Source organism: Camponotus floridanus, unplaced genomic scaffold (assembly GCF_003227725.1).
Source record: "Camponotus floridanus strain SB8 unplaced genomic scaffold, Cflo_v7.5 scaffold40, whole genome shotgun sequence".
NCBI lineage: Eukaryota > Metazoa > Arthropoda > Insecta > Hymenoptera > Formicidae > Camponotus > Camponotus floridanus.
Genome location: NW_020229548.1, coordinates 1,251,530 through 1,502,937, shown reverse-complemented (window position 1 = coordinate 1,502,937; position 251,408 = coordinate 1,251,530). Strand labels below are relative to the sequence as shown.

At 35.1% G+C, this 251,408-nt stretch overlaps 12 protein-coding genes and 1 pseudogene across 21 annotated transcripts; 6 read left to right on the top strand and 7 right to left on the bottom strand.

Annotated features, from left to right (window-relative positions):
* The first annotated feature begins 8,309 nt into the window (after positions 1-8,309).
* Positions 8,310-11,409, top strand: LOC105253285 (kanadaptin). The gene is made up of 6 exons (XM_011261225.3): positions 8,310-9,356; positions 9,464-9,753; positions 9,896-10,038; positions 10,126-10,286; positions 10,430-10,795; positions 10,896-11,409. Exons 1-6 carry the CDS (start codon positions 8,523-8,525, stop codon positions 11,307-11,309), a joined length of 2,208 nt encoding a protein of 735 aa, XP_011259527.1. The 5' UTR covers positions 8,310-8,522; the 3' UTR covers positions 11,310-11,409.
* Positions 11,410-12,015: 606 nt separating this feature from the next.
* Positions 12,016-13,366, top strand: LOC105253286 (selenoprotein S). Of its 3 annotated transcripts, none has more exons than XM_011261227.3 (5): positions 12,016-12,157; positions 12,307-12,441; positions 12,553-12,659; positions 12,755-12,878; positions 13,136-13,366. In XM_011261227.3, exons 1-5 carry the CDS (start codon positions 12,076-12,078, stop codon positions 13,216-13,218), a joined length of 531 nt encoding a protein of 176 aa, XP_011259529.1. In that variant the 5' UTR covers positions 12,016-12,075; the 3' UTR covers positions 13,219-13,366. The 3 variants fall into 3 exon arrangements, with proteins under 3 accessions (XP_011259529.1, XP_011259528.1, XP_011259530.1); XM_011261226.3 differs by having other exon boundaries at positions 12,307-12,447; positions 13,136-13,365; XM_011261228.3 differs by having other exon boundaries at positions 12,016-12,229; positions 12,307-12,447; positions 13,136-13,365.
* A 609-nt stretch (positions 13,367-13,975) lies between these two features.
* On the bottom strand, positions 13,976-144,184 carry LOC105253287 (roundabout homolog 2). The gene is made up of 11 exons (XM_025411602.1): positions 143,244-144,184; positions 112,511-112,819; positions 37,460-37,613; positions 31,678-31,808; positions 29,173-29,439; positions 27,273-27,553; positions 24,190-24,702; positions 23,313-23,543; positions 22,486-22,824; positions 20,580-22,401; positions 13,976-20,478 (listed from the first exon to the last, which is right to left on the bottom strand). The coding sequence occupies exons 1-11, from the start codon at positions 143,308-143,310 to the stop codon at positions 20,300-20,302; spliced, it is 4,293 nt and encodes a 1,430-aa protein (XP_025267387.1). The 5' UTR covers positions 143,311-144,184; the 3' UTR covers positions 13,976-20,299.
* An 11,225-nt stretch (positions 144,185-155,409) lies between these two features.
* LOC112638939 lies at positions 155,410-156,113 on the bottom strand. The gene is made up of 2 exons (XM_025411581.1): positions 155,914-156,113; positions 155,410-155,659 (listed from the first exon to the last, which is right to left on the bottom strand). Exons 1-2 carry the CDS (start codon positions 156,111-156,113, stop codon positions 155,410-155,412), a joined length of 450 nt encoding a protein of 149 aa, XP_025267366.1.
* Positions 156,114-159,268: 3,155 nt separating this feature from the next.
* LOC112638935 lies at positions 159,269-160,929 on the bottom strand. Its single transcript, XM_025411574.1, has one exon. It carries the CDS (start codon positions 160,837-160,839, stop codon positions 159,388-159,390), a length of 1,452 nt encoding a protein of 483 aa, XP_025267359.1. The 5' UTR covers positions 160,840-160,929; the 3' UTR covers positions 159,269-159,387.
* Positions 160,930-163,148: 2,219 nt separating this feature from the next.
* Positions 163,149-166,052, bottom strand: LOC105253469. Of its 2 annotated transcripts, none has more exons than XM_011261531.2 (3): positions 165,810-166,052; positions 164,756-164,934; positions 163,149-163,486 (listed from the first exon to the last, which is right to left on the bottom strand). In XM_011261531.2, exons 1-3 carry the CDS (start codon positions 165,868-165,870, stop codon positions 163,217-163,219), a joined length of 510 nt encoding a protein of 169 aa, XP_011259833.1. In that variant the 5' UTR covers positions 165,871-166,052; the 3' UTR covers positions 163,149-163,216. The 2 variants fall into 2 exon arrangements, with proteins under 2 accessions (XP_011259833.1, XP_011259834.1); XM_011261532.2 differs by having other exon boundaries at positions 164,756-164,931.
* Positions 166,053-172,258: 6,206 nt separating this feature from the next.
* Positions 172,259-191,196, top strand: LOC105253468. 2 transcript variants are annotated; one of them, XM_011261529.3, is made up of 6 exons: positions 172,259-172,326; positions 172,409-172,725; positions 185,708-185,961; positions 187,244-187,570; positions 188,176-188,847; positions 189,842-191,196. In XM_011261529.3, the coding sequence occupies exons 3-6, from the start codon at positions 185,719-185,721 to the stop codon at positions 190,052-190,054; spliced, it is 1,455 nt and encodes a 484-aa protein (XP_011259831.1). In that variant the 5' UTR covers positions 172,259-172,326; positions 172,409-172,725; positions 185,708-185,718; the 3' UTR covers positions 190,055-191,196. The 2 variants fall into 2 exon arrangements, with proteins under 2 accessions (XP_011259831.1, XP_025267349.1); XM_025411564.1 differs by lacking the exon at positions 172,259-172,326 and having other exon boundaries at positions 172,359-172,725.
* LOC105253467 (defensin-2) lies at positions 181,950-184,224 on the bottom strand. Its single transcript, XM_011261528.3, has 2 exons — positions 184,058-184,224; positions 181,950-183,014 (listed from the first exon to the last, which is right to left on the bottom strand). Exons 1-2 carry the CDS (start codon positions 184,152-184,154, stop codon positions 182,818-182,820), a joined length of 294 nt encoding a protein of 97 aa, XP_011259830.1. The 5' UTR covers positions 184,155-184,224; the 3' UTR covers positions 181,950-182,817.
* A 2,229-nt stretch (positions 191,197-193,425) lies between the features above and the next one.
* LOC105253466 (peptidyl-prolyl cis-trans isomerase) lies at positions 193,426-196,425 on the bottom strand. Its single transcript, XM_011261527.2, has 3 exons — positions 196,064-196,425; positions 194,471-194,824; positions 193,426-194,336 (listed from the first exon to the last, which is right to left on the bottom strand). Exons 1-3 carry the CDS (start codon positions 196,265-196,267, stop codon positions 194,265-194,267), a joined length of 630 nt encoding a protein of 209 aa, XP_011259829.1. The 5' UTR covers positions 196,268-196,425; the 3' UTR covers positions 193,426-194,264.
* Positions 196,426-201,190: 4,765 nt separating this feature from the next.
* On the top strand, positions 201,191-237,205 carry LOC105258637 (transducin beta-like protein 2). Of its 3 annotated transcripts, XM_025411567.1 has the most exons (7): positions 201,202-202,133; positions 208,303-208,548; positions 235,609-235,832; positions 236,029-236,215; positions 236,312-236,497; positions 236,574-236,756; positions 236,832-237,205. In XM_025411567.1, exons 1-7 carry the CDS (start codon positions 201,977-201,979, stop codon positions 237,056-237,058), a joined length of 1,410 nt encoding a protein of 469 aa, XP_025267352.1. In that variant the 5' UTR covers positions 201,202-201,976; the 3' UTR covers positions 237,059-237,205. The 3 variants fall into 3 exon arrangements, with proteins under 3 accessions (XP_011259827.1, XP_025267352.1, XP_011259828.1); XM_011261525.3 differs by lacking the exons at positions 235,609-235,832; positions 236,029-236,215; positions 236,312-236,497; positions 236,574-236,756; positions 236,832-237,205 and adding an exon at positions 212,957-214,378 and having other exon boundaries at positions 201,191-202,133; XM_011261526.3 differs by lacking the exons at positions 201,202-202,133; positions 208,303-208,548; positions 235,609-235,832; ... (2 more) ...; positions 236,574-236,756; positions 236,832-237,205 and adding exons at positions 211,170-211,574; positions 212,957-214,378.
* LOC112638928 lies at positions 228,596-229,934 on the top strand (annotated as a pseudogene).
* LOC105258636 (mRNA-capping enzyme) lies at positions 232,474-234,931 on the top strand. 3 transcript variants are annotated; one of them, XM_025411565.1, is made up of 4 exons: positions 232,474-232,692; positions 232,782-233,736; positions 233,817-233,952; positions 234,063-234,931. In XM_025411565.1, exons 2-4 carry the CDS (start codon positions 232,826-232,828, stop codon positions 234,789-234,791), a joined length of 1,776 nt encoding a protein of 591 aa, XP_025267350.1. In that variant the 5' UTR covers positions 232,474-232,692; positions 232,782-232,825; the 3' UTR covers positions 234,792-234,931. The 3 variants fall into 3 exon arrangements, with proteins under 3 accessions (XP_025267350.1, XP_011268302.2, XP_019885366.2); XM_011270000.3 differs by having other exon boundaries at positions 232,774-233,736; XM_020029807.2 differs by having other exon boundaries at positions 232,474-233,736.
* Positions 237,206-239,237: 2,032 nt separating the features above from the next.
* Positions 239,238-246,790, bottom strand: LOC105258635 (cell division cycle and apoptosis regulator protein 1). Of its 2 annotated transcripts, none has more exons than XM_011269998.3 (15): positions 246,604-246,661; positions 245,945-246,072; positions 245,576-245,847; positions 245,232-245,483; positions 244,634-244,900; positions 244,330-244,555; positions 243,891-244,168; positions 242,869-243,124; positions 241,793-241,858; positions 241,512-241,712; positions 241,204-241,383; positions 240,771-241,118; positions 240,316-240,685; positions 239,884-240,227; positions 239,238-239,805 (listed from the first exon to the last, which is right to left on the bottom strand). In XM_011269998.3, the coding sequence occupies exons 1-15, from the start codon at positions 246,659-246,661 to the stop codon at positions 239,518-239,520; spliced, it is 3,534 nt and encodes a 1,177-aa protein (XP_011268300.2). In that variant the 3' UTR covers positions 239,238-239,517. The 2 variants fall into 2 exon arrangements, with proteins under 2 accessions (XP_011268300.2, XP_011268301.2); XM_011269999.3 differs by having other exon boundaries at positions 239,518-239,805; positions 244,634-244,897; positions 246,604-246,790.
* Between the last annotated feature and the right edge of the window lie 4,618 nt (positions 246,791-251,408).

Here is a 251,408-nt window from a genome sequence, read left to right as displayed (position 1 = left end):
CTGGTGAACTTTATTTTCCTCTATTCCTCAATCGTTTCGTCTTCTTTCCGGTTCGGGCCTAATCTTTGCTCGTTGTATCGTTGCACTCCCGACCTGTTGGCTCAAAGTTAAGTCTCGTAAATGAAATGAGATTTTCGCTCGTACCGGGAGTGTCGTTGAAAGTATATATATATTAAATATATACATCGCGCGACCAAATTTTTAATCCGAATACCAATGTAGTGCGGGAGTGCCGTTTAGTATCGCGCGTAAAATAACGAAAATAGCGATATAAAAATATCGCTCGTGAGTGCGGGAGTGCCGTTTAGTATCGCGCGTAAAATAACGAAAATAGCGATATAAAAATATCGCTCGTGAGTGCGGGAGTGCCGTTGAAAGTATCGCTCGTCAACAACATGAGAGGAGGAGGAGGCCTGGGAGAGGCATCTTGCATCGGCGGAGCAACCTGATGGTGAATATTTATTATTTGTATATCAATTGTTATAAATTGTACGCATAATAATTCGATCTTATTATTTAAATGAATTAAAGAGAAAATTAGAGAGAAAGATTTTTATAAAAGTTATATAAGAATTTTTAAAAAACTTTCTTAAAAACAGTTTTAAAAATTTATAAAATTTTTCCATACATGTTTATCTGCTTATTATTTTACACATCGGAAATATTCCGTACGATAAAAATTGTTTTAAATATTAATTGCATTTTGTGAGCATTATCATAAATAAATTTTATACTTGTATGTTACAGACAACTAGCTTCGATAACAACAACTCCGCTGTTGCGCATCAGTGCCGGTGAGTGAAAAAAATTTTTATTTAACTTTAAGGTAACGGATTCGTACACAGAGAAAAATGTATACTGTATTCAAGTAAAATATTTATTTATTTTAAGTATATCACAAGTTTGTATATTCGCAAATATATCATAAGTTTACCACAAGCATTAAATTTAATTGAATATATTCTAAATTTTAGTAAGTGCAATATTTTAGTAAGAATATTAAATTAAAACGAAAATTTGGTTTGTTTATTAGAGTTGACATAAAATAAATTTGATTTTTCTTTGATATAACTTTACAATATTCTTGAAGAGAAAATAAATTCTTCCTTTGAGTACATGATAATGTGATTTTCTAATACTTGTGATAAGTATATTTTAAGACTATTATCAAGAATTATTATATCAAGAAGATATTCTTTGTTGAAGAAAACTATTACTTAAAAAAAGAAAAATAAATTGAGTAATCGCTTTTCTTGGCAGTAGAATGATATTTTTCTCTGTGTAGAGATTGCAGATGTAGATGTAGATGTAGATTGTAGATTATAGATTGTAGATAAATCCGTTGCCTTAAAATGGATGAGTTAGGATGGATTAAATAAAATAAATTAAATTAAATTAATTAGATATTATTAAATTAAATTAATAGATGCTTATTTTATTAAATTAAATTAATGCTTATATTATTAAATTAAATTAATAGATGCTTTGAATCTATTGCCAAAATATATTGAAATATTAATTAAAAAAAGAAGAGATCAAGAAAAGAAATTTTTGTTAAGATTTTTTGTCTAATTTATTAAAGAACATGCATTAACAATTATCAATTTTATCAATTTTTGATGCTAATTTATTCTTATAATACGCACTTATCTTCTAATTGCTCATAACTCATCCATCGTAGAATTTGTTTGTAGATATTGTTTTTAAACTTTACTTTAACTTAATATAAAGCCAAATGATTAATTAGCTAAATAATTTGTAATATGATAAATATACACACATTATTTATATACTTTATTATAAGATATAATTTATAGAAATTTGTAGTAATTTGGCTTTATTTCAGTTAAAATAAAGTTATATTCAGTATTTAACGAGCGATCGTGAAATCGAACGATCGTTACTAAATGAGCGTAAATATTTCACGCTCTTTTGCCGGAAATTATCCGGCAAAAGAAGGAGTAATTATCTCCTTCTTCGATCTCTGATTAGAGATCGAGAAAAAAAGTAGCCAGGATCAACGAAAGGTAGGTTCAACTGGTCTGAAGAGTACGGTTAGAGTATGCGATTAGGGCACGCGGTTAGGGGACGCGGTTAGGGCACGCGTTTAGGGCACGCGGTTAGGGCACGCGGTTAGGGCACGCGGTTAGGACACATGACTAAAATATATATACATGATTAGGTGAAGTGATGATTAGAGATAGGTTCTTAAAATCTCGAATAATTTTAGTTAATCTGGAAGTAGGGTTGATAGGGATCTAAGATCATTAGAATTCTTTAATAGTAGGATTGTTAGAGTTATTAAAATTATCCTAAAAGAATCCTTTAATAGTAGGATTGTTAGGGCTGTTAAATAAGATTCATTCTTATTTTTAATATTCCAATAATTCTAATTAAAATTATTTTAATTAAGTTGAATTTATTTTTAAAAACGTTGTAAAAATAAATATAACATGTTTTAAAAATAAAAATGTTTTAAAAGTGAAATTTAAATTATCAACATTATCTTCAAAAATATTAAAGAAATTGTATAATTATTAACATTTAAGAAATAACATAACATGTTATATTTTATTTTAAAAGTTAAAAATATATATGTATTAAATCAAATATAATATTAAATCTAAATGTTAATGTTATCAATATCAAATTATTATATCGATGTTATTAAATATTTGAATAAATGGAATATTATTATTTGATATTGATAGTGTCATAAATTTGTAAATTATAAATTTGTAAATTGTAAATTATAAATAGTTATAATTGTATTTTAATTATAATTTAACATTGATATTTTAATTGTAAAATACAATACAATTATAACTATGATTATATTATGTGAAATTGTATTTACGATTATAAATTCTTATGTAAATTATACGAAAAATTATCGAAAGTATACGTATAATGATTATATAATAGTAATTAACATAATATCAATTCATTAAATTAAAGTATTTGTTTCTGAAGTATATATTTTTGAAATATTCATAAAAGAGTAACTGTTTGTATTTTCATATCAAAGAGTCATTAATAAATTCGGAAAATTTTTATATAAAATATGTAAATTCGATGCTAAATTAATGATTAAATATAAGCATTATAAAATTTAACCGACGCCTTCGTTACAGAATCGCGAGTCAATTATTATAAATTTAATGATATGTTTTACGTTAGCTTTTTTTTATGAATTCCATATCGCGCGGAACTAAATATTCTTGAAATAAATTATTAAATTATGATTGCAAAAATACCGTGTTCTTTCCGCGTTTTCTTCGCGTACTTATATAAAATTATCATTTTAACAGAAGAATTTTATCGTTGTCCCTCTCGTCAGATAATTCCTAAATATTGCTAATTAAATATAAAGAAATGTCGAAAAAGAGAGTGAAGATTCGATGTGATAAGTCAACGATTAAATATTAGCTTCACAAAATTTAACGATCACCTTTGATATTATAGGATCGCGAATTAATTATTATGAATTAAATAATTTATTTTTTCAGTATCGGAAAATATTCATAAATAAATTAATAAATTATCGTTGCGAAAACACCGTGTTTTTCTCACGTTCTATTTCGCGTTCTTAGACAAAAGAGTTATCATTGTTCCTTCCGTTAAATAAATGAAAGTTGCGTGGCTCGTATCACCGAGGAGTCGAAACGATTTTCATCATGGAGAATTATTTTTCACGGGTTCTAATGAGATTCATTCGCGAAGTCTAGTTCTAGTTTGGTGTCCTATTGAAAATTGGGAATTTTTATTGTAAGATTGAAGGAACTAATTCCAGATTTTCTTAGCAATTTCCGAAAGCAACGATTTTGATAATAATTCAACGACGAACGCCATACGCTTCTTTAAAATCGAATTAATTTAAATAATATATATTTATATATATATATATTTATATATTTATATATATTTAAATGAGAGAAATGTATCTTTTCTTTTCTTCGTTAAGAATGTTCTATCATTATTAGAATTGGTATTATTATTATCTAATACCAGAAAGATTTAATAGTAGATTAAATATGGATATGGCGTTGTGTATAAATTTTTATTTTTCAAATAATTTCATTGTGATTAATAATTTCATTGTGATTAATTTTTATTAATTTTTTAATAAAAATGATTACGAACGAATATATTTTTAATTAATATAATTTGTCTCTCTTTTGAAAAATTATTTCTAGGTACTGGGGATATTAACATTAATTTTTAGTTTCTTTTAAGAAACTATTTGCAGGTATTGGACATCCATCGCCATTTTGAAATATTAGTTTTTAGATATATACCATTTTATACATATGTATAATAAAATACATGCACAAATTCACGTATCCAAAATATTTTAATAATTTTTATTAATGTTATATATTATACATACGCGAAATTATACATGAATGTTACATAAAATGTGCGAATACTTGAAAATTTCGAGACAAATCGAATGGGTACCTTTATATCAATAAGATATTGATTAAAAGAAAAAAAATTATGAGTTTAAACGTTATAAGAATAAGACTCTAGAGAATTAATCTGGAATTAATTATTTAAAATTATTTAATTTATTTTATTTTGCATACTATTCGGATTGAAATTTCTTAAATCTTGCTGATATCGGATTCGATTTATCTTGCGCGCGCGAACGGTACTCCAAATTATTGTGTTCGCACTTTTAACACAAACTCCAGTGATGCATGTATTTTATTATTTATAAATATAATCGTTCGTAATCACATTTTTATAAAAAAATCATTATATCCATTTAATTTTTAATAAGGAAATATATTTCTTAATAATGAAAGAACATGTTTTCTGACGTGCATATCAATTTCATGAATTGAAGATAATGACGAGGGATAATTGTTTTGTCGTTGATATATTACTGAAATCATTGCTATCGGGAATAGTCCGAAAGATCCAGGATTCGTTTCCTCCTACAATGAAGTTCCCGAAGTTCAATAGATCACTTAACTTTTCTTCATAGATTGATCTTGCAAAACTTGATGTAGAAACAAGATGTTAATCGTTCTCCATTTTTAAAATCGCTCTTTTTTTTATCGGATATTTTTATCAGTATGTCATTCGCGTATCTGGTGACTTTGATTATTATATTTTAAAAATTATGTGCAATCGAATATTTTGAATATTATCGATTTATTTATTCGTCGCATATCTTATAACGTTTTATCGCGAATTTTAGATCGCGATTTATCTAATTTAATATTATCTTATAATTTAATCGTTAACTTATACATCGAAGCTTTGTCTATCTTTCCATGTCTTTGAATATTGTCTTTAATAATTCGCGTAAAATGCACTAATGATATAAATATATTTTTCTATAATTAAAAAACGGTTGATAACTTTATTAATGACTGTTTTAATCGCGATTGTTTATATCAGATAAATCTTATTAAATTCTATTGTTACATCGATTATTATTATAAGAGGGACCTTGATAAAATCATTCAATTCTCTATTGAACGTGGCGATAACGCGATTTTTTAATTTTATTTTAAAGCTTATAAAGCTCATTTTATTTAGCTAATCATGCGCGAGATAGAATATGTATTTTAATCTCAATCGCGAAATTTGTATAAAATCGCGTATTAATCACAAATAAATTGGACAATGAATTTTTTGTTCATAAACAATACGGACCACAAATGTTTATCAAAATATCTTCATGTATCGTCATTTATATGATAATAATTATGTCGCGCGCGTATCTATTAATGGTTTTGATTATCATATCATAAAAATTATACGTATATTTCTCGTAATCGAATATTCTGATTATTATCGATTTATTTATTCGCGTTTTCTCGCGAATTTTAAATCGCGATTTAGTTAATTGTTGATTTACATCGAAGCTTATTTTATTTTTTCGTATTTTGAATATTTCCTTTGATAATCTACACAAAATGCGCCAGTAATGCAAATACTTTATTCTGCAATCGAAAAAATGATCAATAATTTTATTAATGACTCTTCTAATCACGATTAAATATACTATATTTACATAAAACTTATTAAATTTTATCATTGCATATCGATTATTAATGATAAATGTTGCGTAATTAATCATCGCTAATCAGTTACGTTTAGACTGTAAAAATTTTTAATAAATTTTATATTATACGTATATTTTGAATATTTTCGTGTAATAAATTATTTCATGTAATAAATTATTTTGTATTAAATTTCAAATTATATTTTATATTAACTTTCGTAACTACCAAACCCTGTATTGAAAGAAAATAAAAATAAAATAAAAACAAATTTTTCCTCCTCGATGTATCTCTACCTTAACGAAGGCATTTGCCGGGTGAGGAGGTTTGAGTACTCTAATGAACCTAAGAGCTATGCCGACGGTAACATACGCCGATATTCATATAGACTATTCTTATATTTGTGATAATCTTAAGTATGATCTTAGATTGTTTCTTAAGATTCCGTTTAGTTAGTAAAACAAGTTATATAATAAATAACAATAAAACAAGTTATATAATAAATAGTTATATAAATAGTTATATAACATTTTCCAACTACTTAAGATGATCTTAAATATAAAAGTGAATTATGAATACCGGCCGTAGTTACCGGTAGGGTCAGCCATGCCGGACAGGTCGAAGGGGAAGAGTCAGACTAAGAGAGATACCAAAGTTATTATATTATTTATTCATATTAATTGTTTATTATATTAATATATTAATTAATGCATATTAATTATTATATAATAATATTTATTATATTATTATATCAATATTGTTGAATAAAATGAATTATTAATATTTTTGAGTAAAATAAAGCAAAAGAAACAATAATCGAAATAATAAAAAAAAAGAATTCAGCAATTTGAATATTTGTTAAAAATGCCTGAAGACAAATGGCCACAGAAGATATAATGGACATCACAAGAAGCATTTCTACAGTTTTAGAACGAGGCAATACGATAACAATCCAAAGACTCCAAGAAATTGGACAGAGACGCATAATAATTACACATATAAGAAGACAACTTGTAAAGAGAATTATAAAATTTACTAATAATAATAATAATGTATTTTGTAATTATGTTATACTTTATTATTTAGTACACTGTATTATATAATATAGAGCATTAAACATAAAAAATATTGCAGCAATGAAGACTATAATAAAATACTATGTGAATTATAATATTATATATATATATATATATATATATATATATATATATGTATATATAATTTTATATTATATTAATCGCGCTGAGGAAGGCTCAAAGACGATTCGAAACGTTCGTTTTGTAGTTTTTTAATTTGATATAAACAACAATTAATAAGTTGTTTCTTCGCTCCAACTACCGCGCTTTGGCTTTTATGTGCCAATTTTGATTTAATTGATATGAAATCAATTTTTACGAGCAGAAATTATTTTTTATTGATGTTTATGTAGAGTTTAATATAATTTGTTTTTGACGTTTCATCTATTTTTCAATCATTTAAGTATAATTCAGATTAAAAACGCGCACTTTAAAATATCGAACGGTAGAATTGTCTAAATAATTAACATACAACGAAAAGTTCCATAAAGGATACATTAATCTTTTAATAAATAATTGTTATTAATTTATATAATCTATAATATTTCTATAGTTTAATATTCCGCGCATATATTTGTTGAAGTACGTAAAATATTTCGATGACGCGAACAGACAATAACATTTTGGCGACGTAAACAATAGGGCGCTAATGTTTACGTGCCATGACTTTGGTATTATTCGCACAGTGACACTTGAACAAAGATAGTGATACGAAATATTTTGTATACTATCGAATTAATAATTAAACGATTGTTACAATTCACGACTTCAATTATATTAATTTTTCGATCTTATAATTCGTGTTAATATAAATGAATATAGCATTTAATGAGCATTTTAATTAGTATTGAATTTGACTCAATATAATAAACTATATTGCAACGATAAATCTTTATCGAATCGCAATCATTTATTACTGCGAATAAAAATTAAAATAGGGAATCTCCGTTAACCGTATGATAACAATACGTTAACAATACGATAACGATACGATAACGATATGATACGATATGATACGATAACGATACAATAACTATATGATAACGATACGATATGATAAAGATACGATAACGATATGATAACGATATTACCCTCTGAGAACATTCATGGCATTGGCTTCGTAGTTCAAGTTCACGTTTTTAATGTCTAGAGGGAGTATCGGTTTCAGGGATCACCTAAAAGCAGGCCATGACATTTCTCAGTCTTCTCTTTGCTCATAGGTAGAATTTCCGAACGCACTCCTAGCAGGTTAAAGCGACATGGCTGCTCCAAGTTTCTTTCTTGCAATACTTAACATGACTACAACCAAAACATAAACGCTAAATGCGTTTTTTTAAAGAATAATACAAAGTGTGATTGACAGTGATTATTATAATAAGAATTTGATATTTGATTGTTTTCCAGCATAAAGTTTGACAAGATTACCATGCAAGCAAATGAACAGGAAAGTGATTCTATAATTTCTCTTCCAAAGGATGATTCTATGATTAGTGACAGTGACATAAAGAATAGTGAAACAATGTCCGAGTCATCAGCATGTAATGAGCAAAGCACTGAAAAATTACGAACAGAAAACATGTCTGAATCCTCCCCAAATGAAACGGATGATATTTGCAAAGAATCAGGATTTAAGAAGCCGCTTTTACTGATTGAACCAAAGCGGAGTAAGATTGAAAAGTCTCATATAGTGAATGATAATGTAATTCTTTCATCTTCTGAATTCTTATCTATGAATAATGGAGTGATCAAAGCTCTCGATTTACAAAAAGGTGATAATAAAGATAAGGGCGACAAGTCAATCTTGGAGAATTCTGTAGAAACGAATGTTTTATCTGATGCAAAAAATATTCCTGTATATTTGGAACCGAATTGGGGTGGGAAACCAACAGAGGAGTATAAGTTAGAAGTTCTCAAATCTGGTGTAATTCTAGAGAAGATTGATCTAACCAAAAGAAGTTTTTATTTGTTAGGCAGATTACCTTCTTGTAATCTGTCTCTTGCTCATCCGACTATCTCAAGATATCATGCAATTATTCAATACAGAATGGTGGAAGATGAGAAGAACTCTAAAGGTTTTTATTTGTATGACTTGGAAAGCACTCATGGTACATTTTGGAATGGACATCGTATAAAACCGAGAACCTATGTCAGATTACATGATGGGCATATAATTAAATTAGGCGGTAGTCAGAGAAAATATATACTACAAGCACCAAATGATCAAGAAGAGGAATCTGAACTATCAGTTACACAACTGAAGGTTTGTAACTTTTATTTATATGTAATCAATTGTCATAATAAATAATTTGCTACTAATTATTATATTCTTGGTGGAAAGACAAGATTTTTAAGCATATCTGTTCACAGGAAAAACGATTGGAAGAGTTGCGAGAACGAAAGATTAGACAAGAAGAAGAAGAAGAGGCTGAAGAGAGAGCAAAACAGGCAGCAGAAAATGAGGGTATTGATTGGGGAATGGGAGAAGATGCTGATGAGGAAACGGACCTCACAGAAAATCCTTATGCTTCTATGGTAGATGAAGAACTATATTTAGATGATCCTAAAAAAACACTGAGAGGATGGTTTGAAAGAGAGGGATATGATTTGCAATATCAAGTAGAAGAAAAAGGGATAGGACAATTTTTATGTTGGATAAAGTAAGTTAGTTATATAAGCTAAGTTACGTTAATAATATAATTTTATTATCCTACTTTTTCAACAGAGTTGCTTTAAAATTATGTTTAAGTTAATTTTGATACTTTCTTTTGTATATTATATAAAAATTTTTAAAAATTTTAGTTTGCCTAAAGAATGTTTTGGCAGTCGTTCCATAAAAGCGGAAGCTCTTGTTAAAGGGAAGAAGAAGGAATCCGTCATTCAATGTGCTTTGGAAGCCTGCAGAATCTTAGATAGGCATGGATTATTAAGACAAGCTAATCACGGTAATATTATAAATATTACTTTTGATATATGCAAGTTTACTTAACGCTTTATATTTGTTAGTTATTAATATTGACATTATTCATTAGAGAGTCGAAGAAAGAAAGCAAAAAATTGGGAAGAGGAAGATTATTATGATTCAGATGAAGATAACTTTTTGGATCGAACCGGAATAGTAGAAAAGAAACGTGAGCAGAGAATGAAACTAGCTGGAAAATTTGAAGAAAAAATTGAAACTTATAATTCATTGGTAATGTAATTTTATTTCTTCTTGTTTATTTATCTAAAATACTATACATACATATATATATATATATATGTATGTATATATATATATATATATATATATATATATATATATATTTCCAATTAAACATATTGTTTATATTTCAGACTGAAAAACATAACAATATGATGAATAAAATTTCGCATCTGACTAATCGTTTAAAAGAGGCACAAGAAAGTAATACTAAAGCGGCAGAATCTAACCAGGATTCTTTGGATGCTTTTATGTCTAATCTAAATACATCTTCTTTAAGTAAAAGCGATATAATAAAAACAAAGATGGAATTGCAAAACCTTCATAAAGAAGAAATAAAATTAGTTAAATTAATAAATCTTACAAAGCCGGCCAATTTACCGCCTCTTATTAGCCAAGTCCAGGCAGAAGATAAAAAGGACGATTTGCAGCAAAAATCAAAAGCTTCCGTGAAGAAAATTTCTCAACTTGAAAAAAGAAAAAAACTTTTTGAAGCAAAGGTAAGTTATCTATTTTATTATTTTGTTCCTTTTAATCTAAAGTACTTCTTTATTATTATTTATAATTTTTTAAAAATGTATAAAATATATAATTTTTCAGAATAAAGACGATTTTGCAAGAGCACAATTGTCAACTTTAGATAGTAATAATGCTATAGATAATGTCGAAGAAGAGGAAAATGAAGAAGAAAGCGAAGATAATACGAAAGAACAAGTCGAACTTGATACGACCAAAAAATCTATGCTATTCATGGAAGAAATAAAATCGCAGAATTGCATTAAAACCAAGGACGAACTGTGTACTTTAAAAAACATCGATACAGAACCAGATAAACGAAACGCAAAGATTGTAGATGATAAAAAACGAAGAAAAGATAAAAAAATGGAGAAATCGAAAATTATGAAAAAGCAATACGATCAAGATGTCCACTCGGAAGATTATTCTACATGGACACCACCACAAAATCAATCTGGAGATGGCAGAACAAGTCTTAATGATAAATATGGATATTAAGTTAAGGTTAATGCTATATATAAGATAAATAATGTAAATATTTCCAATCAAACTTTGATAGTATCTCACACACTCACACACACACACACACACACACACACACACATATAAATATATATAATATATTGAATAATATAATCGTAAGCTTTTTCTAATCTAAAAATTATTCTCTTTTAATTTTTAATTATTCATATTTTTTTACAAATTAATAAATAATATAAGGTATAGTGGTAATGAAGAAAGCAATATTATACGTAGACATTCTATATATAATATATATGTCGTATATATAAATATACATAATGTAATTATATATATATTTATGTATATATGATTATACATGGATAATTTTTTGGGAGATAGCCAATTTTCTTCTTTTTAAAAAAAAATTGTTTTTGCTTTGCATTTATGAGCTAACCATCATTTTTAGATTGAAATAAATCTTTGGCAACATTTACTTTGCACTAAGTTTATTTAAATTATTTCATGTCGCTAATTATCGGCATAAGAATTTCGCGCGGCGAAGTTAGATTCTCAAAAAACTGTATTAAATTTAAATGCGTCCAGAAACCCTACCTGTAAGGTAAATTAGCGTTTAATTCGCCAATCAGGAAAAAAAGAGCAAAGTTTCTTGATCCTGATTGGTCAATTAAAATGCTATTCTATCCCACGAGTAGGATTTCTGAACACACTTCTGATTGCCAGAATGGCAGAGTGAAGAGAAAGGGAGGCTATTATTGCGTAGCGGATCGTGACATGTTAGTTAATGTCAGTTAATGTTTTCAAAAATTTTATCTTGAACAAGGATATGGAGTACGTCGACAATCGTCCGAGCTATTTCCAAACGAGTATGTATCGTAATGATACGCGAAAATTTCGACTAACACGGTTAATAACCTCGTACTCTTGTTGACATTTCTGTAATTATTTTCATTTCCTATTCCCTGTATATACATTTCGTGTCACGAAGTAATCAAAACATTTTTCATGTCATCAGTTTGGACCCCGATAGCTTCCATGGGTTGGTATATCGTAGGACTCGTGATTGTATTATATTATACATTTCCACTTATTCAAAAGAAGTATAAAAACTGGAAACTTGCGAGAAATCAGCAGGATGATGCTGCAATTGGTAAAAGTGAGGCAATAATTTATTTAAAAAAATAGAAATTTCTGAATGCCGGTCAATATATAATTTATTTGTAATATAAATTTATGTGACACATTTGTTATATTTGTCTAGAGACTGATGAATTACCACAACTATCGGCTAATGTAGAGCTAGCGCGACAGAAAATGCAAGAAGCATACAATAAGAGTTGTATTTTGGCACAAGTTAAAGAGGAAGAGGTATCTCATTGTCTTATTATATGCTACTTGATACATTAGGCATACTTTATTGCACTAATTTTGTTAAATTTTTAAACAATCTATTTTTTGTTTAGGAGAAGGAGAAGAAGAGACAAAAGATTTTAAAATTATTGGAAAATAAAAATGTAGGTACCAAGCTAGGTAATGCAATGGATAATGAAAAACCTAGTACAAGTACAAAATCAAAGTTTAAATCAGGTAAAATTTTATTAAGTTATATATTTGAGATAAATATTGGATAGCAAACGTACTGCGCAACAATGATCCTATCCTATGCGGGGCAAGGGGAGCATAGAACTGGCCATAGAATCAGCCTCTGCTTTACTGCCAGTTGATTGGCCAGTTCTATGCTCCCCTTGCCCTGTTTAGGACAGGATCATTGTCATGCAGTGTACAAGGAATGAAATATATATATATATATATATATATATATAAAATCCACTACTTATTTGCAGAATATAATCCCTTAATGGGTGACAATGCTCGTGGATATCGGCCTCCGAAACGTACTTGTTGTAAAAAGGGAGGATGTGGTTAATTATAGTTTTATATAAATTCTCAAAATTCTCAAATTTACTTTTCTGAAACAAATTTAATTAAGTAGAAATAAATAAGGAAGTGATAATTAGTGCGGATTAAAATCGATATATTTAAAATGTGCAATATTCTATGTTTACAAATAACAATTTTAATAATTATTAAAATATGCAATTCTTGTACAAGCATTTATTTATAATTGTATAATTTTCGTGCACTAATAAAAATTAGAGATAAGATTTTGACTTTATCCATCAAATTTAATGTAGGATTTATATACTTATACAAGGTGTCCCGAAACTATCGCTTCATATTTTAAAGGCAGATTCTCTGGCCAATTTAAAAACGATTTTTCCTCAGCGAAAATGTCGAGGCACTAATAGTTTTCGAAATAAATGATTGAAAATAAAGGGGTTTTCGCAAACTAAGCCTTATAGGAATAAAATATTAATAAAGTCACATTCTTTAGTTAATTTTAGGTAGAGTTTACTTTAATAAAATTTTAATTTAAGGCTTAGTTAAAAAGATACATCATGACAAAAATTGGGAATATGCAAAAAAATAATGATGTCCTTCGACATTTTCGCTGAGGAAAAAAATGTTTTTAAATTGACCAGAGAATCTACCTTTAAAATATGAAGCGATAGTTTCGGGACATCCTGTATATTATTTGCATAGATTATTTTAAGGAGTTACGAGAGTTCTTTGCAATTTTACAAAGAGGGAAGGAAGGGAAAATAATATAGCATAGGTGGTGCTTCAATTTTCAACATTACCTTTTATTAATCGTTATCAGTATAATACGCAATGATATATATCAGCATATGTTGCTTTATACGTGTATGTGATACTTGACAATAGCAACTGTTACAAATTATCTACAATCGTGCGCGTGTATGTCTCTATGTGTATGTATACGTGTGTGTAACGAGTGTCTCTGTGGCATGTATACATCCCTATCTTATTCTTAAATTTCATCGATTTCATTTATGCGATGATAATCGATGAAAAGAGACCTTCTCCCCGTGTGTCTCTTTCATTCGCGTATAGTAAATAAATTATAAAATTAACTATAAAAATGTTCACCACTTTTATTTTTATATATCCGCTGTATTTACAAAATATAAAAAGGAAAGATTGAGCTAAATACGCGTTTTCACGGACTCCTCTCCACATGTGTCGGGTATGTATGTAGGATGTATCGTAATCACATGTGTGCAGTCCGTAAAACGCAATCCGGAAAGAGAAAGAGAAAGAGAGAGAGAAATAGCTTGTTCCTTTTTTCTTTTTCTCTCTCTCTTTCTCTCTCTCTTTCTTTCTCTTCCAGTGCCTTCAATACAAAAAATCGCTATTTCGTGTTCTTAGTGATATGGATTACTTTTACGTAGTTCTAGCTCTCTAACAATCTAATTAATCCTCCAGTGCCACATACCATTTATCGATGAAATGTCATTAGCCCGATAGTCGTCAGCGAGTCTGAGACACAATCTAAGTGTTAAATCTTTTTACAATCTGGTATTTTGCATTCTGCAGATAGGTTCTCTGCATTTCGAATGAACAATGGAAAATATAGATCCGCGCGATTTAGAACTGATTGGATGCGAAAATGTCAAATGAGAGAGGGACAGTGTTTTAATTCATTTAATTTTCTTATTCAATTTTTTTAGACTTATTTCAAGAATGTGCTCTTTGAGAATATGGAACGACTTTCCTAGAAATAAAATGTCAAGCGAGATCTTCGCCTTTAATACTTCAAATTTTGTTATAAAAAGACTCGGGTTTTATTTCTGAATTAAGATTCTCGAAATTAGAATCAAGATCCAAATCCAAATTCGAATTATTTTCCTCATAAATCTCGACTATTTGGTATTTTTGGCTGGAAAGAATTTAGATGCATTCCTAATTTTTAATATTCGGCAATCTTGATCATTTTTTACATTCGAAATCCAGAGAACGATTCTCTCGCAGAAGTTCGATACCGCTAAAGATGCGAATTATCGCAGTTTCGCTCTAACACAATGCATACTTCTATCGCGTTGCATGATGACAATTCTACTGACAAATAAGAATCCGTTTGACGAACTTGTATCATGTCGCTATGAACGTGTGTGTTTAATCCTGTGAGTGTTTGAAATGCCGCTGTACGCGAGTCGTGTGCGCAACTTTTCATTTCCGAATTACAATCTACCGTATTTTATACAAGTCCCCTTCTCAACCATCGTAACAATAATACAAAGATGACAAATTATATAAAAATAATACGTTATCTTTTTTTTTTCGTTCCTTCGCGCATTGATACGATGGTTTGGCAGTATGTCCGTTGGCTCGAATCACGATCATTTAGGAATGGAGAGAATACGGCGCTTTTCCAAAACGGTCACGATTCCATCAGCCATCGAAGAGATATATGTGCATGTAATAATCCTTCCTCGATAGTACGCAATTGCATCGCGCGATATGTCGATCCGAGTTCGCGCGAGCTTCCGGAAGTTACGGGTCCACCGCTCGCTTGCAGCAGCGACTTGCGGCTGTAAACCCAAGTATAGCTCTTCTCAGATGTGTAAAGTGTCATCGGACTCGGATACGAGTTGCTTACGTAAAACTGTCGCGAGTGGACTCGCATCTTAACGGACGCGGTTATCTCTCGAGGAAGATCTCTTCTCGCGAGGGCGAGAAGAAAAAAGACGGAGCACTGAACGCCTTAAAAGTGCCGACTACCTAAACTCGGCACTCTCCCTTCTCTCGCGATTTAACGCGGCTCTCGCTGATGATCGCGCGAACTCGTCCTGACGGATACTTAAAATACACACCCTACCTAATTACGTTTACTGAGATGCTTGCTTCTACCTAGAATAGTCTCGACTTGCTTTTTCCTTCCTCCTTTCTTCATTAGTCTAAAATTGTATCGAGATGATATCTTCAACCTATTCGTTACTTATTTCCTCGTCTGCGCTTTTTGGATGGACTTTTTTTTATTGAATATGAATCTACTCCCGCGCATCAATGTGCGCGTGAGTACATTTATACACACCGGGACTTACATCGCTATACATATAATATATCACTAGATAGACCTTAAATTCAACACTCTCTGAATTTATAAATTTAAAGTTCAATATCTTTTTCTTTCTCTGTTTAGAGCTTTTAATTACTTTTCTTTTTCTGACTTTTCTCCGTGCCTCGATTATCTTCGAGATCGCAATTCCTGTGTGTGATTTTTTTTTTTTTTGCTGTTTTCTACGGAATTTACATTTTACATGGCAGTGGTTTATCGGGTATCCAAGTGAGTAGTAATATCTGTCGCGCGGGATGATTTTTCTATTCAGGCAGCATGTTCGGTTCACGAAACCGAATGAAACTAATTATATTGCGTATATATATATATATAATAAATTTGAGCGATTTGCCACGCGTCACTGAACGAGTTACATGCAAGCTTCTTATTCGATAACGCTACTTATTACCTAATCGAAAGTCGTAATTAATAAGTTGCATACATTCGCATACAAGGCTATATCCTCGTTTGCTCGCGACGTCGTTACGTGGACGAAAAACATTGATAAAATCGCAGAATCTCATTTCCGCGTAACGCGCTGCCGCAAAATTAAAAAGAATCCAAATCGATGCTTTTTCTTAAAAAATGCGTATAAAATATCTCGACTAAGTATATACATGATAAAAAAGCGCGGATTACGGATTAAACGGATGTCCCGAAACAGCGTTTCTTCTAAATTAACCGTCGATATTGTGAAAATAGTTCAACATAGACGGATTTAGTTTTATCTAAAATTTACATTTTTTTTATCTCCCTCCTTGAATAATTATATTCGCATAAAAGAATTATTAGTAACATTTAGGAAGTGCTATGTCGTTAGTAAATGCTAAATGTGGAGTACTTAACATGCATGCATTCTCAGTCGTATTCTTGATAAATATTTGCATATATGCAAATTCGTTCGTTAAAAATAAATTTCTTGCGACAATTTTCTTGTAGTAAATGTTTTATTCACTGCATGATGTTTATTCTAAAATTTATGTAGCTTCTCTCTAGATCAAGTTTATCGAGATATAATGCGCGAAACGCTGTTTCGAATCATCCGTAAATTCTGCGAATAAAAGCAACATTCTCTCTCTCTCTTTCTCTCTCTCTTTCTTTCTTTCTTATTAAAAATGTGCGTTTCAAAGGAGAGAAAGACGAGGGCACATATATTAATATAATTTCATGATTTTAATAGTGTACAATATTTTTAAATCCCCATGCAAACGTGCTTTCTACGAATGCAAATGTATTTCGTTGCGTTTTCGATCTAAAATCTCACAGATTGCAAAAAAAATTTTTTAAATAAATAAAAAAAAAGAAATAACAAAGACCTAAGGAACATCATTTCTCAAAATATGAGTTCAAAAATTATTTGTGAATCGTACATCATATTGCTTTCATCATTTCACAATTCCAACTTTTTATATTTTTATTTTTATAATTCTCTATCTCTGATAATAATGATAATAATAATAATGATAATAATGACCTTATGGATGTATTGTATTTAAATTTATAATTCGTATTTGTAATTATTTATTCCATGAGAAAAATTAGACCATGGCGACGGAAATATCCGATAAAATCGGAATCAGGTACGCATTCGAGAATAATGCACCTTGCATTGGCGGTACAGCTTCGAAACGCACATTTCTAGAGAGTTTTCAATTTTACGTATCAGATCGTGTTACGTACGTGTGTAATAAACAGAGTACACGAAACATTTTACATCTCTCTCTCTCTCTCGCTTATGTAATACAGTTTTAATTGTGTATGATAGGGCGTATAAATTAATAATTAATGACTAATCTCGTTAGAATAACTTTATACAATTTATACAGAGACCGTTTGCATGTGTCTGATATGATAATATATATATATATATTACGAGTTTATTGTTACTTCGTTTCTTTAAAAACGTTACTACGTGCATTCATTTTGGAAGAATTACATACGTCCGCCCTTCTTCGTGGAAATTAGCCCTCCAGGGTTGCCTCTCTTAGGATTTAGGAACGTTATATCCAAAATAATATGCTTCATTTGTCGCGCGTAGCCAGAATCATCAGTACAGGCCGTCGAAAATAAATGCCACGCTTTGTAAGGTCAATATGCGAGCGAGACATGTTAATCCTTTCGCTACGACGATTATGCTTGCCTATCCATTAAGATTTCACCCGTGTTTCGCTAAGACTGTAATCATACCTGCCTCTAATTGTTCGAATTAACAAGGACAATAGAATCATCTTTGCCATCTTCACATTCCGCATTTAATCATGTTAAATGCAACTGTTATCACTCAGAATCGAAGGAACTAGTTTATAAATTAGATATCATTTAAATGCGGAACATGGATATAAGTGATCACTATATAATACGGAATCGCGATGTAATACACTTGATAATCACGCGATAAAAAACAATTGCTTCGTTTGCAAAAATGAAAATAAATTCGACGAGAAATCGTAACGAAAGGATTATTCCACGCAAAGAACAAGCAAATACAGTTGATCGATTTAATATAATGGACGATTGTTCGCTCGATTGCTTTCGAGACAACGATTTCCGAGTGAAGTCATTTTGATACTCAAAGAGGACCACGAGATCACATTGTTCCAAGAATCCATACCAAGAATCTTGATATTTCGTTTTCGTAAATATTCATCTCCACACAATTATGTATACGTATACACTTATTATTGCTATGATGGTATGACGGTGAAGATTTGTCTCTTTTTTAAGAAATAGTCTCGAAGCATTTCCCTGCGATAGTTTCAACAACTTACTTTGATCAATTCTTTAGTCGTAAAATCGCATATTATTTTTTATAAGAATGTATTTTACATTGCTTTTACAAGAAACTTGACTTTGTTTGATTGGTTTATAAAATTAAATTATTGCAACCAATCACATCTTGCGAATAAATTTCGATAATTAGTCAAAGGAGATAAATTGTGTTTGCTTGATTCATATGCGTTTTATGCGATCCGTATGATACTTATATTCTTGAACATTAATTTCAGTCGCGCGACACCCTTTGTAGCTCGTTGGCATTCGCGAGTTAACATACGATTTATATAAAGTCATTATTTAAGAAATTATTTAATTAAACTAGCAGAATATCTTAACATCGTGTGCGAAAAATCGCCAATGGGAATGGCAGTATATATGGCAGTCGAGAGTATAATAAAGTTTAAAAAGTGCCAACTGGAATATTAGACCGGCGTGACCGCTTGGGGATTAAATCTTCGCTCAAGAAACAGAGACGCGACAGCAAACATATAACTTCTTCTTTCTTTTTTCTTCCCTTAACGTCGTTCGAAGTTCACAATCGCTTTTGGTTCACATATAAAATGAGACGCAAAACAAATAAAGTCTAATGAAACGTTTTCATCAATCCATTTGGCAAAGAGTCTATTTGAAAAAGCAAAGTATTACACGTCACTAGTCCTTTTTTCTGAAAGCCCTTATCTGAATAGTGAGTACAAAAGGATTGAATGCGTCATGTATATATAACGGGTTGTACCAGCGTTAAAGCGTTAATAAAAAGCGTTGCGAGTGTCAATCACGGGATTTATTCTGCAATCTCCAAGTGTCAAGATTGCGTTTCTTCCGCGATAGAAGACCATTATTGCCCTTCGTACGAACATAGAGATATTTGATGAGCTTAAGCTATCGCCGCACATAATCGGTTAAACGTAAGCGTTCTCAGTCATGGAATACTTACTAATTACTTCGCGAAATCTATCAAACCTTCTTAATATTACGTAACACGGTAGTACGCGGAAAAGTGCGAGATTCATCCCGCAACTTTACTACCGAACTCACTTTCTTAATGAGCCTGATAACCAACAAATTAAATCAGAGTACATCAGCTTGCAGGCCGTCAATTATGTATATAAAGGCGCGCTTACAGTACTTGACGAGCGTCCGCGACAGTTTGCTGATTGCGTAACAGCCTCCCGTAATGCAGACTGCGATCGTTCGTTGTGATCGAAGGCCGTTCATTCAGGCACGTCCTATACTTGCTACGTTCAGGCAGAATTTAGCTCTCACGGTGATCACCCAGTCGACTAGAGTCCGATGGAGCGATCGGGTTATTGCCGCTTACAAAGATACTATTTAGCTTATTGTATCGCTGACTGCTCGTACTACTCATCGTATTCGAGGCCGAAGAATTGTGCTGGCTGTAACCACCCGTTCTCGAAAAGCCAGGCAATTTGTCTGAAAGGAATTGAAAAAAAAAAAAAAAAAAAAACAAAAGTTAGGACAAATTCAGGGATAAAATTTTAATTAAAGTCGACAAGTTTTCATCTTTTCGTTACCTTTACTACGATGCCTCAGCCTTTCCTGCGAATTCGTGCTTCCGCATTGTCTCGGAGGGATGCAAGAATAATTGCTGTCGCTGCTGTAGGTGGGCGAAGACGTTCGATTTCTTCTTCGCGGACTCCTGTTACTCCTGCTTCGGGAACCCGTTGTTCTACCGCTACTGTGGCCGCACGCAGTACTGTAATGTTGTGCGTTGTACTGTACGGTGTCAGTGTAGAGGCAACTCGATTCCGAGCATGAGCAACACGCGTCCGAATGCGTATTGGAGTCACACGACTTCCTGTCCCACTCGTCGTTTTCAGGTTGATAGAGATTATCGTTGTGAAACATGTCATCCCTGTGCCGATAGAGCTCCTCGTTCACGGACGATGGCGTAAGATGCGATTGTTGTTGATTACAGGAACGCGCAAACGCGGATTCACGGACACCATAGTCGTCCGATAGACCGTTCTGATGATGGCCGTAAATAACAGAGCCACTTTCGTACTCGTTCTCCTGATTCTTATAATCGTAATGATTAAAAGTTTGCGGGAACGAGGGTAACGGCGGCGGATTAGTTTGCGGGGGTAGCGTCGTGTATCTGCCCTGCGACACTTGTAGATTACTGGACACCGGGAGAACGCCGGGTTCTGAATGCTGCTGATTCTGCCCACCGCCGTTCCATGGTGTCGGCGACGGGCTGAAACTGTTAGTCACTCTGATGGGAGGAGTGGGCGGACTCTGTAGATTGCCCGAGCCGGCGCCAGAGCCGCTGCAATGATCCAAATCGTTTTGAACGTTTCTCTTGCCGAGATGCGGACTGAACGGCACTTGCTGCTGTTGCTGTTGGTGCGAATGTTGCAACTGATGCGGCTGCTGTTGTATCCGGCCGGCGGCCAGCGATGCGCCGAGCGGGGGCGGATGCTCGGGCGGCGGCGGTAACATGTCGCACCAGTTGGGCATCGGCATACCGGTTTGGGACGCGTCGCCGCTCGTCGGCCCTGCTATTCTGTACTGTCTTCTCTGTATATCCAAGTTCTCGTCCGCGTAGGTAGCGTCGCCGCCGCTCATGTTATCACTGCTCGGCGACACCGTGGATTTATTGGGCTCTTGATTCGAGTCCAGACTCGAATAATCGGGTTTCAGGCACGAGTCGCTAGAGTTCGACTTCTGACAACTGGTTTCGATCGAATCCGAATTACGACTGCCCACGCACAAAGTTGTGGTGGCATACGGCTCCGGTGGCGGTGCCTGCATTTGCTTGCGCGTGTTATAAAACGTTGTTAGATTCACTTCAGCGTACTCGGAGCCGGTCATGCCCATTATACCGGCTGCCAGCATATGTTGATTGTTGAGCAACTTGGTTTCGCAATCCTTGTCATTGGCGGCTTGGAGAGTATTGGTAGGCCGCCAGCCGCGTTCCAACCAGAGCGTATCCTTGTTTAATTGACAGATATCGTTTGCGGTGCCTACGGGTACATTTAAGTGACCCAGTTGCTTGCTCATCGCTTGCCTGCGTCTCACGTAGAGCGCGGCTAATAACACGACGATAACGATAAATATCATCATTATCATGAGGACGAGAAACCACGTTTCTCTGATGACAGATGCACCCCCGTGACTGGGATCGGTTCGCGGCGGCAACTGCGTTATTTGTCCCGGATCCATGTTCAGTAGTGTCGGACTAGAAAAGGGACCGAGCCCGATGCGAGTTTGTCCAGCGACGCGTGCCGTATATAGACCGCCAGCAGTCAGGCTGTTGATGATGACTGACGTGGTTGACGCATTCAGGGACATTTGACCAAGGATTTTATTGCTGCTGTTGCTCTTGATCTGAATCTATCAGGCGAATATGAATCGACAGTTAAATTAGATAAAGAAATTAACTCTTTTCCTCGCGATTTACGAGAAAGAAGTCCTTACCTTGTAACCGATCAATTGACCGTTTTGAGTGTTCTTCGGCGGCGGCGACCACCGAACGAATGCCGAGGTCATATTTATCATCCCTACGTGAACGTTCTCGGGAGCGCCCGAGGGCACGTCTTCTAGAGTAGTGACCAGCTTCACGTTGCTCGGTCGGCCTTCGATTATCTTGTAGAAGGGAACCAGGAAGAACTCGTATCGCGTGTACTTTTTTAAATTGGTGAGCACATAACTGGTGGCGCCGGCGTTGAGTACCGTGACCATCTGATACTCCGGTTTCTCGGAAACCTCGCGATACCGTATATAAAGACCCTCCACTAAATCCGCTGCGCCGAGAATCTAAAATTTAGATTCTAGTATGTTATTCTAATTCTTGCTGTTGTTATTGGAACGTTTTCCAATTCCAATTGTCGCGTCAGGATACATATCTCAAATATATTTTCTCTCGGGAAAAATTTTTTAATACATTTTACACAAACGATATTTTCCACAAACAAAAACAGAATTGCACAAGAGTCTAAAAAATATAATTTATTAATATATTTTCAATTGTTTTTATGAGAAAATATGAGAGAGATATATTATATTATATTATAAATTTATATATTATATTATAAATACACATGCTAAATTAAGTCTCTGTTAAAATAAAACATATACATTGAAAAAATAAATTTATATTTTTTTAACAAATGTGGTAACGCTTTTATACAGGCAAAAATTTATTTTTCAAAATTTTCGAGCTAGCGCAGTTTTCCCGATACTCCCACATATCGTTGTATTAAATCGATACAGACGGAACACAGGGAGTTTCAAACGACACTTACGTCCCACATAATCTTGACGCTAGTACTGGTCAACGGTTGCACCTCTTTGAGATGTAAAATCTCGCTGTTTAACCGATCTCTAGCGCGAGTCAGTTCCACTTGTGGTACCGTATGCTGATTTACGTTAGTAGTTTGCACCACGTCCGACAATGGTCCGGGCAGCGAGAGCCCGTGGTTATTTTCTGCTCGTACTAGGAAAACGTAATTGGTCTCTGGCCTTAAATCTGTCACCTGTTGATGAATAAAGCAGAGAACCCGACTCGTTAGCTCGATAAAAAAATGCAAAATAAATTTAAACAACGAATGCCATCAAATAATATAAAAAATAAAATAAATAATATCAATGTTATGCACAAATACATGTACGTTTGAGTATCGTTTACATCGTTTATTCGCTACCAAATATTTATTTCTTTATGTCGCGATACTTATCTTTAAAGGGACTAATTTATTCTCTTTCCAGGTTGCCCCAAAGTACTATATTATCCGGCAACAAAGTTCAATATACATGAGATGTCCGCTTGATAAAGAATATTAAAGTATCTCTAGACGCAGATGACCGCCTCTTTGTAGGATTAGGCGCCTCTCCGGTCCTCTTATTAAATCGTAGCTCCAGCATACGTGGAACTTCGATATTAAATTTTTAAACGCGTCACAACGTGAACACAATTTAGCTTTATAGATCCGTTTTTCAACACCGCACATGGTGTCGCAAACTGCTTTCGTCAGCAGTTCCACGCTCTAAACACACTTTCGAAACGATACACGCGAAGCGAGGAGGGAAACTGAAAATATCTACTTGAAAAGATCATTGAAACTCTCAAGTATAAGCACTATGAGGAAAGGAGGTCAAGCCGATCCTCGATATAATACTCACGGTATAGATATCGTCGAGGACACCCGTGGCTGCCACCACCCAGCCGGTGTTCAGGTTGCTGCTGTAATACTCGATATTGTAGCCGATGATCTTGCTCTGGCCCTCGTGGCCCGGGCTCCACGTCAGGGTGACCGAGTTACTGGTGGCGTTCACTATTCGCGGCTTGCTCGGGTTCTGCGGCAGCGCTGACACGTCGGGCGTACGGTGAAAGCTGGCGCCGGAACTCACTGTCAGGTAGGCCGACCACGAGGTGTTGCCGGACTCGGACGAGGCGATGCAGGTGTAGAGGCCGGAATCGTTGGCGTGCAGATCGTCGATGAACAGCGTGCCGTTGATGGCCATCGTGATACGGCCGCCCGGACGTACGAGCACGCCCTCCTTATGCCAGTGAACCCGCGGCGTGGGTGTACCGACCGCTCGGCACGGCAACGAGGCGACGCTCTTCAACGGCAGAGTTTGATTCGCAGGGCCAAGCTCGATTATGGGCGGCGGGGTCTCCTCGACGGACGTCACCTTTATTACGGCAGACGGAAACTGTATTTGATGGTCTACTTCGCGGAGAAAGAACGCCGCGGGCGACCTCGCCTCCTTTCGACTCTACGTTCCGGTGCAGGACGGAGACGAGAATTCTAGCGAGGCTCGCTTTAAAGTTATCGCGGAAAATTTTATTTTCCCGATGAATCTTTTTCGAAAAAGATCCACGTATACTGGGTGTATCTGAAATGATGCACTAAACTTTAGGAGCGTATTCTAGAGGTCAAAATAAGACTTTTTTTTTCTGTGAAGATGGGTCCGCAAATGAATCCCCCTCCGAGCTACAGGCCCCTAAAGTTTGGGGAAAAAATTAGAAATTGACTGTATTTCAGAAAAAAAAGAAAAGGTTTTTACACTGAGAAAAATCGTTTGATTGTACCAACAAGATGTATATGATTCAAGGCATTTTAAATCAAACAAGAATTTCTAGAATTTCTAGTTATCATGATAAGACTGGATTTTTTATAACTAGAACGTTTATTTACTTTCCTATTTTAAGGAAATTTGAGGATGTAAGGATCCTTCAATTGTATGTGTGGCTTTGTTTGACAAAAATTTTAATATAAATTTAATATAAATTGCAATATATTTTAATAGAATTTATCAATATATTTTAATATAATAATATATTGCAATTGTACACTGAGAAAAATCGTTTGATTGTATCAATAAGACATATATGACTGAAGGCATTTGGTTAAATCAAACAAGAATTTCTTTTAGTTATCATGATAAGACCCGATTTTTTATAACTAGAATGTTTAATAAATTTTACTATAAGGATTTGGTTAGTATTTTCTGGTTGGATCTATAAAATTTCTTGTTGCATTAATTTCTTTGCTTGCTTCTTAACTTAACTCGTATTCAATATTTGTCACGAAATATATATAAAGAACTAGTATTAACATTAAATCCAAAGTATATTTTTTTTCTCTTACGAGCAGTAGTGCGAGAAAGAGGACGCTAACTCTCTGATTGTGCGTGTTTGAGCTGCATCCTCTTCTTGCATCACTGTTTATCAGTTTAATTTCTAACAAATTGAATTTAAAATAATTATTCAATAATCTGGATTGAATTTATCCAATAATCTTGTTGGAATTCAGAATGTTAAACAGACTTTTGAGATTAGATGGAAAAAATTTTAGACTTGGTGCTGGTGAGTTTAGTATTATTAACCAGAAAATTTGGTAAATTTAACAGGAAGAAATTAATCAGATTCATCTGGTAATTCCTACAAGAATTCTGATTCGTCCATTTTCCAACAAACATATTGGTTGAATCTATCAGAATTCTAATTAATGCAACCAGATTTTTTTCTCAGTGTGTATTTCAGGAAAAAAAAGAAAGGGTTTTTCATTACCCATCACCCTCTTGAGAGATAAACAAATTTGTGTTGCGAGTATTTGGTCAATTTCACACATTTTCGAATTTTAACTCAGAGAGGGGTTCATTTGCGGACCCATGTTCACAGAAAAAAGTCTTATTTTGACCTCTAGAATACGCTTCTAAAGTTTAGTGCATCATTTCAGATACACCCTGTATATGGAGAGATATAGAGAAGTTACAAGTGTCACGGATGCTTAAAATTCACGCGATTAAATTTAGAATTTTCCGATATTTGAATAAATCAGAATTAAATCGGTTAACGTCATACCTTCCTCGTTTTTGCCTGGTATATAGAAGATTATGAACTAGCTACCGGCGCTTACTTATAGCCGTTGAATTAACCGAATATTACATCCACCAAGTTCGGTCGAATAGCTCTAACGTTGGAGTGAAAATATGTAATTCAAAAGTTTCTTTTCTATATTACACCCTACAACTTTAGCCGCTCCGAGTAGGGAGTTACCGAGTTTCCATTCGCCAAAGTTGATTCGCTGTAATACTCCCTATATGTAGATAAGAATTTTATTCAGAATGTGGGGCAGCTTCCCTCGGGCTAGGATCGCGGTGTGCAGCACCGGCCGGAATGGTAATTCTGCACTCATCCGGAAGAGAACGGAGCCGGGAGAGGGGATGATATAAATATGTATCGAGAAAATGAACCACTTAATGTGCACGCTCGCCTCTCTCACACGGACGAGATTTATCTTAGCTATATATTTTAAACTGTTGCGCGTCCATTTAGCGCACAAGCTCGTTGCTCTTACAACTCTATATACGTATATCATAAATTATTGCTAATTTATGATATTAATCTTGCGTAGGACGTGAAAATTTCATGTTCAAAATTAAAAATAGAAATAATATATATACATATATTAATATATATATATATATATTAAATATATATATTAATATATGTATATATATTATTTCTGTTTTTAATTTTGAACATGGAATTTTCACGTCCTACGCAAGATTAATATCATATAATATATATATTAAAAAATATAAAAGCTGTTAAAAATATATTAAAAATGTATTTTCTAATAATCCGTTTATTAAAAATAGACATGTATGTGCGAGAAAATTTTCGGAAAATATAAGCTGTTGGAGCGCGGTTGAATTATTGCGTGAGATGTACATTTTATAAGGTTCACGCATACCTGGAGAAATACGGTCGCGGTGCTGGCGCCGGCCTGACTAATGGCGCTGCACACGTAGTGGCCCTCGTCCTTCCTGACGGCGCCCTTGATAGTCAGACTTCCGTTTTCCGTGACGGTGTAGTGGTTCTGATACGTGTGGCCGGGGAACATTAGCTCCTGGGAGCCCTCCCGGGTCCAAAATATCGACGGCTTTGGCGCGCCGCGCGCCGCGCACGAGAAGGTAACGTCGCTGTTGGAGCTTACCGTCTCGTCCTTGGGGAAGTTGCTGAATACCGGTCTCGCTGTGACAAACGGTCCGTATTCGACACACGTATCCTCACCGTATATTTAGCGATAAAGACGCTCCTTCAACCCTTAACCCGTATAAGCCAATTTTCAAATAGATGAGTGAATCTGCTAGATTCTGTGTACACGGGACATCTCGTTGTATGTCATTATTACGAATTTGGGTGAGAATTATTTTAGAGTAGGTAGAAAAAAAATCGAGCATATTCAGTTTCACGATAAAAATACACAGAAAAAAAGAACGTTCTTATTTTGAAAATATATTTTAACATGGAAATCTCGAAATGAGATTATATCGCGTTATTTAAAAAAATATATAATTGCTTGAACAATTGCTTGAGTGAAGCCATTTTATATAATTCAATCGAGAAAAATATATTTTCATAATTTAAGATTTAATTTTCTTGAAAAAGAAATAATGTTGGATAGAAAATAACATTTTTAAATCAATGGTTATAATTTTATTAAAGTGAAATTAAATAATTATATATTCTTGAGGTAACAATATTAAAATAAGACGATAATATTGTTGAAATTTAAAATTATTAAATTCTTTTAAGAAGATTATAAATGTGGTGTATATTAAAAAGCTGCCACTAAGTAAACCACTAGCGTTATTCCTGATTAAAAATCGAGTCGAAAAGTCCGGAACCATTTTTTTTTCAAGATTCATTAAATAATTAATCAGATTTAAGTATTAAAAAGATTTCTGAAAAGATGAATTGTTTAAAAATCAACACAAAACAGTTTATTTTTTGGCTTATCCAAATCTTCATATGTTGATAACGAGGAAGTTTGTCTTTTTATTGGCGCGACTTTACTCATTAATTACTGCTTTATTAAGCATTATGGAAAAAAATGGTTCAGGACTTTTCGACTCGGTTTTTAATCAGAAATAACGCTATTTGCTTAATGGGAGCTTTTTAAAATACACCCTGTATATGCGAAACAATGAATGCGTTAGTTTAAGTATATAAGTTTTGATTTGACACTTATTTTTTTCTATGTATTAAATATCATTCTCTCGTTTTAATTATTTAGTTATTTAATTAGCCTTTGCGTATCAATTGTGGAATTTTATTTTTTTCAATACTTAAATCCCTCGGCATTGATAAATCGCGTTTCTCACGGAAATAAGAATACGAGTAGACGCGGGATTACAGTTTAAATTGCTCGTTCAACTATAGAGAATAAATCTGGAAAAAACGCGGATACGATAATGTTAGCGATGTACGCATAGCCGTTGAAAATTTAGGCCATTTATCTAAGCGTGAAGTTTGATCTATCGTGTCCGCGCCCCTATCTCGCTTGCTTGGAGCGGGTCGACAATACGTTCGTATTTTCCAAGCCACGGGATCCGATTTGCGTCCAAGCGAGGCGCAAAAGTCGACAGGATGCATATTCCGGGGCTTAATATGCGGCGATAATGCGCGACGTTGCGTCTGTCCTCCGTGCGGCAACAACCCCTTCGCTCGTCACCGACGCGATAATCGTACACCGGGCGCGTAATTAATTTCACGGCAGAGCGACTCCTTACACAGAGAGAGAGAGAGAGAGAGAGAGAGAGAGAAAGAGAGAGGGGAGGGAGAGGAGGGAAGAAGATTACAGTACTCACAGTGCACGGTAAGAGTGGCGCTCGCTGATATCGTGCCGACGCCGTTCTCCGCCTCGCAGATGTACGTCCCCTGATCTTGGGGATTCACCCGCTCGATGTGTAAACTTTTGTCCTCCAGGATATGCGCCCGACCTATCGGCATCTTGCCGTCGCCCCGCCGCCACAGAATCTCTGGTGACGGGTCGCCGCCCACCCTGCAGACGAACTCCGCCGTTTGATCCGCGAGGATCGTCTGGTTCGACGGCGTGGCCACGAAGTACGGCTTCACTGCGAAGACAGAACGAGGATTCGATTGGAAAACCCGAATATAGCCCCCGGCTGTATCCCGAATTACGGCCCGCGGCTTTTCATAGGATTTCGAGCGACTCCGCAATCGCAAAGTACACTAGTACTAGCGAGATTATTATTTATTTAAGAAGATTTAATTAGTGGAGCGTATAATTTAGAGTGTCTATCTAATCGACTAGATAGTTTAAATAAATAACTATATATATAAAATGTTAATTAAAATACTGCAAATAAATGTCGTTCGCGTAAAGATATCGAAATACTACACCGAGAAAAATCGTTTGATTGTACCAACAAAACGTATATGATTGAAGGCATTTCGATTAAATCAAACAAGAATTTCTAGTTATCACGATAAGACTCGATTTTTTATAACTAGAACGTTTCATAGATTTTATTATAAGGATTTGATTAGTATTTTCTGATTGAATCTATCAAATTTCTTGTTACATAAATTTCTTTGCTTGCTTCCTAACTTAACTCGTATTCAATATTTGCCATGAAATGTATATAAACAACTAGTATTAACATTAAATCCAAAGTATTTTTTTTCTCTAACGAGCAGTAGTGAACCAGAAAGAGAACGCTAGCTCTCTGATTGTGTGTTTGAGTTGCATCTTCTTCTTGCATCACTGTTTAATTTCTAACAAACTGAACTTAAAATAATTTATTTAATAATCTGGATTGAATTTATGCAATAATCGTGTCGGAATTCAGAATATTAAACAGACTTTTGAGATTAGATGAAAAAAATTTTAGACGACTTAGTGCTGGTGAGTTTAGTATTATTAATCACAAAATTTGGTAAATTTAACAGGAAGAAATTAATCAGATTCATGGTTGAGACACTGGTTGAATCTACCAGGTCAATTCTAATTAATGCAACTAGATTTTTTTCTCAGTGTACATTTTTCATTAATTATTTTTAGGAGAGAAGAAAACAAATTGATTCTATTGAAAAGAAAAAAAATGATTTTTACCGAAATAAACGGTCGTAAATAAAATTACATAGATATAACAGAGAAAATAATAATGATACTTTATCATTTTATCTTTTTCATCAAACAGATACACTGAGAAAAAATCTGGTTGCATTAATTGAAATTCTGGTAGATTCAACCAGTAAGTCTGTTGGAAAATGGATGAACCAGAATTCTTGTAGGAATCACCAGACGAATCTGATTAATTTCTTCCTGTTAAATTTATCAAATTTTCTGATTAATAATACTAATACTCGCCAGCACCAAGTCGTCTAAAATTTTTTCCATCTAAAAAGTCTGTTTAATATTCTTAATTCCAACACGATTATTGCATAAATTCAATCAAGATTATTGAAAAATTATTTTAAATTCAGTTTGTTAGAAACTGATAAACAGTGATGCAAGAAGAAGATGCAGCTTAAACACACACAATCAGAGAGCTAGCGTCTTCTTTCTGGCACTACTGCTCGTAAGAGAAAAAAAATATATTCTCCAAAATGAGAATTTATATATATTGGTAAATGCACCAAGTAAAATATATGCATATGCCTTGTTCTCGTTTAAATTTTTGCGTACAATTAAAGAATTTTTAGGCATTACCATCCGCTGTAGCTCAAAGACGCTAGTTTCCTTGTCTTGTTGTTTAATACATAACGAGCCTAATTCCTTCCGATTTAGTTTAAAAAAAATATACTTTGGATTTAATATTAATACTAGTTCTTTATACGTATACATTTCATGGTAAATACTGAATACGAATTAAGTTAAGAAACAAGCAAAGAAATTAATAACAAGAAATTTTATAGATCCAACCAGAAAATACCAAACCTTACAGTAAAATCTATTAAACGTTTTAGATATAAAAAATCGAGTCTTATCATGATAAATTATCAGAAATTCTTGTTTGATTTAACCAAAATGCCTTCAATATACGTCTTGTTGGTACAATCAAACGATTTTTCTCGGTATATGATTATAAATATTTATATAACAAATAATTAAAAATAAAAACATATACTGCGGACGAAATAAGAGATGCTTTAAATACTAACTTTAATATTTTATCCAAATTTTGACTCAACGCGAAACGGAACAAAACTTATCGGTCAATCAGAATTATCGCTAAATGTTATGAGAGGCTTGGCCGTGTCTATATCTATGAACCTACACCTATGTCTACTTCTCGTGATTGTACGTGCACTTGTATGTGGGAAATGAGTTCGTGTTACACGCTTACCATGAACCGTGAGAGTAGCTATCGCAGATCCCTTGATGCCGACCATGTTTTCGGCGATGCACTGGTACTTGCCCTGATCAGCCGGTCTCACGTCGGATATCATTAGATTACCTCCGTCCACGAGAGTTATCCTGAAATGCCCGATAAACGATTAATCAAGACGCGGAGACGTTTCTCTCCGTTCGATAAGAGCAACGACGAAAATTACGACGATTAATTTCCGCCCGAGAAGATCAACGGCATCTTCAAGACTCTAAATATCGATGGGGAAGAGATGTAATAATAGTCCAGGGCATCCTCCTATTTGTGTATTATCATAAATTACATAATATTATTATCTATAATTTTGCAACTAACGCGAAGAAATGAACGCACACGTGAAAGATTGACCTCGCGCGAGTCTCGAGATAATTTCGAGCATCTCGGACAGCTCATACGTTAGTCGCTCATTCCAAGTCTCGTTGCTCCACAAGACGAGAGGAACTTTCGGAGATGATGCGCGTCTCCTTTTCGCCAAACCTATATTATTTATGCGAGAGAATAAGGAGCAAAGACGCGTATTCAAGAGACTGCGTACTTGGCATTCCTGGACACCCTCGCCGATCCTCTCCTTCGAGGGCTCGTTCTTCTTCCGCGTCGGAGGTCCCAAGATTAAACGGCCTCGTTTGAGGGGTGCACATGCACAATATCGCGCATATGGAGAGTGCTGTTATTCGGCGACGACGCGATCGATCGATAGTTCGCTCTCTCTCCCTCTCCTCTCTCTCGATTGCGCGCTCTCTAATTTATAGTGTCAATTAATTTTCGCGTCGGTGGTGCTCGATTACCTCCTCCGTTCCCTCTGCTTTGATCCGCGCTCTCTCTCTCTCTCTTTCCTCCTCCCTTCGCGCGACCATTCTTCCATCGCTCTCCATGTCCCGTTTTACCACACGTTCCGCGAGCTGCGACGAGAGAAGGGAGAAGGGAGAGGAGAGAGGAGAGAAACGCGGTCTCGGCGTTCCGATACGGCCGGATTTAATTCCTATCGGTTGTCCTAATTTATCGCGGCTTCGGGCTTCCATCGGTAAATCCGACGCGAGGATGGTGGCGGTGGAGGAGCAGGAGGAAGAGGGGGAGGAAATTTCCGCGAGCCGTCGCGACGGAGGAGAGTATCCTATTGATCGAGACGAAGGAGAGGAAAATAGCCGTCGAAACGAACGAACGAGCGAACGAGCGAACGAACGAGTGCCCGAGAGTTTCGTTTCGTTTTCGAGGGGGATCTCGCCAGAAAAAAATGTCTCCATTCTCGCTTTTCGCGTCGGGCTCTCCCCTGCTCCGAAAAGGAGAAAGAAAAAAAGAAAATAAAATCGTTTGTCACGTGCTCTTATGTGCCCGTGTCCCCTCAGACAGCGTTAAGCCAGCGCGTACAATACGGTGTAAGCGACGGTGTAAATGGAAGTAATTACATAAAACGACGCGATGAACCGTATAAAGATAAATTCTGCGCGCGAAGAAATAACGGAAATAGAATTGGCGCGCGAAAATATAATAGAGGGAATTAATAAATTGCGTATAAATAAATCATTTATTAAATTAATAAATTTATCTCGATACTCGATACTCCTGTTTCCGCAACATTGCGGACGATAAATTTCTCTCTTTAGTTCATCGCCATTTTTTATCGCGCGTTTGAAAGAACACTTTGATAATAAGAATCTCCCTTTTAACTCTGATGGAGTTTCGCCGATCGGAGAGAGATCGCGAGGGTTTTACTCTTGAAGAAAAAAAAGAGAGAGGGATGGAGAAGAGCCGGGATAGGTAGCGCGAGAAAAACTAAGAGGCATTCAGCGCCCCATGAAAGTTTGATCGAGTCGATCCATGGGGATTCGGGGGAGAAAAAATCGCCCGTTTCGAGATACGAATGGCAGACGGAGGAGCGCGAAAGTATGCCGGGTCGTTACAACGAGGTGGCTCGCGCAAGCGTACGTTTAAATGCTCCTGATCCTGGAGGAAGCAGCAGAGGGAGGGACGCCAAGGGGGCCAGGAGGTAAAATTCGTCTGAATTTATGCGTCGATTCCTGCGCCGCCGAGTTGCGAGTCTCCCGAGTCCTCTCTTTCGTTCGGTTACACGCTCCGGATATCGCGATGGGCCTCTAGATATCGTAGATATCGATACATAAATGCTAGACGCGGCTATCGATTATGCGCTTTATTACACGACGAATATTACCGTATGATTTATTATTAAAATTGTAAGCCGCAGAGCGGGAAATTTTATTGACACATCGCGTTACGGATTTGTCGATTGATGAAAATTTCAGTGAAATTTTAGTTAAAATAGAGGGATATTATAAAGCGCGATTGAATTTCGTGAATGAAGATAGATGACATTTAATCCGAGCTTATAAATCGATAATATTATTTCTATCGTCTCTTGTTCTGATTAATAATTTTCTTCTCTCTTGGCGAGAAATAGCAAACTATAATGGAAGAGCTATAACAGATTTAAGGGTGTTTTGTAGCTATTTTCAAAATATTGAAAATTTAATGAAAAGTGTACAGAATGTCCTTACATATGTTTAGAATCTTCAGCAATCTTCATCTTCTACAATTTTAAATTACAATTTTAAATTCATTCACTAAAACGTTCAATTTATAAAGATTTTAATTTGCACCGAATTTACATGTGTTCTTATGAGAAATGTATAACCATGTCGATTGAAATGACAAAAACACGTGGAAATAATATTCAGAATTTGTTTAAAATTTGCAAAAGTTTAAATACAGAGGAAATATTTGATCAAATAATATTATACAAGTACTAATTGGTTAAAAAGATATTAAATATAATTAAATGAAATTAGCCATGTATCTGACACAAGGCGAAATTCTCTGCCAAAAGTTAATCATTTCGATTAAGGATGTTTTGTAGCTATTTTCAAAATACTTAGAACTTAATGAAAATTGTACAGAATGTCCTTACATATGTTTAGAATCTTCAATACAATTTTTAATCGATTCACTAGAGCGTTCACAAGTTATAAGGATTTTAATTTGCACCGAATTAACATGTGTTTTTATGGGAAATGTATAACTATGTCGATTCAAATGACAAAAACACATGGAAATAATATTCTGAATTTGTTTAAAATTTGCAAAAGTGTAGTTTAGATGCAGAGGAAATATTTGATCAAATAATATTATACAAGTACTAATTGGTTAAAAAGATATTAAATATAATTAAATGAAATTAGCCATGTATCTGACACAAGGCGAAATTCTTTGCCAAAAGTTAATCATTTCGATTAAGGATGTTTTGTAGCTATTTTCAAAATACTTAGAACTTAATGAAAATTGTACAGAATGTCCATATGTTTAGAATCTTCAATAAAATTTTTAATCGATTCACTAGAGCGTTCACAAGTTATAAGGATTTTAATTTGTGTTCTTATGGGAAACGTATAACCACGTCGATTCAAATGACAAAAACACGTGGAAATAATATTCAGAATTTGTTTAAAATTTACAAAAGTTTAAATACAGAGGAAATATTTGATCAAATAATATTATACAAGTACTAATTGGTTAAAAAGATATTAAATATAATTAAATGAAATTAGCCATGTATCGGACACAAGGCGAAATTCTCTACCAAAAGTTAATCATTTCGATTAAGGATGTTTTGTAGCTATTTTCAAAATACTTAGAACTTAATGAAAATTGTACAGAATGTCCTTACATATGTATAGACTCTTCAGTACAATTTTAAATCGATTCACTAAAGCGTTCACAATTGATAAAGATTTTAATTTGCACCGAATTAACATGTGTTTTTATGGGAAATGTATAACTATGTCGATTCAAATGACAAAAACACATGGAAATAATATTCTGAATTTGTTTAAAATTTGCAAAAGTGTAGTTTAGATGCAGAGGAAATATTTGATCAAATAATATTATACAAGTACTAATTGGTTAAAAAGATATTAAATATAATTAAATGAAATTAGCCATGTATCTGACACAAGGCGAAATTCTCTGCTAAAAGTTAATCATTTCGATCAAGGATGTTTTGTAGCTATTTTCAAAATACTTAGAACTTAATGAAAATTGTACAGAATGTCTTTACATATGTTTAGAATCTTCAATACAATTTTTAATCGATTCACTAGAGCGTTCACAAGTTATAAGGATTTTAATTTGTGTTCTTATGGAAAACGTATAACCACGTCGATTCAAATGACAAAAACACGTGGAAATAATATTCAGAATTTGTTTAAAATTTGCAAAAGTTTAGATACAGAGGAAATATTTGGTCAAATAATATTATACAAGTATTAACTTGGTTAAAAAGATATTAAATATTCAATGAAGTTAGCCATGCATCTGTCACAAGGCGAAATTCTCTGCCAAAAGTTAATCATTTCGATTAACAAAATTCGGAATATTTCAGTAAAAACGCAAAAATATTAAAAAATATTAAAAAATATTTAAAAAAAAATATTTAAAAATACATCTCTGCACTGTAGCTAAGATAAATTGTAATATTCCACGCAATTTCTCATACTCAAAATACACCAAAAGTGGGTATTCGTCAATATTGATTTTCAGCTACTTTTTGCTGGGATTGTACATACAAAGCATCCTTAACATATAAGCAGATTGATATTTCAACATGCAAGTATTTAATAAACAAATGTCATCTAAAATAAACTTAACTGTGCAACTAATTTAAGAACTGAAATAAAATCCCCATTCGCGCAAAGACATCTTACGCTTGAATCAAGATAAATCGGATACATAAAAGAAAATAAAGAGAAATGCCAGATAACCGACCGTATTCACGTTAGCAGTGGCGTTTGATACGATTTTTTTGTCCCGCCGACGTCCCTTTTACCCTCGGCGTCGTTGTTAGAATTAAGTTAATCTAGAGTTCCCGTCCTCTCCTTCCCTCGTCGTGTCTATAAAAGTAGATTCTCCCAACCGTAATCCCGCGAACGTAAAACTTGCTCTTACTGCCGCGACATTATTACATGAAGACACAGACAGCGCGAAATTCTTGTAGAGTTGCTAGTCGCGGCAGTAAATGCGCGCGTGTATGTATGCATATAATGTGTGTGTGTGTGTATATATGTATATACGTACGCATGTGCGTGTGCAATGCTCGCGCGCATGCAATTTAATCGGATACGCGCGGCGAATATGTTGCACGCGTGCTTTTAAAGGGCCCGCAAATTGCAAACGGAGTATATTTATTATTGTTTCGCCTTCACTCGCGGCCCAAGTGACAAGATCGAATTAATCACCACGGGGCCGAGTAACGAAGTGCGCGTCAAAACAAGTTATCGCGCTTATACTTTTTTCGAGATGGAACAAATTTATTTATATTTGTTTATGCTACAGTTAACGCAATTACATTACGTTTTATATCAAACTTGTTTATTAAACGACCCTCGTGCGTAGACACGCTACGTTTGCCCCGTCCGTTCGGCGAGAACGCCATCATCGCGGACAAAGGCTTTCCGCCTTTTTCTTCAAAAAAAGATAAAGGGAAAGGTCGCGATCCCAAAGTCATTTTCACGCGGCAGCTGGGGCCTCGTCGAGTCTTTCACGAAAAGAACGGGCCCCGATGGGCCCGATGGAACCGAAATAGTCGAGATCCCGGCGTGTTTAATCATTTACGCCTTTTCGCCCGTGCAATCTCTTCTTCTCGTTGCGCGTTTTCGGTCGTCGCGTTCGGTATAGGTCGAACGAATTCAAAGGGAGCGCGACCTACGCGCGGCCTCGCACAAAGAAAACTCACCGTTTCGTCGCTTCCAGGTCTATTATGTGACCGTTCCTTTTCCAATAGAGGGTCGGCTCCGGATGGCCGCGGGGAGGTCCACACTCTAGCAAAGCCGTCTCCCCGGCGGCGACCCTCGTGTTTTGCGGTTCCGCGCGAAACTCCTCCCGCAGCACTGCAACAGACAAAACCATGTCTATGATACACCGTTGCATTACGAAATATTGCGTTGCTTGTCTAAGGAGGGGAAGAGGACGACAATATTTTTTCGCGCGCGACTAATGCCCTGAGAAAAAATCTGGTTGCATTAATTAGAATTCTGGTAGATTCAACGAAACAGTATGTCTGTTGGAAAATGGAAATATCTAATTTAGATTAAAACATTAATTAGGAAATTTATATACATGAAAACAAAATTTAATTAATTCGTATTATACATAAAATCATAAACTTGTTTGTAGTATTTTATTTTTTCAAATAGTTTACCTTTCTCAAATATTATAATAATTTGGAGACATATAAAGATGTATTATATGAGAAAACTATATCCAATTAAAAATTATAAATATCTTAATGTCGCTAGTCAAATAATCAAAGGATCATTGAAAAAAGTGTAGTTAACCAAACTAGCCAGAAAATTTGTTTATTAATACTCAAACTACTGTATTAATAAACAAATTTTCTGGCTAGTTTGGTCGACTACACTTTTTTCAATGATCCTTATATCCAATTAAAGTTATATATTTGTCTTAATTATTTTAACTCTTATTCTTTTAATAGAGCGAGATATCTTGTAACTTCAATCAATCTTCGGATTTTGGTATAATATTTGAACAACGTTTTTTAACTTGTAAAAAATTAATTTTGGGGAGGCAGAAAATAAATTCATACACTGAGAAAAAATCTCGTTGCATTAATTAGAATTCTGGTAGATTCAACCAGTATATCTGTTGGAAAATGGACGAATCAGAATTCTTGTAGGAATTACCAGACGAATCTGATTAATTTCTTGCTGTTAAACTTACCAAATTTTCTCGTTAATAATACTAAACTCACCAGCATCAAGTCGTCTAAAATTTTTTCCATCTCTAATCTCAAAAGTTTGTTTAATATTCTAAATTCCAACACGATTATTGGATAAATTCAATCCAGATTATTATATAAATTATTTTAAATTCAGTTAGTTAGAAATTAAACTGATAAATAGTGATGCAAGAAGAGGATGCAGCTCAAACATACACAATCAGAGAGCTAGCGTCCTCTTTCTGGCACTACTGCTCGTAAGAAACAAAAATATACTGTGGATTTAATGTTAATACTAATTCTTTATATACATTTCGTGGCAAATATTAAATACGAGTTAAGTTAAGAAGCAAGCAAAGAAATTAATGTAATAAAAAATTTGATAGATCCAACCAGAAAATATTAAAAATCCTTATAGTAAAATCTATGAAACGTTCTAGTTATAAAAAATCGAGTCTTATCATAACTAGAAATTCTTGTTTGATTAAACCAAAATCCCTTCAATCATACACGTCTTGTTGATACAATCAAATGATTTCAATGAAATCAATCGAGTTTTCTTAGTGTGGAAAGAGACTGAGACATTTGGACGGTTTAAAAAGATCTTTTTAAAGAGACTACGAAAAGAAGAGCATTTATTTCTATCTTTTTATTTATTTTTATCTCTCATTATCGGAATTATTTTATCGAATCGCTGCGATATCGAATTTTGATATCGGTTGAGCGCATCGTGGATTTAGAGCTCTCTCTTCAAAGTTTTAATAAGCTTTCATAAAAGTCGTCCGATTTTTCGTTCGTGTATTGCAAGTACGAAACTAGGACAAACTAAAATGAATTTCAAACATCCGTGATGGTTTGAGAATTAAAAAAAAAAAAAAAACAACTCGTTGAAACCAGCATATCCGGTCACTGTGGCTGGATTTTACATGTGAATGATTCTCTTCCAAACTCGCATAATATATCGACTTTATATATTCGATAATTACTTACATCACGGAAACTACGTTTCACGAAATACAAGGGTCCTTTAGAATCGCGGACAATATTCAGATAAAGCGAACCAGACAGTTTCCGCTATTTCGAATGGAAAATATTTCCAGAATGCCCGTGCTGCTTTAGAAATTTGTGTATGAAAAGAAGTAGATCTTCTATTCAGTCTTTTGTAAGAATGCAGAGGACATTGAATAAGCAATATATATATATATATATATCAATATGAAAATATTTAGAAGTCAGTATTATTCATCTGTTAACAGAGTAGAATTTTCAATCTTTGATCGTTTCTTATAAGATTAAAACTTTTACGTTTGAATTGTAAACGAAATATCACGAGACTCTTTTCCTCTCTCGCGCGAGACGAAACAGAGATGCATACCAAAATATTGGGATACATTATCGGATTTCGGAGTTGAAACGACTGAGGAAAAGTAGCGAAGAACACGTGAAGCCGTAGCACCGCCGTGCCGAGAGGCTACGAATTGAAATTTGAGACAAACGGGGAGAGTCGTGCCAGCGAGGAGAGAGGAAGGGGACACTTTCGTAGGACGGCAAGGGCGGTTTGAAAAACATGGGTCGCTATCTCGGGTCTCGAACGCCCTAACGATTCCGACGGTGAATCAAATGTAACGCAATTTCTCAGAAAACGAGGGGACGAGGGATAAAGAGGTTGGCACCGCCAACCCCCGTCCGCATCGTCGGTCTCGAGTCCAGCTTTCAACCCCTTTCTCGCCGTGTCGCACTGGCACTCTGTAAACTTTCCTCGGGGTTGAAGCGGGAGGTCGGGGACCTCCTCTTTTCGTTCTCTCGGTCTCCTCCGTTATGTACTCTCTATACGGTTCCGTATATATACCGAATTTACGTGAATCCCATAGGCTACGTGGCGCGCACGCGACAACGTGAAAAATGAGAATTGCGCCCCCGTGGGCCAGGTATACGTCACGTAAATAGGTACACGGTGCATACGGAATCGGAATCAGGATCAGAATCGGGATCAGGCGCGCTCTTTATAGCCCGCGGTTCTTGGATTATTCGAGAGGGTTCCTACTGTCTCAATCTAAATGGATATAATAACATACCAAAAATGAACGTATATGTGTGAAATAGAAAAATATATGATTTTTAGATGGAGTTTTTTTTTTAATCAATTATCAGTGATCGCGATATTATATTCTACTGTTTTACACTTCTACTATAATTTTGGATGTGATAAGCATTAATTTTTGATAACTGTTATTTTTATTAAATGAAAAATGTAAATCTAGTCTAGCATCCCCGATATGGTATTCTAACAAGTAGATTGAAATTTTGTCGGGATTGTTCTAAGTAAATCCAATTTCTGCTTTTTTTAGCGACAGAAATAATACGTATGATCAAAGATATGTACATATGTGAAATATAAAAATATGCGATTTTTAGATTCTTTTAAAGTCGATTATAGTTACGATACTGAATTTTTTCTACTCTTGCTACAATTTTAAATATGATAATCATTGTTTTTCATAATTTTAGAATTGTTATTTCCATCAAACGAAAAATTATCGCAGCGATATTAATCGCATTTTACACCTGTATATCATTTTACCGTCATTTTTTCTGACTCTCCGAAATGGATAAATTAAACGAGAAAGGATAATGGCCGTAATACGTCCCCGATATGGTATTCTAACGAGAAGACTGGAATCTTACCGGAACTGTTCTAAATAAATCCAATTTCTGCTTTTTTTTGGCGACAGGAATAATACGTATGATCAAAGATATGTACATATGTGAAATATAAAAATATGCGATTTTTAGATGATTTCTTTTAAAGTCGATTATAGTTACGATACTAAATTTTTTCTACTCTTGCTACAATTTTAAATATGATAATCATTGTTTTTCATAATTTTAGAATTGTTATTTCCATCAAACGAAAAATTATCGCAGCGATATTAATCGCATTTTACACCTGTATATCATTTTACCGTCATTTTTTCTGACTCTCCGAAATGGATAAATTAAACGAGAAAGGATAATGGCCGTAATACGTCCCCGATATGGTATTCTAACGAGAAGACTGGAATCTTACCGGAACTGTTCTAAATAAATCCAATTTCTGCTTTTTTTTGGCGACAGGAATAATACGTATGATCAAAGATATGTACATATGTGAAATATAAAAATATGCGATTTTTAGATGATTTCTTTTAAAGTCGATTATAGTTACGATACTAAATTTTTTCTACTCTTGCTACAATTTTAAATATGATAATCATTGTTTTTCATAATTTTAGAATTGTTATTTCCATCAAACGAAAAATTATCGCAGCGATATTAATCGCATTTTACACCTGTATATCATTTTACCGTCATTTTTTCTGACTCTCCGAAATGGATAAATTAAACGAGAAAGGATAATGGCCGTAATACGTCCCCGATATGGTATTCTAACGAGAAGACTGGAATCTTACCGGAACTGTTCTAAATAAATCCAATTTCTGCTTTTTTTTGGCGACAGGAATAATACGTATGATCAAAGATATGTACATATGTGAAATATAAAAATATGCGATTTTTAGATGATTTCTTTTAAAGTCGATTATAGTTACGATACTGAATTTTTTCTACTCTTGCTACAATTTTAAATATGATAATCATTGTTTTTCATAATTTTAGAATTGTTATTTCCATCAAACAAAAAATTATCGCAGCGATATTAATCGCATTTTATACCTGTATATCATTTTACCGTCATTTTTTCTGACTCTCTGAAATTAAACGAGGAAGGATAATGGCCGTAATACGTCTAGCATCCCCGATATGGTATTCTAACGAGTAGATTGGAATCTTGCCGGGACTGTTCTAATTAAATCCGATTTCTGCTTTTTTTTTATCGGCGACAGCGCATTTATCGTCGGTCGGGCGGCGCGCGCTCGTGGAGAATGAAAATCTCAATCCCGTGTCGCGGATCTCGTTTACATTTACACGGGAGCACGAGACTCGAATCGATAATGTGACACGAGTCCTTCGAGCGGGAGTCCGCGGCCGCGGTCGCGACATAACACGTCGGCCGTATCGGCGAGATCCGCGCGCTAAAATTAGATAGCCGCGCAGAAATTATCCGGTCGTAGGTAGCTACGTGCTAGGCAGTATCCGCGTATAGGCCACGCATTTACATAGGAATGGCGCGGCGTTAAGGAGCACCTTATTTATGCCGCGGGCGCGCGCTCTCCGTCACGCGATCCTATTTCGAGGCGCGTTTCTCGAGAGCCCCGAGACAACACACCCGTCTTTGCGTGGCTCCTCTTCGGTCCCGAACATTGTCGAGCATTGTCGCGGATCGACCGGCGATTTCTCTCCCTCGTCGCTGCCAGCGAGAGATCGATCGATACCTCATCGCGCCACTCCCGGGAGAGCGTCCCGCCGAATCCCGCCGAGTGTGTTTTCTGCCAACGACCGCGCATAATCGATACTTCGCCAGTTCGCGAGCCGAAAAAAGAAGAAAGAAAAAAAAAGAGAGAGAGAGAGAGATCGGGGGATGGGAAAAAGAGAGAAATCATTTTATCGCTCGGCGTCGCGGAAGCGCCGTTCCTACAATCGGCATGGACACCCACGACCATACATCCCGGCGTCGCGGATCGTTAGTCGTCGTAAACCACACGTACGATGTGTGACGTTGTGTTACTCGTTATACGCACGTGCACGCCCGGTGGTGGACGGATACACACGCGCGAGTTGACGCGCATCGCCACTTCCCATTCGAATGTAATGCTGTTAATTTGGTATTGTAGGCGATCGCGGCTAATGGTTTCCAGCCGGGGACCGAGTATCGACTAAATTTCGATGACGTCGTATTATCATCGCGCTGAATGCGCGTTAATGAAGCGTGCGTCCAATTGTGACGAATGTCTAACGACCCGGGCCCAATTACCGCGATAAGAAAGCCCGGCGTCGACGCGAGCAAAATGGCCAGATGCATCACTTTCGCCGGTAAGTTTGGACGAGGCGAAACTTTGAGAGAGGGTCATTGGTCAGGAAGAAAACGCGTCGCAAAACAAGGGCGCGTCTACGACGGGCAAACTTTGGCGCTATTAATGTCGCCGAGACGTATATCTACTACGGAATGTGTTCCTAAACGTACACGGGCTCTCTCTTTCCGGAAGATCAACGATCCTTTTCCGGGTTAGGTATGTACCTTGTTTAAACTTTCACGAATTACAGAGTTGGGCTTTTATCTCGATACACAAATGTCAGGATATTAATTCCAACATTTATTTTTATTCAAAATTTTACAATGAAAATATATTAAAAGTAAACATTGAAAAAATCCATTTCCGACATTTCAAAAAATTTAAGTTTAGTTTGGAAAAATAAATGTGGGAAATTCTATAGAATTCGATTTCTAATGTATTGTATGTAATGTACTTTTTTGAAATTCTCCAATTTCTTTACATTTTAAAAATTTAAGGATGTTTTGTAGCTATTTTCAAAATATTGAGAATTTAATGAAAATTTGTTCAGAATGTCTTTACATATGTTTAGAATCTTCGGTACAATTTTTAAATCGATTCACAAGTTATAAGGATTTTAATTTGCACCGAATTCACATGTATTCTTATGGGAAACGTATAACCACGTCGATTAAAATGAAAAAAACACGTGGAAATAATATTCAGAATTTGTTTAAAATTTAGATACAGAGGAAATATTTGGTCAAATAATATTGTACAAGTACTAACTGGTTAAAAAGATATTAAATATAATTCAATGAAATTAGCCATGTATCTATCACAAGGCGAAATTCTCTGCCAAAAGTCGATCATTTCGATTAACAAAATTCGGAATATTTCTATAAAAACGCAATAAATATTAAAAAACACATCTCTGCATTGTAGCTAAGATAAATTATAATATTTCACACAATTACTTACTCAAAATACACCAAAAGTGGATACATTCGTCAATATTGATTTTCAGCTACTTTTTGCTGGGATTGTACATACAAAACATCCTTAAAGTATACTTTAACAACTACCTCTAATGATAAATTTCGAAGCGGCTCGTCTCTCTTACGCGACTGGCGGCACAATTGACGCGAGATATGCGTCACTGTTGGCGATATCGGCGATTGCACTAATCAACGTCCGTCACGTCGCTTTCGGTCCCACGTTCGCAGGATAATTCCAGCCGGGCAATTACTTAGTTGGCCATCGGTCGACGTGAGTGAGCGAGCGCCCGAACGGACGTCGTCGCTCGATTTATTCTCTCTCATCTTCCCGCTTTCTCTCCGTCCCTCTCCTATAATCGGGCCCGAATAGCCGGCCCGAGATATCGCGCCGGCTAATAGCACCTAAAGCTCCCCGCTTTTCGTTCAAGTCTTCGGAGCACGATGATTTCCGCCCGTCGCTGGTGAGAGGCGGTTGCGTTTCCGCGTGCTTTCTCCGCCGCGAGCGAGGGCGGAAGTTAAAGACGCTAGTTGCCGGCAGTTGGCGGCGAGTGAGTTGCTCTGGCGAAATCTAATCCAAGTTTACGTGCTTCCAGTCCAATTAGGTACAAGTAGGTACCGTAGGAGCTGGCGCGTCGTCGTCTTGGGACGCGATGCACGTTTCCGTAATAACGACGTTTACGCGACTGGGGAAAACTGCGCGCGAGCGTGCGAGCTTAGCTAGTATAAGCGCGATAGCTTATCCCCGGGGACGAGGATTCGGTGCTTTAAAGCTCGTAAAGCTCGATAGTAATCGGCCTCTCTTATTTCGTTGAACTTGAGAGTCCCGTCTGCTCGCGCTCGCGTCAGACTTTCCCGACTCCCCTCTCCCCTCGCACCCTTTTAATTTTCGAGCGCGCGAGACGCTGTTACGCTCGTTGTACAGGGTGATTCATTTTAATCTTAACAGGCAAATATTTGGAAAAATATGCGAGATACGAAAAAATGTTTCAGACAAAAGTTGTATGGTTTCAAGGGGGATATAAGATAGTGTCGTTAGTTTGAGCTTAAATAGTTACCTGAAGATCACGTAAAGGTCACCCTCAATTTTTTAAACGGAACTGCCTACTTTTTATAACATATTCTTGCAGCTTATCTCGAGAGCTTTCCAAAACACTATAATTAAGTTAGTTTTCATTTAATACTTTTCGAGTTATGGAGGCTTGAAATCGTTTCTTAATTTTACATAAACCGTAAAATATTCATTTCTCGATTACCTCATCTTAATACTTTTATGTACAAAATAATGAGAGGAATTAATTGGTGTACAGAAAACACGTAGTTAATTGTTAATTGCAAATTACATTTTTTTTTCGAAACAACTGTGTGTTTTCATTATACCAATTAATTCCTCTCATTATTTTGTACATAAAAGTATTAAGGTAGGATAATTGAAAAATGAATATTTTACAAGATATTTTACGGTTTATGTAAAATTAAGAAACGATTTCAAGCCTCATAATTCGGAAAGTACTTAATGAAAACTAACTTAATTATAGTGTTTTGCAAAGCTCTCGAGATAAGCTACCAGAATATCCAATGAAAAATAGGCGGTTCCATTTAAAAATTGAAGGTGACCTTCGCGTGATCTTCAAGTAACTATTTAAGATCAAATTAATGACACCATCTTATGTCTCCTTTAAAACCATATAACTTTTGTCTGAAACATTTTTTCGTATCTCGCATATTTTTCCAAATATTTGCCTGTTAACATTAAAATGAACCCTGTATAGTGCGTCGCATCAGCTGGGAGTAACGAGGCTCATCGTTTCTCGGTGAAAAGTTATCAACGGCTCTAATGACGAATCCGCTGGAACCTTCGACGCCGGGTCCTTCTCGAAGAACGCTGCAAAATACGGATACTCGAATCGTTTCCCTGGCGAATTTTTTTACAACGGAAGATTATGTCTCAAAGTACTTTCCGCCAACTTTCGTTAGATTAAAATCTGTTTAAAGTTGGAGGCATCTCTCCCTCTCGTCTTTTTAAATATTTTACGTAGAAAACGTTAAATATAATAGTCATTTTATACTTTATTCGCAATTTCGCCAAATATGTGTAATGACAAAATACTTTTACCGAGCTTGCTGAAAACGTTGATAAATGAGTCTGTAAAAAAGCTCTTTATGATACATTCCTCCAAAGTTGCCTTCTCGAAAAAACGATACGCTAGAAAAAACGAGTCGTCGCCGTTACTCTTCGCCACTTCAACTTGTCGTTTTATTACTCTCTCTTTCTCCCTTCCCTCCCACACCACCCGCTGTCCCGTCGTTTCTTAACTACTCGTCCAAAGGGATAAGCGGTCGAGCTTTATCCTCCGCGGTAATGAGACAGCGGGCGGTACTTGGGCGCTCTCGCAACGAAAGGGAGAGAGACGGGAAAGAGGGGAGGGGGGGGGAGAGGAGAGGAAGCGGTAGTGCGTAGGCAAACGACCTCCAATTAACAGATGTTGGATTTAGAGCGAAAGAATTGAAGGGTCCTTCCTTCCCTTCTATGCCCCCGTTGTTCTACGTGTACTATGGACCAACTAATGAGAGTGCGCCGTGCACTTTTTTCCCTTCTTTTTGCGAGCAAACACGTGCGCACGCGCTCACGGCATACGGGGTGCGAGCGAAATTCAGCGGCGTGAAGAATGGAGAAAGTTTTCGCGAGATTGCGAGCGGGGGGGGGGGGGGTGATTATCTCTCGCAACGTCAACGGAATAATCGGCGAGCGCGCGAACATCTCGCAAAGTGATTCCCTGTCGGAGAGTATATCCGCGATGCAAATTTTATGCAAAAGTTTATATTATATAACGCACGACGGAAACATGTGTACAATGATCGTGGTCATTTATATTAACGAATAATCATATAACAATTATATAATAAATATAATAAATATATAATAAATATAATAAATCATATAACAATTATATAAGTTAAAGAATGTTACGTTACATGCACTGAGAAAAATCGTTTGACTGTACCAACAAGACGTATATGATTGAAGGCATTTTGGTTAAATCAAACAAAAATTTCTAGTTATCGTAATAAGACTCGATTTTTTATAACTTTTTTATAAATTTAATATAAATTGCAATATATTTTAATATAATTTATCTATTATTTAAATTATATTTTAATTATATTTTAATATAATTTAGCAATATATTTTAATATAATTTATCAATATTTATTTTCAACATAATTTATCAATATATTTTGATATAAGAATATATTGCAATTGTACACTGAGAAAAATCGTTTGATTATATGAAGACATATATGACTGAAGGCATTTTGGTTAAATCAAACAAGAGTTTTTAGTTATCATGATAAGACGGGATTTTTTATAACTAGAACGTTTATTTACTTTGCTATTTTAAGGAAATTTGAGGATGTAAGGATCCTTCAATTGTATGTGTGGCTTTGTTTGACAAAAATTTTAATATAAATTTAATATAAATTGCAATATATTTTAATAGAATTTATCAATATTTATTTTCAACATAATTTATCAATATATTTTAATATAATAATATATTGCAATTGTACACTGAGAAAAATCGTTTGATTGTATCAACAAGACGTATATGACTGAAGGCATTTGGTTAAATCAAACAAGAATTTCTAGTTATCATGATAAGAATCGATTTTGTATAACTAGAATGTTTAATAGATTTTACTATAAGAATTTGATTAATATTTTCTGGTTGGATCTATCAAATTTCTTGTTACATTAATTTCTTTGCTTGCTTATTAACTTAACTCGTATTCAATATTTGCCACGAAATGTATATAAAGAACTGGTATTAACATTAAATCCAAAGTATATTTTTTTTCTCTTACGAGCAGTAGTGCCAGAAAGAGGACGCTAGCTCTCTGATTGTGTGTGTTTGAGCTGCATCCTCTTCTTGCATCACTATTTATCAGTTTAATTTCTAACTAATTTGAATTTAAAATAATTTATATAATAATCTGGATTGAATTTATCCAATAATCTTGTTGGAATTCAGAATATTAAACATACTTTTGAGATTAGATGGAACACATTTTAGACGACTTGGTGCTGGCGAGTTTAGTATTAACCAGAAAATTTGGTAAATTTAACAGGAAGAAATTAATCAGATTCATCTGATAATTCCTATAAGAATTTTGGTTCGTCCATTTTCCAACAGACATACTGATTGAATCTACCAGAATTCTAATTAATGCAACCAGATTTTTTTCTCAGTGTGTGTCAATTATCAATATCTATCATTTTCGAAAAAAATTTGTCCACGTAATAAATCTCGATGTTGAAAGATTTGAGAGGAAATATTTGCAAAGTCATGTTTATGGAAATTTCTCTCTCTTTTTTTCTTGTTTCCCGCGCTGCGAGTTTCTCGCAAAGTTTCGTCGCGACACGTTTTCGACACCCTATACATAACGACGACAAGGAGGAGACACGAGCGAGTAGCTAGACGTCCAGGCATGTACGAGCGTAACCATCTGCGCGCGACAAGGGGTCGGGGAAGACACGGAGGAGCGCAACCCTCGTCGATGCGGACCGAGAACCATCTAGGAACGCTTGTACTCCCTTGCTTGCTAGAATGCACGGCACTTGACCAGTTTGGAGGATCGAAAGGGAGAATCGCGGAGAAGGATGGAGAGAGAGAAAGAGAGAGACAGAGAAACGGAGAGAGGTCGAATATCGCTCAGTCGCGTAGCAAATGACGAGAATGTACCTACGAGAGAGTAAATCGGGATTCAATAGAGGATTCCCGTTACTGGTCGATCAATTTTTTCCCTTCATCGATAGACAAAGAACGAGTAACTAAAAAGATCGCTCTAGTGCGCGTGTCTATTTACCTTTCTCGACATTTTCTTATACTTAATTATTTTTCCTTCATGCACTTTTTTAATCTTCTCGTGTTATTCGACTCAACTTTCTTAAATAGGTCTTTTTATGGTAATACAGGCCAGATAAGAAAGTAAAATGTAGCGCTGGAGACATTTTAAATAAAGCTTTCCGCGCAGCACACACACACACACACACACACCCTCACAATGGCCTTGTTGTTATAAAAAGATGGCGAATGTAAATCCTGTTTAAGTTCTCGATTAACGTAAAATTACGCACAACTTTTAATTCCGACCGATCGTGCGCGCACGCCCCTCGCGAATCAACGTCAACGCGTCGCACACGCCCACCGCGATGAAAGGGTTAATCGCTCACAAGTCGTAACATTTTGGCCCGCTTAGAGATGTATGTTTAGGGCCGGTGGCGTGCCGTTGATACAACAACCGGTGGCTTATTCTATATCGATCACGGTATCGTGTTCCTTCATTTCTCAACCGCGATAAAGAATCGCGGCTGCATTTTCACGCAAGCGCCCCGAGTAAAATGATATGCATGCGGCTATCGCGTTATCCAGCCGAGCAGAAACGAAACTCTCCGGGTCCGATTCTTAACCCTTTCCGGGTCGGCGGTTTCAATTTACGTCACCTACATTGTATCTTCCACCGGAATCGAACGTTTAACTGCGGAGCTCGGAGGAGGAGAAATCTGCGAATAACGATCTCCCTTTCTTTCTCGTGCACACACGCACACACACACACACACACACGGACGCACGCACACGTGGGTGCTCGGCCGCGTTTTCGCTGGAATCAAACGGAGAAAAAAATATTTCGGTACACTTTGCACGATCGATTCAATCGGAGATGAAATCCGCCAATTAGCGGAGAAATGGCGCTCGCTTGCCGTCAGAGATTTGCGCAACGTTTGTTTAAAATCATTAGCGGTCCTCCTGCCGGGAGAATGGTCCAGACTCGTATAAAACCCATCGTTAATGGTTAGAGAAGGATCTGCGACTAACACGGATCGCACCGACTATGCCATTCGGGTCCAATCCCCGGTCTTTATTTAACCGAAGTATTCGCTCGGGGATTTGGTTCTCGACGAATGGGGTTAATTGAAAAATCCACCCGCGCGTGCTCTCTCTCTCTCTCTCTCTCCCTTCTTCTTCTTCAAGTGTTATATAAGTGTGAGATTTTTACGTTTCTTTTTCCGAGAAAAGCTTCTTCTCGAGTATATCTCCTCGTGATTCTCTTTCGTATATATCATTCAAGTTTCGAGAGAGCGTCTTTGAATAAAGCCCGCGGCCGAAATATTAAGCCGGCAAAATGCTGTAAATTCCTCGCGACTGCAAAAGCATCGCGGGGATTTAAAAATTTAAGTCGCGCATTAAAAAATTGTAGAGCAACGACAGAGTAAAAAGTAAGCTTTATTTAATAACTCGAGAGAGCAAGAGCGTGCTTCGGTAGAAATTACGTTAAAGCGCATTTCTCAGTCTTTCGCACAGCGGCCGTCATTACGACGGAGCGTAGTTATTGTAAACGAAGTTACTCTGTAGGGAAGCTGGGCGAGATGAAAAATTTCCCGGGATGACCGACACACTCTTGCGAGAGATGAGAGAGCGGAGCGAGCAACGTCGTCTATTTCTTACGCGAATCATCGTCGTTACTTACGCGTCGCGGAAAAAGCTTTTTCGGCTACATATGTAACGCATGCGTGCACATGATGCGCACGTATATGCACATGTGTAAGAGCGCATACCGCGGCCTCGTCTCGTAAATTTCTCTCTACGCGACCGCCGCTACCGCGCCCGAAGAATAGCTCGCTTTGAATGCTTCGCGTAAACGATATTTATCGTTGGACGATGTTGGCCGCAACAATCGAGCGAGCGGCCTCTCATATTTGTTTATACGCATTCGAGAGAGAACCGACAAGATATACTCGGCCTCGTGTTTTATCCATTAGGCGCTGCGGTAGCGGCGTCTGGCAGTCGTGAAAATAATCCAGATGCGGAATAAAATGACTCTGTTGGGGCTGCGGGAAAAAGATATGGACCTCGCTAAACCGCGATTGAGAAAGGAAAATGTTTTTTTTAGTCCCGTTTATCTGTATTTATACGTCCTCCTGTTGGAAGATACCGGGTCCGGGTGATTCGCGTTATTCGCTTGTTCCTCGATAAATCCGCACTGAGAAAAATCGTTTGATTGTACCAACAAGATGTTATAATTGAAGATATTTTGATTAAATCAAACAAGAATTTCTAGTTATCATGATAAGATTCGATTTTTTATAACTAGAACGTTTAAAAATGTTTTGTAGCTATTTTCAAAATATTGAGAATTTAATGAAAATTGTACAGAATGTTCTTACATATGTTTAGAATCTTCAGTACAATTTTTAAATCGATTCATTAAAGCGTTCACAAGTTGTAAGGATTTTAATTTGCACCGAATTAACATGTGTTCTTATGGGAAACGTATAACCACGTCGATTCAAATGACAAAAACATATGGAGTTATAAAGATTTTAATTTGCACCGAATTAACATGTGTTCTTATGGGAAACGTATAACCACATCGATTCAAATGACAAAAACACATGGAAATAATATTCAGAATTTGTTTAAAATTTGCAAAAGTGTAGTTTAGATGCAGAGAAAATATTGGTCAAATAATATTATACAAGTACTAACTGATTAAAAAGATATTAAATATAATTCAATAAAGTTAGCCATGTATCTGTCACAAGGCGAAATTCTCTGCCAAAAGTTAATCATTTCGATTAAGGATATTTTGTAGCTATTTTCAAAATATTGAAAATTTAATGAAAACTGTACAGAATATCCTTACATATGTTTAGAATCTTCTGTACAATTTTTAAATCGATTCACTAAAGCGTTCACAAGTTGTAAGGATTTTAATTTACATCGAATTAATGTGTTCTTATGGGAAATGTATAACCACATCGATTCAAATGACAAAAACACATGGAAATAATATTCAGAATTTGTTTAAAATTTGCAAAAGTGTAGTTTAAATGCAGAGAAAATATTGATCAAATAATATTATAAAAGTACTAACCGGTTAAAAAGATATTAAATATAATTCAATGAAGTCAGCCATGCATCTGTCACAAGGCGAAATTCTCTGTCAAAAGTTAATCATTTCCATTAACAAAATTCGGAATATTTCAGTAAAGACGCAATAAATATTAAAAAATACATCTCTGCACTGTAGCTAAGATAAATTGTAATATTCCACGCAATTTCTCAAAATACACCAAAAGTGAATATATTCGTCAATATTGATTTTCAACTACTTTTTGCTGGGATTGTACACACAAAACATCCTTAATAGATTTTACTATAAGGATTTGGTTAATATTTTCTGGTTGGATCTATCAAATTTCTTATTACATAAATTTCTTTGCTTGCTTCTTAACTTAATTCGTATTCAATATTTGCCACGAAATGTATATAAAGAACTAGTATCAACATTAAATCCACAGTATATTTTTTTTTCTTACGAGCAGTAGTGCCAGAAAGAGGACGCTAGCTCTCTGTGTGTGTTTGAGCTGCATCCTCTTCTTGCATCACTATTTATCAGTTTAATTTCTAACAAACTGAATTTAAAATAATTTATATAATAATCTGGATTGAATTTATCCAATAATCGTGTTGGAATTTAGAATATTAAACAAACTTTTGAGATTAGAGATGGAAAAAATTTTAGTCGACTTGATGCTGGCGAGTTTAGTATTATTAATCAGAAAATTTGGTAAATTCAACAGGAAGAAATTAATCAGATTCATCTGGTAATTCCTACAAGAATTCTGGTTCGTCGATTTTCCAACAGACATACTGATTGAATCTATCAGAAATCTAATGCAACTAGATTTTTTTATCAGTGCGGAATATAATAAAAGTCGAGACTTTGGAAATAGCGATCCTCCTATTCTCGAATCCCGATGACCGTCTTTTCGAAAATTCCCTTCTCGATTTAAACCTACTATTTAAGGAAACCGAGACAAGAACGGGGCGAGTAAAACGGACGTATCGAATCGACGCATTTATAGAACAATTTAATTCAATTGATACGCTTCCGGAATAGACACTCTGAGGCGGGCAGAGATTAAAGAGCGGTATACCTACGTATCGTACAACGCGCTATATATGTACGTTCGCGTCGAGACTATTCATATACGATGCAACGGCGGCGTCGCTGCCTCGCGAGAGAGAAGGAATCGAGAAACGCCGCTTCCACCGACGTTGTATCGGCACCCACCAACACCGTGGTCGGGACGCGCATTCCATCCGGGGCTCCCGAGCATAATACGAGTGTATATACGAGGCCGCGAACGCGTTACACACGCGCTACCGAGCGAGCGAGAGGACGAGGCCGCTCTCGAGAGCGCGCGTACCCATATTCGATATAATTAAAGTGCATAAATAAGCACAATGGTACAAGAAGGCTGCGCCAGGCAGGACCGGCGCGGCGCGGCCTGCCTATTCGCCGCCGAAGGTAGGCGAGCGAGAAAGGTAAGAGAGTATTCAATGCAAATGCCCGCGGAGAGTTTCTTCTCCCGGTCGGCACGACCGCGTGCTGCGTGCGCGCTCCTCTCCTCCCTCGTCTCGCCGCTCCGCGATGCAGCCATCTCTCGCTCGCCGCTACCACACGTACATGCACACGTGTATGTAGAGGCCCGTATACGGGCCGCATGATACGCTCGATCGAGGAGGAGGCCCCTGGAGGCGAGAGCGCGCCTGCCTACCTGCACGCGCGTTATAAGCCGGCTCTCCACCGGAAGGCTATCGAATCTGGATTTATCTTCCTCCTCGACTTATAGCAGCGCGCCCGTTCGCCATCCGTTGGGTCATTATCTGCCGCGCGTTTCGCCGCGGGCGCGGGGCCGCGCGCGGCTTTGCATTTTCAACGTGTCGGTTAGGTCGGTTGGGTTGGAGTACGCGAGCGGCTCGCGGGGATTCCGGGATGTACGCCAGGACCAAGGATCATCGGCCCGACGCCGCCCGAGGTCCGTGTCCGTCTCTCCTTCTCTCACCTCCCTCTCTATCGAACATGACATGCCGTCGCGTTATATACAGGGTGTCACAGATGGCCAGAGATATTTGGTCGTTCGTTCCTTTCGATCTCGCATTCCAACACGATCGCTCCAAATGTGATATACTGTCTGCGTTTTATACGAAACGTACGTGGAGCTTTCAAAAAGGATACACGCGCTAGAGTACACATGTATGTATATATATTTTTGTGTTATGGATTTTGTAAGAATGAGAGGTGTCAAGTTTTTATTATAGATTGAATTCTTAGAGCCTACACTGAGAAAAAATCTAGTTGCATTAATTAGAATTCTGGTAGATTCAACCAGAAAATATTAACCAAATCCTTGCAGTAAAATCTATTAAACATTCTAATTATAAAAAATCGAGTCTTATCATGATAACTAGAAATTCTTGTTTGATTTATCCAAAATGCCTTCAATCATATACATCTTGTTGATACAATCAAAGAATTTTCCTCAGTGTACAATTGCAATATATTATTATATTAAAATATATTGATAAATTATATTGAAAATAAATATTGATAAATTATATTAATATATTGCAATTTATATCAAATTTATATTAAAATTTTTTTCAAACAAAGCCACATGTACAGTTGAAAGATCCTTACATCCTCAAATTTCCTTAAAGCAGCAAAAAAATAAACATTCTAGTTATAAAAAAATCGAGTCTTATCGTGATAACTAGAAATTCTTGTTTGATTTAACTAAAATGCCTTCAATCATATACGTCTTGTTGATACAATCAAAGAATTTTTCTCAGTGTACAATTGCAATATATTATTATATAAAAATATATTGCAATTTATATCAAATTTATATGAAAATTTTTTTCAAAATGTTTTTCAAACAAAGCCACACATACAGTTGAAAGACCCTTACATCCTCAAATTTCCTTAAAGCAGCAAAAAAATAAACAAAAAATAAAAAATCGAGTCTTATCATGATAACTAGAAATTCTTATTTGGTTTAACCAAAAAAAAATGTCTTCAATCATATACGTCCTGTTGGTGCAATCAAACAATTTTTTTCAGTGCGAAAAGTAACGCGAAAAGAAACGTTGGCGATGATAATATTTACCGTGTTTAATTGTCGCGCAAATGTTTTTCACCTGCCATAATTTTCGATTTAAGCGTTTAATCCACGAGAGCGGCCCGAGACAACCGTTATTTATGGGTACTTGGGAAATAATGAAAATGATAATAGGAAACACGTAAAGGCTCGTGCGAACTTGCAAATTCGACTTTTTTTTTTTTTTTTTCGCGAAAGAACCGTTGGAAAAGTAATACCCGGTTCGATCCGAACCGTGGCTCCCGCAACGTGAACTCTGACGGCGAGGGAGGACGGGGGGAGGTCAGCCCGTTTCCCGTCAAATGCCGTCGAGAGAGCGGCAAGAGTCCGGACTCGTGTCACGTAGGATCGCGTCGAAAAAAATAAAGCCGTACGCGGTCTTTTACGGAACTGCATTCCCGGCGCGGCCCAGCCGCCGCGACGTCGCCGCGAATGGCGATAAATTTGCGCGACCTTGCTCAACTTAAGCCGACTTTAACGGAGCGATCCGCGCGGTAGGAATAGAAACTCCGCTCGCGCGAGGATTTGGCTGGATTCCAGTCGCGTTTTCCCGCTCGCGTTATTGTCTTCTGGGAAAATGGGTCGGCTATAATTGCGCGCTTTTCGATATAACATCCTCGTGCGAAAGCCCATTTACGCGAAACTTATCGTCGTCCGAGTTTTCCCGGCTCCGAAAAGAACGGCGACTCTAATCCCGGGAAGAAATCCTGCACCATAGCGGCTCATCCGGTTTCGTTAAAAGCGGAAAGTTCATTCGCGGGAGGTCGATAACCAGATATTTAACTTTTAAACGTATCGATTTATTCGGTGCATCGCGACAAATTCTCTCGAGAAATTCCTCGGTAAATTATTCGATAGGATCAGGAGAGCGATAATCGGGGAGGGGGGGGGGGAGGCAACTATCGCGCGGTACATTTTTCGCGCGCGATAATTCAACGAGTGAAGTAAAATTTACAGACGCGCGAAAATTTAACGACCTAAGATACATTTTTGCCGATACATTTTTGCAGCATCGGAAATTGTATTCGCCAATATTATACCATTTTTAAATCCGAATGGAAAACATTTCGGGTAGCTTGGGCAAACGCGGTATTGCGTCTGCGGTATTGACAATCCTGGTACTCTGGTCGCGTCGCGTAAATACGAGAAGGTCCGTGTAAAAAGCCGAGCGTGCCGAATCCGCGAACCAAAACAACACGCGATACAATTTCCCGTCCATCTCGCAGCAGCGGAAAACGCATTTTTCCCCCGGCACATCCGGGAAAATAATTTTTCACGTATCTCGCGATAAACGCGAGCGCGAGCGCACAACAGGTATCGGTTATCTGTCTTTTAATCACATTGTTGGCCGACCAGATTTACTACCCGCTCGTCGCGCGATTTTAATCCTCGCTTAACGCGACCAATGGGGCGACTTATAAGGCCCTGCGCTGGAAACGCCAACGCTGGACGACGACGGCCCGCCGATGACCGTTTAAAAAAATGTCTCCATTTAAGCGAACACGTAACCTAACGTGGCGAACACCCACTCTGCGTCCCTAGGCTTTTAAGTTAATGGTAGTTATCAAGAATACAATACACTTTGAAAATAGCATCGAATTTTTATCGCGTGCTATTAAACAGTTCAATTGATGGGAGAAAAAGGGGAAAAATTATTTAAAATGTGGGGAAATTTTTCTTCAGTATTTCTTGTTGAGATAAAACGTTTCCAGATAACAGCGCGAGGGTAATCAATTAAAGCAATTTCTTTGCTGCTTTAAGGAAATTTGAGCATGTAAGGATCTTTCAACTGCGTATGCGTGGCTTTGTTTGACAAAAATTTTCATATAAATTTAACATAAATTGCAATATATTTTAATATAATTTATCTATTATTTTAATTATATTTTAATTATATTTTAATATAATTTATCAATATTTATTTTCAACATAATTTATCAATATATTGTAATATAATAATATATTGCAATTGTACACTGAGAAAAATCCTTTGATTGTATCAACAAAATGTATGATTGAAGGCATTTTGGTTAAATCAAACAAGAATTTCTAGTTATCATAATAAGACTCGATTTTTTTATAATTAAAACGTTTTTTCTTTGCTGCTTTAAGGAAATTTGAGGATGTAAGGATCTTTCAACTGTATGGCTTTGTTTGAAAAAAATTTTCATATAAATTTAATATAAATTGCAATATATTTTAATATAATTTATCTATTATTTAAATTATATTTTAATTATATTTTAATATAATTTATCAATATTTATTTTCAATATAATTTATCAATATATTGTAATAATAATATATTGCAATTGTACACTGAGAAAAATCCTTTGATTGACTCGATTTTTTATAACTAGAATGTTTAATAGATTTTACTATAAGGATTTGGTTAGTATTTTCTGGTTGGATCTATCAAATTTCTTGTTACATTAATTTCTTTGCTTGCTTCTTAACTTAACTCGTACCCAATATTTGCCATGAAATGTATGTAAAGAATTAATATTAACATTAAATCCAAAGTATATTTTTTTTTCTTATGAGCCAGAAAGAGGATGCTAGCTCTCTGAGTATGTGTGTTTAAGCTGCATCTTCTTCTTGCATCACTGTTTATCAGTTTAATTTCTAACAAACTGAATTTAAAATAATTTATTCATAATCTCGATTGAATTTATCCAATAATCGTGTTGGAATTCAGAATATTAAACAGACTTTGAAATTAAATGGAACAAATTTTAGACGACTTGATGCTGCCGAGTTTAGTATTATTAAAGTGAAAATTTGGTAAATTTAACAGGAAGAAATTAATGAGATTCATCTGGTAATTCCTACAAGAATTCTAGTTCGTCCATTTTCCAACAGACATGCTCGTTGAATCTATCAGAATTGTAATTAATGCAACCAGATTTTTGTCTCAGTGCGGGATTCGTCCTTTGCCATTCGTATTACCGCTAGCTCCTTTCGAGATAAAAGGAGGCGAGTATGAGAATTGAAGTATTCGGATGAAACGCGTATTGAAAGGCGATGTTTTCCATCGTGTATACGGTGTTCCAGGTTCACCGCACTTCCCTTTATCTCTCGGGATACCGCGGGCTCTCGCGGTTAGTAATAAAACGCTTTGTGCGTGGTTCCGCGTTATCTCGCTCTCTCGTATTTATGCCGTTATTATCGCGGCGCGAGATAAAGCGTGATGAAGCGAAATGCATCTGACGTACGTTAATAATGTCAGTCTGAATCACCCTGGGTCCCCCTCAATCGTTGTTACTTCGCGTGTATTATGCTCGTCGCTCGCCATTTAAAACGCAATTTCTCAGAGATCAGCTCAACCGTCATTAATAGGTCAGAGCTTGTTTGACGATGGATTCGACAAAGCCGAACAAAACCCTTTATTCATTCGCCTAACGGAGAGATTCCGTCCTTAAAGGACGTCGAAAGGTCTTTGAAGTAACTTTCTACCTCTCCCTCGCATTCGTCGAATGTCGTTCGTCTTTCGAAAATAATGGTCAATCGGTATCTCGCGAGAAACGCCGGGAGATTCTTCTCCGGGACGCAAGAAGCAAAACTCGGTGCACGAGGAGATACTTAAAAGTACGCGACTCAATTCGCGACGCTCTCTTTATCGCAACAAACTCCGACGTAACAATTCCCGTGTGCTGCCGCCAAGATTTCCCGACGATTCTACCGCGTTAAAACTCGTCGGCAACTTGGCAAAAAGCGATTCCGAGCGAGTGCGCTCGAGGGGTTAATCGATCCGCGCTTTTCACACCCGGGAGATGATACGCGCGGAGAGAAGTCAAGAGTGCGGATAGTTGCCCGCTTGTTTGACGATAATGAAAACTTTCTCCCGTCTGCCGCCCCGGCTCTGGCTGGGATTTAGAAATAGCCCCCGCCATTCGGACGGTCGGCTTTCGAGTGGACTTTTCATCAGCGTGACGCGCGATTGTCCCCGTCCGGTCATTTATTTAATCTTCCCCGGTAATCGAGGCGTGCGAGTATTGTTTTATTGGAGTGCATACCGCGGCTCGATGAAGTGCGTTATCATCGTACGAGAGAGCGCCGAGTATAATGGCACGCCATTACTTAACGCCATTTCGGCGCGGTTGCACAAACACACGCGCACGCACGCGCGCGCGCACGCACGCACGAACGATAACGACCACTATCTTATTATTGCTCTATTAATATGCGCTATTGTTTTATTCATCGTCCTAGTTGTTTGCATATTTGGATTAAAAAACAACAACCCCCCGCAACCACCGTAGTTTCACGTGTGAATTTATACGGGGTGAGTTTTTTATCTCGAGACTTTATCGAAATATCTCGTAAACAGTAGGCGTCGGCAGGGGGGGGGCAAGATAGGGCATTCCCCCCCCTGAATCAGAGAAATAATTGAGAACCAAATCACAAATAAATAAGAGCAACACAAATAAATCAAATCCAAATTCAAAACGATAATAACCCAGTAGGCCTATTCCACTATAAAAATTGTTTCAATAGATTTCAAAAAAAATACAAAAAAATACCTTTCTCGATTTGCACCTACCTTGTCGCGGTGAGAAAGCTTTTATAACTAAGAGGTGTATTAATTTAAAATTACATATATACATATATGTTAATTCGAAAAATATTTTGGATCATGCCCTCCCCTAGAAAAAATCCTAGCGACGCCTTTGCTCGTAAAGTCTAAAAGATACGAAAAAATGTTTCGGAAAAAAGTTGTATGGTTTCAAGGGGGACGTAAGATGGTGTCGTTAGTTTGAGCTTAAATAGTTACTTAAAGATCGCGCGAAGGTCACCCTCAATTTTTTAAACGGAACTGCCTATTTTTTATTACATATTCTTGTAGCTTATCTCGAGAGCTTTCCAAAACACTTTAATTAAGTTAGTTTTCGTTAAGTACTTTCCGAGTTATGAAGCTTGAAATCGTTTCTTAATTTTACATAAATCATAAAATATTTTGTAAAATATTCATTTTTCGATTACCTCACCTTAATACTTTTATGTACAAAATAATGAGAGGAATCAATTGGTGTAAAGAAAACGCATAGTTGTTTCGAAAAAAAATATATAATTTGCAATTAACAATTACATATTTTTTCTTAAAAATAACTATGTGTTTTCTTTACACCAATTAATTCCTTTCATTATTTTGTGCATAAAAGTATTAATGTAAGATAATCGAAAAATGAATATTTTACAAGATGTTTTACGTAAATTTGAAAAATTATTTCAAGCTTCATAACTCGGAAAGTACTCAATGAAAAAATACTTTATTATAGTGATTTGGAAAGCTCTTAAGGAAAGCTACAAGAATATGTAAAAGTATGTAGTTTTTAAAAAGTTGGAGGCGACTTTAACGTGACCCTCAGGTGACTCTTCGAAGTCAAACTAATGACACCATCTTATGCCCCCCTCGAAACCATACAACTTTTGTCTGAAACATTTTTTCGTACCCTTTAGACTTCACGAGATATTTCGAGATAAAATATGTCTCGAGGTAAAAAACTCACCCTGTATAATTAAATCTGTCTATTTCCTGTGACGACAAAGCTCGGAGAAGAAAGAGAAGGAGAGAGAGGGGGAGAGAATTTTCTCTCGGAAATTCAAACAGGGTAGACAGAATTTTTCGAAAACATGAAATTCGTTTGGAAACAGAGCTTTTATTTTCATCCATCTTACGGTTCTCTCGCGAAAATATAATATAGAATGAAATAGATCGAGTTAGTTTCGCGGGCTTGTTTTTCGATCCACCCTTTTTCGCTCCCCCGCGAAATCCGCTCTAGGGCACGCGGTTAAAAAACACGTCGCGCGTCATGTATCTTATTTCCACCGCTCCTCCAACGCGGGGCGTGTCCGAGGTACGTGAAAATCCGACAGGATGACGTCGCGAGTCGGACGTGCGCATCCAACGTTGGTCGGTCGGCGCGTCAACGTCGCGCGGCAAAAATTGTGGCGCGAACATAAACACGCGGCGATCCGCGTCTCGGCTCTTCGTAAAGGGCCCCGTCACCGCCGCCGATGGGGGCAGATGCCGGGGTTCGTTTACGTTTCGGTATCCTGTCGACGGAAATAGAGCTGCCGCGCGCGGCAGAGCTCTCCTCCCCCTGTCCCCCCTCTTTTTTTATTTTCGTTCGCGCACCTCGATACGAGAGCTCGTTTCTCCCCCTTCGAAAAGTTCTTCTCTCACCCGACCGCACAATTCTTTTTACGAGTGGAGACTAAACACAGTTGTACGGGACTAATGCATCGGGACGCCTGTGCGACCCGTAAAGGACGAGCGCGGCGTCGGGGGCGAGAAGGAAGAAACGCGTTGACGAGGACAAAAAATAGATGCACTTGGTCGTTTCGGCTCCACGCTTCGCGCGCGCGCACGTCGACGTTCGTAATAAAACGTCGCATTTGCGCGCGAGAAGAACGTTACGGAATTTCGTCTCCGCTTCGCCGAAAAGTATGCACGCGCTCCGGGGACGTGCACCGTATCCTCGCGCGGCAATATTCGCGAGAGAAATATACACGACAGGTCCCCCCCCCCTCTCCTCCCTATCCACCTTTCTATCTATCTCGCTCGCTCGCTCGCTCTTTCTCTCCGCGGGAAAATAGCGGGCTTTTATTCCCGAATAACTTTGACGGCGCGCGAATTTTTCCTCGCCGCGAAAATTTCATCGTTACGAAATGACGCAAAAAATACATCTCGTCGCTACGTATATGATTGATAGATATGTAATATTGACATTTTTTTTTTTATCAATATGTATAAAATCATATGTTATTTTATATCTAGACCGAGTTGTAACACGATGCTATGGTATCGATAATAAAAACGTGCATTGCCGTATCGAGATGAAACAATGCATCGGTATTTTGTTGTTCGATGTTCGAAAAAAATTGTATATGCATCTTAAAATAAATAGAACTAGAAAAAAGCTTGTTGTAACGTAAACTTTGTGTAACGTAAACTGCATAACATAAACGTAAACTATATATGAAAATTTCGGATACGCGCGCTCTAAAAGTCATATAGGCAAAATATAGTAAAATCGAAAAACGCCAAAGCCTGAAGATAATTTACGACTAAAGAGGGGAGATTAAAAAGCTGAAAGCCGGGAATGTGAAATGTGATACTGCGTGCCTCACGAAACGGGGGGGATACCCATAAAAATCGCCACGAAACCAATGTTTATAACCTTCCATAGGAAAACCTTCCGCGAGAAGATCAATCTAAGAAACATTATTTTTTTCTTGGAAAAAATAAGAAAAGAACACGATTTACGATCGGTAAAAGTGCGATTAGCAAAAAGTGCACTGAGAAAAAAATCTGGTTGCATTAATTCTGGTAGATTCAACCAGTATGTCTGTTGGAAAATGGATGAATCAGAATTCTTGTAGGAATTACCAGATGAATCTGACTAATTTCTTTCTGTTAAATTTACCAAATTTTCTGGTTAACAATACTGAACTCGCCAGCACCAAGTCGTCTAAAATTTTTTCCATCTAATCCCAAAAATCTGTTTAATACTCTGAATTCCAACAAGATTATTGGATAAATTCAATCCAAATTATTGAATAAATTATTTTAAATTCGGTTTGTTAGAAATTAAACTGATAAACAGGGATGCAAGAAGAGGATGCAGCTCAAACACACACAATCAGAGAGCTAGCGTCCTCTTTTTGGCACTACTGCTCGCAAGAGAAAAAAATATACTTTGGATTTAACGTTAATACTAGATCTTTATATAAATTTCATGGCAAATATTGAATACGAGTTAAGTTAAGAAGCAAGCAAAGAAATCAATGTAACAAGAAATTTGATAGATCCAACCAGAAAATACTAACCAAATCCTTATAGTAAAATCTATGAAACTAGATATAAAAAATCTTCTAGATATAAAAACTTTTAGATATAAAAAATCGAGTCTTATCATGATAACTAGAAATTCTTGTTTGATTTAACCAAAATACCTTCAATCATATACGTCTTGTTGATACAATCAAACGATCTTTCTCAGTATACAATTGCAATATATTATTATATTAAAATATATTGATAAATTATGTTGAAAATAAATATTGATAAATTATATTAAAATATATTGCAATTTATATTAAATTTATATTAAAATTTTTTTCAAACAAAGCCACACATACAGTTGAAAGATCCTTACATCCTCAAATTTCCTTAAAGCACCAAATAAATATACGTTCTAGTTATAAAAAAATCGAGTCTTTTCATAATAACTAGAAATTCTTGTTTGATTTAACCAAAATATCTTCAATCATATATATCTTGTTGATATCAATCAAATCGATTTTTCTCAGTGTGTATATTTTTTAGTATAAAAAAATGTAAGACTTCAAGTTCTACAGAGACGACCCGAAAAGAACAGATATGGTTTCCGGATCGAACTTTGCCCGGAATACGCAAAATTCATCTCACGGTCCGAGAATGAAAATGGCAATCTCCGAGTGCCGGAGATGCCATGCTCGTCGCCGGACGCAGCCTCTCCTCTCGCTAGCTTTTTGGTAAATGGCGCGACAACGGGCTCTATCTCTCTCTCTTTCTCTCTCTCTCTCTCTCTTGCTCGGCCATCGGAGCGAGCGAGAAGCGAACAAGCGCGTTCTGCCTCGGCCACCGATCCGGTATGCCCACGGATTTGATATAAATAGCAGCACGACGTGCCCGCGCGCGGTTCTCATCCGCCCGGGCCCCCGGGGGCCCCACGCCGCCGCCTCGACGTCGGCTAATAGACAACGATAGCCCTTCTTCCGAGAGACAGCTGTTCTCTCTTTCCCTCGGACGCGACTCGAAAGAGAGAGACAGAGAGACAAGGAGAGTGCTCGCGTATGCAAGAGAGAATATCCGCAGAGAGCGTTTCTCCGCGCCGTGTGATCTCGACACAGCACGACGACGACGACGATGAGTGTCTTCTAATTTCGTGCGGAGAACGCCGAGAGAGAACGCGAACAGCTGTCTCGCGATCAAACTGTCGTCCGGCACTTTATCTCCGAGCTGCTTTACTCGAGGCTCGCATGCGCACCCCCCCTTTAGTTCGTGCCAAATCGCTCGTCGTTATCGGGTCTTTGGACGATTTGATCACCGATTCGCGAGATCGTGCGGAGTTTGCACCATTTTATCCGCGTGAGATTATAAATCGTGTTCCGATAAAAATCGAGAATACTTGAAACTATTGACAAATCGGTTTAGCCGCTACTACGACGTAAATGTGCATTACTATAAACCGCTTATTATATCGTTAGGGATTAAGCGCAAGACCGTTGTTGTACGGTACATAAGCGAACTCCGAATTTAATATTCCCCCGGCTTAATGAAATCGTATGTAGCGAGGTATCCCCGACGCGATTCCGGCTAAAATTCTATCTAAAGAACGTACCATTTCCGCGCCGGTCGGTTTAGTAAATCTCCATTTGACGAGAACTCCTATTTGGTATGAAAATAAATCGATGTTGTAAATCTCGTAGCCAGATTTAGCACGAAATTTGGGATAATCTGGTGAGAGCGTACGACCCGCCTATATAGATCGCGCGTTCTAATAAATCACCAGATTTTATCTCGCACTTCAACATTTTATTTTACCGAAATTATTCAGTTCCCGATACATACGCATTCATGGGGAGAGATTCTATAGATATTTTATTCGAAAAAATTCCCATCGCGCGTGTTACTCCGCGAACGTGAAAATAATTGATTCGAGACTGTCAATATGAGAAAAACTTGGTGACCTGTAATTCGAAATATTCATTTGCTATCTCGATACGAGAAACTTGGCATTGTACGCGTTTCTTATAATTTTAATATCGTTAAAATTAATTGGCATCCCCCTCGAAACGCGTTATCTCTTTACATTTATAACCGTATACGCAATAACCTTTTAATTTCCCATGCGAGTCGCCTCTCTAATTAACTCCGTAAAATTTTAGCGGAGGCAAAATTCGACTCCAAAATTCCATCCGGGAGTTTCGGCTGGAAATTTAGGTGCGCGTAGATACGAGAGCAAATACGGGAGAATGTCTCTTCAAAAAGTGATTCCGCGGTGGCTCGATTTAGCGGAAGAGAATCTAATCTTCCCGGGCCTCGTAAAATCGGGATTTCACTGGCGCAATTTACAAACTCAAAAGCCCCGGGATCGAAGTTTTCTCTTCCGCCTCCCTCCCCCTCTCTTGTCTTGATGAGCGCGGGTTCGTGTATAACGCCTGGCGTGCTCGTTACCGGTACAGGTTCCTGACTTATTAGTTCGCTCGCGGGTTCCGCTTTGCGCGCAGAAAACACGCAACCGCGCGGTGGACCATATGGCACATCGCTCGTTTCTCACGTCTCTCTCCTTATCACTGTCTCTCCAGAGTCGTTACTCTTCCCGCGCCACCATCCCTCACCGACCGCTGCAATGATTATTTCACCATTCCTCTCGGAGGCGATCGCGGAGTGACCCCTCGTATGCGGCGCGAGTGATGAAAGAGGCTCGAGAACGCGAAAAGAACACATTTGAAAGATTAGAGGGGGACGTTTAATCGCGGGCTCCCGAAGAAATTGAGCACTTAAATATAATCGTAGAAATTTCCACTCCGCTAATAATGGACGAGAGGAACGATGATTCCTTATGATTACATCTTTTAATTTTAATTACAGGTTGGGGATATTTCTGATGGCACGTCTCGCGCAAAGCGCGTCCTCTCGTCGCGTGAGAGATTTAATCTCACCTGCAACTCTCGAAATTCCAGTGCAACATTCAATCTTATGCTGAGAAAAATCCTTTGATTGTATCAACAAGACGTATATGATTGAAGACATTTTGGTCAAACAAGAATTTCTAGTTCATGATAAAACTCGATTTTTTAGAATTTTAGAACGTTTATTTCTTCGCTGCTTTAAGGAAATTTGAGGATGTAAGGATCTTTCAATGTATGCGTAGCTTTGTTTGAGAAAAATTTTAATGTAACTTTAATATAAATTGCAATATATTTTAATATAATTTATCTGTTATTTAAATTATATTTAAATTATATTTTAATATAATTTAGCAATATATTTTAATATAATTTTTTAATACAATTTATCAACATTTATTTTCAATATAATTTATCAGTATCAACAAGACGTATATGATTGAAGATATTTTGGTCAAACAAGAATTTCTAGTTATCACGATAAGACTCGATTTTTTATAACTAGAACGTTTATTTTTTTGCTGCTTTAAGTAAATTTGAGGATGTAAGGATCTTTTAACTGTACGTGTGCCTTTGTTTGAAAAAAAATTTTAATATAAATTTAATATAAATTGCAATATATTTTAATATAATTTATCAATATTTATTTTCCATATAATTTATAAATATATTTTAATATAATAATATATTGCATTTGTACACTGAGAAAAATTCTTTGATTGTTTCAACAAGACGTATATGATTGAAGGCATTTTGGTTAAATCAAACAAGAATTTCTAGTTATCACGATAAGACTCGATTATTTATAATTAGAACGTTTCATAGATTTTACTATAAGAATTTGATTAGTATTTTCTGGTTGGCTCTACAATTTCTTGTTACATTAATTTCTTTGCTTGCTTCTTAACTTAACTCGTATTCAATATTTGCCATGAAATGTACATAAAGAATTAACATTAAATCCAAAGTATATTTTTTTTTCTTACGAGCAGTAGTGCCAGAAAGAGGACGCTAACTCTCTGATTGTGTATTTGAGCTGCATCCTCTTCTTGCGTCACTGTTTATCAGTTTAATTTCTAACAAACTGAATTTAAAATAATTTATTCAATAATCTGGACTGAATTTATCCAATAATCTTGTTGGGATTCGAAATATTAAACAGACTTTTGAGATTAGATGGAAAAAATTTTACGACTTGGTGCTGGCGAGTTTAGTATTATTAACCAGAAAATTTGATAAATTTAACAAGAAGAAATTAATAATCAGATTCATCTAGCAATTTCTACAAGAATTCTGGTTCGTCCATTTTCCAACATACATACTGGTTGAATCTACCAGAATTATAATTAATGCAACCAGATTTTTTTTCTCAGTGTAAACATACTTAAGTGATTCAAGCGACGGAATTCAAGACTACTCGTCTCGAGCGAGAGGAAAGCAGAAAGGGAGCGCGTGCACGAGGGCGAGTGCCGATTTTTATCGAGGCAGTCAGGCTGCTTTTGAAAACAGGGAGAAAAAAGGAAGGAAAAAGAAGGGAAATAATTGAAAGACCTCGGGCCGCGATCGACGCGAATAAAGCAGCCGAGCCGCGAGCGCGCAAGCTCTCGGAAGAAATGCGTCGGCTAATCAGTCTTCTAGATCTCGATAGTTTTCTCCGGGGCCGCGAGTTCTCTCTCGCTCCCTCTCTCTTCCCGTTTACCTCTCTCGCTCTCCTATCTAGATTCACCGGGCGGCGGCCACCGGCGAGAAATATACCGGCACGCGGCCGGTATCTCGAATCTCTCGGCGTTTATTCGTTTATCGGTACTATTCGGCCGACTCGCAATATTCCACCTCGATGTTACGTAGACTCGCATGAAAGGAAGCGGCAATTTGTATCTGCAACTCCTCCTCCGGCTTCCTCGCCCGCTCGAATGCCGACGCCTTCGGAAAACTGACGTGCCGAGGCACTCGCGGAGATAACTGACGGAAGTTGTGAATGAGACGATTATCGTATCCATATGACTAGGTACGGTTATTCATATCGATACGCCCAAACCTTCCAACGCGCTACGCGTTGGAATTTCGAAGGAAACGTGTTCTGGATAAAGGACATTCTAGCGAGTCGAATTTGAGAAATGTTCTAAATGGCCGGCGTTATAATTAAAATGCAAACAAATGTCGGAAGTACCATGTTGATTAGTAATGATGAAAATTTTTTCGAGCGAAAAATAAAAAAAAAATAAAATAAAATTTGACTCAAAGTTTTCATCGAACAACGCAATATATATTCGCTATATATAATATAAATACGGTATCTCGCACCCGATGCGCTGTACACACACTGCATAAATTAACGAAGGTAGAAGCGAGCTGAGCAAATTTACACAGCCATGTAGAATATTTGTCCATACGTGAAAGCTTTCACTGGAATAACTTTTTAGACCGCGACGAAAAGGGAGGAAAAAAAGGGGAGAGGGGAGAAAAAAATACACGTGCCACGTACGAAATATCCCGCACGGCGGACAATGCTTAATGCGTACACGGAATTCCTTCGAGTGGAACAAGAATTATCCCTTTACTAATATCTCCGGGAGCGGAGAGGAGGAGAGCCGAGGAAGGCGGAGGCATCGAAATGAAGAATCCGGCCGGAGCAAGTTGAGCGCGCGCGAGATCAAGAAACTCCGTTTTCAACATGAATTCACGCCCACGCTCTCTCTAGATGCGCGCGAGCGCGCAGGTAGATTAAGTTAGGGATATTAAGAAAGGCGACGCGACCGCATATTCGCCGAATTGTAATTCGACCCTCGCATCTTGCCCCTCGCCAGCGTCTCTTTTCTCGCCCCTTCGAGACTCTTGGTGTTCCTTCCGCGAAACGCCCCTTGTGCCGAAGCTACTTCACGCTCCTGTGGGGATTACCCAGAGGCCGGAGATAAAGGAGAAAAAGAGAGACAGAGAAAGAATGCGGTGGTGTGTGTGTGTGTGTGTGTGTGTGTGTGTGTGTGTGTGTGTGTGCGCGCGCGTTGTCGAGAAAATATCTTTTTCCCCCCCGAAACGCTTTCCGCCGGTGCCATTCCGCGGAATGAGAGAGAGAGAATGGGGGAGGCGGAGGGAAAAACGAAGTAGCTGAAGTTTATTGATGGAGGCCGTGGGTAGCCCCACAGGACGGGGAGGGAGCCCCGGTCGGAGGGATGGGAAGGAAAGGAGAGAAGACGGGCTCTCTCCGGCTTTTCCGTTCTCCGTCTCTCTCGGCCGGATCTTTTCATCCCCCGTTTCCTGGCGCCGCACGCGCTCGGGGTTAGTATCGTTTCGCCGTGTCTTGCGGAAACGCGGCGGGAAACTCGCTCCCGGTCTCGAATCGATCGATTATCCGAAGAAGCTGTTGTTACGATTACGCGTTCTCCATTCTCCATTCTCTCTCTCTCTCTCTCTCTCTCTCTCTCTCTCTCTCTCTCTCTTTCCCTCGTGGCACGCCAGGTTTCGTAGTCGGGTCAGCACGCGATAACGTTGCCGGGACGAGAATCCACTGGGCAAGACCGGTTCGGGCAGAAACAAACGACTACCGTAAACTCCCCCTCTGTGTATCTATCTCCCTCTTTCCATTTCTCTCTTTCTCTCTCTTTCGCTCTATGCCGACTCTTGTCGGAGAATAGCAGGTACGAGAGCCTAGCAGCGGGGCAACACGGACTTCCTATTATGAGATACGATCGACCCACGCTAAGCGATCGCGTCGGCGATGGATTGATTTCTGTCGTGTCGCCATTAACGCACATTTTTCCCCGCATCGCGCTTCGGTCCCGCGTACTCTACGTGTTTAATGTTAAACGCCGCTCCGGCTCCCGATTGTCGGCCCGCGTTGACATTTACCCGATTCTCGTATTAGCCAAATAAAAGAGAAAATTGCACGTTCGCATCTACCGAAATCTGTAGTCTGATTATTATCACGCGTCGCGCGATATGAATTGTGTGTGAAATAGATGAAAATAAAAAAAATAAAATAAAATAAAATTCCCTTAAATACTAAATACGGGGTGAAATTGATGAGATGAAGATAGACGCATTTTTTTTAATCTATATAAATTTGATATACATAGTTATCAATTTTAATAAATTTCATATAAATAAATTTTTTGTAAAATTGATAATTATGTGTATCAAATTTATATAATTTATATGTATATAAAATTTATATATAAATTTTATATATAAATTTGATATACATAATTATCAATTTTACAAAAAATTTATTTATATAAAATTTATATAAAATTTATTAAAATTGATAATTATATATATCAAATTTGCAAATAATAATTTAAACAATTTTTTAGAACAAAATTTTATACGTGCAAACTTTCTGCATTTATATTCTTTATTTTTTTTTCGTCAAAACATGAAAATAGATACGTCCTTTTCGAATATTCGACCGATTGCTAGATTCAAACCTTCAATTTTCTAGACCCGTAATATAAATGATTACTGTCATCTTCAATTAGTGCTAAAAGTTAACACGGGACATCTTCGTCCGTGCGTGATCGCGTATAAATACGCCCGTCTGTAGAATATAAACATCCATCGCGTGATCGATAAACGGTCGCTGATGTTCGTTTCACGCCTCACAGAAAGAGACCAGACCCAACCAGACGTTTATGTCTCTCTGCGTGACGCGTATCTGTAACTCCTCGTCGTCGTCCTCGTCGTCGTCGTCAACCAGACGCACTCGTGATTACGTCAGATGTATCGCGCGCCTCCCAGTCATCACGTAGGATAACTGCCTCATCAAGGATTCCACGAAGACCCGTCAACGGGATCTCGCACGTTACGGAAAGTTTCAAGGTGAACGCCAGACGCGGCACCGTATTTCTCACTTTGCCGCCAAACATCAAAGACGCGGCTCACTCTCGACATATGCTCGTTAATCCGTGAGAATTCACGAATACGCAGTCAGCCCTGTGTCAGCCCTGCATCTTCTACCGTCTTTATATTTCCAATTCTCCGAAACTAATGCTACTTTCGAGAATAAAGATATGTCTATTTGCCATTTAATTGGAATAACGGCGGAATTTTTTTTGTAATACGACCATTTATTTAGGAGCCATAAATATTAAATTATGCACTGAGAAAAAATCTGATTACATTAATTAGAATTCTGGTAGATTCAATCAGTATGTCTGTTGGAAAATGGACGAACCAAAATTCTTGTAGGAATTACCAGATGAATCTGATTAATTTCATCCTGTTAAATTTACCAAATTTTCTGGTTAATAATACTAAACTCGCAGGCATCAAGTGGTCTAAAATTTGTTCCATCTAATTTCAAAGTCTGTTTAATATTCTGAATTCCAACACGATTATTAGATAAATTCAATCCAGATTATGAATAAATTATTTTAAATTCAGTTTGTTAGAAATTAAACTGATAAACAGTGAGGCAAGAAGAGGATGCAGCTCAAACACACACAATCAGAGAGTTAGCGTCCTCTTTCTCGCATTACTGCTCGTAAAAGAAAAAAAATATACTTTGGATTTAATGTTAATACCAGTTCTTTATATACATTTCATGGCAAATATTGAATACGAGTTAAATTAAGAAGCAAGCAAACAAATTAATATAACAAGAAATTTGATATATCCAACCAGAAAATACTAACCAAATCCTTATAGTAAAATCTATTAAACATTCTAGTTATAAAAAATCGAGTCTTATCGTGATAACTAGAAATTCTCGTTTGATTTAACCAAAATGGCTAGAATCATATACGTCTTGTTGATACAATCAAACGATTTTTCTCAGTGTACAATTGCAATATATTACTATATTAAAATATATTGATAAATTATATTGAAAATCAATATTGATAAATTATATAAAAATATATTGCAATTTATATTAAATGTATATTAAAATTTTTTTCAAACAAAGCCGCACATACAGTTGAAAGATCCTTGGATCCTCAAATTTCCTTAAAGCAGCAAAGAAATAAACGTTCTAGTTATAAAAAAATCGAGTCTTGATGATAACTAGAAATTCTCATTTGATTTAACCAAAATGGCTAGAATCATATACGTCTTGTTGATACAATCAAACGATTTTTCTCAGTGTACAATTGCAATATATTACTGTATTAAAATATATTGATAAATTATATTGAAAATCAATATTGATAAATTATATTAAAATATATTGCAATTTATATTAAATGTATATTAAAATTTTTTTCAAACAAAGCCGCACATACAGTTGAAAGATCCTTTGATCCTCAAATTTCCTTAAAGTAGCAACAAAATAAACGTTCTAAAGTTCTAAAAAATCGAGTCTTATCATGATAATTAGAAATTCTTGTTTGATTTAACCAAAATGCCTTCAATCATATACGTCTTGTTGATATAATCACGATTTTTCTCAGTGTGTATTCAGATCTCCGCCATCCCTCGGCAAAAGTATTCTCTTTGTCGCTGTTAGTTTGAAGAGCGCAGTTTATCTTATCCAACTGCCTGTAATGTTTCTAACGTGTAATTTTACGTAGAATTTTATCGCGACGCAACTTCTGCGGCAATGGCCAAGGTATCATCGTCGTCCGAGGTTGAATTATGAAGATGATGAAGATTGCATTGTTGAATGGCAACGCACGCGGGATGATGGGGCACAGGACAGACGCGTTTCAGCGTCGATTAACGGTGTGTGAGACTGGTTAACTCAATTTTCCTCTCTCGGCGTGTGCATTACAGGAGGGTACAATTCCGCGGGAGGAAAAGAGAGAGAGGGAGAAACGCAGCGGCGGCAAATTACTGACCCAAGATCGCTTAATTCACGCTCACGTCGCCGCAACACACGGCCCACGTGTGTCGTGGAAGACGAGGACCCGAGAACAATGCATCGGTCTGTGTTTCATGCGCGATGACGTTCACATACGGAGGTGGCTTTTCGCGTCGACGGTTGTTACCTCGGGAACAGCGTAATGTGCAGTGTAACGAATGACTGTGCTGGTTCGCGCGCAAATACGAGAAAAAAAACTGCATTTGCAGTTTTCGAAAACTAGGGCGCATTTTTGCATCTTTCATTTTTAACATCGCAAATATTTTGCTTTCAATTATTCGGGGTATCATATATTGTAGAAAAATACGTAAATTTCATGTTTTTCGCATCAATACTGATTGAATAAATTACGACAAATTGAACGAAATATTATTAATAGTACAACGTTGAATTTAAAGTTTTAATAAGTCAAGAAAAAAAAACAGAGAGAAGGATGTGATACACGAAGTGAAATATATTAAAATTTTGATCATATATCATAAATATGAAACTGGAAAAACTGAAATAAATTTTAAAAGCCGAGAGAAAAAAGAGGAGACACGCACGACCGACAGTTTCAAGATATTTTTACTAATTTTATTTTTATTCAGCTTCGTTTTCCGTTCATCTGTATATAGTAGAATTATAAATATGTGAGATGTCAATGTAAAATAAGTAATACAAGCCTCCCGTTTCTGCATAAAATTATTGACCGGCGTACCTCTAAGAACGCAGCTGTTTCGTAGCCGATCTAGGCGCTACCAGGCCAGTGAACAAGCAATTGGCACCCGAGCTGAAACCCGATGGGAATGGAGTCCTTTACGCGTCGAATTCCCGGAATAGTATAGGGTGCATTAGATAGTGTCGGGTATTGCACAGTCCCACTTGAGACTACATATCGCCGTTTCTTGATTGATCTAATTTCAATTTAATCTAAACACCATTTCGATCGTGAAACTGTCGTCGCTTTCTCGCTGTACGCGATGAGCTCGTTCGCCTTTGTCTAATCAATCGAATAAATATTCCTCGAATCGTCTCAAAAAAAAAAGGGAAAAAAAATTATTGGCCGCTAATCTTCCAATGTCGAGACGCAGCTGTCTCTTTTTTAGTCTTGCTTCAGCTATCAGACGACAAAAAGAATCGACACACTCAAACGACAGAGCTGAGACCTTTTGTACGTTAGATTCCCGGAACAGTGTACGTGGATCGACGATATCTGGTTTGCGGGGTCCAGGGGTGCCAACGCATCGCAAGACCACTCGATCACTCAATTAAGCCACGGTGTTGGTAGGCGTGGCCCTCCGACGCATTCGTGCACATATATCACCGACGAACACACAGAGGACGAGACACTCGGCGAGGATGCAACGCATACGTGGTATAGGCGACGAGCCCTTGTACAGGGTGTCCCGGACTTACTCGACGTCAGCCCTTGTAAACAAAAATTTTCGAAAGAAAGAATCGTTTTTTCCATGATGATAATATCAAAAATCAATAATTCTCAAATTATAACTATTGAAAAATAATTAAAAATAATTAGAGGTGCACGGCTCTTTAAAGAGGCGCCAATAGACATAAATTTGTCTTTTATTTTAAATGCACTGAGAAAAATCATTTGATTGTACCAACAAAACGTATACGGTTGAAGGCATTTTGGTTAAATCAAATAAGAATTTCTAGTTATTCATGATAAGACTCGATTTTTTATAAATAGAACGTTTATTTCTTTGATGCTTTAAGGAAATTTGAGAATGTAAGGATCTTTCAACTATATGTGTGGCTTTGTTTGAAAAAAATTTTAATATAAATTTAATATAAATTGTAATATATTGTATTTGAATATAATTTATCAATATTTATTTTCAATATAATTTATCAATATATTTTAATATAATAATATATTGCAATTGTGCACAGAGAAAAGTCGTTTGATTGTGCCAACAAGACCTGTATGATTGAAGGCATTTTAGTTAAGTCAAACAAGAATTTCTAGTTATCATGATAAGACTCGATTTTTTATAATTAGAACGTTTCATAGATTTTACTATAAGGATTTGGTATTTTCTGGTTGAATCTATAAAATTTCTTGTTAGATTAACTTCTTTGCTTGCTTCTTAACTTAACTCGTATTCAATATTAGCCATCAAATGTATAAAAACATTAGTATTAACATTAAATCCAAAGTAGTATATCTTTTTTCTCTTACGAGCACTAGTGCGAGAAAGAGGACGCTAACTCTCTGATTGTGTGTTTGAGCTGCATCCTCTTCTTGCATCACTGTTTATCAGTTGAATTTCTAACAAACTGAACTTAAAATAATTTATTCAATAATCTCGATTGAATTTTATGCAATAATCGTGTTGGAATTCAGAATATTAAACAGACTTTTGAGATTAGATGGAAAAAATTTTAGACGACTTGGTGCTGGGCGAGTTTAGTATTATTAACCAGAAAATGATAAATTTAAGGAAGAAATTAATCAGATTCATCTGGTAATTCCTACAAGAATTCTGGTTCGTTCATTTTCCAATAGACATACTTGAATCTACGAGAATTCCAATTAATGCAAGATTTTTTCTCAGTGTAAGTTTGAAAAAAAAATTAATTTACAATTTTAAAGATCCGATATCAAGATGCTTTATCAACTTGCGATAATGTTCGAGCGAAACTCTTGGAAAATACAAATGCGAAAGGTAGATCCGGGACACCCCGTAGACCGCACACGCTCCCACCGGCTGGACCCCCTTCTGCCAGTTATCCCCCCTCGAAACAGCGCGCGGACGTACAGACATTCTGGATCACCGACAGCCGATGGCTCCGCGCGCCATGAATTTAGCTAGGCCGTCCGATTAATTAACTCGTCCTATACGCATTAGCTCGTAAAGAACCGCCGCCGCTGTTCGGGGGGGACGCGGGGCGCGGAGAGGAGGGGGGGGCGGGGGTAAACATTTTTCTGAACACCGCCGTACCGTGAATTTACGCGCGCGTGCACGCGCCCGGCGTCTCTGCCCCTCTCCTCGCGCGTAGTATATTTCGCGAACACCGAAATGCGCTTACACGGCAGTTTGTTTGTCGCGCGATTTAAGGGTGGGCGAGCGCGCGTGGTCTCTCGCGATTATTTCATACATCCTGCGAGAATGTACGGACTGCTAAAACTGCTCGACACACTCGCCCCTCCCGATATTACCAAGGGAAAGGGAGGGTGGTGCTCTCGCGATTCGACATCGATATTTTTTTTTGCGCGCGGTATATTTATGTCTCCGCTCTTCCCCTGTACACTTTCATCGGAATCTCCCCCCTTGCCCCGCTCCCCGGTAATCCCTGGTCAGCGGGCAGGCTATTCATGCTTAAACAGAATGCGTGGGTTCAAGGTTATTTCACTGGTATAATGTATAAATGAGCGATTGAATGGTTCATGGATGTCAAAATGGCTCGATAGTATAAGACGCATTCGATGTCTGTTCAATTGAAAGCGTTACCGATCCCGGGAGGGAGGAAAATCACTTAGATCGCATAAAAAGGCGAGGTAATAATTTTTCTCAACAAATAGATCAAAATGACATAATTGGAGGTACGAAAAATGAAGTGATAATAGAGAGGTGGCTCTCTCGAGTAAAGGAGCAATAAAGTCTCGATGATCGCCGGAAAATTGAAATTTTGCGGCAGCTCGTACGCCGCGGAATTCACGATCGATCTAATGAAAAATGCAGTACATTCGATATCGATACAATGCCGCCGACAGGAAGAGAAGCGTCGCGCGATGCGGCCGATGCTCTCTCGTTCGATCGGACGAATGTTCTCACCGAGTCGGAAGGGCGGGCGGAGGGGGAGGGGGGAGTCGGGGGAGCGTGACCTACCGATCATAAAATTAAATGGCACGCGGAAAACGGACGGGAGAGAAGGACGTTACGATGTTGAAACCGCTTCCTTTCCGCCGCGCCGGAGTCAATCGGACAATCGCGGAGTTGAAATCGCGATCGATATTTTCCGGCCGGACGACTCCGACTTCCTTCCCTCCTCTCGGCGTATAAATTCTACTTCCGGAGAGAAGAAGCGCGGGAGCGATCCAATCCTCCTCCCCCTCCTCTCCCCTCCCCGCCCCTTTCCGTCCCCCCTGGGAGGGCGGTTCGACGGCGTCGGCTTATCGAGTTTCCGCCGTCGTTTAAATCCGTGGAAAAGGGTCCAGCTATCTATTCCGGGACGCGAATGAGACTTCTGTCTTCGGTTCGCGCGAACCGATACGAGTGACAAATGCGATCCCGATCCTACACACGTCTTTCCTCTCCCCCCTCCTCCCCCCGCCTCGGCCGCTCTTTCGTTCTGCCCGGCCCTTTTCGCGTCCTCTCTCAATCTACAATACGAACATTCCGAAAATGAGATTCCCATGGAAGGGATGGGCGGTAAATTTGGACAATTCCCGACGTTCCCGATGGTTTTACGCGCTTTTCGAACTATCATGTTTGCGAAAAGCAAATCGTGTCGCGTTCCGTTCGGAGATCGTGCGGTCCTTTGTCGAGTTACGATCGATTCCCGGCATCGAATTTCGTATCGCCTTCTAAAAAGTATCACTCCGGGTATTCTCTCCTTCGCTCGCGGGATGGTAATAATATCTATTACCGGTCCCGTGCGCGCAGGCTGCCTTTAGACGAAACGCTTGTGTGACAACAACGATCACGCGAGAGAGATCTAATGGACGTCAAGTTTACGGCGGCTTCGTTATACATAATAACGAGCACGACGACGATGATGACGGTGATAACATTCTTAACCCTTGGAGCGCGCGGGTTCTTTGAGGCCCCGCGGTATTCACTTATTTTCATGCTTATATCGGCTACGATCACATTTTCTCTCTCGTGTGTCACCATTATCGTCAGACTCTAATCTGTGTTTTTAGTATACAAATTAAATTTTTCCGTGACATACAATTTAATTTTTAAACTTGCCGTCTTTTCAATATGCAGAATTTTTTACTATAAAATTACACAGAAAAAAATAAGTGTCGAATCAAAACTTATATACTTAAAAAACTAACGCGTTCATTGTTTCGTATATACGCAACAATTTATAATCTTCTTAGAAGAAATTAATAATTTTAAATTTCGACAATATTGTAGTCTTATTTTAATATTGTAATTGTCACCTTAAAAAATATATAATTATTTAATTCTATTTTAAGAAAATTATAATCTTTGATTTAAAAATGTTATTTTTTATCCAACAATGTTTCTTTTCCATTCAAGAAAATTAAATCATAAGAATATATTTTTCTTGACTAAATTGTATAAAATGGCTTCATTCAAGTAAGCAATTATTTAAATAATTAAATATGTTTTAAATTAACGCAATATAATCTCTAAAATATATTTAGTTTGAAGATTTTCATCTTAAAATTAAATATATTTTCAAAACAAGAATGTCCATTTTTTTCTGCGTATACACTGAGAAAAAATCTGATTGCATTAATTAGAATTCTGGTACATTCAACCAGTATGTCTGTTGGAAAATGGACGAACCAGAATTCTTGTAGGAATTACCAGATGCATCCGATTAATTTCTTCCTGTTAAATTTACCAAATTTTCTCGTTAATAATACTAAACTCACCAGCATCAAGTCGTCTAAAATTTTTTCCATCTAATCTCAAAAGTCTGTTTAATATTCTCAATTCCAACACAATTATTGGATAAATTCAATCCAGATTATTGCATAAATTATTTTAAATTCAGTTTGTTAGAAATTAAACTGATAAACAGTGATGCAAGAAGAGGATGCAACTCAACACACACAATCAGAGAGCTCCCCTTTCTGGCACTACTGCTTAAGAGAAAAACAATATATTTTGGATTTAATGTTAATACTAGTTCTTTATATACATTTCGTGGCAAATATTGAATACGAGTTAAGAAGCAAAGAAATTAATATAACAAGAAATTTGATAGATCCAACCAGAAAATACTAGCCAAATCCTTATAATAAAATCTATGAAACGTTCTAGTTATAAAAAATCGAGTCTTATCATGATAACTAGAAATTCTTGTTTGATAAATCAAATAAGAATTTTGGTTAAAACCAAAATGCCTTGATGAAATCATATACATCTTGTTGATACAATCAAACGATTTTTCTCAGTGTACAATTGCAATATATTATTATATTAAAATATAATTAAAATATAATTAAAATAATAAATTATATTAAAATATATATTGCAATTTATATTAAATTTATATTAAAATTTTTTTCAAACAAAGCCACACATACAGTTGAAGATCCTTACATCCTCAAATTTCCTTAAAGCAGCGAAGAAATAAACATTCTAGTTATAAAAAATCGAGTCTTATCATGATAACTAGAAATTCTTGTTTGATTTAATCAAAATGCCTTCAATCATATACGTCTTGTTGATACAATCAAACGATTTTTCTCAGTGTAGAAACTGAAGGAACTTTTTAAAGATTGATCTCTCGAATGAGAGATGATTAAGGATAAAGGAAAATAAGTGGACGAAAGAAAACGCGCTGCTGCAACTCTGAAGGATCTTCAAGGCGGCTTGTGTGAAACTTTTTAACGTCGCCTCGATGACAGTTAACGACGACGGACGGGCGCGGCAGTTGTTCGACGATACTCGGGACGTTTCTTCTCGTCGCTGAGAGCGGCGTTCCCTCTTGGAGCATCTAGAGAGATGCGCGAGAGAGTTTAGGCGAGTATTCAGTACATCGTGCATCGTGTATCTCGCTCCATTTGCACAGTTGCTCGCGGGCATCGATTATTTAGCAATCACGGTGTTCCGCATCGTGCGCGGCCACTCTTGCCTCTCCGCTGTCCCCTTTTCACCTTTTCTCTCTCCGGTAATGGCTCCGCGGCTCCTCGTTGTCTTTCTCCCTGCCCCCTCCCGCCCCTCTCTCTCTCCCTATCTATCCGTCTATCTCTTATTCATTCTCTTCCTCTCGTTTTGGCCCGAAGCTGCCGCGCCGGTCGACGACGCGTAGTCTGCAGGAATTTTTCGCCCAGCAGCGTGCATATCGTTACGGAATAATGCAACGGTAAGCGCCCCGGATAATGACACGCGTGTGTATGTGTGCACCGGTCGCTCGTTCCCTCGCCTCGATATAAAAAGTCGAAGATTCTATCTTTGGCCGCCGGTGAGCCTGGCGTACGATTGGCTCGCGAACGCGATTCGTCGTCGACGGAACGAAACAGAGGAGGGAGGAGGCTGCCGATCGGCGATCACTTGGCAATTCGGCAAATTCGGTAAGCGTCCGCGGTAATCGCGCTATACCGAGCAATTGTACTTTCTCGAAAAGTACGAGATTTGAGGGATTTTAAGCGGCCGTTTAGCGAAACGAGCCATCATTCGCTCGTGATGTCGTTTTAACGGTCGTCCTCCGGACGAGAGGCACGATACTATGATTTTACGACGCGACACTGCGCGACTCGTAAAATCGCGCCATTTCCCAGCGGCCGGCTGGCGCACGAATCTTATCGCTGCGGATCTGTAATTGAAGGGGGACAACGACCGCGATGTAAAATTGAGATGTACGTTTGCAGAAGTGGAAGGGCGCCGCTAAAATATAGCCACGATCTGATTTACGCAATGTATTTTTTACGCGCATGTTTAAAAATACGCGATGTAACGACAAATCCGTGCTGTTCGGAATTGTTATTCCGTGAAAAGCCAGCTCTCGGACGCGCGCTCCGCTAAATGCGATGGTTCTACCATTTAAACTCGCCGATAAAACGTACGATCGAATCGATATCTTGAAAAGTAAACAATTTCCCGAACGTTAAAATATGCATTATCCCCTCGTTACATTAAGAGAGTCTTGTCTCTTTGTTTTCGTTCGCGAGCGAATGAAAAGCGTCAAATTTCATATGACGTTTCGCTGCAGAATTATTATCGTAATGTGAAAATAATAGAAGTAAACGAAACCAACGGGTTTCGATATAAACGTACACTGAGAAAAATCGTTTGATTGTACCAACAAGACGTATATAATTGAAGGCATTTTAGTTAAACAAGAATTTCTAGTTATCATGATAAGACTCGATTTTTTATAACTAGAACGTTTATTTCTTTGCTGTTTTAAGGAAATTTGAGGATGATCTTTCAATTGTATGTGTGGCTTTGTTTGAACAAAAATTGTAATATAAATTGAATATAAATTGCAATATATTTTAATATAATTTATCTATTATTTAAATTATACTTTAATTATATTTTAATATAATTTATCTATTATTTAAATTATACTTTAATTATATTTTAATATAATTTATCAATATATTTTAATATAATAATATATTGCAATTGTACACTGAAAAATCATTTGATTGTACCAACAAGACGTATATGATTGAAGACATTTTAGTTAAACAAGAATTTCTAGTTATCACATGATAAGACTCGATTTTTTATAACTAGAACGTTTATTTCTTTGCTTTAAGGAACGTTTATTTCTTTGCTTTAAGGAAATTTGAGGATGTAAGGATCTTCAACTGTATGTGGCTTTGTTTGAAAAAAATTTTAATATAAATTTAATATAAATTGCAATATATTTTAATATAATTTATCAATATATTTTAATATAATAATATATTGCAATTGTACATTGAGAAAAATCGTTTGACTCTGCCATGACAAGACGTGTATTGAAGACATTTTAGTTAAGTCAAACAAGAATTTCTAGTTATCATAATATAAGACTCGATTTTTTATAACTAGAACGTTTCATAGATTTTACTATAAGGATTTGGTTAGTATTTTCTGGTTGGATCTATCAAATTTCTTGTTACATTAATTTCTTTGCTTGCTTCTTAACTGAGCTCGTACTCAATATTTGCCATGAAATGTATATAAAGAATTACTATTAACATTAAATCCAAAGTATACTTTTTTCTTACGAGCAGTAGTGCCAGAAAGAGGATGCTAACTTTCTGATTGTGTGTTTTATCTGCGTCCTCTTCTTGCATCACTGTTTATCAGTTTAATTTCTAAGAAACTGAATTTAAAATAATTTATTCAATAATCTGGATTGAATTTATCCAATAATCTTGTTGGAATTCAAAATATTAAACAGACTTTTGAGTTTAGATGGAAAAAATTTTAGACATGGTGCTGGCTAGATTAGTATTATTAACCGGAAAATTTGGTAAAATTAACAGGAAGAAATTAATCAGATTCGTCTGGTAATTCAAGAATTCTGGTTCGTCCATTTTCCAACAGACATACTGGTTGAATCTACCAGAATTCTAATTAATGCAACCAGATATTTTTTTCAGTGTAACACTAATCATTTATTAGAGCGCGTTATTCAACGTAATAACAATGTCGTTATCTCGATGTAAAGTTCCTGACACTGACATTACATCCGATAAATCTGACGCTCGCAATTTTTTTTCTCCGCGATACCCTTTCGTTCTCATCGTGATTAATCCTTTGAGTGCCGGCCTCTGCCGTCATTCTCCCCCGTGCGAAAAATACCAGGCGTGTTTTGTCAGCGAGCACTTTAAGCATAAACATCCGAGCTTCTTTTCAGCGCTTCGGGGCTATAAAGTAACATCGTGTACTACGTGACCGAAAGAACAGCTTCGCGCTGTCAACGCTCCGCGACTCTGGTATTTTCCGCAACAATCTCGGAGCACTCGGAGAATCGATCGGTGAAACTGCAAAAACGTCGCCAATGAAACCCGTTTGAAACAACATCCCGACATGGATCGCGGCGTCAAAGATCACGCTTCCCGGGACAAAACGACAAAACGGGTCGTCGTCGTCGTCGTCGTCGTCGTCCCGATATTCCGATAGTCGGGGACGGCAATTAGTCCGTCCCGTATCAGCGTAAAATTCATCCGGACCCTCCCGCCCTCCTCCCCCGGACGAGAGCGTCTCGACTTTTTCTCGATTTCGCGCGCACGGCGCCGCGATAAATCCACCTGGGTAATTACGAGGGCTCTTATCCCGCGAGAGACACGTCCCCGACAGTCGCGCTTACGTGCGGCTCCGATTCCCCTCTCCCCTCCCGCCCCACATCCGTCATATCGGGCCGCGTGTTCCGTAAAAGCCGGGTATCGATAACGCGACTTCGACGCCATGCTCGGAGGCGTTGCAAAAGGCAAGAGAAAGCTGTAGCGCTACCCTGAACGTGGCTGCGCGACGGCATGCAGCGCATACTCATTTGAATATAAATTACGCTCACCGAGCCGTGAGCGGCGACGACGGCGACGGAGACGGAGACGGCGAAGCCGTGGCGGTTTGTCCGGTTATTGTTCCGGCGAGAGATCCTCTCTCTCGCTCTCTCTCTCTCCTGGCGCGCGCGCGCGAGCACGCGCGGGAGGATACTACTTTACGTCGCCTAAAGACCGTTCCGAGAGATTCCAATTGCATCGCTCGTAGCCGGTAACCCCGCCGCGACCCGCGCGCGCGGTTGCTTCTTCGCGCGCAAACGATACGTCTCGCGGCGTATTATTGTTGCCGGGACCGTTTGTGAACGCGGGATTAACCCCGGAGTTCAGCAGACGCACACAGGCCTCCGCGGGGCCGGCTCGGACTCACGATTGCGCGAGCCCGCACATCCTTTGAGCGCGGCGAATTTCACGAACACGCTTGAAATGATAGTACAGAGGTAAGATTATATATGCCGCGTGCTTGTGATATACCTATAAAATGTACTTGACGTAATAACAGTTGTAGCGGAAATCAAGCGATTGCTTAGGGCGGCAATCGAGTTTGAATCGCGTCGCTCGAGCATTAGGGAAATGTAGAAATTTCTATTTTCTAGGGTCGCGCAAGACCCAAGACAATACTCGTAAATATATTGTATTGGTATGGAAAATTTTGAAAAATTTAAATCTTGGTCTTGAGTGTTATTAACAATTTTTTATATAATATTCAAAAATTATTTAAATAATATTTAACATAATTTTTGTAATATAATTTGAAATAATTATTACTATTGTATTGTATTTTAATTATAATTATTACTATGTAATCGATATAAATGCCGTCTACTTACATAAAAAAACATTTACTGGTTCATGGAAAACGGAAATTAATAACTATTTAAGGCTCCAAGGGAATGTGCAGATATGAATATTTTGGAGTGGTAAAAAAATCAGGTTCGTATTTATTCCACATTGTTAAAAATGGCTCGAGACATTTTAAGTTCAACTGTCTCGTCCGTGCCAGTAGAAAGACTTTTCTCAACAGAAACTCTATGTCAAAAAATAGATTACGAAGTAAATCTTTAAAAGCACTAATGTGCATCAATTTCTGGGTGAAATGCTCTTTAATGTCTAAAATTTGCGAGTTTGATTTCTAATTTATAAAAATGTTATACTGTATTAATATTAAATGCTTTTAAATTTATTAATATAAAAGTTTTTATTGAATAAAATTTTTTTTTATTTGTATATAGTGATTTTTTTCATTTACAAATATAAATATTTTAGTTTTCTCGAGAATCAATAATCTTGACAAGACTAATAATCTTAGTCTTAGTCTTGATATTGTCTTGATAACTAATTTAAAAAAATCTTGTCTTGATCTTGTCTTGAAATTCAAGACAAGACAAGACAATATCTTGATATCTCGTGCAACCCTACTATTTTTATATGTACCATTAGACATTCCGCGCGCGAAAAATTACATCTCCAATGGATATCTCGAAAATTCGTTATTTCGCTCGATAAATTTATCCCCCATTTACCGCCATGAATATTCTCCTCTTTCTATTCATTCCATCGTCATAAATGATACGCTAGAAACCGTCTGCACCGATTTCAATATATAAATAAATGAAAGGATGGACACTCTTTTATGTTTCGTTTAATTTGTTTCGAGCCCGAAACAAATACAAGCTTGGCAAAATGTAAAAGTTTCACCTCTCCCTTCGAATCGAATGAATTATTTAACGTTGAAAAGAGCTCGATCGCGCTCGCGCGGATAACGATTTTCTCGAAAATCCAATCTTCTCTCACCGCGAGCACTCGCAATTAATGGACCGTGCCTCGGTCGTCGAGAAGCGAGGGATGGTTAACGCCGCGAGACGAAGGAAGAAGGCCAACTTTACGAGCGCCGAGTAAGCCGCTCTCGGGCCTAACGAGTCATCTTCCCCGAAGTGTAATTCTAGCGCGCACGAAACGATCAATCGAATCTATTGTTTGCCGTACCGTTACGTACAACGGCCGCGAGCGAATTCGACATCCTCGATTGTCCGGTCAAATACCGTTGCGAGTGATTTCCAACGATGGAAAATACATTTCAAGATCTATTCTCGAAGCACTCGACATGTCCGAGACGAATTTCGCATCGCGATATGTAATAATATTATATGTAAATTGGCAAATTCATTCTTCCCCGATAGAAACAATTATTACACTGAGAAAAAAAGCTGGTTGCATTAATTAGAATCTGATAGATTCAACCAGTATGTCTGTTGGAAAATGGACGAACAGAATCCTTGTAGGAATTACCAGATGAATCTGATTAATTTCTTCCTGTTAAATTTACCAAATTTTATCGTTAATAATATTAAACTCACCAGCATCAAGTCGTCTCAAATTTTTTCCATCTAATCTCAAAAGTCTGTATAATATTCTGAATTCCAGCAAGATTATTGGATAAATTCAATCGAAATTATTGAAAAATTATTTCAAATTCAGTTTGTTAGAAATTAAACTGATAAACAGTGATGCAAGAAGAAGATGCAGCTCAAATACACACAATCAGAGAGCTAGCGTCCTCTGTCTCGCACCACTGCTCGTAAGAAAAAAAAAGATATACTTTGGATTTAATGTTAATACTAGTTCTTTATACAGGGTGTCCCATTTTAATGCCCCACCCCAAATAACTTTCTTATTTTTAATTTTAGAAAAAGATGTTTCAGACAAAAGTTGTATGGTTTCGAGGGGGACATAAGATGGTACCATTAATTTGATCTTGAAGAGTCACATGAAGGTTACGTGAAGATCATTTTCAATTTCTTAAATGGAACACCCTATATATTTTTGCATATTCTTGTAGCTTATCTCGAGAGCTTTCCAAAACACTATAAATAAACATTTTTTCATCAAGTACTTTTCGAATTATGAGGCTTGAAGTAATTTCCTAATTTTACATAAACCATAAAATATCTTGTAAAATATTCATTTTTCGATTATCTTACCTTAATATTTTTATGTACAAAATAATGAGAGGAATCAATTGGTGTAAAGAAAACATACAGTTGTTTTTAAGAAAAAATATGGAATTGTTAATTGCAAATTACATATTTTTTTCTTAAAAACAACTGTATGTTTTCTTTGCACCAATGGATTTCTCTCATTATTTTGTACATAAAAGTATTAAGGTAAGATAATCAAAAAATGAATATTTTACAAGATATTTTATGGTTTATGTAAAATTAAGAAATGATTTCAAGCCTCATTACTCGAAACGTACTTGATGAAAAAATGTTTATTTATAGTGTTTTGGAAAGCTCTCGAGATAAGCTACAAGAATATGCAAAAATATATAGGGTGTTCCATTTAAGAAATTGAAAATGATCTTCACGTAACCTTCATGTGACTCTTCAAGATCAAATTAATGGTACCATCTTATGTCCCCCTCGAAACCATACAACTTTTGTCTGAAACATCTTTTTCTAAAATTAAAAATAAGAAAGTTATTTGGGGTGGGGCATTAAAATGGGACACCCTGTATACATTTCATGGCAAATATTGAATAAGAGTTGAGTTAAGAAGCAAGCAAAGAAATTAATGTAACAAGAAATTTTATAGATCCAACTAGAAAATACTAACCAAATTCTTATAGTAAAATCTATGAAACGTTCTAGTTAAAAAAAATCAAGTCTTATATATATATCATGATAATTAGACATTCTTGTTTGATTTAACCAAAATGCCTTCAATCATATACGTCTTGTTGATACAATCAAAGGATTTTTCTCAGTATACAATTGCAATATATTATTATATCGAAATATATTGATAAATTATATTGAAAATAAATAGTCATAAATTATATTCAAATATATTGCAATTTATATTAAATTTATATTAAAATTTTAAACAAAGTCACACATACAGTTGAAAGATCCTTACATTTTCAAATTTCTATAGAGCAGCAAAGAAATAAACGTTTTAGTTAAAAAAAATCGAGTCTTATCATGATAATTAGAAATTCTTGTTTGACTTAACTAAAATGCCCCTTCAATCATACACGTCTTGTTGGCACAGTCAAACGATTTTTCTCAGTGTACAATTGCAATATATTATTATATTAAAATATATTGATAAATTATATTGAAAATAAATATTGGTAAATTATATTCAAATATATTGCAATTTATATCAAATTTATATTAAAATTTTTTTCAAACAAAGCCACACATACAGTTGAAGGATCCTTACATCCTCAAATTTCCTTAAAGTAGCAAAGCAATAAACGTTCTAGTTAAAAAAAGTCAAGTCTTATCATGATAATTAGAAATTCTTGTTTGATTTAACCAAAATGCCTTCAGTCATACACGTCTTGTTGGCACAATGAAAACGATTTTTCTCACTGTATATTCTCGGAAAATTGTGTTGTTTATCGTTAATTAAATTATTATTGTTTATACAAAAAAAATTAGCGCGCGCGCGCGCCGGCAGGTAATTTTAATTATCATACAACTTCGCGAAATTTTTCAACGTATCCGCGTGACGAGATAGTTTCGGCGAAAGAGGCCACGTCGTAAACAACTCGGCTAAAACGCAGCGCGGATTAAGCTCTCGCGGTAGCGTGACGTATAAATCCGAAATTCGCAACGGAATTTGCGCGGCGCGCTTGTAATTTCGCGAGATCCCGAGCGAGTTTCAGGACGATAGGGAATAGTTGGAAACGCGATTCTCTCTCTCTCTCTCTCTCTCTCTCTCTCTCTCTCTCTCTCTCTCTCTCTCTCTCTCTCTCTCTCCCCGTGTACGCGTCTATCTCTCTGTCCGCGCTCCCCCGACGTATTTGGAATTCAGTCCGACGCTCATATTTTGGAAGCACTTTGGAAAGTGCGCCAGCGGGGACGTCGGCGCGCGGATTTCGGTGATTGACACTGACGCAACAACTGCGAGAGTCCGGCGCGGTGCGAAAGAGCATCGTGTAATATAAGCATGGGCATGGGCTCGAGGGCGAGCGAACGGAACAGCGGGGGAGGCAGGGACGAGGTGAGCGAACGAGAGAGAGAGAGAGAGAGAGAGAGAGAGAGAGAGAGAGAGAGAGAGAGAGAGAGAGAGAGAGAGAGAGAGAGAGAGAGAGAGAGAGAGGATATTGGGGGCAGGGGACGAGCTTGATGCAGCCAACACGGCACGTATCGGCGACGATCGTGCCGGGACGGCCGCGGGGTCCGGGCCTTGATGAAATAAATGAACGCCAGTGAGCGCCGACGGTCGCATCTTAATGAGGCGACTGTCGCACAATGAGCCTGCCCAATCAATTATACGCGGACCGCGACGCGGCATGTTTCGTGCCGGGTTACAAGCCGGCGCTCGCTCGTGTCGTCGATGATACGTGCACGCCGCTCTCCCTTTCTCGCATCGCTAATATTATTGGCGCGATCCCCGAGCACGGCAATTACGATCACGCGATCACAGGGCCGCTCCGGATCTCGCGAGCGAGAAAAAGCGGTTGCGCTGTCGCCGATCCCGCGCCGGTTTAACCCTCATCCGTCAACCCACTTCCCGAGCGCGAAACGTTAATTATTTTCTGGAAAAGTCACGTTACGTACAAATATGCAGAGAGGTAAGCGCGTATTCGTTTCGATGAGAGATTACGCGGAATCTTGCGGGCAGTTTTAGCGAGTCCTAAATCCTAATCGGATTCGGAGATCTTTTATCGAGTTATCATCGCGATCGATAAAAGTTTTCCGGAGCTCCACGGCATACATCGAGTCGGAGTATTTTACGTGTTATTCTCGAATCGAAAATACCATTCTTCGCGGATAAATCGTCGCGTCGTATTCACCTCGATATGACGGGGTTCGCGTCGACGATCGATTATCGATCCGGAAACGAGCGCGGGGGGAAAAAGCACCGGGCGTCGCGTCGCGTCAGGGAACACGGACAGATTTGAATCCTAACGCTAAGTTATTCGCTTGTCAGCGCGCGCTCCCAAGAGCGTCGCGAATAGAATATGACGCCCACTTGTACAACCCATCTCTACATTCATTCCCATTTTTACTCCCACGCCCCGTCCATTCCCATGCAAGAGAGCGAGCGCGCATGTCTCTCATCTCGGACGACCCGCGGTTCGTTCGGGCAACGTTTCTCTGTCTCTCTGTCTCTCTCTCTCTCTCTCTGGCGGAGAGATTCTCCCGAAGCAAAAAAGTCCCGGGCCCCGGGACAAGATAAGACATTCGGGCATGCAACCCGGGCGTGAAACGACCCGATCGAATGTCCCGAGCTGGCGTAAGCTCGTCTCGTCCGCGCGCTTCTCGACAAGATGCCCAATAAACTTTTATGTCGCTGCTCCGCCTTCGCCTCCTAGCCAGCGCAGTCCCGGAATATGGGCGACGAAAATTTATCGGAGCGCGTTGTATAACGCGAACAAGGCACGGCCCGTTCGCTTCGTTTTCCGATAATGGCCGGATGTACACTCGAGCGCTGTCCCGCGCAGTCGATTACAACGCGCTGACGACGTTATGTATGTTAAATTGCCTCGAAATTCTATTCATTTGTTCGTTTACCGTTGATCGTCGTTGTCGGGATTTTCGGTCGCCCGCTCTCGGCGGATGTAGCCGAGAGAGCGAAGCAATTGCGCCGTTTTACGCGGAATTTAGTTTACTAATTTATAACAAACGATACGATTGCGATTACTGGTTCATCTGTATATCGTGTAAATCGGTGGACTGTACCAACAAGACGTGTATGATTGGAGGCATTTTCGTTCAATCAAATAAGAATCTTCAGTTATCATGATAAGACTCGATTTTTTATAAGTAGAACGTTTATTTCTTTGCTGCTTTAAGGAAATTTGAGGATGTAAGAATCCTTCAATTGTATATGTGGCTTTGTTCGAAAAAAATTTTCATATAAATTTAATATAAATTGCAATATATTGCATTTGAATATAATTTCTCAATATTTATTTTCAATATAATTTATCAATATATTTTAATATAATAATATATTGCAATTGTACACTGAGAAAAATCGTTTGACTGTGCCAACAAGACGTGTATGATTGAAGGCATTTTAGTTAAGTCAAACAAGAATTTCTAGTTATCATGATAAGACTCTATTTTTTATAATTAGAACGTTTATTTCTTTGCTCCTTTAAGAAAATTTGAGGATGTAAGGATCCTTCAATTGTACGTGTGGCTTTGTTTGACAAAAATTTTAATATAAATTTAATATAAATTGCAATATATTTTAATATAAATTATCAATATTTATTTTCAATATAATTTATTAACATATTTTAATATAATAATATATTGCAATTGTATACTGAGAAAAATCGTTTGATTGTACCAACAAGACGTGTATGATTGGAGGCATTTTGGTTAAATAAAAGAACTCTAGTATATAAGACTCGATTTTTTATAACTAGACTGTTTAGATTTTATTATAAATCGTTCTTCCAAATAAAGTTTACTTTATATTATAGAATTTTGACTCGGAACACAGTTATCAACAATTTTCATTTAAGGATGCTTTGTATAATCCCAGCAAAAAGTAGCTGAAAATCAATATTAAAGAATATATCCACTTTTGGTGTATTTTGAGTATGAGAAATTGCGTGAAATATTACAATTTGATCAAAGATGTATTCTTTAATATTTATTACGTTTTTACTGAAACATTCCGAATTTTGTTAATCGAAATGATTAACTTTTGGCAGAGAATTTTGCCTTGTGACAGCCTTGTACATGGCTAACTTCATTGAATTATATTTAATATCTTTTTAACCAGTTAGTACTTGTATAATTTATATTATTTGACCAAATATTTCCTCTGTATCTAAACTTTTGCAAATTTTAAACAAATTCTGAATATTATTTCCATATGTTTTTGTCATTTGAATCGACGTGGTTATACGTTTCCCATAAGAACACATGTTAATTCGGTGCAAATTAAAATTCTTACAACTTGTGAACGCTTTAGTAAATCGATTTAAAAATTGTACTAAAGATTCTAAACATATGTAAGGATATTCTGTACAATTTTCATTAAATTCTCAATATTTTGAAAATAAGTACAAAACATCCTTAATCGTATTTGCCATGAAATGTAAAGAACTAGAATTAACATTACATGCAAAGTATATTTTTTTTTTCTCTTACAAACAGTAGTGCCAGAAAGAGGATGCATTATCTTCTTGCATCACTGTTTATCAATTTAAGTTCCATCAAACTAAATTTAAAATAATTTATTCAATAATCTGGATTGAATTTATCTAATAATCTTGTTGGAATTCAGAATATTAAAGAGACTTTTGAGATTAGATGGAAAAAATTTTAGACGATTTGGTGTTGGCGAGTTTAGTATTATTAATGAGAAAATTTGGTAAATTTAACAGGAAGGAATTTAATTGATACAACCAGATTTTTTCTCAGTGTGAATCGTGTTGCATTATCGAATGATTAAGGAAGAGTCGTAATGCCGCCAAGTTGGAACGTATGTACACTTACAAGTTTCCGTCCTGCATCTCAAAGTCCGGCCAGAATTATCCGCCCCTCGGGTCCATTTGGACCCAAATCAATTAAATTAAATTGTTCTCGGAAAGCGATCCTATGAAAGCAATCCAATACCACCGTGTTATCTTTGGTACTCTTAAATCAATAAGTGGAATTAAGATCTGCAGACATGAAAAATAACAGTGGATAAACGGTGGATCGAATCGACGGAACGATCCAATTTAAGCGACAGTAAGAAGAGGTAAGAGCGCGCTTGTACGTTGTCTTTTCTAAGTAAACAAGTTAACATCTTCTCACGCGGGTGCTATATTTAATAATGACATTCTGGAATTCGGAAAAAGAACACGTACGCGTATCTCACACATAATACGCATTTCGAAACTATTTCGTATAAATCCTTCTCCTATTCTTTCAAACAGACACGCACTTTAAACAACGCCCACGTAACGCGATACACCCTACCCAAAAATGGTAAACGTTTTTGTCCCATTCACGGCCAGGATCGAATGTTTGTACAGCTCGCAGGCTCGGCTGGATCCGTTACAAAGGGATCGGTTCAATCGTTTCGGGCGATGGCGATGATGATGATGCTCGAGATGCACCCGAAAGAATCTGGGGCCTCGCCCCGGAAATCGTATTTTCACGCAGACGATCGTTAACGCGGAATCGCGAGGGAAAAAAAAATCGCCGCGGGCGACAAGACTCGACTCCAAGTTTTTTTCGGAGCCGAGTGTCCAAGCTCGAGGAGCGTGTTTCTCCCGAAACGGCACGTTCCCGGTCGCGCTCTATTTTCAAGGGACTCGGAAAGGCCAAGGAGCAAGGAAGAGGTGATCCGTGCCCGCCATTGTTATCCGACACTGGGAACGCTCGACAGGAATAGAACATGGAAACCGACTACTACTCGCCTGCTCCGTCCGCGTTCCCCCCCCCCCCCCGCCCTTCGTCCCGTTCACCCGCGCGCTTTTGTCACCCCGTTGCGGTCTCCGCGATTGACACGCCGCATTGTTCGTGCCCGCGAACGGCTATAATTTTATCCTTGCTCCCGTGTGATGAGAATGTCGAAGCGCGCGTACACCTCGGGTCTGCCCTATTTGCCCGTGGGAATGAAATGTGGTCTCTTCGAGTTATTTTTATTCTCGAGAAGTTTGTAATTTTTTGGTAATATTTCGGTGCCCGCGTTTTATTTCTTTTATTTCCGCAATTTTGTACGATAAATTTTAAACATAAATACAATGGAGGCGGTAAGAGCAGGTTTTTTGCAGATATATTATGTGCAGTAGTGTACTATTTTTCGTACTTTTTACATTAAATCAATTTAAATATTTTCTCGATTATATTTAATCAATGTAAATAAATAACGCGTACGTTTCGGCCCTTTTTTTGGGCCATCTTCAGCGCAAATAAATAGAATGATAGACAGTAAAAATCAAAAACAATATAACTTTCCGTCGCTAACAAGATCCATCCTGGTCAAATAAAAAAAAAATAAATTTAAGGACGTATTGGACGGACCCCGTCTGTCTCAAAAGTTAATCCAAAGTACTAAAAAATTAAAGTTGGGCAGAATACGAATTCTAATTGATCAAAAATTTTTTAAAAATCACGAAATCATACTTCAAAGTATTCTTTAATATAAACAGGTCTTAATTTCTAAGAAAATGTTGCCACGTTTTATCACCAATATTGCGTCAAACCGATAATCACAGTTATTTTTTAATAATAATTTCAAAACGAGCAAGTAAATCGTTTTAAAACTTTGTGGCAACATTTTTACATGTATGAAGAATATAATATTACAAAATGAAATTTTTATCATTGTTTTTTTATAGTTTGTGAATAATTTATTACCTGTCTCTTGAACGTTTACATAAGATCCTATGTTAAAATCGCAAAATTCAAAAATTAATAACTTTTAAAGGAGCAAGTAAACAAATTTGAAATAATTCATAACGATTTAGAATGTTATTAAGAATATTAAATTAAAAATTCACGATCTCATATTGATTGTAATATATCTCCAATACATCCTTAAAAAAAATAAAAAAAAAACCGATAAATTTTGCTACGTCGTTTTTGTATCTTTTCGATTATCGAAAGAATAAACCTAGACGATAGACCGTAAATAATTCAAGACAATGCGATACTCGAGAGCGACTGGACCGGACCTTCGCCCCCCTGTCGCTCCGGGACGATCGGGATTAGAAAGGAGAAGGAAATAAACGTTCGGCCGTAAGTATAATCGAGGCGGTCGCGAGAGACGAGTATCATTGTCGACGGTAGCCGGCCGGCCAAGAGTAGTAGTTTTGCGTCCTTTCTTCGTCAGCGTTCTCTCCGTTTTGTTCCGTCGCGGACGTGTTTCGTCGCAAAAACGTTATTTGAAAACGACTCTCTCCCTCCCGGGACGGCTGATTGGGGTGCGCTACGGCGAATGAGGGCCACTTGTATTCAAATGTTCCGCCGACCCTTTTCCCCTCGGCCGTTCTTACGGCCGAGCGAAGCGCTCCGTAGCACGAAAGTGTGCGTGTCCACGTGCGTATCGCGCGTGTCGCACATACGCGTGTGCGTAGGCGTTGGAGATGGCTAACGCGTGTGCGTGCGTGCGTGCGTGCGTGCGTGGATGCGTGCGTGCGTGCATGCGTGCGAAGGCGTACCAGCCAGATCTCGCGGAGAAAGGCCGCCTGGCGCCGCGTGTTTCAGCGACACCAGCACCGTCCGTAGTGGCTGGCCGAATTTTACGATTATGTTCTTAGGTGTATATGTACACCCGATGCATATACATACCCGTATTCCCCGAGTGTAATTAAACCGGGAAATATTTAGCGCGACTACATGACTCTCCTCGCCGCGCGGTCTCTGCCCGGGGTATTTCCCCGAGTCGCGAATTCGCTAGGATAATATAGGGTTCGGTGACACGTTGTACAGGCTGTGCTTCCCAAGCCAAGGGAGAGCATTATGTCGCGCGTGTACGATTTATTTGGTCGGAATTCTGTCGGCGAGGCGGCAGGAAAGCGCTCTAAATGCCGTCGAAAGTAAATTCCCGATGTGTCTGCGTCTCGGATAATCCGCGTGGGTTATCTCGGCTATATTTTTGTGCGTCTCGATTGTTTCGGGGAGCGAGAATATAAAGCTTTCGACACACGAGGAGAGCGGTTCCTTTCTAGTCCTTATCTATGTGTTATCAGGGATGGTGTCGAAATATCGTTCACCGGGTATGTGTTGCGTATAATGCACTCTCTCTCCAGTTTCGAAAGAGATTTTCTTTTAAAAAGTGGAAGAAATAACTGTTAAGTTTTCCGTCGAATTTCTTAATATCGCGTCGAATTTTCCCGACACCAAGTATATAATGCGTATCTGCCAGACCCGACTGTGCTACCCTTGTCACTGAGAAAAGCACTACACGTCCCATCTAATTGTATCCTCCCCTGGGCTGCTTGCCAGCGATTATGGAAGATAGAAAGCAATCTGCAATTTTCAGGAAGCTCGAAATACAATGCAATTCTTGTTTATACAAGCATTTTTTTTATAAAACTTTACATTTTTAATGGATATAATATCGCTGATTTATGGAAAAAAGCTTGTACTCCCAAATTTAAAATTTATTAAAATTTTTAAAATTATTTTAGAAATTATATAAAATTGATAAATAAATGTTTAAGGATATTTTACAATCGCAGCAAAAAGTAGCTGAAAATCAATATTGAAGAATATATCCACTTTTGGTGTACTTTGAGTAAGAAATTGTGTGGAATATTACAATTTAATCAGAGATGTATTTTTTAATATTTATTGCGTTTTTACTGAAATATTCCGAATTTTGTGAATCGAAATGATTAACTTTTAGCAGAGAATTTCGCCTTGTGACAGATACATGGCTAACTTCATCGAATTATATTTAATATCTTTTTAGCCAGTTAGTACTTGTATAATATTATTTGATCAAATATTTCCTCTGTATCTAAAGTTTTGCCAATTTTAAACAAATTCTGAATATTATTTCCATGTGTTGTTGTCATTTGAATCGACGTGGTTATACGTTTCCCATAAGAACACAAATTAAAATCAATTATAACTTGTGAACGCTTTAGTGAATCGATTAAAAATTGTACTGAAGATTCTAAACATATGTAAGGACATTCTGTACAATTTTCATTAAATTCTCAATTTTGAAAATAGCTACAAAACATCCTTAAGAATAATAACAATCATCAAATGTATGATGATTGAAACTATAAAAATTTCTCTTTCTAAATAATAAAATAATAAAATTTCTCTTTCTAAATAATAAAATTAATTTTCCGTCGAAAACTAAAAAACAGCAATCTTTGAATTATAATGATGTTCCTCCAAATCAATATATTACACGAGTCATGAATATTATTTCAATTTCCTTAAATTGTAATAAATAGCTCGAAAAATCAATCTCATGTCGCAGAATTATTTTCTGAGAAAGTGCTTTCATCCGCTACAAGTGTAAACGGCGTCAATGAAATCGCGATCATTTAGGAACGCGGCTAATCGAGATAATCCCAGAGATTTTTTTTTAGGGCGTTACAACCGTCTCGGTGTCCCTATTCCGACGAGTCGCTATTCACTCCGAGGAAGCGTTTAACTACTTCTCTGTAATCAAGAGTCATCACGATTCGCAGAAGGTACCGTCCGTTCATTCAGCCTCCCCCTGTAAGTTGCCCGCTATGAATTTCCAGCAGCCGCGACACGTCTCTATTTAACAACGTTATCGTCGTTTCCGCTATTTGCCGTTCGTCGCAATTATCGTTATTATTATAGCATAACCGAGATGCCGGAGCAAGGTATACACGCCCGGCCGAATAGAAGAGATGGTAGAAGAGGGTGATATTCCCTTTACTCACCCGAAAACTTGTTCGCCCTCGTATATATATATATACATCTCCTCTTTCTCATTTTCTGGGTAATCTTGTTCATGCTCTTCTCTTCGGAATCGTGCACGCGCGCGCACCATAATCTTACTCATGAGCCGCCGACCAATCTGCCGTAAATTCGCCAAAACGTAACGTCAAGCGGCAGATACGCAGACAGCTCTCTTACTCGGCGCACTTAACGCATTAACGCCGAGGAAAATTAGTACGGACTAACACGACGAAGAACCCGCGTAAGGGCCATTATTTGCGATTACAACACCTATACTTAAAAGCTGACAAATTATAGGGGAAGAGTCCCTCGGATGACGTCGGTGCAAATACACGAGGTATCCTCTCCTCGCCAGTATCGGCGAGTATCACAACCGTACGGTGTTATTATCAATTACATTACATGCGACTGCCGTTTACATGCATCGAAACGTTGGCGTTCATCCCACCAAACTTGGCATTTTAGTCTTAAAAGTGGAAGAAAGCGGCGATAAATTACTGATATTTTTTTACGAAATATCTCTCATGTATCTCAAACGGTCAAACATTTATTTAGACATAATCGTAAGCTAAAATCGTAAATTAAAAGATAGCAACAACAAGGAGGGAGGGAAAAATGGAGAGAGGGCAAAAATTCATTCCATTCTTTTTCAATCAAAAGATTAATGTAATGTTTCTTATCGTTCCATTTATGCGACTATCATTTACAAGGCGATTTATCTGGCGTCAGCTGGAGCCACGGTTAAAGGAAGAATTAAATATTCGTGACGCGCTGGAAAGCGCATGCATCAAAAGCGAGATAAAGCGAGGAGACACGATGTAAGCGATTAATCAGACGGATGATTCCACGGGCTCCCCGATCGCCCGCAACGACGACGGCGATTTCTTTCGTAACTCGTCGAAAGGAAATCTACAATATATCACTGATTACCCGTCTCTCGGATAAGCAACGGACAGAATAGATGCCATTATGTAACTCGGGGAAGATTCAATGTAACGCGGGAAAACGGCGCCACGGACCGTCTAGTCCGGAGTCGAACGAGAAAGCTCGTCGACCCGTACATCTCTCTTTCCCTTCCCGCCCCTTTCCTTCCCGAGTCGAATCGTCCGCCTGATTCGACTCGATCCGGCGCGATGCGGCTTCGGAGCCGGCGAGGGAGAAGCTCGGGGATCCGGGACTGTACGTTAAATAAGTCGCAGCAGTTGGACGTGGAGAGTGGCGCGGTTACCTCGTTAGAGGTATCCAAACCGCGGAAGTTCCGACTTGTATCGCGTTACCATCCGGCATCAGGCGCGGCGTTCGCCACGCTTGTTTCGTTTCCCGTTGCCCGAAGCGAGGAGATTCACTTCGGGTACACGGAATGAAATTCCCGACGACGAGCGGCGGCTTTCGTGCCAAACTTAATTTACCCGTACAGCCACCATTTTGTTTCGCCCCGCGCGCGCGAAGGAAACGCTGCCGCGAGGGTGTCATCGAGAAGGAAGAGGGGCCGTCGTCCTCCCTTTCGATTTCATTCCTCCGAAAGAAGTAAGAAGGGTTTTCTCGCCTCCTAGCGCTGATTATATCGCGGCTTATTTCAAGCTTTTTACGAGCGAGAGAGCGAGAGAGCGAGCGAGAGAGAGAGAGAGAGAGAGCGAGCGAGCGAGCGAGAGAGAGAGAGAGAGAGAGAGAGAGAGAGAGAGAGAGAAGATCCCTGCTTTGAGAGACACTGAGACGCATAGAGAAAATTGGCACGGGATAAAGAAGATATCCGTGCATGTGCCAATTTTTTTCCTTTCCTCTCTATATGCCGAGTCCTCTATATCGTACGTCTATCCCCGGAGCCAAGGAATTACTCAAGTAGATTGAGGGATTTGTACGTCGTAAAATATGGAATCAATTAATTATCGCTTCTTGCCCGCGTTGGCTTTCTCGCGGATTAGCCAAATAGATTTAAGGATTTCCAAGATTAAAGATGCGAGAAATTGAGATTAATAACAATCACATTCGATTACGATGAAAAATGTATTTTATCATTATATCGTAACACTGCACTGAGAAAAATCGTTCGACTGTACCGACAAGACATATATGATTGAAGGCATTTTGATTAAATCAAACAAGAATTTCTAGTTATCATAAGACTCGATTTTTTATAACTAGAACGTTTATTTCTTTGCTGCTTTAAAGAAATTTGAAGATGTAAGGATTTTTCAACTGTATGTGTGGTTTTGTTTGAAAAAAATTTTAATATAAATTTAATATAAATTGCAATATATTTTAATATAATTTATCAACATTTATTTTCAATATAATTTATCAATATATTTTAATATAATAATATATTGCAATTGTACACTGAGAAAAATCGTTTGATTGTATCAATAAGACGTATATGATTGAAGGCATTTTGATTAAATCAAACAAGAATTTCTAGTTATCATGATAAGACTCGATTTTTTATAACTAGAACGTTTCATAGATTTTACTATAAGGATTTGGTTAGTATTCTCTGGTTGGATCTATCAAACTTCTTGTTACATTAATTTCTTTGCTTGCTTTTTAACTCTTATTCAATATTTGCCACGAAATGTATATAAAGAACTAGTATTAACATTAAATCCAAAGTATATTTTTTTTTCTTACGAGCAGTAGTGCCAGAAAGAGGATGCTAACTCTCTGATTGTGTGTTTGAGCTGCATCCTCTTCTTGCATCACTGTTTATCAGTTTAATTTCTAACAAACTTAAAATAATTTATTCAATAATCTAGATTGAATTTATCCAATAATCTTGTTGGAATTCAGAATATTAAACAGACTTTTGAGATTAGACGGAAAAAATTTTAGACGACTTGGCGCTGGCGAGTTTAGTATTATTAACCGGAATTAACAAGAAGAAATTAATCAGATTCATCTGGTAATTCCTACAAGAATTCTGGTTCGTTCATTTTTCAACAGACATATTGGTTGAATATCAGAATTCTAATTAACGCAACCAGATTTTTTTCTCAGTAGTTATTTATCGAATAATTTTGAGCACAAAACCTTACAACAATTAACGTAGAAAGACACGCTATAATTACTATCAATTAATTAAATGTTCGCGAGGATCGATACGCGAGAGTTGTAAAGCTCGCGTCGACGAGTCTGAGAGGTACAACTGTAGACCATAGTTACATTTGTACTTATCGAAAACAATGGTAGCTGCGTGGAAATCGCGCGCGGGAACGAGCACGCGGTGGCCAGATGACGAGGGGCGCGAGAGCGCGGGGGGGGAGGCGATCCCGCGGATGCCAGAATGAAAACGAAAGGAAGAGTGAACCGTCGATCGGATCGGATCGGATTCCGCGATTTCGCCGATCGGCGATTGCGAATATCGGCGAATCAGCCCGGAGAGAAAGTGAGATAGAAGGGTAGAGACGACGATAAAACTCGCTCTCGCCGCCGAGCCGTTACAGTGGCACGGCTCTCGACAGGCAGGATATATCAGCGAGAGAGCGATGGATTAAAAGCTGCAAGAGATCCCCACCTTTCGCCGGCTTGTCCAGGTCCATAGGCAGAGAGAGATAGAGAGAGAGATAGAGAGAGAGAGAGAGCGAGCGCCGCGACGCCCCGCGCCCCCCGCGCGTCAAGCTAACTAATCGATACATGCGCGCGCGCGAGAACTAGCGAGGGCGAGCGAGCGAGCGAGCGAGAGAGGGTCGGACGAGCGGAGGGTGTCTAGGTGTTATTTTATCCCGGTCTTTTCGGGCGGCGGAGAAAAAACGAGAGCGAGAGGAAGAGACGCGGAGGCGAGCCCGGGGAGACTCGGGGGCGGAGGAGGAGAAGCGGGGGGTCGGGGGGGCCCGGGAACGAGCGTCTGGCGGCGCGTGTGCGCCTAATTGACGAATTCCGCTTGGAAATTTTTGCCGCGCCATACGCGCTTAATAGACGCACTCGCGTGCGCTGTAATAGCCGACGATCAAAAGTCCCAATCACGAGGACGAGGACATGACAACGGTGACAATCCAATCCGCGAAACGCTTTCTTTTTCCTTCGCTCTCTCTCTTTCTCGGTTTAATCGCCGTATATCGCGCGAAATTACATTGCAATTGTGCGTCGTGTGCTGGCTTATTCTAGGGCTAACGCCGGTATTCATTCCTTTTCATTATCGCGGTAAACTCGCTCGCCCGTTTCTCTCTCTCCCTTCTCTCTCTCTCTCTGTCGTTTATGCAAAACATTCGCAGATATATCGCCGTAAAGAAGTTTATTAACCCGTGCGTACGCGAGGTGCCTACGAGGCAGCTGGATAAGAACTGGCTACTCTCGCTCTCGCAAATTTCTACAATCATCGGGCACGAGTTTTGCCGGCCCGTAAAATTTAAGCGCAGCAGATCGCATCTAGTTTTATCGGTTTCGCAAGATTGATTGAAATATTGGTTTAAAGTATGTTAGCTGTATAAATTATACATGTTGGCGTATTTGAAATTGCATGCTCTACTTATTTAAATGATATTAAGCTTATGATATTTACGATACTTTATTAGTTTCCAGCCTGAATAAAGATAATGACTAGAAAATGACAGTTATCAGTATGTATCAAAATCTCTCTCTTTAGGAATTTAAGATTTAGTATCTTTTAGTTTCTTGACAGTTTCTTGATAACGGTAATTTTCTGAAACTTAATTTATGTCTATATCTAGACTCGAGAACGTCGTTCGCGGATTAAAATTGATACGCAAATGCGTATCAATAACGTGAAGCTTATATCCTACGTATTTTAAAATCAATTTCAGTTTATTTTGCGCAATAAATAAGAGACGCTGCTTTTAGTAGGTACCTAAAAATAACTCGAAAATATATAATTATACGCGATTCGTATTGTGCGCGATAAAAGCAATTAGATGGGAATCGGCGCAAAATCGGAGCTTAACGCAATGGCTCGCGGTATTAAATAAATCTATATAATCCGATGTTTCCGAACGGATTGGACAACTAAATTGTAGGCGGGTAGTTCGTAAAACGCGGTAATAAAATGCAGTAAATAATTACTGCCGTTGCGCGGCTCATTGTTAATGTTGTAACGCAGTTCGCGCACCCGTTAATTTCGGACGCGCCCGCGAAATTCGCAGCGGAACGACATCGCAAACAACGAGGTACCGAAATTTCCGACAGGAACTGGGCGTTATCGTCGCCTGTTTATACAGTTGTCGGGCAAACATCACGGAATCTTTTACCCCAGTCCCGTCGCGCGCGGCGGAAAGTAGTCGAGAAAAGTTGGGCGCTTCAGAGATGTAACTAGGGTGTAACTAGGGTGATGCAGTCGAGTGCAATGGCCCGTGTCGCGCGCAAGATCCATCGATTTGTCAACACATCGGTCAACACGTAGCGTTCATCAAGTAACTTTACTCTTTCGATCGTTAACCAACTTCAATCGTCGATATAAAATTGTATAAATACATTCCGAGCAAATAACTTGTTCGTCTTTTTTAAGAGAGAGAACAGATGCATGCGCGGAAGGAGAAACTCGTGTTACGTTAGCAGGACGAAATGTGACGGAGGAGAAGGAGAGAGACGAGAAAATTATCATAAAGTTTCCCGCAGGTGAACGTCAGTCTTGTCGAAGGCAACCGAAATTGCGCGTGCGACGACGAGATTATAGATTCTTCCGACGAGAATGTCGCGTCAGGAAAATCGCCAACCATTGTTCGGCACCGACAGAAACTCGGCATTCATTGCCAAAATTTTGTCGCGCATAAAAGATATCGCGGGCGACGTGGAAGGAAAGAAATAAGTAGAGAGAAGGATTTATTAATGCCCGCGACATTTTTCACGTTGCAGCTCGTCGTTGCTTTGAAAAATGTGCAACGATTATCTGTACAGCATCAGTATACATTTATAGACTGAGAAAAAAATCTGGTTGCATTAATTAGAATTCTGGTAGATTCAACCAGTATGTCTGTTGGAAAATAAACGAACTAGAATTCTTGTAGGAATTACTAGATGAATATGATTAATTTCTTCCTCTTAAATTTACCAAATTTTCCGGTTAATAATACTAAACTCGCCAGCACCAAGCCGTCTAAAATTTTTTCCATCTAATCTCAAAAGTCTGTTTAATATTCTGAATTCCAACAAGATTATTAGATAAATTCAATCCAGATTATTGAATAAATTATTTTAAATTCAGTTTGTTAGAAATTAAACTGATAAACAGTGATGCAAGAAGAGGATGCAGCTCAAACACAATCAGAGAGTTAGCATCCTCTTTCTGGCACTATTGCTCGTAAGAAAAAAAAATATACTTTGGATTTAATGTTAACACTAATTCTTTATATACATTTCATGGCAAATATTGAATACGAGTTAAGTTAAGAAGCAAGCAAAGAAATTAACGTAACAAGAAATTTTATATAGTCAACCAGAAAATACTAACCAAATCCTTATAGTAAAATCTATTAAACCTTCTAGTTATAAAAAAATCGTTTTATCATAATAACTAGAAATTCTTGTTTGATTTAATCAAAATGCCTTCAATCATATACGTCTTGTTGGTACAATCAAACGATTTTTCTCAGTGTACAATTGCAATATATTATTATATTAAAATATATTGATAAATTATATTAAAATATAATTTAAATAATAGATAAATTATATTAAAATATATTGCTCGAATTTCCTTAAAGCAACAAGGAAATAAACGTTCTAATTATAAAAAATCGAATCTTATCATAACTAGAAATTCTTGTTTGATTTAACCAAAATGCCTTCAATCATATACGTCTTATTGGTACAATCAAACTCATTCTCAATGTACGCTTAATATATAAAAATTGAATCATTTATCTCTTTCGAATATAATTATAAATTTTATAATTGAAATTATAATTATGAATATAATTCATATTTAAGAAAAGATTGGAAATAACGATGGGCAAAGTGTTACGAGGCTCGCTCGAACGAGTTAATCGCCGCCGTTAAGAATCCTAACGAGAGAATAATTTTCGATTTCGATGCGGGGGCTTGACAAAGAGCGGCGGCGGTTTGCCTCCCAAAGGAAACTACGCCGCGGCGAAACTTGTCAAACTGGCGAGCGGGCGGCACGTGTTGTAAAGAGCGCAAGGTTATAACCATTTAATAGCCCGGCCAATAATGAGGGGTGCCCGTAGGGTTGCGTATAGTTTTGTAGTAGTAATATGGATCGTGTCGGAGAAAAAGTGTAGAAAGACGAAAGGCGCGCGCGCGAGTGGCGTTTGGTGAAAGAAAGAGCCTGGTTTTCGAACGTTGGTCCGGGGATCGAGATAGGGCGAGCCCGAGGGGTGAGCGGGGAGGGGAGAGGGGAGAGGGGGGGAGAGGGAACGGACAGATGTATGCACCACGTGGCGCGGTATGTGTCGGAGGCGCAGAAAATGGGGTGCCCCCGAATAGTCCATTCGTTAGATCATACAGTAAGTTCTCCGCGCATTTGTTCCCGCTACACTTTTATCCCGTTCCCTTCCTTGGTATGCATGTATGCATGCATGCAGCCCGAAAGGATCGGAGGGTAACGCGCGGTAAGTGAAAACCGATAGACTTTTCTTACGTGATGTATAATTATTCGTGAGCGGATTTTAAAGGAACCCCCCGGGGCTCTCAATCCCATACATCGAATAAAGGGAGGTGCTCGTATCGATTGAGATGTTGTTGTATTTCCCGTTGTAGTTGTCATAAAATGTAATATGCAAATTACGTATTAAATGTTTTTTCAATATTAATGAATAATATTTACGTTGTGTGTACACTTGATGTATCGTGGATTAAAATATACATCTTGATAAATGATATTGATAAATATTATTTCATATTTCATTAATAAATATCATTAATAAATATCATTACGTATTTCCCCCATAATAATTTCCACAAAGAGATGAATAAATAGGCAAAATTAATAGTTTATAAATAAATGAAATATACGCGAAAATCAATTTTAAAGAAAGAGAGAGAGAGAGGACGCAAAGAGGATATTTTATTATATGCGAAAATAAAAAATTAAATGTACTCGATAAATTTAATTTTTTTAACCTCGCTCTCTTTCTCTTTTCATTACTTCCCGCCCTTTCTCTAATTTCCTTTCACATTCCAAATTGGTTTTACCGTCTCTGCATCGAATCAATTACCGTCAGACCTATAATTGCCTGTCACCGCCTCCGTCTAGGATTTCTTACAAGGAGAACCCGTGTTCACGACTATGGTCTTTTCGTGACATCAGTTAAACTTTGACTGCAAGTATACTATCGATCTATAATATAATTTGCATTTTAATAAAAAGAGAATTCATGTAAAATACATCGCATTTCCTGTGAAATGAAAACAAGTTATTAAACTATTACAGGAATCCTTCAAACTCTAAACCCGTACCAAAGTTTTGAAACAAATTAATTTTTTTTTATCGGCGAGAGGGGAATAAATTCTTGAGAGAGAAATACGAAAAACTTGATCGTCGTCATCGTATCGAACAATCTGCCATCGCACAAAGACGGGGGGAGGATGAAGGCAAGAGTGTGAAATGAAGGGCAACGCGCGAGGGCGGCGAACAGAAGAGAGAAGCTGTAGCGGCACCGTTTTCATTAATCCCCTCGAGCTTTTTCAATTTTATTGGCAGGACAAACACGCCGCGTCATATCCGACGTTGTCGCACGCCTGCAAAATTATTATCTCAATAGTCCGATGAATAATCAGCCGCCGGCGATGCGTCGCGCCATTTTTTTTTTTGACAATCGTGCAGCTCGGATATACAAACGAGTCCGACGAACCGGGAGTGACGCTTCAGTGAAAACGTATCCTGTCACTCCGTGACGATCCCGATAACGCTGCCGTCGCGAGACGAGTCAGAAGAGACAGGAGGCACGTTAGCCTTAATGAAGATTAAATAGCAGCGACATTATACCTATTACCACCTATTTACTCCAATTTATCTTCATTTTCTCCCGTTATTCTTTGGGGCTCTAAACTCCCTCTCGTCATTGTCGTCGTCGTCGTCGTCGTCGTCGTCGTCGTCGTCGTCGTCGTCGTCGTTGCCACCAGCGTCGTTGGTTTCGTAAGGTGCAACGCATTAATATAAACAGAGCAGACCTGATAACGTTTAAGAGGGATAAGCATCCGCCGCCTGTCACGATGCTAATCTGTCAAAATTCAGTCGCATTTATCTCGACGGGAATAGTTCAATTTCGGCCGGATATTCGCATAAGCTCGTTCGCGTACTTTGATATTTTATCCTAAAGAGCGGATGTAGCGAGACGTCTAACCGTTGACAGATGTCTAACTTGAGAGGAATGATATCGAATTAAGGTGTTTTGTGATTCTCTTTTCCCCTTTTCCCGGTTTAAATGATTTAGAGCAACGAGGGGAGAAGGAAAACTTGGAAATTCTAATTGAAATATTTCTCGCAAACACATTGAGAAAAATCCTTTGATTGTACCAACAAGACGTATATGATTCAAGGCATTTTGGTTAAATCAAACAAGAATTTCTAGTTATCATAAAACTCGATTTTTTATAATTAAAACGTTTATTTCTTTGCCGTTTTAAGGAAATTTGAGGATGTAAGGATCTTTCAACTGTATGTGTGGCTTTGTTTGAAAAATAATTTAATATAAATTTAATATAAATTGCAATATATTTTAATATAATTTATCAATATTTATTTTCAACATAATTTATCAATATATTTTAATGTAATAATATATTGCAAATGTACACTGAGAAAAATCGTTTGATTGTACCAACAAGATTTTATTTATTAAATCAAACAAGAATTTCTAGTTATCATGATAAGACTCGATTTTTTATAACTAGAACGTTTCATAGATTTTACTATAAGTACATACTATAAGTACATACTATAAGTCTTGTTACATTAATTTCTTTGCTTGCTTCTTAACTTAACTCGCATTCAATATTTGCCATGAAATGAATATAAACAACTAGTATTAACATTAAATCCAAAGTATATTTTTTTTCGCTTACGAGCAATAGTCCAGAAAGAGGACGCTAGCTCTCTGATTGTGTGTATTTAAGCTGCGTCCTCTTCTTGCATCACTGTTTATCAGTATAATTTCTAACTAAATTTAAAATAATTTACTCAATAATCTGGATTGAATTTATGCAATAATCTTATTGGAATTCAGAATATTAAACAGATTTTTGAGATTAGATGGAAAAAATTTTAGACGACTTGGTGCTGGCGAGTTTAATATTATTAACCAGAAAATTTGGTAAATTTTTAACAGGAAGAAATTAATCAGATTCATCCGGTAATTCCTTCAAGAATTCTGGTTCGTCCATTTTCCAACAGACATACTGGTTGCATCTACCAGAATTCCAATTTTTTTCTCAGTTCATATATATGTAATAAAAATCACTGTTTTGTATACTTTTATTTCCGAAAACATCGGGAGGAAGGAACTTCGATAATTATGCCGCTGGAACTGCGATTCGCCAACTTTCGCTCAACTCGGAGCGGACTCTCTAGCTACAACTTTATTTCAGCTTTAGTTTCACCGACGCGAAAACTTGGACCAAAGCCAATTATAAATTTATAAGGTACGCTAAGAGAACGCGTTTCTTTATATTCCTCCACCGAGGGAAGAAGACGGATGCAGAGCTATCTTACGTCGCGATGTATCTCGCGCTGCGCTTGATGCACCGCGCGTCGCATCGTGTGTCGTCTAGGGATAATCTAGCTACCGCTCACAAGCGAGGATCATCTTCTTTCGCTTTAAAAATATATCTAGGTCATTCACACACACCGGTCGTGTTTCTCGGATACACGAAAGGGAATCGCGCAACAGCTTTATACCGAAGAGCTGTATCCAGAGGCCCTTAATAATTTTTCAGCCGAGAAATAAATCACTGTCGATATAAAAGATAAATATGTTACTTAATTTAAGAGAAAAAGATCGTACGCGAGCGTAAGCATATTTTAAACGATAAATCCCTCATCGATGTTGAGCTACGCCAACGAACCATATATGGAGAAGCTACTCGGGTGTCTCGAGATGACAGGTTCATTTATCAAAATGAAGAAATTTTAGATAGCATTTGCGTTATTCAAAATGGAGAAAATGAATAACAAAGTAGTTTAATCGACATCATTGCTAGTCGGTATATCTATGCAAATTTGGAGAAAGCGCGCGGCGAGATTACGTCATCGCGTGTGTTATAAAACGCGGTAAGAAGCGGATAAATACGTTGTAAAATATTGCAGGCAAAAGCGCGAGAGCGCGAATACATAAATATTCTAATCTCGAGCCTTAGAGGCGTATCTCTCGAAACATTCCGAGGCGGATAAACGGAGGCGAGAGAAAAAGTCGGGTCCGACTGAAAAGAATTCCACGCCGATGCGGCGAAAAAAAGAAAGACGGCGCCCATGGCCGGGGCCTCATGGGGGCGAGCGGGGTACTTGACTATTGTGCGTAAGCTGCCATTATAACGCCGGTAAGCAGCTATGCATTATACGCGATAGCCCGAATCGAGAAGCCGTGTCCGCCTGTCTCCGCGATGTTCCGCGCAGGACGAGAAGGGGGCTCGCTTGTTGCGCGGCGATCTCGGGGGCCTATTTATATTGCACGAGGGGAGACGGGGAGAGAAAAAGAGAGGGCCGATGCGAGCTGTGCGGCAAAAACAACAAAGGGACGCGAGGAGACGGCTACTTGGCGAATCTAGTTACCGAGAAAGGCGAGGCTTGACGCTTAAAATTGCGAAACGCAACGCGAGAGATCCTCCTCTCGTGTCTTTCTTCGCCTTTCACGAGGGAAAAATAATTAACCGTTTCCTCGACTGCAACTTTACGCGAGATCAAATTTCATTGGATACATTATAGTGCTCTTGCTCGCGCGATAATTTATTATTAATATTCGGTGTCTAATTTGGAAGACGCACTGAGAAAAAAATCTGGTTGCATTAATTAGAATTCTGGTATGTTTGTTGGAAAATGGACGAACCAGAATTCTTGTAGGAATTACCAGATGAATCTGATTAATTTCTTTTTGTTAAATTTATCAAATTTTCTAGTTAATAATACTAAACTCGCCAGTATCAAGTCGTTTAAAATTTTTTCCATCTAATCTCAAGTCTGTTTAATATTCTGAATTTCAACAAGATTTATTGCATAAATTCAATCCAGATTATTGAATAAAGGTCTATTTACACATATCCGTGACGTGTGAGTTTAGTGTCGTGTCAGTAACATCCACAATGTATCAGTGATAATTATTCACGTATATCCGTAATTTGATCAGTTTGAACTCAGTGATTTTCAAGATGGCTGAGTTTTTTATATTTAGGATGCGATAAATCGTATAGCACAGGATATTGACGCACTAATTCAATAAGTTGTTCATCATTCATTTTTACAAGTCTAAAAATGTCTATATAAATATAGGTATAAGCTTATAAAGATTTTTCCATGTCAAGCAAATTACTTTCTTCAAGTCAAGATGTGGATTTGAATGCAAATAAAATATTATATTAAGCATAATTTTACTGTAAACTTTTACCGTAAAATTATACAATATAATATTTCACTTTTATCTAAATCCACGATTTGATCCAAGTGATATGCTTGGCATCCAATACTCTATAAATAAATTTACTGACCGTCGTAATGTATTCGTGAAAAAACAAAAATATCGTTTGCAATAAACACAATATTACTATGCGGATACTGAACTGAAACTGAACGATCCGAATACGATACTGCGTAAACACGTCCATCTAAAAACAAAGGAACGATATTTATCATCACTGATACTGACGAAAAATCACAGAACTGAACGGATACGACACTGATACGTCACGGATATGTGTAAATAGGCCTTAAATTATTTTAAATTCAGTTTGTTAGAAATTATAGATAAACAGTGATAAACAGTGATGCAAGAAGAGGATGCACTTCAAACACACACAATCAGAGAGCTAGCGTCCTCTTTCTGGCACTACTGCTCGTAAGAGAAAACAAATATACTTTGGATGTTAATACTAGTTTTTTATATACATTTCGTGGCAAATGTTGAATACGAGTTAAGTTAAGAAGCAAGCAAAGAAATTTATGTAACAAGAAATTTGATAGATTCAACCAGAAAATATTAACCAAATCCTTATAGTAAAATCTATGAATCTATGATTTTTCTGAGTGTACAATTGCAATATATTATTATATTAAAATATATTGATAAATTATATTGAAAATAAATATTGATAAATTGTATTAAAATATATTGCTAAATTATATTAAAATATAATTTAAATAATAGATAAATTATATTAAAATATATTGCAATTTAGATAAAATTTATATTAAAATTTTTTTCAAACAAAGCCACGCATACAGTTGAAAGATCCTTACATCTTCAAATTTCCTTAAAAAGCGGCAAAGAAATAAACATTCTAATTATAAAAAAATCGAGTCTTATTCTGATAACTAGAAATTCTTATTTGATTCAATCAAAATGCCTTCAACCATATACGTTGGCACAATCAAACGATTTTTCTCAGTGCGATAATTAATCTAAAAGAGGGGGAAAGAGCTTCGCGTAGAATGAATATAATGCGGGGAAACGAAAATCATCCGAGGCAGATTTAGCACTATGACACTCGCTTTGAATGCGCACGGGGGGGGGACCTCGCATTATGGCACGCGAATAATTACGGCACAGATGCCTGGACGGAAATTTTATTGCGATGCAATATCAATATTCTGGAGATTCCGGGGCTTCGCGAGATAGAACGGTCCGTTCCGGTTTGCTCCCCGCTAAGCACTCCCATTACGACTGCATATTTAACGTGCGCTGTCGCATAAATGCACGTTACGGATAGCTGCGCGTATTACAATAAGCAATTAACGAGCGATATCGTGTTCTATAAATTACGAGGCTCGGATGCACCGGCGTAACCGATGCTCGCGTACGCGAAACGTGAAACGCGCGGGGGCGCATCCGCGTATATAGCGCACACACTTGCGGTACGTGTGCGCGTGGAATACATATACGGCGGTTACATATGAACTCGAAATAACGAGCCTACGGAAAAGGTAATAACATGAAAGCGAGCGGCGGGAGAGCGCGATTCGCGCTCTGCATTATCGAGATTCTCCATTACCGTTCTTAAATCTTTCGTACCGCGCATTTGCATTTTTCCTTTTTTTTTTCGACAGTCGCGCATATACGTATAAATCTCTCGGCGCTTTTTGCGCGGAAAATGCGACGTAAAAATGCGGAAACGATTCAATCGCGAAACGCGAGACATACCGGGCGAATAACGCGTGACGCATTTTATACCGGGGACGCGTTCAGTAATCGAGTTTACAGATGTTTCCCGGTATTCCGGACGATTTCGGAGGCTACATCGACTCCCCGGGCTAATTCAATTTGTATGGCATCTTTTCTCGAGAGATCATAATCGGGATTAGCCCGAGCGCGAGAGCGAAAGGAGGGAGAAGCGAGGAGAAGGAAAGCCACAATACCCTCCTGCTGTAGGGGACCCTTGTATATACACGTATATACACGCAACGCGTCGGCGGCGAAGTGCATTCTTCGCCAGTATAGGCGTCGTTCGGTGTCGCATCGTCAGGCTCGTAGGTTGTAGAGGCGAGAGACGAGCGAATCGGTCGTTACCAGCCAGCCAGCGAGCAAGCGAGCAGGCAAGCAAGCAGGCAAGGCAGGCAAGCGGGCGGACGGACGGGCATATACCACGGACGGGGCAGAGGCGAGGGTGCGTCGCCCGGGATATCGATCGCCTCTAAACAAACATGGCTCGTTTTAGTCGAAGGAGTCGACTTCTATCCCGTATAAATCACGGTTATTCCTTCCTGCGCGCGTATATACGGGGTGTCCGTTTTCGTCCGGGTGACCCCGTCGTCGCCCAGTGTCACCGGCGTTCGCTTCGGTCACGGAGGTCGGGCGAGAGACATCGGGCTCCGAGAAGGGGATGGATTCGCGGATGCAACAATTTTTGCTGTCGGACATCGCGCCTCGAGGGGGAAATTTATTCGTTTGCTCGTTAACCGGCGCTAGAATAGATTCGACTATTCGCCCCCCCTCGCGCGAGAATTACATTTTCCATTTGTGTACGATTATTTTTTTTTTTTTTTTCATCGCGCATTAATTATTCAGCGCATCACTTTTTAAATACGAGTGCAGTTTTTTGCAATCTAAAAGTGGCATACTCGAGAAGCGAATGTTTTGTCTTCTTGTTAAGTTCATTGTTGCGTAACACAATAATTAATCTCCATTATTTAAATGTATATTTTATAAAGAGTAGATGAAAAATGTGTATGAGATTATCGTGGGAAAGAGAGGGAAACTATGATGAATGGCACTTCGAGATAAGTAAATGCACCGCGTAAAATTACGAGATGATATATAAAATTTGAAATTTTTATACCGTGGAATGTAAAGTTACGTTTATCGGGCTTTTTACGCCCTTTTTTTTTCGCAGATAAATTATATCTATTCTTCAGAGCGATTTTGTTAACTGAACCGATTTATAAACTAACAAGCCTTTACAAATAAATCGTATAAATCGACATTGAAAAGTTACATCGAGCGTGTGATTCCCGCGAATAAAATACCTGCGCGAAAAGGTGTATCGCGATCGAATAATTACGCGTTTCCGCTTCGCGCGTTTGCGAAACGCGTCAAATGTATCGTTCCCCGATTTCGCGGCGATTTTTTAAATAACGCGAACAAACCCGAGGTGTATCTTATCGGTCCGATACTCGCTACAAGATTAAGCTAATTGACAGCTGCGCGGAAAATAATTACGGGCCGACCGGTGGACATACGCTTAATCGCATCGCGACAAAGGCTAATCCATACCGCGCCGGTTCACGCGACAAAACGACCTCGAGGTCGACGCTACCCGATTTGCATGCCCGGCTTTATTTGTCGCTCTTGGCGGAATTGTCAGGCGCCGCCGTTTGATCGAGATAGATTCGGGGGGCGAGGGGGTCGTGGAATTCTTTCCAGGCGAGAAGCTCGTTTCACGGGGATTCGTTCCGAGTTTAACGAGTGATCTCACGAGGGATGTTACGGCCCGGCTACCCGGTACGCGTAATCCCAATGTAAGAAAGACGAGGGCGAGGAAGATGACAACGGTCGGGGGCTCTCTTACCTGCGACTGTGAGAGTGGCGTTCCTGCTCGGGACGGATCCCGCTTTATTCCGCGCGACGCACCAATATACACCGCCATCTTGCTCCTTCTTGCCGTGCATCACCCGCAGAAAGAACAGGGATCCCGTTGGCAGCAGGACCCGATGCGACTTGGTGTCGCCCGGCGACGTCTGCACGAGCTCGCCGTCCTTGTACCACTCTATCACCGGTTCGGGCTTACCCTCCGCCTTGCAGTTCAACGTCACCGGCTCATTTTTCGCGACTATTATGTCCGACGGGTGCTCGGTTATCCGTGGACTTTTCAGTTGCCCTGAAAAAATAAAAAGGCAAGCGGTGACTCTTTAGCGGATCCCTCCTCAAACGCGGCGCGTCGTGTTCGTCTCGCCGATCTAATTAGTTCACCCCTTCAACCGGAGATATTTTCGCCGCGGCATTTTTGCCTTCCTTTATGTTGAATTGTTTCGTCTCGAGTAAGAATAACACGAAGGCTAATGACGTATGATTAATGCCCCCCGTGATATTTTTAGAGTAACTATTTACATTATTGATTCGACAAGTTTTACATTTAAATAATTTTATCACGCACGCACGCATTCATTAAATGTAAATATTGTTAATTACGAAATGCGAGCGACGAAAAGAGGAACACGAAAAAATGAAAACTGAGTAAAAGATGTCAAACAATGATTATATTCACGGGTGAAAAATTTCCAGACAATGAGATTAATTAATTCTCGCATGTTAACTATATTAATTAACTCATGTTTTAAGCTTATTTTGCAAGCATGTAAATTAATTAAGATATTTCGGTAACAATTAATTCAGAAATAATTTGATATCGAGTTGAAACTTTTTACTGGTAATCATTTTACACTGTTACATAATAATTATACTATTATCTCAGCGTTGATGTGTCTAAAAATTAAAAAGAACATTAACATTTTGAAAATCTATTTGCAGCATCTCGTTTTCGTAAATAATTAATTAGTAATTAATTCTGGCATGATCGCTCTTTGTTTATGATTTGCAAAATTCTCGTTTTAAGAATGTTTTGTACAATCCAGCAAAAAGCAGCTGAAATCAATATTGACGAATATATTCACTTTTGATGTATTATGAGTATGAGAAATTGCGTGGAATATTATAAAATTTGATCTTAGCTACAGTGCAGAGATGCATTTTTTAATATTTATTGCGTTTTTACTGAACTATTCCGAATTTTGTTAATCGAAATGATTAACTTTTGGCAGAGAATTTCGCCTTGTGACAGATACATGGCTAACTTCATCGAATTATATTTAATATCTTTTTAGCCAGTTAGTACTTGTATAATATTATTTGACCAAATATTTCCTCTAAACTTTTGCAAATTTTAAACAAATTCTGAATATTATTTCCACATGTTTTTGTCATTTGAATCGACGTGGTTATACGTTTCCCTTAAGAACACATGTTAATTCGCATGCAAATTAAAATCCTTATAATTTGTAAACGCTTTGAATCGATTTAAAAATTGTACTGAAGATTCTAAACATATGTAAGGACATTCTGTACAATTTTCATTAAATTCTCAATATTCTGAAAATAGGTACAAAACATCCTTAAATAACTAGCATAATGTTGAAAGATTTCACTTTATTATCAATTTCCTGCTAATTGATAGAAACGATAAATTCAGGATTAAAGCAACAAATTACCAATAAACTAGCGCTCAATTATCCTGCACACTCGAATTTAATTTTTCGCGATGGGAAAGAAAGGCGGATTAACGGAAGTTACATAAATTTTCCGTTGTTTCTCGTGTCTGATATACACCCCCTCCCCCCGCCCCACCTCCCGTTCTCGAAACCCCGCATGCAACATATAAATTTATTGGCACGTCGCCAATATTAATCTTACGAGGAAGCTGCCGCCTTGCCAATATTAATAGAATATACAAAGCCGATGTTTATGTACTTGCGCGATCGAAAGCTTTTCTTCACCGCGCCATGAATTTTCCTCTTATTTCGCGCTGACTATCCCATTTCTCGACTCTTCTCAATTTTGTATGGAACAGCGGTGCGCGAAGGTGCGCACCGTGATCTCGTTAATTTTCTAACACGTCGTCGTAAACCAGCTCGGAAAGAAAAATTAAATCAGGCTTCAATCTGCCTTATTTTTAAGCGCCGTCTCATAAAATTTTCAGTATTTAATGCTTGTTCCACGCACAGCATAAACAGAGGAATTATGCAGAACGGTAAAGCTTGGCGTTTATATAGTAAAAAATATGTTAATGCGAGATCCGTAATTTGTATCCGCAGCGCGATGATATTAAATCCACGTAAACTCGATTCGACATGTTTACGAGTCACCGCAATTAGCGGCAATATAGAATCGTATTACTAGGAATTAATTCAAATAATGCAGGACATTTACGACGCATATGCGGGGACCACGTTTCTAGCGTTAATTAATTTTAATTCAATTATTCTCGTTTTTATGCGTGACCGAAGAGAGTGATTTATCGATAAATGCGAAACAACGTGCATTTTCATCAACGCGGTATAAACAAATCATAAACCGATTTTCCCTGACACACTCTGTGCAACGCTTTCCAGCCCCGCTAACATTATATAGCATCATATGCCGTGACATTTTATAAATAACGAACGTACAAATTATGCATCGCGATAACTCAAGCAGCCCGACAGCCGCGTGAAAAAAACAACAACCCCATTAAAAGTATTATTTTCAATTACATTTGGCATATCGCGTTGATTATCGATGGCTTCCAATTTCGCGCATTTTCTGCCCTTTCGGAAAAAATGTCAAGAGCTACTTTGAGATATATACCCTTCTGGCGTGTGCAAAAGCCGTTGCCAGCAATCCCAGCAAAAAATAGCTGAAAATCAATATTGACGAATATATCCACTTTTAGTGTATTTTGAGTAAGAAATTGTGTGGAATATTAATTTGACCAGAGATGTATTTTTTAATATTTATTATGTTTTTACTGAAATATTCTGAATTTTGTTCATCGAAATGATTAACTTTTGGCAGAGAATTTCACCTTGTGACAGATACATGGCTAACTTGATTGAATTATATTTAATATCTTTTTAACCAGTTAGTACTTGTATAATATTATTTGACCAAATATTTCGTCTGTATTTTTTGCAAATTTTAAAAACAAATTCTGAATATTATTCCCATGTGTTTTTGTCATTTGAATCGACGTGGTTATACGTTTCCCATAAAAACACATGTTAATTCGGTTCAAATTAAAATCCTCATACCTCGAATCGATTTAAAAATTGTACTGAAGATTCTAAACATATGTAAGGATATTCTGTACAATTTTCATTAAATTCTCAATATTTTGAAAATAGTTACAAAACATCCTTAATCGAAATGATTAACTTTTGGCAGAGAATTTCGCCTTGTGACAGATACATGGCTAACTTCATTCAATTATATCTAATATCTTTTTAACCAGTTGGTACTTGTATAATATTATTTGTATAATATTATTTGATGTGTATCTAAACTTTTGCAAATTCTGAATATTATTTCCATGTGTTTTTGTCATTTGAATCGACATGATTATACGTTTCCCATAAGAACACATGTTAATTCGGTGCAAATTAAAATTCTTATGTCTAGTTCTTAACTTGTGAATCGATTTAAAAATTGTACTGAAGATTCTAAACATATGTAAAGACATTCTGTACAATTTTCATTAAATTCTCAATATTCTGAAAATAGCTGCAAAACATCCTTAAACAATTTTGAAAAAACCGCGAGGATAAGAGACGAAATTAATATAACGCGCTAAATAATAATTCACGGAATAATTAAACGCCTCTAAACTATTACGCGCGCGTAGGCGCGACTATATCCGCGCGGGCTGCTTTTTGGTAAAAGGCGGGACAATAGCCGACGATATAATTCCGATCGACAGAGCCTCCCGACACTCGCGCAAACGAGAGCGACCGTGCGGCGAATTTTTCGCTGTTCGCTCCAACAGCTACCAGAGATCGCGCCCGTCCATGCATTCCGCGTATACATATCCAACCCGCTTTGACGCACACTCACGCATACCGCGAAAGTCACCCGTGTATGTACGCGTCTGTGACGCGGGTGTCCTATTTAGATAACTGAATTATGGATGAATTATTGGCCGCCGGTGTATACGTAGTGCAGGTATATAATTTGATAATATCGCCGCCTCTGGCGTCCTATCTCCGTGCCACGAGATTTCGGGCCGCCTGGTGGTATATGTCGCCCGCCGAACGTCCATATGCATTATGCGTGCGCGCTCGCTCGCATACGCGCATACTATATGTGCAGCGTTACGTGATGCACGCGAGAAACGTGAACGTGAACGTGAACGTGAATGTCGCGTCGCGTCGGTGTAAGCGAGGCAGACGGGTATTAGTCATCGATAGTAGCTCGGATTACCTGTGGTTACACGCATTATTAGATCGACGCATCGTACTGCTGTCTAGTCCGGGCATTCCTCCGCGAAGTGCCTGTTCACGTACTACGCGTGTATCCGAATTTAGTCGATGCGAGAGGAGAAGATGTCGATCGAGCGGCTTTTGTGTGCACAAAGGGAATCGATGTCTGTATATAGGCGGAATCGAGAGAGAAACTTGAAGTTTCTCTCGGGGAAAATGATATCGGATGATGCGACAACGATTCAATTTTCAGCGATGTATAATGTGTAATTTCTAATCTCGTGTAATTTATATTCGAAATGGAATTTTAATATCAGGTCGAAATAAATCTAGTGTGTGATTTATATTCAGCTAATAATGTATTCAACTAACGTTTTGACATAGATATTTAAAAAACTTTTTCCATCGTTTTTCATTTTAAATAATTAAATTTGACGCGCTTTTTCCCTCCTTCGCGAATTATCGCGCTATTATCGAGCCGATGATTCTCACAAGTGCAAAAAAAGCGCAGGTGCAATCTTTCGCTAATGCGAGTAAAGGGCGACGATGCAGGAGAAGGAGAAAAGTGACGAAGCAAATTACACAAGTGTACCTACTATTAGCCCGTTATAAAGGCCGGTGGATGACTTCTTTTTTTTTTTTATTACAGCGATTTAACCTCGCTGGTGTAAGAAATTGAGATCCCGCCGAAATCAGAAAGCGCGCGAAAAATAATAAAAAAAAGCAGCTCAATAACACAAGAGCGAAACTGCAGGAGCTCGCTTAGCCTCGGCGGAAGCAACAAAAAGCTACGATTTTTTTATATCTCCATGGAATAATTCTGAATAATAAATATACAGAACTTATTTTTAAAGTACAAGAGAAAAAAGTTTTTAAATATAATTTATAAAAATTGGGCAAAAATTAGAAAAATATTTCTGCTTGAAAAATATTTTCCCCTTTAGAAATCTCGACATTGAAAAATTTTCTTCTCAGTTATTTTAACAAATAAATTCCATCTATTTTTACGAACCGCATATTATTCGATTCACTACCTTTTTCGATTTAGCAGTAAATTCAAGCTCATGATATCAATGATTAGATAGCAATTGACCTTTAAATATAAACTGTCGAGATTTAAATTGGCCTTTATCTCGGTAATTTGCGCGATTTTCTTGACTTCGCTGTACGGTATATGCGTTTTCAAGCAAAATACAAGGAGATTTGCGCTGTTTGTAACTCATTATCATACCAGTTTCCACTTTTGCTATCTCTAGAGCACACTATGCATGTATGTGTGTGTGTATGTACGTGTACGAAGAAGGCCAGCCGGGCGTTATATTCACTAGTCATTTACCTCGTTGCCATTGTGTATTCACTTAGCTTTCTCGTGCGTTTGTCGCACAAGGTTAACGTAGCTATAATCCCTTTCTGTATTTTATTTAAACAGAGACACGAGTAAATTATTCATGTAAAACGTGAAACAATCTTGGTGTTCGAAATCCTTCTTTTTCCGAGGCACTCAGCGAAGAAATTTAAGGATGTTTTATACCTATTTTCAAAATATTGAGAATTTAATGAAAATTGTACGGAATGTCCTTACATATGTTTAGAATCTTCAGTACAATTTTTAAATTGATTCCCAAGTTATAAGAATTTTAATTTGCATCGAATTAACATGTGTTCTTATGGGAAACGTATAATCATGTCGATTCAAATGACAAAAACACATGGAAATAATATTCAGAATTTGCAAAAGTTTAGATACACATCAAATAATATTATACAAATAATATTATACAAGTCAAATAATAATATATCAAATAATAAATCATGGTCGAATAATATTGTACAAATACCAACTGGTTAAAAAGATATTAAATATAATTGAATGAAGTTAGCCATGTATCTGTTACAAGACGAAATTCTCTGCCAAAAGTTAATCATTTCGATTAAGGATGTTTTGTACCTATTTTCAAAATATTGAGAATTTAATGAAAATTGTACAGAATTTCCTTACATATGTTTAGAATCTTCAATACAATTTTTAAATCGATTTACTAAAGCGTTCACAAGTTGTAAGGATTTTAATTTGCACCGAATTTACATGTGTTCTTATGGGAAACGTAAACACGTCGATTCAAATGACAAAAACACATGGAAATAATATTCAGAATTTGTTTAAAATTTGCAAAAGTTAGATAGAGGAAATATTTGGTCAAATAATATTATGCAAGTACTAACTGATTAAAAAGATATTAAATTTAATTGAATAAAGTTAGCCATGTATCTGTCACAAGGCGAAATTCTCTGCCAAAAGTTCATCATTTCGATGAACAAAATTCGGAATATTTCAGTAAAAAACGCAATAAATATTAAAAAATACATTTCTGATCAAATTATAATATTCCACACAATTTCTTACTCAAAATACACGAAAAGTGGATATATTCGTCAATATTGATTTTCAGCTTTTTGCTGGGATTGTAAAACATCTTAAACGTTAAACGTGAAACAATTTCTCGCGTAATATTGAAAAGTTTTGTTCTGAAAAATTGTAAATATACGTTATTCGTCGACTGTATGATTGCTGTTGAAATATCGCCAGTTAATTGCTCTCACACTCGAATGTTTTATTTAATTACGCTTCGTTTCTCTGCGGCTCTGGAAGTACTCGGAGCCTTACAAACGCCCCGCGTTTCGCATACCAATGTTTCGACGAGGATCTCCAATTTAACGTAACTTTCCCAGGTCCATAAAATTTAAACGGGGATCCGAATGTGCTCGGGATGTCGAATGCCGCTTCTAACATCGGTTAGACATCCGGTGGCAACACAGCACTAGCTGCACAACGCTTAATCCTTTGTTTGAATTATTCAGAGATGCATGTTGTAGCGGTAACATGGGCGCCGAGCACTTCCAGAAAAGAAAACGGATACCCGCTTTATATGCAAACGAAACTAAATACGTTCACGTGCCATCCGCGAGCCAAGGCGAGGTATCCCGATACGAAGGTATTACACTCTCGAGGAGAACAATCGCGTAGTCGGGAAATCATTTGCGCGCGTATCAATTTTTCGGATTTTTCGCGACTCCTTCGATTTCAGGGGATCACGAAATTGCGCGATATTCCGACGCGTAACACCGCCGTTCCACCATAATCGGATTTCTGTCGCTGCGAATGCTCGTGCAGAATCGCTCGATATCTATAAATCAGCATAGTGCGCTAGGTTATGCCAACGGCGCAGATTTATATTGGTCACGTATGCGTATGCGCCGCATTTACCGATAAATTGCATTTGTGTGTGGTACTTCTCGAATCGTTAAAATAGGATAGAATTTATTTTCTCGCCGAAAAATATCGACTTGCAATTCGCGAAAGAGCGAGCCGTTAAAATTTCACTCGCGTGTTATCGAGATACCACTTTTGATCGGGGAAACTGCAATTTTTCTTTCCTATCCCGCCTCCCTCAAACAATCGTCGCGACGATCGCTTATGAGCTATATTTAAACATTGGAAGGATTAAGATTGTAAGTTGCAGCGACTAAATTTGTCTCGATCCGCGTGACTGCCTCGGTAATTTATGCATCGATGACCGAGTTCGACGTTAACCGATTATGCGCTCGGTGCAGGGTCATTGTATCTATATTCACATGCGCACTATAAATACTTTTACGAGACTACATAAGAATGTTGAGAAAAAAATCCAAGTGGTTTAAAGACTCACCAAATTTTTGTGAAAGTCGATACAAGTTTCCACCTGGCCTATATAAAAAAATTAACAAATATCTAACGAAACTTTTTCACTCACGTTTTTATCTCTTCGCCAGCAAAAATATCATATCGCGAATTATATGAAAATTACGGAATTAATCAACGAATTAAGCGCTTCGTAGATGTTAAATCATCGAGCGAAAAGCGATAATTTTTTCTGCAACTATTCGTTGATGAAACGTACGAGATAAAATCGCTTGATTAATAAACGAAATAAAATTGTTCGGAAGGTTCGATAAATGGAGCAGATATATATATTAGATTTTATGTGGCTATTGAACGCTGGGGGAAAGTTAAAAGGGCTCGATATTCGCGCGACGAATTAAACACGGGTCTGCAAAACAACAACGCGTTGGCGACTTGGAAAACCCACACGTGGATGTACATACGCGCGCTTGTTCATTTCCTCCTCCATTTCCGATGGCGCCATTTAAATCGCAACTGCCCTAACTAACTGGAAATCGAAGTCCCGCACGGCTCGTCCTCAAGGGGTATGTTGACAAAATGAGTGTATATGAGAGAGAGAGAGAGAGAGAGAGAGAGAGAGAGAGAGAGAGAGAGAGAGAGAGAGAGAGAGAGAGAGAGAGAGAGAGAAAGAGACGGAGAGAAAGCGCCGAGACCTATTTGCCACGGAGTTTGATTTGCCCCGAACAAGCGCGCATCGGGAGAAGATGAGAGTTCCGTCTCTCTCACTTTCTCTATTGGCATTAATATATATGAGAAATTGCTCGAGGGAATCGACAAAAATCGATGGGCGCTATTAAACCTAACAAAGAACTGCTTGACGCTCTCGTGCGCGCGCGGTCAATTGCATAAGCGCGGAATAATGCAGTTTTACACAATGGAAACACGGTATGAAATTTGCAATTATAAACGGATCCATCGTTTATACCCTCATTTCGCAACGCCGTATCGTTACCATCCATCATTTACATTCGCGTATGAGATATCAACCGTAATGCGAGTAGACGCGAGTGAAACGCATCGCCGTTCATACCGAGAAAAAAAGCATTTAGCTTTGATTTTATTAAAACGCGCTGAATTCGCAAAACCAACAATTCTCATCAATTCCGAGTTGAAACGAAATATCCACGCCCTGGGGATAGAATGTACGGGGAGGGGACGACGGGGGGGAGGGGGGCGGAGGGGAGGAATCGAACAAAGCCCCTTCGCGATTTTGATTAATTTTTCGGTATTTTAATAGAAATATAGCTTTTATTTCTTTCTCGAATATCCGAAATTATCTCGCGATACAATACGAAATATCAAATGCAAATATTGACTTCGTGATTCGGATAATAATCTCACCGGAGATGTATCAGATCCCCGGGGGGATATGTAATTTGTCAACTTTCCAAAGCAAAGTTGCGGCGAAAAATTCGCATTTATATTTTCATCATGAATCGGAACCGTCCGAATCTGCATCTCCCCTCCTCCCCTCCCCCTCCTCGCGACGCAAAAATGAAAAAGAAAAAAAAATCGATTCTTCGGCAATATCGCTTTTAATCCCGGCGCTCGCCGTCGAAAACTTTGTTTTCACACCCCCGATTCTCCGCCCGCGGCGCAGTAATTACATTACACCTACGTCGCAACAGATGTCATCTCGCCGTTGATCTATTAAATAACGTGATTTATGGGACGGTGCCGCGGCGGTCTCTCTCCCGATATCTCGGCGCTCTTTCACGCCCGGCTCGACTCGATTCGAATCGAGCCGGGTCGGAGCCGGCTCTCGCCCGGCCCTTTTCCTCGCGTATCTCGTCGGTCCTATCGCCGTTCTCGAGCGAGCGTTGCCAAGCTCGCGCACACGCCACACCGTTCCTCGCCAGGGGCTCCGCGATTTTCTTTTGTTCGCCGCGCGTCGTGCAGAGAGACGGGAAACAATGGTGGTATTCGCGGCGAAATTAAAACCGCCTACGGACTTTTCATATTCGTCGACGAGCGACGACGAGCGGAGTCTTCTTCGCTCGTGGCTCACTTGCGCTAAATCGCCCCTAGGCGTTTCCTCGTTTCATTTTAGTTTCTCGCGTGTATCAAACGAGAGCCGCGTACGAGAGCTACGTGCGAGAGCCCCGTGTATATAAGGGGCGTCCGTCCCTCGCTCGCTTCTCTCCACGGATATTTGGGCGTCGTCTTTTTCACTCGAGAAAAGCTGAGACTCCTCGCCAGATCGTTCGGAAATTTAAAGATGTTTTTCTTTGTCGGATTTAAAGACAAAAATATCGCAAAGATATTCTTGTTTACACTGAAAAAAATCGTGTGATTGTACCAACAAGACGTATATAATTGAAGGCATTTTGGTTAAGTCAAACAAGAATTTCTAGTCATGAAAAGACTCGATTTTTTATAACTAGAACGTTTATTTCTTTGCTACTTTAAGGAAATTTGAGGATGTAAGGATCTTTCAACTGTATATGTGGATTTGTTTGAAAAAAATTTTAATATAAATTTAATATAAATTGCAATATATTTTAATATAATTTATCTATTATTTAAATTATATTTTAATATAATTTAGAAATATATTTTAATATAATTTATCAATGTTTATTTTCAATATAATTTATCAATATATTTTAATATAATAATATATTGCAATTGTACACTGAGAAAAATCGTTTGATTGTACCAACAAGACGTATATGATTCAAAGCATTTTGGTTAAATCAAACAAGAATTTCTAGTTATCACGATAAGACTCGATTTTTTATAACTAGAACATTTAATAGATTTTACTATAAGAATTTGGTTATATTTTCTGATTGAATCTATAAAATTTCTTGTTGCATTAACTTCTTTGCTTGCTTCTTAACTTAACTCGTATTCAATATTTGCCTTGAAATGTATATAAAGAATTAGTATTAACATTAAATCCAAAGTATATTTTTTTTCTCTCACGAGCAGTAGTGCCAGAAAGAGGACGCTAGCTCTCTGATTGTGTGTTTGAGCTGCATCCTCTTCTTGCATTACTGTTTATCAGTTTAATTTCTAACAAACTGAATTTAAAATAATTTATTCAATAATCTGGATTGAATTTATTCATTAATCTTGTTGAAATTCAGAATATTAAACAGACTTTTGAGATTAGATGGAAACAATTTTAGACGACTTGATGCTGGCGAGTTTAATATTATTAACCGGAAAATTTGGTAAATTTAACAGGAAGAAATTAATCAGATTCATCTGGTAATTCCTACAAGAATTCTGGTTCGTCTATTTTCCAACAGACATACTAGTTGAATCTACCAGAATTCTAATTAATGCAATCAGATTTGTTCTCAGTGTACTTGAAATAGATTTTTGGAAAATTTTTTTTCCAAAGTTAAAATGATTAAAAATACGATTTTAAAACGATTGCATGCGTTAGTTTCGTAATAAGATTTTTATCGACAAAGTCGAAAGAGTACAAGTATCTGAAGAGTTTAAATTTACGAGATATTTCTATCACAAGACATTTTATCTCCGTGTCTTACAAATACTTGATTTCGTCGACGAAAATAAGACATCATAGATAAATATCTGACACGCGGCTAATTAATGTTTATTTTCGAACAAATTAGCGAGATTGAATCGTTGAAAATATTTTGAAAATAGGGAAGCTAGCTATTTATTATCCGCGTTGGCCGAGTTATTTACGACACCGGCAAATTTTAATTTTCCCAACAATATTACGCTTGTTTCCTCGTGCAGCAAGAAAAAGATATGTCGGATTTCGTTAATAAAGCACGATTTATTGTATTTAGTTGATTTGTAGCCGGAAGGCAACGCGATTCAATGGAGGGTTGATTCGTCCGGTACAATAGAGCTCTTCAGGTTTACCCCGTCGGGATAAAAACCGAATTCATCTCCTGTGGTGAACGTACGACGTGGCGCCGGCCGCGGCGAGATGCCGGGAAATATCCGTCCGACAGGAAGGAATTGCGTATGCGACTCCCGACAGCCGGAGACGTAATATTCTCATTGTCGGTACATAACAGGCGCCGGGCACTTCCGCGCGTTTTACGCCGCGAGGGACGGCAATCGATAAGTTTTTAAAGCGGATAGGCCGCGCTCTCGCGCTCGGCAGGAATGTCGAAATACGCACGTGCGCGATATAAAATAGAGCCGTCGTCCTAGTCGTAGATTCCGAATCTCGCGCTCGCTACTTAAAGTATATACATATACCGCTTACGGACGTATCTAACGTTATCGGTACACCGGGCTGCTCACGGCAAATGCAATTCCGAATTCCGTACGTACTCCGATATTTGGATATCGCTGCAGCAAGTCGGGCTTGATATTAGAATATTCGAATGATTCAGGCGACTTGAATTCTTTGAATATCGCATGCGCCAACGAAATTTTGTCATTTTTATTTCGCAAATAGAGTTTTCAGAATTTCAAACGCGTGAAATCCGCACGCGTTTATGTTTGCCTATAATATCGGTTAACGAATCGCGAATATATAATTCCGAAATTTTTCACAATTTTGGAAAAAGAATGCGGAGAGTTATTCGGTAAAAATTGTCGCTTTAATAAATAGTATTATTAATAATAAAAAGTAAAAAATAAATAGTATTGGAAATACTATTAATAATAATAATAATAATAATAATATTATATTATAATAATATTAATAATAATAATAATATTGTTATTATTATTAATAGTATTTCCAATACTATTTACTTTTTACTTTTTATTATTAATAATACTATTTATTAAAGCGACAATTTTTAATAATATAATAATATTATTATTAATAGTATTATTAATAATAGTATCATGCAAAATTTGTGAGATTCGTTTTACAATAATAATAATAATATTATTATTAATAGTATTTCCAATACTATTTATTTTTTACTTTTTATTATTAATAATATTATTTATTTAAGCGACAATTTTTAATAATATAATAATAATATTATTATTATTATTAATAGTATTATTAATAATAGTACCATGCAAAATTTGTGAGATTCGTTTTACAATAATAATAATATTATTATTATTAATAGTATTTACAATACTATTTATTTTTTTACTTTTTATTATTAATAATACTATTCATTTAAACGACAATTTTTAATAATATTATTACTACTATTAATAATAGTACCATGCAAAATTTGCGAGATTCGTTTTACAATTTGCGAACGAGACTCCCCGTAAAATTAAGATCGATCGTTGTCCGGGATACCTGAACAACGTTATCGTATCGCGAGGGATAATCGATTCGGGCATAAACATTAATCCTTAAATAATGATACGTGGAGCGAGTGTTTTCCCAACCGGCGTTGCTAGTCTTAATAGCCGTTCCATCCGTTGTACGTCCGATGACTTGGCGTATGGCGTCACGACCGCGATGTCAGTATTGATTTACCGTCGGTTTGGTGGCTCCGGGCCCCGCTATCTCTCTTCATCTCTCCGATCCCTCTTCCCCCCCCCCCCGCTCTCTCTCCCGCGCTCTCTGGCGCTTATCATTCCCATTCGCTCTAATTCGCCATTTCCTCCCTTGTTCTGCTGCGGGGAGGAGAGCCCCAAAGCGGGAAGAGGCTAAAGAAAGACCGGGCGAGCCGGCCGTTAGATCGATCTACGGAGGGAAGGAGGACACTCGGAGTACGCTCGCAGATTGGCGATGGTTTCTCTTTCTTTCGTCCTCTCTCTCTCTCTCTCTCTTTCTCTCACCCTCCTCGATGCTGCTTGATGACGACGATAGCGGCTACCATAGACGGAGGAATAGTTGCGCGATGACTCGGCGCGCGCATTTCACGCGCGCGCGAGCCGAAAGAAAGAGACGCGAAGAGGCCGGCCCCGCAGCTAAATGCGTGCGCGTGCGAGCGCACGCACGTGTGCGTGCGCGTGGGTGATCGCGCCGAGGGGGGCTCGCAGGCTGGAAGAGAAATAGAGAGAGAGAGAGAGAGAATATCGCCCGTCTCTTTCTCCGCAAGCTTCCAAAGAATCTTTTGCCTGAGAAATACTTAATTACGGCGCTGCCGGTAGTTTAGTGTGATTTTAATTTGGTGGCCTCCGGGTTAGTTCCACTTCTCGATCGTTATCTCTTCTTTTGTGCGGCTGAAATTATTACGATCACGCGGGCCACGACGCCTTCGCTAACGAACGGGCTGATTCCTCCGAGGACGAGTGGAAGAGGCAACGGAATGCGCCGCGCGTCGCACACAATTAGATTTAAAGCGAGGGATCCGCTTTGGAAGAATCGGTTTATCGACCCTGTCGGCAGATTTATCGCGTTACAGATTAATTCTCGATAACGCGATTAATTATTTACCTGCGATAACATCGAGTCTGTTATTTTATAAGTTAATTCCGTGTATTACTTGGAAACATTATATGCGCTAATCTCGCGTAATGTTATTATTAATAATTGATTATTAATGGATAATGAATTTTAAAAGGTGTTCGGTAATTCGCGTGGCAGGTAATAACGTTGTAAAAAAATATCGGAATTCTTTAACGGAATTTTTGCGGAAAATGCCGGAATTGCTGACGCTGTTCTTTCAAGTTTCTAGTATATGCGATGTGTTATTTCACAGCCTCGGGCTGAGAAAAAGTTGAAATATTTATACTTAAGTTGACCAGCGGAATACACACGCAAAATGGTCTGGCATTTTTGCTTGCGCGGAAAATGGCGGTAAAGACTGGCATTCAACGAGTTAATTAGACGTCACGTTTCCATTGAAGTTTGGGTAGTAAAAATGGGAATATCTTTTTATATTCGACGTTGATTAATTTGATAATTAGCAAGAGTTTAAATCTTGACATTAAAATCTCGGATTTAATTAAATAATAAAAGGGGAAAAAGGGAGAAAAAGATTTTATCTATTTATGCTCAATTATTCATTCAAGATATCGCTATTTACCAAAAGCAAACGAAAAAAAAAAAAAAAAGAAAGAGAGAGAATTCGTTGTATGTACTTTGGCGAACGATATCGCGCAAATGATTAATTGAAATACTGTTTCGCATGGTCGAATACGCGAGTCGCGCAAATCGCGCTACATTTATGGATAAAAAAAACTCCAGTCAAAAGAATTCAAAGTGGCGATTGATATCTACCAGATATCGATTATCAATGCCCACTATGGGCTTCGAAATACTCGGACCCCTAGTCAATTGCGTATTACGGATACCAATACCTTCGCATTGCGTATTATCGATACCCGGTATGCGTTCCGGGAGCTTTAAATCCGTGCTCAAGTTCATCGATCGCGGACTTAATAACAGCTGAGACAGCAGCAACGTGCACATAATACGCGTTCAAAATAATAACTCGACGAAAAAACGTAATAAATGTGTATCGTAACAAATTGTTAAAATTATTTAACAATTTGTTAAATAATTGTTAAAATTATTTAACAATTTGTTACATAATTGTTAAAATTATTTTGTTTCAATTGTTAAAATTATTTTAAAATTATTTTATTCCAAAATATGGATTTTCTTTTTCTTTCGATTATATTTATTGATTCTTATTTAAAAATACTAATATATATATTTCTATTAAGGTTGCACGAGACCCAAGACAAGACAATATTCGCAAAAATATTGTATTGATATTGAACATTTTCAAAAATTTAAATATTGTCTTGGTCTTGAGTGAATATTGGTAGCAAAAATCTCGTCTTGTATTATCCCGATTTTATTAACAATTTTTTATCTAATATTAAAAAATTATTTAAATAATATTTAACATAATTTTTGTAATATAATTTGAAATTATTACTATTGTATTACATTTTAATTATAATTATTACTATGTAATCGATATAAATGCCGTCTATTTACATAAAAAAACATTTATTGTTTCATGGAAAACGGAAATTAATAACTATTTAAGGCTCCAAGGGAATGTGCAGATATAAATATTTTGGGGTGGTAAAAAAATCAGGTTCATATTTATTTCACATTGTCAAAAATGGCTCGAGACATTTTAAGTTCAACTGTCTCGTCCGTGCCAGTAGAAAGACTTTTCTCAATAGGAACTCTGACTATGTCAAAAAATAGAACCAGATTACAAAGTAAATATTTAAAAGCAGCAATGTGCATCAATTCCTGGGTGAAATACTCTTTAATGTCTAAAATTTGCGAGTTTGATTTCTAAAAATTTATAAAAATATTACATCGTATTAATATTAAATGTTTTTAAATTTATCAATATGTTTTTATTGAATAACATTTTTTTAAATTCGTATATAGTGATTTTTTTTCATTTACAAATATAAATATTTTAGTTTTTTTGAGAACCAATAATCTTGACAGTCTTAGTTTTGGTATTGTCTTGATAACTAATTAAAAATCTTGTCTTGAAATTCAAGACAAGACAATATGAAGACTAATCTTGGTATCCTCGTGCAATCCTCATTTCTATATATTTCTATATATTTACATCAATTCATATATTTGTCCCTCGCATTTCCCTCGTGCCTTATCCTTGTACCACGTCCGACATGTACTAACGATCGTCGCGGCGAAATCACCCGGTATAAGGAGCAGTCACGTTCCAGGAGGAAAGGCGCCTTCGTGTGGGCACAGTTGTCGTTCGTTCGTCGACGAAGGGAAGGAATCCCGCGTACCCTTCGGGACTGCTCTTCGGCAGGGTCGCCGAAAACTTATAAAAAAATAAGACCGTTTCAGGGAGACTAACGTAGGATCGTCGTTTCTCGGAAAAGGGTCCCCTTTTCCCGCCGCGCACGAGGGAGCTCATCTCTTCCCTACCACCCAGGCCGAACCTTCTCCCCCTCCTCCCGTTCGCCCTTGGCTCCTCGTGCACCCTCTCGCCCTCTTTTCCCGTGCGCGCGCACGCATACACCTGTACCTAAAATGGCGATGGGTGGAAAGAAGCCGCTTCTCTCTCTCCCTCTCTATTTCTCTCTTTATCCATCTCCGTCTCTCTATCTCGTCGCCCCAGAAGAAATTGTCTTACGAGGCGCTCTTATCGATCGTGCGTTTTCCCCCTTGCGATTCTCTTCTCGCACCCCACATCTTCGGCCCTTACGGCCGAAAAAGGGAACTTAACGGGGTCGAAGACACCTTCGGGCCGTACATCTTTCACGAGTCCTGCCGCGCGATATCCGCGTCGAGAAGAGATGGAGAATCCAGCCGAGCCAGCCGCGTGTGCCAGCATCGAAATTGTCTGGCGCGACAGAGCGGCGCGCAACATCGAATATTAAAGGCGCCCTAATCGCGAGAGACGGGATATAATAGCACAATAATAAGATGATATCGGAATATCGAGACTCTACCCTTCGCTCCGCTCGCGGAGAATATCGTGACATGTGGAGGGATTATCTCGGAGGGACGCTTGGAATATGCACGGAATGAGATTTCCATCGCGGCGTCCAATGAAAAGTTAATGGCATGCTTAATTACGAAATGGGATCGACATTAAGAAATTAATTTAGATACGATATGGAGAATCACGCGGAATACGAGTAATAAAAGTTCAAATTTTCCTTGAATAGAGAGATCTTACTTCGAGATCGCTTCTATAACGCGGGGAATGAATAAGAGGACGGCTTGCGCTTTTGCCAGCAGAGTGCACTGAGAAAAAAGTTATAGTAATAAAATAAGCAAAAAAATAAAATTACTCACAAATAGCTGTTTTTAATAAGAAAATTTTGTAAAGATAGCAAAGTGTAATAATTTTTTGTTTAGATAAACAAAAAATTTGGTAAATTTCTTGAATTAACAAAACGATATTATTTTATTACTCACATTTTGTGAGTAGATATTTGATCGTAGTTATAAAATAAATTTTCTTTTAGTAATTTGAACAAAATAATCTACTACTGTAATAAAAAATATTTTTGTTAAATGTAGTATGGAAGGATATATGACATCGAGTTAAACAAACAATTTTTTAATAAATATTTAAAGTTGGTCAGTATTATTAAATATTTTGTACAGAGCATTGATTCGACAGAGGGCTCTCGTGCGAGCCATGCACAATAACGTAAACGTATTAGTTTGTTTGATTCAAAACGAGAAAATATATTTATGGTTTGTTTTAGATACTGAGTGAAAAAAGCAAGTGTAAAAACACAGTAAAATAATTAATAAATAATAAAGTGATAAACATTTGAAGTGACCGTTCAGTTTTTCGAGAAAGTTTCTTTCTCTCCTCTCAAAATTTCTTCTTTATACATAGAAAAGTTGAAACTTTATTAAAACATTGGGCTTTCCAAAGAAATTATTTATTTTATTTATTTACGTTAACAAAAAAGTTTTTTAGCTATATTCTTACGTAATTGTTTTGTTTCAGCAACAAAATATTCTATTTTTTACTTTCAAAATCTTTGTACATCATACGAAACAGTTGTGTAATTAGTTATTAAATAAATGAATTCAACGAATTAAAATCGGCGTGGAAACCAATGGTTTAATTGGTCGCATATCAACAATTAGTTTTTGCGTCAATAATAGGGTTGCACACACACACACAAGACCCAAGACAAGACAATATTCGTAAAAATATATTGTATTGATATTGAAAATTTTCAAAATTTTAAATCTTGTCTTGGTCTTGAATGAATATTGGTAGCAAAAATCGTCTTGTATTGTCTTGTCTCGATTTTATTAACACAATTTTTTATCTAATATTAAAAAATTATTTAAATAATATTTAACATAATTTTTGTAATATAATTTGAAATAATTATTACTATTGTATTATATTTTCATTATAATTATTACTATGCAATCTATAAATGCCGTCTATTTACTTAAAAAAACATTTACTGTTTCATGGAAAACAGAAATTAATAACTATTTACAGGCTCCAAGGAAATGTGCAGATATAAATATTTTGGAGTGGTAAAAAAATCAGGTTCATATTTATCCCACATTCAAAAATGGCTCGAGACATTTTAAGTTCAACTGCCTCGTCCGTGCCAGTAGAAAGACTTTTCTCAATAGAAACTCTGACTATGTCAAAAAATAGAACCAGTTTACAAAGTAAATCTTTAAAAGTACTAATGTGCATCAATTCCTGGGTGAAATGCTCTTTAATGTCTAAAATTTGCGAGTTTGATATCTAATTTATAAAAATGTTATTGTATTAATATTAAATGTTTTTAAATTTATCAATATAAATGTTTTTATTGAATAACATTTTTTAAAATTCGTATAGTGACTCTTTTTTTCATTTACAAATATAAATATTTTAGTTTTTCTGAGAATCAATAATCTTGACAAGACTAATAATTTTGACAGTCTTAATCTTGATATTGTCTTGAAATTCTAATTAAAAATCTAATTAAAAATCTTGTCTTGATCTTGTCTTAAAATTCAAGACAAGACAATATCAAAACTAATCTTGGTATCTCGTGCAACCCTAGTCAATAACAAAATTTTCATTGCTGATACAAAACAATTCTCTCAGTGTATTCGAATTAACCGAAGAAACAAATCAAAAGAGAGAAAGAGAGAGAGGGAGAGAGGGAGACCCCGAGAGAGCTTAGCTTATACTTGAAGCATTCGCGTTTCATTTAATGATATTGCTATGATCTTTATCTAACCGCATTGAAATTTTTAGACCATCGCGCCGTCCGGGCTCCTTTTGTGCTTTTCTTCCGCAACTACTCTCTCTCTCTCTCTCTCTCTCTCTCTCTCTCTCTCTCTCTCTCTTTCTCTCTCTCTCTCTCTCTTTCTATACATTCATGCGGGCCATCTGTGTACTCGCTGCATCTTGAGAGAGGCCGACGCGGTATTATATCCGTAATGGTACTCGCGCGAAATAATAGGACCTAATACGCCCTTTCGAAATACGACGAACTACTCTGACGGAAATGCCTCTCGCCGATGAGTAGCGCGCAATGAGAGAAGAGAGAACAAGAGAGAAAGAGAGAGACCGAGCGCGTCTCACGTCGAAGCTGGCTGCTGAGCGAAGTTCAGAAAACATTTCTCGGCCGGCGAGGAAGCAAGGTCTGCAACGAGCGCGAACAACGGACTCCTTTGTCCGATATATCGCGCGCGATCTTTTGCGATCTCTCGGTCGCTCATCGTCGTCGTCGTCGCCATCGTCGTCGTTACGCGCGGCCGGCAACAAAACGTTAGCTGTTGCTCTTACAAACAACCGATTCCTGTCGCGGTCCACCCAGCCTCCTAGCCCGGTTTCGTTAAATTAGTCTCTTTGATGTGTCATACGTGTCATGAGAGCTCTCTCTCTCTCTCCCTTTTGCTCTCTCTTTCGCTCTCCAGCCTAATCGTGCGCTACTTTAGACAGTGCTTTCTTTCAGCGCACCGTAATAGCCCGTGGAGAATTTCAGCTTGAAAATAAGCCGTTTCCCGAACGTCTATTTTAATTGGCGAGAGAGCGCGCACTTGTGGAAAATCGCCGCAAATCGCCGTCGTTCTCGTCGCAATTATTTCGGAGATAATTTCGTTGTTGCGCCGTCGCCGTTAAATATCGCGGAAATTAGGCGTGAAATTGAATTACTATTGAAGCGCGAGCGCCGCAGATCCGCCTTAATATAAAGTTGATTAAAATTATGAAACCGTATTTTACGTACAATGCGCGCCGAGCGCAAGAGGGAGGGGAAGAAATTTTTGCAGCGGAACAAACTCGCGAAAGTTCGTAACGCGGATGCGTAAACGTGTGTGTATTTAATAAACTAGCGCGAGCGCATTATATTATATATTTCCGACTTTTGCCAGGGCAAATACTAGCCCTATTACGAGGGAATCAAATTACGCGTCGAATAAACGAGACGGACATTTCCTCCTATCCTGGCTACGACGAGGTGCTTTAGCAAGACGGAGACAAGATCCGTCGCTATGTGCTTTATATTCTCGGATTTGTCGCGGGCCGCGAGTGCAAAGTCCCGTCGCTGTTTTACATTCCACGGTTAAAGCGCGCTGGATCTCGCGCTTTTGTACCGTATGAAATAACGGAAAATCCTCCGTCGTTGCGCCTCTCTCGGCTCCTCTGACGGCGCGCCCTTCAAAGTCCGTCATCTTCGTTCGCCCATTAAATCCCGAACGAGAGAACAACGGAGGTGTTTGCGGTGGAAAACTTTAACCGTGTACTCGCTAGACTGCGCTAACAGTTTATTTAAATTTAACGGCTGCTGCATCGTGAAACGTAAAATAGCGTTTTCGCCAACTTTTTAAGTCAAGGTCGCTGACCTCTCAGCACGACCGCAACGTCTTTCTTATTAATGGCGCACTGAGAAAAATCGCTTGATTGCACCAACAAGATGATTGAAGGCATTTTGATTCAATCAAACAAGAATTTCTAGTTATCATGATAAGACTCGATTTTTTATAACTAGAACGTTTATTTCTTTGCTTTAAGGAAATTTGAGGATGTAAGGATTTTTCAATTGTATGTGTGGTTTTGTTTGAGAAAAATTTTAATATAAATTTAATATAAATTGCAATATATTTTAATATAATTTATCAATATTTATTTTCAATATAATTTATCAATATATTTTAATATAATAATATAATTGCAATTGTACACTGAGAAAAATCGTTTGATTGTATCAACAAGACGTGTATGATTGAAGGCATTTTGGTTAAATCAAACAAGAATTTCTAGTTATGATGATAGGACTCGATTTTTTATGACTAAACATTTAATAGAGATTTTACTATAAGGATTTAATTAATATTTTCTGGTTGGATCTATCAAATTTCTTGTTACATTAATTTCTTTGCTTGCTTCTTAACTTAACTCGTATTCAATATTTGCCATGAAATGTATATAAAGAACTAGTATTAACATTAAATCCAAAGTATATTTTTTTTCTCTTAGCAGTAGTGCCAGAAAGAGAACGATAGCTCTCTGATTGTGTGTGTTTGAGCTGCGTCCTCTTCTTGCATTACTGTTTATCAGTTTAATTTCTAACAAACTGAATTTAAAATAATTTATTTAATAATCTGGATTGAATTTATTCAATAATCTTGTTGAAATTCAGAATATTAAACAGACTTTTGAGATTAGAAAAAATTTTAGACAGCTTGGTGCTGGCGAGTTTAGTATTATTAACCAGAAAATTTGGTAAATTTAACAGGAAGAAATTAATCAGATTCATCTGGTAATTCCTGCAAGAATTCTGGTTCGTCCATTTTCCAACAAACATACTAATGAATCTACCAGAATTCTAATTAATGCAATCAGATTTTTTTCTCAGTGCGTGATACGTTATGCATCGAGCGGTAAGATCTTGCTCGGAAAACTATTTAGATAAGCTCGATTCCTCATTCGAAAGACAGTTAGGGAAACAGAGTGCATTAAAATAATCTTTCGTTACGGAAAGAAGGTAATAAAACGCGATATCTCGCGGAACATTTATATTTTCGGGCCAGGAGATGGTGTCAAAACGTAGAGGAAGAAAAAAAAGAATCGTACAGATACGACGTTCCATGACACCGTTCGCCGATTCTCAGGCGCATAATCGCCACGATTAATTCCCCAGGCCCGAATTCACGGGTGTTGCGGGATACGCGTATCTTGGCGCGTACGTGTCGCGGCTCGTGAAAGATAACGCGAAGTCACTTGTCATTTCGAGGTAGAGAAGGGACCTCGAGCAAGTTCTGATCGGCCCTTTTTAGTCCTCATTCGGATTTCTCGCCGGCAACGTGAGCGAGCGCAGATAGAAGAAACGAGTAAAAGAAAGAGAAAGAGGGAGAGAGAGAGAAAAAAAAGGAGAATCGGTCGTGAGAATGCATCCTAACGACATGCGGCATATTTCATCGGAGTGCCCGATGCATTCGCGCACACGTGCCAAGGTACGATAACGCGAAGGTACGAGGCGAAGGAGCGTGATGAAGTAACTAACATTCTACTCGCGAACGCCGCAATATACGAATGACAACGTACAGTCTTTCCGTTACTTCTGCTTCCCTCGTCGTGTCTTGGCATTCTCGATACACGTGTTTACGTTTTGCGAGATTTGCATCGAACTTCGGTACCGTATTTTTCCTAAAGGTCTCGATAATACTTTAATCCACTTTCCGCTGAGAATTTTTCAAGAATTTTATCTTTTATCTTATCCATTTCCAAGAGATTTTAGATTTTATTTTATCAATTTTGAATATTAAATCTATCAATCTTTTCGCAAAAAAGTGAATCGAACAACCGTTGAACTAGATTCTTCACTTGGAAAAGATTTTTCTCTCTCGACTTGAATTTTTCATTGATCATATCCTTGGCAATTTTTGTACTTTTTATTAAGTCTCTTGAAAAAGATTCGACCCAAGTCGGGATTATTCTAAAGATTTATAGAGCATATCTTTTAAAGCTTATTATTGAAATTATTCTCTGACATAGATGTACAGTTGAATTTGCCATTAAAATATAAATTCTATTTGAGGCTAGAATAAAACTTTTAAGACTCATTAAGCCTGTCACATCTTATGTATTCCTGAAATTTAACTTAATTTTACCTCGTTGAATTGACTAATTCGATTCCTCTTATATTCAATTATAAAATATTCAAACATCGAGCAGACATTTTAGTCGTAATCGAAAATGAGATTTCTTCGCGTTTCTTTATTTTCAGACTAATAAAAACTATCTCTTTTATAAACATCTTAGATATACACATGTGAAAACTATTATATCTATTATAACCGATATCATATTTTCCTCTTTAATAGAAAACTCATAATTTTTTATCAGATCTATTTCCTACTTAGACAGAATAGAAATGGATGAACCAAAGTTAATAAATGACGTGACTGTAATACACTGCACGATACGGACTGTAATGCACATAGAGAGTTCCTTTATAATTCAAACTCTATACATAGCTTGCTAAAGACCATATACGGAAAATCCGATCTATAATATCTGTCATTATGCCAGCTGGTCGAGCGTGATGTGGCGCCTATCGCGATACATTTCAATCGCAAATCCCTCGATAGATTCTATTAATATTGCCTATTAGTTTCCGTAATCTTTTAGAATTTCATTTACACATCAATCGCGGGCAATAATCGCGAGACAAATAAGCAAGTCGTTCGTCCGAGCGTGAATCAAACTTTATCACGCTGTTCAATGCGACATGCGACATGCATTAATTGCATCTCATGGGTATCGGTGTCCCGCAAAAAAGATAGCGGGGCGGGAAGACGGGGGGGTGTGCGCGATAGCGTGTTTACGCGAAATCACACTTTCACCGACAGAGAAAGAGAGATGTACTCGTTTTTTTTAGACGACGGGGACGTTGTCGCGAGACTGAAACTCTCGGCATTATCCACTTGCCGTTTTTACGACCGAGCCGCGATGCCGCGGAACAAAGACCATATGTACACGTCAGTCAGTCGCGAAACACTATCTTTAGATTCCTGCTATAGATGGTGATTAATTATTCGTGCGCGTCCGCGTTCGTTGTCGTCCGACACAACGAGAGGGAAAGAGAGAGAGGGAGGGAGGGAGGGAGAGAGAGAGAGAGAGGGAGAGAGGGGGGAGGGGGGGAGGGACAGAAAGGAGAGGAACTGCAACCTAGTGGTGGTCGTCTTCGCCATAAATTATTCATCCGCGTGCCGTTTTTGTTTCGCCGGCCGCGTACGCGATATCCCGGGAGTGCGGGTGCATCGATAAAGCTGGAACTGGTTCACGAAGAGCGAAGCCTCGTCTTTCTCTCCTTCTCTATCCCATCGCGTCGTTGTTGTTAGCCGCGCATTCGTGGTAACCTTTGACGATACTCGGCACCGAGTATGAAACGAGTCGGATATCCATGACGGTTTGGCTACAATTTCCGTCCCGACGTTAACTGCTCCGAAAGTTACCTTGGAGGCATATACATCTCGTTTGTGTGTTTTTAAATTTATCTAAGGATGTTTCGTATGTACAATCTCAGCAAAAAGTAGCTGAAAATCATGTATTGACGAATATATCCACCTTTGGTGTTTTGAATAAGAAATTGTGGTATATTACAATTTGATCTTAGCTACACTGTAAAAAATTTTGGTGTAAATTTACAATTATTATAGTGGGTAATATTGAGATCAACTATTAAAGGTGTATATTTACATACATTAGTAAATTTGCATTTCATAAAATTATTATTTTAAATGGTAAGTAAGCATCTTGTGCTTAAAAATGTACTAATAAATTTACATGTTAAAAGTAGATTTCTGGAAATGTTTCTGTAATAATACATTTTATATATGTATTTATACAATTTCACATATTAAATTTAATTGAAAATTACATACATAATTAGTGTAACAATTACGCTATTTATAACGAAAATATATAAATTCATGTACTTTTACAAAAATTAGTTATTTTACTCTTTATTGTGTAAATATTTATTAAGTGTAATTTTTAAATTTTATATAAATGTTACAAAAAATTGTACATTTACATAAAATCCAAAAATTGCACTTTTAACTTTGTAATTTCTCATCAAATATAAACGAATATTTACACAATAAAGAGTAAAAAAACAAATTTTTGTAAAAGTACATGAATTTATATATTTCCTGTATAAATAGCGTAATTGTTACACTGATTATATGTGTAATTTTACATACTTTTTTACAGTGTACAGTGCAGAGATGTATTTTTTAATATTTATTGCGTTTTTACTAAAATATTCCGAATTTTATTAATCGAAATGATAAACTTTTGGCAGAGAATTTCGCCTTGTGACAGATACATGGTAAACTTTATCGAATTATATTTAATATCTTTTTAACCAGTTAGTACTTGTATAATATTATTTGACCAAATATTTCCTCTAAACTTTTACAAATTTGAAACAAATTCTAAATATTATTTCCATGTGTTTTTGTCATTTGAATCGACGTGGTTATACGTTTCCCATAAGAACACATGTTAATTCGGTGCAAATTAAAATCCTTATAACTTGTGAACGCTTTAGTGATTCGATTGAAAAATTGTACTAAAGATTCTAAACATATGTAAGGACATTCTGTACAATTTTCATTAAATTCTCAATATTTTGAAAATAGCTACAAAACATCCTTAAATAGATTTAGGTGAAAAAGATAAATGAAACGTCAAGTCTCGGAATTGAGCGTAATTCAAGTATTTATGCCAATAAATGTAATATAATATAAAAAAATGTGTAGCAATAATTATTATATATATAAGGTATGCGAAAGGATGCAACTTACGTAATCTTGTTATATTTAACGATAAACCTACAAATTTTAGGCGCGCACACGAACACAATATTATTGCTAAATGGTATGATTGACGGTACGATTTATTACGACGATACAAAGAATACCATCGAGCATCGTGCATCGCGAATCGCGAGTAACCACGCCTAGTTGGCCGCATGAGAAGCGGTTTCTAGTTTGCAAACACTTTCATCGCAAATATGCTGGGAGGGATATCAACGGCAAAGGCAAAAATGTGCGGCAACGCGTTTTATGTCTCCCGCATAAAAGGCAGGGAGCCTTCCCTTTCCCCGTCGAGTATCGACGGCGACGATTCGGCGCCGCGGTCGGGAAAATGCCTCGTAAAGTTACGCGATGCGAAAATTCGAATGCTGGCGTCTTTCATATCGCGATCGCACGGGCCAATATTCGCGTGTCGTTGACGAAATTTTCCGTCCACGGCACCATCCGCAAGCTAATTTTGCGAAAACATACCGCGTGAGAGAAGTAAAAAGAAGATATGTATATCGAGGGCGTGATATATATTATATTTTGAGATAAAAAATAAGGGAATATGGGAAATATGAAAATATAAAAAATACAAAAATACAGTTTACAATATATATATATATATATATATATATATATATATATATATAAAAACACTTTTGACACATGCACCTTGGAGGAATCTTCCAAAAATAATTCAACTGAATCACGTTTTTCATGATACGTGTTCTAACATATATTTTGTACATGAATCTTTAAATTGCACATATTATATTCGTATATAAAATATCCTACGTAACACAGATTTTAGCTGCTTTTTACTGCCGATAATCTTTACGGCAGTAAAAAGATGTTAAAAAAATGCCATCCGTGTCTGGCCGCCGTAAAAGCGACTTTAGCAAGATATATATATATATATATATATACGTTGGCTCGTGTCTTACAAAACTGTCACTTGTACATCCCGGCTCAAACGCATCGCTCATTTGGGAGCCGGCAAATATGGCGCGAGGCTGAAAGAGAAAACCGCCTGTGCGTGAAAAGGAGTTCTAAAGGGGCATGAATAGTCGGAGGGACACGGATAGCTTCTTACGCGCGTGACACCTGCAAAAGCAAACGGCCTTTCTTCTTCGTTGTATAAACTGCGATTTCTTTTTTTCTCTTAGTCATGCATTGTCGGCGGCGGCGATTGAAGGAGATTAATCGCGTCGCGCGCCAAAGATCAATCGTTGTCCACGCGCGCGCACGTAATGGACATTTAAAAGGTATTTTCTATCGAGGGCGGCGTGCCTCGGCGCCACGTAATAACCAATAACACGGCAACAATTACATCAAGAGTCGTAATAAAAGGTGAACGATCGCGCGCGAGAGGTAAAAAAAAAGAGAGAGAGAAAGAGAAGAAAAAAGACAGCGAAACACGAGCGAGCACACACGATCGAGGAACGAGAAAGAGAGAGAATCTCGGAATTATACGAGAATTTACGGAACGGGATAAACTTGGCTCAATTTATCATTTACACATTGTTCAATGTGCCTAGCATAATCGTGTCGCGTGCCGCTCACCCTTATTTCCAGCACACGCGCGTAATTATACATGGAAATCAATATAACGTCTTGCGTTCAACAGAGAATTGCTCCCGCATACCTCTTCGGGGAAATTGAAATAGTTTTGACCGAGCAATGAATATTATACTTCATTCGAAATTCCACAATAAACCCCAACGGCCCGTTCTTCATCGTGCGTTGCACAAAAATTGACCGACTTTTGCGATCGCACGATGACTGTCAAAATCTTCGATTCGACAAATTTATTTGATTTAACAAAATTTTTCCCTCGATTACACCGAGAGAAAAATTTTGTTAAATCAAATAAATTTGTTTTCTTCAAACTTTTACTTTAAATGGAAGGAATTGTTTATTTCATTTAAGCAAAAGCATTTAATTTTCATTAAATACGCATATTATATTAAGTACCCACCAAATAAATAGCTTTCTTGAGTTAACTAAAATTTTTTTATTTCAAAATAATTTTTTTCTCAGTGTATATATCGCAAACATCGATAATATTGTCTGCGAGCAATCCACGGAAAATCCACTTAATTCTTAATCCAGCTTGATGCGCGCTCGCGACAAAATTATTACGTTATTCGTTTGAAAAAATAAACGCGCTCTGAAAAAATAGACGCGAAATATCTTGAAACGCTCGTTTGCATCGCATACATAGAACGCGATGCGACGGTCGCATAAGAATGGAGATGTAAAGTTTTGCTCGAATAACGATAAACATCGCGTCGCAAACAAAAATAGAGCATCGAAAAAAAAAAGCCTACCGCGCCTCTAGCCGTATCACCGTCTATTTTTAGACGGTCGCCGCGCGGAAACTACTAAAATAAATAACCCGTCCGCGTCGGAAAACTTTCCCTTAATATTCCTCGGATCTTGTTTTTCTTACACCCGATATCGGTGGAGCGCGGTATACTCAGCCGCGTATAACGCGCCAGGTAAATTATATATTCGTGATCATTTAAGCATAAATCTGATCTTAAGCATAAATCTGATATCGAACGGAGAGCAAAATTTGCCGAGTGCTTTTTTTCTACATTACGTAGATTAAAAAAAAAAAAAACAAACAAAAACAGAAACACACACATGCACAATTCGCCCTGTCAGAAACAGAAAGTTTCCAGCTGCTACCGATTTAATTATAATATACTGAAATAACTATGAAAAACAATATTGTATTTTTTATGATTACCATTCGAAAATGTAATGTGAATTTTTCATTTACGATCAGAGGGCGAATATACGTCTGTAAAATAACTCGATATACCGCGTTGATTATAAAATCTCTACGTGAAATAAAAATCGGGTGAGGTAAAATTTAATAAACTCGTCGAAATTAGCGTGTATCATCATCAAAGGGAATAACCTGCGCCCTAATTAGGCGCAGGATAAAAAGGGGGGAAAAAGTGAAAATCATTTGAGCAATATAACGAGTCAGAGTTCAAGATAAAAGTGATATCTCACAAGCTATCTGCATCGGGGTCAGATGTGCGCCTCCATCAAAGTAATTGAGGGTTAACAGAATTGATTTCGAACGAAATGATACTCGGGGCTCGTACGTAAGTATTAGTAGAGACACGAATCGAAGCGCTCCTCGGAGACCTTTAATAATCGTTCCCCGTTTAAACCGATTTAAAGTTGTTTGTACTTTGATCGCGACCGAGTATTATTTTTTACACAATCGGAAATGCAATTAATAACATTCACATTGCAATAAATTTCAACAATATTATAGTCTTCTTTAATATTATAATTGTCATCTTGAAAATATATAATTATTTAATTCTACTTTAAGAAAATTATAATCTCTGATTTAAAAATGTTATTTTCTATCCAACATTGTTTCTTTTCTATTCGAGAAAATTAAATCTTAAATAAGAAGAGAATAAGAATATATTTTTCTCGAATTATGTAAAATGGCTTCTTTCAAGTAAGCAATTATATTTTTCTTTAATTAACGCAATATAATCTCATTTCGAGATTTCCATGTTAAAACTAAATATATTTTCAAAACAAGAATGTCCTTTTTTTCTGTGTATAATTTATACGTGAATCACTCTCATATGTTTCTTTCTTTTTTATTATTAAGGAATCAGATGAAAAAAGTATTTGCAAATATATCTCAATAATTCTTGATCGGAATCAGAACGTATATTAATTACTTTTTGTTTATCTTTCGCTCATGCTTCTTGTTTAGCGCCACATGAATCTTATCTCCCCTGTTTCATCCGTAATGCAAATGTTTGGCTACAGACGTAAGCTAATGTACTCGTAAATAAATACTAGCCCGAAACTAGTAAAAGGATGCACCGTACGTTCCACGCTCGACGAGAAAAGAACGGGAGTAAAAAATCATGTTCCTTTCAACTTTTTTTAACGTTCGATCAAGCGATGAAAAAGTGCGAGAGAGCTTCGAGTCCATTTTCGTCGATTTCAACCAGCAAATCTCAAAGTCGCAAAGTGCGTCCTCGTTGCTTGCCAACTCGATTCGCGCGGATTCGACGGGAACGAGATCGGTGAAACAACACGGGTGGGAGGGGAGGGTGCGCAAATCAATTTATGCGAATAGGATTCGCCGCCGCAGCCGCCGTCGCGAAGAGCGATGCTGATCGAATCGCTTCCCGAGCCTGTGCTCGCATCTGCCGTAAACGCGATCGAGAGAATATCCGTGGGAATATCCGGGATTTCCTTTAAACGCGTCGAATCGGCGTCGCGTACAACGAGGACACCCCGTATACATTATTTACGCGCGACACAGGGGACGCTGGAGCCGCAAAATCGCTAGGGAGAATCGCTGGAAAGGGGAGCGAGGATAGTTGGGATCCGGGGGGGATACGCGTTTCGACAAAGGGGTGAAGGAACGAGAGGGAGGGACTCGATGACTTACCTTGGACCGTGATTCCGAAGGCCGCTAGCAGGAGCAACCGATCGATCAATCCGCGGCGCATCTTCATTAATATATCCGACGCTCTTTCCGTTCCTCCGCGATCCCGTGTTTTTCCCTCTTCCTATTTATTTACTCGACGCACTCAGGCACACAACTCCGCGGGACTCGGCGTCGCGCGCGCGCGCGCGCTCGAACGATGTATCCGCGTATCGATACGAGTGGTCGTCGATCACCGTCGTCGATCGTCGTCTACAGGAGCGGCGTCGGCCGTCGGGCGATCCGCGTCTGCCATTGCACGGGGAGGACGCGGCGACGAGTCACGTCCATTCCTCCTTCTCGTGGGCCTTATAATACAGCTGGGTATATCGCGACGCGAGGACGAAACGGCCGGGAGAGAGCCCTCGGCGAACTTGACGTTTCTCTGTCTCGCCCTCGCCTGGCCTCACGGGTTGATCGATGCGCGCACCGCGCCGCTGACAACGCCGTCGTCGCGACGGCGAGTGTCCATTCTACGAGGAGAAGGCCCGCACTACGCGCACACACCGGGCACACGTCGAACCGGGAGTCGGTCTCGCGAGCGAGCGATGTCAACAGTCGCGCGCGCGTCGTCGCTCCGAGAAACGATCCATCCTCCTGGAGAGGATCGAGGGTGAGGGGGAGATTGAGCACGATCCTCGGCCGATTCGATCGATCGCGATTTACCGCCGCGTTTGATGTCACTCGCGATTGGGGGGAGGGGGGGGACGGTCGCGAGACGTCACCCGGACGACCGGCGGTCGCCCGTCGCGATTCGAGGGTCGCTCGGTCGCATGTTGCGTACTGACGGTTTGCCAACTGTGCGTATGTTTCACAAGCACCGCCTCGGGTCGGTCGTTTGCGCCAAACGAAAACAGATACGGACAGGGAAAAAAAGCGAGTGTAACCGACACCACTGACGCGAAGGCCGATGCACGACTGGCGCGGGGCACGCAAGCGCCCGGATAAAAAGCTGAGAATATAGCGCGCCGTCCAGCGCCATCTACCGAGTCGGGAAGAAGCAGAGCTATAGACGGGCGCGCGAGCGGGTGATTTTGTGTGTGTGTGTGTGTGTGTGTGTGTGATTTTATGTGTAATTCCGTGTATACGCCGGACTATGTAAAGTGTATGTTAGAAGCATCTCTTTTCTCGGAAACTATTAGAGATAGCGAAAAAATGATTTCTCGGTATTTCGGTCTCTCGTTGAGGCTCTTCGTGGAATAAATGAGATACCGCTGCCGGATTTTTCAGACGCGAGAAAGAGGAAAACAGGTGACAGATCGCCTTATCTCTTTAAACGGGACCCTGTGTGTTTTTCTTTAAGTCGAAGCTTTTCATTTCTGCGTGTAAATATATATACCAAGATGAAGTGGTAAGGAAATAAAGACGAATATTTCGCATTATTTCATCGAGGTGGATTGAAACATAAAAAGAATGTCTATTTTCTGGCGAATAACAAGAAGAATCGACATTTCTGAGTCTGACATTTTAAGGATGTTTTGTACCTATTTTCAAAATATTGAGAATTTAATGAAAATTGTACAGAATGTTCTTACATATGTTTAGAATCTTCAGTACAATTTTTAAATCGATTCACTAAAGCGTTCACAAGTTATAAGAATTTTAATTTGCACCGAATTAACATGTGTTCTTATGGGAAACGTATAACCACATCGATTCAAATGACAAAAACACATGGAAACAATATTCAGAATTTGTTTAAAATTTGCAAAAGTTTAGATAGAGGAAATATTTGGTCAAATAATATTATACAAGTACTAACTGGTTAAAAAGATATTAAATATAATTCAATGAAGTTAGCCATGTATCTGTCACAAGGTGAAATTCGCTGCCAAAAGTTAATCATTTCGATTAACAAAATTCGGAATATTTCTTAAAAACGCAATAAATAAATATTAAAAAATACATCTCTGATCAAATTGTAATATTTCACGCAATTTCTTACTCAAAATACACCAAAAGTTCGTCGATACTGATTTTCAGCTACTTTTTGCTGAGATTGTACATACAAAACATCCTTAAAGATGCACCTTTTTCATATTTAAATGTAAAGAAACGAAATTTAAAAACAGATGTTGCGTCAAATGTGTGTCAAATTATTAATTCATTTATTAAGTAGGACAAATAAGCCCCATAATGCGATACTTTACTAATATTTCATGCGACGCGGATTTGCTCCTATGGTCTGATGAAAATTTCAACGATGCAGCTAACATAAGTACAGAGATATATAACGCATCATCGAGCCCTGCCCGAATAGAAATGGGCGATGTTAAATCCAACCTCATAAATGAACCATCATTCAATATTATTTGATTTATTATTGAAACCGCGGCGTGAAATTTCATTGACATTTTGCGTGCGACAGATTTGCCCGCCGACAATCATATTTATCGATGTGCGTTTCGTGCGAGCGTTTGTAATATTTGATAACGTCATCTAAAATAGGAAAATATCGACGAGATTTCGATTCTCTGGCAGCTCTATTATCCCCGTTCGAAACACCCTGGGACTCGCGACTCTCCTCTCTTCGACTAGGATCGGCCATCTTCGGTTCATTTTCGTGCGTAGCTCGGGGATATGGGACTAGAACGCGTACAGGATTGTATTTAGAAACGTGCAAATCCCTGTCTTTAACAATCGATTCTCCCTCCTTGATTAATTTCTTATCAGATGTTCCATAAATATTCAGCTTAAAAGTTTCCTTATCAATTTTTATCAAACTGCATATTTTATGGAGCGTTTCAAGGTGCAAGACCCTATTGTGCTCGAAAAATGTCGTTTATAAAAAGAGAAGAAAAAAAAACAGAACAAAAATAATATTAAATTCGAATAGATTTGTGTCTCGTAAAGTCTGTCAAAAAAAATGATACGGCAATTTTTATTTATCAACTGTTCTGTTATATGTTTGGCCATATTGCTTTTAGCTACACGAACGAATTTTTTTTTATTTGACGTAATTGTCGCGCGTTTTCATTCTGTCAATTCGATATACTATCTTTGCGTATAATTACTCGGTTCTTATTTTCAGCACTTTCAATATTGCATGCTTATACTTTTTAGCTACTAATATTTATCCTCGATTTCAATTTTAACACTTACTTTAATGATACCTGGAGCAACATGACAGCTCGACGTTGATTGGTCTCGCAGAATTTATTGCATGCAACTGTCACACTATATTTATATTTTTATTTAACACTATATACACTTATACACTGTATATTTTTATGTGATACAATTGCCCGGTACTTTTTTCCCCGATTCCCGACATTACACGCTTACTGCGCGATATTTATATTCTCGGTAATTTAGTTTCCCCTCATTTTATTAATACGTTTTTTAAGAACTCTTTATGCGCGCACGATTACGCAGAGTTTTTTTGACACTTACAATATTAGATCGCAATTATATATCACCACAAGCATCCCGATGTCACAAATAATCGCGTGCAACGAACGCGGAAACGACGGAATATCTCAATTTCCGGTTCCGCGTTCCGAGACGCGACATTTCGGTTCGATTCCGAATTCCGAGTTTGTATTACGCGAACTGAATATAGTTGTCGCCACATGAGCTATTTGAGCTAATTTTTATTAAACGCGACATTAATATATATATATATATATCGAATAGATGCAAATATCATGTAATAAAGTTTCCTATAGTTATTAATAAATAATATATTATCCTATAATATATTATCCTATAGTTATTAATAATAATATATTATCCTATAGTTATTAATAAATTATATGATATTTAGAGAATTAATTTATCTCTTGATAATAAATAATATATTTTATATATATATATATATATATATATATATATATCCTATAGTTATTAATAAAAATATATTATCCTATAGTTATTAATAAATTATATGATATTTAGAGAATTAATTTATAATAAATTGATAATAAATAATATATTATCCTATAATATATTATCCTATAGTTATTAATAATAATATATTATCCTATAGTTATTGATAAATTATATGATATTTAGAGAATTAATTTATCTGTTGATATTAAATATTACCAAGGCCTGCGATACACGAGCGAGAAAGAGTCAAACTAACCTTCGCGATAGTCAAGATGGTACTAAGCGAGAAACTATTATCGAAAAATGCGAGGATGCCGTGTACGAGGAGTGGAAATTCTCGGAAACGAGTCCGGTTGTACTTTGCTTCGTTCTCTCCGTCCATCTCTCTTTCTCTTGTACCCTTTCTCCTTTTAAAGACGCACTTATCTTGTTTCAATTTCTATCGAAATTGGCCGTGTGTAAGTAATATAATACATCTCCACACTTGTAACAAATTACTACACACATGCACACACGTAGCCCTATTCGCGTCAGTTATACTACCTATACTAAATAAAGTAGCTCTTTTCCGAGAATCACTTGCACCCGGCCTCCACTTTTCCAAAGTTCTTCAGTATCTTCGCGTTGGTTCGAGTCTTTTGTGAGTCTCACTCGAGCATTGATAACACGGTTTTATATTTAATATATACATATATTAATGTTAATGAAACATTTAACAGAAATTAGCGTTCAAATAATCGATGACACGTCAATCACGCTTGACTAAAATAGTGTAGGATAAACTGGGAATCTCGGAATCGGATCAGCCCTAAGGCTAATATTACATTTATCGTACGACAAATTTTTTAAACATATTAATTGGCTGGAGTAAAAAATTTCTAAAGACTCAAAAAATTACTATTCCGCAGCCAATCAATGTGCTTCAAAAATTTGTCGTACCCCAGGTAAAACATGAAACTCATAATGATATCATTATGACGACACCTAAAGGTCATTTTAGAAAAATCATAATGATCTCATTTGATATACTTTTGGCAATGTTTTGGACTTATTTTTGATATTAAACAATTCTAGCGAACTCTGTTGGAGAATATACAGGGTGTCCCAGTTATCTTCCGTCATCTTTCAAAGACAGATTCCTGGGATCATTTGAAGACGATTTTTTCTTAGCAAAAATATCAATGAAGGCCATCATTTTTTGCATGTTCCCGATTTTTGTCATTATATATCTTTGCAATTAAGTCTTAAATTAAAACTCAACTAAAGTAAATTAAAACTCAACTGAAGTAAACTCTATTTAAAATTAATCGAAGAATGTGGTTTTGTTAATATTTTATTTCTACAAAGCTTAGTTTACGAAAAACCCCTTATTTCCAATCACTTATAATTCAAAAATTATTAGTGCCTCGACATTTTCGTTGAGGAAAAATCGTCTTCGGATGATCCCAGGAATCTGTCTTTGAAAGATGACGGAAGATAACTGGGACACCCTGTATATACTTCGCGTATGAAATCTTAAGAATCAATCATAATATCATTTGTTATATATATTACGCAATTATTTGTTTATTTAATTATTCATGTATATTTTAATTATATTTAAGCAACATAATCTTTTTAAAATTATATAATGCGATTAGTGAACTTAAAAATTTATTATTCTTCTTGTCACCTTTAACTCATTTTTTAATCATTTTTGTTTAGGTAACTTTTAAGTGATAAATAAAATCATGATGACGTCATAATGATGTCATTATGAGTTTCATGTTCTACCTGGGACGACAGATATAATCTTAGGCTAACTTCAGCAGAATCGGGAAAGTTGCGAAGTTAACCGCGATAAATCGCGCGCGTGGCTTCGAGTCGCTTGTGGCAAAGCTTTAACCGCGATCGAGCGCGATGCTCGACGATTTCGTGTCACCGGGAATAAGTATCGTCCCTTTAAGTGAGCGCGTGTAAGTATCGGGAGTGTCGAGAAAAGTATCTCGGGCGATTGTGTCGGGTAAAGTACAAGTTCGCGTCCATAACGCGAACGTACGACATTTTGTCAAATGTGTATTTCGCGTGATTTTCAAGAGAGACCGCAAGATGTATTAATCAAATTCTTCGAGAAAAATATTATTTGCGAGTAGCAAGTGTAATAATGTCAAATGACCATCGTATTATGCGTAAATGAACATGAAACATGTATCGGTGTGATTTGTACAGTAGGCGCCAATAATGCCTTAACATATGAAATTGGTCGCATTCGAGACTAATAATAACTTAATAATAACTTAATAATAATTTAATAATAATTAGTCATTATTAATCCCGAATGCGATCAATTTCATCAATATGTTAAGGCATTATTGGCGACATATCATGTGTGAGTGAGACAACCTAACGTAATCACCACTGGACGCCCTTTAAATTAGTATTGAAAGAATCATCAAAGTAAGTATTAATGGAATTATCGAGAAACAATTAAACGTTGTCGTTAATTTTACATCGTGAACCGCATACATTTTTGATGAATGTAATGTAATTATCTTATTATAAAAATAGGTTTTTTCTTCATTATTCATAAGACATAAATTATTTTCTTCAACATTATACGGATTTAAAATATAGCACAATGTTATATACGTTAATTATGGCATTTATAAACACGATTGTACAAGGGAAATGAATCAACGATTATTACCAATTTTATCGAACAGATGTAACTTCCCAAAACGTAAAAAATAATAAAATAATGTTTCAAAAAAATTCGCGCGGCGATATAATCCCTATATTGAACAATTTATCAAATACTTTTGTGAAAACTGCTCGATAGATATTTTCGTTTGATATTTAAATGTGAATTTGAATTCTCGAATATTTTTGATATCGCGAGAAAGCTTCAAATGCTACGAAACGATATAAAAAGACAGATATGGATTATCTTTCATTATTAAATATGCATGTAAATTTATATATGTCACATTTAGAGCACATTCTTTATTTATACTTCTTTATTTATTCATCCGCCATAGTTTTGCAAGATATCCGTAAAACGGGCTGAAACTGTAATTTTAGAGCTCAAGTTTCAATCTCACATCGAGAAACGTGCGCTCGCGCAATCGCTCACGTTTCCCGTGTCACAAATAAAATAAATCGACATTACCGTATGTCTACATATATCGAACATCGAAATCCGAAACGCAGCGAAATTACAGTCGGTTTCAATCCCCGCAGTAACGCGAATAAACAAATTGGCAATAAAGTAGCCCGGGACTGAGTATGGGGGGGGGGGGGAGGAAATCGCACATTTCGCCTGTCTCATAAAGCATGCCCCGCGTCCTTTAAAGCTGGGGGAATAGGGCGAAAGGAGAGCACGGATGGGGGGAGATAAGGGCGAGAGGGGGAGGGGAAGGCAGAGGAGAAGAAAATAAAGTGGAGAGAATTCTCCGTTGTGTGAAATCGATTCCTCCGATTCTCCTTGGACGAACACATAATTACGCGGATGCCAAAGTTCCGCGTCGAACATCTCCGTCGCCGATTGCCCGGTTATCACCGCACAGAAAAAAAAAATAAGTGTCAAATCAAAACTTATATACTTAAATTAACGCGTTCGTTGTTTCGTATATACGCAACAATTTGTAATCTTCTTAGAAGAATTTAATAATTTTAAATTTCCACAATATTACAGTCTTACTTTAATATTGTAATTTTCATCTCAAGAATATATGATTATTTAATATCTTATTTATTTTCTATCCAACATTGTTTCTTTTCTATTCGAGAAAATTAAATCTTAAATCATAAGAATATATTTTTCTCGATTGAACTACATAAAATGGCTCCCTTCAAGTAAGCAATTATTCAAGCAATTATATTTTTCTTTAATTAACGCAATATAATTTCATTTCAAGATTTCCATGTTAAAACTAAATAATATTTTCAAAACAATAATATCCTTTCTTCCTGTGCGGGGGTCCTCGTAAACGTAGAGCCAGCTCTGCGCCAGGTTGCACCTAATGTAAGCGTCCCACCGGTGGCGAGAGCGATGCCCATCGACCACGCGGTAAGAATATGAACCGTGACGTCTCACGTGTATATGTATTGCGTGCACGTGGACGAGCACGTCGATCGCGCTTTAATAGAAAATTTCTCGACAGATTCTCGTCGTAATAACCGTCTTATTTGCGATTCCAGCACGCGACTCTTCTCGCGAAGTCGAAAGCTTATAAATATAAATAAAAAAATATAAATAATAAATATAAATATAAAATAAAATATAAATAATAAATATAAATACAGTACTAGACAAAATAAATCATACACCTTTCAACAAATTGAATTTGTTAGTATAACTATTCTTTTAACAAGCAAATAGATTATTAGATACAGGAAAGTCGAAGCATTTCAAAGTATTTAAATAAAGAAAATAGGAAATAATAAAAATTATGCTTAATTATTTTGTAAAAAATTTATAATTCAATATTGTTACATTTTGCCCTGGACAAAATAAATCATACACTTTTAGAAGTAATAGTTAACAAATAAATAAAGTTAATTCTAGTGGTGATTAGTACTTGGTATGGTTACCTTTGGCTTTCAATACCGCTTCCAGTCGGCGAGGCATACTTTCGACTAATTTCTTTCAGAATCAATTTCCTTCCGAGCCTTCTGAAGTGTTGCATAGGACGATATCTTGTCTCTTACGTTCGTTTTATTCACGTTCACGTCCAAATAAACCCACAAAGTTTCAATTGGATTAAATCTGATGATTGTGGCGGCCATTCGATCAGTTTTACCTTATTAGATTTGAAAAATGCAGTGGTTTTCTTCGTCTTATGCTTAGGATCATTATCTTGCTGGAAGATAAAGTTGTTTTCTAAATCCAATTTCAAAAGAGATTCTTTCAAATTCTCGTACAATACATCAATATATCCTTCTGCCGTCATGATGCTTTCAATTCGAGTCAAATTACCGATCCCAGACCATGTAAAGCATTCCCATACGATAATATTACCGCCTTCATATTTTACAGTCTTCTGAATAAAACCGATTCGAGTTTGCCAAGAAGTACGCGAATATGTCTCTAGACTTTTGGAAAAAAGTATTGTGGTCTGATGAGAGCAAGTTTGAATTATTTGGACAAAAACGGCGGTCTAAAGTGTGACGAAAATCTGGTGAGACTTTTAAAGAAGTAAATATTCAGAAGACTGCAAAATATGGAAGCGATAATATTATGGTATGGGGATGCTTTACATGGTCTAGTATCGATAATTTGGCTCGAATTGAAAGGCATCATGAGGGCAGAAGGATATATTGATGTATTGTGCGAGAATTTGAAAGAATCTCTTTTGAAATTAGGTTTAGAAAACAACTTTATCTTTCAGCAAGATAAGACCCTAAGCGAAGAATAAGGCGAAGAAAACCACTGCATTTTTCAAATCTAATAAGGTAAAACTGGTCGAATGGCCGCCACAACCACCAGATTTAATCCAATTGAATCTATGTGGACTCATTTGGACGTGAACGTGAATAAAACGAAGTGACAAGACATCATCCTATGCAACACTCCAGAAGGCTCGGAAGGAAATTGATTCTGAATACTTAAAGAAATTAGTCAAAAGTATGCCTCGCCGACTGGAAGCGGTATTAAAAGCCAAAGGTGGCCATACCAAGTACTAATCACCATTAGAATTAACTTTATTTATTTGTTAACTATTACTTCTAAAAGTGTATGATTTATTTTGTCCAGAGCAAAATGTAACAATATTGAATTATAAATTTTTTATAAAAGAATTGAGCATAATTTTTATTATTTCCTATTTTCTTTATTTAAATACTTTGAAATGCTTCGACTTTCCTGTATCTAATAAACTATTTGCTTGTTAAAAGAATAGTTATATTAACAAGTTAAATTTGTTGAAAGGTGTATGATTTATTTTGTCCAGTACTGTATAAAATAAAATATAAATAAAATATAATATAAATTTATTATATAAATTTCATTCGCACCTTGGCGTGCATTGTTACCGAGCACTCATCTGTATATGTATCTCGAAATCGCGACTAAATATTCCTGTATATCGAATCTTGATTTCTCCGATATGTTGCGTTGTTTTTATACAAAATTGCGGGGGATCGAAAGCACGCTTTTAAAAAAATAAGCTTTTATGAATGCTTGAAATTAAAACATTAATGAAAATAGCGGGATTTGTCCCATTATTTTCCCATGGTTTGAAATATATATCGTGCGCTGCATTCAAAATTTGTTCTAAATTTGAAATTGTAATCAATAACGAAAGAATTTTATATTAGTATTGAAAAAATCAGCAATTTTCAATTGATACAGTTTGTTTATAAATGCATTTTGTAAAAAAACATATTTCCACAGTAAATACGCGTTTATATTATACGATAAATTTCATCAAAGAATTATCGTATAAAAATAATAAAAGCAGACTGCTGAATTAATCGGCTTATCCTTATCAAAGAATATTTAACAAAAATGTGGCATAAATATTTTTTAGGGATTTTTTAAAATTTATTTATTTTTTAGACTCATGCTTATCGCGTGCCTTTGTTGGCGGATTTGCTTTTGACAGATGTATTTGTATCGCAATCGAGAGAAGTATTTGTTAAACGTATATCATAATCACTTCCTCTCGCATGAATTTATGTGAAACTCGCCTATCTGAGATGTAAATTTCTCTGTAATGTAAATTTATCAAATATCATAGTCACGTATCACAATGGAAGGCTCAAGGATGCGCGACACCTGCAAAAAATGGGAAAAGTACCGCGGTCGTCGTGTTTACAGTGCAATCGGAAGGCACGTGCAGCCGGTGGTGGTATCAAGAGATACGCGAATAAAAGGAGACTGTGTGTAATACTCGTACCTCGGGAATTCGAGCGACTGCTCGAATAATCGCCCCCTCGCCCCCTCGCTCTCAAGTAACTGGAAACTCATCGACGGAAGTACGTCGGAAGTGCGACGTGACATACGTTGTTGCCTTTACCAGTATCGTAATTGCCTTTGTGCGATCTGATTAATCTCCTTTCGCGACTAATGATTCGCACGACGACCGATCAAGTCGAACGATGACGACAAAAACGGCGATCGAACTCGAATTTTCTCGCTACGATAAATCGCACTGACATCCTTTAACCGACTCTTAATAATGATTAACTAGCTCCCCGTTTTCTCTCATGTTATCGGAGTTCCAATTAAAATATACACAGTGTCTCAAGAAGAAGTTTAAATGAAATGTTTCAGTGGCGCCTTCTTTTTTAATCTAAAAATCCGCAGTTGATTTTTTCTCGAGGATAATTTCGGGATATTTCGTTCACGATTTATTGCTCATTAATATTAAACAAGTAACGACAATCTTGATAATATTTTTTTTTCATTAGATTCTTTTAAATAGCCACGTTAAGTTTTTATTTATTCATAATTTGAGAGCTATTCGCGTCGTGGCTTTTAATCGAAGAAAAATGATACGAGGATGCGGTCGCGGACTGTGCCATTAAAATAACAGTTGTGTGGAACACCCTGTAGATAAAGTTACAAAATTTAATTAATCGAGGTTAGCGCCGATCGGGATCGCCATAACCGGTCCTAACCGCCCATCATATTATCCTGCGAGATAACCGCTGTCGTTAGCACAGCCAGATAAATATTGTCGCTGAATATTGTCAGGTAACTCGGGCGTAACCGCATTTTCGCACTCCATTTTTATTTAATCTATCTATACGCGGTTACATGTATTGCTTTTCCTACGCTCGTGTATTAATTACAGGTAAATGGTTTTTCGCACTGTCGCTCGTTCGACAGTTCGATAAATAAGATAAGGCTTAGATTAATTAGTCGATCAGTCGCAGGATATTAATGTGTACGCGTATCGCGAAATATACGTATGCGTAATCATACATCGACATTCGCAAAGCAAACGTTAGACTAAGCAGGGAGATTGAAATAGTTTTGATGATGAAGCGATATTAATGGAGGCGAGAAAAATATATATTACCATTCTATAAAGATTACATCCAGATTGTGTATTGAATCGAGTTATTATGAAGAGTTATAGGGATTATTTCCTTGCGATAAAAATCAAGCAAATTGAATCCTAATTGAATTTATACCCAGCATATCTGATTGAATTATAATTAATCGAATCATTATTAGAGATTATTTATCAGTTTTATACATATATGTAGATCGAACAAATTTTACAAAATACTTAAATCTTACAAAATGAGATATATGTATATATGTGTATATATTTAATTTTACATTAAAATTGAAATTTTGCATTAAAAATTACGGGTCGCATTCTCTATTACATTCGCAAGAGTCATAATCGGATCGTGAGCTTGAATCGTTGCTATTATGAGCCTCGACATCAGTCGCTCGAAATAGTTCCTGTCGAAGACTGTCTATTATATCCGGTCGTTTATCGACAGACGACAAGTAATCCAAAAGGTCAGCGACAATTTCACGACGCGGTCTGTTGAAAAATGTACCTACGACCTCGGGAATATCGATGAGCGGCTGCTTCGATAGGACGTGTCTGCGAGAACGATTTTAATGACATATCATTAATCTCGAATATTCCCCGACGCATATTAAGTATTATAATTGGCACTCCAGACGATTTTTATCAAGTTATCGTTAGAAAGCGGATACAAATTAAATTTCAATCTGTCAATTACAAATAATTTTATCGTAATCATATATAAAAACTAATTAAATATATAAATATACGGAGAAATATACGAATTTTTTCCAGTCAATTTTAAATACCAGAGGCATGTGGGAGCTGACCTTAACAAAATGGTGATTAAACCTTTGACTTCCGGATGTAAGTTAAAGTAAATTTCGTTTTCTCTTCGAGTAGACATTTTCATTTCGTTCAAAGATTGCTTCTGATCTCTCGTTAAAGCGCCTATATCATAATTTTGCATGCCGTGCGGCGGATCCGCGGGATGGAAAGCATTTTTGGCTTTAAAGAACCGGTTGGACATGATGATTGTCGCTTAAATGAGAGAATTGAACTGTAACGTTTCTTACATAATTTTACAGATATTAATTTTATAAACTATTATTGCGTATGTGTGTTTTTATTATATTTATTCATGTGAAATCGCAGATGCGTCACAGAAATTCGTCGAATATAAAAGTAAATTGAACGTTGAAAAATTTTGACGTGAACGAATTAGCTTTTGTTTTACAAAATAAAATACACGCGCGAATCTGCACACATGTGATGTAACCGTAAGGTATAAATATGCAATCTATGACAGCGATACCCAGGCTATGACTCATGTCACGTATATATCTGCAAAGATTTGTAAACTATAAGCTTTTCTAGTTAACGATTTTATGTGGAAAACCCAAGAAAATTATTGAACATTTCCATTAAAATATTACAATCTAGACAATACAGAAATTAATATAAAATATCAAATTTTTTCTATCTCAATAAGTAGTCTGCTAATACATATATCCTCTTGCAAGGTATCCAAAATAAATAATGTATTAAAAAATAGTGACATAAAAATTGAAATATAGCTTTTTATGATCAGAAATATATAAGCATAAAAAAATCGTTAATTTAGATATATACTTTAATTTTTACAAATTGTTTACATTTCGTTTCAGTTGTTCCAATGTTTGTCATAGATGTTTGATTTTGATAGATTTCCCGAGTGGAAAAAATGTTGAATATTTTTTTACAATTTGCAGTAAATTTATTTCCAAATCGTGTTTTTGCATTCTAAATAAAACAGCAACACTGACTAAATTGTTTTTTTTCTTTTTTTTTCAGAGAAATTTCTCATTTATTCTATTTTTACAATAAAGTATTACAAGTTAGAGCGTACAAATGACATTTACATATATTAATCTACCTTTAATTATCAAGTCTAACACGTACTAAAAGCTAATTATCATATAATCTTTTTATCTCTCCTAAACATCGACACACAAGCGATATGTATCTCATATTCTCCATCGCATTCTCAGAAATACCTGTTTGCGGCATTGCGATTGCCTTAAGGGAATTATGATACTCTTTTATTTCGTTTTTTGCCGCGCACAAGGACGCCGAATCAATAGTCTTCAATAAGTCGTTGCCCGTAGGCCGATCACTTATCGATTCCGCACGATCATTATTGCGCTGTCGGAAGGTTCGCGATTCGAGGTAATTTCCGTCAAGTACTATTTACACTTATTAATTGACTTGTTTATTCTTCCATTGACTAGATGCCGGGATTTCTATAATATCGATATTTACATGCCGTTGCGAGCCTCCATTTAATACTGGACATAAAGTTGACGTACACGACAGAAGCAGAATAAATCTCTCGAACATATTTTGATTATGATTGATGTAGTTTAATCCATCGGCACGTATAGAGGAGCATCACTTTCTTCCCTCGAGAGGAAGGGACATCGCGTTCTTATTGCATTTTTTTTTTACAGGCGCAAAAGATTACCCGCATAAAGCGCGCGCATCTGATATATCGCCCGCGTAGCACAACTAACGGATTAATATTCTACATGTCATAAAAAAAGATACGACCGCGCGAGACAGAAGCGGGGGGCGGGGGGCGGCGCGTCGCGAATACGGTAATTAAAATGCTCCGGCAGGAAGCGACGTCGCGCCGCGACTCCTTTATTATCCGCCGCGCGCTTCGCGTCTCGGCGCCGCGACTTTTTCCGCGGCGCGACTCATCGCTCAGCCCGCGCTCATCGGATATTGCGACGGCCGTTGATTCCTCGCCTTTTTTTCCTTTCTTTCCTTTGTTTTTCTTCCTCGATGCGGGGGGTTTCCTACGATTTGCGCAAGAAAATAATGCAAATGCTGCGATGAGCAAGAGAAGCCTTGCCGCCGCCGCAAAATTGCGCAAGAACGATGACGACAGACGGTTTGTCCCGTGATTTTCTACCAATTGCGACCGACCAATGCCGATTTACGCGGCTTACGTGTTGTTTAATTTTTTTCAAAACACGAATTTTAATCGCGCAAGGTAAATAGAGTTCTACACTGAGAAAAAAATCTGGTTGCATTAATTAGAATTCTGGTAGATTCAACCAGTATGTCTGTTGGAAAATGGACGAAACAGAATTCGTGTAGGAATTTGCAGATGAATCTGATTAATTTCTTCCTGTTGAATTTGTCAAATTTTCTGATTAATAATACTAAACTTGCTAGCACCAAATCGTCTAAAATTTTTTCCATCTAATCTTAAAAGTCTGTTTAATATTTTAAATTTCAACAAGATTATTGGATAAATTCAATCCAGATTATTGAATAAATTATTTTAAATTTAGTTTGTTAGAAATTAAACTGATAAACAGTGATGCAAGAAGAGGATGCAACTCAAACACACACAATTAGAGAGCTAGCGTCCTCTTTCTTGCACTACTGCTCGTAAGAGAAAAAAAATATATTTTGGATTTAATGTTAATATTAATTCTTTATATACATTTCATGGCAAATATTGAATACGAGTTAAATTAAGAAGCAAGCAAAGAAATTAATGTAACAAGAAATTTTATAGATCCAACCAGAAGATACTAATCAAATTCTTATAGTAAAATCTATTAAACGTTCTAGTTATAAAAAATCGAATCTTATCATGAGAACTACACTGAGGGAAAAATGATTTTAAATCAAGTAAATTTATTTTTTTGAAACTTTTGATTTGAATGAAAGGAATCATTTATTTCATTTAAGCAAAGGCATTTAATTTTAATTAAATATGTATATTATATCGAGTACATTATTTTTTATATTTTTACATTTTTTAAATACGATTTTTACAAAATACATACTATAATTTATTAAATTAAATATATTGTTTTTTAAAACTAAAAAATTCAAAATTTTTCCAAGTAAAAAATGCATTTTAATAAGTATTTTGTAAAATTAAAATAAAAAAATAGTTAATTAAGAATTATATTTTCTTAAGTATATAAATTTTTTAATATATCTAAATAAATATTTAATAGACGTTTCGAATACAAGTAAATATGTGATTAGCACCCACCGAATAAATAGCTGTTTCGAATTAAATAAAATTTTTTTATTTCAAGATAGTTTTTCTCTCAGTGTAGAAATTCTTGTTTGATTTAATCAAAATGCCTTCAATCATATACATCTTGTTGATACAATCAAACGATTTTTCTCAGTGTACCAATCGCGATCGACCAATGCCGGTTTACATGGCTTACGTATTGTATTTAATTTTTTTCAAAACACGAATTTTAATCGCGCAAGGTAAATAGTTCTCTTTACGAATTTGTCGCGGCTTCTCGTTTTTCCTTGATGGATCGCAACTTGTTCGCGATCTTCCGTCGTACTTTCTTGTGGGTGGCGAGCATCAGGAGCCACAGTATCGGCCATATCATCCGGCATATCTTGAGTATCACGAGCTTGTTCAGGCAGGCGAGGAGCAGGCCGAAGAACCAGGGCGCGCCCATCAGCAGGTACAGCTGCAGGAAGAGGAAGTACTTCTTTTTGAGGGCGTTGGTGTTATTCCTCGTCGCTATCTCTGTGCTCTGTTGTATCCGTATGATCTTGTACGTGGTGAACACGAACAGCACGTTATTCCAGAAGAGCGTCAACAACGGTATGCCGAAGAAGTAGAGGTTTACTATAAAGTTTGGTCCGTCACGGTACTGGCGATAATTCGGCTTCAATGGAAAATCGTCCGGGATTCCGGGATAAAATTCCAGGATGAAGGCAAAGATGGCAGGGATGAGTGCGCCTCCCCAGGCAAGAACGCCGTACATAAGAAGTCGCCTATTTTCTTCCTGGCTGGTCTGCTGACCGGATCCCACCATCCAGCGAAATCGCGTAATTGACAGAGTCATGTCGAAGCAGATGACGTTGAGCCAAAACACGGTGGCGTTTGTGAAATACTGCAACATTATCCATAGAAATGTAGCGAAGTCATCGCTCATCGGACACTCGCATAATTCGCAGAAGCCGAGGAACATCAGAATGCATCCCTGCAGTAACAGACAGACATTGTGACGCAGCACCGCGCGATTATAAATACTCTTGCCCAGTTTCGGAACGGACAGGTATACCACGACGACGATGGTGCAGAGGATTACATGGGCCACGTTGGTATCCATATAAGTCTGCGCGCCCCAAAAAAAGACCATTCTCAGGTCGTTACTATGACGAACGATCTCCTCTCTGTCGTCCCTCGTTACATTCGAAGCCATGTCGATGGTAGTGATGGTGGTGATGGTTGTTACGGTGATGATCATCGTAGTTTTCGTCATCATTATCATTTCAGTTTTCCAGTTTTCCTTCTTTAAAGTCATTTCCGCACACTTGACGAGCACTGTCGTACCGTTGATCATGTGCTCGATGCAATAATCCTTCGATGTGAGAAACGTCGCGTAGCCGCGCAGGAGATGACGGCTCGTGTCGGCGTCCTTGTCATGACAGCTCAAGCCAGGCACCGACGCCAGCACCGTAGTGATCTGTTGGAGATGTTCGGACGACATTGTTTGCCAGGAGTCGTGCGTGGAGTAGTTGAACTTATTCGGTTCCACGTGGACGCATTCGAGATTTTCATCGAATGCGTAATCGGCAATGCAGCACTTTGTCGGCGTGTTTGTTTCGTGTACAATCGTTGCTGTTATCGTCATCGTCGTCGTCGGGTAGGTCGCGGTGATCGAAATATGACATAATAGGAGAATCGCGACGGACGATCTCGGCGCGTGCATCCTGGCCCGACAGATTTCTTCGCACTGACCGATCGCGGACGTGTCTTTCCCGATGTTTGACAAGTCGGAAACAACCGGACCGACTGTGTCTAGCCGGCGTCTTGCCGTTGCAATATCACTGTCGCATTTTTCTTCCGTTTCTTTTGGATGACGCAGCCATGCCACGGTATGTGTTTATCGCGGAAGACGCACGCAAGTAGTAGTGGAGACAAGCTCAAACCACGACATCACTGATTATCACTGTTGGTCGCAGATATTGCATGCGGTCAGTTTTCGCAATAGCAATATTTTGCTATTATATTCGGGGATTTTATGAAATTGATGAAAATTTCCATAAAGAGTCTATGAAAGCATATAATTATAGTAATAATCGTATAATTAATGTAGGAATAATCGTATAATATTGTAAGAATAAATAGGCAATATATTATCTTAAAGGAGGCATTTTTTTAATAGTGAAATACAAAGAAAGACACATATTAGTAATAAATATACGATGATATATTCTATTTTTTAAATATATTTTAAATTATATTTTAAATATATATTTAATTAAAAGAACAATTATATGACATGTATCAATATTTTGTCGTCATTTATATTTATTATTAACCTCACTACTTTTAATTGACGATTGATTTGAGAAATAACTGGATATAATTTAAAGGCTTATCTAAATATATCCTTTGATTTTTAAAATAGATGTAATCATAATGTTAGACAAGCATAAATTCATACTTATAATTAGACACTTTATGGCTTTCTTTTTTTTTTTCAAACTATTGAGATACGAAATACTAAATATTTGCGACGTAGTGCTGCGAGAAGACAACACTAAATTTACTTTACGATCAATTAATCGTGAGCTATCAAAGAATTTTAGCATATTTATGTAAAGCAAACGAGCGGCTACTTTGAACGCGCGGTCATGCAGACAACGTGCCAATTATGCAAAGTTTTCTTCTGGTGTCATACATTTCCCGGTATTCGAGGCGGACCGACGTGTTAGGAGAAACGACTTTAACGTCACAAGTAATGTAATTGTTACACGTAGTAAATTCCCATTTCATTTTCTGCAACGGAGGTATCGGGACGACGATCTCGAGCTGCTGCGGAATAGTGTAGAACGTGGACGCGTGAAGGTCAACGTTAGTGGAAGAAAACGGGGGGAGAAGAGAGAGAGGAGATCCGGAGGAGAGAAAGAAAGGGTGATATATGTACGGCAGGAGTAGTGTGTCAGCAGATGTAACTTTTCTTATTGTTTTCTTATCGTTATACATCGAAGAGATTGTCGGTTGTAAATTATAATCTTTTTTGAAAAGATGATTGTAAGAAAAAAAATGATTGTCGTGAAAATGAATTTTAGAAAATTAAACGCGAAATTTTGACAGTAAACAAAAAGTTGGGCATTTGTGTGCACGTGATTACATTGTTGAAATTATTTAAAAACATTTAATAAATAACAGCTCTCAATTAAAGAATACAAATATAAGAATAAAAATTATTGAGAGAAAAAGAGAGAGTCAGAGAGAGGGAGAGAAAGAGAAAGAGAGAGAGACAGATTATAAAATATACTATTATTAAACTATCTATTGAACTATGTTATTTTTTTTATTTTTTTTTGTCTGTACGAGTATATTCAATGTTTATATACGCAGTCCTCAATTAAAAAACTAGCCAATAATCGATATCATTCAATTTGTCGGCTATTTTATATTGTTTTTGTTTAAAAAATATTTTTTTTCAAAATAGATACTGCATCCATCTGTTTTTACTATTTTATTTTTGATATTTACATTACAATTTTAATCTTACCGGTACACAATCGATACTTAAATTGAAGTCAAAGTAGCATTACATAGCACTAGATGACGTTACACTCGCAATTTACAGTCGATAAATTTAAATTAATAATCACGGATTATATATCTTGATTTCTTAAAATTAATTGTAAAATTAATTGTAGGTTTCATCATTATAAATATGGACACAGAAAGTAGATAGAATGATAATTATATATTTATCGCATACTTAAAATACAGACTAATGTGAAACATAGCTATATAAAAAACGATTTGAAACAATTAATCTTAAACGAATTAAAGATTAAAATGAAGATTAGATTTACAACTAAATTTGATATTAGAAGAATGAGAAATTTCAGATTTTGTTGCCTTTTTGGCGAGAAATAAATCTCAAAAAGCTCGAGAATACGTTAATTTTTTCTTTTTACGTAGATTGTATTTCATTATTCGAATATTAGGAGATGCAGAGTATTTTAGATTTTTATTATATTTTTATTATATTTTTATTATATTATTTTAGATTTTCCGCAGATGTAGGAGGAATTATAACTAGAAATACTTTATTGATACTGTCACGATGGATACATGATAACGGTCAAGATAGCTTGGAGCATAAGAGCTAGTAGAAGGTCGATTTCTTTGATCGTTAGGTCGTTAGCAGTACCGGTACCGTTGTTGCACAAATTGGTCTCACAACAGGCAGTACAGGCATAGAGCTTAGTGCGTTCCCCGATCACGATGCATCCTGGCTCGCACTTGTTGACGCAATTCCTTTCCATGGACCACGTTTGTGGATTGGAAGTCGAGTTCTCAGTGCTCAATGTATAGGAAAATCGTTTCACCTGCAAATTCGTTCAAAATTTCGTATCGAATGTATCTCAAAATTCATTTTTTATGCAAGATTAATTCAAATGTCGCCATAATTGGCGTCACATTTGCATCTACGTGAGATCTTTTCCTGAATAAGTACTCGATTCGATGACACATGATCCTTTTTTTTAACCTCTGTGGTTTAAAATTTACAGGCAATAATATAATACATTATTATAAATTTATCAATTATATACATAAACGTACACAAATATTTATAATGTAAATATTATTCATGTTTATATAGAAAATTGTTTATTTTATTATTATATATATATATATATATATATATATATATATATGTATATATATATATATATATATATATATATATATATCAATATATATCAATTCAGATTGAAAGATTTTATATTAAAATTTCTCAAAGCGATGTTTTGATACAGAAAATTCAATTGTGGTTTTATGTAAGATTTCAAATCACAAAGGAAATCCAATAACAAACATCCTATGTATTTTGTAAACTTGCGCATAATTAATTCTTTTTTAAAAAAACGAATATTGCAAAAAATGGCACGCGTATCAATTTTTTGACGCATATATATGTGTATTAAAAAATAATGATTCGGAAATAATTAATAAGATTTCAAGGATATTTTAAGTGAATATTTAGAAAATTAAAACGTTTCACAAGTAAATGCAAAGTAACATAATACGAGTATATAATGCAATAATTTCCTAATTTCCTCTTTTTATACGTTTATTTTTTATTGTGTTAATAAAAACAATGTGACAAATATATTTTAAATCCTATTTTGATCCTGTTTAAAATGTATATAATCTGATATTTTTCGATGAAAGTCATAACTGCCACAACTGATAAATAAATAATCGTGATTCGAGGTATCTCATGTATGTAATAATTTAGCTACATGATAGGTGCGTGCTTATAAACGTGATGTGTATAAACAAATAGATATTAATTCGCCTAGGTAAACAAGTAACATGATATAAATTGTTTTGACAGATTCATATTAAATGCGCGCGTGTGAATTTGCCACGCCATCCGTTCATTACAATCTGGTTTACATATATTCGTAGCACTTCGGTTACCGTGTCACATTTCTACGCAATATTGCATTTCGTGCAATATACAGTTTACATATGTTAATATGTTAACGTATAACGATCAATTTTAATATAAACATGACGCGAGGATGATACTGTCACATAAATACCGTTGTTCCATAAAAATTAAAATGAAACGTATTAAGCAGTCTTACCATGCACATTCTTTTGTCATCCGTACATTTATGCCTGAAGGTACTGGAATTACCGATATTGTTAGTTAGATTGGTACACTCCTCACCGTCATCCATTGTAAAGCACTGATAGCACCATAAGTCATTAGCTTTTTCGGAAGCCGCCTGAGTTCGATGCTCTTTCATCGATAGCTGACCTGCTTTCATCATAAATACACCACATATTATATAGAGAAAAGCATATAATTTCGAATTATGTATTTATATTATGTGAAAAATTTGTCGAAAATTTAAGTGAAGCGTGCTATATTTGTCTCCGCAGATGCTGTCAAATTTAATGCTTGAAATATTCTTGTAGTTTAAAAATAACATGTTGAAATATAAATTTGAATTATAATAGAAAAGATATCAAATTATATTAAGATATCATATTAAGATATCATATTATATATTACAAATGTATGATTTATTATATTTATTATTATTTTCTATTTCAGATGCTTGCTGTCAATTTTCGCTTCATGCTGTAAAACTTATATGTTCGTGGCATGGGTCAATTATGCGAATCCGTTTTAATTATCTGAAATTCTCTCTCATTTATATATATATATAATTGTTTGCAAGTAAAATTATAAGTTAATCTTACAATCTCGAAGAAAAATACTTGATTCTAAATAATACATCAAAACAATGCAATATTTGCATCCGTTAGATTGACTTTGAAAATTCTCGTTTATCTATAATTGTGATCGGACATAATGTTATACAATATAATATACATTTTTCAATTACTAAAATTAAAAAAAAAGAAACATTTCAAGCAACATGCTAAAATTAGATAAAAAATAATCTTAAAATTGTGTTTTGTCTGCTACAAGTTACAATATTTTTAGAATCGCTAAATTTTTGTCAATTTTACTAAATTTTTCTGTCAATTTTTATTAAATTGATTCAAGTAAAATAAATTTTATTATGTAAATTATACATTTCTAAAAACAACCACGACTCTCAACGGCATATGATCGTGCATCGTGATTAACGTCCGACCGATGTATTTTAGATAATTTACACTTACCACCCGCGAGGGTTATCATCGCGATAAGCAGAAAGCACGTGACGGGGAAACGTACGTCCATCTCGTCTTCGATTTGGATTCCCGCTTACGTCGCGAAACTAATCGCAATGACAATCCGACATGCGTGCATCACATTTTCGCAGAGCTATTCTCGGAAATTCGCACGTCAACTTTACGCTAAGAATCGCGGTGGATCCTGGCGCTGGTCCAGAGAGACGGCGCTTGATTCCGACGCCATGCTGCATCGGCATGAGCGCCTGCGTCAAGGCTGACTTGCTCCAGAAACCTCGAAAGTCGAAAATCAATATCCTCCAACGAAGGGATTTGTCCCCGCGATCACGACCATTCGACGTCACAGTCGTTACGTGAGCGACGCCGTCGATCGTTGTCGGGAAAAATCTTGAACGACACCTGAGAGACGAACGCACCTTAAACAGTGTATCCTCCCCCTTGTCATCCATTATCGTCTACGCGCGACGCTCGATTAATTTTAGAAGCAAAAGCTTCATAGTCAGAACATATCATTGTTAACGATCGTAAGGATTACCGTTGTCAATGATGATTACGCGGAGGATAACGAGTTTCATTAATTCAAAATTGACGATCAAAAGAGACCTTTGACAACTTGAAACTTACGACACAGTTTTTAGGATCCGATTATAGTTTAAAAGTTTTTAATATATTCTTACTAAGCTTTCTGCTATTAATTTTTTATAATGAAAAAATTCACTTTTTCGTAATAAAAATAAATAAATAAAAAGAGAATTATAACACTTCACATATCTTATTTTTTCGTTCAGACATGTATATATATATATATATATATATATATATATATATGTAACATTTATATTATACAATATATATATATATATATATATATATATATATAACATTTTTTCAAACCATATATACTTCGATAATGTATGTGTATATATATACTTTTTTTATTTAGAATATAAAGAATAATAGCTTAGGGGTTACCCATTCGGCTGTATATGTATATCTGCTATTAAGAATGTAAGATAGTGACATCTAAGGTGAAAAGAAGTGATAAATATGTAAAATACATTAACAACTTCTCGTTTTAGCACAACTTGATATCATTTTATACGATTTCATTGAATATTTATATGAAACGGCTAACTAGAAATTTGATAATTAGCGATAGTGGCTTTCCAAGGTTTCCCATCATTTACGGCCTACTCTACCTGAAAATTGTATCCCTATTCGTTTTTTGCTTGTTATATTTCAGAATTACCGAAAGTACATTTTCGTGTTAGTGAGAAGTTTCTAGATGGTGAGAAGTTTCTTATGGTTTTTAAACTTTATTATCATTTAATGTCTTTCTAGAGGAGTATTTTTTTCACAGAGAAATATTTTTTTTAAAGAGGATTTTTTATACAAACTTTCTTTTTTCGAATATTTTGACAATTGCGAACCACGATCGAGTGATTCCAATGTATAATATCTTTATTTTTTGATATTTTTTACACATAAAAGAGGCTTATATGAGTAAACATTTAAATTTTATTTGAAAGCGAAAATTTTCATAAAAGTTACAACGAATTTGCACACGATGAGAGATAGCATTTCGTCGCTTTAATTTCTCTGGGTATTCTGATCATGTTAAATGGATCTCACTTAGGGTTGTGGTCTTGCAACGATCTAACAATTCTGCAAAGTTCTAATTGACCCAACTGGGTGCTCGCGTTACAGTAACGAATATATTTTTGTGGTTTATGAAAGCATTGAATAAAACTAGACTATTCATACAAAGTTATGATATCTCTTTTAATTTATCAGCTTCAATTTTTAAAATATCGACATTTTCTTTATTCAATGATTAATTTCCTCAATGCAAGATAAACGTGAATATTTTCTCTTTACTCCTTACTCGTGCCAGAATACTTCTCATGCACTCTCTCTTTAACGTATATAATAACATAATAATGTAAAACATGTGCTGGAAGAACATTATATTAAGAAGATAATAGCATTACGAGAATAGCTTATTATGTAATAATTATGTGTAATAGCTGTTACGTAAATATGTATGAGAACAAGATTTTAATTTATATAAGTATTTTAATATAAGTAATTTTTAGCTTTTTAACAAATTATTTTTATTTCAAATAATTGTTTTAAAATTTTAATTTTTTATATAACATTATCATATATCTTAATTTAATCTACATGTAGATTATATAGCATGTTAGTAAAACTTTAAATTAACGATAAATATATCAAATGCGGGAAATTTTTCTTGAATTATTAAAAAAAAATAATTATTATAAGGCTTATTATTAGACATATATTTTACAATCATTTGTAATATTGAAACATAATGGAATATTTTTATTCCAATAACATTTCATAAATCGATGTGTAGTGTTGATTATATATACATAGTTAGCAATAATTTAGCACATGATAAATATTAACAATTAAACAATTATTTGTTATTGGAATTGTGGTTATTTAAAAAGGAACACGCTTTCTTTGAGATATAACATCCAATAATTTCAGACAATGTACTCACTACAGTCTATTGTGCACCTGCACATTGCAGGGGTGAATACCCGCAGGGGAATCGATTTCAGTTTCCCAGACAGCGACTGTTATGACTTTTACTGGCGAACGAACCTCTCTTCAAAGAATGTATAGAGAGCAAATATTAAGCCGACATTAAGATGTAAGGGAATCGAAACTAAAGACGAATATGAAATGATAATAATACTAGATAATATTAGATAATACTAGATATTAGATAATATTAAATATATCCTAATAAATAGCGTAGACAAAAACGATACTGATTGAGAGGATTTTAAATGTCTTTCATAATATAATGTATTTTCCATAGATTCGAAAAATAATGCAAAATAATCTCCACTATTATTTAAAAAACGTATTATCGGCATTTATTTTTTGCTGTTTTGTTGTAACATTTATAAATTTCTATTATTTATTTTATAAGAAATATAATAATGGTAAATTTGATTAAGTGTGGTTATAAATAATCATATATTTATAATATTTTCTCTGCAATTTTTTTTTCAATAATATTTATAATTGAGTTAAAATTTCTGTTTATTATCTTAATGTATAGATTGTTTAGTTTTAACATTACACTTACATTTACATCATGAAATAAAATGTTCCTTTCAGATCCTTTTGATTTAAAATGTAAGTTCTGTCAAGTAACACATGTGTTACATCGTGTATGCACATTCATACGAGTACGCTATATTCATCATCCCCGAAATATCAAATTTTGATATTTGCAGAACGAATGTCAACAACGGTTTACAAATCGATGACATACTCTGTGTCGTTGAATATGACCAACGTAGACAAGTTAAGCGAGAGCTTAATGTCAACGGATGAATTTCATGCGGGAATAATCCGTCTAGTGCGCGTTATTCCATGTTTCCATTGTGTGTTGTGAAATAAAAATAAAAAGTACGAACAAATAACAAAATTTGTCCGATCGAAGAGAAGGAATATCTACGACGTACAATCAGCTGATCTACAGACGAGTAAAGCTCGCGCTCCGACAAGTTTTGATACATCGAATAAACTATCCGCGATAAATCGCGAGTGTCCCGCGAGATGCACAAGAAACCACGCTATTTAGACGACACTTCGAAGAGAAATGTTGAACCATAAGTTTGTAACTTCAGTATCAGTTCACGGACTGTCTTACTGAGCAAATGTAACTCTCGAACGATGAAAATTATTTATGGCACGAATTTTTGCGCGCGCATTTTAGCTTGTTATATCAAATTGGACGGAAAATATCTTTGACGTATATGAGACTTTTGAAAAACAATTACATATTTTGTTTTTTTTCTGGAAAAACTAAAGCAATTTAGCGCGATCTTGTAATGTTTAACATTAAATATCTGAAAAGCATATTACTGAAAAGATATAGTGAATAAGTACACACAATCTTCTTTATATTATAATTAAATAATGAAATCTTTGGTCGTAATTGCATTTTTTCTCAAAGTGTGATTCGTCAACAGTACCATGACGTCACCTAAAAGTCATTTTAGAAAAATCATAATGATCTCACTTGATATACTTTCGGCAATGTTTTGGTGACTTATTTTTGATATTAAACAATTCTAGCGAATTCTGTCGGAGAATATATATACTTCGCATATGAAATCTTAAGAATCAATCATAATAATATCATTTTTTATATATATTACGCCATTACTTGTTTATTTAATTATTCATGTATATTTTAATTATATTTAAGCAACATAATCTCTTTAAAATTATATAATGCGATTATTGAATTTAAAAATTTATAATTCTTTTTGTCATCTTTAATTCATTTTTTAATCATTTTCGTTTAAGTAACTTTTAAGTGATAAATAAAATCATGATGACGTCATAATGATGTCATTATGAGTTTCATGTTCTACCTGGATACTGACTTTATCAAGTACTGATTTTGTTGAATAGTCTTAATCTTACTTTGCGTAAGAGACATGCGTTCTTAATTATCCAAATCTTTTTGTACTAGCGTAGGCATTCTTAAGTAAAGCTGATAATCATTGTCTTGTAATGCGCATTAGAATTAATTGCGATAAGATGCAATAAACGACGTAGCTCGCGCACCAGGGAACGTATAATACGCTTTAAACCTCACAGATCCATCTAAAGCGATGTTGTTCCCTTTTAAGCACTTCGTTTGCATTTGGATTGTTTATCTACTTAACGAAATGCGATGCTATTGTCATTTAACAATCGCATAAAGTTTCGATTGCCTCCACGCGCTGCATTGTTGGCAACAAATATCGCGTATCTGGGAGAGATTCTATAACTGCGGTAGAAGCACTTGTCGGGGTCACTATATACAAATAGAAAAAGGGAGGAGAGAGAGAGTTAAATAAATAAACAGTGAATAATTTGTTATTGCACGCACTTCATCTCTTTGTTACTGACACATTCAAGCGCTACATAATTTTAAAGACATGTAAAACTTATTGCTACTACACGCGTATATTTTTTTTATATATTTATTCATTTAATATTCATTCATTTTTTTTAAAAGAATTGCATGACTGCTTAAAATTAAAGTAAAAGTATTGTATTTTTGATAACAATTCTTTTATAACTGTACAATTATCGTAATAATTAATTAATGTAATTAAAAAATAGATGTTAAATAAAATAAATACTTGAATGTCTTTGTATTATATTTGAAAAAAAATTTTTAAATTTCTCCCTAAAATTTCGGGTTGAATATTTCGAAAAGGCTTGAATGTGTTTCTTTAATAATCTTTTTGATAATTGTTGTATATTCTTGAATAAATAAATAATTGAATTTTGTGTGAAAACGGATTCCTCAAAATAATTTATAATGAATCTATCTGATGTGATAGCATTTCGTCACCAGTATAGTACTTTTGCGAGTTCTGATTAAGCTGAATTTTTAATATAGTTTTGCGATAACAATCCTGTAAAAAGAGGTGTTCCTGTTGCAGTGATGAATATTATGTCGCTGTTCGTGATAATATTAAATAAAATAAATAAAATTATTGAATAAAATTTGAGTATTTGAGATTTCATTCTTTAATTTCGGTATGTTTCTTGATTGATTCCTTTCAAATTTTAATACAGAAAGTTTGTAAAATCTTTCCTGATTTTGCTGCAAAGTTAGATTAGCTACTTCTTGCATTTCTTTAATCTAAGATTATGTAATATAACGTGAGATATATAAGAATATCGCATGACAAAATTCGATAGCAGCATTACAACGTCATCAACTCGCTATACATATAATAATGTGATGCATGTTGGGAGAATATATTACAAAACATTGTATTATAAAATATCACAAAGCATTGTATCGTGAAATATTAAAATATCATATTATACATATTACAAAAACATTGTATTATAAAATATAGAAGATTTTTCAACGGTAATATTCAATATATTTCATATATTTTCTACTTCATAATTTAAACAATTCTAAAGCTAAAATAATTTTGAACATGCATTAATTTTGCCAATACTTTTTAATATTAAAAATTTTTGTTTACGTTCGAAAAGGAGTGAAATACTAGAGCTAACTTTTCTGACATTTTACGAATTTCAAGATATTGTTAATCGACATTACTTCTTCGGGGAAGCTCCGTCGTGTTGATTGCGTAATCAACTTTGCTCGGATGAACGTTGCAACGATCGGTTCGAGGCTGGCCTGGCATCATTCAATTATGCTTCGAGATGTCAGTGTTTACATCGAAGCAACACGTGAAACGGTCCCTTCGCCACCGTCGCCGTTTCCGCTCCGTAGTTTGCCACCCCTTTGCGCGAGTCGAGCCATCCCCTAGGATCCAGCGGAATGTACATAAGCGACGAGAAGGTGTACGCGTCGATTGGTCGAGCGAGCCCGGTCGATGGCGAGAGGGGGCGCCGGGTCGTTCACGAAGCTCGTAGTGCCGCTCTGACCACCGTCGCGGCTGGAGTAGCCGTCTTGTCGTCGCTTTACCTGGTAAGAATCACCAACGCGATCGCTCACAGAAAGAGAGAGAGAGAGAGATCCATCAACATCACATATACATCTCCGATTTTAGCCGATGATCTCGGATCGGTAAAGATCGCGACGCTATCCCGGAGCCAGCGGAACCCTCAGCGAACCGATCGAGGGAAACGATCGTGAAAAGATCGATGTGTAAGGGTGACTATTATAGGTGCAGCGAGGTCATTACACTGAGCATCCCTGATATTGTCGAGTGGTGAGTGCGCCCACCGTGGGATCAACGAGGAGCAGCAGCTGAGATAGTGGTGGTACATCACTACGAGTGGATCGACAGACGAATCGTGGATGCGGTCGCATTAACAAACCTCCCCTTCCGAGATTAACATCGCTCGGCAGCCGACAATCTCCGCGGTAAGTGGGATTTCATTGCTTACTCACTCACCGCGCGTCAACTCGCGATGTTTACTCGTGTCTCATCTTCGATCGCATAACGTTTGATGACTTTTTGAATATATTGAGGATTTACGGGACGTCTATGAGGGATAGAAAGATTTTTTATAGCTTCGAAAGAGACTCTCGAAATTTTACGTCGATACCTTCTTGCGCTTTAATTGGCTGTGGAATTAGGCCGGGATAACGATGATCGGATAATATCGATGACAGATATTTACGATATTACCCATATCATGTTTTAGGGCTCAGGAACCCTTGAGCACATAATCATAACTCATGTACATAGTTCGTATCACGGAATTCCCCTAAGGTCGATCGTTATGTTCCGAATAATTATTCTACGAGCAATTAACTATTTCGAGCGATTCATTAATGATTTTTTAAGCGCGATATTATTGTAGCAATTTATTAACATATAAGAAGTATAAGCCATGTACAAATTTCCATTTCAGAATTATTTATTCGCAAAATACGCTTCTGTTCAAACAGAGACTCATAACAATAATTTTATTAGCTATCTATCTATTTGATCTGCAATACACTGGAAAAATTATGTCGTAAGTTTCCTTTGTAAAATTATCTTTATTATTTACATAATAATTATTATGAGCTTTTATAAAGGCGAAATTGTTTATGCTCGTTTTATTCACGAGTTTAATTGTTAAACTGATTATTTCAAGTTTTATAAAGCGAAAAATTAAATGCTATGGATAGTAACTGAAATGATAAACAATAGACTTATAAGTTTATTTAAATAATAAATTACGTGGTAGTAGCGTGGTTTACCTTTTCTAAGTTACTAGGTGTAAATTAACGCAGTAATTACATAAACGCGTTTGAGAAACTAACGTGTGCGAAGTTGCTTGAGTTGATAATCACGAAGTGTATACTATAAGAGAGACTATATATCAGAATTAATATTTCAAGTGATAAAAGGAATATTAACCTGAACTAGGTGATAATAGAAAATGACAATAGAAAATAAATATATAAAATGCGCCAGATAATTATTACAAATAGATCGGTAAAACAAAAATTGATAAACCAAAATTAAAATAACATTGTATTAAAGAGCCTCGTGTTTTTGAGAAATGATATATTTAAAATCTTTGTTCCAATCTGAGAATATATTTATTTTTTGCTTCACTTTGCGATTGAAGAAAGAAAATTCTTTGTCGAAAACAAATTATATTGCTGAATAATTTTATTCATTTCAAGGAGGAGATTTTTTTCTCTTATTTCTTCAAAATACGACGCTTCTCCAGAGAGATATTGAATCCTCGCATTTTACCAGTAATACTAGTCGAATATCAGGATTATTGACGAATCGATGAAATCTTGACTACCAGTCTAATTGACAATTACAAGCCTCGGCAGGTTTATGTAGCTGTGCATTCGCAGCGAATAATTGCCCTCGGTAATTTCGGTCTTCTGCTGCTGCGCTTTGAATGAATCGCTTCGCTTATTGTAGCTAGCAGAATAGAACAGGTCGAGAGGAAGAACAGTTCTTTTATTTTTTTCAGAGATACTTTTGATCGATGTACGAACATAGTTTTCAACAGCAAAATTAAATCTAAAACATGCTGGAATTAATAAAACCTTAATCTTAATCTTAAACTTAAAATCAATAATCTTAAGTTTAAAATAAATAATTTAATAATTTTATTATTCAATTAATTTTAAATCATGCTGTTACTTCGATCATTAATTAAATTATGAGCATAATAAATAGCGAGAGAGAGAGAGAGAGAGAGAGAGAGAGAGAGAGAGAGAGAGAGAGAGAGAGAGAGAGAGAGAGAGAGAAAGTTACAATTAAAGAATAACGAATAATCGTAGTAGGAATAATTATGTTTGCGAATTTGTTTCTAAATAGTATGTTTTAAGATGATTATTTTTTTCGTTTGATTTATTTGCGTAATATCGCATTATATGATCAAACGAACGCTTGCCATTTACACTATCAAAATCGCTCGAATTTTCCATCATTTTATTGTCACGTAATAATTAAATTCCGTTTTGTGAATAATTCCTGTTGTTTCAGTTAAAAATTTACTCATGAAATATTGCGCTATTTGTTACATAAAACGAACAAAACATTAAATAACAGTGGTGAAATATGCTACTAATTTTATGTTAAAATAATTTTATATTAAAATAAAAATAATGATGATCAAGATATTTTTGCAACAGGACTTTTTTGTATCGACATTTTGTAATGACATTGATTGCATTCGTAACATGATTCGAATTATAAATTTGCTTTAAAATGAGCTCCCGAATGCTTTAAATTACTTCGATTATTAATACTTACATATCGTAAATGTAAAAGGTTTTAAAAAGAATTTAAAAAGATTTCGTTTAATATCCGATATAAGTCTAATGAGATTCAATCTAATCAAGACTATTAAATACTTGAACGAATCGCGTAATATGATAAAATTAAAACTGCGAGAATACAAAATATGAAATTTCATAGATGGTATATACTTTCGCACTTATATAACATATTAATAATAAGAAAAAATGTGATAATAAAAAAAATTGGTAAAACGAAATAATATTAATAATAAAAAAATGTAACGATAATGATGACAAAATTTGAGTTACGACATTAATGAATGTTTAACGAGTGTTAAATAATTCAAGTAAGAACTTGCATAATACGCATTATATAATTTCGTAATATTGACGATATGCAAATACAATTTGCAAATAATAGATATTACGCGATTTATTCAAGTATTTAATAGTATTGATTAGATTGAATCGAATACAAACATTGGATGAAAAGTACAATGATTTATTTATACAGATATGTACACACAACACATACACATATTATACAAAATAAATACTGATGTAAAACGACATCATATACAACTCGTACCATTAATTTTGACCATAAATTTTCACTCGCTATTCATGCCCCCCCTTTCGTTTAATTTCTCGAAATCCTGGATTGTTATGCGTGAAATAAATGAAGGAATTGGAAGAGTATGGTTGCCCGCGGATTAAATCGTAACACTCGTTTGTACCGTAAATCCTTTGAGAAGACGGTTAAAACAGAGGAGAAATAGAAAAACGAGAAAAGGGTAGAATTCAAGCATGTCGGCCGAGATGACCGATCCTCCGGAAATATTTGCGACGGTCGGTCGGCATTCGAAGTATTTAATTAAGTCCGGAGGAAAAGTCCCGCAGTTACATGTCCTTGTGCTTTACGCGGACGCGTATCTTTGTAGGAAAACACATTTTCACAGGGAAAGATTCGATCTGAAAGGAAATACGTCTCATGAAAGATTTCTCTTCGAGCTTTACTTTACGATAAGAAAAATTCATTATCGGCGCGGAGGATGTGGGCGATTTAATTTTGAAGAAATTCCAAAGGTTTTTATTCCCACGGAAGTTTCGATTTATCGCTTACGCAGCTTTTCGACAAGTTATCTCCTCCTGTTGTGGGTGCACAGGTGCACTTACGTAATGGTGGTATACACAGGGTAGCACGTTTCGCGGGTAATTACACTAAATGTCCATCAAACACAGAGGGAGGTTGCTAATTGAACAAAAGAATGGAAGTTAACGAGGTAAAAGGGATGTCGGCACGAGAGTTAGAAGGCCGAAATGAATTGTCTTTAATAGCTGTTCTGTCGTTGCGCTATGGGAAACGCCTCGCGCATTTCACACCGGATTGTGCGAGAAAATGAGAGGGACTTAAAAATATGAATTTCCATCTTCTTTTTCTCCCGCGGGGATGTAATTATTTAACTAACCTCTAGTTATTTATGACATTTTTAACCTTTTTAAATTGCGCCAACGGGCAAACTAATTGCCAATTAATATTAATTAACATTAGAATAAGTATCTGAATATATAATATCCAATCTTAATAATTCATTAAAAATCTGGGGTGGTGGTTTAAAAGGTAACTCGCTTGTAATAATTGAATTAGAAATGATAAAAGTAGTAACATTTATATCATGAATAAAATAATACAAATAATATTAAAACGGGAAAACAATAAAGTTATAATTTTTGATTAAATCTTGTGTTAATGTAATTTCTCTGAGCACTTTATAAATAAGATTTCTGCCGATATGCATTCGAATTTAAGTAAAACACAGAACCTCATTGAAATCTTTTCGAGAATAAATGCATTAATTTAATAATTCTTTTATATTACTGTCAAAATTTCTTTATTATTTCTAAGTTTAAAATCCAAGCTGTAAACTTGGAAATATTTCGGCAATAATATAGCGAAATATGGAAAGCGGGGATAATCCAGGATTTGAGATAAATAAGCTCGGAATTGCGTACAATACAGCCTAGTATTTAAAAAAGTTAATGGATAATCAAAAAATCATCCCGACCGATAAAATATGTGTACTCCATTATTATTCTATCTGGATTTTCATTTTCCATTACGTGATCCTCTTTTTGCGCGGACAACGATCATTCAACAAATAGCCTTTCGTATTCATAAGCAATATTATAAAATCCAACAGAGTACATTGAACAACCATTAATATCGATGATCTCGCGGCCGCTGGTGATGATGACCGCGGCTTTTATAACGAGGGATCGATCACGTGGCTCGTGTGTGCCACGATACAGTTATACCGTCAGCCAAGGCAAAATTATTCCGCACGCCATTAAATCATTCGACCGGCAATTTTCATATGCGACCGCGAAACATCAACGGGTGCCGTTTATATAAACGTTTATGTGCTCGGCGCAGGTCGCGTTCTGCACGAGACACGGAATAAAGGCTACGACGTGACGTCAAATACGTTGCACACGTATGACGTCACGCAGGGCGTAAAGGGCGGTCAGCGGCGACCGTCGTGAGCAGGGGATATCGCGTCGCGGTATCGCCGCGCATGTGAGAAAATCCCTTTGTTATCGCCGGAGGCGTATGAGCTGACTCGAGATTACTTCAACACGTGGTTAAGTCTATGCGTGTGTGTAAGAGAAATTTTTAAATCTAGAATCTGCGCCGGATATCTTTGCCACATACGTGGGAGTCGCGCGAAGCTCGAGGCACGTGTGATAATATAAGATTCAATTTTATGTTTTATTTGGTAACGGATTTCTAGTATTTTTTAGAGAAAAAGAGAGAACAAAGACAGAATATATTTTCTCGATTCCTTATATACAAACAATGATGAAAATTTCAATCGGAAAGGGCTCCGCTTTTTTTAATGAAAAAAGTGGTTTTGGTCAAATTGGCTGAAATTGAAATGTGTTTTAGTTTAGGTGATGCTGATCAAAAATTTCCTCGGGCAAAAAGTCCACAAATCAAAAATATAAAAAATATGATTTGAAGTGAGTTGTACAACATATATATATATATATATTAATTTAATTTATATGTGTTCAAAAACTGGCGTTTTTAAATTTCAATACCATTCATTTTAAATCATCGTATCTTTTATACTTTTGATTTTCGGACTTTTTGGCCGAGGAGACTTTTGATCAGCATCATCTAAACTACAAAATATTTCAATTTCAGCCAATTTGATCGAGGCCACTTTTTCATATAAAATGTCCTTTAGTTGACATTTCAAATCGTTAGATATAGCGCGTTTTTTATTGTTTCGCCCATAAATAAACAAGGAAATAAACTTCAATTTGCCTGCTATCGTTAAAGGACATATTATGCAGTCTTTCTTTAAAAAATTCGACAGTAGACGATTGCATCTAGCAATAAACGAAATATATCGTTGTTTTCTCCCTTTCTCAGATATCAAGCTTGCCAGTTTTACGGCCGTTTCGCTGGTGTGACGCTAATATACCAACGGCGACGATGCAACGTTAACCCTATTCGAAGCAATCTCCCTCCATCTTACCGCAACTCGGTAGCTGGACTACCTTTGAAGCTCAAAAGCCAAGCTGTCACGTTCGTAGTGACCCCCATCGATCGATAGGGTTTAGTACTAAAGGTGCACTCACGAGCTCTTTGGTTTATCGGATGTCGCGCAACGTTTCTCGTCCAATGAATCTCATTTGAGAATCGCCAATACTGAAATTTCCAACACGGTAACGTTCGATAGGTATCGAATACAAAGGGAGGAAAAGAAATAGAGAGAGGAAATTAGAGAGAGAGATAGAGAGAGAAGGACAATGTGATTTGTTCGAATACGATGGAAATGCTGACCTCCCTTCTTCTCCTTTCGCTCGTTATTGAATCCTCTTTGCGAGATTACGTTGTAATTGGCTCTCGCTTCATAAACTCTTACCCTCATGTGAATTGACTTAAATTTAACCCGCTATTCGCAGCGCGGTTCGTTACTTGACAGTTTTAAAGTGTATCTATTCGGGACGATCTGATTGATTGCATTGTCTACGTTTGCACGTTTTCCGCATGGACTGAAAAAAATTCCTTTGCTTTCTGCTTCTGTTGCACATGTTTCAAGCAACCGTGTATGCAGGCAGCGTTGATCGAATGTCCAAAAATATTGCACGTGTAAATATGCTGAATAAATATCGCAATATGCGAATCTTGAATGATACACTGAGGAGAAAATTATCTTGAAATAAAAAAATTTTAGTTAACTCAAGAAAGCTATTTATTTGATGGCTACTAATCACGTATTTACTTGTATTTAAAACGTCTGTTTGCTTAAGTTAAGTATTTATTTACAAATGTTTAAAAAAATATAATTTTTAGTTAAATATTTTAATTTTAATTTTACAAAATATTTATTAAAATGCATTTTTTATTCCCAAAAATTTAAAATTTTTTAATTTTAAAAAATAATATATTTAATTTAATAAATTATAGTATATATTTTACGAAAATAATTTTTAAATATAAAAAATATATAAGTGAAAATAATGTATTTAATATAACATGCATATTTAATTAAAATTAAATACTTTTGCTTAAATGAAATAAACAATTCCTTGCATTTAAAGCAAAAGTTTCAGGATAACAAATTTATTTGATTTAAAAAAATTTTTCCCTCAGTGTACATATTCTGCACATTCTAAATTTTCTTACGTTTAAAGATACCGTATAATAAATATAAAATACAGGCAAAATATAATTTCTAAATTTAAAATGGAAAAATGTAAATATTATATATTTTAATATTTTCATCGTAGAATAATTATTGGAGCAAAATAATTCGTTTTATTCAGAAGCGTACAAGCATGTTCCAAAGTTAAAAGTCCTTAAATGAAGTTTATCATTTTTGTTCTGTTTCTATTTTATATAAGAGAGGAGAAACTTTTAAAAAATCTACGAGAATATCTCTCTCTCTTCACAAGAATAAGCCTGTTAATGTTTTCGCGCAGCATCTCGAAGACTGAAGTAATAAAATGTTCTTTTTATTACCTCCGGCAACAAACGCTCGGAAAATTCCGTGAGATTAATGTTTGCATTCACGAGATTAATGTCCGTTATTCAATGGACGAAGTTATTCTTCTCTGTTTGTATCGTGCGAGTATTTCTATTTCTGCCGTGCCGTCATACAATATTAACAGCTACGTGGACAATACATAGTCCGCGAACAGTTTGGACTTTATTCCAATACATTGTTCGGCGAATATCGTTTCATTTGCCGACTTCAGCTAACGGCAAGTTCTGAGACACAGAGGTAGATAGGTGAGAGAGTTCAAAGTCGCCTGGAGGACACGAAGAACCGAGAGTTCCTCCCACGAGAAGTCGGCAACTTTGAAATGCTGATGTCGATCGTTCGGCTCGAGCCGCCATCGAATCGAATTAAGTGTGGCATTCCGATCAAAGCGATCTTTCCTCGAACTGTTCTTTGAGGAATTATATATTTTTCTCCCCCGATAGAGTCCCAGCAGTCAGTTCTATCGGGATAAATTGCTGGCACTTGTGAACCGACCGACAAATTATCTTCCTCAAATGTAGAGAAAAAAGAAAGAAAGAGAGAGCGAATCGAATCACCTCTATTTTATATTACCTTGGAAATTGCACGTAAATTGGTTTTGCAAAAAACGAATATCGAATATTTGCGAATCGATAATTTTTGCGTCAGGTCGCGAAACTCTGTTCCATTTGGTTATCGTGTATCGGAGGTTTTATCGAGGAAACTTTCATATCGCCATCAGCACGTCGCAAATTTTCGAGTCCACCCATCACTCGTAAAGTCGCAACGACAAAAAGAAACACTTGATATCGGTCAGGGACGCCTGGTGTACAATGCTAAAATGTTTATCAATATATTAATGTCGTAAACAGAGAAGGATCTCTTGTAGAAACTCCTATCTTCCTATTGAGGACACTTCCGTTTAATCCGCTCTTAATCCATTCCCACTAATATCTTTCTACGAGAGTGCATTTCGAGTAGAGAGCTCTTCTAAAGTTTCCATCATGAATGACCCTTATCGTGCGAGTAGAGGGAAACTAAAGGTCGAGCAAGACGAGTATTCCGACGAAAGAATTTTACATACGTAATCAGAAATGATATGAATTTCGAGTGCATTGTATTATTCGAATTAAACGCTAAAGAAAATCTGAAAACGCATTTGAAAAATTAGAATTAAATCTGATAAATTAAGAGTAATCAATATGTATGTAATTACGTAGTCAGGATCAATGTAGTTACATTGATGATTTTTTTCTGGGATTGAAATCACAGAAATATTATTCGGCCAACATTGATTGCTCGAATATTAAAGGGGATGCTTCGCGACATAAGATGTACAATTTTATATTGAAGAAGTGACAGGTTTAAATCTTAGATAAAACATCGAATTAATTTTGGAGATTGATTCACGTACGATTGTTTAAGTGTTTAAACTGGATTGAAATACCGTCTCGGGAGACAGATTGAACAGCTTATTCAGTTCAGCAGTGATACGTGTTCCGTGGATATTTGCGACGCACGAATCAATATATACAGTGAGCCGAAAGATATTACGTTAGTGATTGGATTCATCAATGTGGAACTATCAGCCCGGACTCACATGTTGCTTTCATATCCGGAAATAGATTTTGAATACGCTAGGACGGAGGTCAATTATCAATTACCGGCGCGGTATGTTACGTTTTGTTCGATTAATTGCTCCTCTATATCCCATTATCACTTATTTCTATATCGTATATCATTAAAATCAATCTTGATTATACGATAAAATCGCAATATAACAAATAATGGATAAACTTGTGTCAAATATTTTGCATAATCTGTGTCGAATTTTATACAAAGATATTATTTTGGTCAAATTTTTATGTCTCTTTTTTTTACAAATATTGTGATTGCAAATTTATATAATTATTGCGATTGAGAAATTAAACTAACTGGATGGCTTTTATTTTATTATAAAAAAGCAGATTAGTGCTAATTATGATAAGTACCGCTAATTAGGTATCTTGCAAAACAAGTTCGTAGAATATAGATTCTAATTTAAATATCGCTTAAATACATTTATATTATATTTAATAGCATTGAAAAATACTTCAAAGATATCAGTACAATTATTCTTCAATGCCTAATTGATTATTTTACTTGAAACGTAAATATTATAGATATTCGATATATCCAAACATATGTGTGTGTGTATGCGTGTATATGTTAAAATAATTTTCATAAAACTATATTTGATTCAGTCAATATTGTGTGTTTGCCACAGTGAAATTATTCAACAATTGACATTATTAAAAAGTGTTACACAAATCTTATACCCTCATTACTCGAGATAAATCACCGTTCATTAATAATGACCAACATTTTAATTTTAATTTAATTAAATTAATTAATCTCTCGCGAAACGTGGCGGATAAGAGCCGTTATTCTTATCAAATTACATGACACAACGATGAAAATTATCGAGACAATTTCCACTGATAGTAGCGTTATCAATTTTCGGCGAGAATTTGCGCGTTACGATCGATCGACCGAGACCATCACGTGGCGGTTAAGCTGGTGCGATGTCCCGTCATGATCCTCGTCATGAATATTAATCTGGATTACGATGCAACAACGTACGCCAACGTAGTCGATGGCGTGGGACAACGAACGAGAGGCAAGATCCGTGGGACGTGCGTCGGATGATGATACGTTTCAAAGGGAGACGCGACGTCTAATTCCTGCAGACGCAGATGCCGTCGCGGCAGCGGCCGCCCCGACGACGCTGCACCAGGCATTTAGCCGCGCACGCACTGTGGTTTATGGTCAACCATTGGGATTGCCACGATAAAAGGTCGCAGGTTACGCGCCGGTGTCGGATGGGCGACAGATTCGATGCCATCTCGTCGTATTGCGGCTCGTCGATGGTGGCTGAAACAATTCGAGCAATTTTCCCATTATTTTCCCTCGTGCGATAATAAGACCGAAATTCCGCGTTTCACAGAGTATATTGAATTTTTACACGAACACAGGATATATATTCGACACCATGTATGTTACAATGCGAAATCGTATTTACGGGACGAACGAAAAGAGAATTTTGTAGCAGGAATGCACATTCTCTCACGAGAATAGAGTTAATTCTTCCTTTTGCGCTGTCTTTTTCGTTTAAAGTAAGGTGAGAAATTGAAGGAAATTTGAAAGCACTTCTTTCTTTTACGAATTACCTTATATTGGGAGTTATTTTTATTAAATAAATTTCGAGTTTTTAAAGAGAATTTAATTTTTATTTGAGACTTTAATTACGGAAGATTGATTTTAATATTTAAATAATATTTAATAATAATATTTAATTTTAAATAATATTGAATTTTAATATTTAAATGATATTTCAGAGAGTAAAGTAAATACTATTTCTAATTTAGCATTCGGAAATGATGCGATAAGTCAAATGATTCATCAGAGAGAAAGGTCGTGTCATATTGAAAGGATATCGACAATGTATTATCAATGTATGCTAAAAGGGTACATTGGAGAAAGAAAAGATTAGAGAGAGAAGGAGAAAGAGCGAGACAGAGAATATATGTATTTATGTGTATAACACATTATTATTGACAAAAGATAATGCATTCTAGATATTTATTAATCAAAGTTGAAAAGTTTCCCTATATTGTACAATGCAATATTACTCTCCTCGAAAAATAAGGCTATAACAACAACAAACACTAATATTTGCATCATAATTTCTTCATAATACAAAAATAATATTTAGTATTTTTAATACTTAACAATATCTCTCTGTCTTTCAAATATCTTTCTTGATATCTCCGCAAAAAATCTCCGATAAAAAAAAGCAGAGAGATTATTTGAAATTAATTAAAGCTTAATAAAATTGTTCAATTATCGAGAGACTTTTCATTTGAGCTACGAGAAATTTTTCCGTCGTCCTCTCTTTTACGATAAAACGTACTTACTCAATTCGTAAGTAGGTCCGTCATAAACAGCCGATAGTGTGTTTGCCGAAACGTAAGCTAGTACAGCAAAAGTGGCGAAGATAACGAGCAGCTTCATGATCGCAAAATGAGTTTTCACGTGCACTCGAATACCCCTGAAATGACGATATCCTTAAGGATGTGGAGCGCTTTATATATCTCGACGCTGCCACCAAGAACATCCTCTTTCGCCTAACGGAGCGATTTTCCTTGTTAATGTCCCGCCACCGGAATTCTCGTGGCTTCGCGTTTGCTATTTCCAGCCGACTGACCTACGTATTCGAATATTAATTTCCGGTATTATCACCGTTACCGGGACGACTGCGAGAGAAAGGGAGAGGCGATAAAGCTGGTCGATCGACTGCAGCTTTTCTATTCGAAAGTGTCGACGTGACTATAGCTTGCGAGAAATAAGTGAATTAAAAAAAGTTGACAGGTATTCATCGAAAAATTTTAATATTCGAAAGTAAACGATATTGTGAAACTTCTTAGATTTCATCCTGTCATCCTATCTTCGACGTACCGATATAATCCGAGGGACTGACGAGATACATCAAATATTGAATAAAAGAAATATTTTATACATGTATTTTAATATATATATAAATATATAAATATTAAAAAAAAAAATTATGAATAAGAAATTTTCAATACCTGACTATATCTACTACAGATTTAATCTTTCGTGATTAAATAATTCGTGCGTGTGCTGCGATCATAAAGGATTAAAATTTATCAAATTGAAAAGAAATTCAAAAGTTAATCAAAATAATAATAATAATATTTTCCATATTGTAATTGCTTTTCATATTTAATAAGTTTTATTGATTTATTTCTTCGCACGTTAATAAACACGATTAATATTCGCACATTGCAAGAATCTTGAAAGTTAATAATTCTAAGTTAATAATTTTATGAAAAATATTACGGTATCGGTTAAGCTGCGAATAAACAATTCAATGGCGGAAAATAATGCACGCGTGCTGCAACGCGTACTCGCGGGTGATCGCAAATTTCATTATTCCATAACAGCTGACCCAGATATTGAACGAAAATATGATTTCTGCAAACGCTAATATTTGCGTAGCGACGCAATGTGACGTGTAGTATGTCATTCTCAACAGCGGCGATATTTTTTTATTCTTTTTTTTCTTCGTAATCCAGGGCGTTACGGCTCTATAGGCTGTTGCACATCCTACGCAAATATATTTATGGAAATTTAACACTGAAATTTCTCCTCTTCCTCCATTATGTAACGCATTACTCAGAAGGGCGGGGGTGTAGCTTGGATATCAAATCGAAATGCTTGCACGTGTCCTGAATTACACGAGCCGTATAAGACGATGTATTACGTGCAATGCTTTATCCATATTTTTCACACTAGAAACATGCATCTATCGGATGTCATTCCGTCGTGAAAAATAAAAAGTCTCGTCGGGAATTCCTTTAATCTCGACGTCGCACACACACCCACACGCGGAAAGCTCGCCGGATCCATTCGGGATTTTAAATGATGCGTGCAACCTGTGAGAATCTGCTCTCCCATTTTATGTAACTGGTTATGCAAAGAGCTGACTTACAAATAATGAGAATTAAGATGGGGGAAATTTGAAAAATAAATAATATTTGCAGAAAATATCAGCATGAGACGACAATCGTTCTGCCCGAGTACGAGCAGCGGGAGCGGTGGTGCCGAGCCGCTGATCGTCGTCGAGGAAAGCACGGTCGGCGAGGAGGAAGCGGATCGCTGTCGCGTGGAATCACCGCCGCGTTGCGTCGATCCGGATTCCCCATCCTTGAATCCCTATCTGCTCTCGCCGTGGAGGGACGCCAGGAAGCATTCCTTACCGACCCCGCAGTGCACATCCGGGATAACCGCATCCCAGGTATATATGTGTGCGCGTGCACAGGAAGCCTTTCGCGGTTACGGCGATATTGATATGCAAACAATGATAATTTTGATGCTGTTATGCACGAAATATATTGTTAGAATAAACTTATTTGCAGCTCAGGATAATCGCGATAAAATGAGCGTTGTTCTCGATATAAATAACGAGATGAAATCGTCTAATATTATATTTCTTGGATTTTATTATAATTTCATATATTTTAATTTAAAATTAATTAATGAGGTATATTATTTTTCTTAATATCGGCAGACAGGTTTTAAAAAATCTATGGTAAAGAGGTTTAAGAATACCTAGGTAGAACATGAAACTCATAATGACATCAATATGACGTCCTAAAAGTCACCTAAAAGCCTTTTAGAAAAATAATGATATTATAATGATCTCATTTGATATACTTTTGGCAATGTTTTGGTGACTTATTTTTGATATTAAACAATTCTAGCGAACTCTGTTGGAGAATATGCAGGGTGTGCCAGTTATCTTCCGTCATCTTTCAAAGATAGATTCCTGGGATCATTTGAAGACGATTTTTCCTCAGCGAAAATATCAATGAAGGCCATCATTTTTTACATGTTCCCGATTTTTGTCATCATAAATCTTTCCAATTAAGTCTTAAATTAAAACTCAACTAAAGTAAACTCTATTTAAAATTAATCAAAGAATGTGGTTTTGTTAATATTTTGTTTCTACAAAGCTTAGTTTACGAAAAACCCCTTATTTCCAATCACTTATAATTCGAAAATTATTAGTGCCTCGACATTTTCGTTGAGGAAAAATCGTCTTCGGATATATCATTTTTTATATGGATTACGCAATTACTTGTTTATTTAATTATTCATGTATATTTTAATTATATTTAAGTAACATAATCTCTTTAAAATTATATAATGCCATTATTGAACTTAAAAATTTATGATTCTTTTTGTCATCTTTAATTTTTCATTTTTTATCATCATTTTTTATTTTTTTGTCATCTTCATTTTTTAATCATTTTTATTTAGGTAACTTTTAGTAAGTGATAAATAAAATCATGATGACGTCATAATGATGTCATTATGAGTTTCATGTTCTACCTGGGTAATCACGTTAAAAATATATCACACGAACCGGACATGTTATGATTGAAATAATTTTATTATCGCGATTGAATAAATTTTCTTTTGAGGCTGCTTAGCTCATTCTTCTTCTATAGTGATAAGATAAAAGCACACATATTGAATGTCGCAGTTAAAGTTACATCAATATAAATTACGAACAGGTGCGACGATTGAGCGAACGCGGCGGAGAAGGATCCGGTCCATCAGCGAGAGAAGCTGCCTTCCTGGCGACGCTCTCGCAGACGCCGGCTCCGCAGGCAGGCGGTCGACGACACTCTGTCGTCACGATTTCCAAGGTGCCGACTACCCTATTTGGTCGCAATCGTCGAGAATCTATCGCCGCATTTCCCATGGGAGGCGCCACCAGGATATTGCAAGGCCGGCGGGACTCGTCCACCGGGATAACCGGTCCGCCCAGTAATAGTGGAAGCACTCACAATTTGCAGCTCGACATTATGGACGATATCGCCGAGATCAAGGCCAAAAAGGTAATAGTATAAATTTTATAAATGACATAGATAAAGTAGAGTTAAAATAAGAGACACTCTGTGTATATCTCAAACGATACGATAGTCCTTTTTTATTGTACTGTATATCTTCCTGCTGATTAACTTGGAATGAGGGGCAAGACCGAGTTCCTTAATCACTATTAGATTCATTAGACGGTTAAAGATTTAGATCACTTTTATTTTTCTTCTGCTCTTTGACTAAAAGTCTCCAAAACTTTGAACATACATTGAATCGCATGTCTTATTGTTAAATTCAATTTCAAAATTAAAGCCTTCTTTCAAAATTCAGATTAAAAAAAATCAAGAGTTCTTGTGTTTTTGTGAAATAATATTATATTATAAAGCATAAGATTCACAAGACCAAAAACTAAATTACAATAAAATAATAACTGAAATACATATTGATCAAAGAGTTTCCGGCAGAAATAATTTAAAAATATGCAGCGTTATTAAAATTGTAGTTAAATTGTTTATTTAATTGTTTATGTTATTGTAATTGTTTAAATTGTTAATTCATACGCATCTCTTATTTGCTCTCTAACTTTGCTCAAACGAGAAGCGCTTTAATACTCGTACCTTCTCAGGTTCGTTTAAAAATGTACAAGACATCGTCTCGCGAACGCGTATGCGAGATCCAGCCTCTGGAAGGCAATGGCAGCTCTACCACGCAAAAATACATACAGCATCAGAAACGTCGGTTCTCTGAGTTCTCAGCATCGGTCGCGGCGTCGACATCGGCGCTACGCAGACGTGCGTCTGAAATGACGAAGCCGATTTGCGAACTCGATGTACCCTCTTCGGCAACAGCGGCGGGCATTACATGTTCTAACACAGACCTGATATCCATTTTGAGTTCCTTGACGTCGTCCGCATCGGAGATAAACACGTGCGGCACATCGGACGCAAAGGATGAACAAAAATCGAGCTGGTCCTCGAAGACGGCGGAGCAGAGACGTAATCGACTCAAAAGCACACGATCTAACAGCTTCGACGTGTCCATTCTGCATAGCACCAAAAGCAAAACATCGAGCAGCAAGGGTACCGTAGGCTCGCTCGTCGCACAGAGCAATTGGTTCACCAAGCGTCATCAACCTATCTCGAAAAAGAATAGGTACCTGGATGAAGAGAACGCGACGACGTTCAAACTCGACAAATTAAAGATAGTTAAAACCGTCAAGGATACGCTGGCGAAGAACGTGGACACCAGGCACAAGGTTCTTTGGGATGACAGCAGCGGTACCAAAGTGGACGCTCAGGTAAACGAAACGTAGTGACGTTCTGTTTATTCAAAAGGGAAGACTAACGTTAAACATGTTAATCATAGAGTCAATTGCGTGTATCTTTCTCTAGTAGGCATTTATAAGCATCACGAGAATTATAATTAAAAAATTATAAATTTAAAATAAAGTTCTATTTTTATCTGTAGGGTTGCACGAGATACTAAGATTAGTCTTGATATTGTCTTGTCTTATCTTGAATGTCAAGATCAAGACAAGATTTTTAATTAGTTATCAAGACAATACCAAGGCTAAAACTGTCAAGATTATTAGTCTTGTCAAGATTATTGGTTCTCAAAAGAACTAAAATATTTATATTTGTAAATGAAAAAAATCACTATATACGAATTTAAAAAAATTTAATTCAATAAAAACATTTATATTAATAAATTTAAAAACATTCATTGAGAAAAGTCTTTCTACTGGCATGGACGAGGCAGTTGAACTTAAAATGTCTCGAGCTATTTTTGACAATGTGGGATAAATATGAACCTGATTTTTTATTACTCCAAAATATTTATATTTGCACATTCCCTTGGAGCCTGTAAATAGATATTAATTTCTGTTTTCCAAACAGTAAATGTTTTTTTATGTAAATAAACGGCATTTATATCGATTACATAGTAATAATTACAATTAAAATATAATACAATAGTAATAATTATTTCAAATTATATTACAAAAATTATGTTAAATATTATTTAAATAATTTTTTAATATTAGATAAAAAATTGTTAATAAAATCGAGACAAGACGAGATTTTTGCTACCAATATTCACTCAAGACCAAGACAAGATTTAAATTTTTGAAAATTTTCAATACCAATACAATATTTTTACGAATATTGTCTTGTGTAACCCTAATTGGGTCTTGTGCAACCCTAATTCTCGCGTATGGGAAAAGTGAATCACATTAAAGAAACTAAAGTTTTCTCGCGCGACGCGAAGGCGTAACTTCTCGTGTCTATTGACAGGTGCTCGGTAATGCCATCGAGAAGCTTCTTACCTCAACCCACAGGGGAAACGATGCGGAAATGTCGGGCAGTTCATCTGGAAAACCATCTGTGTCACCGAACAAGTCGCGCGGCGGCAAGGTCACCAGCTGGTTCTCGAGCGGAAACAAGGAGCAGGAGCAAGCGGACTGCGATTCGATTTGCTCCACTCTCAAGGACCTCTTCGTCAAGTAGTGCATCATCGTCGGACCGTTTCTTCACAATTACGTCATCTGTTTCGTTTTGTTACATCAAGATATACCGGATTGAGGTTTGATAGCACGAGGTATTCGTTGCACCGCTATTATTTATCTTCTTTTCGTTTTCGCCGAATGAGTTTTATTATTCGAACTAACTTCTTGTGTAAATACGAAGAGATTTGTTGGAACGGCTTCTCTCCTGTTTGCCTCCTTGAATTGGGAAGGGAAAGAGAAAAATCGGGCGCGAGAGAGGAATAGGAAGAGAGAGAAAGAGAAAGAGAGAAATGAAAATTGCGAAAGAAAACATATTTTATCGGAGATGTAATGATTTTTTCTTTTCCTTTTTTACACATTTTCTCGAAGAAAGGAACGTTAACACCCTCGCACGTTTATTTTTTATAGCAGCTTTAAAAAGTCTTTTTTATCAAAATTCTTTAAAACTTAAAAATAATAAAAGATATTGTCAGACTCGTTATCGGAGGAATATTTGGATCTTTCAACATGGGGTTTTCATACGTTTGTAAAATTTTATTTGAAAAATTAATATTCAATAATAGATGTTGCAATTTTAATTTTTGCACAGATTATACCGTTAAATACGGTGATTTACGAAGTTAAAGGCCTTTGCTAAATTATTTTTTGTAATGCAATATGCGAACATTGATGAGTACGTATACATCGATATATGTATACAAATTATTTTAGATTTTATCCTCTATTTATGTTTGTCGCAAATGATTATACTTATAATCACCGTGAAATAATAGATAGGAGATAATAGATAACGCTATGATAAATCTGTTCTTGTCTATCCTCGATTCTTGTCTGAATCAACGCACCTGCACATACAACGCTCTATAATTTCTATTAATAAAGAGAGAATGCGAATCGGAGAGAGATTGTTTATAGAACTATTTTCATATGAAACAATTATTTTTAATGATGTATCGTTTTAAGTTGTTGCGATCAGATAATATTATATTGGCGTAAAAGAATTCTAAGAGTAAGATTATGACGTAAAAAATATATTCTGTGCTATGTAAGTGTGTTTCGTAAGTATATTAACGAATATAATATGAATAAATGTTAATGTCTATCCTTTGCGGGTCAAAGGGAGGAGAGAGAGAGAGAGAGAAAGAGAGAAAATATTAATTATATATATATATATATATATATATATACATATATATATATATATATATAAAATATATTCTTAAAGAGAGGCAAACACATAGAGAACGGCTGGTCCGGTAAGTTATGCAAACTTACGACATAATGTAAGTTGGCACTTTATCTGCCATCCTTTTTCCTGTTTCATTGATCGAATTTCTATCTGTTTTCCAGCTTTTTCTGATCGGCAGCTCGTCGATATCATCACGATTTTCAATCATAATACGAGTGTCACTGATGTAGAGATATATGTATGATATTATATAAAGCTATGTGTGTAAAAATTGCCATGTACGTTTAATAATGACATGCAACAATATACATGGAGTTGTACGTCAAATTCAAAAAGAGAAAAAATATTCGTGTATCGCAGCCTCTCGAGAATTTTGTGTTTCAAGAATATAAACAACTGTGAGTATGCAAACGAATTAAATATGGAGCAGCCATAAATGAAAAATCAATTAATACCGTGACAATGTCTCGCAAATTTATTTTCTTTGGCAACTTTTCGATCGCATTTATTAGTCATTCTTGATAATTATTTTTTGAATTCTTTTTTTAAATTTGAAAGATAAAAGATGCATTGTTTTATTATATAACTATTCATCATGTCTTTATATATTCAAATTTCTTTCTACGTAATTATGTTTTAATTAAGATTTTTTAATTTTGTTCCTTGAATAACATCTTTGTGTGAAAATAGCTAAATAAATTAATAGTATATTAAATATAATTTTCTGTAATATTTCTTACATGTATGTTGAAATTTTTTTTAAACAACGTCTTTTAATTGATCTTGTCTCGCCTGTTACGGTGTGATTAGAATGTAATTAGACTGACAATAGATGTGATCTATATCTTCTATGCTGCTTCTCTCTCTCTCATTAAGAGAAATTTCTCTCAGCGTTAAAACAGCTTTTTCGATTTGTATTACATGAATAGTTTTAAAACATAATAAATGTGAATTTTATGTGTCATTTTAGATAACTGCAATCGAAGAAATTTAGAAATCGAGAAAATTGGAGACTTACGGTTATATGATTCATTCGAATAAAACGGTGTGTAACTTATAGATTACGCGTTACTTACACACCTATCTACACGTACTTATCTACACGTCTCTTTGATATATCATTATAAAGATTCCAAAAATAATCGTTGTTGAAAATTTTGAAATCTATATGAGAATATTATAATTTACTTTTTAGAAATATGTGATGTATAAATAGAATGACAATATTTAAGAGTTGAAATAATTAAGACCTATACAAAAAGAAAATTTATAATTTTTCTTTACTACATACAATTTATCTAATGAGAAGAAAAATAAAAGAGCGTAAATAAACGCGAAACAAAGGCGGTAGTACAAATATAAAACAAATGAATGAACAAATTATGTGTTATTGATCTTATTGGATTGAATGCTAACGAATAATTTCTGACAAGTATAATAAATTTGTTTCTTCTTTGAATACTCTATAATCTTCTGAATTAATCTTTAATTTTTTAAATCAATTATTAACAAAATTGAGTTTTAGAATATTCAGAAAGTAAGTATTGTGAGTAAACATTTTCTGCATACACATATCAAAAAAAATTATACCTCAATCCAGTAAGAGAGAAAACATTGATTCTTTGTTCATTACGATTAAATTTTCAAATCAATCAATTCTAAGTAGAATATAAATACAAACGTAAAAAGTACAATAATGAAAAAAATTATATATCAGTTGATAAATGATTCTTGTTATAATTCTTATTATAAAGAAAATGAAATCCATTTGCATATTGTTTTCGACTAATGCAGCTCGCCTCCATGTTAATAAGATTATAGAAAAATGTCGTATATAATCGCAAAATTGTAAATAGTATTGGTATTGTATGTTCTATCAATGTTCCCGCGCATATTGGTAAAACATAAATATAAAAAAATGAAATATACGTTGACTATAAATGTTGCAAAAAATGTGAATTATTTGTAATTGATTTTTTAACCTAAATACAATCTATAAATATTATTGTGTAATATGTAAGAACAGTAATAAGACAGAAAAAAATTAAATGCTATATGTTGCCAATATCATTCGTTAAAAAAAAATTATATCGAGAACAAAAGATATTTTATATTGATTTGGTTTATTTAAGGATCTTAATGGTCTTTATACAAGATTATCACGCAAATAATGTATAATCCAGTTTTTCTTTCTAAAAACAATTTTATTTTTAAGAAATCGGAACTATTCAGACTGTTGCAACTACATTTTTTAATTTGTTGGTGTTGTATTACAGTAAGATGATATCGTTTTCTCAGGCATTGCCTGCATTACGATAAACAAATAGGATTATCTGTTTTATAATTTGATAGAGGAATGGTATACATTTATAAAAAACATATAATGAGAATTCTAATTGTGATATATCTATATGTATTATATATGTATGCAAAGTCAAAGAATGATATAACGCTAAGGAGAAATACATTGGTTAACACTGGAATCAATACATCAATTATTGATTTCAAAATTTGAAATGTCTATTCTATTATTGAAGATTTTCATATTCTTAACACTCACTAAAATATAAGATGGTATGGAAACATTTGAGCTCATTGCTTATGTGCTTTTGCTAAATCACTCAAAGATATTAAGCGAGTGTACTTGTGGAAGAATATGGATTTTGCAAAAATCACTGCATAACAAATCTTTTGTAAAAATACATAGGTTATATTAATCATATCAACAAGCATAGAAAAGATCTCGAAATTGGTAGATGCTTCATCAAAAAAATCAGCAAATAGTTTTTCTATCCTCTAGTAGAAATTAAAATAAGCTTGTTTAAATTAATACAAAAAAAAACAATGCAGGCAATTTCATTTGTTTCTACATTAAACAAGCTTTCAATCTGTGCTCGATCGAAGAAATTAGTATCGATGAGAGAATTGTGATCATTGAAAATGGATAAAGTAGGGCAATAAAGAGAGTAAATATGTATGCAACAGCTAAATAAAAATGCCTTCGTTATAGTATCTAGTTGATTTACAATTCTCCACTGTCCGCTATTATGATCTTTTTGGAGGTCTTGCCACTTTGAGAACCCATGGCCTCCAACTGAAACAAAATTATTGTACATTTTGCAATAATTGCTCAATTATCATAATTTTCTATGATAAAAATCATTCTTTAAGAAGAAAATAACTCTTGCCAAAAATATGCAATATAGTTAGAGATATACAAAATCATACCTTTCTAACAACATCCATTCCTTCAATAACTTTTCCAAACACAACATGTTTTCCGTCAAGCCAACTAGTCTTGGCACTAGTGATAAAGAACTGACTGCCATTAGTGTTGGGTCCAGCATTCGCCATAGAAAGTATACCAGGCTCGGTATGAGTAAGCTTAAAGTTTTCATCTTCGAATCTGGCACCGTAGATGGATTTACCACCAGTACCATTATGGTTGGTGAAATCGCCACCTTGGCACATAAAATTTGGAATCACCCTGTGGAAACTGCTACCCTTGTAGCCAAAACCTTTTTCTCCGGTGCAGAGAGCGCGAAAGTTCTCTGCCGTCTTAGGAACAATATCCTTCCTCAACTGAAAAATTTCAATTTAATGATAATTATAATTAAAATCTCTATTTGTTTATTCTTTGTATATTAACAATAAAAAAATGTCACTAGTTAATACACATTTAAATTGCAGTATTATGTATTATATTAATGAAGCAGCATGAAAAGCATTTAATTTTTAAGTGCCTAAAATTGTCTAAAATTCATTAAAAAAATATTACCCATAAAAAAAATTTAGATTTAAAAGATGAGGAATAAATATAAAGATTTTTTTTTTATTTAGAATATAAAAGAAAGCTTGGGGGTTACCTATCCAGCTATTATACATTTGTTAACGAGTTATTCTTATACTTCATTTTACACGAAATTACAATATTTGTAACGAGAGTCTAAGATGAAATAAAATAAAATAAATAAAATAAAATTCATTATGATTATATTATATATAAAGATTACTACATATTCAAGCTCACGCCATCTGTGTTTAAAACTTTAAACTAATTTTTCATATGCTCTTCATGTCTTTGAATTATGCAAAATACAAAATAAAATTTACATATCTTACAAAGTGCAAAGTGTTAGTTATAATCATGTTAATCAATACATTATTTTTACTCGACAGCATATTTCTCTCGATAAACAGAAATAATAAATTTTTTAACGAAAATTTATACAAAATATAGATTAGCTCATTTTCATGTACAATTTTTAATAAAAGATAAGCGATAAGCACGCTTCGTTTTATCGGCCATTTATCTGAAATTCAACAATTTTTCTCGACGATATTATTTTTCTTACACGCTATCTTTGCAGGCGAACGACTAATCTGATTTTCCTATTGAAATTTCGACGCAAATTTTCCTTTAAGGGACGCAATTCGCGTTTCCCCTCGCCACGATTGTCGGGAAAAGTTTTCAGATAATCGCACGCGTTATTCTGCGAATGGAAAATTTTGCAACGGCCGAGCGTGCACACGTTCACGCAATCATGACGCATCGCTAACAAACGCGCAGTCGATCGCTCGCGGCTCCGCGTAATTTCGCGAGATGACAAACGCCGATCGCGTTTGTCGCTCGTTCGAACCACCGTCGAATGACGACGATCGGATCGCGCGAGACGAAAGCCTGGTTAAATCAATTTGCGAGCCGGCACGGCTCGGAAAAATCAAGATGGCCAGGCATGGCCGGAGCGAAGGAGCGCGGTGTCGGGTGAGAGAGACGTCGGCCGATGTTTCCGTTGCTCGCGAGCGCCTATTCCGACTCACCTCCATCACGATGCGACCCACGGGCTTGTCGTCCGCGGTCATGTCGAAGAAAACGCGTGGCAGTGCCATGTCCTTAGCTGCTGCAGCGAAGCTTCGTAGGAGCGTGTCGAAGGACGGTCGTCTCGGCCGGGCGGTGGCTCCGAAATGGCTCGAGTGCCTGAAGGTCGAATCAATTGACAGCCGGCAAATCGATCTCAACGCCATTCTACGCTCCTGGAAATCCGCCGGAAATCGATCCCGCGCGATCGCGATCCACGTCCTTTTCAACGCGACGCCGATTTCAGCGGCTTTTTCCGGCCTTTTCGCCGGTTATTTCGTCAAAATATTATGTAATGAAAGAAAGTTTCCTACCGTACGAGCTAGCTTTCGTCGAATGGCAATATGGTATCGCGACCACGGCCAATCGACAGCCATATTTTCCAGCTGGTCTCCGCGACCAATCCGTTTTCTCTTCACGAGTTCTCCCTATCGCTCCCTAGTTGTCGGTAGTAAAAATCTCTAGCCGCTCAGAAATAATTTTCCAACTTGATTCGTCAATTTTCTACGCAATTCGGAATATTCAAATAATATAATTCAAATAATGAAATATAATTCAAATATAAATATAATTCAAATAATGAAAAATCTAAACAAATTCGTGTAATCAACAAATACATTTCTAACTTGATTCGTCAATTTTGTATGTAATTCGGAAATAATAAAAAAATCTAAACAAATTCGTGTAATCAACAAATACATTTTTAACTTCATTCGTCAATTTTGTATGTAATTCGGAAATAATAAAAAATCTAAACAAATTCGTGTAATCAATAAATACATTTCTAACTTGATTCGTCAATTTTGTATGTAATTCGGAAATAATAAAAAATCTAAACAAATTCGTGTAAATCAATAAATACATTTTTAACTTGATTCGTCAATTTTGTATGTAATTCGAAAATAATAAAAAATCTAAACAAATTCGTGTAATCAACAAATAATCTCATTAAATTTAGAATAATCGGTTTGATTGAAATTAGAAAATGCATCGAAATTCATTGAACCAATCAAGCGGTCGAGTTAAAGTCTATAACTACAGAGATCCTGAGAGCGGTCATGTCCCTGATTTAGATGGAATCCGTAATTTTGAAGCGCCTCTATGTCCACAAAACGTGGACATTGAACTACAAAGTCATGCCCATGAAACTTCTCAAAGGGTAACATGATGACATTATTCTAGATAGGAAATATTGATACGTAATATACAATTTTATCATCACATTATGCCACTATAATATTCTTTTTCTTATTCCTCGTGTATCATATGCTTTTATTTTTTATTAAAATGTCAATGCATATAATAAAATATTTCTCCATATTGTTATTGTGTCAATAATTAATATTAATATCGTGAAATGTGTGATTTTTAAAGGAATATTATTTCTTTGAATATGTTTTCCCAGGTAGAACATGAAACTCATAATGACGTCATGATTTTATTTATCACTTAAAAGTTACCTAAATAAAAATGATTAAAAAATGAGTTAAAGATGACAAAAAGAATCATAAATTTTTAAGTTCAATAATCGCATTATATAATTTTAAAAAGATTATGTTGCTTAAATATAATTAAAATATACATGAATAATTAAATAAACAAGTAATTGCGTAATATATATATATAAAAAATGATATTATTATGATTGATTCTTAAGATTTCATACGCGAAGCATATATATTCTCCAACAGAGTTCGCTAGAATTGTTTAATATCAAAAATAAGTCAGCAAAACATTGTCGAAAGTACATCAAATGAGATCATTATGATTTTTCTAAAATGACTTTTAGGTGACGTCATAATGATGTCATTGATGAGTTTCATATCGTTATTGTGTCAATAATTAATATTAATGTCATGAAATGTGTTTTTTTAAAGGAATATTATTTCTTTGAATATGCTTTATTGATTCTAATAAGTAATGAATTTTTTTATATCACTGTTGCAAAGTATTTGAAATAGATATATTGCAACAGATGTTTTTCTTTGAGTCTTTCTCTTTCTCTCTCTTTCATATTTAAATTATTAACATTACATATATTGTAATCAACATCAAAATATTATGCCATTCTTGATTTGTTAAAAAAAATGCATTGAAAAGCAACAAGTGTTTTTATAAAAAATTCAGCTGATAAAAAGCGATAAACATTAATGATAGTGTAATGACAACTCATTGTGTTAACTCAAATGACAACTCATATTGTATTAACTCAAATGTATCAACTCAAAACTCTGTATCAAGTCAAACTTGTTTATAAATACAAGCGTAAAATACTTTTACATCATAATAAGCGATCCTATCAAAATATCCACAATGTCTTATCACAATTCCACTCGGTATATCGGTTGAAATTGCACACGTTTTTACGAATAATGATATGATGAAGAATTTAAGGTCAGACTAACGATTAGCAAAGAAATCGAATATAAATTCGACGACTTGGCTTTCAATAATTTGACGCTCGATATGAGAAATTCGCAGAATTGATTGCTGAATTATTAATTGATCGATTCTGAGATGAATAATATATGTGAAATAAATAAACTTATTAATTCTAATATCCTGTACATGTTGCATGGATGCATACGTCTATTTTAATTGAGTAAAATCATTTTATTTTTGTAGTCAATCATGATACGCGGTATCCGGGGACGAGTGTGAAGAAGACGTCAAGAGGGCGTAAAGACGTTTGAAATAGAGAAAAGTAAAAAGAGTAACGGGGCAAGTAACGGATTGAATTTAATACATCCTGCCACGTGTTGCTGTTTCGAGAAATCACTTTACGATGACTGATCCCGCGCCCAGCGAATTTAAACCGGATGTCTTCTATTAAGAGCAATTATTTTAAATCAGATCTCTTTACTGATCAAAGTCTTGGAAGATTTATGAGTTCTGTACAGACGTTTTTCGAATTTTTAATTTTTAAAGTCGTTGTTTATATCTTCACACGACGACAAAACTTATCAAACTTGCCATTCTATAATTGGGAATTAAATTCTTTCTTTAAGTATGTTTATCCCGATGGAAAACTTTCCGATTTGTGAATTTCAATCATTTTATTTCTAATTCTACATCTAATTTTTTTTTGCAAAAATAAATGTATAAAAATTGGCGAATAGGCAAAGCCTTGTTCTCAGTATATTACACCGGAAAAGACAATTACACTTCCGCGAAAAGTCTTCCTTAGTCGATATCACTATAATAGGATTTCGTCGATAATAATCGTTACGTTAAAACAACAAAAGATAATGGGTGTTGTTATTTCCAATTGTCAATTTATTATTAATTGACGTAGCATGATTAATTATTTTCATCTAGTAAATTGAAAAACCCGATGTTTCTCGAATCGACAATGCGCATTCGAACAAAGATCTACTTCCTTTTCAACTAAAGTCACATAAGCGATTCTAATTTTTCTCTATTATAAAGAATTTATTATTGAATAAATGCAAAGAATTTCTGCTGGAATGGAATAAATGAATATATTGTCAATGCAACCTATTATGTAACCAACTGTTATTACGCTCGTTACGTAAACTATTGACAATATAAAGTAAGCTGATTAATTATCATGAACAAATGTTCAAATCAGCATCATAAAATGAATTATATATAATAGAATAAAAAAACATCACGATTAAAATTTGATTCTTAAATAAGGATTCTCGTGAAAGAAACGATTTTTAGAAAAATTAGCAATTTTATAAATACCTATCTGATTGTGGAAAAAAGTATTCATGTGATCAAGACAATAAAATCGATAACATTTCAAACATATTTCATAAATATTTGAAATTCTTCCGGGAATTTGCTGAGACTCTAGTCTCTCTCTTTATATCAAATTCAATGCACTTATAAATAAGTATAAATCATTTTTATCACAATATTAAGTTGATATTTCTTTATCGATAATACTTTATCGATAATATCCTTAATAAATCGATCAACGAATTTATAAATAAATAAATATAAATAATTTTTATCACAATATTGGCTTGACATTTCTTTATCGATAATAATATCCTTAATAAATGTGGAGACGACGATTCGACGCGACATATGTCTCTATCCGAGAATATCGATCATCGGGCGATGATCGCGATTCGTGACGCTCTGACGGGGATGACGCGTGGGGGAGATGACGCATCGGCTCGATCCCACGGGGAAGCGTGCGAGACGGTATAATACCGGTACATAATTACCCGCGAATCGCAAACACGCGTCACGCCGAGAAGGAGCGTCACGTCGCGCGAAATACAGATCGCGGGCTATTTCGAGTTGCACGTGACGGACTCGAGCACCGAGTTCCCGAGATCGCTTGCGCCATTGAATTTGTGAAACGTCAAAATTCGGCGACGTCAAATTTCGGGTCGATCTTATCTTATCTCGCGAGAGTAGCGGTACTATTGTCTTGTGAAACCGAAGGGCGAATGAACCGATCGTTTTCTTGCGTCAACGCGAGGAACAGTAATTCCTCTTCTCTGGATGTGCGTATGTCGGATGATCGAAAATCGGAGGAAGATGCGATCGCGCGCATTCTTAAGGATGTTTTGTATGTACATTCCCAGCAAAAAGTAGCTGAAAATCAATATTGACGAATATATCCACTTTGGTGTATTTTGAGTAAGAAATTGTGTGGAATATTACAATTTGATCAGAGATGAATTTTTTAATATTTATCGTTGAATTATATTTCATAATAATAATAAATATTTATTACATTTGAATTTTGTTAATCGAATTGATTAACTTTTGGCAAAGAATTTCGCCTTGTGACAGATACATGGCTAACTTCATTGAATTATATTAAAATCTTTTTAACCAGTTAGTACTTGTATAATATTATTTGACCAAATATTTCCTCTGTATCTAAACTTTTGCAAATTTTAAACAAATTCTGAATATTATTTTCAGTGTTTTTGTCATTTGAATCGACGTGATTATACGTTTCCTATAAGAACACATGTGAATTCGGTGCAAATTAAAATCCTTATAACTTGTGAATCGATTTAAAAATTGTACCGAAGATTCTAAACATACGTAAGGACATTCTGTACGATTTTCATTAAATTCTCAATATTTCGAAAATACAAAACATCCTTATGTAAATCTTCGATCGAGTAAATTTTACCGGTAAAAATATGCATGTATTGTTCCGAGCGAGGTCTTATCGATGAGAGCTTGAATTTATCACGTGAGAACAAAGTATCGCGCGCGCGCGCGCTTTCGAAGGCGCATAAGTATTTATTATCAGACGCGTTGCGAAATTTGCAATTTTATAAACAAAGGAAAAGGAGCAAGAATAGCCGATTATTAGCGTTATTAGCGATCCGTTGGCGAAGGTTGTCGACGAACGGGTTGAATTTTCGCGGGAGAGTCGCATCTATCTCCGTCACGTGTTCCATGACTCGAGCGAGTCCGACTCTACACACTTGGCATCCAGTGCTTCTCGCGATCGGGAATAAATACAAACACAGACCAATGGGAGACCCATTGGTATCTACGGCAAACCTGTAGATAACTTTCGTGTCGGTGAAAAAAATTCACGCAACAACGCCCCGAAATTTCCCCGAGATTGAAATGAGACAAGGATCTCCTCGGGCATCGAATGCACCGCGTTTGAATGAAGAAATTAGACTATAACCTATATTCGCGGATTGGAAGGAGGAGGAAAGCGAGTGCAAGCGACACGAACAGACCTACACGCACACATACGTACACACGTATGATGACTTCTCGTTATCGCGAATCGTGACACCGCGTGGCTCCACGGTGCTTTTTCCCCGCTGTTTTTCCGTTTTTCCCGGGCGATCGTGTGCGCGCGCGTTTGTGTGTATATCACGTGTGCAAGCTACTCGGACAGGTAACACGCGAATATGGAAGCCACGCCGGTCTCGACAAGCATGCTGGACAACGTGAGCCCGCCCATGCTGCTGTTTCTTACGACGTTGATCGCCGGCGGAATCGTCCTCCTGATACGCTATGTCGTCAACCGGCGATCGCGGTCCAGCCTGGAGCAGGACTCGTCGAAAAGTAAGCGTCTCCAGTCATCATTTCTCGTGGAACTGCACTCTAATTGCACGCATACGCATAGGTACATTCGTGTTGCTTGCGACCCTCCGAAAATCAGAAACTGCATTCTAAACGAGATAATTACATATTCGTTGAGGAGATAAGAGATCTGAGTGCAGAGATGCAAGTGAGACGAACGTACCTTCTGTCATGCCTCTCTATTGATTTCCTTCTGCAAAATAAAATTGTTATTATTGAATGTCCCTCCATATGACGCTTGCCCGCGTGCACTTTGTGAGTCGAGTGTCACACACACTCTTGTATGATTTCTTTTCTTTTTTTTTTTTAATAATAGAAATATGAAAATTATTATAATTTCGATAGAATTCTTTCGATTTTCCAATGATTCTCGATATCGAGAAGAACGTATTTCGCGCTAAACTTTGACCTTAAATGTCAAACATCTTTTCGAAGAACGTACGCCGGATTGTTTTGAAACATTTGTATCATTTTATCGAAATTATCCCGTTTTACTTCTGAATTTTACATGATATGACAAATATTTCGAATCATTTTAATTGACGACTCAAAATAATTAAAACTTTCTTTTGTTCTGATTTATTTAATAAATAAGTTTCGAAATAATTGTAACGCCAAGTGATGTGCCTTTTTCTGATTTATAAAAAAAAATTTTGTTCTAATTTATTTAATAAATAAGTCCCGAAGTAATTGGAACGCCAAGTGATGTGCCTTTTTCTGATTTATAAAAAAATATCGTGTAGAGATTTATGATTCATCTCGCAAGTAAATATATATCTCTGTTAATTTTGATTGCTCGGAAGAAAGAGGATTAATGTTTCTTCAGAGTCAGGAGAAACACATGCATTTTCATATTTAAAATCTTGAAATCTGTCAAAAACCGTCACTTGTCGATGCACACGTGATGTATAAAATGCATGCGCAGCGGACTGCACTTAGGAATTCGTTCACATTGCATGCGCGTAGTATTTTAAAGTTCTGAAAGGCTCAGTAATTGATAGAGAATTAATACTACGAATTATTATTATTATTTAATAACGTAAGTAAAATATCTAATAATAGTAAAAATAGCAATAATAATATTAATAATAATATTAATAATATTAATAGTAATAATAGTAATAATAATATTAATTAATAATAGTAATTAAAGTATCTAATTATAGTAATTAAAACAGATAAAGCTACTACAAGTAGTACAGATAATACTACAATTTGTCATTTAATACAAATAATATTAATAATTTCTAGATAAGAGCTCCTAACATTAATTATTACTATTATAATTACTACTTACTACTATGCTATTGAAAATTTATACGACAGTCTTTAATGTGCATCATTGAATACTGATGCATCCAACGAAATTTGCTCGATTCTGTTATTTTTTTTTTGTGTGAAGGTAGATGTGGGTGAATTTCATTTATCCATGTTCCGATTGCACAGAACTCAATAATCGAGGTAATGAAAAAACGATCGCTCTGAGTACAATTGGACTGCGGGAAAATAGGAATTGATTAAATAGGACAGGAATATTTTGGATGGATCTTTCCGATGGAAGTATGTCAATTTATTTTTGCAAGCAACCTTTACAATCTAATCTTTTAATCTTACACATAAGTTTATAACAACTAGGTACTTGCTAATAAATTTTTGGTTTAAACATTTCATGTTTCCGATAGAAAAATTAGGCGTTTTTCTTCCGATATATTTTTCGATTGTTTGTTAATCCACAAAAGTGGCACATCTAGATTATTTGCATCTGATTGTTTCATTTATTGTATTATTAAAATATATTTTCAAATAATAATAATATTAATAATAATAAATAATTATATATAATAATTATATATAATAATAATAATTATAAATAATATTTTGTATTATTTTAATATAGTAATATATAATATTTTTAATATTATAATTATATTATATATATTATTTTATCTACATATGATTTAAATTAATAATAATCAAAATAGTACTTATCACTTTTGAAAACTGACATTCTTGAATTATTTTTTTTTTTTCATATTTTAACTGTAAAAGACTACAAAAGCTATTTTTCCCATTACTTTTATTTGAAATCAAACAATATATATGATATATATAATATGATGCTGACTTTTTTATCATATTTCTCTATATTTGTTATTATGTAATATTTAAAAAGTTTTTGTCTAAAAGCTAATTTTCTTAGAGATATAAATTATTTAAAATAATTTCTAATTATAATTTTTTTATTCAAAATCTTAAGAGAAAATGATTAAATATGAATGATTCAAATATACTGGATTAGATCATTATAAAATACGATGCTATATAAGAATTAAGTCGGGGTTGAAAAAATGCGCATCAAATATCAAATCAACAATGAACACATCTTTGTAAAAGAAAAAGATGGATTTCATATTATATGTTTTTCGATATAGTTTTTGCTCTGATACAGTGCCGTTTTCGCGAAGCGATGAGATATCCTTTTCTCTCATTAAAGACGAACAAATATCCTATCTACGGCGAATCTATTATATAGTTTGCGCTTAAAAAATATGATTTGTGCGGTATTTAAACATGAAAAAGAATTCTGTAACTAATTATATATTTTTCATACATTTTACATTATTTTTATTTTTTTATTTTTTTTTAAAAAAGAAAAATATTGATTTTCTTACCATCTTATGAGACAATCCGCATTAATTTTTCAATGATTTTCAATGAATTATTCGTCTAAAAAAATATAGCGATATTTTATATGAATATAAAAATGAAGCAAGAAAACAGAAAAGAGATTTATGTAAGTTTTAGAAGGCATGACTTTCTAATTGACGATTGCACACATGCAAATTACGATGCAAAATATGTTTACGTCATACAATGTATTTGTTCATTTCTTTCATTTAACAATTTTAATTTTCATGGAATGCATTTAGGAGAAATTTTCATTTACTTCTATTCGCAACTATTCGATCTTTTATTCTAAAGTTTTACAATTGAAAGTTACATTTAAAATTATAACCTTTCACATTCCCCTCGTAGAAAGTAGTGATATCATTTTATCGCAATTTTATCAATCGTCAAAAATTTATAATTTACATATGATTTTCGTTGTCTGTTTTATGAATGTAAATAACAAAAATTTTACAATAATTCTGAGGGGAAGAAAATACAAAAACTCTATTGAAGCATAGAAATTGTCGATTTCATCAGATGAATCCACATGTGACACTGACAACATCTTTAAGAGATAAAAACAAAAGATTCCTGTTTTAGAATAAATAAAGCTGCTTTCGTAATAAATTTAAAAAAATTGTATTGTTATTGTAATTAATCACGCATATTGTGAATTGTACAGATTATATCTAGCCTCTATCTACTAAAAACTAGAAATCTATTGCTAAAATAAATGTTGCCATGGAAATATTAATCATTTTTTATCGGAATTTGTAAAGAATACAATTCCATTTTTCATAACTGATAAATGAAAAGTTTTTTAAAAAATATTTTTAATTTGAGGCCTTTGCTATGACAAATAAAATTCTAAAGCTAATCCATCAAGGGATGACGAAGACATACATTAAGATAGCTAATGTTTCATGTGCATATATATTTATATTTAATGACAGTGCCAAGTGAAACGCTCAGAACCGATAAGTTAACGGAAAAGTTGGTAAATAGGTGGAATGCGCAAGTGGGTATATTCGCGTTATTAGAACTTTGGAATGCAGCCTTTTTCTTTATTTTGCTAAGAATCCTCTTTGTCTAACTGACGGTTATAATTTTGGTGATAATGCTTTATGATGACGCAATTATTATATGTATAATATTTGTTTGGTTGTTTCCCATGGCTGTATGTCATACATTGTACAAAATTATCAGAATCACAAGAGTTATCTTGTATTACGAATTTCAAATTGTTTCGAAAGTTAGCATCTATCTGGACAAATCTACGTAATTATATAATGTTATTGTAGAAAAATTAATCACCTTTCTAATATGGTTTTAAATTAAATACATAAACATATATATAACATACCACAATATTCTTAAATTATGTAAATTATATTATAGATGCAATAAATGCGAAGTATTAAAATTAAAAAAAGAAGTATGTGCGCGTTTTTTTAAATTATAGAAATTAAATTATGCTATAATTTAATTACGAGAAAAATTGGATTAATTATAGACATAAAAGAGCAACATTCAAAAGAAATAATTTTTTTTCTTAATGATTCTGATTAATATAAAATAATAAAAGACACTATTTTCTGAATCCTTTCACAAATGAATTTTTTTAATGATTTCAGCTTCAATTTACATCAGAATCATTAAGGAAAAAATCCTTTCGTTCAGATTTTAATAACTCTGATTTAAAAAAAAAATAAAACAAACAAATTATTTTTTGAATCATTTCCTTCATGACTTTTGTTATCAGCTTAACGTGACTTTTAGTGTTACTAACAATGTTTTTGCCGATCAGTTTTTTTTTCTTTCTCTTTATAATATTCTCTTTCTAAAATGTTGTATAATATTCTCTTTCTAAAATGATTTGCTATGTTAGCATTGATTGAGTTAATTAAATTAATCGGATTTTGATTGAAGTGGTCCTTAAACTTCAAATATCCTTCTCTCTCTCCTTATCTTAGTGCGAGTACATTAAAATCAGATAATTACAATACATATCAATTTACCTAACAATTAATAGGAAATGATGTGATTTGTTGAGTTTCTCTTTAGGCGTAATGATACATGTAATGCGTGATAGAAACAATCGTTAAGAGACGCATATTTCGAGGAAAGCAATAAAATATTTTCAGAACGTAATATTATTTTAAATATCTCATTTTTTATATCTAAATTTAGAATTGGTTTCTGTATTAATGAATATTATCTTCTGGGAAAAAAGATTTCTTTTAGAAAAAAATAATTTGCTGATTTTTAACACTAATTTTTCAATTGCAGATATTTTCTTAATTATGAGATACTTCTCATCTCACGCGTTTTCCTGTTATTTAAGTAGTTTAATGCCTTCTTGAATTTTTATATGAAAGGCGATGTTTTTATAACGTTAATAAAATGCGTGGTAAAACTTAAATTGCATCAATATTTATCATCGCGCAATTAAGAGATAATACTGCTTATACGCGTATTTACACGCGAAATATTATGCATTACACAAATTTGATAAATGTAATGATATGATGAAAATATCAACATAGTTGCATATTTACTCACGATTGATGCAAGCAAACTGTGTAGCCTAATAATATTTATTACGTGAATACTTTGATTTTTGCATTCATAGTCCCGATCGCATATACGGAGTGTTTTTGAATTGACGGCACAATTGAAGTAAATAAAATAGGAGTAAATTGAAGTAGATAAGATAGGAGTAAATTTTAATAAAAAAATTACAGTAAATTATAAAATTACAAATTATGATGAAATTATTATGAAATTATTATGAAATAAAATTAAAAATGTGAAATAAATATTTTTATACGTAATTGTATTTATAAGAAAATTGGAGAATAATAATTTTGTTTTTTTCGTTTGTTGTTTGTGATGTGTTTGTATTATTTAATTGATTTTTTAAACTGATTCCATAATACTGTGTTATGTGTCATCGAAGTTTGACAATGTAGCTACCTATATATGTATAATCAACATATGCATATAAAAATATAATATTTTATTAAAAAAATATAAATGACTAATATTTTTCATATATGATTTTCTCATCATATAAGATTATTTTAGTTTAGATTAATTTAGATGATTTGAGGCATTTTAAATTTATTACAAAAAATCCTTTTATCCTTTTTTTATGTTATTTATATATTTATTATTAATACAGAGTAGTGTTTTAGTATTATTCTTATTCGGAACTTTTATTTTATTTATTTATTTTTTTATTTTATTGTATTTTATTATATATTACAACAATGTAAGTACACAAGTCGCAAAAAAATTATTATCTTTATAAATTATTTCTTCCCTACCTTTACTATAAAAAGGTCAAAGTATTGAAGTGTTCAAGTCTTTAGTAATAGAAATGTCTATCATATTAGTAATAGAAATGTTTATCGAAATATCTATCATATTTCTTCATGTGTAAAGTATTTATTTTTAAAATTTATGTTTATTGTTTCAGATCCGGTTCAATCAACGTGGATACCAACAGCACCACCATTGAATTATATACCGATAGCGCAAGAACCACCAATATATTCTAATACGTTTCACGATGGGAAACGTACAGTCCTCAAACGAAAAAGTAGACAGGTCAATCCAGCTCCTGCTCATCCCTGGTTTTGTGGTACGTTTAGAGGACATACTAACTTTATCAGCGACATGAGCTTCTCCAGCAATGGCAAATACGTTGCAAGCAGTGCCGAAGGTATGTAATTTTTTTATGTGCATGTGCTCATGTTATGTTGCATGTAGAATATAGCGGCATAGTATCGCCTCTAACTTTCCTTCTTTCTTTTATTGGCGGATTTTTTCTTTTGATAGTCACACATTTTCTTCATATCGTAAATTTTTCGTGGTATAAATCCAGTATCAACGAAAAATTAAATTCACGCATATATCATAGATACTTGTATTTAAAATTAAATTTTCCTAGGAAAGAACATTAAACTAACTCTAAAGAGATCCAGTAAAAGATACATCGTTTTTTAAAATTAAAGTCAATTAATATTTCATCGTCCCATTGTCTTTTAAAAATTTATAATATATATTTCATCTATAAAAATTAATAATTGTAAATTTGGACAATAAAAAAATTTTTATGTATAATTATAAATTTTTGAGTTAGATACCATGCCGCTAAATATTATAGAAATATAATATGGATTAATGCGGAGATAATCTAACCGAATCAAAAGATCAGTTAATATACTTAAAAAGATCAATAGTTATCATTAAGTAAAAAAATATTCTGTCATAAACCGATCTCACGTTAATACATTAGAGGAAAGCAATATAATCAAGGAATGCGTTATAGTTGACCCTGACGTGGGTGTGAGTAAGTGCGTTATTAAGATAAACAAAAATTCGATTTTCTTTTTCGTTTTTCCACGTTTTTTTTTGGAATTCATATATAGATATAGATAAAAAATATACATATATAAAAAACATGTCAATCATGATGCGTAATGCATTGTCTGGTTTATAATCACGTAACATTTTTTGTTATTTTTCATGCTTTCTAAATATTCTAAAATTTTATTCTCTTATAAGCATACAAGACAAAGATTTTTAAAAATTAAAATTTATTTATTTGTATGGGTAATATAAAAGTTAATCTGCGATTATGCAAAACTAGAAAATATATAATCTAAAATATATATATATATATATATATATATATATATATATGTATGTATATTGCTCATTTTTTACTTATTTTTTTACTTTCATTATTCTGCAAATAAAAGCGATGATGCGATAGCACTGTAAAAGTATCGTGGTAAAAAATTATGTCGAATAAATTAATTGATTTGAAATAACCAATTTCAGACGATAGACATAATACGATGTGAAAAAAATATAACTAAGAGAAAAAAATTATATCCCGAACCAGATTAACATAAAAATTTTTAATTCTGTTACATTTTTACTATTACATTTTTTAAACTAAAATTAATATAAAATTTAGAAGCTTTTATATCTCCAAAGTTATGTTAAGATATTTTCGTGTTATATATATATATTAGTTATTTGTATAATTTTTGTTAGTATATCCATTGGATAAAGATAAAACCGAAATTTATCATTAGTTTTTTCAACTTATTATGGTCATTCCCATAAAAGGAGTGCTTCAAAATAATCATTCATAGCATGACTTTATTATTGCCAGATTTTTTTTTAATAAAGTATATAAATTGAAAGATAAATGACCTTTTTGAAGAATTCGTTTAGCTTGAGTAAATTGTTTTATTGTGGTTTCTTTTTCTCAAAAATTTTTCTGTATAAATAACATACATTACGCAGGACAATTTCGAGATTTGTTCAGAATCACAAAAGTGACTTTTCCGGCAGTGTCTATAGGCTAAAGATAAATAACTCCCTTAAATATTTTCAGTATGTAAATTAGGCAAGTTCTTTTTTCTTTTCTCTTTTTTTGTTTATTTTACTTTTTACATCCACATATTAAAACATTCCAATAAATAACCACTCCAGTGAATAAATAATTGATTAATAACAATGCGAGTGTTATACATAAAAAGGAAATTTATATTAAACTTGAAACAGTGGTTTAAAACATATTTATATATTTTTAAAGATATATAATATATGTTTAATATCAAACATATAAAACATAGTATATGATAACATTGTTTCATATAATGATACGATATGATCAGATTATTAGAGCATTATCGATATCGCCTTATCACATTTCGTTAATTCAACAAACGACTTTTTTTTATATGCTTTACTTTCTTTGTTTGTCTGGCTTTTTCTCCCTTATTTCGTCGTTGTTGTATGCATTGCTTTTGTGATATCGATTCATTTCGATCAATCATTTAATCATTTTTTCTTATTAATGCGGTATCTTTATATATCTTCTATATACTATATATTATTTAGAGACGCAGTTGGCTTAAAATAAATTATTGAAATATTTCTATGTCGATGAAATTTTCGGTGTATCTGAACATTATTTCCAGCATCCGTATCGCAATCTTTATCTTTTACTGACGCATGTAACTGAATCTGATCTCGAATTTATGAGGCAGTAATTAAAGTTGTCTCTAAGAGAAATAAATATGCGAATCATAATTTTTAAAAAATTTTGCAAGAAAGTCAAGTGTAAGTACAAAATACCGAAAGCAAAAATGATTGAATAAATACATTCTAAAATAAAATTATATATTTTTTAAGATTATACTGCAAGTAAAATGAAATAAAGTTGCATTTAGAGCCATATATATAAATAATTAATTCGAAATCGATTGATGAATGTATGTTTTACTGAAATATAAATAAGCGCAGCTGTCATTCGAGCAAATACTCCTAAAAAAATGACATCTTCTCGAATTTCGTGAATCATGCGAATCGTCATTCTTTTACGGAAGCCGACGAATAAGTAAATCCGCAGTCCGCAAATCCCGAGTCCCTGGTTAATGTCCCCCTTCGGAAATATCGCGGCACATCACATAAACATTTGTATAAGATAACGCGAGTGCAGATAAAAACAACGCGCTGCCATGAAATGCCGTCTTGTCGAAATTATTCGCGTATAATTAACGCCGTGAAAACAACAGTCTCCTGGATGTTCTCTCACCGTCATGATCTGCGTTAATAGCCTCCGTTGCTACGAATCGAGTAATACGAAATCAGGAACATTGCTACTGCGCGATGCGTTCAATGAGAGATGGACGAAGTCCATTGTTTCACCCTGCTGGGATATATCATGTAGGTGACTTCTTTTTCTCTATTTTCATGTGTGAAAGTAAATATATTCTTGTTTCGAGATAATTTTATTTTCTTACCGTTAAGTTGATAATTTAATAAAAGAATCAGGTATCTGGTATCAGGTATCTGGTTTCAATAAAATAAATAAAATAAGTATCTAAAATATCTTGTTTCTTTCGTTTAACATCATAATAATTTCTTGACTTTACTTTCTTCTTGCAAGCCTCTTTAAAGAAGTGAAGGTATTTAAAGATATTCGTCAAGCCCCTTTAATGAAGTCTATTTACACAAATAGATTATATACTTACAGATAATAATTCAAATACTTAGGGAAAAAAACATGCTGATTTCTTGAATGTCTTTTGTGTGAACGCTTCTCTTATAATTTTCTACAATTTTCTCACATCTATTTTATATCTTATTATTTACGTTTTCTTTCTTTAAGCCGGAAACCATTTAGAAAAAATATTCTGAATATGCTTCCTGAAATGGAAATCTTGACGAAATATGCTTTTATGAATACACTTTTAACATTCTTTTAAAATTCTTTAGAATATGCGTTGTATATAATACGTGTTGTTTTAAAATTTTTTTATTATTCTCTCTCTCTCTCTTTCTCTCTTTCATATTTATTTATCTTTTTATTTTTCCTCGTATTTCACTTCCGTTTATTTGTTGACTAAAGCGAGATGTGATCAGTTTTCGAAAAAGAATCTCGATAAGCTTTTATTGTTTTTCAAACAATCGTGTATTAAAATCTTTTATTGCATGCACTCGATGAGTGATAAGTGAAATCGTGTCAACGTTTACCGTATAAATTGATTGTACAAACCGAAAAAAATGGCCGTTTTTGGATCAAGAACACAGCCATCCGCGTGATATTATTTACCCACCTCTCCGGAATTCCCTCTTATGAAATATAATAAAATTATCCTCTGCTTCTGTGTCGCGATTTTAACGACTACAAAAGTATGATAATAATGTGCCTCGCGTAAACTTTCATAAAAAAGTTATTAGCGTATGAATGAATTTCTTCGCGATTTTTTTGTCTCTCACCTCGTCTCGAAAAAATTAAAGATATAAAGATGGCTTATCGATTTTAATTTTTCGAAATTTCAATTTCACGCGAGAATTCTTTCATATTGGACTATCAAAATATATATAAATAAACTTTTAATCCTCCTCCCATTTAGTTATATATAAGCCGAATATAAAAAATCTAGTCCTTTTCGTTAGTTAAATGATATAACAATAAAAGAAATGAAAGAAAGAAGGACGGAAAGAAGGCCGGATTTGCATGCACGTGTAGTGTGCGAACATCTTTAGCAAAAAATCCAATATACAATAAACTTACTACATTTGTTTTTCCTTGTGATATAAAGATTGGAGCTCGCAACTGGATAAGGAGAACGTGCGGGAAATTATATCTCTGTATACCAACGATTATTGGTATGATGCACTCGAAAAACATATATTGTCGTCGGATGACTTAGCGAAACGCGGATTTCCAGTGGAAAGGCCTGATCATCCAGGTTGTGCAATGATAGACTATACACCATATCCGACTGATAGTAACAATTCTACATTCTGCTTTATAAATATTAACATACTAAATGATAAGAGTAAAGAGGAAAAGAAGAAAGATCGAGACAGCACTAATTGCAATAGTAGTTCCGAACATGAGCAAGAAAATTTGACGAGGGAGAAAAAGATTAAGGATAAGATGAAAAAATCGGACGATAATGATTCAGACAGCGCGGAGAAGTGCGATTCATTGTCGCAGCAGCGGAAGAGAGAATGTGCGAGATGCCATAAGCTATTTTGCATCGATAGCACAGGGAAATGTTTGTATAAACAGCGTTGCATCTATCATTGGGGCAAATTATTCGACGGAAGGACCAACGGCCAGATGGATCGTAAATATTGGACATGCTGTAAAGGCTTGGAATTTTCGACCGGTTGCGAGACAGGAGTACACGTGTCGGTCGGCTTGTCACCCGGACTCAACGGACCTTTGAAGGGCTATGTCCGTACATTGCCTCTTAACCGTTTTAATAATAAATATAGAATCTGTGCTTTAGATTGCGAGATGTGTTACACAGAATATGGTTTCGAGCTTACTAGAGTCACTGTTATCAGTCTGGAGGGCAAAGTAATATGCAATGATTTCGTTAAACCAAATAGCCAAATATTAGATTACAACACTAGATTCAGCGGTATCACGGAAGAGCATATGAAGCAGAAAAGCACCCTGACTCTCGGACAAGTTCAAAGAAAATTGTTAACCTTGATCAGCGCCGAGACAATCGTGATCGGTCATAATTTGGCGAGTGATTTTAGAGCACTACATATAATTCATAAAAAAGTTGTCGATACGACAGTTCTTATTCCTGATCCTAGAGGATTCCCCTATACTTTAGGATTAAAGGCTTTGGCGCGGAGATTGCTCCAACGAAACATACAAGAGAATACGCATGATTCCCGCGAGGATGCCCAGGCCGCTTTGGATCTGGCGCTGCATTATATAAGTACGAATAAGTAAAAATCGCGTCGACAACTAAAAAATCTGTGTAAAGAAAAAGAATCTCCGTTAATCTTGCGTTTTAAAATCCTTAACCTTTAATTTTATCTTTCTAACATAATCATATTTGACTGTAAAGAGTTTCTGATCAATTTTTAATCATCGTTAGAAAGATAAAGTTATCGGAATATTATTGAAATTCTGCTTTTGGTATTTTTATATTCACGCATGTACAGTTCATATTGTATAAGAGTTCATTACTAATATTTTATATTTTGTACAAGACGAATCACGAATTTTATATTTATAAAAATTAATGTTTATACAATATTGTATATATTTATGTAGGTTATATATATATTATATATATATATATTAATATATATATTTGTGATCGCGGCTAGTTTTATAGGACTTTTATAACTAAATAATATTGTAAAATATATTTTTCTATCCTCGCATATATCGATGTACATATTTATATATCCCTAAGTTTTTTAATTATAGTAATAATATAAGCAAAGTTATCCGATTATTCCTTTAACAATGAGCAAAATTACATGAAACTGGTTAAAAATTTTTTTTAAACAATGAAATCATGCAAAAGTTTGCGAATCTCTATTTTAAATAAAGTTTTTATTAACAACGGAAATATATATACAAATATATATACAATTGAATTAATAAGATTTTACTCTCGTCGCTTTAGCCACTTAAAGTCCGACGATAATAGTAATCAATTATAAAGAAAAGCAACAAAAAAAAAATTAACGCGTTTATTTGCTCTTTTTCTCGGCATTTTGCTCTTAATATGTATTCTGTGATGGAGAATCACTTTATTATTCATAACGTAACGCTTATATTATAATTTTATTGATAAATTTATTGTATTTCAGTACTATGCTTAATCTTAAAATGTGATAATTTTTACAATTAGAGGAGAATAACAAGGAAAGTTCGTTGCATTCTTAAGTTTGCATAAAAAATTCTTATAAATATGTACATATTTCAATGTTTCTTATTTTTTTTGTCATATGTTGATTTTTAAAATCTTGAGATTCTGAAAAGAAAAATGTTAAAAGCGAGATGTTAATAGAAGAGTTCAAGGAGTTCACGGATGTCTCACCTTCTCTTTTAAGATTGAAAGGATTGTTATACAACACAATGAAATTGTATAAATACATGAATAATTATTTTCAATTACCTCATGCATTTTTATTGTTCGCCCTCTCCCTATTTCCAACAATATTTGCGTATCCAATATATATATATATATATATATATATATATATATATATATATATATACACTGTCCTATAAATACTGTTATACCGTATTTGTTCAAGTGCATTATGAGATAAAGTTACCCGTTCATCCAACGAAACGATATTCTTTCGCGCAAAGAAAAAGAAATAAAAGAAAAATAAATGAAAAAATATTATTATTATAGTTATTATTAAATATGTATCGGTCTATCTTTGTTTTGATAAAAGTTCAAAAGTCAAGCAAATTAATTCTTGGAAATTAAAATTGATTGTTTCATAATTTTTCGATATTAAAAATCATCAAAATATCGTATTTTGTTTAAAAATATATTTGTTTAAAAGTTTCTTTGAAATTAAGAGCTCTCTGATATATTCTATGTTGTCATGTTTTATATTCTTAAACATACGATGAAGAAAACAATGTTCATATTTTCATAAAGCATATCTGTAGAAACTTTGATCATATTTTTGTTACATTTTTTTTTTTAATTTGTTTTATCTCTTGTTTTCGCTTTGAAAAATCAAGCTTTGAACAAAGGTAGGTAGGAGGATAACGGATTCGTTTATATTATGTAGATTCTCAAACGCAAATAATTAGTTTACATCGATGCGAGCAAAAAATTCTTAACATTTGCAGCGGAGTCATTAGTTTGGGTAATTATTATTCAATTTAATCATTTTTATTTTTACTCGACGAGACAGTAATAACAACATTGTCTTTATCTTAACATTTAAACAATGACGAAACATAAAAGTAAGTTGAATAATGAATGACAGGAATTTCAACAGCATTTGTCAAAATATATATATATTGAATATTTTGCGTGTTTATGCTAAACAATATTATTATTGTCTTTCTTTTTATTCAAGATCCGTAATCGATGACGCAGTTGTAAACTGTCTTGTTTGACGGGGTTATAGTTCACAACTACGTTGCTGTTTTTTGCGTCACACATTTCACATTGGTTGTACATGCCCAAAGTAATGATTCATAGGTCGATAAACAAGGCGATAACTGATTAGATATCGTTAGCACAGCTGTAATCCGTGACTCGTCATAAATTTTCATGTCATTATTCTCCCGCCCCGTTTTTTATTTTGACAAACATTTTCCACACCTTGATCGTCACATTTCGATCTTCATACTATCAGATGCGATGAACACGAAATAATATCGTAAAAATAATGTTAATAAAGAACACTATTATTGGAATTAAAAAAAAAATCGTGTCATTCATGATAAATATTCATTAAAAATAATAAAAAAATAATGATAGAGTTTTTAAAATTTTTAAGATAAAAATAAATGATAAAATCATCTTAATGAAATAGAGCATGTCAATTAGATCGATTTGCATTTTCTTTTCTGTTTCGTATTTCTGTTACATAATCAATCCTGAAATAAAGAAACAAATTAAAATACTCTTGCAGCCTTCTCTCTCACTTTCTTCCTCCCTCCTTCTCTCTCTTTCTCTCTTTCTCTTTCTCTCTTTTTCTCTGTCTCTTCTTTCTCAGCGTATCTTTTATCTTTCTGAAATTTTGTTTTATATATACAGGGTGTATCTTAAAAAGCTCCCACTAAGCAAATAGCGTTATTTTTGATTAAAAACCGAGTCGAAAAGGCCTGAACCATTTTTTATTCTTAATTGAATTTGATCTTAAATTATCTTTCCAGCAATTCTTCCATAAAATTTGTTCTCTGTTATTATCTATTACAGATGACTTTATTACTTACTTTATTATTTTTATATTATGTATACATAAGATATTCTTTGCTCTTTTAAAAGTGACATTTTTAAAAATAGAGATAAAGCTTTTTACATCGGAACCGTTTTTGCAAAACTTCTTTTACATCAATGTTCGTCTTGATAGTTCATTATATCATAGTACATTTTAAGTCAGGGATGATATTATACGTGACAATTATAATTTTTTCTTTTCTTTATTGCAATCTGATAAAGTTCATACTTAATGATCGTATCTTTATAGTTTGCTTTACATTACTTATACTTAAATAAGTTTTCCCGATTTCTTTCAATTTTATTTGTTCAATTTTATCGTTAGTTTATATAAATAACAATTATAAGTAATTATTTAAAATTTTTTACATATATAGATACATATATACAAATATATATTGCACATGTGTACGTGAGTGTATGTGTGTGTGTGTTTGCGCATGTCACACATGACACATGTATATATGTACGTATATATGTATGTATGTATGTATATATGAATATATGTATGTACGGAAGTGAAACGATTATAGATAATCAACTGATCAACTGATTAGTTTCTTACAATAGTTTCCTAAATATTTTATTTCAGGGCAAATGTGTTAAAATGTTTACCAAATGTGTACTTCTAAACACGATTATATACGATGCACTTTTAAATGAATCAGATTAGATAAGAAATTAGATAAAATAGTTAACTAAATTATAAACGTATTTAGATAAATCTAGAATGGAAGTCGTATCACAACGAATACTTAGGCCGATTAGCGAACTTTGTGTGTGAGTGACCTACATTTTCGATGACATAATCATAATCAATATTGATATTATATAGATAATATAGCTTCATTAGAAGGATGCATTATAATAGTCTCAATCATGCTATTCAATTAATTGTTATACGGCGTCAACATTATTTATTTAAATAACTTAATGTATTTCGCGATTAACATTTGTGTGTGTGAATTGATTAAACGCTTGTATGTTTGTATAGTTTTAAATGTGTAAATTAAAAATTTTTATGCCATCTTGAACTCATCAAAAAAAGAAAAATCGTTAATTTCCGTTTTATATTGCAACCTTTCAAGGATTTTCTATCGATAAATCCGAAGAACAAACATTATAAAATTTATTAGCATTTTTTTACATCATTTTTCACGTTAAATAGGGTTTACCGCTTGAATATACTATTCTCGTTAAGAATTAATTAGCATAAATTTAAACTTGATTAAAGTTATACAATTATTAATTAATTTTGTATATCTAAGTAATTATGTATTTTAAAAAGCTTGATGAATTATGAACATTTATATTTTCATGCTAATCATTTTTGTAACAAGTTCCTGAAAATTTCATATTAGAAAAATTTAATTCGACGCGCTTTCCACGCTTATCTAGAATTGATTAACGAAAAGAAAATCTCGATCTTATATCTAGATACCGTATACCGTACTCAAAAAGCAAAAAATATTAATATATTTAAAAAACTCATTTTCACTGTTACTTAATAGATACAATTAAGTCAGGTGATATATCGATTTGTTATATTCGTCAGGTGATATATCGATTTGTTATATTCGCTAAAATAAATGGCTAAAATAAATGGCATAGCAATATGTTGATACAAATAATTTTAAATACATGTGTACTTCCTCAGAACTTTCAGCCTTTCTTTTTTTATAGATATTTTTGTAGATATAGAAAAATATAAAAAAGAATCTTGATATTTTTTAAGTATAAAAATAAAAATTTACTAAATTTTAATTAATTTTAAAATCGTATTGGTTTCAAGAATTTCTTTGATAATTTGATAATATGATAAATAAATAAGAATTGTAAAAAAATGTCAAATTGAGATTTCTATTAGTATCTCTCTATATATTTTCTTACACATGAACACATTAATACACATACTTGGCAATGTGTGAGCGTGTGTCAGCATCACATGTAAAAAAAATAATTTTAAATCGAAGTCGAAAAAGTTTTTTAAACTTTTAGCGCTAAGAAATCAGATGTTTAATAGTCATTTTGAGATTCACGTTCTTGATTAACGTTTAAATATCTCTTTCTGTCGAGAATAAACTTGACTGTGACTGAAGCTACTTCGCTGATTTAGTGAAGATATTTTACTCACGAGAACGTAAATAGATAACTAAGTCTCACGTATATTTTGTAAGCAAGATCAACGCATCTCGTAGCTATTTCTAGAGTGTTCATACAAATATCGAAATACTTCTGTATTTTACAAACACGAATAATGTATATCTTCTATTAATCTTTAATACACACAATATAATAAAAAGATTTCTTTTCTTTATTTTAGCTGTTATAATAGCTGTTATAAAGATACACAAAATGTATAATGAATTGTTGGAACTATTTTTTATTTATGTCTGTCACATTCTAACGTCAAGTTTGAAAATCATAACATTTGGTTCCGTTTGGGAAATCATAACATATGCGATAATGCATGATATACATACATATATATATAAAGATATATATATATAAGGATTTTAAAAAGATTTTTCTAGAACACACTATGATTTTTAGACTGCTATGAAGCAGTCTAAAAAAAAAACCCGGAACGTTTTGATTGATAATCATCGATTTAGTAATAATTTATATCATAACTTGATAAATGAAAGCTTTATGCAGGTCATGAACATCGTCGTAAAACATATCTTTTAAATCCTTCACGGCCATCTCTCCGAGTATACCTGTTATTAACGGTCTTCATATGAACGAAGGTTGTTGAACCTTGTTGAATTTATCTTTGAGATACGAAGCTTCTCGAGGTGAATGCTCGACCATGAGATTCTATCTGGGAGGATATGCAAAAGTTACTTTTGTGTGAATGCCGATTTAAAAGATTTGGCCGAGAAATTTTAAGGATTCTATAACAATTTAATGATAAAAATTCATTCTATTATTAATTCTTGGAATACTTAATTCCCTTTGATTATGTAAATGTTGAATGTAAAATGGGTGTATGGTTTATTTTTCTAGTAGGTCTATTTTTTATAATATTTATTATATTTATTTTTTGTTATATAATAATTTAGAAGAAAAAAAATTTGTTTTTTTTTCTTTATAATACGATAGTATCTATAATTATTTTTTTATTTTGATAATAATATATATATTTCAATAATAATATATTTTAATACATTTATAGAATTATTCTGACAAATTATTCTCAATCGATTATCACGGACAGCTTTCACTTTTGTCATTTTGATTATGTTGCATTAATTATATTTTAAAAAGCGAAATAACGTCATAATTGATACAACGCATTTTTATTTATATAGTACGCGTAAATGTACGTGTGCACATTAGATGTTTATTATTGAAAATTTCTGGAAATTTATTAAGAATAATAAGATACTTATTTAAAGAAAATTGTTGAAATTGATGTTACATAAAATTACGTCTACTTACGAATATTACGACAAAGTTTGCATCAACATCTTATCTAATAATCGGTAGTGCTAAATAATCCTACAGCCAAATATGCTAGATAATCCGTCAACCAATGTGTGTTTGATATAATGGTATATTTGTTAATGGTTTATTGATGGTATTTTATAAGATGTCTATATATAGACTGAAATATGGACATTGGGCGTGTGTGTAGTTGCGCAGTATTTTCAAATCTTGCAAAATCGTATTTTAGCTTGATTGAGTGTGACATTTGGATGGGTTCCCCATGAATATTAATCTTTGAATTAAACTGTTCTGCAACTTCTTGAGATCTATGCAAATTCACGCTCTGCACCAAGATCATTATCATTGTTATCATTTATTTTTTTAATAGAAAGAGAGCAAAAGAGAGAGAGAGAGATTTATGCTTTGTTAACTACCCGAATCTACAGATGGGAATAATTTTTATAATTTTTGCGAACAAAAATTACGAAATATCTGGCATGTGACACGTTAAATAAATAATATTTTTAATGCAAACATCTTAATAATTTAACTTTTCATACGCATTTAAATAGCGAATTTGTTCTACGTAGTTAATTTTATATTAATAAAATTAAAGCAAGGAAAAAGTAAGCAAAAGTCAGAATATTTTTGTCATCTGATAATTTTATGATATTTTTTATCTCTTGTGTAATACATCCTTACATATTAATATATGTATAATAATATATGTATAATATTTAATTAATACAACTTGAAATTTATTGCCTTCATTTTGTCAAGTTTAATCCAATACTGAAACCTAATTCTTGAAACGATTTTTGATGTCGCAATATTGCATATGATAGTAGAAATGGTGTTTTCGAATGAGTGAAGTGTATTAAAATTCTTTTATAACTTTCTTTCCATTAGACTGTGTGATACTTTCCGCATTCATGTGATACTTTTAAGAATTAAATCCCAGGTCAAAAATTAACGCACCGACTTTGACAATATGATGTAACTGATCATTTTTTTTCTGTTGAACACATGTTATTTTTTTATAATCTAGAAAAGACAGAGGAAAATGTAGTTAACAAAATGTATTTGAAATGTGAAAAGAATTTTTTGTAGCTGGTAATACTTTACTTTAATATTTTATACATTACGATAATCTTTTTACTTTTACTTTCTTTTCTTTTACTTTTAAACAGCTGCATCCTAAAATTTTTCTTCAATTTTTCTTACTTCATCTTTTTTCTTTTTTCCCCCTAAAAATTCTTGGGAAGAGAAAGAGAGAGGGAGAGAGAGAGAAATCTCTTATTTAGGCTACGTTCCAATTATTTATTGCCAGTTCTGAAAATCTATAATATACGTGATGTAAATTACTTTCATATATTCGGCAAACTTGAGAATCATTACCGGTTTTATTGAATGAAATTTTCATTATATTTAAAATGAAATATGTACACAATAAGAACATGAAATTGTGTCATTTTATAAACATTATTATTTAGCAAATATTGAAAAACGGTTTTATGTATATTTTCTCATATATTTTTTAGATTCCATGAGAAAAAGAAGGTATTGTATATCGTATATCGTTTCCGAGAGAAAAAAATTCGAAGAAGAAGGTGCATTATCGGGAGAGCACAATATGGTTAAAGAGAATTTACATCACATATGATATATTATACTTATAAAATAATATATTTTCTAAAGACTAATTAAAATTAGAGATTTTTATTTAATATCCGAAAGGAATAAATCTTTTTGAATATTGAATGTCATAAATCTATGACTCGTCCATTCGTGTGTCTATTATTTTATTGTTTTCGCTGTCATGTGGCGCGCATGGGGAAGATCGGACCGTATATAAAATACTAGTTGGGAAACTATTGAAAAAAGACCATTGGCTAGGTCTTCCTAACGCCTATTAATAATTGTTACAAACAATTTCGCATGAAATTGCAGTGAAATAGTAATAAATATAACTTGCCTTTAATAATAATGTATCAAAAAATACAAATTTTCTTTATCTTTTGTATCACATAATAAGTAAAATAATTTTAGGCCAAATTTTTGTTCGAGTCCCCCGTATTTTATATCGTAAAACAACAACGATAAATACACAATGATAAAATAAAACTGTCTATTCGCAAAACTACGATTATTTACTTCCACCAAGATAAGCTGTTTATCCTATCGCGAAAGTCCTTTGGTTAAGTTTATCAAAATATTACGAATTTTTATTTATTATCTCTCTTTTCGTTTTATATTAGTATAAATAAATTCTTATATAAATTTATATAAATTTCTTTTCACTTAATATTTATATCTTCTGTTATAATATTCGTTGAAAAAAAATTCTCATTTATATTTTCTCATAATAAAGTTCATATCTGGTGTTACATTATTAATAATAATATTATATATAATAATAATATTATAGACTTTATAATATTAGAGACAAATCATTGCATGATTATTGCTTTTGCATGCGCAAAAATTTTTATATATAAAAATCTGCGAGCCACGATTGTGCTTTTTTAGGCATGTATCGCCAAATGTAATACGATAAAGATTCAACTGATTTTTCATTCTAGCTATCCATTTCGCGAACTCCTTGCGATTCACCTGTCTAGGAGATTTATTAATCGTTTATTATGATATTCAAACGATGGAGATAATGCTAGTTCTCGTAGTTTTTAAACGAGTAAAAGTAATATGCAACGATCTATCTAAAAAGACTCTAATAATATTAATTATTAGAAGGATAATCATCCTTCTAAGTATCGAGCCTGTTTAAATTCTATCATATGTGTGTATGTGTGTTTCAAATAAATTTGAAATATTAGAAATTTTTATTAAAATTAACGCTGTAAAATTTCAAGTTTGATTTGTTGTCATGCAACGTTCTTGATGAACATACAACTTGGAGAATTGCGCAATTAAAAATGACTCCTCAGCTATGGCAGCACGGATAAGATATCCAAAATTTAAATTTCAAATTTCTTTTTGGCGATAATATGCACCAATTTTCCCTGTTATTGAATTCTGCCATTCTCCACTTATTCTCCACTTTTGTATTTTAGATGAAAGAAATGTCCATTGATGACTAATGTCGATTAAAAATGCGATTCGTTTATCGAAAGATCGAATAACTCTATCCAGGTTCGGGTGATGATTTTCCCATATTTTTTTCCAAAATTTTCTCCATTATTGTCTTAATATATTGACGGATTATTCGTCAACAAGAGAATTATGACCGTTTGTTGTCGTCTTAATGTAATTTTGCTTTAATTAATATAGTGCCAAGTCAATTTTATAACATATAATATTATAATAAAAAATTGATAATAAAAAATATACAATAAAAATTGATAATAAAATAAAATAAATTCAATATCATTTATACATTTATATATATATATATATATATATATATATATTTATTTATTTATTTATTTATTCCATAATATCATTCATTGATCTTTTTAAATTACAAATTGTTTAATTGGATGATAATTTAAATTTATATCAATTAAAGCAAAATGTTTTTTAATATGTTACACTACAAAGAAATGGATGGACTATAAAAAATTAAAATAATGTCAGTATGCATTGCAAAAATAAATTATTATATTGTACTAATAAAATTACTAATATGTTCTTTATTAAATAAAATAAAAAATTGATTAAGATGATAAGAATTGCATTAATAAAAAATTGAATTTTTTAAAAATTAATATTTTAAGTTTTATTTTTAATATGTTTTATATGCATATTGAAAAAAAACTTTAAAAACGTTTTAAAAAGTTATATGATTTAATTTGTTCTAGTCCATCTATTTTAAGATAACGGACCTACAATCTACAATCTACATCTACAAGCTCTACACAAATCCGTTACCTTAAAATTAAATAAAATTTTTTCACTCACCGACACTGATGCGCAACAGCGGAGTTGTCAGTATTGAAGCTACGTTGTCTGTAACATACAAATATAAAATTCATATAATTAGCAGCTCTTAAAATAATTAATCTTTCATTATATTTAATTATTATTGTACGCACCGAATTTTATATCCGATATGTGCAATAATAAACAAATAAATAAATATGTAATATTTTTTTAAATTCTGAAAAACCTATTTTTTTAGATAGAAAATTTTATAGGATTATTTACATACAACCTTTTTTTTTTGAATCTTTCTTGTTTCATCATTCAAATAAATGACTCAAATTAGTACGTGTACGCGATATAATAATTAATATAAATAAATAATATAAATAGTACTTACCATCAGGTTATTCCGCCGATGCAGGATGCCTTTCCTAGGCCTGCGCCTCCTCTCAGATCATTAGGATTGTTAGGTTGATCTATAACAAATAGAAGATTTAAATTGTAATAACATCCAAATAATTAATATTTCAGAAGTTATTACATGTATTGAATTTTACATTCGATACATATAATAATAGCAGATTAATAAAATAATTCTATAAATTTTAGAAAAAAACATTACCAATAATTCTTTAATACTTTATAAAAGCTTAGGTATAGCTAATTTTATAAGATTATAGATTTTATATAAAAATCTTTTTCTTCAAAATTCTCTCTTATTTAAATTATATAAATAAAAAATCAAATTACGCAATTAATTGTTTAATTTAAATTATAATAAATATATTTAATATTTAATATACCATTACAAATAAATAAATTATTTACCAAAAGATTGCTCTGCCGGAGCCCGATGCCTCTCCTAGGCCTCCTCCTCCTCTCAGTCTTGGACGCGCGATACTCTACGGCACTCCCGCACTCACGAGCGATATTTTTATCGCTATTTTCGCACTTTTACGCGCGATACTAAGCGCTTTCCGCACTATTTCGGAACGATAAAAAATTTTCTATTTAATCACGCGATGTATATACTTAATATATATATACTTCGAACGACACTCCCGATTTCGGTACGAACGAAAATGCCTTTTCATTTACGACACGAGAGAGCTAATCGCGAAAACGCGATACGAGACGCCGCCGTCCGCGACACGTTGACGGCACCGACAACGAAAAGTCGACGACGCAATGCGTCCAACGCATGCCACATATGAGCCATTGTGCGACTCGTGGCAAAGCTGTGCTGGGTACTTAGCTTCCCCTTCAGGCTCCTTGAGATTTATCCTAAATAAAAAAATTTAAAATAAACCTCAAGGCACCATCCAAGTACTGAGCCACCCCACCGCGTCAAGGTGTACCCGTGGGGGGTTGTATTATATAAATTTATAATATAATATAATTTATATATATGAAAGAGAAAGAGAGAAATTTATATTATATATAATTTTATATAATTTGTATGTCTCACATTTACTTCCGAAAATACGAATAATAATAATTAATTATATGTGGAACGATCGCGAGATACTTTGCATGACACTCCCGATCGCGGAATAATTACATGAGAAACGCACTTTTTAATATATCGTAAGAAACAGAAGACACGAGAGAAGTACTATTTTCGTTCGATATGAAGTTTATATGAAGTTTCAAATTCATACACTACTCATTACAAATGCTCCGTTTTATTAATATTATATTAACACGAATTATAAAATCGAAAGATTAATCTAATTGAAAATCATGATAATCGTCCAATCAATAATAAATTCGATAATATACGAAGAGTATCGTTTCGCACTACTATCTTGCTCGAGTGTCGCCGTGTGAATGATACCAAGATCGCGGAATGTAAACATTAGCGCGCTATTGTATACGCCCTCAAGACCGAACATTGTATTATTGTCTGTTCGAAATATTTTACGTATTTTGACAAATATATACGCGAAATATTTTAAAGTATAGAAATTTAGATTTTAAATGATATAGATTAATTATATGATTATTTATTGAAGGATCACTTTCATTATGTTAAATATGTATTTATATTTACGATCGTTTTACTGGACGATCTTAATCTGAATTAAATTTAAATAATCGAAAAATAGATAAAGAGAATGATTTATATTTGACTGGATTTAATGGGAGGCAACAGGAGCTGAAGCCCAGGAGCCTCCACAAGAGGGGAGCCTCCACAACACAAATTTTTGGGTAAAATTTTCTATCAAATGGTACACAACACTTACAAGGTCTATGTATATTGCTTGACTTTGTTATTATTCACAATAATTATTTAAACAACGTAAAAATTTCTATTTGATTGTGGTTCAAAAATAAAAAAAATGGTTAGAGGTTTCCACCTCTTCGTTGCCCCAGGGCCTGCACACCTTTAAATCCGGCCCTGTTAAATATAATAATATATATATCCGCACAATAATACGAATCATAAGATCAAAAGATTAAAATAATAAAAGTTAATGATATAGTGATATTAGCAATGTTATAAGTTAAATAATCATTAAGTGTAATAATCATAGTAAATTATATTTCACTATCGGAATCGTGTTGTGAAAGAAAATTCGATAATATACGAAGCATTTCGCATCACTAGTTTGTTGCTCAAGTGTCGCCGACATGAATACGAATGATAATAAGGCCGTAGTATGTAAACAATAGCGCTGTATACGCCGCCAAGACCGAATATACTTGATAACGTCATCACCGAAATATTTAGGTACTTTAACACACATACGCGGTCTATTACATTATAGAAGTATTTTAATATCATTTAATATTTATTAAATAATTGATCTTATATCACGGAGCCTTTCATCATGTTTGTTATTCGATTTTATAACAAATGTGAAATATTTTATAAAATATTAAACTATCTACATAAAAATATTAATCAGTACAAAAAATTTTTATTGTATTATTTGAAATATTTTGAAAGAAAAACTAGAAATTAAAATATTTTATATATGCGTTATATTAAATGATAATTTAGCATAAATTACTTTCAAGAAAATGAAAAAAAGAACAAGAATTAATGTCTGAAAATAATATGATAAATAATTTATAAATCCCTTGCCGCATATTTCGTTGCTCCGATTGTTGCTCGATGCTTTTCCTAATCTCTTTTTCCTTTCTTGTTCGTCTTTTGCTATTTCTTCATGGCACTCACATTCACTTCCGACTTTCACACGATTAATAATGATTAATCGATATTCTTTGCATGGCACTTCCGATCGCGAAATAATCATATAAATGAGAAACTTTATTATATCGTAAAGGATAAAAAACACAAGGGAAATACGATTCACTTGATGTTTGTATAAAGTTTCAAATTCATGTGCTACTCATATATAATTATTCAATTTATAATATTTAATATTTAGAAATAAATAGATAATTAGAATATTTTGTGTTATATTTCATTTTTATATAGATTAATCATGTGATATTATTTATTAAAGGATTAATATATCTTTTATGAAGCTTTTCGTTAAGTTAATTATTTAGATCTACGATTCGATTGTTTTACTGCGCGTTTTCAATCCGAATTAAATGATCAAAAAATAGAAAAAGCATCGCGAACGAATTATATTCCAGCTTATAAATATCGTTAAAGAAATGATTTCTGCTTGTAAAAATCGATTTCATATCGAAATAATAATTTGTTATTTTAGATTTCTATTACTATGATTCTTAGTTGATTAAATGAATAAATTACGAAATATGGGATTCTTTCGTCGCGATATATATAGATATTAATCGCGAGATATATAGATATTATGTTATTTATAAAAGTTAATTAATCTCATTGTTATAATAAATAATTTTCCGATGTTGATCGTATTTAGAAAAGAAATTTAACAGCGTATCATTATATTACACATTAGAAAATATTAGACAATAACATATGAAATTACATAAATTGTTCTACAATCGATATGCAGATATTACAATGCTATCTGTATTTGATTTATATAATTTCATATAATAGATATTATTAATTATAAATCTCTTCTTTCGATATTTCTCGTTTCTTTCGACTAATCGATATCCATCAGATTGACTAATCGAAAGAGGAATCGTCAAGCACGCAATGGGTCTTTTCAGCTGCACTGCTGCACTAGTGCAATTAGTTAAAGTGAAAAAAAGTATGTTTGTTTCTTTCTAACTTATTGGCAATCAGTTAGAAAGAAACAAACATACTTTTTTTCCATGGACGTAAGAAATACTAGAAGTATTTCTTACGTCCATGTTTTTTTCACTCTAACTCTAACTAATTGCACTAGTGCAGTAGTGCAGCTGAAAAGAACAGACTCACCCAATGGCAGATACCATGGTTGACACTGTTGCCGCATGTTTTGTTCTTTTAATTTCTGCCAGATTAATACCTACCAGTAGTTTTTAGTCTTCAAAATAACTTCCAGTGCACCAAGCTAAATATAATTTTCTCCATGGACATAATAAAGGTGCTTCGAAAGTAATGTATTTTGCCAGCGAGAAACGGATGGAAAGGAAATAAAGTAAGTTAAATTGTAAAATTTCAAAGTGAATAATTCCATTCTTGAGTCTAAGCGAGTGAAATGCTGAATTGTTTATCGCAAAACTTCAGGTCACGTCGCATGTGCTCCCACATTTAACAACGATTAATCGAAAATGTCAAACGAAAATAGAGGACCTGTTCCGTCTCGTTGGCTTCACTGTCCACGTAAGGCGATGAGGCTGATTCAAGGCAAGTTTTTGGCTTTCAAGACGCCACTGTCTTCGGCTTACGACAACCAAGTCCCCGAAGAATGTCGCTTCAGCGTGGATAAGTTCTTTGCAAATCTAAGGAGTCAGAAAATAAAGATGGGTCTGTGGATAGACTTAACGAATACAACGAGATTCTACGATAGAAAAACCGTAGAGGATTATGACTGCAAATATTTAAAGTTGCGATGCAGAGGCTACGGCGAGACTCCATCGGAGGAGCAAACTCGCACTTTTGTACAGGTGTGCAGAAATTTTATTGCGGACAATTGGAGATTATTGGTGTGCATTGCACACATGGTTTCAATAGAACTGGATTTCTCATAATCAGTTACTTACTGGAAATAGACGGTAGCAGCGTCGATGCTGCATTAGCTGAATTTGCTGCTGTAAGACGTCCTGGAATTTACAAGGATGATTATATAAAAGAGTTGTACAGGCGGTACGATGTTATGAAGAATGCTCCTCCTCCACCACCGAGACCATTCTGGTGTCAGGAATGATGATTCAAACATTCAGGATGTCGACGAGGGACCGAGCACGGAAAATGAAAATTGTCATGAGGAAATTCGAATATATGAAGAGTATCGTTTCGCACCACTATCTTGCTCCAATATTACCGTGTGAATGATACCAAGACCGCGGAATGTAAACATTAGCGCGCTATTGTATACGCCCTCAAGACCAAACATTGTGTTATTGTCTGTTTGAAATATTTTATATATTTAGACAAATATATACGCGAAATATTTTAAAGAAATATATTTTATAATAATAATATTTTATAATATATTTTATAATAATAATATTTTATAGAAATTTAGATTTTAAATGATATAGTTTAATTATATGATTATTTGTTGAAGGATCACTTTCATTACATTCATTGAACTATAGAATTAACTGGAATGAGCGCTCCTTTGTTAGAAGCCGAGCCTGCCTGTGCGACGAAGGCCATCGTTATTTGGAATCGCTTTCTCTGTTACACTAACATGCTATAATATATTTCTCCGATAGTTTCATGACGTACTATCTGTGCCTATACCTTAGTCAGTATATGTTCGAATAATGAATATATAAAAAATATTATTGTAATGAAATGAATTTAAGGAAATATAATGACGACAATAAACGAAATAAAATAATGTTTTATTTTGCTAAATTTTTGTTGAAAAAATCGTTTTATTGCACGATCTTAATCTGAATTACATTTAAATAATCGAAAAATAGATAAAGAGTCACGAATGATTTATATTTTACCAGGGCCGGATTTAGTGGGGGGCAACAGGGGTCTCCACAAGAAGGGGGCCTCCACAACACAAATTTTTGGGTAAAATTTCCTATCGAATTGTATACAATACTTACAAGGTCTATGTATATTGCTTGACTTTGTTATTATTTACAATAAATTATTTAACTATAAACTTATTTAATTATAAACAACGTAAAAATTTCTATTTAATTTTGGTTTAAAAATGGTTAGGAGTTTCCACCTCTTCGTTGTCCCAGGGCCTCCACATCTTTAAATTCCTGTTAAATATAATTAAAAAAAAAATAAAAAAAAAAAATATATATATATATATATATTTTTATATATATATTTTATATATATTTTATATATTTTTTTTATATATATATCATATACGCATAATAATACGAATCATAAGATCAAGAGATTAAAATAATAAAAGTTAATGATATAGTGATATTAGCAATGTTATAAGTTAAATAATCATTAAGTGTAATAATCATAGCAAATTATATTTCACTATCGGAATCGCGTTGTGAAAGAAAATTCGATAATATACGAAGCATTTCGCATCACTAGTTTGTTGCCCAAGTGTCGCCGACACGAATACGAATGATAATAAGGCCGTAGCATGTAAACAATAGCGCGGTATACTCCGCCAAGGCCGAATATACTTGATAACGTCATCACCGAAATATTTAGGTACTTTAACACACATACGCGGTCTATTACATTATAGAAGTATTTTAATATCATTTAATATTTATTAAATAATTGATCTTATATCACGGAGCCTTTCATCATGTTTGTTATGCGATTTTATAACAAATGTGAAATATTTTATAAAATATTAAACTATCTACATATAAAAATATTAATCAGTACAAAAAATTTTTATTGTATTATTTGAAATATTTTGAAAGAAAAACTAGAAATTAAAATATTTTATATATGCGTTATATTAAATAATAATTTAGCATAAATTACTTTCAAGAAAATGAAAAAAAGAACAAGAATTGAATCTGATGTCTGAAAATAATGAAAATAATGAATGATAAATAATTTATAAATCCCCTGCCGCATATTTCGTTGCTCCGATTGTTGCTCGATGCTTTTCCTAATCTCTTTTTCCTTTCTTGTTCGTCTTTTGCTATTTCTTCATGGCACTCACATTCACTTCCGACTTTCACACGATTAATAATGATTAATCGATATTCTTTGCATGGCACTTCCGATCGCGAAATAATCATATAAACGAGAAACTTTATTATATCGTAAAGGATAAAAAACACAAGGAAAATACGATTCACTTGATGTTTGTATAAAGTTTCAAATTCATGTGCTACTCATATATAATTATTCAATTTATAATATTTAATATTTAGAAATAAATAGATAATTAGAATATTTTGTGTTATATTTCATTTTTATATAGATTAATCATGTGATATTATTTATTAAAGGATTAATATATCTTTTATGAAGCTTTTCGTTAAGTTAATTATTTAGATCTACGATTCGATTGTTTTACTACGCGTTTTCAATCCGAATTAAATGATCAAAAAATAGAAAAAGCATCGCGAACGAATTATATTCCAGCCTATAAATATCGTTAAAGAAATGATTTCTGCTTGTAAAAATCGATTTCATATCGAAATAATAATTTGTTATTTTAGATTTCTGTTACTATGATTCTTAGTTGATTAAATGAACAAATTACGAAATATGGGATTCTTTCGTCGCGATATATATAGATATTAATTATGTTATTTATAAAAGTTAATTAATCATTGTTATAATAAATAATTTTCCGATGTTGATCGTATTTAGAAAATAAATTTAACAGCGTATCATTATATTACACATTAGAAAATATTAGACAATATGAAATTACATAAATTGTTCTACAATCGACATGCAGATATTACAATGCTATCTGTATTTGATTTATATAATTTCATATAATAGATATTATTAATTATAAATCTCTTCTTTCGATATTTCTCGTTTCTTTCGACTAATCGATATCCATCAGATTGACTAATCGAAAGAGGAATCGTCAAGCACACAATGGCAGATACCATGGTTGACACTGCTCCCGCATGTTTTCTTTTTTTAATTTCTACCAGATTAATATCTACTTGTAGTTTTTAGTCTTCAAAATAGCTTCCAGTGCACCAAGCTAAATATAATTTTCTCCATGGGCATAATGAAGGTGCTTCGAAAGTGATGTATTTTGCCAGCGAGAAACGGATGGAAAGGAAATAAAGTAGGTTAGATTGTAAAATTTCAGAGTGAATATTTTCATTCTTGAGTCTAAGCGAGTGAAATGCTGGATTGTTTATCGCAGAACTTCAAGTCACGTCGCATGTGCTCCCACATTTAACAACGATTAAACGAAAATGTCAAACGAAAATAGAGGACCTGTTCCGCCTCGTTGGCTTCACTGTCCACGTAAGGCGATGAGGCTGATTCAAGGCAAGTTTTTGGCCTTCAAGACGCCACTGTCTTCGGCTTACGACAACCAAGTCCCCGAAGAATGTCGCTTCAGCGTGGATATGTTCTTTGCAAATCTAAAGAGTCAGAAAATAAAGATAGGTCTGTGGATAGACTTAACGAATACAACGAGATTCTACGATAGAAAAACTGTAGAGGATTATGACTGCAAATATTTAAAGTTGCAATGCAGAGGCCACGGCGAGACTCCATCGGAGGAGCAAACTCGCACTTTTGTACAGGTGTGCAGAAATTTTATTGCGCACAATCCATTGGAGATTATTGGTGTGCATTGCACACATGGTTTCAATAGAACTGGATTTCTCATAATCAGTTACTTAGTGGAAATAGACGGTAGCAGCGTCGATGCTGCGTTAGCTGAATTCGCTACTGTAAGACCTCCTGGAATTTACAAGGATGATTATATAAAAGAGTTGTACAGGCGGTACGATGATATGGACGATGCTCCTCCTCCACCACCGAGACCATCCTGGTGTCTGGAATGCGATGATTCAAACATTGAGGATGTCGACGAGGGACCGAGCACGGAAAATGAAAATTGTCATGAGGAAGGACAAGGCAAGAAAAGGAGACGTGAATTTAATAATAAGAATCCAGTATTCATGGCAGGTGTACCTGGTGTTACACCTATCTTAGAGAAAATGAGACTGTCAGGAATCCAAAAGCGAGTCCAAGAAATTTGTGGCTGGAAATCTACAGGATTTCCCGGTTCCCAACCTGTATCAATGGATGTTGATAATATAATGTTATTGCACACAAAACCATATAGAGTATCCTGGAAAGCAGATGGCACAAGGTTAATTTTTATGAAAAAAAATTAAATGCCTATCAAAAAAAAATATTGAAACTTATATACTGGTTATATACTTTTCCTAGGTATATGATGCTAGTACAAGGAGATGGAGAAGTGTACTTTATAGATAGAGATAATAGCGTCTTTGAAGTAAATGGATTGAAATTTCCACATGTACGAGACATAAATAGATGTTTGAGGGATACTTTAATGGATGGTGTAAGTTATAGTTTTATTAATATTTATTTTTCTAGAATTGTAAAAAATATTAAAGAAAATATAAATATTTTCTACAGAATTGTTTAATTTAGAGAATTTTAATTTTACAGGAAATGGTGATTGACAAAGACAAGGGCAAGAATATTCCTAGATATCTAGTATATGATGTTATTATGTACGATGGACAGGACGTTAGTAAATTAATGTTTCATCCTGATCGTTACTCCATTATCGAAAGTAAAATAATTGCTGGTAGATTAAAGGCTATGAAAGAGGGACGATTAGTAAAGGAACGGGAACCTTTCTCAGTGCGAGTAAAATATTTTTGGGACGTAACGTTGAGCAAAGATTTATTGGGCGAAAAATTCGCTAAGCAACTCTCTCACGAACCTGACGGATTGATATTTCAGCCCGCCAAGGAAAAATATTGTGCGGGAGTATCCCCGGAAGTTTTAAAATGGAAACCGCAATCGTTGAATTCTGTCGACTTTCGACTCAAAATCGTTACGGAAACAGGCGTAGGAATACTGCCGCGAAAAGTCGGGCATCTTTATGTAGGCGGACTGAAGACGCCGTATGGCGTGCTTCCAAAGCTTACTAAGCAACTCAAAGAGTTGGACAATGCAATTGTCGAGTGTAAATTCGACAATGGTCAATGGATCTTCATGCGCCAACGAGTGGACAAATCATTTCCTAATTCACGTAATACCGCCGATTCTGTGTACAAAAGTATCAACAAGCCGGTTACAAAAGAGCGACTTTTGGAATTTATCGAGAAATATAGATTTATACAGGATGATTCGGATCTTATGCCACCACCGAACAAAAGACCTAGATAATTTTAGATGTTTGTAAAGCTCTTTTCTCTCTTGTATTTATGTAATGAGATTTTAATCGTATAAGGATCGCGTAATTTTTATGTCTTAAATAGATTGTTTACATATGGACAAAATAAAGCATGATAATAATCTATATTTATTTAAAATATAGATATTTTTTTTCAATTCGTAAAGGATCTCGACTTGATTTTAAATTTCATATTGTATGTTTTAGAATATTAATCGAATTAAAGTGATTTGTTTTCAAGAATGTTAATATGTATTGATTGAAAATAACAGTTTACATATATTTTCTTTATTGAAAAAAATAGGGAATAAAGATAAAAAATAATTCAGAAGAGTAATGGAATGCGCTTGTTAGATCCTGATATCTGATTTGTGATTATGAAATATATATATATATATATATATATATATATATATATATATAAAATTCTACTTTAAAAATATGTTTTTACTGAAATATTTCAATTTGATTCAAGATACAACTTTGTAATGTAATATTCTGATGAATTAAAATCAATATTGTTAATAATCAATATTGTTGAATAAAAAAGCTTTGCAATACTGTTACTTTATAATTATTTATCCTATGTACATTTTTTTATATCCTTCATTATCTAATTAATTATAGGAAGAATTATATTAGAATAATAAGAAAGTACACCGATTATACTTTTGCGATATCAATTTTTCTATGGAATTTCTGAAAAATTCTAGCTATAGATAAATTTTAGCGTTATAATTATAATTGTCAGATAATTCTAAAAATTTTTTTGTTAAAATAAACTTATTTTGCATCTGTTCTGTATTCCAGATCGCACTGTGCTATTGTGGTACACGAAGGATTTCACGTCGAAAAATCGTAAATCTTTGCGCATTAATATAGAATTTGATCACGCAACTTTGATACGCTGGTCCCCGGATGGAAAGGCATTCATTATTCACAAAGCCATGGCTAATACTATCGAGGTGTATAAGATCGCAAAGAAATCTGACGGTTATTTTGCGTCTGCAACCAAGGCGCTGGAATTTCCGCGGGTATATTATAATATTACTTGTTTCATTCATTGTTATATTTCATTGGTAAAATTTTTTTATAATAAAATAATGCGAATAAATGTAAATGTATCGTATACTGTTTTAATCGCTAAAAATTTAATTACTCTGTAGTATAAATCCGTTATCTTGTATTTATGTATGTGCATACTGTTATATCAATTTTTTTTATCTTTAGCGTCACACCGAAGACGTCGTCGGAATGGATATTGCATCCACTGGAAAGTACATCATCACGTGTAGTACAGCAAACGATCTTATTATATGGGATTTGAAAGGACAACCATTGGCAACTGTGGAGATGCATCTGGGATCTACTCATCGTGCGCGTATATCACCCTGTGGTCGATTTGTTGCTGCCTCTGGTAAAGATACAAATTTCGCTGCAAGATAAATGAATGAATTTCGTTAGTACAAGTTGAGGTATACAAAGTTATATTAATGAAATTGTATATTGCAAGGCTTTACACCGGAAGTGAAAGTGTGGGAAGTGGTGTTCGGCAAATCCGGAGAATTTAAACAGGTGGTAAAAGCGTTCGATCTCGCTGGGCACACATCCGGGGTTTATGACTTCGCTTTCAGCGCTGACACCAGTCGTATGGCCACCGTGTCCAAGGACGGGACGTATCGTTTCTACGACATAAAAAGTAGCGTACAGTATTATTTATTCATGAAACCATGGAATTTGAACAAAGTGGAGTACAACAAAGTTTCTCTTTTTAGTCGAATTTGAAAAGGGGGAAGATCCACACCTCTTGATGACTGGAACCTGGGACAATACAACTGCGGCAAGCTTGGCTTTATCTCCGAATGCGGAAGTCCTGGTGATCGCGCACGGATTGTCTATATCCTTTTATTCTACCATTACCGGTATTTTGGACACCACTATACAAGACATTTTTGCCGGTAATTATATCACCTATCGATTTTCGTATGTGATATTCGTTTAGAGAACTCGATAAACTCTTATTATTCTTACAGAATCTATAACATGTTTGGCTTTTGATGCTATGGGAGAATATTTATTAGTTGCTGGTGATAAGCACATCAAGATTTTTCGTAATGTCACAGGATATCGGACCGCAATAGAATCTGCTAAGCGCACACTGAAACAGAGGCAGACTCAGGCAACTAAAGAACGCCTGGAAAAGATGATTCGCGACAATAAGGAATTGCTCGAAAAGATGGGAGAAAAATGTCCAGAATAACTTGCTCCCTTGTCTCGTTCTATGTAGGAGAATGCCAAAATTGATTAAAGATAAAATTATATTCTTGAAAGAAAATATAAAAAAGAGATGAAAGGTTTAATGCTTTCTATATCATGTAACCTATATTGATATATGAATATTTATCTATTTTCTGCAAATAAAAATAATTTTCATATGCATGAATATAACTTTAAATCGGTTTAATTCTTATTATCATCTAAAAACTTTCAAAATTTACATAGATTTATAAAAAAATTTTAAGAGATTTATATAAAAAATATGTATAATACCTAACACTTATGTAAATTTTGAAGAGTTATAGACGATATTGACACAAAAAAAACTTCATTTAATTTTCTCTTTTTGCTCCATTCTATCTATGTACCATGTATTCTTTATATTCCAGAATTCACATTCCAATATAATGATACAATATAGTGATACCATGAACGTAATATACATGGACTTCGAATGCTTTGTTTTGCTATCTAATTGAGTGAAGCAAACATCTAGAAAGAGAGCGAGAATAGAGGGGGATCTCATTTTCTCTTTTTGTAATTCGTTCATAGAAAGAGACAAAGAACAGAGGGATTAAATTATCTGTTTCTCTTTATATATTGGCTTCACTTTTTTGGTCATGTGTGGAGTCCATGTATATTACGTACATGAGTGATACAATAAAACAAAATAAATACAATAAAATTGTATGTATTTTCTAAAAAGATTTTTTACGTAAAGAGAGAAACAGAGAGATTCTAATATACTTTTTTATATATTACAACTAAAATGTAATAAATGTAATGTCATAAAATATAATTAAAAAATTCTCTCTTTTTCAATTTTTTATATTTATTATAGATTTTATTGAATAGGAAGATACCAAGTTTGAATTGACTGAAAAAATTAAATATTCATTAACTTGAATAATAAATTCTAAAAATTATTTGAATAAGTACAATTAAAATGATTGTTTGAAATTAATGGAAGTCACAATAGTGGGTGCGCATCATAGAAATTGTCATGTTACAGATATTGTTTGAAACGAGATGTTTATTGTTACTCTTATATTTTTGACTACCATGTGTGCCCAAGGAGATAATTACAATTTTCATTAGATTTGTATAACAATGATACAGAGAATTGGAACTGTTCACGCATTTTGATACTCTGGTATCTTTTTTTTTCAATAAAAATGGCCTCTTCTAACAAACTACAAAAAGTTTTTTTCATATAATATAGATAACTATGTACAAAATAGTATCCTTGGCATCATGAGTTGCAAATTATAAACTTGGGCAATGGAACGTGCGATTACGCATGATCGTTCACGTTCGAGAACACATTTTTATTTAATTTTCGAACACAAATATCTAACACATTCGGTGAAAATACACGTAATATCTAATTTAAGGGATATTCTATAATCCTATGTGTGATTTTATTAAATTTCTATTAGATTAAGCTATTCAAAGTATTTCACAAATTTAAATTATTTTAAAATTATACATATTTTCTTGTTTGAGAAAATATCGAAAATAATTTGTATTGCTGCATAGTAAAAAATGTATCTGTCATTTTCAAATAATTGATAAATTTTGTTGCTCTTGGATAGTTTATTTCGATATAATGTTATTTAACGAATGCTGCTAATACTATAAAATCAGCACTAATAAAATAATATAGAATTCAAAATACAAATGCAAGAATAGATATCCTAGAAACCAAATATTGGTGTAATTTATCATCGGTATCACATTTAATGCATTAGATTATATTGTTTATTGTGCTAAATTATACATTATACAAGATTAGTTTAAAAAAAGTACCAATTTGCAATATATTTTTTTATTGCAAAATATATTTAAAGAATGATGAAAGACCCGACAACAAAAATGTAATGTAAATAATATAATATTAATTATTATAACTTAAGTTTAAAGCATGCAAAACAGCTCTAAAAACATATTCCTATACATAAGAATTTCATTTCAAAAATTACTTTATATTCACGTAATAACAATGCGAATGGAATATCTATTGTTTTTTGAATTATTTTAAATAATAAAAATGATTAATATTTGGCATTTAATGGCAGATGTTGATATTATATTTTGCAATCATATTTTGAAACTCAACTTTTGTATATATATATATATATATATATATATATATATCTCCATTTAACGAAAGATAATTTAACAATGATAAATGTTGTTATGCATGATTTTTAGTGCTTCTCTTATTACTAATTAAAGATGCCATCACACATTATCATTGAGTGAAAAAAGTTATAAAATGTAGTCTTCTTTTGATAGTTTCATGTAGCATAAATTTTTTGTTAGTTTTTTCTTTGCTTTTTTTTTTTACATGTCATATGCACATGCACATACACGTGAAAGTAAAAAATAAGATCAAACTTTTATTCGTGTCAGTGCATACTATAATAAATAGATGTGCTTTTATTTCTTCTCTTTGTCCATTTCGGTAATCTCCTTTTTGACAGAAATTTTATTGTCAGATTTCTTATCTTTGTCCATGTCTGTGGGTTCCTTTTTCACTTGAACTTTGTTATCTCCCCACCTCGTATCAGTTTTAAATTTGTTTTCCATCTCTGAACCATTTATTTCACTGCCAACTTTTTCATCTTGAATTTCTACTATCTCTACCTTTCTTGTATCATTTTGCATCATTTTTGCTGCTATGTGATATATATTTTTTACTGCAGTTAGATAACTGTGGCAATCGGTCTGTAAACACAATAAAATAATATTGTAATTCTATTTTCTTGTGAATTGGGATGTATAATAAAAAACCAATATACTTACAGAAACCTTCTTGAGCTTTTCTTCTGTGCTTCGCAATTTATCTTTGTACATTTTTAGATCTTCCGAAAGACTTTTAATATTATTGGTTTGTTTTATGGATTTTTCATTGACTATAGTTAGTTCATGTTGAATTTCCATCATGCGATTTTCAGTGTCTAAACGTGCTTTCTCAGATCTTTTCAATTGACCAACGAGTTTTTCTACATCCAATAAGGAGCCTTTGTATAAAACAATACCTTCTGGAATAGTTTCTTCATCATTTTTTTCCAAGATGCAGTCTTCTCTTCGCGCCCTTTTTGAAGGCGGTCCGCTTCCAACAAATACAGGTAATAATTTTTTATTTCCTACAAATATATATATGGCTTAATAATTTGCATATTAATTGGCATATTATATTGTAATAATGTTTTATGTTAATAAAAAATGCATTACCGAGGGCAAGTGAACGTAATATATCTTCCTCATTCTCAGCTTTGGCCGATTCACCTCTATCGTTTTCCTTATCGTCTTTCTTCTCATCCTTTAAATCATCTTCTTTCGATTTATCTGTTAATTTGCGATAATGTAAAGAATCTCTTGTAACAACCTTTTGTACGAGTTTTCGTACTTGAGCTCTTGATAAATTCAATCCTAGAGTGTAAATAAGTTCTTCTATGTCTTTATCAAATATATATCCGCAATGTGTCTGATCAAAATACACAAATGATAGCAGAAGATAAGGATCGTATGTGTATAGTTTTGTTTTTCTTTTCTTTCCATCTTTGTCTCTGTCCCTTCTACCATCTTTCACAGAATCGTCATCCTGTACAAGTAATTACATAACATGTCATAAAATAATAATTTTTATACAAAATATATAATAAAATATATAAAAGATAAATTTTTACATCAGACTCATCTTCTTCATCTTCCTCTTCATCATCATTTTTATCCTTTTCTTTGTCTTTGTCATCTATTTTACTTCTTGCGTCTTTATCATCTTTCTTATCTTTGGCTTCTTCTCTCTTCATGTCGCGTTTTTCATCTTTCTTATTAGATTTCTTCTCATCTTCTTTCCTTTTATCATCTTTCTTATCATCTCTCTTATCATCCTTCTTATCTTTCTTCTTATCTTCATCTTTCTCTTTAACTTTTTCGGGGAGACTGGACAACGCACGATAGATGCGGAAGCCGAAATCTCGCATCAACATTTCATTGAACAGTTCAGCAAAGAGAGATACTTCAAAAGAATGCTCCTATGTGTAATAAATTTATATATTAATTATTATTCTTAAAATAAACAAAAATAATAACAAATATAATCTTAAATAGAAGGAAAACCTTGGTATCTTCTGGTCTATAGTCCAATAATACGCTTAAAGACATAACTGTGCAGTCGAATTTCCCACTCTTGGCCATTCTAGACGGATGAACGATAATATGCGATGAATCAGGCAACGTATACCTCTTCTCAAGTACAGCACGTTCACGTTCATAGAGCTTTCTCTTATCTTCATCATGCTAAATAAATGAATATTAAAAATCTCAGATATTTTCAAGACATAATTTAACACAAAATACTTGTAATAATAATAATAAAAATAAATATAATTTATAATTCTGCAAATATATCTAATATTTTTGTTTACATCTTTGCCATCTCTGAATTTTTTATCGTCCTCTTCCTTTGATGGCGGCGAGACAGCCTCTTCATTGTCATCTTCATCTTGCCGACCTTCCTCTTTGGCCTGTTCCGACTTTACAGCTTTCAAAAGTCTTGCTAGCAATTGTGACTTTAAGCCTTTTGAGCTCAAATTACGAGCTGCCAGTTCTTGACGTAATTCATTCACCTATATTAGAATAAGATGCATTTCGATTTAAAAAAAATTAGAAAATAGAAAAGTTTTATTAAATGCATTTAAGTACTAACGTTCATCGATTTCGGATCTAGCTCGGAGTAATGCGTAGGATCTTTCTTCTCAGGCATAGAATCGTCCTGAAAGAAGAAAACACACGTTAGTAAGAAGCAGAAATAAAAAACCCGGAGAGAAAACTACAAAACAGAAGCAGCCCCTATAACGGAACGAAACCACTCCCTCTTCATTCTTTCATCACTCTCTACTTTTTTCAACACTCTCTCTCGCATTATAACGATATAAACATATCTTCATTCACGATGACCGTCAAATATGACTCAATAACTGCTAGAATCTCATAGTGTCCTGGCTCTGGTGTCTGTGTGTTATGGATAATATCAATAAGGTTGTAGTATATAACGATGATTAAATGAAAACTTTTGAACGAGATTTTCTCAATGTTGGTGAAGGTTTCAGGAAAGGGAATGGCTCAGCTGCGCTCTTCTCCGAGCTAGGCTTGCTTGCTTCTCTTGTTAATGCAATGTGACTGCCATTGGCTAAGGGAGCGATACATTATCCGTCGATCCTTTTTGACATTTAAAAGTGTTTGCATTGAGAATTTCTCACTAACTTATATGTAGAATAAAATAATCTTAATATAAGTTATGAGATATGTACACTTAAACTTTGCCTTATTAATAATTTTACAATATAAATAATACTTATTCCATAAAATAAAATGTATTATCTTATGGAAAAAGTCAAATCTATAAACATGTATTTCATTCCAAAAGCTCACAGTCTAATCATTCATTAATATTTGCTTTTTAAAATTGCCGTCACGATATGTATCATAATATAACTGTTACAGTAACATATCTGTACACTACAACCCAATATAATCTAAATTATTATTTGTTTTAACTGACAGTAAATACAATCTATTGTATAAAAAAAAAAGAAAAAAAAACGAAGACGAGAAATAGTGCCCACGATAGATTGACTTATTATAGGATCGATGGACAAGTATAACCTATTGAAAATTCAGTTTAGTAATGGGAAGAAACGGTGGCACGAATATATATATATAATAAATATATATATATATAAATATAAAAAAGTATAAAGTATGGCATGATGTTGGCAGTGCCTTTTGATCAGCGACGGCAGCCTCATCAGTCTCATTGGCAGCATCCAAATCGTCGGTGTTAGAAGAGGCACGCAGCAATTTTCGCTCCAGTTGTTTCTTATAGTTGAGTTGTAGCCCGTCCCATTCCAATCTGGTAGGTACACAGCTCCAAACATCTGGGAGAAATAGTATGACGGTTTCAACGCGAGAGGGTACCACTCGCCCGGACTTGTGGGTCGTTTCTGCGCGTCTGTAGTAGAGTTCCAGGAAGCGGTACCTGTGCCGCAAGGAAAAACAATACCCAAACGTCAACTCAGGTTAATGGCGCTTAGCGTTGCCTTATATGCTAAGTGTTCGTTCGCTTGTTCGTAAAGCCCACACACTGCATACAAAGCCACGTACAGCGCACAACGTAGACCATTTGAGAGAGAGAAAACACAACTTAATTCATATTCTAATAATAATAGAACAATAGTGATGATTTGTCTGCCGCGCGACTGCTCATATATCGTCGTCGATGGAAGGGTGTGCTTGAAACCGGGATCCAGTGCAGCAATCTCCATCGGTCGCTCGTATTAACAGAACAAATACATACCTCCACCGCAGAGAAATCGAGCTACAATCTTAGTTTATCAAGAGAACTGATATTAAAAGTTTCTCTCTATCGAAATAGTGAATAATATACCTATCATGGATACACCTTAATGCTATAGTGTTTTATTGCTTGATTTCTTTTTTTTAAATGATTTGTTTTTACGTTATATGTGAAATAAGAATTTGGAACTATAACCAAGACAATAAAAAAGAAAATTAAAAAAAATAATAAATTTTAAAAAAATGTAAAGAATTCCACAATTGTGACCTTTTGTATTTGTTAGCAAAATAGTATTCGAATGTAAAATGTGTAATATATACGAAAAGAAAAATTCAATGATATTACGTTGTTCTTTGTAATGAACCGAGGCTTTAAAGAAGCAGTTTTTAAAAGTACTTTAGAGTATTATGCATTCAACAAAAAGTATTGCTACTTGGAAAAAGCGTACCACTGAGTGCAGCTGGATAAATCTATGCCAGTAAGCGCTTTACAGGTCCTCACGGCCGTCCTGATTAATACAGACGGATCTTTTTCAGGATTAGGCCCGTCTAATGAGGGACTCCATGGCCCACCTATAGCCATTGTTTCATTTTTGCCCCTTAAGCCTACTAAGAAATTTATAAGGCGCGTAGGATGAACGTAATCGCGATCGGGATCTCTATCTTCGGAGACGCCACAACATCTTTTGTATATTTCTTCCATGGCAGGCATTGATATGAGCATGACCTAAAAAGCAATTAGAAAATATTCAGTACGCAAAATCACTTTGACATGCATGCATGTATGTATGGCAATCCCTATCAAGTATCGGCGCATAGATTATAGAAATTTGAAATCGCCCGTTTCTTGTCCTATAATGACAATCGCAACACAACTTCTTGACAGACCTTTGCAGAGAACAGGTAATCAGCATCCGAGGGTTCTAGTACTGCTGTATTTTCAATACACGGATCGACATCTTTATGCGTAACATGAAAGGAGCATGGTTTATTAAGGGTAAATGGCATATGTGGTGGAAAGGCATCGACCCATCTGAAGTTAGTTGAAAAGAAGTCGCTAGGAATGTACATATTTTGATAGCGTCTTCTTATCTCAAGAACATCTGCTTCAGGCCTGTGATAATAAGCAGTAATAAAACTCTACTAATGGATACATGTCCGCTATATAAAATAGACAATATATTACACTTACAGGTCAAGTGCGATTTTCGGTATTTGCACCATGTAACGCGGTACGACTCTTGTACGCCGACGAGGTCTGGGCGACTTGCTTCTTCTAGTCCTTGACGGGCTTCGGTCCTCCTTCTTCTCGCGTTCTCTTATTCTCTCTTCGCGACGTCTCTTTCGTTCTATTTCTTCGTCATCGTTTCTCCGCTCGCGTGGAGATCTTTCTCTTACTCTACCAATCTTGTTACGATTGCTGGTAGTGTTGGAATTTGTTGTACTTGTTGTGAACCTACTATAATATAATGTAATGTTTCAACAATGATAAAATATTGCATATCATAGGAAAGTAATTCTGCATATATAAAGTTTTCTGAACCAGATATCTGCAATATTTGTTAAAATTTGAACTTTATTTCAGATTTGAATTCTAACTAACAAATCCATAAATTTTATAATATTTATGATAAATATGAATTATTGGACTTTAACATAGTATCAACTATACGAGCTATATTAACTGACTCTAATATTTAATATTTATAATTTGGATAACTGTATAGATAAGTAAATACTAGCTTATGCCATTAAAAAATAGATATAAATTATACAATAATAAAATTTACCTGTTGTTGGGATTTTCTGTAGGAGGAGGTACAGCATTGTAAGTGCTTGATGTTCTATTTGGCTGTTGTTGTTGCTGTTGTTGTTGACGATTTGATTGATTAGTTTGTTGAGTATTTGCATTGTTGCTATTATTACTCATAGGGAGCACTTGTATTCTAGTGGCATTCCATTTGAACGGCATAGAAGGATTGTATGACGCCTCCACGAGTACACGATCGCCTACTACAGGATTAGACCCCTTCACGCATGCACTGGAGAGAAAAAGAGAGAGCGAGATGAATTTATTAAAATTTATAAATGCATAGATGTGAAAAAAATAGATTATTCTTAGATCTGTGCTTACCTAGTTTGAAAAAATACATCTTCATCTACAAAGCCAAAATTATCATGCACTTTGGTAACAGTGCCTGTGAAAACTCTTTGCTTTGTAGACGATGAAGGTACATTCTGTTGCACTTGCTGCGGAACACCAGTCACAGAAGGTTGAAAAGCATTTGTGTTCAATGCTCGCGGCGTTGGATAAGAAACTGTAGCAACTTGTGGATATAACTGTCCCGCTATACCCGATGGCAAATTTGAACCGAGAGTTGCCATTGATGCCATAGTAATATTGGGCTAGGAACAAAAAGTAACGTAGAATCATTTATATTTGCTTCAATAAAAATGATTAATCATGTTTAACTACATGGGAATACTAATTCTTGATATCTACCTGCTGCAGTCCCAGACTTTGTTGGTACACTTGTTGAGTTTGCTGTTGATATTGTACCATTGGTTGCCCTCCAATGCTACCCATGGCTTGACCTAGCATTTGTTGCTGGATATTCTGTATACCTTGACCTTCCACAAATACAGTAAAAATTATACATCGCAATACAAATCACATGTCATAAATCGGTCAAAATTTTAATTAATGTCACACGAGATAATTATACATAAAAAATGCTATAAGAAAAAGATACCGAGAGACAAATATCTAACATTGTTTTATTTCAATGACGATGCATAATAACAGAAGTTTTACTGAAATTAAAATTTCGCGAGAAAGACACGATTAATAACGTCCGAAGATGTAAGGAAAAGAAAAACAATAGGGAAAAAAAAGGAGTAAATAACAATTTCTCTAGAGGTGTCTCATCGTTTCACTCGTTACACTTTAAAGGTCATCGGGAAATTGAGAACGACGATTTACGAACGAATCGTCGCGAGCAACATAACGCATGACAGCTCGAAAGTGGTCCGTCAACTCGCGTAAATCGCCAGCGGAAAGGAATTTGGCGACAGTTCGTCGCGGTCGTATTGCACAAGGGACGACGACCAAGGTGATCCCGTTCTCGTTCGCGGAAAGTAAGCAAGCGTTACACGACTCACCTGCATTACGGACCCACGGCGGATTCTTGCCGCCGCCAAAGGGTGACAGATTGCTCATTTTGCCGAAGGATCGGGCCGATTTGTCGAGACACCTCTGTGAGGATATATACGCGTGCGTGTGTACAAACGCGACGGCAAATCTGGCAGGCACTCGCGTTCAGCGTCCTTCATTCGGGCGCCATGTTTTCACACGTACTACGCGAGTCGGAGCAGCGTCCGGTTCGGCGCGCGAGGGAAGTCGCGCGCAACCACTTCCGGTTTTGAAATGTGTCCCTCCTCGAAGAGAACGTGCACGTATGTCTCTCGTCAAATCATCCGCGTCAATCACGAACGTGTTTGTCGGTATAATTTATATAATATTATTATATTAATTTAAATATATAAATATTATTATAATTTATATAATATAATTTATATGTATATATATGTGTGTATTTCGGATAATTTCGGATATTATTAAAATACCTTGATTGTTTCCGCATGAAAACGCGAGCTCTGTTTATTTCAATTGTACTCTTAATATTCATTTTTCGCTCTCTTTCTCTCTAGGTTTATAAAAAACAAACGAACTGATCTGCGAGATTTATTCTTTACAGTTGCATTTTTTATATTATTTCTTTTTGCATCGCGAGAATAAATAGAAATAGAAATAAATAGAAATATATTAGAAATAAATAGAAATAAATATATAAATAATAGAAATAAATAGAAATAAATAGAAATATATTTTAGTGTTGGAGAGAAATTAAGAGCAACACGTTGCACATGAAGTGTAATTATATACACGAAAGAACAAGTCTGTGATTGGCCCGCTGCCTTAGGCGATACTTGGCGGGAATCGCAATATTTCGATAGATTTTGAATCGTCAGTTAATCATAAGACGCGTCGCGATAAAGTTGCCGAGGTCGATCGCGCTTCGTATTAAATTTATTTTTTGCGATTATCATCATTTAAGAGTGAATCCGCGATAGAGTATCTCTCGTCAAAGTGTCGTACATGAGTGCAATGAACATCGCGTGTGATTATCTCATTATTAATCGCGATTTCAACGATTCGTATTCAAAGTAAATCGAAATCCATTTTGCATATTTCGCGTCATCTTCGCATAAATCGGGAATGCAATGGATGCAAATCATTGTCTGCGATCATTGCCAGGTATGTACGTCGTTCTGTGAAGTGTTCGACAAATATTTAATATAATTAAAGCCATCGTATCGTGCATCCATAACGCTTTTTGCGTTATTAATACCTCATTTATTAATATCGAAGAACCGAGATTAAATTTTTCACATTTTTGCGATTCATACAAAATGTTTAATTAATCTTATATCTCTCTGCATTTTTCTAAATTTTAATAAGCACGAACACAAGGATTGATTTTGTAAAAGAATAAAGAAAAAATTCAAAATTGTGATTATATCTTGTGCGTATATCTAAATTTTTCACACACTTATTAAATAAAATATAAATACGTATATTTACACACTTAAACGTAAATGTAAAATATACGTATTATACGTATATTTTACATTTTTCAATCTTCTTAAAAATTACATAAGAATCATATAATAAAAATGAAATTAATATATAATCAAGAAATTCATCTGCATCTATCAGTTACACATATATATTTTCTCTCTCTTTCTCTAAGTGAATCATTCAATTTTCATGGTTTTCTAATATGCCAAGTCGAGATACTTTATTCAATCGCTTTATTCTCTCGTAAAATTTTTCCCAATTATGTACAAAAATATAATGAGAATCATTACAGAGTTCGTAACATTTAGGTACACGACGCGATACGCTTTTTCATTGTCGCAGCCTTTCGCGCTTTCCTTAAATCCTTTGAAGTGCGCTCAGAGAATATGAAATTGTGACACATGACAGTACATTACACAATAATAATATGCGCAAATCATCTTTCTATGAACACGTAAAGTATCGTTTTATTATTAGTTTTAATATTAGCATTGTGTCATGCAATTTTATATGGCTGTTTGCGATTCGCGCAAAATCTATTGTATGACACAAAAATGTCCAGAAGATATCTTTGCGACATTTTTTAACACATTTGTTTTACTAATCTTTAATTTACAAAAAATTTAAGTTTTAATTTCTTAAAAGAATAAATTATATTTTAAATAAAGAAAAATAAAAAGGAAGAAAAATGACAATGTATGTATTAAAAATTGTGTTGGAAATATAAGAAAGTTACGAGTTTTTAACACGCTTTATTATTAATTTTTTATCACGCTGACAATTACTTTTTATAAAATATAAAAAATTACATAGATTTATAAACAATTGAAATTGCATTACGAAATCATTCACAATCGAAAAGAATGAAAAAAAAAAAGAATCTTTATTCGTTTGTTTAAATTGATAAAATATAATCGAATAAAAAATACAGTAGCAACGATATCTTCATAGAAAAACTATCGCATTTATATTAGTACAAAAAGATCGGAAGCTTTTCTTCGTCTTGTCAGCAAAGTTTTCCCATTCGTTTATTAGTTGGCTGGTGAGGAACAAAGATAAACGCGTAGCGCAATTTTTCGATTGTTCGCATTTTCATGTTTCGTCAATCGATAAGATCCTTCATTGACATATCTCAAATTGTAGTATGATTCTTTAAAAAACGGCTAGATCGTAATATTTATAAAAAATTGCAATTTTCGAATCACTAATAAAATGTTACTTTGTTGTGTAATGCTATTTCATCAAAATGTTTCTTTCTTAAATGTTTAATTAGCATAACATTATTATATGTTCACAATACCATAGCATCACAAATTAAACAAGATTGTGATAATGCATAATAGATCTAACTGTTAATTATAGTTTAACTTTTTTATCGCAGTATTATAAGATAACCACACACAAAATTTATCTTCTTGAACACTCAAGAGCTGAATATTTTTTTAAATTTGTGTTCCATTTTTAATTCTCGCCTTCCTCGCATTCATATGAAATTTTGTACACATATTCTGTCATTCAATTATGGCAGTTTTTTTTTAGATTATGCGTATGCGTTGCCATTTACTCTTCATTATATTAATTATTCTCTTATGCTTATGCTAAACCGGGGAAGCAAAGCTAAGTACATATTCAAAATATACATATAATAAATAATCAAATTTGTACGATGCAAAATCTGTAATGTCAACTGTAGTATCAATTCCCGAGAATGTATCGCAATAAATCGGAAATTTAAATTATTGTGTTCGTGCATTTAAAAATTAACTCTAGTACACTTAGCAACCTATGCAAATATATGTCTAATATAATTTTAAAATATTTTTGCAATTATATTCGGATTAATATATATATATATATATATATATATATATATATATATATATATACACAAATAAACTATGCAAATCTACAATCAAGCGTCATTATACATAAAATTTTCCGCAATTTTCTGAATTTACATATTTTACACAAAAGTTGTATAAATTGCAATTATTTTATAAAAGATAAAACTTATAATCTTTTAATAATTTTAGAAGAAATATTTAAAACAATCTTTGAGAGGAAACGAAAGCTTGACTTGTGATTCGCACACACACACACTCACGCGCGCACACACAATATATGTATATATATATATATATATATATATATATATATAAAATATATTTAATATATATATGTATATATATATATATATATATATTAATATATAATATTATATATATTAATATATTATAATATTTATTATTATATATATCAATATATAATATATAATGTTACATATATATATTAAATATATTGTTTTGTTAAAATAAAAAATTTTTAATCATTAATGTTCTAGTTTTTGATTTAAATAAAAAATACTTAAGAAATTACCTGCTGCAAAATATGTCTTTTATAATAGCACATTACGATATTACAATATTGAAATCTTGCAGATTGGCGTAAAGTGCGGCAATATATAAATTAAACTTGAACAATATTTCGAGAATACATTTTCATATGAGATATATAATCGAAAGTAATTGCATTAAAAAAAAAAAACCTGCGTTCACAAATATGAAACTCGTTATCCGTGTAAATGAAAACTTCACGAACGCTTTTCGATGATACTCGTTTCCAGTTTATTCTGCTAATTGTCGCTAATTCTCATCTCAATTGTACGTATACTTTCATAAAGGAGCTCATTATGATGAACACGGCGTAAGACTTACTCTACGTTTAGATTTTACTCTCGTTCGATAGAGCTATTTTATCCGCCTGTAAAAATAGCCGAGGTTGAATTTATTACAATCGAGAAAAACGTTTTATCATTAAAGATTTTTATTATGTGTATTTGGATCATCATAAATAATATATTCACAAAAATAGGAAGTGTACAAATATATTAATCTTATAGTGCAAATATTACGATCTCTAAAGATTTGCCCTTTCCCTCGAATATAGTATTATTTGCGTGTATGTGTATATATTTTGAGACATTGTTCGTATTCGTACGACTTGTTTAGTGCGACCATTATGGTCAAACTTACGGATTGCGTGTAAGAAAGACTCATTACTCAGTTCCCTTGAAGCTTGATTCTACGACAACAGAGCTTCGTGACTTTCGTAACTTGAATATCGTATACTTTTTTTCGATCGATTAAAGCGTTCGTGTTCTGTTGTGCACAATGATAACGAGCCGCAGTGCGGTTTATTGAAGCCACTCGTATTGAACACCAAAGCGATCGAAGCGACGAATAAATCCTTCCTTTTCGGCAACTTATCGCAGATATTATCGCACCATCAATGGTAGAATCAAGCTATTATAATGAATTAATAATAT

Excerpts from the sequence above, each read along its gene's own strand:
- LOC105253285 (XM_011261225.3), top strand. The coding sequence starts at position 8,523 with ATGCAAGCAAATGAACAGGAAAGTGATTCTATAATTTCTCTTCCAAAG. Across the intron at positions 9,357-9,463 it reads TATCAGTTACACAACTGAAG|GAAAAACGATTGGAAGAGTT; the intron begins GTTTGTAACTTT and ends ATCTGTTCACAG. Across the intron at positions 10,796-10,895 it reads AAAAACTTTTTGAAGCAAAG|AATAAAGACGATTTTGCAAG; the intron begins GTAAGTTATCTA and ends ATAATTTTTCAG.
- LOC105253286 (XM_011261226.3), top strand. The coding sequence starts at position 12,076 with ATGTCAGTTAATGTTTTCAAAAATTTTATCTTGAACAAGGATATGGAG. Across the intron at positions 12,158-12,306 it reads TCCGAGCTATTTCCAAACGA|TTTGGACCCCGATAGCTTCC; the intron begins GTATGTATCGTA and ends TCATGTCATCAG. Across the intron at positions 12,660-12,754 it reads CACAAGTTAAAGAGGAAGAG|GAGAAGGAGAAGAAGAGACA; the intron begins GTATCTCATTGT and ends TTTTTTGTTTAG.
- LOC105253287 (XM_025411602.1), bottom strand. The coding sequence starts at position 143,310 with ATGAAGATGCGCCGCGGATTGATCGATCGGTTGCTCCTGCTAGCGGCC. Across the intron at positions 29,440-31,677 it reads AGCTACTCTCACGGTTCATG|TGAAGCCGTACTTCGTGGCC; the intron begins GTAAGCGTGTAA and ends CTGTCTTCGCAG. Across the intron at positions 24,703-27,272 it reads CCGCGACCGTATTTCTCCAG|GTGACGTCCGTCGAGGAGAC; the intron begins GTATGCGTGAAC and ends GCCGTAATAAAG.
- LOC112638939 (XM_025411581.1), bottom strand. The coding sequence starts at position 156,113 with ATGTCCAACCGGTTCTTTAAAGCCAAAAATGCTTTCCATCCCGCGGAT. Across the intron at positions 155,660-155,913 it reads TTAATCACCATTTTGTTAAG|ACACGTCCTATCGAAGCAGC; the intron begins GTCAGCTCCCAC and ends TCGTTCTCGCAG.
- LOC112638935 (XM_025411574.1), bottom strand. The coding sequence starts at position 160,839 with ATGCACGCGCCGAGATCGTCCGTCGCGATTCTCCTATTATGTCATATT.
- LOC105253469 (XM_011261531.2), bottom strand. The coding sequence starts at position 165,870 with ATGGACGTACGTTTCCCCGTCACGTGCTTTCTGCTTATCGCGATGATA. Across the intron at positions 164,935-165,809 it reads GATGATAACCCTCGCGGGTG|CAGGTCAGCTATCGATGAAA; the intron begins GTAAGTGTAAAT and ends TTATGATGAAAG. Across the intron at positions 163,487-164,755 it reads ATGACAAAAGAATGTGCATG|GTGAAACGATTTTCCTATAC; the intron begins GTAAGACTGCTT and ends ACGAATTTGCAG.
- LOC105253467 (XM_011261528.3), bottom strand. The coding sequence starts at position 184,154 with ATGAAGCTGCTCGTTATCTTCGCCACTTTTGCTGTACTAGCTTACGTT. Across the intron at positions 183,015-184,057 it reads CGGACCTACTTACGAATTGA|CCACCATCGACGAGCCGCAA; the intron begins GTAAGTACGTTT and ends GAATTGTTTCAG.
- LOC105253468 (XM_011261529.3), top strand. The coding sequence starts at position 185,719 with ATGAGACGACAATCGTTCTGCCCGAGTACGAGCAGCGGGAGCGGTGGT. Across the intron at positions 185,962-187,243 it reads CCGGGATAACCGCATCCCAG|GTGCGACGATTGAGCGAACG; the intron begins GTATATATGTGT and ends AATTACGAACAG. Across the intron at positions 187,571-188,175 it reads CCGAGATCAAGGCCAAAAAG|GTTCGTTTAAAAATGTACAA; the intron begins GTAATAGTATAA and ends GTACCTTCTCAG.
- LOC105253466 (XM_011261527.2), bottom strand. The coding sequence starts at position 196,267 with ATGGCGTTGAGATCGATTTGCCGGCTGTCAATTGATTCGACCTTCAGG. Across the intron at positions 194,825-196,063 it reads TGGGTCGCATCGTGATGGAG|TTGAGGAAGGATATTGTTCC; the intron begins GTGAGTCGGAAT and ends GAAATTTTTCAG. Across the intron at positions 194,337-194,470 it reads GAATGGATGTTGTTAGAAAG|TTGGAGGCCATGGGTTCTCA; the intron begins GTATGATTTTGT and ends ATTTTGTTTCAG.
- LOC105258637 (XM_011261525.3), top strand. The coding sequence starts at position 201,977 with ATGGAAGCCACGCCGGTCTCGACAAGCATGCTGGACAACGTGAGCCCG. Across the intron at positions 202,134-208,302 it reads GGAGCAGGACTCGTCGAAAA|ATCCGGTTCAATCAACGTGG; the intron begins GTAAGCGTCTCC and ends TTATTGTTTCAG. Across the intron at positions 208,549-212,956 it reads CGTTGCAAGCAGTGCCGAAG|ATTGGAGCTCGCAACTGGAT; the intron begins GTATGTAATTTT and ends TGTGATATAAAG.
- LOC105258636 (XM_025411565.1), top strand. The coding sequence starts at position 232,826 with ATGTCAAACGAAAATAGAGGACCTGTTCCGCCTCGTTGGCTTCACTGT. Across the intron at positions 233,737-233,816 it reads TGGAAAGCAGATGGCACAAG|GTATATGATGCTAGTACAAG; the intron begins GTTAATTTTTAT and ends TACTTTTCCTAG. Across the intron at positions 233,953-234,062 it reads GGGATACTTTAATGGATGGT|GAAATGGTGATTGACAAAGA; the intron begins GTAAGTTATAGT and ends TTAATTTTACAG.
- LOC105258635 (XM_011269998.3), bottom strand. The coding sequence starts at position 246,661 with ATGAGCAATCTGTCACCCTTTGGCGGCGGCAAGAATCCGCCGTGGGTC. Across the intron at positions 243,125-243,890 it reads TTATCCAGCTGCACTCAGTG|GTACCGCTTCCTGGAACTCT; the intron begins GTACGCTTTTTC and ends CTTGCGGCACAG. Across the intron at positions 239,806-239,883 it reads AAAAGCTCAAGAAGGTTTCT|ACCGATTGCCACAGTTATCT; the intron begins GTAAGTATATTG and ends TTGTGTTTACAG.